A 288,358-nucleotide genomic window follows, 5' to 3' on the forward strand; every position below is an offset into this window, starting at 1 on the left:
CTACAAGAGGTAACTCTGTAATGGCTTACACATCCAGATCAGGCATGTTCGGGAGACAGTTTGGCAAGCATATGCATCATGATAAAATGAGACAGGCAGACAGTAGTATGTAATACCCATAGTGTGTTGTCTTTCAAGGCATGATCAGATACTAAATTTGTTATAGACTTGGTCATATGCAAAGCTACTCACTGTGCTGTGATGACAATGAATATTTATTCTTCTATATTTTAATGACAGCAGCATAAAAAAATATGTCTCATAGATATCTATAAGAATGTTTCTCCCTCTAAATTTTCTTGGCTTCACAAGCTTGCAAGCATAATGTTTGAAATCATAGACCTCCATCTGTAACTTCTATTCTGCAATAAATAAGCCAGATTGCCAAAATGAGAGAGAGCCGTGGTCATGAATCTAGGCATCTAGTATTTCAAGCTGAAGGAGTGAGTAATAAATGGGATGCCTTTCTAGGTACATTATCTTATCATCTAAATAATACTATTCCCATCAGAAAGATAAATATTAATAAGAATAAGGCAAGACAGTCAAGGCTCGTGGAATTTGATAATTCTACCAAACAACTGAAAGAAAAAATGGAAGAAATGTATATGAGACAAAAAAAAGAGAGCACAGGGATAAATACAAACAATACAAGTATCAGTTTTGCAAGCAAGTCAAAAGATTGAAGGCTGAAAAGATTAACTCAAAAATACAAAATTCAGATTGTATCTCCAAGACCTGCTGGTCAACAGTAAATGAAATAAGAGACAGTAAAACAAAACTAAAAGGTAATACCAACATACAGATAACTAATAACAATATTGATGTCACCAATCCTCAAGAGATCAGTAACATTTTTAATGACTATTTCATAGCTATCATAGAATCTGACTTTTGTACCATAGATAAAGTACCTGTTGGAAGTCCCGCTGAGGACAATTCTGAAGCTAATCAACTCCATGAACTTGAAATCAAAGATATTTTGCAGCTCATCAGAGAATGTGAAAACAAAAAATCCGCTGTCTGGGATGAAATTTCTCCATTTTTACTGAAACAGTGTGAAAACAATCTAGCATATCCTTTGGTGCATCTAATAAATAGTGTCTTAAAAGAAGGAGTGTTCCCTGATGTACTAAAATTAGCCATTGTTAAATCTCTCTACAAAAAAGGTGATAAACAACTAGTAGAAAATTACAGACCACTCGCTTTAACTTCCATTCTTAGCAAGTTAATTGAAAAAATAATTCTGAAACATATGTTAGAGCATTATAATAAGTACAACATCCTGGGAGATTTTCAGCATGGTTTCAGAAGTGGTTGTAGCACCATGACTGCAACAGTTCAATTTATGCTTAAAGCTCTTGACAAAATTGACAAAGGCATGCAAGTAGCTGGAGTTTTCCTGGATCTATCAAAGGCTTTTGATAGGGTTGATCATAATGTACTTCTGTCAAAACTGGCCAGAGATGGCATACGTGGAAAACTATTGCACCTCATCACATCATATTTAAAAAACAGAAGACAGTGTGCCTCAATTTCACACAATAATGGAGAAACATTAAAAAGTTATACATCAAGGATCAGGAATATTAAATTTGGTGTGCCTCAGGTATCGATAATTTATCCCTTCCTTTTTATATGTTATGTCAATGATTTCCCAAATATCGTAAAAAATGATACCTTCATTACAATTTATGCAGATGACACTTCAGGCCTTTGTTGGGGAAATGATATTCTTAATCTCACCATAGAGGTAAAAAAATTTATAGATATTGCAAACGAAAAGTTTAAAAATGACAATCTAAAAGTCAACTTACAAAAAACAAATATAATCCCCTTCAATGTTGGTGATTTGCAAACTTGTATTGATTCTCAAGATAGTAATATTGCAGGGAAAATCTGCAGTGAGTGTAAATTCCTAGGTATATTTATACATAGCAAACTACTATGGGCACAACAAATTGACAATGTATGTGCAAGGCTATCATCTAGCCTATATGTTTTAAGAAGAATAGCTCCATACGTCAATGCCCAAACAATGAGGATGATGTATTTTGGTGTAATACATCCATTTCTAGCATATGGTCTTGCATCGTGGGGCGGGGCTTCTAAAACTCATGTAGACCGACTATTTAAACTCCAGAAAAGAGCCTTGAGAATATTAGGCAAAAAAGATGCTAGAACATCATGCAAGGGATTGTTTATAGAATTTAAAATTCTGACTATCTATTCAATGTATATGTTTGAAACAATAGTATTAACTGTAGAAGAAAAGAAATATACCTGTCGTAATACAGAAATTCATGATCACAATACTAGACAAGTACAAAATTACCATATGATACATATAAGACTGAAAAAAAAACTGCAAACAGACCATATATTAATGGAGCAAAATACTTCAATGCACTACCAAATGAACTGAAGGTAATAACTGGAGAGACGTTCAAAAAACATCTAAAATCGTGGCTCATTGAGCAGTGATTCTATAGCCTACTGTAGAATCTAAAATATAAACTGTTATTATGTCAAATAATTTGGACTACATTCTTAAGTTCCTATCATAAAGTAAAATTATATTGTATTGTACTACCAATTGCTATGCGTGTAATTACATGTTTCACGCAAATAAATTACAAAATTGAAGCCCATGCAGAGTTTAGTTCAGTGCTCATTGTCAAGTCATTTTTAGACCGTAATGTCATTTATGGCAATCTAAAACTGCTCAGTGGCAGCACAATGATAAATAAGAAAGAAACTTACACACCTACTTACATGTAATCAACTCAGCAGTGCTGTACATTAGCGATCTTTTACTCCATAGTTGGCACATTGATGAGAAAAATTTCACTCACTTTCTACTGTTTTTTGTCTAACAATCCAAAATATATTGATTAGGTACTTAAATTGAGGGCACTAACAATGCATTCATTCATGTGTCCATCAGATTTGTCAGTGAATGAATGACTAACTAATGGATGAAGAATGATGAGCCAGCTGATATCTCAATGGAGCCAATAACATACGCGTTGCATCAAGCAACTGGCTGCATGCAAATTTAAAATAATTTCATTCACACATTAGCTGAGGCTTCCACCCTGTCACATCATATGTTATGCTCGTATTTGACCATTTTAGTATTAATTATGCATCTAAATATGAATAGTCTAATTATGTAGAGATATTTAACGATGATGGACATTCCTGGATGGAGCAATACGTAAAATAAGGGAAAAGCAACAACTTACCTCTATTGGATCCATGTGTGAAGTACAGAAACACAAAACAAAAAACAGCATTCTCATTAGGTTTTGAACACTGGCCCTTTTTCTAGAAATTCACACATTCACACAAACAACCACACAGACACCAAATGCACATTCCTGTGACCATGGCAGGGTTATGCTGTGGCTACAGGAGTGTGCATTTGGGTGTCTGCATGGTTGCAGGTGTGACTTGCTAGAAAAAGAGCTAGTCCTCAAAAACCAGTGTGAATGCTGTGTGTGTGTGTGTGTGTGTGTGTGTGTGTGTGTGTGTTTCTGTGCTCCACACTTCAGTCTGCTAGAGGTGAGTTGTAACCTTTCAATTATTTTACATGTTGTAGAGATATTGATTTACTTCCATGACAGATCTGTAACTGAACGTTTCCTGTTTTTATCTCCAGAAAATTTCATTGGCACCCAGTTTACTGTAACCAGTTACTGTTTATTTATCTCCATGACATCACATGTTGTGTTACGACAGTGAAAGGAACCTGTGACTACAGGAGACAGTGCCACAAGTTCCTCCAAAAATTGTAACACAACACACACACACAAACTCCATACTAACAAATGTAAATCCACCTGATGATGGAGGTTTAAACCTTTGAAACACCTCATGGAGATAAATAAACAGTGACTGGTAACAGTAAACTTGTTGTTTCATTTAATGTCAATAACAGTCACAGTAAAGCCTAAAATAAAATGTTTGCATTGAAAGTTGTTGCACTGCTGATCTAAAGGGATAATAAACTGGGGTGGCAGCAGCATGTGGATAAGTTAACCAGAAAGCTCAGTTCTGCCTGCTCTGCACTCAGAAATTTCTCTCTGTGCTGAACTGCAGGCAGGATGCTTTTGATACTTTCACTCAGTTCTGTCCTTTCTTCTAGGGCATTGCAACTAAGGTGAAAAATGTGTTTATTCTACAGAAGTTGCACTAAGAATAATGTGTGGAATTTTTGACTGAATCTCTTGCAGAAACCTGTTCAAGGATCTAGAGAGTCTTACACTTACATTCAAATACATGTGCTCCACAGTGATATTTGTGGTTGCCAACAAGAGACCATCCAGGACGGACTCAGCAACTCACATCAACAACACTAGAATTATAAATACTTTCGATATAGATCATGCATCCCTGTGTATGGTTCAAAATGGATTATATTCTAACGTAAAAGTCTACAACAGGTTATACCTCATTAGCCACTCCTAAATACATTTCAATATTTTAACTTATGACTGTAAATTCTGTGTAACTCTAATATTTATACAAAGCACATCCAGAAAGTTAGTACCATTTGTTATACTGTCATCACAGCACTACTGTTGCAGTTCCACACTTTCCCATTCATTTCTGTGGTTAATTCGCTCTCCACTCACACCATTACAGCCAAACTGTGCAGTGTTTACATGGGAGTGGGTGGCCTTCTGTTGTCAATGATGGTTTGCTTGAGAAAGTGAATGAGAAAATTCCTGAAAACAGACAGTTCACAATAAGAAGGCTTTGTGATGAGTTTTGAGAAATTAAAAAAAACTTTCTTGCAGGAGATTGTCACAAATCACTTAAAATTTCACAAACTGTGTTCCCACTGGGTTCCAAAAATGGTTACAGATGTCCACAAAACAAAGCAACTTGGCAGTGCTTTGACATTTCTTCCCTGATACAATGATGAGGGAGATGAATTCTAAACAGAATTGTGATTGGTGATGACACCTGGGTTTGTCAGTCAAAACAACAGTCAATGGAGTGGAAGCACTTATGATACCCCAAAACACAAAAATTCAAAACTATGTTGTCAGCATAAAAATTCATGTGCACTGTGTTGATAGACAGTAGAACATTCTACTTGTTGAGTTCCTTCTCAGAGGTGAAATCATCAATGGGGTACAATGCTGTAAAATACCGAGAAAACTTTGGTTCACAGTTCAAAATAAAAGGCATGAAAAGCTCAGTCAAGGCATTCTGATGCCTCATGACAATGCACCTCCCCATTCTGCTGGTGTCACTCAAAATATTATTCACAATTTGGTTGGGAGCAGTTCAATCACCCACCATCTAGCCCTGATCTTGCATCTTCTGTCAACCACTTGTTCTTGAACTTGGATAATGACTTTGGAGAAAGGTGCTTTGAAAGTGATGACAAAACACAAAATGGTGTTCAGCAGTGGCTGTCTTCACTGGTAGCTTCTTTCTATGAAGGGGGTACAGAAAAGTTGGTTTCTCACTATGACAATGTCTGAACAATGGTGGCAAGCATGTACATGAATAGTTTAAGAAATGCTCATTCTTGCAAAAATAAATTTTCATTAAAAAAAGGTTTCAGCTTTTTTCTGAAGCAGCACTTACTTTCCAGAAATGCCTCATATTACATAGATCCAGAATGTATATAAATCAATAATGATAACCTTTTAAAGCTAAAATGCTTTGTTTGAATGGTTAGGTAATAAAAGCAGATGAGTAGTATAGGAGAAGGAGCTGTGGATTTGTTCAAAGTGGTTGTTTTTCTCCTAAGATGCATACACAGGTTGTTAAAAAAAAGTATTCCATATTTTAAGAGCTGATAGGATGGACCAAAACAAAACAAAATGACCTGCAAACACAGACTCTAAAATACATATCTAGCTATGAGCACTTGTTCATCTTTGCTTCTAAGAAACACATTTGTTCTGCTGCAAGTTATTACTATTTAAACAATCTACAGAATGCAGTAAATAAATGAGCACATTCCTCTGTTGTTGTCCATACATAGTATGCAGTAAACATCTGTTAGTGTATTTACTGTAAACCGTATTTACAGTTCTGGGTTAAGTGGAGTGCATACATTAATTCTATTGGATCCTGTTTGTGTTTTGATAAGTTTTTTAAATGCTTTTATGTTATAGCTTTATCTTTGCACTTACCTACATAATGGAAGCCTATATTCCACATGGGAAATGGTAGACATGATCTTCTGTTACAGTCTGATAAATGAAAGCAGCTGACAAGTTCCACCAATGGCTGTCGCAAAGATGTGGTGAAGATCCACTTTTCATAATAAAGATACTGTTCACAGGCATGGCTGGTTTCACATTAAATGGTATGATGATTTTTAAAAATAACAAATGTGGGCTGATGCAAACCCATATGCAGTTGAAAAAGGAAGGCATGGTTATCGATTTTCAGTTAATATACGGACAGGAATTATTGGTGATAGTCTCATAGGATCTTACATACCACCAGATAAGTTAAGGTATCTTCAGTTCCTATCAAATTAATTACCTGTCCTACTGGAGGAGGTACCATTCCAAAACTGACTGGAGATGTGGTTCATGCATGATGGAGCAACCATTTTCTCCAAAATGCTTGAGAATGCCTCTCATAAATATTTACTGGGCAGTAGGTTGGTCATAGTAGCAAAGAGCATGCAGTAGAAGAAACGTTCTTCACGGTAATAAAGATGAAGAAGTGCTCACAGCTCGTAGGATATGCATTTCAGAGCCCATGTTTACTGGATATTTTTCCTATTATGACCTCTCAAAATGTTGAATAATATTTTTTTATTAACAACCTGAATAAAGTAATCTAGAAGTAATTACCAGAATTATCAGCTTAAGTAGATTAGCTCTAGTCATCATTTGTTGTTAATATCCTTTACAGAAGTAGCAGCTTCTGCTTTGTAATGTATAATGAGATGTGTTCCATATCTCCGAAGACTCTCATTCTAGGCAGAATTGATAGAACATGATTTGTGAATGAATGGATGGGTGAATGAATCTAATACTTCTGAAAACATTTATGTTATTTTATATGTATCACTTTCAGCTGCCTATATACTGACAAAGTAAAAATATACATAACAAAAATATTATAATTATGCAACAATAACATTCTCAAGTCAGATAATTCTGATAAATTCTAGAGTGGTTGTAGTGGTTCTTTTTACCTGTATTGCCCTCAGATTCTTGATTCTTGAAGTCTCATAGCTTGATGTTTCATAGAATTTAACTAGAAATTGATGTTCAGGATATGGGAAATGGTTGTTTTAGTTAAGAGGCTTGTTTCCGTTTTATTAGCAATATAACTGTTGAGAAGGCCAGTTTCAATTTCACATTGCATAGTGTATACAAGTAAAGGACCTCTGCATCTCCACTAAACAAATTCCTGGAGTTGATGAGATTGTAATAACTCTTCACAGTTTCCACAAGATATAATACTCACAGTCCACAGTAACAGCAGAGTAATGTATGGAGAACAAACACACATTGGCAATATAGCATAACAAATTAGTGTACTCATTTGGATATTTCATAAAGTCACCAAAATTGATTACAATATCCAGTGAGTAACATTTGTGGAACATTAACACTTAGTTGCTGTATTAATGCTAACCAGACAAGAACTTTTATTCAGACTCATTACATCATGTTAATCATAAACTTACCAGGTACTGATTTTTATGAGTAAATGAGACAAAGATGTTATATGGCTGCTATCTGAGCCCAGACTTTTACTCCAACTGACATAGGAATGTTAGCATCATGCTTCCTAAGTAGAGACTCTAAGCTATATACATGTTACATCATTACTAACTTACCCAAGACTGGCAATTTTGGATAGGGGTGGGCTACTTAAAGAATGACTTAAAACTACTTAGTGATTTCAAAAACAACATAATATTTTGAAAAATGGTTAGGTTCAGTTTTCCTATTCTCAACTGGACTAAGAGTGTTAACAGTTGTTTTGTTTATGGAATATGTTGAAGTTTAATAAATTATAAAAGTAAAAGGTGTGGCAGTGAAACAGGTAATTTGGCAATCCTAGAAATAACATGTTACATTAGGAATGAGGAAATGGGAATGGTGCCATCTAGAAAACAAACCTTTACCATTGACCCTAATGTCAGTGTTCAGTTGAGATGGTGCCATGGGCCAGGGACAGCTTACTGATCTTTCTGTAACTGAAAACACATTCTTCCAACAAGATGGGACCACATGCCATACCTTGTGGCAGTCAATTAACACGCTACTGAACATCTTTCCTAGTCATCTCATTTCCAAGAACTTGGACATTTCTGGCCTTCAAGATCCCCTTACTTTTCTGCATATGATTTCTTCATTTGGGGTAGTTCGAAAACTCAGATCTTCCACTGCGGCCCTCAGCTACCATCCAGGAACTGAAGCATCAAATTTGGGAGGAAGTTATCAAATTACAGTGGCTGTCCTGCAATATGTGATGTGTAACTTCCATCAAAGAGTTGAAAGTGTGGGAAGGAAAGTGGTGACCATCTAAATGACGTCATTTTTAAGTATGAGCATTTTGAATTGCAAGCATTGTAAATTCATGATGTATTCCTTTTATATTTGGACTGCTGGCAGAGGTTTCGAATTTGCACTTTTCACTGCTGCACCTGTTACAAAGAACCATCTTATGCTTTCACATTAGGTTGGTTGGTTAGTTTGGGGGAAGAGACCAAACAGCGAGGTCATCGGTCTCATCGGATTAGGGAAGGACGGAGAAGGAAGTCGGCCGTGCCCTTTCAAAGGAACCATCCCGGCATTTGCCTGGAGTGATTTAGGGAAATCACGGAAAACCTAAATCAGGATGGCCGGACGCGGGATTGAACCGTCGTCCTCCCGAATGCGAGTCCAGTGTGCTAGCCACTGCGCCACCTCGCTCGGTGCTTTCACATTAGGAACATCGTATTTATGAGTATGGTTTGCTGACTTGAAAATTATTTTACTTAATGGCAAATTATGCACACTTTTAATTATTGGCATAATTAATTAGTGAGGAGTGTCATCTGATTTGCAATAAAATACAGTAACAAAACTACAGCACCAAATTTAAGAATCTAACAAGTATGTAGGCAAAATTTACAGTGAAAAATTATGAATGTCTGCACTCCCAATGTCAGAGTTTCAGATCATTCAAAGTATTTTATTGCCAAATTGGGATGCCAGCTTTTTTAATGGGGTACATCACTTCATCCAATTATGCTGATTAGCTCACCAGCTATTGTACATTACAAAATGTAGCATTAACTTCAATTAGCTATATTTTTTAATAACAGAACTTCTAGAACAACTATTTGTATTGCTATAATTATGACACTGAAAAATAATATTCAGAATAATAAATTTAAATGAAATTCAGGCTAAGTAATATTTCGAGATATTCATGTACATACTAAATATTACATGTAGAACTGTACATAATACATGAATAACTACATTGAAAATATAATAAAATTAGGCAAAAATTTGGTTATTAATGAGAAGTGAAATCAAAACAATGTCAGTAATTCCAATTTGGTATATTTAATCATGAATGAGTTATTCTTTTACTTTGTATTTGAATATTTGAGGAATTTCAATTGCTTGCCTAATGTTTACTGGCAGTTTGTTAAAGTTTCTTGCACCAAAGTATAGAACTCAAATTCTTAATCCTAGATTCTTTATGTGAAAAATATTTTTACGTCTAGTATTATGACTATGAATTGTGGAATTCATACTAAATTAGCTCTGTTTATTAACCCAAAATACTGTTGAGGAGTACATATTTTGGCACATAAATGTAGAAACCCCTCAGTTCCTCAAAATGGCTTGTGAATGAGGTTCAGTTACCAACATTATACAATACTCTCATTACAGGTTTCTATGGAATAAATATTTTTTGCATTGCTACAGAAGATATAGCCACACAACAGTACTGAGTGTGAAAATTATGCTAACAATCCTGCCCTGTCAGTCAACACATTGAGAGAGAGAGAGAGAGACTTCTGAGTGTGTAGCAGACAGAACTGAGCTTTTTGATTATCTAACCCACGTTACAGTGTCACCTGGTTCATTATCCATCTGGGTTCTCCAGAACTTCACACACTGAGCATCATACTGTGCATGACATTGATAACTGCGCCTGGTACCTGTAGGCAATTTGACTTTATTTGGAAAATTACATAATACGAGTTTTTGGAAGATTAAGGGTTATGCTGTTATGTCATAAGTCTGTCCCATTATTCTCCTGGCTATGGCTAGTATGGTTGTGTTTGGGCCATTCACCAATATACTCGTTGCAAAATAAGCAGTATAGTATTTCAAAAGTCTTCAACTGTTCTGAGTAAATCATTTATGTAGACCAAGAACAGGAGGAGACTGGGTCATGTTGTTGTTTCTGGCGACACGATTTTATCAGGCATGCTGCAAGCACAGTGTTGCTGGTTTCCATTTTGCAAGCTCATAGTACAGTAGTCTTTTCGGGAATCCTGAGCAAAGGCATACAAGTGGTGTCCCCCCTTGTGGAGACACACAGAGGAGAAAAGCAGATTCTGTATAGTTCTGTGACACACTCAGAAACCTCAAGGGAAATGGAGAAGAAAAATACTTACCAATAAAACCACATGTTATTTGAGTTGACAGTTCCATTCAGCAGCATGATAAAATCAGCGATGATTGACATCTTAACAGTTTCATTTAAGACTTAGATTTCACGTATTTCCTCTCCTTAGTACCATTGGTGGCACTGTACCTCATTGGATTTAAAATTTGTGCAATCCCTCTGCACAGCATACACACTTCTTCTATAAAAATATTATGAAGAGGAAAGTTGCCATTCACCGTATAGTAGAGATGCTGAGTTGCAGAGTGGCACAACAAAAAGACTGTCACAAATAAAGATGTTGGCCAGTAAGGCCTTCGTCAAAAATAGACAACACACACACACACACACACACACACACACACACACACACACGGGACAATCCATACCAAATGGTCCAAGAAAAAAATAATTGGTTGCTTGACCAATTAAAAAAAAATTTTTATTTGCTGGGTGAATTCCCCAATGTTTATTAGTCACAAAAATATTTTTTAAAAAAAATTATTGTTTATTATTTTGAACGGCAGCCATATTTGTTCCAGGCCACATGTGTTTTTTTCGTATTTGTAAGTATCTACAATTATTCAGTAATGGATTGTCCTAAGCCTTTCAGATAAAATGCATTTAGTTCAACACACTCTGGGCTACAAATTAACATCATTATCACTTAGCTGAATGTATTACTTAATATATTTTTAATAGTTCAACGATATCAGACACAAATAAAAAAAAACTCAATTTTTGAACAGTCATTTTCCAAAGAAAGATTAATTTCTCAGCTTTAATATTTTTTCTGCTATTACACTGTATAGTATAGTTACTTTTCATAGATTATCAATGGTGAGCAGCTTACACTTAAAAAAATACACAATTTAAAAAATTTTTTTTTAATTTTTCCATTTTTTGGCCTGCAATATCTTTGTTGAGGGACCAGACAAAAATCTGAAACTTTCACGGTTAATAGACCTCTACGATTTCAAACTTCAGTATAAATTTCAACTTTGAGATTCAATTGGAAGTTATGGAAAAAAAATTACAAACATGAGTCAAAAATACGTTTTTCAACATCTAGGCTGGACTGTAACAATACCAGAGAAGGAAAGTTGCTACTCACCATATAGCGGAGATGCTGAGCCATGATACACGCAAAAAAAAGATTCACACAATCATACCTTTCGGCCATTAAGGCCTTTGTCAGCAGTAGACACACATACACATACGCACACACAGACTCATGCAAGCACAACTTGCACACACATCTGCAGTCTCAGAGAGCTGAAACTACACTGCGATCAACAGCACCAGTGCATGATGGGAGTGGCGACTGGGGGGGGGGGGGTGGTAAGGAGGAGGCTGGGGGGGGGGGGAGGGATAGTATGGTGGGAGTGGTGGACAGTGAAGTGTTTCAGTTTAGACGGAGGGTAGGAGAGAAGGTGCGGAGGAGGGAGGGGTAAGTAGCGGAAAGGAGACAAATAAAAATAAAAATAAAAGACATTAAAAGACTGGGTGTGGCGGTGAAATGACGGCTGTGTAGTGCTGGAATGGGAACAGGAAGGGGGCTGGATGGGTGAGGACAGTGACTAATGAAGGTTGAGGCCACGAGGGTTACGGGAATGCAGGATGTACTGCAGGGAAAGTTCCCACCTGCGCAATTCAGAAAAGCTCATGTTGGTGGGAAGGATCGATATGGCACAGGCTGTGAAGCAGTCATTGAGATGAGGGGTATCATATTTGGCAGCGTGTTCAGCTACGGGGTGGTCCACTTGTTTTTTGACCACAGTTTGTTGGTGGCTGTTTATGGGGACAGACAGGTTGTTGGTTGTCATGCCTACATAGAATGCAGCACAGTGGTTGCAGCTTAGCTTGTAGATCACATGACTGGTTTCACAGGTAGCCCTGCCTTTGATGTGATAGGTAACGTTAGTGACCGCACTGGAGTAGGTGGTGGTAGGAGGATGTATCGGACAGGTCTTGCATCTAGGTCTATTACAGGGGTATGAGCTATGAGGTAAGGGATTGGGAGCAGGGGTTGTGTAAGGATGGACAAGTGTATTGTGTAGGTTCGGTGGACGACGGAATACCATGGTAGGAGGGGTGGGAAGGATAGTGGGTAGGACATTTCTCATTTCAGGGCACGACGAGAGGTAGTCGAAACCCTGGCAGAGGATGTAATTCAGTTGCTCCAGTCCCAGATGGTACTGAGTTATGAGGGTAATGCTCCTCTGTGGCCGGACTGGGGGGCTTTGGGAGGTGGTGGGAGACTGGGAAGATAAGGCATGGGATATTTGTTTTTGTACAAGGATTGGAGGATAATTATGGTCAGTGAAGGCTTCAGTGAAATCCTTGGTGTATTTAGAGAGGGACTGCTTGTCACTGCAGATGCGACAACCACGGGTGGCTAGGCTGTATGGAAGGGACTTCTTGGTATGAAACGGGTGGCAGCTGTCGAAGTGGAGGTATTGGTAGTAGTTAGTAGGTTTGATATGAACAGGGGTACTGATGTAGCCATCTCTGAGGCAGAGGTCAACATCTAGGAAGGTAGCTTGTTGGGTTGAGTAGGACCAGGTGGAGCAAATGGGAGAGAAGTTGAGGTTCTGGAGGAATGTTAATAAGGTGTCCTCACCTTCAATCCCGATAGTAAAGATGTCATCAATGAATCTGAAACAGGTGAGGGGTTTAGGATTCTGGCTTTTTAGGAAGGATTCCTCTAGATGGCCCATGAATAGACTAGCATAGGATGGTGCCATGTGGGTCTCCATAGCCGTACCACAGATTTGTTTGTAGGTAATGCCTTCAAAGGAGAAGTAATTGTGGGTGAGGATATAGTTGGTCATGGAGACTAGGAAGGAGGTTGTTGGTTTGGAATGCATAGGGCGTCTGGAAAGGTGATGTTCATTAGCAGTAAGGTCATGGGCATTAGGAATGTTAGTGTACAGGGAGGTGTCGGACAGTGAAGTGTTGCAATTTAGATGGAGGGTAGGAGAGAAGGTGCGGAGGGGGGAGGGTGTAAGTAGCGGAAAGGAGAGAAATACAGTTCCCTGCTCGTCACTATTGATGCCACCTCTCTGGCATGTAGCATAAGATCAAGATAGAATAATTTAAAAGCAAGTTGAGTGGCATCAGGTAATGATGAAGGGTGAAATCAAGTGCCTAGATGAAAAAGACAGACAAACAACTGATATAATTAGGAAAAAAGATTTCCCACTGGGATCAGCAACAGGAAGAAAAAGGTGAGAGCATGTTAAAAGCATATAAAGATGAACTGGACAATTGTGTAGGAGAGGTGGTTGTAAAACACCTTAATGCACAAAAAACAAAAAATATGACATTCACTTACAAAATATCAATAAACAGAGTCCATGACATCTGAATTCGAGGAGTTCCACAAGCTGGTATGCAAAAAAGTAACTACTACTGAGCAAAAAAATTGAGTGACAGAAATCGATAGCTCATTGGAAATTAGTAGTAATAATGTATCCACTCCAAAGGGCAGTTTTGTGAACCCAGTTTGCAACTGCTTCATAGCATTGTGGATAACAATGAGGTAACATGGATTAGTCACTATTCTGTAATACAAAATGCCATCATGGAAGAGATCACCATACAGACTTGCTAGTTCATTGTATTTAGACTAGATGAAAGAAGCATAAATCCAATGATTTTCATTATTCATTCAAGGGAATTTTGTCCCATTCATGGAATGCGATGCAAAAAAATTGAATTTGTTGGTGGCTTTATGCAGGATGATGCAGCACATTGGGCAACAGGGGCTGCAGATACGTGTCCAACACATGAGGAATTTGAGAGGTCATTCCTTGCAAAATATTGGTCAAAGAGCATGTTCGTGCAGGAACGTTTCACCAAGAAAATGTTCAACATTCAGTTATTTAATGAGTGCCTAGGTAGCCTTGGGCAATATTTTGAGAAGTACATTAACAAGAAGAAATATGAGAAAGAGCCTATAATGAATTGTGATGTGCTCCACATTCTAAAAGCTAAATTGACCATGCTGGTTCATAAAAAAACTAACCTACAAAATCTTTGCATGTAGTGGCCATTGACTACCTACGACCATTACTCGGAAGCAGAACATGTGTAAGGTTTGTTTATGCTTGTAAGGGACACACATTTTGCATTGCTCTTGCATCTTCATGTAATACATCAGCATTGTCCAATATGTACATAATATTGTAATTCTGTCAGAGACTTACTACCATTACTCACAAGCAGAATTTGGTAAGAAAATGGCACTCTTGAATACATTACTTTCTCGAAAATTTTTGAAAATGCTGTGAGCATGGATACTGGCTGGTAATTATTGACACCTGTGGTGTCCCCTTTTTTGTAGAGAGGCTTGACAATGGCTTATTTTAACCTGTCTGGGAAAGTACCTAGAGTTAGTGATGCATTACTGATTTGACTCAGAACATCAGCTGTAATTGCTCCACATTGTTTTAATATCTAGTTAAAGATGTCATCTACTCCAATAGAACATTTATTTTTCAAAGACTTAACAATTTTCCTTATTCACAAGAGGTTGTTAGATGAAAATTAATCTTACTAGGATTTCTCAAAACTGACTTCCATGTACTGCATGGCTTTTTCTTTCGAACTATTCTCATCAATTCTTTTTTTACCTACACTTAAGAAATGGTTGTTAAATACATTAGCTACTTGTGTACTGTTGGTTAAGATGGTCTCTTTCTCTTTAATAGTAATACTATCTACCCCAGTGGTTACTTTTCCTGTCTCTCTTCCAACAACATTTCATGCCGATTTCATTTTATTGCCCGAGTTACTAATTTCATCTCTAATACATATATTTTTTGATTTTCTGACAACTTTTCTCAGTATGTTACAATAATTTTTATAGTGTAAAATTACTTCTGGGTCTTTACTAATTCTTGCTGGCTCATACAATTTTCTTTTCCTTTCTGCAGACACTTAAATGCCTGTCGTAATCCAAGGTTTCTTTGAAAACTGTTTGGTGTTAAATTCAGTAATTTTTTTGGGGCAACAATGTTCAAAAAGGGATTTTAATTTATCAAGAAATTTGCATTTATCACTGGCCTTTGGCTCATTATATACAGATTCCCAGTTAACATTACTTAAACTTTCTCTGTAGTGCTCTATAGATACCAGGTTGACCAGCCTCATACTTTTACTTAATGGTTTCTGAACTGAACACCCTGCTAAGCTTTGTAAGTTAATCAGTTGTGCTCTGATAATCCATTTATCACAGGGAAAGCATGTGTCAGTTTTACAGCCTTTTGCTGCACAAATACATTATCTATTAGAGTGCTACTGTCCTGAGCTATACATGTAGGAAAATTGTTATATGTCATTAATAACACTTCTAGTTCAGTTTTCCTATCAGAATTGCTTAGAAAGTTTACACTGAAATCATCACAGATTAATAACTTCTTTTTGTCTGACAGACAGCATAATATGGAGTCAATAGCTCCCAATCTCCTAATGGGGACCTGTACACTGTTGCTAATACCAACACTACATTATCTAGCTGTAGTTCACACGCACAAACTTCAAAGTGCTGATCAACACAAAATTTGCTTACTTCTACTGTTTTGTATGCCCTTACTTTGCGTAAATGGCAACCCTCCTTTATCCATGCTAGATTTGCAAGTGTAAGATGCTAAATAGTACCCATTTATATTGACACTTTCCATCTCCACAGTTACATGGTGTTCAGACAGACAAAATATATCAATCTCATGCTTATTTTTGGGATCATCTAAACACAGTAACAGCTCATCTACTTTATTTTTTATTCCCATGATGTTTTGATGAAGTGAATTGATACTACCCTTAGCTTTATCCCTATTTGCTGTACATGAAGCTTCTTTTATTCTATTTTTCTTGATTACTGTCTGTCTGGACTTTGGCTTTAACCTAAAAAAACCTGTCTGCCTGGTCCCATTAACAGCAGGGATCATCCCTTGTGTGACTGTGGCCCCCCTTACAGTATCTGCTAATAGAGAAGCTAACTTACCCTTCCCCTTCCTATTTAGGTGCAGGCCATGTGTAGCATATCCCCACCTACCAATAGCATCAACTGGAACAACACTCATGTGAGATTTTGCCAGTGTCTGGAGCATCCTCTTCAGCTCAGTGTTAACATGCCTTAGAGCAGCATTTACCCAGGGCCGATCATGTTGCTGAAAGACCTCCACAAACCCCACATTTGTGTGCCCATTTTGTACAGGTCACTCCTAATACTACATCTTGGATTCATAGTCATGCTGTTTCATGCTCCCCAACTATAATTACCTGATCTTCCTTCTCAAAGTCCTTGCATAGCTGACCTAAGTTTTCTGTCACCTAGCTAAGGCTAGCACTTGGTTTCATGACTGCTACCTAGAAGCAGAATTCTTCTTTTTCTATTCTGATTTGATCCTGACCTGTCTTTTTTTCTTTAAGCTACTATTCTGCTTCAACCTACATTCAGCTAATATGGATGAAGCCCTTCCTCTACTACTTCAGGTAGCAAGCCAAACCTATTTATTAACAGAATTTCTAAAGTTTTTTCAACAGTTTCCCTTTTTCACCCTTTGCTTGCTACCTTTTCCCTGCACCCCCCCCCCCCCCCCGCCCTCCCCCCCTGCCCTCCTAGCCTACATAATTCCAAATACGCATTTTCTAATTCAGCCTTAAGGGCAACAAATCTTTGCCTCCTGTCCTTTCTACATAACCTACATTGCCATGGAGGAGCCTCATAATCTACCAATACTTCCTCGCTGCTACTTTTGCCCCAATGAAACCATAACCTACAGTCTTCACAGAACACCCCTTCCTTCAGATTTCTATGGTAACCACCACATTTATCACATATTATTTGATAGAAAAATTTACACAAAAGCAGAGAATAACTTGGCACAAGACCACTGATGTTTCACAGCCTGTACTAACACGTAACTAAATGCTAATGCAAATAAACTTTGAAACTCACTTTTGAAAGTCCTAATTAACTACCTAAAGTCAGTATGACAGACACAAATTAATTTAACTTTGAACTGCAAAGTCTAGCCAAAAAAATAAACATCTACACTTGCCCGAAATTTATGCCTAAATGTAAACAAAGCTAATGACTATTGGCCTTTACGAAATACTTTCTTTTCGATCTGAATATGCTCATAAAAGTGAAACCTTCATTAGATAGCCCAGCAAAGAAGTTAATGCACTAGTCTGAAATGTAATATTAACTAAATTAGCTCTTATTTCAATATTAATCACTTAACTTAGTGAGAGCTTTGTGGACGTGCCTATGCCAGAGATATTAGCACAGTAGCAGACCTGTGGGAGTGTGCAGGGACATGGCAGGGACAGGACTTTTGTTATTCCATCCTGGACATTCTATCAAATAATACATAGATGATTTGTTGGAATGCTTTATTAAAATAACACAGAAATAGAAATTAAACAAAATGGAGATAAAACATTTGAATTAACAACAGGAGATACAGGTACATTACTAACATTTGATATAAATGCCTATACATATAACAACAAACATTTATCATCAGCTTAAACACCAGTTACAGAACATGTAAAAATTACGTGTACTACCAAGTAAAGACATCTCCTCTCTAATATATCATCATAATATATGCATTATTACGAGCAAATTGCTATGTAGAAGAGATGTGTGAATGCCATCTACCTTGCCCTTTTTTTATGGACCATAATCTGAATCATATAAAATTGACTTTATTCTAAAACACATTTCACTTACTACCTAAGATGGATTCACACAACACTGCCACATTCAGAGTCAATTTGGTAGTAATGGTCCCTACAGATCTAAAAACTAAATGCACGCATCACATATAATAAGACATCATCTTTGGAATAATACTTGTAGATGTCATGCATTTCATTCTATACTAACAAAAAACACTGACTAGATATTCTTTGTTTAATAATAAAAATTAAGGAGTAATAATTGGATCACACAATAGCACATCGACTTATACAGACATTGAGACAAATGTAGGTAACATTTATGGGCACACGACTGTTATGAACGATTGCTACTTCCAAGTTCCCAAACTGGAATGAGGGTTTGGGTAGACTTGTACACAGACACTTCTACAGGAACAGAACATCAAAACAGCCAGCAGAAAGATTATAGATTATTTAAAACTGACTGTGACAGTTTTTCTCTACTTGAATAAACTGAATATCTAACGATTCACAGCCCCCCCCCCCCCCAATTACCTTCCTTCCATTCTGGACTTTTGATGTCAATCCTTCTTCCAGTCAATTGCAATATTGCATTTATTAATGTAATAAATAATATTAATATTAGTAAATCCAAACACACAAAACATTTAAACATTCATTTTATGGGGAACATTAAATTATTGCACTTTGTGTAAAAATTTCAAATTAAATAAAAGAACATTAAACATGAATTCATTACTTCCTTCAGTCTTTTCATCCACGAGAAATGCATTTTGAAATGAAGTAGTTGTACTTGGCCTAAAAATACAGTGATCTCCTGGTGCATAAATATAAAATCAGTAGATGAGACACTCTTACTGCACTGTATTTGAATTGTTCACCTGAGGTGAAGATATTTCTAAGTAGTAATTACCGTTACTCTGATTTAATAATTTTCATTCTATTGAGTTATAAAATGCTGAGATAGTTATATTCAGCAATGTCTAGGACCAAATGGTCAAATCGCATTTGCATACTGCACTAAAGCACGCAGGTATAATTAATTTTTAAGTATCTGTCAATATGAAAAAGTTAAACTCTTTGTCCCCCTTCAATTATTTACACTGCTCTCAAATTAAGAAGTCAGGATCAAAAGAGGCAAGGCTTCAACGAAGTTTTTTATAAAGTTAGAAATACTGATAAAAAATCAGCTTAGGAATGTCATCCATATGTATCAATAAAATAAGTACCAATTCACGATTACATTTCCAGATCATCATTCAAATACTCTAGTATTCTTAGAGAGCTAAGAGCTTGAATTAAATGTGGAATTAATCAGTTATGTTTCCAAAGGCAAATACTGTTTCTTCATTTTTACTTTGTTGTACAATAAAATCAAAGAATCTGTGGCACATATTAGTGTGCACATATACAAATCTTAAGAGGAATCATATTGTTTCAAAATAATTTTTTTAAATGTGGTCATACGAAAGAAAAAATTATAAACTACAGATAAAATTTCTCAAATCTATCTCCTACATCCAAATGCTTCAGCTAATAGAAGATTAGTCAATCTTTATCAATGAAGAAAAATAAAAAAAACTCTGTAGGTATTAGGCATTCCAAGGCTTACAAAAGTAATATAAAGCAGCTGCTCACTTGTTATCAAAGACAAATTATACTAAGACATGTAAGAAAAGGAGGCAGGGATAGTTATGAAGGATAGATGGTAGCACTATGAGGAATACAGCACAGCTCAAAAATTTTAAACAAAAGTTATTTTTTCAAGAGTTACAGAGAAGTGATAAAAATGAATAATATGCAGAAAGTGACAGGGATGGAGATGTGGGGGACATTGTTACTATGGAGATGTGGGGGACATTGTTACTCTGGGGGAATTGTTATGACAGACAAATTTCTGTGCCAAAAATTTCAATTGTGTATCTAGACAGTTACTCTATGTCTCTTCTATTATAATCTGCATGCATATGGACTAGGTTTTTTTACTGAGTTCTTACAGTCTGTAAATTCCTTTTTATAATTTTATATTATGATTTTAGAATTTTAATCATCTTTTGTCAACTGATAATCACTTCTTTTTCAAATAAGTATATTATTATTAAAACAGCTTTCCAGCCATGTAAAAAATATATAAACCTAAAACGCAAGGTTACACTAAGTCCAATTACTTGTAGTCAGGAATCAAGCAGCAATAAAACAATCAATACTATAACTTAATTAACACTATTCTGCATGCAAAATATACATTTGTCACACATTTCAACATGGTCTTAATCAAACAGTTTCAACTGGGGATGGATTGGCTTTCACAATTTATTAGTATCAATAAAACATAAAGACAAAGCTTTTCTTGTGTAGCAGCTCTTGTGGGATGGACCTGAACTTTCAATTGAAGGATAACCTTCCTGTGACTCACTAACAGTTAACTTTGTTGTTAAAAATGTTGAACTGTGAAAGTCATCCACTCACAACCAATCATACAATTACAACAACAAGTAGAGATCAAAATTTTCCATGAAATATTTATGCTTTTATAAGCTTTAACATAACAGAAAAAAGATTATGGTTAACATATGTTAAATTCCATGACACCTGTAGTGTCTCAAACCATTGTTACAATGAGAAGTGCACAACCTGACAAATATTTTATGTTTCATACTACTCAGAATAAACTAACATCTGAAATTATGTAGGAAAGTAATTTATTATTAATGAAAAGCAAATCTTTCATATAAATTTCTTGTTTTGTATTCTCTGTCTCTCCCACTCTCTCTTTCTCCTCATACTGAACTTGCAAGCTACTCATTAGGAGATATATTTGGGAGACAGGAAGAGGGGGCACAGATGAGGAGGGGGGGGGGGGGGGCGGCAGGCATCTGATGCATGTCACACAATAAGCAGCAAATATAAAACAAATACAATGAGGACAAAGTGAAAATTTCAAATACAAAGAGACAAACAAAACATGGTTATGCATAGATAACTTCATTATGCAAGCAAAGAGATTTCTGGTTATAGTTCCTATAAAACACTAAAGAAGATTGCATAAAAAAGCAGATCTTAATTCACAGTAGCTGTGTACTTGATGGTTTGTGCATATAGGTAAAGATGTGGGTGATGACATAGTTCAGAGTTTGGTACCTAACATGAAGGTACCTGGCCTGGAACACAATGAACTGATGTATGTATAGTTTGGTATCTGCCATGAGAACTGCTGTCACAGCTGTGAAGAACACCATGTGCACTGGGAGAGATGAAGATGGGTGCCCTGCTACACTTTTAGAGCCATTGCACTTTTTTTGGGGAAATAATTGGAAAAAAGGGAAGGGGGGAGGAATTAAGTGGCTTATTAGTTAGGATACTTCATCATACAACTTTATATGACTCCGCTGTGAGATGTTACTGCAAATTAAGGATTCCACGGTTTTCCAGGGTTTCTTTAAGTGTATAGAACAGTTGCAGTTGCTGCTCTGGTTTCAGGTTGTAAACCTGAAAAAATGAAATGGTACAAAATAAAGAATTATATATCAAGAAAGTTCCACTCTATATGAACCTATAAAACAGTAAATGGAAGAATACAATGTAACTTACCTAGAAAGTTTCACTCTATATGAACCTACAAAACTGTAAGTGAAAGAATGCAATGTAACTTACTTGCTGTAATAATTTTTGAGGAGAAGCTGTATGAATGAAACTTGAAATGTAAACATTCACAAATGTTGCCATCAGGAACTGACAGTCAAAGCGGTCCATAATTCCTCCATGTCCAGGTATTATGTCACCAAAGTCCTATTTTCCAAGAGAAAGAGAGATGATTTCTTAAAATAACTTTGATATTCAGGGCAATTTTAGGTGTCTAGTTACTAGTGAGTAGTTCGGAACTCTTACGTTTAGCTGAATTGTACATTCATAATACACATTATGATGTGGCCTCTGCCAATTATATATTACACAGTGCTGTCCAACACTCTTTCGCATGAGGTGCCACAGCCAAGTAACATTGCTCAGTCACACTTGGACAACACATAGAAAGAATTGCCAAAGTTAGTACAGAAGGTAACTGAAAGAAACATGCAAACAGAAATGACCATTATATTTCAAGACAATAATGACACTGAAGTCACTGCTATTTATTATGCTCCCCCGAATATTACAAAATTTGAAACATGTCTCTTAATAGGGTGGGTGATCACAATGGATGGCAATGTTGGCAAGGAGTTCTTGTGACAGGGCATCCCAGTCTCCACTAACGCAGCTGAAAACTGCTGGATGGTTATTGGTGCATATACACATGCTGCAATGTGTCTCCCCATTGCATTCCACATGTGCCTGGCGAGATTTAAGTTGGGAGAATGAGCAGGTCAGTCCATTCTGTGAATTTCCTTTCATTTCAAGGGCTCCTACACCTGCACTGTTTGATGAAGTCATGCATTGTGATTCATAAAAATGAAGTCAGGGCCAAATGCAGCCCATAAGACACACATTGAGAAGGATTACAGCATCACAATAATTTTTCCGGTGAGCATACCCACACCACTATGCCTTCCCACATCGTAAAACCTGGACCTCCAAAACAACCATGTTCAACAAATCTCTGGGACCATACTCTCATATGGTGAGAGGTAGGAACATTGTCAAACATGACTGTTTTGGTGGTCCAGGTGATACAGTGTGGAGAGGCATAATGTTGAATGGCTGTATTGACCTCCAAATCTTTGAACACAGTGCACTTGCTAGTCAGTGTTATTATGACACTGTACTCCTTTCCCACGTGCATCTTTTCAGTAATGCATTCTGCACCGACTTCATTTTTATGGATGACAGTCCATGACCACATCAAAGAGTGCAGGTGGATGGGCTCTTGGAAAGACAGGATATTCAGCGAATGGACTGTCCTGCCTATTCTTGCAGACTTAAATCCCACTGAGCATGTGTGGGATGTGGTTGGGAGAAGTACTGCATCAGTCCACATGCGCCAACAACCATCCAACAGTTGTCAATTGTGCCAGTGGAGACTGGAACACACTACCACAAGAACCTTTTACCAACATTGTGGGCAGCGTGGGAGCATGTTGCAGCGCATGCACTGATCCATGGCTATCACTCACCTTATTAAGAACTATGTCCTGACAATCATAAATCACAGTAACTTCAGTGTAATTACTATCTTTGAATAAAAGTGTCTTTTCTGTTCATGTCCTTGGATAGTCCTTTCAGTTCCCTTATGTACTATACTGTAGCAGTTCTTCCTACATATGGTCCAAGTTTCATTGAGCTGGTACTTGGCAGTGACATATCACGTGAAAGTTACTCTTGTACTTAAGTTTTGCACACTTATAATTATTTGCTTATTTCTGTTTAAACATTCCTTTACATTATCAGACTTGAAAGGGACAAACAACATTAATGTGCAATTGAAAACACTTCTGCTATCTGTCAAACACTTTCTTTCTTAAGGCAGGTTGTCAATAAGTTTTATAGCTATAATTTCAATACAGCCAAACACATCCTTGAACTTACAGAATGGTTGGCTGGTTTAAAGAGGGGTGAGGGGACAAAACTGCTAGGTCATTGGTCCCTCGTTCCAATTAAAATAATTCCACAAAGGTGAGAGTAAAATAAATGAGACATACAACACAAAGCTGGAAGAAAGGAAAAACCACAAGAATGAATAAAGGACAATGAACACTAAAATGGAGAAGAACATCACAGAGAGAAGCACGAAACAGGGATAAGAGAGTAAAACATGAGATCAAATTACCATGGCTGGCTGACCATGAGAATAAAAAGGATGAGTTAGCCACTCTCAAACACATTAAAACCTACAGCCTAAAAGCACTAGGGAGGAGGACACAGACAGACAAAGGACATGCGCCAAAACTTAGATCGAATGATAAAACCAACACTCGGGTATAAAACGTAAAACCAAATCAGCAGATGAGGCATTGTCTGCTAAAATTAACAGTAATGAGTCCGGTAACCAAAGATGATGATGTAGGGGAGCCAAAGTAGGACAGTGCAACAGAATATGGGCCACTGTCAACCGGGTGCTGCACCGACACTGAGGTGGGTCTTCATGGGGCAGGAGATAGCCATGGGTCACCCAAGTGTGACCAATGCAGAGCCGGCAGAGGAACACAGTGTCCCTGCAACAGGCCTTCACGGAAGACTTCCACACATTTGTAGTCTCCTTAATGGCACGCAGTTTGTTGTGCACATTGAGGTTATGCCATTCCGTCTCCCAAAGCCAAAAACCTTGCGGCATAATAATGAGTGCAGTTCAGTTACCAGGATGCCGACCTCCAGATGCGGTTTCTGTGTAGCCTGTTCGGACAGCCTGTCAGCAAGTTCGTTGACTGGGATGCCGATGTGTCCGACAAACACCACTGAACGACTGGACTGTTCCAGCGAATAGAGGGACTCCTGAATGGTCACTACCAAAGGTTGGTGAGAGTAGCACAGGTCGATAGCTTGTAGGCTGCTCAAGGAGTCAGTACAGAGAACAAACGACTCGCCAGGGCATGAATGGGTGTGCTCAAGAACATGAGACAGGGCCGCCAGCTCTGCAGTGAAAACACTGCAGCCATCTGGCAAGTAGTGCTGTTCAATATGTTCTCTGTGAACATAGGCAAAGCCAACATGACCATCAGCCATCGAGCCATTGGTGTAAACCACTTAAGAGCCCTGGGACATGTCAAGAATCGAGAGGAAGCGACAGCGGAGGGCCACGGGGTGAAGTTAGTCCTTAGGGCCATTCGAAAGATGCAGAAGGAGCTTCAGCCTAGGTTTACGTCATGGAGGTGTATGTGAATGGACCTTGTGTAGAGGTGGTAAAGGGAAGGACTCCAGTTCAGAGAGAAGGGATCAGACACGAACTGCAATCATAAGCCCTGACCTCAGCCGCCAATGCGGGAGATGAACTGCCACAGTTGGAAAAAGGAGACGATAATTCAGATGCTAGGGAGAGCTACAAATGTGTGCAACATAACTGGCAAACAGCTGTGTATGTCTAATCTGCAATGCAGGGACTCCAGCCTCCACTAGTATGCTGGTCATCAGGTTCCTCCTAAAGGCTCCCGTCATCAGTCGAACACCACAGCAGTGCACTGGGTCAAGTAAACGCAACGCTGAGGGTACTGCCGAGCCATAAACCGGACTCCCATAGTCAAGGTAGGATTGAACAAGGGCTTCGTAGAGATGCAGCAGCGTTGAGTGATCTGCACACAAGTTGGTGTTGCTCAGGCAGCGGAGGGCATTGAGGTGCTGCCAGCAGTTCCGCTTAAGCTGACTGAGGTGAGGAGGCCAAGTCAATCAGGCATTGAAAACCAGTCCTAAGAATCGATATGTCTGCACTACAGTGGGGGGATCGTCCTTAAGGTAAAGTTATGGTTCCAGATGAATGGTATGACACTGATAGAAGTGCATGGCAAATGACTTTGCAGCTGAAAACTGAAAGCCATGGGCTACAGTCCATGACTGTGCTTTATGGATAGCTCCTTGTAGGCGCCACTCAGCAACACCAGTACGAAATGCAGAAGTCGTCTGCATACAGAGATGGTGAGACTGGTGGCTCTACACCTGCTACTAGACCATTAATGGCCAGTAAAAATAGAGGTACAATTAATACAGAGCCCTGCAGTACCGCAATCTCCTGGATATGGGGGAACTATGACAGGCACCAACTTGGACACGGAAAGTATGGAATGACATGAAATTTTGGACAAAAATCTGGAGCTGGCTCCAGAGACCCCACTCATATAATTCGCTATGGTTATTTTAATAACCCCTACAGCAGCGGAGCGCAGGGGACCGCATTGCTGGGAACCAGGTTTCCTGGAGGGCAATGCAGAAAGCAGGTGTAAAGCCTAACAGCTGCTCTAGCTCAGCCAGGTAGTGGAAAAAACCGCAGCAATTCCACTGGAGGATGACGTTATTGTGGGACTGGGAAGGCATGAAACGATCCACGAGGCAGTTTACACCTCAGGGTCACCTCCTGCCACTGATTGAGTACCTGTGTGATCCACATCCACTGCGTCTGAGGGCCCAGCGAGATCTACATCCTCAGCAGATGCCAGAATCTCCACTTCATCCTCAGATGCAGAGCTTGTAGGTAGTGGTGGTGTGGGTGCCACTGCACTTACTTGGTTCTTGGGGGTCTTTTGCTGTTTTGGTTTCTTCGGTGCTCCTTAGGTCGGCTGGGAGGGCTTCACTGATTCAGTCTCAGGGACTGAAGAGGACCGGGAAGCCCTACGACCATCTACCTGTGGGTGCTTCAGCCACTAGTGAGTGTCTGCTTCGCCCTGGTAGGAACGTGGGAAGGGAGCGACCCAAGGGACCCCTTCCTAGAGACAGGAGCAGAAAAAGACTTGCGCTTCTCCGGTTGAGAATTGGGGGCTGATGTCACCGATAGTTGGTGGGGCGTTGCTCTGGAAGTAAGTGGTGCAGGAACAACAGGGACAGAAGTGCCCCCCTCCCCACCATCAAGGGGCAGGTGGAGTCTGACGGCTCTGAGAGCCAACGGTATACGGCAGAACCAAAGGTGTTAAAACTGTTGTTGTAGTGGTGGCATAAGTGCATGTCATACACATAGGATGTAGCCTCTCAAATTTCCTCTTAGCCTCAGTGTAGGTCAGTCGGTCCAGTGTCTTTTATTCCACTATTTTCCTTTCTTTGTGTAGAATCCTGTAGTCCGGTGAGCAAGGGGAATGGCGCACTCCGCAGTTGACACAGATGGGAGCGGGGCACAAAGGGTATTGGGACATTCACAATCTTGACAGATGAAGCTGGAAGTACAGCGGGAAGACATACGCCCAAACTTACGACACTGCATTGGGGGAGGGATATATGGTTTCACATCACAGCGGTAGACATCACGCTTGAAGGCCAAGATGAAGGCACCAGTGGCAACTTGATTATCCTTCGGACCGCGATGGACGCGCTGGACAAAATGAACACCTCCTCGCTCTACGTTGGCGCGCCGCTCCTCATCAGAATGCAAAAGATGGTCCCTGGGGAATATAATACCTTGGATCATATTTAAGCTCTTATTGGGTGTGACGGAAACAGAAACATCCCCCAGCTTGTCATAGGCGAGTAATGCCCATGACTGAGCAGAAGATGCTGTTTTTATCAAGGCTGACCCAGATCGCATTTTGGACAATCCCTCCACCTCCCCAAACTTGTCTTCTAAATGCTCCACAAAAAACTGAGGCTTCATTGACATGAAAGATTCCCCATCAACTCTCGTACATACAAGGTAACGAGGTGAATAAAGTTCACTGCCATTATTAGCCTGGTGTTACTCCCATGGAGTGACCAGGGAGGGGAATGATTTGGGATCATATTTCTCTGCACTGAAGTTAGACCTCAACTGCTTAGTGACTGCTAGTGTGGGACCACCAGCAAGAGACGACGTAGTATGCTTCATGGTGTGTCATCCGCCCTGATGCCACCCCCTCCGACCAGGAGTCCTCTCCACAGGTGCCACCCAGCTGCAGCAAAGGCCAGCTGGCAGGATGGCGATTACCGGGAGTCCCGATGTCCCAGGGTGACGGGCCTCTACTCCTTGACATACATGGGGAGTTAACAGCGCAGGCATCAGCAGAGCAATCTCTGTGTGGTCAGGAGGCTACAACCAACAGGGTACATGGTGGCCCCACAACAACAGACTGGCTACCGTGCTGGATATGAGGTGCACAGAAGTCCATGGTCATCAACGAAACACAAAATGACACTGCATAATGGATGGAGGAAAACACACCCAGGAAGGCGTCCACACCCAAAAGGTGGAGAATGAACGGAACTGAAAATCCACGATGATAAAGTGGGCCAAAGATCTCCGTGCACGATGGACATGACGCACCATCTAAGTAACAATTGGCCCGCTCTTCGGTAAAATTTGGAAGACTGGAGTTCAAACCCTACAGAGGATCATCACATAAAGGTCAAAATGTTTTTGACTCCTTTTAGTCACCTCTTACAACAGGCAGGAATACCTTGGTCCTATTCTAGCCCTAGAGCCCACATGGGAACTTACAGAATGGGAAGAAAGACAGTGGTAGAGAGACTCTGAGTAGTGTAATGTGCAAACTCTTCCTGGGATAATAATATGGTCTATGAATTAGACATGCATTCCTTGGAGAAAACACACACACACACACCAGCACTAGTGCAGGATGAGAGTGGCGACTGGGAGGGTTACTGTTAGGTTTTAATTTTATTGTTTAGTGTTAGGGTTTAGGGTCTAGGGTCGGTTAGGGGCTAGGGAGTAGGAGGTAGGGGGTAGGGGCTGGGCTAGGCTAGGCTGGGGACCAGAAGATAATGTCAAAAAATGACTCCAAAACGAGTATTTTTTCTGTTCTTTGCCTTCCCGCCCCCCTAAATAACCTACAAGAATTTTTTCCTCCCTAAAAAATCTACAAGAAATCTACTTTTTACCTGTGACCACAGTGTGTCATTATGATTTACTATAAGCTACCAAGTGCTATTAACTTAGATAAAATTTATTTTAACCATATGATGTATCACTAATGTAATTGGTGGTGGCTTCGTGTTATGTACACTAATTGCTAACAAAATAGACTTCTAAAATGTCTACAAAAGTTACATTCACTAGAGGTCAGAGAAGATTATCCTTCCTTCTAGTACTGTGTTAATGAATGTCTCTATAAATCCGAAACTGTAATGCATTGTACACTGTAAATTTCATATCTGGTTAAATGTATGTGAAGTTGGGTTAATATTGTCAGCTACTTAAACACAAGACTGCAAGATGTATATGAGTGAACAGAGCACACAATTCTTTTGTACAATGAATACTGCTTGCTTACATGAGGAGTTACCCAAACATTTATTGCATAGGATCCATATGTATTATAAAAAGGGACATATGTATTATAAAAAGGGACATATGTATGCGAAAGAAAACAAAGGAAACTCCAGGTTGGAATATTAGCAGTACAAGGGAAAGATAGAGTGCTACTCACTGTAAAGATGAAACACTGAGTTGCAGATAGGCATAATGAAAAGACACACTTTAGCTTTCAGCCAAAGGCTTCGTCAGCAAAGGAAAAACACACACACACACACACACACACACACACACACGAGCAAGTACACCTCACGTACGCGTGACCACCATCTCTGGCAACTCGGACTGGAATGTAACTATCATGTGGAATGGAAGTAACAATCTCAAGGGGAAAGGGAAGGGGAAGGGATAGCAGGGTACAGGTGTGGGGGAGAGAAGAGTCCTGTTGGGGGCAGTGTGTAAGGACAAAACTGTTGAATGGCACAGTGTTGGGAGGCTGGGTGATGGGGAGGAAGTGGGGGGGGGGGGGGGGGGGGTGAAGAATGAAGGGAAGGGGATGGATGAGTAGGTTGTTGGCAGAGAGCATGGTGAAAGATATGAATAAAGGGGAGGTGACAGGACAGAGGGAGTGGAACCTGTTGGGTGGATGGTGTGGGGACAGCAGGTTACTATAGGTGGGGGCTGGATTACTTTCAGGTTTGGCAAATGTGTTGCAAGGCTAACTCCCATCTGTACAGCAATTATTTCAATGGCTGTTTCATTACCTGAGCCATGTGAATCCTCCCTCCTCCATCTCTATGTTATTTGAACTGTGCAGATGGGAATTATCCTTACAACACATATCTCCCAAAATTATCCCAGCCCCAACCTACAGTAACCTACTGTCCTCCAGTATCCACATATGCCACTCAATGCACCTACAAAAATGTATCAAGCTACCACATATAGTTAAGGAGATATGACACTGTAAACAATGAGATGCGCAAAAAATTCCACAGGATGCATGAAGTTTAAATTTATTACTTCTTTTCCACTAACTCTACTCACAACATATTACGCACACAGTATCCACTTATGCTGCTTATTATACCTCCACAAATATGTTATTGCATGATGCACAGTGAATTTGTTTCTATATTTCACTTGAAAAACATTTCATCTTTTGTTTTCATTTCTAACAGAAAATTGGCAAAATTAATTCCAGTGCAATACTGGGTTGTCAGCAAGTATTAAATACACAAAAACAGACAACATACATGTTTACTTAAGCTGGCAGTTACTCTTATGATGGAAGTAACTGAACCTAAGAGTTTTAGCAGATTGGCTATATGCTCTCTTTAGTTTAAGTTTCACGATGCACACCTGACAACCTAGAACTTTCTATGTCAATTATAATTTATTAATAGTACACAAGGTTAACTTTAGGTGGGAGAAGTTTTCACAAAAAACCTGGATTAGTTGGGTTTTTTCTAAGTTTCAAACAAGCCCATTTGTAGTTCGCAAAGCACCAGTTACTATTTTTCTGCTGTTGTTCCTACACTAGAACAAAACTCTGCCACCTTCAAAAAAGGATTCATTCTACCCACTGATTCACATAAAATACAGATCACAAACTAATGTAATTATTCGTTTTGCAAAAGTTATGATGTCTGCCTATGAATTAGTCGAACAGCTTGTACTGACAACATAATTAATTATTTAAAACTTCTATTATGCCTTGTACAAACATGTGGTTCCTGAAGAGGGGCAGCAGCCTTTTCAGTAGTTGCAGGGGCAATGGTCTGGATGATTGACTGACCTGGTCTTGTAACACTAACCAAAACGGCCTTGCTGTGCTGGTACTGCGAACGGCTGAAAGCAAGGGGAAACTACAGCCATAATTTTTCCCGAGGGCATACAGGTTTACTGTATGGTTAAATGATGATGGCGTCCTTGGTTGGTTTGGGGAAGGAGACCAGACAGCGTGGTCATCAGTCTCATCGGATTAGGTAAGGATGGGGAAGGAAGTCAGCCGTGCCCTTTCAGAGGAACGGCATTTGCCTGGAGTGATTTAGAGAAATCACAGAAAACCTCAACCAGGATGGCCGGACGCGGGATTGAACAGTCATCCTCCCGAATGCGAGTCCAGTGTCTAACCACTGCGCCACCTCACTCGGTGATGTTGTCCTCTTGGGTAAAATATTCAGGAGGTAAAATAGTCCCCCATTCGGATCTCTGGGCGGGGACTACTCAAGAGGACATCGTTATCAGGAGAAAGAAAACTGGCGTTCTACGGATCGGAGTGTTGAGTGTCAGATCCCTTAATCGGGCAGGTAGGTTAGAAAATTTAAAAAGGGAAATGGATACGTTAAAGTTAGATATAGTGGGAATTAGTGAAGTTCGGTGGCAGGAGGAACAAGACTTTTGGTCAGGTGAATACAGCGTTATAAATACAAAATCAAATAGGGGTAATCCATGAGTAGGTTTAATAATGAATAAAAAAATGGAGTGCGGGTAAGCTACTACAAACAGCATAGTGAATGCATTATTGTGGCCAAGATAGACACGAAGCCCACGCCTACTACAGTAGTACAAGTTTATATGCCAACTAGCTCTGCAGATAATGAAGAAGTTGATGAAATGTATCAAGTCATGGGTGACTGGAATTCGACAGTAGGTAAAGGAAGAGAAGGAAACATAGTAGGTGAATACAGACTGGGGCTAAGAAATGCAAGAGGAAGCCGCCTGGTAGAATTTTGCACAGAGCATAACTTAATCATAGCTAACACTTGGTTCAAGAATCATGAAAGAAGGTTGTATACATGAAAGAACCCTGGAGATACTAGAAGGTTTCAAATAGATTATATAATGGCAAGACAGAGATTTAGGAACCAGATTTTAAATTGTAAGATATTTCCAGGGGCAGATGTGAACTCTGACTACAATCTATTGGTTATGAACTGTAGATTAAAACTGAAGAAACTGCAAAAAGGTGGGAATTTAAGGAGATGGGACCTGGATAAACTGACTAAACCAGAGATTGAACAGAGTTTCAGGGAGAGCATAAGGGAACAATTGACAGGAATGGGGGGAAATAAATACAGTAGAAGAAGAATGGGTAGCTCTGAGGGATGAAGTAGGGAAGACAGCAGAGGATCAAGAAGGCAAAAAGACGAGGGCTAGTAGAAATCCTTGGGTAACAGAAGTGATACTGAATTTAACTGATGAAAGGAGAAATTACAAAAATGCAGTAAGTGAAGCAGGTAAAAAGGAATACAAATGTCTGAAAAATGAGATCGACAGGAAGTGCAAAATGGCTAAGCAGGGATGGCTAGAGGACAAATGTAAGGATGTAGAGGCTTATCTCACGAGGGGTAAGATAGATACTGCCTACAGGATAATTAAAGAGACGTTTGGAGAAAAGAGAACCACTTGCATGAATATCAGATGGAAACCCAGTTCTAAGCAAAGAAGGGAAAGCAGAAAGGTGGAAGGAGTATATAGAGGGTCTATACAGGGGCGATGTTCTTGAGGACAATATTATGGAAATGGAAGATGATGTAGATGAAATGGGGGATATGATACTGCGTGAAGAGTTTGACAGAGCACTGAAAGTCGTAAGTCGAAACAAGGCCCCGGGAGTAGACAACATTCCATTAGAACTACTGACAGCCTTGGGAGAGCCAGTCCTGACACAACTCTACCATCTGGTGAGCAAGATGTATGAGACAGGTGAAATTCCCTCAGACTCCAAGAAGAATATAATAATTCCAATCCCATAGAAAGCAGGTGTTGACAGATGTGAAAATTACCGAACTATCAGTTTAATAAGTCACAGCTGCAAAATACTAACACGAATTCTTTACAGACGAATTGAAAAACTAGTAGAAGCCAACTTCGGGGAACATCAGTTTGGATTCCGTAGAAACACTGGAACACGTGAGGCAATACTGACCTTACGACATATCTTAGAAGAAAGATTAAGGAAAGGCAAACCTAAGTTTCTAGCATTTGTAGACTTAGAGGAAGCTTTTGATAATGTTGACTGGAATACTCTCTTTCAAATTCTGAAGGTGGCAGGGATAAAATACAGGGAGCGAAAAGCTACTTACTATTTGTACAGAAAGCAGATGGCAGTTAGAAGAGTCGAGGGACATGAAAGGGAAGCAGTGGTTGGGAAGGGAGTGAGACAGGGTTGTAGCCTCTCCCCGATGCTATTCAATCTGTATATTCAGCAAGCAGTAAAGAAAACAAAAGAAAAGTTCAAAGTAGGTATTAAAATCCATGGAAAAAAAAATAAAAACTTTTAGGTTCGCCGATGACATTGTAATTCTGTCAGTGACAGCAAAGGACTTGGAAGAGCAGTTGAATGGAATGGACAGTGTCTTGAAAGGAGGGTATAAGATGAACATCAACAAAAGCAAAACAAGGATAATGGAATGTAGTCGAATTAAGTCGGGTGATGCTGAGGGAATTAGATTAGGAAATGAGACACTTACAGTAGTAAAGGAGTTTTGCTATTTGGGGAGCAAAATAGCTGATGATGGTCAAAGTAGAGAGGATATAAAATGTAGACTGGCAATGGCAAGGAAAGTGTTTCTGAAGAAGAGAAATTTGCTAACATCGAGTATAGATTTAAGTCTCAGGAAGTCGTTTCTGAAAGTATTTTAATGGAGTGTAGCCATGTATGGAAGTGAAACATGGACGATAAGTAGTTTAGACAAGAAGAGAATAGAAGCTTTCGAAATGTGGTGCTACAGAAGAATGCTGAAGATTAGATGGGTAGATCACATAACTAATGAGGAGGTATTGAACAGAATTGGAGAGAAGAGAAATTTATGGCACAACTTGACTAGGAGAAGGGATCGGTTGGTGGGGCATATTATGAGGCATCAAGGGATCACCAATTTAGTATTGGAGGGCAGCGTGGAGGGTAAAAATCGTAGAGGGAGACCAAGAGATGAATACCCTAAACAGATTCAGAAGGATGTAGGTTGCAGTAGGTACTGGGAGATGAAGAAGCTCGCACAGGATAGAGTAGCATGGAGAGCTGAATCAAACCAAGATCAGGACTGAAGACCACAACAACAACAACAACATAATGGCTTCAGCACAGTGGCTTTTGTGAAACACAAACTGTGGTTGGTCAACTGTTTACTTACTGCAATGGTGGGGTTGCACCTGGAGGAACTCTCCTCCTTGAAACACACTCTTTTTCAAAATTTTGGAAAATGTCATGTCAGGTATGCTGGGTGTTATTGACGTTTGTGGAGTTACGAGCTCACTGTTTTCGTATTATGTATATGTGTTTCAAAATTATGCCATTTCAAGGCAGTGTCACATCAAACAGTTATTAGAAATGTAGCATCAACGGTACAATTTGTTATAATTAAATGTCATTTATTTGACAGATCAGAGTTAAAGCCTTTAGGACATCATAACATCAAAGACATACTTTATGATGTCCAGATGCACCAAGACATCAACAGTGGGAATTGTAACATCTGAAGGGCAAAAACCAGTTGAGATCAGAACATCAACTGCACATGTAATCAAGAGATCAAAAGAAGAGATCCCCCTACACACGCAAATGGCTAAAGTGATTGAATATCCAGATGTCAAGCCGCTCAGCTAGTAAACACGCAACTGACTAGAGTCAGTGGCCATCTTAAACTGGTGCTTAAGAAACCAGAGCCTCTCTCCAGTACACATGGCAAGGGCGCCCCTGTCGATGGCTGTCATACGGTTTGCTGGTTGCCCACATTGTTGGTTCCATGCCCTCCACTGCCATGGCATTATCAGCAGCCACAGATACCAAACATACACTCACATAACACCAGTTCACTTTAGTGGCTAGAGGTGTGGATCTGTGAATTTAAATGTAGATGGTTTGCATCCTGCTATCTGCATATATTTTCTATTTACCTTCATGTTTTCTAAAAAAAATTCTGAGATTTTCTTATAATTTTAACAGACGTATTTTCTATAATTTTCGATGTTATGTTTCTCAGGAATGACTCTGCCAATTTTGTGAACAGTCACAGAATATGGACCAATGAACTGAAAGATGCTGGTTGGTTATAATTAAACTGACAGTGTTCCGAGTGCTGCAGTGTGAGCTGTATACGTCGCAGGATGCTGAAACATTGTAGGTGTGTTAATAAATCGGTGCACTCATGGAGTATGCCAGTTGAAAATATGGCACTATCAGCAATAAGGATGTGGTATGGGTGCAGGAAAAGGGGAGGAATGATCAAACACATAACAGTGGTTCTTTATATTTATTAGAATATGGTCACAAATTACAACATGTGTTCAATATGGTTTCACAACTCAGCAATATGCTGCATCCATAACACAGCATCGTTGATTGTTGCTCGCAGCACATCCGGTGTTATCAGATCAATATGTCATCATATGCTATCCTTCCGAGCAGGAAGAGTCTGGATAGATCCCTGATAGATATGATCTTTCAGATATCCCCACAACCAGAAATCACATGGATTTAGGTCAGGGGATCTGGAAGGCCACATCTCTTGACATTGCCCAGAGATGGTGCAGTCATTACTGATGATTTCTTGAACCAAACTTTTCACATGGCAAGTGACTTGTGATGTCACATCATACAGCATGAAAATAGTAGCGTGGACACAGTTGTCTTCTTTCAAAAGAATCACATGTTGCATATGGAGGTCATTACAACATGCACATGTCATTGTACAGCAAACACGTCCTCAAGATGTCATCTTGAAGAAAAGCAGACCGAGACTGAAGGAGCTTGTGAAACCACACCACAGTCACGTAGGCTGAGTGCACCGGATGTTCCTGCACAGCACATGGTGGAGCAGAACCCCATATACGACAGTTCTATGCATTTACAGCACTGTGCAGAATAAAATCTGTCTCGTCCATCCAAAGAATATTCTGTGGCTACCTGTTATCCATTTTCATGCATGCCAAAATCCGAAGGGCAAAGTCACTGCATTGAGGCCTAACTTGGGGCTTCATTTGGTGCACATTCTGAATTTTGTAGGGATGCCAGTGAAAAATGTACCACAAAATCTTATGAATAGTTGACATGTGAGGAGAGAATTCCCATGACACAGCTCGAGCACTGGCTCCAGAATTTGAGGCACGTGCTGCACGATCAGCTATAGCTGCAGCAACTTTATCAACTGTCATGGGAATGGGGTGCTTGCCTGTCTCTGCTGTTCCACCTAATTCACCTGTTTCTTCAAATTTCTTTTATTGACATGGGGCCTCTTCGCAGCTGGTTCTGTCGGCGAAATTCCCACAATGCAGCACTGCTATTGCTGCCTTTCTGATAAAACAAATTTACCAGCAAAACACTGTGTTTCCTCTCAACTGCCATTCTGTTTTACAAGAAAACTTCAACCTTGATAACCCTTTACACCGATAGTGACTTCACAAAAAGAAGGAACATGTTTCACTAAATGACATACAGCATACTGACGTGAAAACAGGAAACATTTCAAATTCTGACAGCTTACATCAGCACACTTTCATCTGGTGGTCAGAAACTGGAGCTATTAATTTTTTCAGCATACACCGTGAGCACAACGATAAATGAACATACCTATGATGTTTCAGCACCTTGCGATATATAGAGCCTGTGCTGCAGCACTCTGAACATCATGAGTTTAATTATAACCAGCTGGTATCTTTCTTCATATGCCTGATTTGATCACAATTCAATATTAATTTTTCCATACAAAAACTTTGCAGATTGTGGGAAACATAATTCCTTTGTAAATAATGTGTGTGATCGTGCGTGTGACACACACACACACACACACACACACACACACACAGTATAGAAAATTTAACAGTAATATTGCAGTAAATAAACGATTTTTTGGCCTTATCTACAAGAGAACATGGATTTCTTGCAGTATGAGATTTTGCACTTCTCGTTTCAAATCTTGTATTTTACATGTTATAGAATTCTACTACTGAACAGAAACTGTGAACTAATAAGAATCATCTTACAGTTTTACTAGAACGCAGATTGTTGAACTCATTTCCGTTTCATGCAAAAGAGTTATAATTTTTATTGTACTATTGTCTTGCTAAATGGACACAGAACATTCATTTTTACCTTATATCAGGTTCATGGATACTGAAGCTTTTATTTGTGTATACTACAGACAGAACTACTAACCTGGTACATGAACAAGGGAGGAATTTCTTATGCTGATTACATATGTATACATATAATGCAAGTAATCATATTATTACACGAATATTATGACGTATTTTCATTGGCATACACTAGAGAACATTACTCCAACATACTGCTGATCATGAGCAATGCCTGAAGCTAGTCCTGTAAAATAAATTACTATCAACAAGAACCTTATGTGAAACAACTGTCGATTAATATGGCTTATTCATAATTTCTATGAGCTGCGGAGCAACAAATGTACGAGGCAGTCATACTACAAACCTTTTGTCAGTATGCCTAGTTATTTAAAAAGTTGTCAACAAGAGGTTCTAAAGTGATCATCATACATTATATGGGTATGATATGAGAGTCAGATAGAGCCTACTACTGCTGCTGGAGAGTGATTGAGTGTGTTTCCTAAGATATAAGAAGGCCTTTTGGCCAAAAGCTCAAATCTATAGCAGTCTTTTTGTTGGCCTGTCTGCATCTTAATGTCTCCTTTATTCATGGAATACCAAACTCTCCTCTTGTTGCTACTTTAATGGTTACTGTAAACAAAGTAGTAAATATTTTTACACACTCAATCAATTCTTCAGTTACTACTAACTTTTCTATTATCACCGGGATTGAAATTTTTGTGAATTTTCATATATTAAATGAAGTTAAATTCAACAGAGCTTCAATTCTCTGTTGAAATATCTCATCCTTGCAATACTCAAATTGTATATGGATGGCCATATGTAAATAAGCTGAAATGAAAGGAATAGAAATATTGGTAGTACTTCAACTGCTTTGAACTTCCAAATAGTGAAACTCTGTGACACATCATCAGAAATAGAAAATAAAGGAATACTGTGTCTCTTTCAATGACATGACCCTATCCCAACAACAAACTGCCTTTGTAATAATGGGACAGGGAATAGTGGGAATGGCATTTGGCAATAACTTTACTGGAATTGTATTGCTATAGCTCTCACCTTTATCTTGAAAGCTCGCTTGAATCCACTTGCGAAGAAGCCACCAAATGGACCAATGACTGAGCTGAATATAGACATTGAGAGAGAGTGCAGAAGGAAAGGGTACAGCGTTATTGTGTTCTTCATGCCAAACTGAAATGTAAAGAGAGGTGCTTTGAAAACTTCATGAAAAAGGGCTACACTTAAAAGTACATATGTTCCACTTCTCTTATCACATAAAACTTGTCCACCATATGATGTAGATAATAATACTCAGAAACAATTGTTCATTATTATTACATACCAACTGCAAAACCCCAGCAAGTGATTCAGGAAGCGTATATTCTTGAGGGCGAAATAATGGTGATGGCTCACATTCCATTGTCATTCGGCCAAGAGCTTCACTATACTCAATTGGACATACGAAGTAGCGATACTGACACATCACATATGACATCTACAAAGACAAATACAGAGAAGTTTTGTTGATATTTTAACATACCTACATTAGAAAATGGAATGAAAATTCTACGTAATTCACTTATTCAGTCATTAATAACAGAGACACAATTCTTATTTTTAATGTAAAGCATAATACAAGAGCACAAGAAGCTATGAAATGCAACTGAATTATACATACAATGAGTCCAAAAATTACTGTAGAGATTCCTCCTCCCACAAAACCTTCCCAAGTTTTTTTTGGTGAGAGCTGAATCAATGGAGTGCGTCCGAAAAAGAATCCAAATACATATGCCATGATGTCATTACACACTATCATGGAAACAGGCACGATGAACCTGCAATAAAACTTATCGTCTTGAACAACAATTAAGAACATAAAAATAAATATATATGCAAAGGAGAAACTAGTATAATGCACAGGCACAACAAATAAACTGGACTGAAAGCAACAAAACTAAAAATGATGCAGGAATCTTCATTTTGTGACTCAGTCTTCTTCGTCGTCTCCTTCCTGGCCTTATCCTATATTTACATGGGTCAGCATTTTATTCTGGTTTTGGCAATGTTAGTGGTAGAGGGTGGCCAGATGACACTCCTTTCGCTACACCTTCTCTCCCTGACAGACTTTGTGTACTCCATCTGCTGTGCCTGCTTTTATACTGTACGAAAGTGTGAGAATGTGTTTGAAATTTGCAAATCTAGTAATTGAAGTGGTACATGGCTACCAGCCCAGTATACACTTAGTAGGATGTGTGAAACCACCTAAATCCACATCCAGGCTGCCTAGCAAACTGACCCTTGTCATTAGCCCTCATGCAGGTTCACCTACGTACTGTATAAATTGCACCAACCACGAATAACATTGTCTTGTATTGTTCCACTGTTGTTTTGCAATTGTGAGCCCATATTTACTCCTTAATTATTGCATCATCTAACACAATGGTAAGTTGTGTTGTCATATGTCCACTGAGCAACAGTAACATAAAATAAACGACGAAGTGAGTGAGAAAAAATTTATGGACCATCCACAAAAATGACACAGATTATGAGCTATCAGCATAATCTTACAGTGGAGCACCTGTCTACGAGACAATTAGTAACTGAATACGTGATTGGCTAGGATCTGAAGCAACTGTGTTGTTTATTGCAAGTTCATTTTATTATTGTTTACTTAAACTGTGCTTTAGCTCATTTAATGTAAGTTTATTTTATTGTTGTTGAATTAAATAAGATTAAACTGTGATTCTGCCCATCCATATTTACCTTGGTAAATGTGTACATGTGTACAAAGTGCACCATGCACCTGCTCATGTTATGAAAAATGGTGCTGCCATTCGAGGGTTAATTAGCCATCCTGATTCAACCTGATACTGATACGCCTCACCAATTGTGGAAGCGGTGTGCTAATGCATGCAGCTATCTGGATGAGTCAATTCTCGTTGTGCAACTGATCTTAAAATACAGTGACTTTATAAATAAGTGGGCGAGCAGGAAAGAGGGGTAGCGGTAAGCGATAGGCATTTAAAGTGCTAGAAGACAAATTTCTATCACTTTTTGGCTGCACACATATGACAATGAGACAGACTTTCTATTCTGTCTAAAGTTCTAAGACAAAATTTTGCGAGGGAAGTACAGGAACAGGTGTATTACCGTTTGCTGTATGAAAAAGAAAGTTCTCTTGAGAAAATTATAAACTCATGAGGGAGAATTCCTGGTCAGTGCTAACCTTTAGTTCCAAAAGCTAGCAGAGTGTGCATTCTTTCATATATGTCTATAAGCAGCACCAGGAGGATAAATTCTGGCCAGCAATTCTGTCTCATAATCATATGAGGTGCGACGATAAAGTAATGAGACTGGTTTTCTTTGCAAGATGTGGCAACCCTGCAGGCTTTTTGGCCTTGCTCTATTAGTTGCTTCTAGTCCAAGCGGTACATCGATGCAACTGCTCAGTCGTGAGTTGTGCTGTAATAAGTTAACACATGTTTGTGTCTCTCATCACGGAAATGGAACCACATAATATTACGCAACGGTATGCCATTTCTTTTTGTGTTAAATTGTGTGAAAATGCGATGACAACTTACGGTAAGCTTCAGAAGGCTTTTGGAGCAGAGGTTATGTCAAGAGCTCAAGTTTTTCGTTGGCATAAAATTTTTAGTGAAGGCAGAACGAAAGTTGAAGATGATGACCGCAGTGGATGACCATCGACCTCACGGACGGATGTCAGCTTGGCCAGGGTGCATGAACTCATACGATCTGATCGACGTTTATCCGTGAAAATGACTGCAGAAGAACTGAACATCAATTGAGAAATGGTTCGTCTAGTAATAACTGGAAATCTTGGTATGACAAATGCGCCATCCCATACTGTTGTCAGTACAGCAATTTTTAACCTCAAAACAAATTTCAGTAGTACCACAGTCACCTTATTCACCAGATATTGCTCCGTGCGACTTTTTTCTATTTCCGAGAGTCAAAACGGCAGTCAAGGGACACCATTTTCAAACAACACAAGATGTCCAAAAAGCTCTGTCGAGGGTCTTGGAGGATATTACATAAGATGAGCTCCAGAAATGTTACCATCAATGTCAGAAGCGCTAGAAAAGTGTGTGTAATCAGAAGGGAACTACTTTGAAGGAGACAACACTAGACTTGACTAAAACGGTAAGCAGCATTTTTTTTCCACATCAGTCTCATTACTTTATTTTCGCACCTCGTATATTATTGTTTGTACAATGTAGTAAATTGATTTATTCTTAGTTCTGCTAAGACTTCCGGCATTTAACTGGAGTATTTGGACACTGTCTCCAAGATTTACCTCTTGGATATTCAGTGACAAATGTGGTGAATAGTCTGACAAGGTTCTCCATAGTTGCAGTGTGGTGATTAGGTTGTTTTCCATTTACAAAATCTGTTGTGACTAATTTTGTAAATGAGGAAAAACTGAATCACCACGCTGCAGCTGTGGACGTCCTTATGATGTTCACCACATTGTCACTGAATGCTGCCTTACATAATATTCAGGAGAAAAATTTGTTCTCTGAAGTTCCAAAGTACGCATTTGACTGTATTAATGGTTCCAACTTTAAAATATAAATTTATATGTACAATGTTAGAAAGTCTGCTTTATCTTTGTGACTACACTGTGAAATTTTATCACTTTGTTTTATACATATTATTTTTATACATTATACCAAAGCTACGTAAGCCATATGATAAATAAATAAATCAATTTGTTATGTACACAGCTGCTAACACAGTACAGTATGCAAAGTCGACAACACACTGCAGATGACACAAAAATGCAGTCAGCCCTGATGTAAAAGTATGTATGACAGGATGATAAACTGTGTTCTCATGAGACCACAATACTGCCACTGTTGAATTGCAACACATGCTGGAGGACATTTCACCTTCTTACATGAGGCATAGCAGCATGATGTTACAACCGACCAACATTCAAATGTGATTTTTGAATGAGAAACCCGCTACATTAATCTTTACTATGTAAAGCATGTAGATGGCGTTATTTTACTTATTTTGTGTGGTTGCACTGAAATGCTAAGCATTTGCATCCAAGGACGTAACACACTTTGTGGATATTTGTCACTTTGTCTTCACAGTGTGGCAACTTTCATGGCCAGCAATGTAGATGTGAACATGTTGCTGACACATTGTGTCACCTTTGCTGGCGTTTGTGAATGCTAACACTGAATGCTACTATGCTAACACTGAATGCAACTGACTTCATGATGGTTTCACTTCATGGCTGTGGCAACAATTCATACCTTAGTTTGCGTAATTTTGCCATGATGGCGGCACATGTCTGCGGACATGCATCAAGAGTTACAGCACCAATCTCGTAGATAATTTTTTCATTTATAATTCTTCAATTAAAATGTGATATACTCTTTTCTGACGGCATCTGGAAAGTGTGAACAATTTCACACTCTTGCAATCGGGAATCCTCCATGACCATTTTGTGCACTTTTGCAGTGATTTCTGAAGTAGTGACACTGCGCGAATCATCGTCTAAGCTCTCCCGACTAAATTTAAATTCATTTGTTGACCAAATTTAAATTCATTTGTCCACTTGGCAACAGCTGAATATGAAGGAGCAGTGTCCCCCAGCGTCTTCTGGAAATCGACACGAATGTCCTTTGCTTTCATACCTTTCTTTACGAAGTGCTTAATCACTGCTCGAATTTCAATTTTTTCCATCTTCGTAGATCACTAAACAGGAACAACAATAGAGCCACGTCACTGCCACAGCTCTATTCCAAGAGCACTGACATGGCACATATTTAAAGACAACAGTCCAATCAATATCACGTGAACAACTTGTTGCACTAGCGCTGACCTCTCGTGGTGATTCCGAGAACTTTTTAAACCACCCTCTTAGGTTACAACGGTGGGGATCTGCTGTCAGCTATTGCTTCTTAAACTGTGTGCCCCAATCAGTGGTAATCAGCAAATGAGGTGTGGGTTATTATTCCCTACTGCCAGATGCAGGCCATGTGACAGCATTTACTCACAAGTAGCACTTTTGTCTCACGTTATTGGTGTGGCTTGTTGAGCTCTGAGGGTTGGCATCCAGGACGTGGCAAGCCCTGAGTCTGTTCTCGGTGTTCATGTTGTCAGGGTGTTTTAGTATTTTTGATGAATTTTCTGATTGCTTTTTTATCGAACTCAGCTGCCTGCCAAAGATGCAGGTTTTGCTAAATTTTATTTCCTTGCCGCAATCTTGCTGATGTTCTGCCACTGCAGATTTGCTGTGTTGCTCTAAGCAAATGTAGTATGCATGAGCAGTAGTGAGAAAATATAAGTGACTCTCCATAGCTAAAACATACCGGTAGACCAAGAAGAAGACCACTGTAACTGTGGCTGAAATGTTGGTTTCTCCAGTAAAGTTTTTTTGTCATGATGCAGTACGATACACATAAAACTTTTCTGTAATTATGAGCACTGCTCATACTGAGACTGAATAATGACAGGTGGTGAAGGGGATCAATTGTTGAGCTACGAAAATTCTACAAGTAGACCAGAGATGAATGAGGAATCATTCTACTGACAATACAGACCAAAAATTGGGAAATCGACTTGTTACAAACAGGCACTTGTGAACGAGCATCCTGAAATGGTGAAGTAAGTTGACTGTTTGCATGCTACTGTCATTAGATATACGGAAAGTGGTTAAAGGACAGTGATACCACGAGGAGGTGACAAGGAGTTGGATGTCCATGCCTCATCACAAGATGTGGAGCTCAGAGGCTTGCCTGCTCTATTAAGCAGGATAGGAGGCAATATGTGGATCTGATGACAAGAGTACAACACTGGTGAGGGCCCAAGCATTTTGGAACTTATTTTGCATTGAACATGGTGCTCTGCAGATAAAAAAAAAAAAAAAAAAAAAAAAAAAAAAAAAAAAAAAAAAAAAAAAACCTCCCATATGTGTTCCCAAGTTGACGCAACATCATCAAGAACTTCAACTGCATTGGGTTTGAGATCATCAAGATCGTATTGCAAACCAATGAAAATTAGTCACTTGATTGGGTGTATCACATTTCTTGTTATATCAGGTCACTGGTCAGGTGCAGAGACGCTGTCATCCAAATGAACAGCTGCTCGAAGCATGCAGTGTGCCACAGCTGCAAGGTGATGGGTGCAAAATTATGCTATGGGGGATATTCACCTGGGACTCCACAGGAGCAGTAGTGGTAAGTGAGAGCACTATACTTAAATTACTATTAGTGTTTGGTTGATGTTTCAGTGAGATGAGTGGTAAGGGCCAGCTGTCATCCAACAGCCTTTTTTTTTTTTACACGTGTTCACTGTGCTACCGGTTTTGTAGGTACGCTGTGAAGAATGGCTGGCTGCACACAGCAACACTGCACTCCTGCCACTAAAATCTGTCAATTGTAAAGTGATTTTAATTGGAGTATATGACAAATGTAGGCAGCACACCACCTGTTTAACTTCACACATGATGTCTTCCCCGATGGCGATGCCATCTCCCAGGAGGAAAACTGCCCATGTCACAGTGCCAAAAACTGTGCTACAGTGGTTACAGGAGCAAGTTGATGAACCCATGTTAATGTCTCGGGCACCGAATTCGCCTGATATAAATCTGACAAAAAACATTTAGGACGCTTTTTGTGCCAGCTCTGCACCCACAAACCACTGGCCTGTAATTTACAGGAATTACATGATCCGTCCATAGGCAGTGGGGTGTCACACACCTTCAGAAACCTACCAATGACTTGTCCAATCTTTGCCATGCTGCTGCACTGCATTCCTAAGGTGGACCAATAGGCTAGTAAGTAGGTGGTCACAATGTATTGGCTTACCTGTGTATACCTCTCCATTACTGAACGAATCTAAATTTCTGAATGGTTTCTGAATTAAAGACTAGAACCATGTAACTTTTATATACCTAAAACCACTGCAGTGGTCGACTTACTGAACTGCCTACAGTCGAAAAGCCACCTTTTTTTTCCCCTTGAAAGAACATTCGAACTAAATGTTGTACATTACTTTCATTTGTACTTTCCATTTTTATTTTTACTTGGACTCATTTTGGAACAGGAATGCAAAAGCAAGTGAAACTACGTTTTCTTTTAATCAGAGTCCTGAATATAAGCAATACCTTGCTTTTGTACATTTTCTGCACACTTTTTTGCATGTTTCACACATCAATCAATTGGTTCCTGCATTTTGAAACTCTGTACTGCCATCTACGTTTCTTACTCAATGGTTCACTTTCATTATTTGACTCGTTATTGATTATAACCAATACTTTTTGGAAACCAGATTTCACATGTGCATTTCTTAGTTCTTCACTGAGATGCTGTGGAAACTGCTTACAGCTGATAAATTTTCCAGTAATAGCTGCGAACAGAATTCACATATTTATTCCAGTGAAGTGTTATACAGTGCAAGACATCTGTGCTGGCCATCTCTCTGAAGTTGCTTTTACTACGTATTTTCGCACCCTCCACTCCAATATATAAAATTCATATTCTGTTTTATTATAAAATTCTAACTTATTAAGATGTTTGAATCATTCCTGATTTCTATGCCTGAATGAAGCATACTAAGATCAAGAAAATTTTTCTTCTTATTATCTCTCTCTGTAAATACACAAGGTTGTTTTTCCACACTTTATCACACTAGTCTCATACAGTCATGCTTTTGTCCCATATAGTCATGCTTCTAGAGCCAATTGTATAAAGAATTTTATTCAGATCAAGCTGAACTTGGATATCTACAATGTAAAAAATAAGTTTGTACAGCCTTAAAGCATCAACTGCACACAGACGAGCCTACCATCATGAAACAGCATCAAGTAGGCTCTGACCCATGTGCCAATGGAAAGAGCAGGCAGCACCATGCCTCTAGGAAGATGGAGTTCAGTGGCCCCTGTCAATGCTTATCTTTCCAGTCTCCTGTCCTCACCCATCCAGCCCCTTTGCTGTTCCCATTCCAGCGCTACACAGCCGTCATTCCACCACCACACCCAGTCTTTTTATTTCTCTCCTTTTCCACTACTCTGCCCCCCCCCCCCCCCATCCTCTTCCCTGTCCTCTGTCTGACCTGCAGCACTTCACTGTCTGGTCTGCCACACCACCATACTACCCCTCTCCCCCTTCCCGCCCCAGCCTCTTCCTTACTCCCACCCAGTCGCCACTCCCATCATGCACTGCACTGGTGCTGCTCGCAGTGTGGTTTCAGTTGCTTGAGACTGCAGTTGCGCGCCACTGCGTGCGTGTGTGTGTGTGTGTGTGTGTGTGTGTGTGTGTGTGTGTGTGTGTGTGTGTTGTTGACAAAGGCTTTAACGGCCAAAAGCAGTAATTGTGAGAGTCTTTTAGTTGTGCCTATCTGTGACTCAGACTCACCGCTATATGGTGAGTAGCAACTTTCCTTCTCATAATAAAAATAAAGATTTTTATTAATTAAGAAATGTTGTATACAGATTATTTTAGATTCCTGCGACTGGCCATCACAACTTCTCTCCTTCCTTGTTTGTGTCAGTGCTGATTTGCACAGTAACCAACACAACATCAAAAATGAGGATTACAGAACCAATGCTGCCTTCACTCTTCTCCGTTCCATCACAGTGGGTCACTAGTATTTCTCCTTTTTCTTTCAGAGGAACATTGCTACTAATTCTGTACTTTCCTACAGAGTAGCTGACCCACTTCTCTTATTTGCATTACTTATAATTAGTTGTGGTGCTCCTCTCATTAAAATGACCTCTAACCTGCCTTCTACACAACCTGCATCTACGCTCTGGCTGCTGCTGGCTTTGATCTAATGCAGTTTATCAGCTTCAGACCCAACAAATGTCACAGTGGATGATGGCGGTCTGGTAGCTCATTAATGCACAAGCTGCTGCTGCACTGACTCCACCACAACAGCCAGCCACATTAATGGCACCACCTCTGTGCATTCCACCATTCCGAGCTTTTGATGAACAACAAGAGGAATTGAATCAGTACTACGCTCAGTTCAATGCTCATTGTGCTGCAAATTAAGTGCAAGGTACTGTGAAACTTTCTCATTTCTTGTCAATGGCTGGCACATAAGCTTACCACTTTGTTCAGAAGTTATTCCTGACTAGTAGGCCACAGTTGCTAGGTTTTGAAGAGTTCGTTTCCGCCTTCACTAAGTATTATGAAGCTCAGATACAGGTTGCTACAGCTTGGTACAAGTTCTATTGATTGTGTAAAAAGTCAGAACAAACATACTCCCTGTGGGTCACTGAACTTCAGGGTTTGACTCAACAGTAGTTAGTCTCAATGTAGCTCTGGACAGTACTATAGTGATACAATGATTCATGATGCAATTATGTACATTGTGCCAGAGAGTAGGATTCATGAACAAATTCTCAAACATTCTGATCCTACTTTGAAACAAGTTTCACAAATCATTGAACATCAGGACTCATGTCATAAAGCAGTGGAAAACTTTGAGGTAGCTCCCATCTGCAGCGTAACACAAAGTGACAAACAGGTATGGCCTTGTGACCGACCGCTGTGCGCGAACAGGCCACTACACCATGACCAGGGTAAACAAGTGTCAATGCATGTATCTGCTGTTAAATCACATTCCCACTGCTTTTCCATGCATAAAAGACAATGCTGTCCTTCACACAATATGACTTGCTTTGCTTGTGGAAAGCAAAGTCCTGTACAGTCTGTGTGCTTGCAACAGAAAAATAACTCTACCCATGTTCGCTCTTGTATGTGCCGAGACCTTCTCACTTAGTGAATGTAGTTTTTCTATGCTGGTGAGCGGTACTAGTAGTGACCAGATTCAGGATGTGCCTTCACCTCATCCAAGTGCTGTGCAACAATAGTCAAACTGTTTGTGAACTTAAGACACTGCCAGACGCTATGTGCGACTTCAGTTAGACACTCACACTTCTATTACACTGCTCAATCGTGCCACTTATGAACAACTGGGCTCGCCACTGTTGACAAAATCTCACATGCAGCTTTGAGTATAATGGTCAGAACATTCCAGTGATGGTGGTGGTGGTGGTGGTGGTGGTGATGATGATTGGTTTGTGGGGCACGCAATTGTGCAGTCATCAGTGCCTGTAAAAAGTCCCTATTTTTTCACACCAATTTTTTATGCAGTCCAATCTAGGCAGTATCACAAATGATGATGATGATGATGATGAAATGATGAGGACAACACGAATACCCAGTCCTCGGGTAGAGGAAATCCCCAACCTGGCTGGGAAGTGAACCTGGTGCCTTGTGATCCAGAGGCAGCAATGCTAGCCATTAGACCACGAGCTGTGGATGGGACATTCCAGTGTAAGATGCATGTAGTTTGCTTGCCACATTCCAGTCTCACATCAGAATAGTAACATTTACCATTTTGAGTTCACAAGACTGTGAAAATATTTCTTGGTTAGATTAATTTGATTTGTTTAGTCTTCATATTCAGGACAGTGTAAGTTCTGTTTCCAACCTAAAAGACCGTGTTACTCAATTGAGTGCATAGTTTCCTGATATAATTTCCGAAGGACAAGGCGCAACAAATAATTCTGCCGCAAATGTTACAACGAAGGACAATGCGCAACCAATGTTTCTTTGTGTGTGCCCCATCCCTCATGAATTTAGAGACAAAGCAGCAAGTGAACTTAACGAATGGCAAGACAATGGTGTTATTGCTCCTATCCAGACTAGTCAATGGGCTTGTTCCTTAGTCATCTTACCAAAGCCTTCTGGAAGAATTTGTCTTTGTTTTGACTTTCAATCCACTTTGAATCAACACACAATAATTGACACTTATCCGTTGGTTCGCCCTGATAATTTAAAGGAAAGGCTTGGTGCAGGCCGCTATTTTTCAAAAACTGACTTACGCAATGCGTATCTGCAAATTCTGCTAGATGAGGAGTCTCAGACAGTGTTTGTGGTCAACACATATTTAGTGTTTTTCAAGTTTTTGCACTTACCCTTTGGCAGCATTTCCACACCTGCCATATTCCAATGCTACTTAGAACAGCTTACTGCAAGAGTTCCATTCTGTTCAGATTACTTGGACGATATTGCTGTCACAGGAGGAACATATCGGTAACCTTTCTATGCTTTTTCAAGTACTTTCAGTTGCAAGTTTGAAGTGTCACCTAGACAAATGTACCTTTTTTTGAAGCTGAAATTCAGTACTTATGCCATGTTCTCAACAGCCAAGATGTTCATCCCTTCAATCACATTTGTTGGCCATATGGAACCTCTCTGCCCCATGGAATGCAATCCGTTCTCAGGAAGTTGATATATTGTATCCGATTTATACCCAACACAGGCCAGATTGTGGTTTCTTTGCATCATTTGTGCCAGAAGAATAAGCATTTTGTTTGGACTAAAGGATGTCAGGATGCATTCCAGAAACTTAAAAATGCCTTGTTTATTTTGATCATCTCTTTTTGGCAGTGAACGCATCTTCGTACAAAATCAGATTTGTGCTGTAGCACAGATTTGGTTCACAGGATAGGACGATTGCTTTCACTTCCAAGTTACTGACCAAGGCTCAATGCAACTACTTCCAAATTGAGAAGGAAGCAACTGCTATTATCTATGGTGTGACAAAGTTTCACCATTATCTGTTCGCTTGGGAGTTTTACCTAGTGATGGACCACAAGCCACTTCAGTCTTTGTTTCACCCTTCCAAACCTGTTCTGCCATGCACGGCTCAGAAGCTCTAACATTGGGCTTTGTTGTTGTCACAGTATCAGTACAAAATATTGTACTGGCCCACATCAAAGCACGCAATTGCTGACACCCTTCCCACCTTCCGGTTGGTCCTGATTCTGAATTCGATGCTACTGCCGCATCTTGTTGCCAGACTGATGTGCAGGACACTGAACTATTACAGACTTTCTCACTGTGCTATAGGAAAACTGCACAGGCCACAGAAGCAGACCGTGACTTGAACCTTTCACTGCACTACATTCGTACTGCTTGGGCTCAAGTGAAAAACATCCAGAATTCTTTTGCATGCCAATATTTTGCTCATTTGCATAGCCTCTCCGTCCAATACGGCGTGATTTTATTGCAGAATTGCTCTGGACAATTGTGTGTGCTTATTCCCAAAATGTTGCAAAAAGATGTGTTGTAACTGCTCCACCAAGGACATTGGGGAACAGTACACACAAAACTACTAGCGTGTTGGCACTGTACTTGGCCGGGCACGGACACCCACAATGAACAGCATGCTTGTGCTGACAATCTATTGGTCCTGCTGCAAATGCTTCCAGATGGGGAAACTCTCAATGACCATGGCAACGAGTGCATATTTCCTTTGCTGGTCCCCCTTGGAACAGCCTTTGGCTTATTGTTGTGGACTCTTTTAGCAAATATCTGTTTGCAGTGCCCATGAACTCAACTACGTCTTGCAGTATCACTCCGTCTTTGTCATCTATTTTTTGCTGGAAAGTTTGCCTGAAGTGTTGGTTACAAACAATGGACCACAGTTTACCACTCAAGACTGAATAGTTTTTATACAGCTCACTTTACCAGTGTTCCATTTCATCCTCAGTCGAACAGTGAAGCTGAATGATTTGTGCATACGTTCAAGCTACAGATGAATAAACCACGTGTGACCACACATGAGAGCAAGTGCTGCTGCTCTTCCTTGCAATGTACTGCCCCCAGCCCCATGGTGGTCCCTCGCCTGCAGGGCTACTACGTGGCCAGCGACACTGCACACTGCTCCAGTTGCTGCACCTGCCACATGGCACCTCCCACACTCCAATAGTATTACTTTGTGCCTAATGATTCTATTCTTTTCAGAGTTTTTGGTCACACCAGATGGTGGGAGAGAGGAACGATTCTTCAAAATTTCGGTGATGGCACGTATTTAACTCAAAATCCTGCTGGGTTGCTGCGCTGCCATCAGAATCAGATTTGTGTTTGTCTATTGCAAGATTCTTCCCAGATTTTTTGTCCCCAGATTTCATCCTACCAGAATCTTGTGGCCGGTGTGGCCATTCCCGGGTGCCTCTTCACAACTGCCTGCAGAAACGACGGAGCTGGGTCCATTGCCTTCGCTGCCTCACCAGCTCAACTTTCGGCACTTGTCCCAGAGCCCGCCTCGGACACAGCATCATCATCGTCATTGCCGCCCTCTCCGTTTTTCATAGGACTGGCTCAAGAAGGGGGGATCGCACCCTTTCGGGGTTCTTCCAACTGACTTTCCCCTCAGGGTGCAGAACAGATGTCAGGGTATGGCCAGGGGCTCTGCATCGATCCCAGTTGGGCTCTCTGCTCCTAATGTCACTCAGCTCTCTGCCCCCACCTCCCCCTGTTGACGTAAGATGGCTCCCTACACAACAACGGTGTGGCATTCTGGTGGTTAGGAAGGTGCAGTCTTAAAGCATCGACTGCACACCGATGAGCGCAGCTCTGTGAAACAACATCAAGATGGTGCTGACCTGCACACCAATCGAAAGAGCAGACAGCGCCACACCTCTAGGAAGAGTTCAGCTCCCTGTGTCAATGCTGATTTAACCAGCCACCCTTCACTGATCGGCTGAGTTTTTCACAGACTTCGAGAGCACAGTACTGAGTAATAGGAAGACTTTATTTAGCCTGCATTCTGTGAATAGTAATAGAATGTTAATGTAATTGCATGTCGGAGGCACAGGAAGCACAAGAAGTCAAGTATTGTTTCTTCTATTAATAGAAATAAAGTTATATACTAGTTATAAAATGTTTTGTACAGACGATTTTGGATTCCTGACACTGGCCATCGCAACTTCTCTCCTTCCTTATTTGTGTCGATGCTGACTCCCACAGTAACCGACACAACAATATCAGTCTCAGATTATACCACTGTGAATCAGGATCATCTTCAACTGGCAAAATTTCATGTATTTAGTAAAGTTCAGCTTCAATTGTCAGTTCACAACATAGTGAAACGATGGTTTTGTTTTGTGCAAATACAATTTGACAAAAAGTAAACAATAAAAAAGTTGTTATTAGCACATAAAATGTGAAATTAATACTGAAAAAACAACTTCCACACTGCAGAAGCTCTAAATATATTTTTCAATATGTAATGTTGAACTAGCAAAAGTATCAGCAATGCAAGTTATTAGTTAAGATAATAACTGATATCTCACTACTCTCTCTTGAATCACAGTCATTACACAATCAGCATTCAATTTTTCACTATTGAACAAGTGTTTAAAGTGCTATAGCAGCTGCAAATGCACTGATGAACAGAAATAGTAGTAAGCATATATTAAGTAGATAAATGAAGTGATATTTATGAGCCGGCTTTCAAACGAAGATTGTTTTAGTAGCTCTGTGGCTGCATTCTGAAAGAGTGTCTGAAGGTTAATCACAGATCAGATCTCTTGAATAATGTGAAAAATGCTGAGTTGTTTAACTTTAGGACTTTGAGTAAAATTCAATTGTGTAGCAGTTGTTATAGTTTTTAGCATTTGTCTTCCACAACATAGCTGTCAGTGAATCAGATGAGGAGCCTGAAATGGACGACACTGCATTTGTTACGAGAGGTGTCGAAGAAATTCAGATATGTAAAGAAAATGAAGCTAACAGAAGTCAAAATGTATTGAGTGTGGCATATATTAACAATTAATTTAGACAAGAACAGTTAAAAACTTGGAATAAATTTACAAAGTGACTGCTTGAAAACCTAATTTTGTCATTTCTTTTAGTTTTAGTTCTTCAATTCCTCTAGTCTCTTTCAGTGTTACCATTTTTTTTCCATGTTACGCGAGCATGGACTACTTTTAATTTATGTTTGTCCTGCAGGCACTTTAATCTTCTTTTGTAAAACTGGCATTTCACATCGAAAACTACTACTTCGCCTCCCCCCCCCCCCCCCCCCCTCCCTCTGACACAAGTATAACAGTGCAAACTCTATAACAGACTGGCTCTCACAATTACCTGTGATTAAACAGGTCAATTATTACTGTCACAGTTAAATTACATTATCATTCTTACTAACTTCATGTAAACATTCTCTCTCTGATCTTCATTTTTGTCAATGTGGACAACTGCATTTTTATTTCAAGTTGCAGTCATTTGCTAATTTACTGACGTTGTAAATAAACTACAATCTTTGGTGTTATATAAATCTGTATTAGAACAAGAATATACCAAATAGTACTATAAACTACCTTTTACGCAATAAATTCACCTCAAAAAAATAATCTGGACATATTAAGATGTATACAAACCACTGCATGTGACTTCAACATTAAAAAATCCACCCACATTCCCATCATAGGAGTTGGAAATAGGGATAAATTGTGCAATCAAGACTGCTATTACCTTCTCTCGACTTTCCGTAACAGTAGGCTTGATGAAATTACCATGTCAAGTTTTATGCATTTCAACCTTGAAAAATTTTGACACTGTTTTTGCTTGAGCTTACATGGCAGATGCAATTACACAAAGATGAAATATAACAACTGTGAAGTGTATCCTAAACCATAGCTTGACATGGGCGAATACTTTCTTGGTCGTTTTCTGTGGACGCTATTTGTCCCTAAATTCTGGGAATTAAAGTCAATAGCAACTTCTTTCCATGTGTTTTCTTTTTGCTGGTCATAGCATTTACCTTTTTTTGTGTTTTTATATTGACCCAATTTCCCACAATAAACCTTTTTGACTGTATACAAGTTTGCTTATTTTCCTCCATCTTTACATAATGATATCTTCGACTATCACTATTGCATATCTCTTCAATCGCAGACACTGGTAGACTGGGCATGAGAAAAATTTCTTTACACTACCTTTTCTACAAAGACTATTGGCAATGACATTATCTTGTTGTATTTACAGTTGTACAGAGCATTTTGTGGTTTTCACATGTAAGTATTATTAGTTTAATATAATGGTATTTATTAAAGACTGCTAAAGTGTTGTTTACATAATTTTTATAGCCAGAAAAGCACTGTCATGTAAATATCAGTTTAAAGTGATGCATTTGTTTCCAAATGCACATTAAAATCTGAAATATTTCTTAGAATACTGGGCCACAAAGGTCCTTTTTTCCCAACATTTTCCCTAGGGATGAAGGGCCCAGGCAGCTATGGGCACAGGCAGTAAAATGAACACGAACACACTTTCATATGTTCCACATACTTTGAGGAAAATCATTTGACAGAGCAAAGACTGGAAGGAATTGGCTCCACAATGATGCTATGCCAACAAAATTTGATTTTCTTGAGCACCTTCAGGCAAACAGGTCCAAGCTACTTAAAAGCGCAAATAAGAGATACAGTAGATAAAACTTCACATGCTGAAACTTCTCATAATACTCATAATTCTGGGTATTTACACTGTGTTAATGCATGGATGTGAGGGGGAGGGGGTTAAACAACTATAAAAATACAACAGCAATGATATTTCAAGAAACATTGTCATAATATGCTTTAATGTACATTTTCATTTAGTGGACTGGTACAATAGAAAAGCACTTTTTTGCTATCGGTCACATTACCAGATTTTGAAGTGAGTGCTGGGACAGGCAAACATTTTAGATACATAGGAAATTTCACTGAAAATGATTCGGCTATTCCTGGCATACACATAAAAGTGGCAAGTGTGGTAAAAATGCAGCTGAGGAAGAAAGTGTAGTGATCAGCTCACAGGATAAAGATGAAAATTTCAAGCCGGGAAATATTAACTGTGATCTTCAAAAGAATAATGCTGTTATATTTGAATCCACGGATAATTTTCTTACAGTACTCTATTACATACTTGCAATGTTTACAGTTTCTTAACACCCGAAATTGAAGACAAGCAAAACTGCCATTCTTTTTACAAAATTAACTGATTATGTAGATTCTAGTATTGTAGTAGTCTGTTTAGTTATATGGCAAGTAGTAAAGCTGATTGAGAGAAAGTCTGTTTTATCACAAACACAGGCACTGAGTTGACAAATATGAACATGTTCATGTAAGTGTGAAATTAACAACAGGAAATACAGAGTGTCTATTTAATATAAATAGGGAGTAGCAACTTTTGTCAAAGTGCCAATGTTTTGCATAAATGAGCAGAAACAGCAACACCAGTGATGGTTTTTCTCCACTGTGAATAAATTTAGTTTCTAACAGTTACATCAGTTTTATGATCTTTATTCCATATGAACATTGGTTCTCCTTCATGACAGGATCTACATGGAATCAAAGTTTGCAGGTTTAACAATGTAAGGAAACGATAAATTGGTAGTTACCATAAAGATAAAGATGACACATTAAGTTGCAGACAGGCACAATTAAAAGACACTTACACATTAGCTTTCAGTCAAAGCCTTCATCTGAAAAAGAAATAGAAACACCATTCACCCACAAACGCCAGCACAGCTAATGCACATATGGTCTCCGACTCCTGCAGCTTGGACCAGAAACTGGTCCGGAACTGGTAGTCGTGTGCGTGAAGTGTGCTTGCTTCTGTGAATGAATGGTGTGTGTTTCTCTTTATTTTTCTGATGAAAGCTGTAGCTGAAAGCTAATGTGTAAGTGTCTTAATTGCGCCTGTTTGTAACTTAATGTGTCATCTTTGTGGTAAGTAGCAATCTACCTTTTCCTTACGTTGTTGATATTCCAACCTGTGGTTTCCACTGTTTGAGTTTGCAGATTTCTGTATCACATGCCAAAGTAATGGTGTCATATTGCTTTCAGATGGTATCACCAGGCACCTCTAAACTATTAAGTCTGCCAGCAAAGGTTTAATAACAGAAAAGTACTCATCACGTGTTCAGACATTGGTTCTAACTCTCAATTTCTAATACCAGCAAGGCATATAATCAGATCAGGAGAAATCACCATTGGGATAGACTGTGTCAGAAATATTCCAGAAAGGCTGCATATGGAGCTCGATTCAAAAATAGTATTATTTAATGGATACTAAATTGTCCGAGATTAATGCTTTTTGTCTACTACTAAAATATTTGTTAATTGCTGAGTTGATTGCAGATATTGTATTAAGTTGCAAAACAAAGTTTCTAGAAAGAATTGTGTTAAAAGATATTATGTTCAACCTTATTTTACTCAAGATGTGGTACTCCTAGTCTGCTTACATATTGCCTTCAGCAATTGTGAATATATGCCCAACATACTTTGCATGAGAAGGGAGCATTTAAATGTTTAGCACTCTACTGTCTTTCTGGGCTGCGCCAATTAAACAGAGTTAAGCAACTGTTAAAGCTGGTATTTTGTTGGGGTTTGTTGGGTCATAATTCACAGCTTTTAGTAGAAGCTAATAACTTGGATGGAAATTCTATTGCATTTGATATCCCATTGTACCAATCCACACTGAGTGGCATGAAAAATTCAACACTTCATTTTCTTACATCATATTTTATTTTACATTTTTTTATTTTAAATTTCAGTCACTTTTAAGACACTAATCTACTATTTTACGGAAAAATATTCTTTTATGGTTCCATCTATGTGTTTAACATGAAAAAAAGAACACAATTATAAATAAATTAAGCAACAGATGCTGAAGTAACACAAATGGATTCACGCTTCAAGCAAATTATGAGAAAGCTCATGAAGGTAACAAATGTCTTGTCTTCTACACTGTAACATCTTTCTCCACATCTTCAAAAGCATTTATTACCCCCTCTGGCACCTATCACATCATCCACCTTTCAGGCATGCTCCTGAATGTTGCAATGTCCTCTTGAGGAACCATCTCCCACCCTTTCAGGAAGGTCTCGTGTAGGTCCTGTAGGGGCTCTGAATGATGCCCAGCTGCCCCCATACATGCGCAATACGATTTAAAACAGGGCTTTAAATAGGTCAAGCCACAGCACGAACCTCTGCTTCACGCAATAATTCTTGCAAACTTTGGGTGTGCATTGCCATGCATTAGAGTAAAGCCACCACCAATAAATGGAGAAAAGGCTAAACAAGCAACAACAGGATTTTCTCCACATATTGATCTGCAGTAATGCTCCCATGCTCCATGAAGACCAAATCTGTCCTGCCATTCATACTGACTGCTGCCCACGCCACCAATGCACCACACTGAAAAGGCTCCCTGGATGAGAAAATGCAAGGTGAATAACTTTCCCCAGGCATTCTCCAGATCATCTTTCCACCATCATGTGATTGCAGGCCAAACCACGACTAATTGGTGGACTACATTAGCTCCCACTGTTGAACTCTTCATCTGCAATATTACCATAAGGAATGTAGTCGAGCTTTCCAATGCTCTCCAGTAATTTCTAGGCTTGTAGTGGGGCTTCTGGATTTAAGACTGGCTTCTTATAGTCTTCTCCAGACAGTTCCCTCACTAACAATGACCTCCTCGAATTTTATGGGGTCTTATTTCGTGCTTCAACAGCAGTCGTGAGAGTGACGGTTTGATGATTGAATAGAACTTCAAAGATGGAAGACATGGTCACCTCTTGCCGACATCACTCCATCACTCCTCTTGGGCCTAATCCTGTTTTCCTTGCATAGTCACTAGTTTCCCTGTACCTTCTTATGGTTCAGGAAATCATGGAAGATGTAGTTCTCAACATTTTTGGTACATAATGCATGCTGTGACCACCTTCCACCAAAGCAACTGCTTTGTAGCACTTTCAGGGTTTAACAAGATGTTTATTCCAGAAAGCTGGCTGTGGTAATCACAGAAGGTGTTAAACAGACGTGACTGAAATGGGAACAATATAAGGTACAACAGTAAGCTCTAAATGAGAGAGGAAACATTACTACCTCATATACAGTGATTGGGTTTCTGAGTTGTGCAGGAAAAAAATTACAGCTAGTGTAATAAACAATCAATGCTTTACTGTTTCCTCACAAAGCAACACCAATAACATATTCCTCTTAAAATATAGGATAAAGTGCTACAGTTTCATCAAATGTATAATTGCATATCATTTGTTGCATGTTGTATTTTCATGCTGGACTGAATATTTAAACCAGAAAAGAGCTTTCAATTAAAAATGCATTACATATCATAGGTGAAGGAAACAGTTAAATTCGTTACAAGTGATGAGAACAAGTGCATTTACATTAAAGGTCTCCATGTTTAAGGCGAATAGCATAGCCATAAAGTCCAAGAATGATTTAGACATTTATAACAAACCTTCCTCCAAACCTTTTCTCACAATTGATAATACTGAAATATTCACAGAGAATATTTTATTGGTTTTATTACTAATAAAACAAGAACTAGCTGAGCACTGAATGTACTTCAGCAGTTCACAACATTCATTGAGAAACAACTGCTATAAAACTAAATTCGTACATTGTTTAAACAATGATCATTACTAGCTGTGTTTGAAGAAACTACTTTTAATGTAAATTTGTGCAATGTTTAAACAATGATTTAACATTACTAGCTGTGCTTAAGCAAACTGCTTTTAATGTAGTAAAGTTAGCAGGAAATCCACTGAAAAATATTAGAAAAGGAATAATAAGGCAGAGTGATGCCTTGAACTCTGGCCAATGTTACGATCCTATGTTGCAACCACACCAATTTGTAGAGTCACTGTTGGAGGGGTACCTACGATGTACAGTTAACAGTTCTGGCTGAAGCACGATAATAATGTCTTTAGTGTCTGCATGGGTGCGACAAAGCTGCTACTCTACACCATCACTGAGGGTATTTCACGGACCGATGATGGATCAATAGCAACTGGGAATGAGAACCCTATGAGAGGAACTCGCCATGTGAGATAATTTATGGGAAGCAGAGTATCCAAATCCGTGTAGATATGTGCATGGCAATGAACTCAGCATGCCGCTGGCACAAGCAACTAATAACTGAGCACACGACAACAACACTCAGTATTAAGCACAAGGTAAGTGCCACTGTGATTGAGCTCACCACGAGCACTGTCCTGATTCAATTCCACAAGTAAACACTTATATCAGCAGGTCTGCCTATACTGTGCAATACATGCACCCTTCATGACAGGTTTCTGAACTAGACTGCTCTGTCTATGCCAGCTCATTTGCCTCCATCGTGATGTCTGCTGGCTTCACCCTGAAAAAGCCACTTGGGGCCAAAAATGGCTAGGCTTGAGCCTCAACCTCCAGTGCACAACCAGAGAGGGTGCTGGAAAAGCCGGCAGTGGACTGATGAGCGAAGGAGGCACTGTCAACACTGCCGGCTCTGTCAGAAGGATGAAAGGGCATGGAGGTTGTGGGAACAACATATCCACCAACAGAGGTGGGGACAAGGCTATCTCCAACAATGATGGGAGGGAGGGGGGGGGGGCACAATTGAAATCCATGGGCTCCACGTCGGCAGGTGGATGTGCAAGCCTCATTTGGGCCCAATGTTGCACAGGTGGCAGGAGGATGGCAGATGTCAGGTAGAGGGGGGAGGGCAACAGGGAAGTGTACAACTGCAAGTGGGAGTCCACCACTAGAAAAGAATTGTTATCAACCCTGGTTGCTCAGTTGACTGGAAACTGTTGTAGTGATGCTTCAACACGACACAGGCGTAACTGATTTGCATGATGTGTCAGCTGCTCTGCAGCGACGTCAACCACAAACAACGCTGACCTTTGTGGCCCATCATGATACCCAGCAGCCAACCCTGCCACTGGTCAAAAGACTGGGCTCAAGCAGCAGCCCTGGGAGAAAACACAGTGTTCTGTGGTATGTGACTCAGAGTGCAACAAATCTGAGATAAGACATGGCTGGTGACCACGCAAAAGTGCTGTAGGACCGCATTTGTTAGTACGTCTCACCAATTACGTAGCCAGGAAACTCTACAATGCATCTTTAGGGTGAAAGGCAGACACAAACTACTTCATTTGGGATTTGAATGTGTGAAAAAATTGCTCCACTTCCAGGTTGGAAGCCAAGTGAAATGGTGCAGCAGAAGTTAGATAAATGATAGACCACTGTGAATGCAGAGGTCTTTAAACACCTGTGAAACAAATTGCCTTGTTTATCGGACATGAGAGTCTTGGGAGATTCCTCAATGGCAAAAATAACCAACAAAGAGTGAATAGTGGCAGTCGAAGACATGGGGGACAGCTTGGCTACGTACAGGAAACAGGAAATCACACTGACTACCGACAACCATATGCTGCCAAAAAATTAAGCAGCAAAATTAATGTGCACCCTGTTCCATGGGTGGTCCGGGCCAGCCAAGGAGGGAACTAGAGTGGTAGTGCAACCTGGTTCTGTACACAGGCCTCACAGGTCCATGCTAGATGTTCAACGTCACGATTAATAGTAGGCCAGCAGATGTGATGTTATACCAATATCTTCACGCAAGTCATATCCCAGTGCAACGCCTGAACCAACTGGAGTACGCAAGGACACAATGCCAGGGGATAAATGGTCGAGAACATTACTCCTCGATGACAAGCATGAGGAGAGTCCCTGATCAATGATTAACTGATTACGTAGGAAGAAAAATGTATGCCAAGCCTGATCTGCAACCAAAGAGACGTACTCCAGCCAACCCAACTGGACAGTTGAAACAAATTTATAGAAAAGCGAGTCAGTGGCCAAGGTGGTCAGGACTCTGCTTATTGTTAACGTAAAATCTGACATGGTGTCATGCAAGGCACCATCCCCCACAAACACAAGAGCCTCCTGCTCATTGAACTCTGGACTGGGCCCCAGCAATAGCCGTGAAAGATCATCAACACTGGCACGCTGGGTGGTGGAGTGGTAACAAATTTCATAATTATAGTTACTGAGAAAGAGTGCCCACTATTGCAATGGATGGTCCTATCCGGCAGCTTGGAATGAGGGATAAATAAGGAAACCAATGCCTTGAAGTCGGTAATGAGGAGGAATCTTGCCCCCATATCTTTTTCCACATGCGAATAATTACACTGTGCAGCAGAAAGCTGCTTTGGTGCATAAGTGATGGGCTGTTGAGTGGTGCTCAGGTCCGATGCGACACTGCGGCAGGAATGCCATACTGGGGCGCATCACAGGCCAGAGTTAATGGTTCACCCATAAAAAGGAAGTCAAACAGGGAGCTAAGCACAAACACTGCATGAGACACTGAAAAGCTCATTGCCAATCTGCAGACCAGACAAACTTATTGCCCTTCTGGCAAAGCCAGTTAAGAGGCTGGCATTGAGCATGGACCAGGGAATGAATTGAACATAACATGGCACCTTAGCAAAATAATACTGGAGCTCCTTAAGGTTCTTGGGCGCTGGCAGGTTAGTGGTAGCTTTAATGTGGCTGTCCATAGGGATGAGACCATTCATTCTAAGCACATGACCCAAAAAAATATACCTTTGAGGAGAAAAAAACTGCACTTTTTCAGCTTGCAATGAAGACTATTCTCCTGGAGGTGTTGGGAAACTGACTGAAGGTTTCATAAACACTCCTACCGAGTAGGGCCACGATCCAGATTCCTCAAGGTGATTGACACAACAGGGGATGTCCTGATTTGATTGCTACAGATACCAGGCATGAATTCCCAGGGCAGATGAGATTCCAAAAAGCAAGCGATTAAAGTGGTGAAGCAAAAAGGGGGCACTGAGAGCCAGGAAAGTCTGAGGAACTGCATTCAATGGCTACTGCAGGTAAGTATCGCCCAAGTCAATGTGGGGGGGGGGGATTACAAATCCTTGACACATTGCATACTGACCATTAGTCTAAAATCACTGGAGAGGAATACAGCACCCGTTAGGCTTCTGAATCACCACAAAAGAGGTTTTCCACTGACTCAACAAAATAGAGCAAATGCCATCTTGATCCAGCCAATGCTGCAACTCTGCCTTTACCTTGTTATGCATGGTGCAGCGAAAGGGGTATGGGCAACAAAATTTAGGTACCACTGATGGCTTAAGAGAAACATGTGCCTTGAAATTTTCTGCCCAACCCAAGGTATTCTCAAACAGTGAGCTGTATGAGTGCAGTAAGGAGTCTTAAATCATCAAAAAGAAACAACTGAAACACTAAAAGCACTTTGTCAGTGACTTGAAATCCAAAAACAGAAAAAAGCATCGAGCCCAAAGATATTATGCACCAACGCTGACCTGACCACTAACAATGCAAGTTGCCTTTTCACATTCTTGTAACATGTGGAGATGAAGAATTGTTCCCGCAGAGGAATGCACTGTTTACTATAAAACACAAACTGACGGAGCACCCACTGCAACTCCGGGCACCCCAACAAACTGTACAGATGTAAAAAATAAGGATGACCGACACTCCTGTATTATTTGAAATTCAAATTGTCATCCTTTGAAGTGTAACTTGTAGTATGAATGTAACCACATATTTCACTTCTTCCTAAGACACCGATGAAAGATATTTGTGGGGAAATCTTATTTAGAAAAGTATGTAACCTGTCACTTATTTCTGTGGTAAAATTCTGAGAGCTTCTGTCATAAACTTGGCTTCATAAAAGTAGTCAAACAGTGATCCGTATACCTGACATTGTAATTGTTTTATGAGAGGAGCAAGATAGAGAAGAGTTTATTACGAGTGGTTACACAATTTTGTAGTAGCTGACATAGATGTGAGCTCTCTTATAGCTCTCAATCCTCTGCAGGTGGAGAAGCCACATAGTACAATGAGTGGCACTGCATAGCAGGTCCACAGCATCAATAAACTATGGGAAGGCAATCATAAGAAAATAATCAAGGCAAAAGTTATCATGAAGAGCATTAGGGTGACAGATCATTAGTGGCTTTGTTGACTCAGTTACAACTCATAACCTGAGTCCTAAACACTTGGTGCCCAAAATGAAGGATATGGTTAAGAGGCACTGAAATAAGACAGCTTTTGTGATACTAGAAGAATTTTCAGGAAATATGACACTGCCAAGAGCAAACCAAGTAAACGGTGAAGAAGAGACAGACAAGTAAATGCTGTAGTGTGTCACCCAATGTAATTAAAATATTTAAGAAGAAGTAATTTTGTGATTTGGCAAAAACCAAGTAAGTGTGAATTATCACAACAGAAGAGAGAAACAAGATTAGTTGATCATAGCAACAAGGTTAACAACAAGAAATATTTACATGTTGAAATAACTGTCGAGACATGAGTCAAGAAACATTAATTCAAAGCAACAGAACATTTCGGCATGTTTGATACACTGCATCCCATTCATTCATATCAAAGGTTCAGAAGTAGGCGAAGACCATCTAGAGAAGTGCAGGGTGTCGTCAATAACAAATAAAGTAACAAACATAAGAGGAATACTGTGACAGCAGGCGTTTTATTAGATATTTTCATATATGCAACTTATAAAATTGCACGGAACATAGGTCAAAGTTTTAAAAGGAGTTACGAAACACATGTTAAGGGGTACCCAGATAGAGTCAATATACTATGGAGAAACAACTTCATTATTATAATGTGAAAGGAAAAAGGGTTATAGGCTGTCCATACTGTCAAAGATTTACGATGGGTTGGGCCAGATTTTGGGTAAGTATTTGGGAGTGAAGGTTTTACTGTGGTGAGATTAAAGAAGTATTCACACAGTATTTTTCCAGAGAATAATGTGTGAATGCAGCTCTTACAGAGGTCTGAAGCAGTGATGGTTCGTCACACTTTTGAAGTGACAACTCTTGAAATTTTTGTTTTTGGACATGTTTGACTTACCACAGATCTGACACTTAAAGTACTGGAAAGTGGTGTAGATTAAAACGGCAACTCTGAACTCTTTATGGTAAACAAAGGTTGAAACTTTTGCATCTAAATAAAGTGGTGAACTTATGTTGTTACAAGCTAATATACGGGGGTTACCTTTGACTAGGAACAATGTAATCACGATGGAGTGTGAGCGATCATGACATGTGGTTCACATGAGTTTCTTATGATGATGCAATGATATGTGAGCAAAGAAATTGGCTGTTATTAATAATAATACAGTAAAATAGGTAACGGGGAAAATAATTTACTACTGTAATAAACAAAAACAATTTATTGTTTAATCAGTAATTGCTATTAAATTGAACAAATTATGTTAAGAAAGAATGAAGATAAGGATTTGATACCTTTTATCAACTAAGCTGAAAACAATAAATATATAAAACTGGAAATGCAAGCTGTGACGCTTACCCTTAGTAAAACAAATGATCATTAATTACAGGGTGTATATGACCCGGGACAACCGGGAGATCTGGGAAAAACCCGGGAATTTTTTCATCCGGGAGAAAACCAGGAAAAACCTGGAAATTTTTTAGAACTCCGGGAAATTTTCATTGTTTTTGTTTTCAGTTAAATTTTTGTAACTTTGATTGGTAAGAACCAATACTCTAACAAAGGATATTACTTTATTCTCCTACTGCAGAATAATACTGCAACAATACAAAATGAACGAGAGAAAATAAAACTTAAATTGCAAAGGAAATGTGTCATATACAACAACAAAATACAGTGCTCATACAAGCGTCTACCAACAGCAAAATGTGTCAAAGGCTTTATGTAGACTATGCAATGGCATATAGCCAGCCTCAAATGCTTGAGAGGGGAGGGGGGGTGGGAGGAGAGGGGGGGGGGGGGCGGGGGGTGCCAATATCTAGTATTGCCCTGGTTCGGAAATATTGTAGATCTGGGGCTGATGCGCAGAGCAGTCTGAGTTATAGTGGGGAAGTGGGTAGTCTCCACGTGACCCATGTTTACATTTAGTGATTTTGCTGTTTCCTCTTTGTTTACTGCTCTCACGTCAAATGAAAACAAAACTTATTTCTGTGGCCGGGAGCTATCAAGTGAATTAAAATACATTCACATAATTATGGAAATCTAAAATATGTTATTAGTTTCAAATTTTATTTTATTTCCACCTTTCTGACAATCAAGCATTAATTGCCTTGTAGACCAATGAAGTTATTTTTGTCGGTTTGCTAATGAAATTTGGCTTTAATAAATCTTTTCTGCTGAGGCAGTCAATGTATTTGAAACGTAGTGTTTAATTCCACACTATTGGCTAGTTTCAACTGTTCACTGAATTTCAAGTGCACATTTTCATCTTCTAGAATGTATGACATTGTACCATAATAAAGAACCAAACACTAGATAACACAGAACTGGTATTCCAAGAAAATTTACATCCCGAAAACCACACTGAAAAGCTTAATAGCAGTTCGAGGCCTACTTCATTGGGAATCTGAACATACAAATGTGCACTTTAAATGTGCACATTTTAGTATGGTTCACGAAATTCAGATGCTCTTGGAGTATCCACTGATGTCTTGTTTCTTTTATGACATAATGTAAGATCTTTTAATGTTTAACACATACGAACACACAGGCCTCCAACGTCATCGTAGCTGCGCAAGCACGGTAGTGCCTGTTACCTGCTCTCTCTGGCAACTGCTGAAACAAACCTATTTCTAACAGGTCACGGGAATATATTGCGAATTGTGGTATGAAAAGCATTACTTTGGAAGTAAACTTCATTTTACGCAAGCTGAACTATGTGCGAGAATGTACGATGAATTTCTTACATCACAGAGCGTTTGAATCTCATTTAAAAATCAACTCTTTAATGACAAGCCATTTAGAAGAATTTCGAGCCCAGAAGATCAGACATTTATGTCGTTATTAAAACTTTACTGGCACATTTGTGTGATATATCTTAAAGTGTAAAGCGTGCAAAAAAGATCAACATGTATGTGAAAGTTTAGCTTCTCTTTGCAGCGAATTAACCTTAAAGACCGATATTATATGTGAAAGCTTTGCTCTTCTTGTAGCAACACAATGTATATTAATTTACACCATTAACTTTTCCTGTTTGTATGTTCACACTACTTACAGCAATGTTGCTATCGGCTGACTACACCACATGCCCTATGTGCTGAATATACTCTGGCATTGGCTGGCCAGATCATATGACATGAGGTACGACTGGCTTACAAAAGCGCATCGCAATCTTAATTTCAATGCTTCGGAAAGTAACATGCGGTATTTGGTGGAATTCGAATTTATACTTTTGTAATATGTAAATATGCAACATACATGTGGCTACACATCAAAGATCTTTCCAAAAAGTGTTTTTTTTTTCCTCGAGTTTCATTTTCCAAAGTGCTGGGAAACTCTACGTCCGTGTATAAAACCATAACCATTCAAAGGCTTGATACGTTTTACAGTTCTGTGGGAAAATATACTGTCACTTAACAAGGAAAAAGTGTGTTTTCACCTGGAAGAGAGTGTGTTTTTAACCAGGAAATCCAGGAAAATCTGGAAATATTTTCCCTGTCCGCGTATACACCCTGAATTAAAAATGACTGATTTAAGATGTGTGAGTGCACATGCCCTGATGTATGGTAAAATGAAACTGCATTCAGTCTCATGAGATATTAATTTTACCAGTGATGAAAATTTATCTAAATTCATGGTTATAATATGATTATAAGTAACTAATTAAGTTATTTCACATGGCATCTTTCATCTTAACGGGGGCATCTGTACTGTAACATGTTATTATTTAACCATGTTTCACTTCTTATTTAACCGATGAAAGACATACAAGGGGAAATGCTATTTAGATAAGTATCATAAAGAGAACTTCTCGCTACCACACATTCATTTAATCTACGTACATACGTCACGAAAGGAATGCTAGCACAAAGCACCAACATGGCACAATGATGATCGAGTGTCTCCACCTGTGATAGAGAGGTTGTGTATTGGAATGCACAGAAAAAGACAAAATGGTAACAATGGCTACCATTCCAAAACAAGCAAAGAATGTCTTGTAATCTGTCACTTCTGTGGTAACATTCTGAGAGCTTCTGTAACAAGCTTGGCTAGGTAAAAGCAGGCGAACAGTGACCTACATACCTGACAGTCTAAAGTTGTTTTATGAGAGAAGCAAAATACAGAAGAGTTTATTAAGAGCGGTTATGTGATTTCACAGGTAGTTGGCATCGGTGTGAGCTCTCTTACAGGCCTTGACCCGCTGCAGATGGAAAAGAAGTCACATGGTACACTGAGTGGCACTGCATAGCGGGTTCACAGCATAAAGAAACTACGAGAAGGCGAGCATAAAAGAATAATCAAGGTAAAAGTAATCATGAAGTGCAACTTCGTGATAGATCATTGGGAAATTGTTGATTCAGTTACAACCCATTACTCAATTCCTAATTCCTAAACACTTCGCCATCCTTTAACAACATCAGCACAACAGACTGGGGTGACATGTGCAGTGCAGTGAAGAGAGCCCCAGTATCCAGGGAAAACACTTGGGTGTCGGACGAGACTATCGGGGCAGGACAGCTGGGTCACCCAAAAGGCAGAATGAGAACGATCCTGAGGATTGGAAAACTGGCACAAGCAGGAATTACAATCCTGTGAGAGACATGAACCTATGGACGAAGGGGGCAGCACTGTGAGCCACTGCAGCAGAATCGTCAACAGAGACAACATATTGTGACATGGTGGGAGACGAAGCCACCTGGGGTACACGATAGGACACCTAATTGAGCCACCCACCAATTATCAGAATGTATCTCACTCACTGCTGGCCTAAGCTCATGCAATTCCACAATTTGGACATCATCAGCTGCAGGAGGGTTGGACAAGGTCAATTACCTAGTCTGTAACCAAACAATCACATCACAAACAAGTGAGTTTGTATAAGTGATAGTACATTTGGGACACCCAAAATGACACTTGCATGAAAGAACCTGCAAATAGGCATTCCAGGCTGAATACAGCTGCCACAGGTGCTTTTAGTGTTAGTTGAACTGCTATCATTTCGCAACCACATGGGTTTGATAACCAAAATACAAAATAAGCCACCAACAAAGCCTGGGAAGTTTCTCATGCTTAGTAGAGTTCTTCAAATTTTGGACAATTTCATATAAACCTGTATTCTCAGACAACAAGAAGACGACCTTACCAATAATTGACAATGCACCTTAACTGGCAGTGCAGCAAGAAGCGGCAGAGGTAATCCTCCCACCATTCTGTAGACTCATCAAAACTGACAAACAAGGGTGGGGACAGTGAAGAAAACTGCCTGCGGGCACCTGGCCCAACCCAGTGGTGAGGCCAGCATGCGAAATGAATTTGCATTATGATTTACCTGCACCTGCATTTGCCGCTGTTGCTACTCCTGGTCTGCAGTTGCTGCTACGCCTATAGGAGCATACATGCACTGCACCTGCCAGCATTGCAAAAATGACAGATTCACTGTGGCCCCAAGTTAACATTTCGAGAAACGGTTTTGAAAAAAGAAAAGAGGTGTACACGGCTAAGAATGTTCTTTGTCACAACTTTGGTATCTCCGCAGGTGAGACAATGCCACTACTCTACACTGTCGGCACGGGTGCATCACAGGCTGACGATGGTCCAATAACTGGGGACCAGAATCCCATGGGAGAAAACAAATTCACTGTGTGAGTCAATCTACGGGAAGCAGAACATCCAAACCCATGTAGAGATGTGCACAGTAATAAATTCAGCACACAATTGGTGCAGGCAGCTAACAATGAAGCACACGTCAACACTTGGCAGGAATCGCAAGGCGAGGTCTGTGATGGTTCAGCTCGGTGTGAGCACTGGTCCACTCCGGTTACTGCCATCGACAAGTAAACACTTCCACCAGTGGGTCGCCAGTACTACAGGATGCATGTTTCCCTCCATGGGAGATTTCTGAACTACTCTGCAGCTCTCCCCATGCCAGCTCATCTCCCTCCATTGCAGTGTCCACTGATGGTGATACTAGTGTCGATGGCTGATTGTAGCAGTGTTGTCAAGAGTGTTTTCTGATAATTTAGATCAACATTGAACTTAATTCCACTGATCCAAGTTTCTGTCACACAACAAAACAATATCCTGAACTCCAGTCAGTTTCTCAACTAGGGTCGAAATCGTTCCCAGTCAGTGGAGTTTACACAACTAGCTGTTGCTGATGTTTCCATTGTTCTTCTTGAACAGTTCACTGTAACTCACTAGCCTTACACTTTCTTTCTTCTACATTCCAGTCTGGTACAAAGATGGGAAAAATTTTTCTGTTTTATGTTCCTTCTGCATCCAAGTAATGGTGCCATAAGCTTCGTGAGAACATTTCAACAAAGGCTTGATTCACTGTTTAATGTTCATCACTTACCAGGTCGTCTGGGAACTCAATGAAAATAACTTAATGTCTATGTATGCTGCCAATCACAATTTTAAGCCATATGTATCTGCTTGCTAGCCACATATTGCATAAATTTACATCTAGTCTCAGTGGGAAACAGATATTCATCAATGCTGAGGTTCTGTCTTGGTCAGTAAAGCAGGGACTGATTTTCGATGAAGTCATCCCAAGATACTGACATCAAAGTAAATTGTTTTATCCATCTTACTGAATTTAGTTCCCTGAAGTCAAACTGTACAAATTTCATTATGCCTCTAAATGAATTTCTTCACATTATATCACGAAGAAATGATGTCAGCAATTTTCTATTCAACTCTATTTCATTGGGAAAAATGACACAGGCATTCAAAATTGCAGTGAATGCATCTAGCTCACAACTAGCCAAGAAGTAGCAGCACTGTGAGTTCTAATGTTTATCTTCACAATGGCACTGGTCCTGCTACAGAGAGTAAAAAATTTTGCTTTTGCAATCTTCCAAGTCCATTCAAGATATGATTCAAAATATCTTATTCTTTCCCAAATTCTAATTGGGCCACAAGAATTGGCGAAGACAACCAATATCTTCACCTTCTTTCCTGTCTTTCTCTATCACACTGAATGCCATCCCTTCCTGAATGCTAGAAGAGAAAGAGGAGTTTGTCTTGTTGCTTTAACAATTATTGTTGTAGCTTCTCCAAACACACCAAAACTAATTTCAGTGCCTAGCCAAGGTGCAGCGCTGCTAGAATGTAGTCGGCCTGAACAATATAGCCATGCGTGTGTGTGTGTGTGTGTGTGTGTGTGTGTGTGTGTGTGTGTGTGTGTGTGTGTGTGGTGTTAACTCAGAAGACACATTTGTCTGAAAGCCAAGTAACGTTTTCTGTCTTGTTTATGGAACTATAGTCCTCTCAATGTTTCAACTGTATGGTAAGTTTTTATCTTTACTCTTTCCATTATACATATTCCAGCAAGCAAGGACTTTCCAGCAGCATATTCTTATTAATAAATAAATTCTTATTATCTACATTTTTTTTTAAATTCCTACATGATGAATGTTTCTTTCTACCTTTGTATCTACTTTTACTCTGCATCTTACAATTCCATATTCACTCGTAATTTGAAATGGTACAGGAGCACTACATTAAGTAAAATTTTTGGGCCGTATCTGTTGTTCTTGTTTATCTTAAACAATCGAAACATAATATGACATACTAAGTTGTTTGAGCCAAACACTTACCTGAGAAGATACACCATATAATTGTATCTTGGCAATCAGTTTCAGCTGTGTCTGCCAGATTAAATGATGTAAAAAATGGAAAGTCTAAGACAGAAAACAACAATACCAGAAGGATAGATTGCTGCTCACCACAAATAGGCTTAGCATCAAAGGCAGATATAATGAAACGAATGATAGAAATATTCTGTCTTTCAGACGAAGCCCTTCTTCAGAAATTGAAAATTCACAAACATTGACACAACAACAACAACAACAACAACTTGCACATGGCCACTGTCTCAAGGCCTGTCAAGCCTTCTGAAGAAGGGCTTTCTCCAAAAGCTGAAATATTTCTAGCATTCTTTTTTCATTGTGTCTGTCTGCGACCCAGTGCTCCTCTATGTAACGAGATTAAGTGATGTGTAATTTGCATCCGCTGTCATTACTGCTTAGTAGATTAATGAAGTGTTGTTATAAAAATATTTGTTCAAATTCCAAGTTTGCTTTCGACTACCTACCATCTTTCTACTATAGGAAGGATACTCTTTCAGTGCATTACACTGGAAGTTGCTATACAAATGATAAAGTGTGGATATACAAAGTGACAGTAACTGGAGTGAGAAGAACAGATAATACAATGAAACAAAATGATAGCATGAGAGGAATGAGTGAGAAACTCAGCACAAGCAAATGGTGTGGGGAATGGATTAAAAGAAATTTATGACAGAACGGCCCAAAGTAATAATGAAAAAATGTAGAGAGAGTTAAAAGGTTTCACCAGCAACACAAGGCATGTCTCTGTCTCTCTCAGCTTGACAATCTGATGAAGTTTCTCATCCTCTCTTACAACTTTTTTCTGATGGTTGAGCCTACAACTTTTTCTTTCCTCTATTCTGGATTAAAGAAACTCACTGATGCCTTCCTAATCCCATTTACTTGAGTCTGTGGGATTGCTACTATTCATTAGCCTTAAATCACTCTCCATGTAATTTAATTTTTTGCTGCCTTTTCCTGAATATACACACAATTACATTATGCTGTATTTATTTAGGTACATGCATCTGTTGTATTTATCCAGTTACTGTCCACACACATTTTCTGTAACACCACTTAGCAAACAAGTGACTGGTGGAAATGCGAACTCCATTTTGCCACAGCATTTCTACCAATTAGAGAAATAATATCTCTGCCCAGAATGAGACCACAAATGTGGTTAAGTTGCTGCTGACATCTGCAAGGTGATGTTGGCAATTTTAAAAGTTCAATGACAAGCCAATTAAGTCCTATGGGACAGATGTGTAAGACAATGTGCATGGATAGTATATTTATTTACAACTGAGATATCCATTTTGTTGACTTACCAAATGAGTCCCTCAAAAATGTTCTGCAGGATGAGGTAGCTTTGAGTAACAACAATCAATAGCACAACATGTGTCCAGGCAAACAGGGAGAACTGCCGCATGTAATACTTCTTCACGAGAGACAATACAAACCAGATGAAGCCCACTAAGTACAATGAGAATGAGATGAAGCGGTGGTATGTAACGAGAACTCTCAAATAATCCTGTAACAGATTGGTGACATTTGCTTAATTTGTGATAAAAAAATAAGAATACAAAAAAGGAAGAATATGAAGAAAATAAATAAGAAGTAATTTGTTCATGTCAACTCTACATATTAACATGCATTCAGCTTTAAAGAGAAAAAATTTAAACATATAAGGTACTACAAAGTTTTCGCCACAGCTATATTTGTATTAAAATTTCCTGGCACATTAGAACTGTCTGCCAGACTGGAACTCGTAGCCAGAACCTTGTCTTTCATGGGCAATGCTCTTACCGACTGAGCGCTCTGAACAAAAAAAAAAAGGGGGGGGGGGTCAAATAGCTCTGAGTACTATGGGACTTAACATCTGAGGTCATCAGTCCCCTAGAACTTAGAACTACTTAAACCTAACTAACCTAAGGACATCACACGCATCCATCCCTGAAGCAGGATTCGAACCTGCGCCGTAGCAGTCGCACGGTTCCAGACTGAAGTGCCTAGAACTGCTCAGCCACACCGGACGGTGAACATCATCATCTACATCTATACCGTGCGAGCCACTTTGTGATGTGTGTACCATTGTCACCCTTTCCTGTTAGATTAGGTTATATTCAGTTTTCATTCCACAGACTCAAAATTAGATGATTGTCATAGCATCTCGCAGAGTAACAGATGAAAATAAATATGTGTGAAATCTTATGGGAATTAACTGCTAAGGTCATCAGTCCCTAAGCTTCCACACTACTTAATCTAAATTATCCTAAGGATAAACACACACACCCATGCCTGAGGGAGGACTCGAACCTGCGCCGGGACCAGCCACACAGTCTATGACTGCAGCGCTTTAGACCGCTCAGCTAATCCCGTGCGGCTGTGTAACAGATGAGAGGTTATTAATGTACACAAGAAAAAGCAACAGACCCAAGATGGAACCTTGAGGAACACCGCATGTAACTAATTTTAAATCGATGAAGACTGACTGCTTACCACACATGTATTTCGCAGCACAACTCTTTGTTTCCTGATAGTTAGGTAAGACTTGAACCATTTCTCAGCACTGCCGGTGACATCACAATATTCTAATTTACTTAAGAGAATGATGTGATTTACACAGTCACAAGCTTTTGACAAGTCACAAAAAATGCACCTAATTTGTTGTCTAATGAATTAAGTACATTCTCACTGTATGTGTAAATAGCTTTCTCTATATAGAAACCCTTAAGGAACCCAAACTGTGACTTGGACACTACATTATTTTCAGTCAAATGCTTAAGGAGATGCTTGAATGCAATCTTTTCAAATATTTTTGAAAAAACTGGCAAAAGTGAAATTGGTTGATAGTTTGATGGTACCTCTTTATCTCACCTTCTTGTAAACAAGCTTAAACTACAGCGTATTTTATCCATTATGGGAATTTTCTACTGATATGAGATTGATTACACAACTAACTTAAGATAGAATTCAACTCGCATGAGCACTCTTGATTAGCTTCTTGATATGTTATCATAAACACTAGAATACTTAGCTTTTAAGGATTTTAATGATGGCTGGGACTTTGAGAGATGTGAGTGTCATTTCCATTTTACTGAAGTTACTACATTCATCTGTGAAAAGCTTAACAGAACTTCTGATGTCTACTATTTCATTCAATACTTGTGAACAGTAAAGAACCTATCACAATCCCTTGGGATGTGCCTGAAGTCACTTATATCTGAAGACATCTCTCCATTGAGAATGATATATTGTGTAATGTTTCCTAGAAACTCTTCATTCCAATCACACAGTTGGTCTGATAATCTGTACACTCATATTTTGTTCAATAGGCGGAAATGCATAACTATATCGAATACCTTACAGAAGTTATGGAGCACGGCCTCTACATGGGCACCCGCATCCACTGCCTTCTGGGTCTCATGAACGAACAGCTGGTTTTCACACAATCATCATTTTTGGACTCATATTAATTCCTATATAACAGGTTTTCAGTCTCTAGAAATATTATCAAATGTGAGCATAAAACACGTTTCAAAATTCTACAACTTACAGATGTCAGAGATACAAGCCTATAGTTTTGCAATCTGTGTGACAACACTGCTTGAAAACAAGAACGACCTGTGCTTTTTTCCAATCAGGAATACTTCACTCCTCCAGAGATCTATGGCACATTGCTGCTACAACAAGGGCAAGCTCTTTTGCATACTCTATGTAGAATTGTACTGGTATCCCAACAGGTCCAGTGGCCTTCCCTCTATTGAGTGATTTCAGTTGCTTTTCTAGCCAATGGTTATTTCTATATCACCCATTTTCTCATTAGTATGATGATTTAAACGAGTTACTACAGCGCAACCTTCCTTTTTGAACCAGTTTTGGAAAAAAGATGTTTAATATTTCGCTCTTTTCTCTGTCGTCGTCCACTACAATGCCATTATGAATTCGATAGACGGAATTTTACTTTAAAATTCAGTGACCACATTACGCTTGGCTCCCCTTGTTTTAATTTTGGCTCCATTTGGTTTTTGTTTGTCTGTGGCTATGTTGTAATTTGCAGTGACTCACAACCTCCCCTCAAAGATTTACTTCGGCCAGTAAATTTCCGCTACTTTCCAAATTTCATAGAATTGCTCCTGCATACCTTGCAGGACTAGCACTCCCGCACTACAAGCAAGGGTATTATGGAGAAATGGCTTAATCATAGCACAGGGCATTGCTTCTAGAATGAAAGTTTGTTTCATCACTTGGGAAGAGCATTGCCATGGCATGTTAGGTGCTAGCTTTCCAGTCAGCACAGTTTTAATATGCTAGAAAATTTCATAATAGGGCACATTTCACTGCAGAGTGCAAGGTTCATTCAAGATACATTTCTATTGGTTAGTGAGTTAAATCCTTAAAAAAATTAGTCTTTAAGGCACTATTGATTCTTCTGGTCCAATGCTAGTCCACATCTTACTAGACTTTAATATGGTAGCTACAGCAATTTGTTGTAGCTATCACACTTTAACAAGTTATTGGTTCTCTACTAATATGGAAACAGTTCTCCAAGATACACATTTAAGGAGAGGTACTGGCAGAATTAAGATGTGAAAGCTGCTCATTAGTTGTGCCTAAGTACCGTATTTACTCGAGTCTAAGCCGCACTCGAACCTAAGCCGCACCTGAAAAATGAGACTCGAAATCAAGGGAAAAAAATTTCCCGAATCGAAGCCACACCTGAAATTTGAGACTCGACATTCAAGGGGAGAGAAAAGTTTTAGGCCGCATCTCCAAATCGAAACAAAGTTGGTCCACTGTAATATGAGACAATTTAGGTCGAATGAATGACGATACAGCTACAGTAGTTTGGTTCGAGTCGTAAGCTTAGCAGTTAAGCTTTACCAGGTAGCCATTGCTATGCGTCAGGCGCTCCGTCCGTACTTATACGGGTACCCTCCTTTTTCACGTGCTTCGTCTGGTTTGAATTGATTGCTTATTTTTCTTTGATCTGATAAGCGCAGTTTTCTTTGTTATAGGTGTTTACGTCACTCTACGCTGAAAATGCATTACTGTACTGTGTCATGCATTGTTTGTCGTACTCTGATACTGCGTATTTACGGCCTGTCGCCGATCGCGGCATGGCTTGCTTTTGTGCGCGCTACCGCCGCTTACAAATAAGAAAAAAAGAAAAAGAGAGAGAGAGGAATCGTCTCATTAGCGAAACAATGTCAAGAGACTGCTACTTCTTGTTACTTACACTGCTGCTTCCTTTCATAATGATCAACAAGAACCAAATAATAGACTGCGTATGATAGAAGATGTTCTGAACGAGAGTTTAGCGAAAATTTTTCTCCATTTGAAAATCTTTGCAGGCGCCTCTTTAGTACATTACATTCTGCACAGAAATTAGAGTCATCTTAGATTTAAAAATCTAGTCAATTGCCTCGCTTCATTTCTGACTGTATCACTGTTTAGCACTGTTTAGAATAATACGAATATAAACATGACATGATATGTATATTCTTCCGCGTTGGCTGTTGTCTCACTCTAGTTTTGTGGTTTATTACGCAGACAGGATTTAAATGAGATAGCAGCAAACACAAAACAATACATGGCAAAATGTTTATATTCGTATTATTCTTATGGTGACGAGAATACTACATGTGATTCGCAATTTATAAAAGTTCCTATTAGCAACCATCTCTTCTCACAGATAGGAAAAAATTCAGAACGGAGAGTTGACCATATTGACAAACATCCTAAACATTCTTGCCAGTCCGGTTTTCGTAGTACATTGAAATGCTGCTACATTCGAAGATGAACAATACGGAATTTGTATTTACTTCGTTGGATAATGTACGAAAATGCAGTGGTCGAAACTCGGCGCGGAGAAAAAAAGCTTGTCTTCCACCTTTTTTTTTAAATTTATTTACTGACGCAGAGGTTTTGGCGCCAGTATTTATCTTTGTGCCTGCAAAGGATGCCTGTGTAGCGCTACATATATTCGATGGCAGAACTAAGTTGTGGCTGCACCCACCGACATTTTTAAGAACTTCCACTTGCTTTGCACTCGATTCTAAGCCGCAGGCGGTTTTTTGGATTACAAAAACCGGAAAAAAAGTGCGGCTTAGATTCGAGTAAATACGGTAGTTCAGTTGGTAAGGACATTGCCTACAAAAGACAAAGATCTAGTTAGCGTCCCTTCCTGTCAGGAAGTTTTTTATACTTTCCGAAGTGCATCAAAAATAGTTCCAAAAACCAAATACATACAGGGGTCCTCCTTTGATAATTTCTGTTCAGATGACACTAGAACTTATAAGCCAAAAGTTGTATGCACTTATAATATCATTTTTGTTAAGGCAATGAAAATACAAAACACAATCAAAATATAGAAAGAAATGAAGGCAAATGAGGTGATAAAGAGACTGAAATACAGAATCTACAGAAAAGCAGGCAAGTACAGCAGTCCAATCTTTTCAGTTTAGTTTTCAAATCGTACAAAGAATCAATATTTGAAAATTGAACCAATCCCAAAGTTAATAAAAACTGACCTCCTTAATTTTCAATAACTTCAGTAAAGCAGTCAGCAGGCAAAATTTTTGGTCCAGTGTTCAGCTGAATTCAACCATTTCTTCTTTTTTTTTGTTTGTTTCTATAACTACTTGACTACTTGCAGTCACTGCATTACAACTATGTGACTCCCCACTTTGTAAATATGTATTTTTATATCTCTATTTTGCTTCCATTGCTCATTCACTGCTTTTCTGTGTACATCATGCAAAAGGCGCTGGTGGAGGTATGACATAGACCTCGTGTGCGGCTTTCTCAGCTAAAAACATTGCCCATGCAGTGTGACTGGTATGATCTCTGTCAACTGTCCTCACTAAGACTGTCTGAGGTTTCAGATCTGATTTAAGTATTTGCTGGGTGTGACCTAGCCTGAGACGGAAGTGTGAACACAAAAACCAACATGGTATGTCCTAATGGCTAATACATGATATCCTGTAGATTTATTGGATATGGTTACAAATCAGGCCTAGCCAAATAATCTCCATCTCAGATGCAAAGCAGGACGTGCCCAGCAGTTACAAAATACACAAGAAACACAACTATTTCTCCTTTGTCTCCCAATGGCTGCATCACAAGAAATGGTTTTGTCAGATAAACTGCCTACAAGGACCTTAAGTATACCTTGTTCACAGCAGTGTGATGCAGTTTTGTATCTGAATATCACCTGTCACAGTTCACAAAGCTCACAGTGAACAACTTCAAATTCAAAGGCCCTTCACCACTTCTTAACAAATTGATATCCAACTTGAACAAAGTCAAGCCAATGGAATTTTCTCCTGTGGTATCTGTCTCTTTCCTTCTTTTATTCTTTCTCTCTCAAAAGTCCGATGGTGATGCGGTAAGAATGGGGGAAATATGTTTTGAGAAAAACTGGGAGTCTCTGCACGTTTCTGGACGTGTACTATAGTCACATGTGTGATGGTTACCTCCCTGAAACACTGTTACTGCTCAGTGACATGGTTCTGTGTGTGATTCTATGTAGGCTCATTTAATATTACAACTACACCCACTTGGGGAAGGCATTAGGAAACATGGTCTGAAATATTTGATCAGAATGGTAACTGGCACAACGAATGTGAGAACTCTACTGGATCTGATTGATAACAACACAGGATAAGAAAGAACAGCTACTGTAACCCTCGAGGTAGCACACACTACCATTGATTTCATTGCTCTGAGTGGTATAAAGTTGCAGTGAGAACAGTTTATTGCTTTTTTGGCTCTCTGCTTAGCATGACATCTTCATCACTAACACCTAGTTCTATCTACATAATTCTTTAAGATTACGTGGCTGCATTTGTACTTTTAAACACTGGCCTCTTACTGACTGTTATCAGCCAATAATGCAACAAAAAATATGCTGTGATCACAAAGATTGCAAGGAACACCGTAGACAGACCCCAAAAGGATTAATTGTTATCTCAGGCTTCCTACCCATTAAAAGTCCTTCTCCCTCAAGGTGTAAACCTGACATATTGAAACTTCAAAATGAAACTGTCATCACAGGGTGAAAAACTCTGAGTCTACCTGGCTCATCATCGAGTCAAAAACACAAAGTAGTTTTGGAATGGACTATACATTGAAATATTATTCAGTAGTTTGCTTTGAGAACTGGTAAAAGTGAAACTGGTGTGAATACAGTGACAAGGAAATTTTAAATCTTATCAATGCCTGAATGGAGACTATCCATCTTCTACTCAGAATCCATTCTTTACGAGGAAGACAGTATATTTTCAAGAGCTGAAACACAAATAACAGACAAAAAGAAGGGAAGTTACACAATGTGAAACCAAAAAAATGGCTCTGAGCCCTATAGGACTTAACATCTATGGTCATCAGTCCCCTAGAACATAGAAATACTTAAACCTAACTAACCTAAGGACATCAAACAACACCCAGTCATCACGAGGCAGAGAAAATCCCTGACCCCGCCGGGAATTGAACCCGGGAACCCGGACATGGGAAGCGAGAACGCTACCGCACGACCATGAGCTGCGGACTGTGAAACCAAAGATCTACAGAATTTTTATGCATTGTTCAAGACACTTTAAACATTTCTGATCTTCACAAATCACAGAAACAAGAAAAGACTCGCTTTTGCCCTGGCTGTTACTGGATGGAAACAAAAAATATATAAAATGCACCATTTCTGTACTTGGAGGATTAAAATAATTTTGGTGAGTTAAAGAGCTGAAGCCATTGTTTTATTCAAGCATTACTAAATTTCTAATCAAAACTGAGGCAATTGCCAGTGTCCAGTGCATCTGGAGAACTTTTAACATTGAGCCACTTTTAAGGAATCTTAAAGGGTTTCTATTTTAGCCTGAAGTGGCAAAAAAGGTTGTTAAGGTAGAGCTTATTACTAAACCATAGCTCTTACGATGCAGATGACTTTCTTTGACTAGTTTCACAGCTTGCTTCAACCTCCACAACATTGGATGGCTGCACCACCTTTATTCAAAAGGTTTAGAAAAGCTCTTAAAAACCTGGAAGCAATAAAGACTTCTGGCCTACATACTACTACTCTAGAACTGTTTCAAAGTGGAGTATTACTCTCCAATAGCAGAACCAGCTGATATGATAAATGCCATAATGTCACTATACTTAAGAGATATGATTACATAACTGTGGCAATTACTGTGGTGTCTCTGTTCTCAGTGAAAGTAAAAAAAATCTATACTTGAATCCTGTTGAACACTCTTCAGAGGGTTAAAGAAAAAATACTTCCAAAGTTTAAGTGTGCATTTTGCTATTCTAGAAGCACAACTGACATGATATTCTGGGTATACAACTGCAAGATAACTGGAGAAAACACAAAAACTTCTTTTCCTAATGTTCTATATCCCAAAAAAGACTTTAGAAATGGTGCCTAGAGATTTTATGTGGATACATTTTAGCTGCCCTGCTTTTTGTAGTTTGTATGACTGCATTACTGGCCTGGCTCTATACCAGAAGTGATACCTCAAAGTAATTTCCCACAACAAACTGGCTTAAACAAGGTTGCATATTGTATCTATACTTTTTGTCCCTCACTCGATGAGCAGGTTTCATGAGACATCATCTATCAGGAACTGTGGTGATGGAAAACTTTTTAAACAAGCCAGCAAATTACTTCCTTGACAAAGCCTCTGTAGTGAGATCACTACTGACTGATGACCTTGAGTTGGTCATGACAATCTATTTGAACAAACTGTACAAGATGAGGAGCAGAAATCCAAGAAAGGTAGTGTTTCAAGTCCAATAGTATGTATATAGGCAATATTAATAACTACCTGCAAGAGAGAAACATTTATTCTGACATGGCAACAATTATTCTCTGCTTACTGCAGCAAAAGTTTTAACAAACACTGTGACACTGTATAGTTTTCTTCTTCTTCTTTTTTTCACAAGGCATTTCAGTCAAATCTTTCAGGCAAACTGAACTCCTGGTTTCAACAATTTCTGGTACCTGAGTCTAAACACTGCGCTTATCGTGTGGTGATATTTATCAAGTATGCAGACAGTGCAGATTGCATTATGTTACACTCAGTGACCTATTTTACGGATACAGAACATTAGGGAGAGAACTCACTATTGTTTTCTCTATTTCTCATGCAGTTGTCTGCTCAGAATACCATGTCAGATGTTGTTCTAGAAGAGCAAAATGTACACTGAAACTCTGGAAGTATTCTCTCTTCCACCCTCTGAAGTGTGTTCAACAGGATTCGAGTATAGATTTTTTTGTATGACAGAGAAAAGAGACAACAAAATAACTGCCATAGATTATGTAATTATATTTCTTAAATGTAGTGATGTTATGGCATTAATCATATCCGCTGGTTTTGAGCATGTCCCCCCCCCCCCTCCCCCACCATCTCCTCCTGTGGTGGGGTTTCATAAAAAGCATAAAACATCACTTGTTAAAACACTGTGTTCATGACCCATGGATTTTGCACGTACATACTTGCAGCTATGGCCAGTAGATGGCTGTAATAGAAGTACTGCTATTCCTATTCCGTACAATTTAAACAAGAAAGGTTGGCAATCTGTTACTTGTGGCATGAACTGACAAAACTAATCACTTCAGCAATGTTTGTAAGCATTGTGTTTGCTTTCCGCTGTGTGTTAAACAGGAGACAATATGCGTGGGTCTAAATGTCAAATGACACTTCACTGCATTTTCTGGAAAAACTTAGAAGGTGGATGTGAAATCAATGCTGGAGAAGGGACATCACTTCCAGTGATTGTAGATTCAGTTTCTACTAGTGATTCATTCTTTTGTAGGTAATGTTTACGTGATGACAAGACTACTGTGGATGAACATGATACTGGTCATTTGGTGAAAAGAAGCCAACATCTGACAAATGAGAAAATATTTCAATGATTAAAATGCATTTGGTACCTCCTAGCAAATTTTGTTCCCTGCAAGTTGCAGAAGGTAATAAAATGCAGAATGTCAAATCAAACACCTTTAAAGGGAGCCGGAGGTGGTTAAAAAAAAAAAAAAAAAAAAAAAAAAAAAAAAAAAAAAAAAAAAAAAAAACCACACGATTTTTTTTTTTTTTTTTTTTTTTTTTTTTTTTTTCTACCGAAAATTAAGTGGAACATTCCTCTTCAATGTAAACTTTGAATTATTGTTCTACTCACCCTCCTAGAAGCGGAGTTATTACCATTTTCCCCCACGACTGCAGAGGAAATGGGCGGCCGCTGAATGCATCTAACACCCTCTCGTGACTTCCTGGCGAACTGCTTGGGATTTTCTCAGCCTGTTACGCATACAGCGCCTTATGTTACGCATACAGCGAGTGTGCAAGGGTTGGCTACATTGTTTTCTGTGACAAATAAAGCGCTAAGAGTGCGGAACATCATCTCTTTGCTGTTTACCGTTTCGAACTAGTTCAGTGTTGCGCCTGTTGTTGGTAGTATTATACTTCTTGTGTAAAGCGTTGTCCTGGTTACGATGCCACGTTTTAGTAACCGTGTATATAACAAGAGGAAGAGCGTAGGGAAAAGAAAATTAACACTAATACCAAGTTGCGATACTACAATTACTGAAACAGTGCGTTCTTCTGCTAAGCAACACATGGCCGGCCATAGCCCTGTGACATCTTCTAGCAAGAAGCTGACTGGTGGAAGTGACAGATTTCGTGAATATGTTAGTGACAGTGATGATATTAACAAAGTACTGAATATTAGATTATTATCTTCTGTGCTGAAAGAAAGTGTTCTGTGCAAAATGTGTTCAAGTGTAGGAGTGGGACTAGAGATAACAAAGCACTTTGGTTTAGCTTGTGAGTTGAAGATAATCTGTGCATGTTGCAAGTATCAAGTGACTTTCTACAATTCACATGCCCATCTCTTTGGTGAAAATGGACGATCTAGAGTGTTTGATGTGAATGTTCGACTTTTGTATGGCCTTCGATCCATTGGAAAAGGGTCTGCTGCTGGTAAACTGTTTTGTGGTATTATGAACTTGACATCGCCTCCAAGCAAATTTGGGTACTACTGTGAACTGGTAGGATCCTCTGTTGAAGATGTGGCTTTGAAAACCATGAAGGAAGCAGTGGAGGAATCTGTAGAAATGAACGGTGGTTCTAGGGATTTGGTAGTGGCATTAGATGGTTCCTGGCAAAAGAGGGGTCATAAATCCCTGAATGGGGTTGTAACTGCTACTTGTGGTGATAGTGCAAAAGTGATAGATGTTGCAATATTATCAAAACATTGTAGGTGCAAAAATAAAATCAAAGGAGAGCACAGTGGAAACTGTGAGGCAAATTTTAGTGGATCAAGTGGAGCAATGGAAGTGGATGGAGTGAAATAAATTTTTGAACGTTCAGTTCCCAGATACAACGTTAGGTACAAATACTACCTTGGGGATGGTGACTCCAAAGGTTTCAAGACTATAGAGGAACTGAAACCATATGGAAATGAATTTGTAGTTGAAAAGTTGGAATGCATTGGGCAAGTGCAAAAGCGTATGGGTGCACGGCTTCGAAGGCTCAAACGAACTTTGGGTTCAAGTAAGCTCAGTGATGGAAAGACAATAGGAGGGAGAGGCAGGCTTACTGATGAGGTGATTGAACATCTACAGAGATACTATGGGTATGCTATAAGCCAAAATACTAGTAATGTTAATGACATGCGAAAAGCAGTGTGGGCATCGTTCCTTCATACTGCCTCTTCCAATGAATACCCCCAACACAGCCTGTGCCCAAAAGATTCCTGGTGCAAATATAATGCAAAAAAGGACTATGATCACAAACACGGTTTGCCAGCAGCTGTGATAAATGCAATAAAACCAATTTTTCATGACTTAGCACAGCCAGAATTGTTACACAAATGTCTACACGGAAAGACGCAGAATCCTAATGAGAGCGTAAACAGGGTGTTTGTAAGCATAAAAACACTGCACTTTGGCATTTATGATGCAATAGCAACCTACAACCAAGGGAACAGTGTGAAGTGTGAAGTTCTGAAGGCATTAGGATTTACAGCTGGGGTGAACACTGTACGAGCACTAAGAAATATTGACAGAGAAAGGATAAGAGGAGCAGAAAGAAGAGAAAGGCATATGAAGTATGATGGAACAACAGGCCAGAAAAGAAGACAGAAGAGGAAGCTTTTGGAGGATGAAGAAGAAGACCCTGATAATCCATCCTATAGTGCAGGAATGTATTGAGAAACTTTGATAGCTATTTCCCGTAAATTAGAATTTTTCGAATATAAGGAAGATTTTCTCAAAATGCACTCAAGGTAGAGAGATGAAATTTTTATACAGCACTCCTAGTGGTTAAACTTACATTGTAACACAGCCATTTGGCAGTATGTTCAGTAGTTTCATTTCAGTTTAATTATAAAGCAATTATTTGTAAAAAAATTTGGGTCATTAATAAAAAAAATAATTGGAAGGAAACTAGAAAAGTTTATTCATAAATGTTCCTCAAACTTAGTGATTTTAACGTGGGCAGCATAGGCACCTCCGGCTCCCCTTAAGCTGTCTAATTTCCGAACAGTTATTTTATTGGGCTACCAGTTTCGGAGATTTATTACACTGTCTTCAGGCCCCTGACCGATGTGTAGGAAGATTCCAACCTCGGTTCCGGTGAATATAGTGGCCAGCATTCAAAGACTGGTATCTGTAGATTTTTGCTTGAGACAGTGATCACTTCAAACATCATCTGCTGCCCGTTATATCAGTAAGACAACACAAAATTATTTAATAGATTGCTGTGCTGATGTTATTACTGTAAAAATGATTGATTCCACTCTAAAGAAATCCAAATTTTTCACTATAATAGCACATGAGACAACTCATGTAGGCTTCTTCGAACAACTATCACAATGTCTATGATCCTTTGATGTTGAGAGTAGTGATGTACAAGAAGAATTTCTAAAATTAATTACTATTACTGATCTGATGGCTGAAAAGTTAGCAAACATCATCCTGAAGGAGGTTAAAGAAAAAAAAACATTGATGTTGCTTATTGCCAAGGACAATCCTTTGAGCCGGCCGAAGTGGCCGTGCGGTTAAAGGCGCTGCAGTCTGGAACCGCAAGACCGCTACGGTCGCAGGTTCGAATCCTGCCTCGGGCATGGATGTTTGTGATGTCCTTAGGTTAGTTAGGTTTAACTAGTTCTAAGTTCCAGGGGACTAATGACCTCAGCAGTTGAGTCCCATAGTGCTCAGAGCCATTTGAGCCAATCCTTTGATGAGTCATGAGTATGACTGGTAAACTTAATGTAGTTCAGGCAATAATATCACAGTAATAGCCATTAGCAATTTACAGCCACTGAGGCAGCCTTAGGATCAATCTCACACTAAGCAAAGCTCGTATTCTAAGCTGTGTACAAAATGCTATGGGTATAATTGGTTCAGTGGCAAAAAACTTCATCAGGGCATATGCTCAACAATGACACTTACCAGAGGAAGAAATACAGTCATCTCTCCCAGCAGAAAAGATTCACACAATGGAGAAACTATGTGAAACACACTGAGTAGAGAGGCATTATACTGTTCTGCATTTTCAAGACATTGTTCCTAGCCTAACTATTGTGCTGCAGAAACTACGTCACATTCACAGTGGGAGCGTACTGCAATGACTGCATTTTACTTCACACTGTGCATTTATCAGAATTAATTGTAAGTTTGTGTGTCCTTGCCAAAGTGCTTGGTATAATATTGCCACTTGCTCAACAACTTCAAGACAAGGAAATCAGTTATTAAAAGCAATGCAACTTGTTGAGGCAGTGTGCAACAGCTTGAAAGAACTTTGTCAGGACACTATTTTACATTTCCATGTTGTCTTTAAGCGAGCAGAAAAACTTGCTGAGAAATTTAGCACTGATATAAAAATTCCTAGAATAACTGCCCTACATGAGAATCGAATGAATGCCCCAGCTGAGTAACATGAGGAATACTTTAGAGTGACAATCTGTATTCCTCTTCTAGATTTGCTGTGTAATGAAGTGGCTTATAGATTCCCCAAAGCACAACACGAAGCCGTCAGTCACTTAAAGAAGCTAATACTAAAATCATTTCTGATGGATCTAGTGTAGAAGAGTGCTGAAATATACGAAAAGGATTTTCCACATTTCACAGCTTTGTAAGTGGAACCGATGATCTGGTATCAGTTGAGGAAAAAACAAAACCTCCAGCCAACCTCTCCAGCAGAAGCTCATAAAAGTTCATCTTATGTTGTAAACATTGCAGTCCTCCTTCAGCCCCTACCCATTCTGCCCATCACTACTAGCACAGAAAAAAGATCATTTTCTGTGCTGCAATGTACAAAAATCTATCCTCGTAGCACTGTGGCAGAAAACCAACTGAATGGCATAGCTTTGATGCACATAAACGGAACATCAAATTTACAGCAGAAGTAGTGCTAGAAGTACTCTGTCAAAAATTTAAGAGAAGACTGAACTTGCAGTATTTTTCAGAGTGCATCTTATGTTATACTTATACAAAATGTTTATTTAACTTGCTTTTGCTGAAATGAAACCAGTAAAATTTGAGTAAAACAGTTCATCAGTTGATTTAAATGTATTTCAAAGTCCTTGTTAAGATCACCTTGACCTTAACATATAGGTACCTGATCAGAGATAGGTACGTGTGCTCTGCTGCAACACACCATTCCCCCCCCCCCCCCCCCCAAAAAAAAAAAAGATCTAAATTCACCCCTTGTTAAGATTCAGGAAAATTGTACTGCTGAATTTAGGTGTCTGCTGAAAGACTGGAATATGAAACACAATGTTCCACCGATACAAGTTTCTACAATGTTTGAAGTGAATGTACTGCAAAGATAACATGAGCCAATTTATGTACAGTGTTGTTCAAATTGATACAGACACTTTCAAGTGATTGTAAAAAGTTTGTGTTGAGGTAAGGTGTTATATCTGTGGATAATGCAACTACCTAAATTTTCTTTGTTACAGCCATCTCTAGCCACGTTTCTATCACACCAATAGATGAGGCATTTTGGGTGATATCAGGACAGCAATGTGTTGAAAATTCAGGACCACATTTAACAATGTTCCAGCTACCAAACAACCAATTTACGACTCGTTAGAGAAGTCTACGGAAAGAGGATGTCTTTGTACAGGTGGACACATCAGAGAGGCTGTGGCTGAGATCAATGCAGATACCTTGGGGTGAGTGTTGGTCAAACTGGACTATAGACTGGGTGTGTGCCATGTGACTAATGAGTCAGACTGAACATTTGAGAACACAACACAAAAAAAACTTCTAGAGTTGCTGTTTCAATACATATGATCATACAGTGCCTTACCTCAATATAAATATTGAAAGTGTCTAGATCATTTTGAATAACCCAGCAGAGAAGGGGAGTATAAGAAAGGAGGGTTGCAACAGTTTGATAGTGTCATTTCTATAATAAAAAATTAATTAAAAATTATAATCATTACATACTGTTCTTCATTCAATGATTTGTTTTCTCATTACTAGCTGAAAATACTTAATTAACAGATGCTCAAATCGGTTCAGAAGTTCACATGACAATCATCATCAAAGGGAAGAAAAACGACACAGTGCAGGTGAATGAAACACAACAGGCAGCTAGAATGACCCAGCATTACAGGATTACGGAGAAGTTATCAATATTCAATGCAGGATATTGCTTTTACCAGTGTCTTGAATTTCATTTATGTATTTACTGTTTTGCAAAAAGGGAGAAATATTAGAATTTAAAGTTCCTTTCCATCAACAATAAGGTCATCAGAGACTGATCCTAAGTTGTGAGAGGAAAAGGATGAGGAAGAAAATCAGGTACATCCTTTTCAGAAATACCATTCCAGCATATGCCTTAATTAATTTAGGGAAACTAACAAAACCCTAAATCTTGATAGCTGGAGAGGGATCTGAGTTTTATTCCTCCCAGCCCAGTTTCTTGGGACAGAGTGTAGTGGTAAGACACTGGATTTGCATTTATAGTACAAAACTCCTTCTGGCCTTCCAGATTTAGGTTTTCCATGTGATCCCTAGGTAGGTTAAGACAACAGATGGAAGGGTTCCTTTGAACCAGACATAGCTGATTACCTTTGTTCCATCTCTAATGAGCTTGTCATCAACAGGTCGTTAAATACTCATCTTCTTTCCTTCTTCCAGTTTCTTAACCACTGTATCACCTTCCTCGGCAGATATCACAGTAGTTTCAATCTGTCTACTTACATTATATTGTTTCAAAACCGATTACAACTGAGTTTACTTAAGAGGATATCATTAGAAGTGAAGTAAAAAGTCACAAACAGAAACCAACCTTAGCTTGATAAAAACCATTCTTTAACATATCATTTCTTCTAGTGGTTCTAATTTTGCAGCATTATGGGAGAGCCAGTCTAGAATTATGAACTGCACAACAGAAGCACAGATAAACTGTGAAGCAGGCCATGGGGTGTTTTCAGAAAGCCAAGCTCATACAAATGTGCCTACAAATTCCAGGATTTTGTCAGTCGGCTCAATAAAATAATAGTGCCCTTTGGAAGCTATTATAAGTTACTGAAAAAAAAGTTAGATAACTGAAAACTACTGTTAGTTAACAGCAAGTTTCCAGGTGTTCTACAGAGCTGCTGTTTCCGTTTTACGTGCAGTATTTTGACGACCAACCAAGCCATCTTCTTCACAAGCTACAAGTTCTACTGTTATGTACAAAGGGCATTCAAAAGGTTTTGCACAGCCGTCTCTAATTCACCCCCCCCCCCCCCCCTCCAGGAGGAGAATGAAATTTTTATGAGCATACTTGGACATATAACTAAAAGTTGGTATATAAAAGTATTTTCTTTTATTTACAGGTGAGCCATAATGGACCGTGAAGTAGATGACAGGTTGTGACAACGGTCTGTGATGGAGTTCCTCTTCAAGACCAACGATGACCAAGGTGTATAGAAAAAGCAGGTAGGCCATTCCTGCCCAAGCGAGTAAAAAAAACTCCCAGACGCCCTTTGCACGCCTTGAAGTCACAGAGAGGACGTTGCAGTGCTGTGCATTCAGTGGAACACGGAAGTGGTAGTGTACATCCAATAAAAGTAATTTGTTTTGAGACAGTCATGAGCAAGGGTCGGTGTAACTGTGCCATGGCACATTGCATTAATACTGCTCGAACGACGACGGACGTTACTTATCTCGTTTTTCCCAAGGATGAGGACTTGCAACGTGAATGGATAGTCTGATGCAAATGCAAGGACATGTGTGTTCAGCTCATTTTCGGCCTGAAGATTAGGAACGGGATCTGAGCAATGAGCTTCTATAGTTACCTTCAAGAAAGAAGTTATTATCAACAGCAATCCCCTGCATAAACATTCCGAACTGGCATGGAGAAGAAATTGCAGAAAGCGGTGATGCAAACGAAAGGGTAAGACGTCTGCACATACATAACACTTTAAATAACTGAAACTGAAAAATTACCGTAATACAAACAAATTCACATAAATGCAACGCTTTTTGATGCATTACTATATTGCTTTACGGGGTTGAATGACTCACTATATTGTACAGGGAATAAATAATGTTGCTCAGGTGTATTTGCTTTTCCTTCTGGATATAATAGCTTCATTTGTCGTAGAAATAGCCGTTATTTTTATGTATTCTCGATATGTTAACTATTTTAAAGCTAGTATATAGTTCAAATGACAAAATCAGCATATTTCGCATAATTTGTTTAGATTTACTTCTGTAAGAATAGCTCATACCGACCAGTTGACTTTGTAGCATAGTGGTATGGTTTCTGACTCCCATGTTGGAGGTTATGGGTTCGTATACCTGTATTTCCTCTTAAATTGTTATTTTTATGTTTTATCAAATTAAGCTATTGTAGCACAAATAAGATGCCTATTAAACGAAACTAGAAGGGTAAAGTGGAATTCAGGGGACATTGCCCATGCATTGACTTTAAGAGCTCTGTCACCTAAAGCATACACTTATTTGTGAAATTGAAAAATTCCTTTGCCATGCAGGACAACCCTTCAGAAATGGGCAAAGGAATTTAAATGCAGCCTGGGTATTCTTGAAGATATCCTGTGTTTATTTAAAGCCAAGTCACACACTTTTACTACTCAAGAGAGATAAACAGTTCTGACACTTGACGAAATGAATGTTGATGGCCACATATGTTACGATTTGTCTGAAGACGTAGTAGTCGGATCACATTCCGATGTACAAGTTTGCATGATAAATGGGTTGTGCAAGCAGTGGAAACAACCAGTTTACTATGATTTCGACACTGTGATGACTAGTAATTTGCTTCAGAGCATCATTAAGGCAGTTGAGAAATCAGGAATCCGTGTTGTTGCTGTGACATGCGATATGGGTGGAAAAAATATAGAAGTTTGGAAGGAACTTTCTGTTGATACAGAGAGAACTTATTTCATAAATCCCACAGATGACACCAGGAATGTATGGGTTTTCTTCAATGTACCACATCTGTTCAAGGTATTATGGAACCATTTCTTGGATACAGGCATTACGCTACCTGATGGATCCAAAATATCTAAGGCAGCTATACAGGAACTTTTAAAGCATCAAAAGAGTGACTTAACGATAACACACTACATTATTGAAGCGCACTTAAACGTAATTGGATGAGCAAGGCAGAATGTAGGCGTGGTAGTGCACCTATTTTCATGACGAACAGTTCAGGCTTTGAAGTATGTTCTTCATAAAGACGTTGAAAGCAATTTTATTGAACTCGTTAATGACATCTTTGATGTCTTGAACTCTCGATTTCCAAAAGATAAATGCTCACCCCTGCGTAGTGAGTTTGGAATGAATCTTACAATTCAAGAAAATACTTTGAAGAGATTCTTAGATATCTGTTCAGCAACGTGCGTTGGTGACAAAGAATGTTGTCTTTCCAAAAAGGTTTTATAATTTCAATAAAATCTCTCTTTGGTCTTTTCGAAAGTCTGAAAAGTATGAGAGTTAGCAATATATTAACTTGTAGACTGAATCAAGATTGCTTGGAAAACTTTTTTTCTAGGGTACAAGGATTAGGTATATTTTATAACAATCCTATACCTTTTGAAGTAAGGAACAGGATACGTCTCCTCATACTGACGGGTAATGCAATTGATATTTCTTTCTCTGGGAACATGCCAGTTACTACAGAATTAAACACAGAGTCTTCCCAGTGTGACGTCGACCTGGATTCTGCATCCCTAAGTTTCATTACCAATGAGCTCTGTGTAAATGTTGTTGACGAAGCGCCACTACGAGAAATCCCAGAAACTATGAATGTGGAAGAAAATTTACTGACAGATGTGGTAACAATGAGGGATGACTCTGTAATCTCAGATGTTCTTCCAGATGTGGTAAAATACATTGCAGGCTATATTGCATTTAAGTGGCACAACATTGATACATCACTACGCTTTCCAGCAGCAAAAAGTGAAGGAGATCATGCTGCAGACTGGATATCAATTATATCTGGTGGTGGTCTTTACACTCAAACACCAGCATGGGAAAACAGAGTGTTGCAGTTTGAAGAAGAATTTGCTGCTTTTCACGGAAATGGAGCGTGTAAACAAAAAAATGTCATAAAGTCTCTGTGCTCTATTTTAAAACAAAAGTTACCTGAGGTTCATGAAGCAGTTATTACTCTTTACGTAAAAACGAGAACATTTATAAGGATTAGGCATCTCAATCAAGAAGCAAAGTTGGAAAAAATGAAGAAATGTGCCGCAAAGACGAAGCAGTTATGGATTGCATTGTTGTCTGGTAAATGGCAGTAGGAACAGACTACATTAACATTTGCTTCTTCTTCAAATGATTGAGTTATTTTTCCATCTTAATTATCATTTATTTACTCTTTAATATGTGCAAAACCTGTCATGCCTTTATTTTTGACTTGTACAGATGCGTATCGAACGAAACCGAAAGTAAAATGAATGAGTAACATGGCACTGAGTCTCTGGTGCGGCGCATTTGCCGTGTAAGCATATGGCTGCGCTGCGCTAGGGTCCTCATCTTGACGTCAAGGCCCTCCACCCAATAGCAAGCGTTTTCGCCTGAGTGGCCCCCCCCTTGCAATGACTCCACCACACCGAGTCGCAGGAGGGTGCTCCCTGTATATGGGGAGGACACAGAGGATCGCAGTAGTATCCAGCAGTGGTTGCAGAGGTTTAAAGAAGGTGAGTTCTCTCTACTAGACAATCCATGAAGCACGAGACCATCGATGGCAGTGAGTGACGTGAATAAGGAGACAATTGATCAAATCATCCAAAATGACAGATGTGTGATGACACGACAGCTTGTTGAAATGACTCATTTGTCAATGGGTAGTGTGGTATCACTGGTACAGTCACTAGGGTACAGAAAAATCTGTGCACGTTGTGCGCCTAGATTATTGACAAGAGAATTGAAAACAATGAGGAAGAACGTGTGTGAGAGTCTCATGAAGACCTTTACTGAAGAGTGGAAACAGTGCTTTGACGGCGTTATTACCCGGGATGAAACAGGGCTGTTTTTGTCCAAACCTGAGAAAAAAAACCAATTCATGGAGTGGCATCATCTGGGTTCCTCTCAGAAGAAAAAACCAAGACTTTCATGAACAGCAGGCTGAAAGGTGATGGCCTCCTTCTTCTGGGATCAGTGTGGTTCATTTTCATTGATATTTTGGAACAAGGCTTCACAATCAACCGGGATCATGACTGTTTGTCACTGGACAAGCTGGGACATGCCATCAAGACCCACAGACCACAGCTTCCCGGTCAGCTCATCAGACTATGCCATGACAATGCCAAACCTCATACAGACCTTATGACACAGGAGAAAATCAGGCTAATGGGTTGGAAAATTGTTCTTCATCCTCCCTACTGTCCGGAATTGGCTCCGTCTGATTTTTACTTCTTTGGTCGTCTGAAGGCCCACCTGCGCACTAAAACATTTGATAGTGAGATAGACCTTATTTCCTGTGTCAAGCGATGATGTATAAGTCAATCCCCACAATTTTACCAATGTGCATTTACATCGTGGAAATAACGCTGGGCCAGATGCATCACAACTGATGGAGGCTACATGGAGTAGGCTCAATGTATAGCTAAATGTTCCAAGTATGTTCCAAAAAATTTCATTCTCCTCCTGCAAAAAATAAAAACATTAGAGACGACTGTGCATAACTTTTTGGAACACCCTTTGTATACTTGCTGCCTGGACACAAAGCAGACTGTGATTATTTGTTGGTTTTGTGTTGCTATTTACAGCTGAGTTCAATTCCTAGTACCCACTACTATTTTGGTTTTCAGAACTTGTAATGATATTCCATGAAACACAACTTCTCTCAGTGATCTCCAACTCAGTTGGATGTAATGGTCAGCAAGATTTTAATAAACCAAGTGTTGGACCCCTTTTGTTATTTAAATTAAAACCACTGTCCTTGTTTATTAGGTTTTCTTAAATACTTATTTTGACAGACACCTTCAATATGGCATCGCGGAAACTTAGCGTTTGTGCTACAATACTGGTCTCGTTGTATTTCATTTCATGATTATATTCAAGGCAGCGCTCTGCGACAGCTGATTTTCTTGGCTGTTTTCACTGGGTATGTGGTTGACGCTTCTTGGATCTCTCCCATATGTTCTGATAGTCAGTCCCATGCAAGACACGACACATTCATATGGAGTGCATACGAACCCGTTTTCGGAGAACTGGGTTATCTTTAAAATTACAAAAAATACTTTTTATCCCAGTTGAAGAGGGTGAAATACACTGGATGCCATGTTTCTGTACTGGTCAGCAACCTCTGCAGTTACTGGATCCCATTAACAAAGATAAGCAATTTCTGGCTTACGTTCCTCGGTCTCAGTCTCAGCCTCTATCTCGTGTATTCTTAATTTTGATTGCACTGTCCATTCAGTTCTACTATTTGAATACTTGGTCCCTCAGAACATTACTTGCAATTCTATGGCATGGCTAACTTTGTCTGAAAGGAAAATTTCTTTGCAACGAATGATGATCGCTTGAGGCATGGACCATCAAGTTTCTGGGACAGCATAAATAAGGAGGAGTCTATCAAAATAAAGATGTTAGAAAACTTAACAAACAGGGATGGTGGTTTCAATTTAAATAATACTCAAGGTCCAGCACTCAGCTTATTAAAATCTTGCTGTCTATCACATCCACCAGAGTTGGAGAATGCTGAGAGAATTTATGTTTCACGGAATACCAGCATGAGCTCTGAAAAACAAAAGGGTATTAAAAAGTATAGAGGGTGATTGGGATTGAACTGTACTGTAAGCAGTGGCGTGAAACCGACAATAGTTCACAGCCTGGTGAGAGTCCAGGCACTAAGTACACACAACGGCAAACTCTCAGCAGCTGAAGAGATGGCTTAGTCAGTCATTGAAATATTGTGCCTAAAATGGAAATAGTAACTTGGTAATACATACATAACCACACTCTTAATCAACTGCACCAAAAAAATCCTGAGAGATCACAGCTGTGTAGTTATTTTCACTCTGCAATACAAAACGGAAATCTAACAGTGGAATTTAAGGCGCAAAGGAGCAATGTAATGAGCTTAAATTGTACAATATCCTGGATAATGTTCAATCATAAAATTTCATCTGCAATTAATCAGAGCCATTACATTAGTCAATTATTTGACTGTACTGTTCAATAAAAAGTTTTAATATAAAGTAATAATTAACTGCCAGAAAGCATGATCTAACAGTAACAGACATTGGCCTGATGTACTTTAATGTTTGAAGCACAGGTAATTATGTTACTATATGATCAAGTGGTCGGTTTACCGCTAAGTCCCTGTACCGCTAAGTCCCTGGCTCAGGACTTACTTGCAAATTGTATTAGTGACAAATGACAAATAATTAAAAAATCCTTTAGAAATAAACACACAAAAAAGGATTTAAATTGAAACTCACACAAGTGCAACACACACATTTTATAAATTAAGTGGCTATTGTACTTCAATTTCAAAATAGGGAATCTTGATCTACTGTCATGGCAAAACCAGAACTGAAAATACAATGAAAATGCAGGGCATTTATGTTCAACTGCTATTCCATCACGTAGTTAAACATCAGAGTACTTCCATGAACTACAGACTGGAAAAAAATATCACTGCTTCAGATATACTATCCAAACACCAAATCTTAGAACCAGCAGATCTCTACTAACCTGCAAACATTATTTCCTACATTATCATTGTTGCATGAAACTACACAGCTCAGCACTAAAACCAAGAGAAATCTTGTAGAAACTTATTATTCATTATTCTGCTTGATAGTAACTGAGATTTTTATATGTAATAGGTATGAAACTAGCCAGGCCACAATACAGCGAAGGAGTACGAAGCTTTTTTTTCAACTTATGCAAGATTTCCTGTTTCGTAGGTGTAGTATACACAACTTAGTGCCTGTTAACAACACTAAAAAAGCAAATAAAGGACTAAACATTGTAGGAAAGTTCTGGTAAAATGTAAATACTTTTAAATTAAAGGAGACCACTCACCAAAATTGATTAAGCGTTGAGTAGTAGAGAGGCACACACAAAAAGAAAGAAAAATTACTTGCTTTCTGAGTAATCCTTTTCTGAGCTAGAGTAAACCACAAATACACAAATGTACACATGCAGAAACATATGCGCACACACACAGCAGATGCTTATGCCCCTAGGTGGTACTGCATGGACACACAGTACCAGTGTTGCATTTTGGCAAGTGGACGGGGTGTTGTCGGGTGGGGTGGGTACAGGGGGTGGGGGGGGGGGGGGAGGGGGGGGGAGGCAGGTGGCAGGGAGAGGGGACTGAGGATGGGTGACTAGCAGTTCAGAGGGAGGCAGCCAGTTTGCCAGCTGGTTATATGGGAGGGAGGGGTGGCTGCTGCATGCGCTAAGCCTACGATGCAGGGTTGTCAGAGACAGTTGGGCGCAGCGCACGCTGAAGGTGACATATGGGTGTGAATTGGAAGGGGGTCACAGGACAGAGGAAGGTGAAACTGTTAGGTGGAGGGTGAGAAGACAACAGGTTACTGGAGATTGAGAGAAAGATGATTATGTGAGCGAAGGATGTGTGGCAAGGATAACTCCCACTGTGTAGTTCAGGAAAGCTGTTGTTGGAGGACAGCTGATTTGTTGTTTGTTTTGCTTTAGGATGCAAAAAACAACTGGGGTCTTACGCGACCAAGTCAAAACTATAGAACACAAACACCGAGAGGAGTTAAATGACTACACATCAGTCCCAATTGACATAACACAAGACAGCTAAAAACAGGCACGTGGAATAAGTGCTAAAAAAGTCACCGTACCTAAACAGAGGTCCAAATCTAAAAATTAAATGGTCTTTGCCATATTGATTTGGTGGATAAAAAGTAAAACGCAATCAACAGCCCGTGCGTCATTTGCTAGAACGACTGATAAATGAGTCAGCAAATCCAAGCAGGAATGTAAGTAGTTAAAAAAATGGGCATTCCATAAAGAAAAGGCGGACAGTTAAAACTTGGGCACAATGTGTACAAAGTGGTGGGGTAGCACTATTTAGCATATGACGATGGCTAAAAAGGCAGTGCCCAATATGCAGCTGAGTTAAAATAATCTCCTCCTGGCGGGAGGGCTGAGAGGAGGTCGTCCAAGCCACTGGGAGAGGCTTGATAAGCCAAAGCATATTCCCATGAATGGAAGACCATTGGCGATGCCAAAGGGACACCACCTCCTAACATACAGCAACACAGAGATCATCAGAGGGAATATATGTACTCGCAAGCTGAGGTATGAAGACTGCAACCTTGGCAGCAGCCTCGTTTCCTGGCAGACCGACATGACCAGGAACCCACAGATTTTGAAGGGCACTGAGTGAGTCTGAGCAGAGGACACAATTGAGAAGGCTATGTCACAGAATGTATTTCATGGACTGATACAAGGCGAAGAGCTCAGCTATAAATACTGAGGAATGTGCCAGAAGCCGATATCGAAAAACAAGGGAGCCAATGACAAAAGCACATCCGACCCCACAGTCAGTTCGAGAGTCATCAGTGTATACAAAGGTACTATCGTGAAGTTCTATGCCAGAGTCATGAAACTGAAGGCGATAGACCGAGGCTGGAGTAGTGTCCTTAGGAAGCAAATGAAGGCCAAGGTTAACATGAGCCGCTTCATGAAGCCAGTGTGGTAAAGGGTTCGCACACACTGGGACAGTTGCAGGTAGTGTGATGTTAAGCCACTGTAGCAAGTGCCGAAAGTGGACTCCAGAAGGTAACTGAGAAGAGGGACGAGCCCCATACTGACAATCAAGGAATCATCAAGGGAGGAGGCATAGGAGGGATGGCTACGCATGACAGACAAATGGCAAGCATACCAGCTAAGGAGAAAGTCACGGCAGTAGGACAGTGGTAGTTCAGCTGCAGCATACAGACTCTCAACCGTGCTGGTGTAATAGACACCCGTGGCCAAACGGAGGTCATGATGGTGGATACTGTTGAGACGGTGTAAGAAGGATGGGCACACAGACACATAAACAAAGCACACATAATTGAGTTTTGAAAGGACAAGGGACCAGTAAAAGCGGAGGAGGATGGTTCGATAGGCACCCCAGGAAGTATCATTGAGGACATGTAGGACACTGAGGAGCCGCATACAGTCGGCTGCCAGGTAAGATACATGGAAGGACCAAGAGAGATTCCTATCAATCACAAGCCCCAGGAATTTCGTAGTTTCAGCAAACAGAAGGGCAACAGGCCCAAGATGTAGAGATTGTGGGAGAAAAAGTTTGCACCACCAGAAATTCATACGGACGGTTCTGTCAGTGGAAAAGCGAAAGCCATTGTCGATGCTCCAGGAGTAAAGACGATCAAGACAGCACTGAAGACGTCCCTCAGTAAGACAGGTCCGTGGAGAACTGCAATAGATGGCAAAATCGTCAACAAAAAGGGAGTCATATATGCCTGGCAGGCAGTTTTAAATCCTCTTTGTGGGATCGAAGGACACGAATGTTCCATTGGAGGAGAGTCACGTAGGGGTGTCACCTCGGCGGCTGCCGAGTGACAGCTGGGGAAGAGTTGCTACTACAGTGCACAGAAGCAGGAAGATCGTGCTTCATGGAGTCCACAGAAGCATCAGCTTGCTTGTGCAGTCAGTCTGTGGAATCCAAGACTGAAAAACAGTTATTAGTGTGTACCGGCGACATGGAGGCCGGCCAGGCTAAGGTATCACGTGGCGACACCATCAAAGAGGATCTCCAAGATGGCGGATGGCGAAGGAGAAGACCGTTTGCCTTTGGTGAACTTCTTTGAGCCTTTGTAGTTAGAGGAAGACTCGGGTGTTGTTTAGTTAGAGGGACAGAGAAAGTCTTCGTGAGAGTACTCCTTCTATTCTTTCCGGCCTATCAGTTGCCAGTTGTGTAGCTGGTGTCTTCACCCCTTGAGGCAAGAGTTTGACGACTTGTTGTACAGCTGGACGGAGGGATTGCGATGCTACCTAGACACTGGGTGATTTCACAGCCTAAGAGCTGAATTGGAGGTCGCATGTTTGCGTGGCCATGTCCTTCATGGAGTAAGGGGTAAGAAGAACAGAACTATAGGTACCAGATGGGAGAACATAGGGTTTGCAACTAGCCAGTTAACTTGCGAGCGACTGGGTAAGGCACCTTTTCCTTTACCCGGATCTCTTGAACAGCCCGCTCATCAAGATACCCAGGACAATCCCGAGAGGAGGCAGCATGGCTGACATTGCAGTTGATACAGCGGGGAGAAGGAGGTGGACAATTACCCTCGTGTGCATCCCTACCACAGGTAACATATTTGGCTGGGTGTCGACAAGACGTTCTAGTGCAGTTGAAACAATGACACTGGTAGCAGCGCTTCGGGTTTGGAATGTATGTACGGCCGGACTATGATAATTTCATAGCCTGCTTTGAACTTGGGTGGAAGCACCACTCTATCAGAGGTGAGAAAGAGAGACTGAGTGGGCACTAAGGAGGAATCTACCTTTTTAATTATACGATGGACGGCAAAGACACCGTGATCAGAGAGGTAAGATTGGATTTCAGCCTCGGTTAGACCATTGAGCAGCCTGGTGTAAATTACACCACGGGAAGAATTCAAAGTTCTATGGGCTTCAACACGAATAGGGTAACCTACGTTTATGTTTTGTAGCTGTTGAGTGGGAAGATGACTGACTCATCGGGAGGAAATCCCCTACGATTGCCAGCGTTTCCCATGGTGCGCTGCTTCCAACTGGGGGCACTCTCTCACAAGGGGGTGCACCCGCCTTAGGTGATTGTTCACACCTCAGGTCATATCCCCTGAACACCTGACAGAGGGACCAATCAGCAATTTGGGAAGGTTACAGCTCAGGCAATTACCCCTCCCTGGGCCTGGCCTGTACAAGGGGGTACATGAGAACCCTACCTGTCGACCCGGGGCTGGGAATTACGCATTACCCAGTCACCTGCTACGTGTCAAACGTATGGGCCAGCCTTCAGGAGCACACAAGGAGGAAGAAGAAAAAGAGGATCCTCAAACAACTAAGCAGAGGAACAAGAGTAGAAGGGAAACAATGAAAGGAAAAGGGAGCGAAAAATAAACGTGAGACTGTTCCTACGTCAATGACAGAATGTAGAACAATCCCAATAACACCCCAAACATGTTCCCCAAGGGAGGGGAAAAAGAATAACAAGAGGATAGACATGCAGCACAAAAGAGATTATATTACAGGGATATGATACCGGTGGCAAGGGGATAGGGGGTGGGAGATGGACTAGGATGTTGTGTACGTTGCGTGGGTGACAAAACACACTTTAGGAGATGTGAGAAGGATCTTGAGTAGGAGGTATCTCATTTCAGGGCACGATCAGAGATAATTAAAAACCCCTGACAAAGGTTATGGTTAAGTTGTTTCAAGTCCAGGGTGATACTGGGTGATGAGGGGGATGCTTCTTTGTAGCTGATTCTTGGGATGGTGGTACGACTGGGGGGCATGTGCGGATATGTCACAGGAAATCTGTTTGTGGGCTAGGTTTGGGGGTAGTGCCTGTCTATGAAGGCCTTCACGAGACCTTCAGCTTATTTGGCAAGGGAGTTCTTGTTACTGCAGGTAAGTCTTCCACAAGTGCCTAGACTATAGGGGGGGGGGGGGGGGGGGGGGGGGGGGGATTTTTTGACATGGAAGGGATGGCAGCTGTTGAAACGCAGGTGCCGTTGGTGGTTAGTCAGTTTAACATGGACAGAAGTGAGGATGGAACTATCTGAGAGGTGGTGGCCAACAACCAGGAAGGTGGGTTGAAGAGGACTGAACATGCCACCCCTCCTTGTTGCATTCATAGTCAGCAAACCCGCTGCCTCCCTCCATGCCACTAGCCATGAACTCCCATCACTCCCCATCTCCCACCTCTACACACCCTGAGCCACAGAAGCACCACAACAATCCAGTCCATATGCCAAAATTCAGCACTGGCACTGTGCATCCAATCCAGCTAGAGCCACAAAGGCCATAAGTAGGTAGTGTGTGTGTGTGTGTGTGTGTGTGTGTGTGTGTGTGTGTGTGTGAGAGAGAGAGAGAGAGAGAGAGAGAGAGAGAGAGAGAGAGAGAGAGAGAGAGAGAGAGGGGGAGGGGGTGTTTACAATAGCTTGGTAAAGGATTGCTCCAAAAGCTAGCAAGTTTTCTTCCTTTTTGTGTGAGCCTATCGACATCTCAATGCTTCTCCTTATCAGTGAAAGTATTAACAAATAAGGGATTAATATGAAACATGAGTGGAATAGTAAGAAGAAAACAGCCACACCAAAAATTATATCTACACTCTAATTACAATCAAAGCAAGAGATATATGTAACTTACCGTCCGGTTAATGACAACACCAAAGTAATCAACAAGACTCTCCCCATAGAAAAAGTAGTTAGATGTAATTAAAAAATACCAAGATAGTGATCGAACCATGGAAGATTATGAACTCTGTACACAGCATAACCAATGTTGATAATTTCTTCGAAGCATTTGACTTGTACAAGAAGAGTCTGCAAAGTAGTTAAGTAAACAGAGAAAAGTTAAACATTACAAAACATTGATATGGAGCAGCAGTAGAATTCTTGAATATACATAAATGTACTTACTGTAACCATGAGAGCAAGAGGCCCACTGTATATAAGTAGACAAAACCCAGCAATCATTACTAATGAAAATAAACCTCTTATCACCCAGTTCCGCCATCTGCAAAGCATAATAATTGTGATTAATGAAAGGACATGATGTAAAATGATGAGAAAGGGTATTTGATTATATTACATGTTTTATACAAGATTCATCACCTGTCTGAAAGTCCACTAAGAGCAGAGTTTAGTACTTCGGGTGTTTTATCCGTTCCCTGTGGGACTATCTTTGCTACTTCTTCAACATACTTTCTTCAGGGCTTTTATCATCTTCTGAGTCAACATCTTCCTTCTGTTAAAATTTAAAATAAAAAGCATATATTGTGAAGATTTGCCTCAGTACTAATACTATTTAAGATATAACTTGGCAAGTAAGTCCTGTGGCATAAAACCTATGAACATAAAAAATTAACAACAAAATAAAAAGACTATGATTATTCACTGTAGACAAGTCTTTTCAATAGGACTGCATCATTATTAGCTTCAATATAAGCTGTGTGCCATTAAGAATTAGTGTATGGTAAAATGTGTATCTTACTTTGAGAAAAATTTAGCAGTGGATCTTTCGCAAGCATCTGAAATTAAAATTAAAATAAGGACACTTTCTTCAGGGCATTAAATTTATTACATATCTTTGTCATTATCTGTAACTGTACTAAACATCTATCATGCATGGAATGTTTTTCTCATCTATAAATTTGCATCCAAGTACATACACATAATCCTACGAAAGCTTTATTTGAGCACAAACTTCTTCAAACTGATGACACTTTTGACTGTACATGTCATACATGTTAGGAAGGAAGATAAGACACTCTTCTCTCCTGTCTTTCACTGAAAATCTACCTCTCCACTTCAAACATGATTACACTGTTTTCAGAACATCTAATTGCCAAAGATTAAGAACTGTTTTTCAATGTGACTAGAAAAAAAGTAAACAATCTCTTTGGTGTTATCTGGATCAAAAGTCAACTACATTGTTCAAATGGATATGCGCATCCACATCCTGAAAATAAGTGATCAAAAATCCTCTTTCCTCATACCAAAATTATACACAATGAAACTGGGTACAAAGACATGATATCATTGGCCTCCAAAGACTAGTCTAAATAAATTCATAGAAGGCAGATAACAGAACAATCATTATATGTAAAAGAAAAACTAAAAACCTGAATCTATAAAAGATACTCAGCATAGTACACCAACTTTCAGAAAGGCAGTTATTTACTGTTCGATTTTTCACAGTCAGCCTGAGGAATAAACTAAGTGTGTCCTCAACAACACCTGGCAAAGAATCTGTGAAGCCAAACAAAATTTTGTAAATTACTTACATAGACGGAAAGTTATCAATATTGTCACAGCCTGACTTCCTAGGGTGTGTTTCAATGATGAGGGACACACTGGTATCCATACAACTACATGGATACTCTGCAAATCACATTTAAGTGCCTGGCAGAGGCTTCATCAAACCACCTTCACAATTCTGTATTGTTCCAATCTCATATAGCGCGCGGAGAGAATGAATACCTACATCTTTCCGTACGAGCTCTGATTTCCCTTATTTTATCATGGTGATCATTCCTCCTTATGTAGGCCGGTGTCAACAATATATTTTCGCATTTGGAGGAGAAAGTTGCTGATTGGAATTTCGTGAAAAGACTCCATCACAACGAAAAAGTCTTTCTTTTAATGATTTCTAGCCTAAATCCTCTATCATTTCTGTGACACTCTCCCCCACATTTCACGATAATACAAAACATGCTTCCTTTGTTTGAACTTTTTCAATGTACTCTGTCAGCCCTATCTGGTAAGGATCCCATATTATGCAGCAGGATTCTACAAGAGGACGGACAAGCATGGTGTCGGCAGTCTTCATAGTAGGCCTGTTACATTTTCTAAGTATCCTGTCAATAAAACGCAGTCTTTGGTTAGCCTTCCCCACAACATTTTCTATGTCTTCCTTCCAATTTATGTTGTTCGTAATTGTAACACCTAGGTATTTAGTTGAATTTACAGCCTTTAGATTAGACTGATTTATGGCGTATCCGAAGTTTAACGAGTTCCTTTTAGCACTCAGGTGGATGACCTCACACCTTTCAGATATCTTTTCTAAATTGTTTTGCAGTTTGTTTTGATCTTCTGATAACTTCATTAGTCGATAAATGACAGCATCATCTACAAACAACTGAAGACAGTTGTTCAGACTGTATCCAATATCGTTTATATAGATAAGGAACAGCAAAGGGCCTATAACACTAACTGGGGGAACGCCAGAAATCGCTTCTGTTTTACTCAATGACTTTCCTTCAACTGCTACGAACTGTGACCTCTCTGACAGGAAATCACAAATCCAGTCACATAACTGAGACGATATTCCATAAGCATGCAATTTCACTACGAGCCACTAGTGTGGTACCGTGTCAAAAACCTGCTGGAAATCCAGAAATACGGACTCAGTCTGAAATCCCTTGTCAATAGCACTCAACATTTCATGTGAATAAAGTGCTAGTTGTGTTTCACAGAACGATGTTTTCTAAACCCATGTTGACTGTGTGTCAATAGACCATTTTCTTTGAGGCAATTCACAACGTTCGAACCCAACATATGTTCCAAAATCCTGCTGCATATGGACGTTAACGATATGGGCCTGTAATTTAGTGGATTACTCCTACTGCCTTTCTTGAATATTGGTGTGACCTGTGCAACTTTCCAGTCTTTGGGTACGGATCTTTCGTTGAGCAAATGATTGTATACGATTGTTAAGTATGGAGCTAATTCATCAGCATACTCAGAAAGGAACCTTATTGGTATACAGTCTGGACCACAAAACTTGCTTTTATTAAGTTTCACTACTCCGAGGATATTTACAACTAGGTTACTCATGTTGGCAGCTGTTCTCGATTCGAATTCTGGAATATTTACTTCGTCTTCTTTTGTGAAGGCATTTCAGAAGGCTGTGTTTAGTAACTCTGCTTTGGTAGCACTGTCTTTGATAGTATCTCCATTGCTATCATGCAGATAAGGCACTGATTGTTTCTTGCCACTAACATACTTCACAAACGACCAGAATCTCTTTGGATTTTCTGCCAGGTTTCAAAACAAAGTTTCGTTGTGGAAACTGTTATAAGCATCTCGCATTGAAGTCCGCGCAAAATTTCAAGCTTCTGTAAAAGATCACCCATCTTGGGGATTTTGCATCTGTTTAAATTTGGCATGTTTGTTTAGTTGTTTCTGCAACAGTGTTCTAACCTGTTTTGTGTACCAAGGAGGATCAGCTCCGTCATTTGTTAAATTATTTGGTATAAATCTCTCAATTGCTGCTGATACTATTTCTTTGAATTTAAGCCACATCTGGTCTACACTTGGTTGGTTGGTTGGTTTAAAGGTGGGAGGAGGGACCAAACTACAAGGTCATCAGTCCCTTGTTCCTAATAGAACAGTGCCACAAGTTTCAGTATAAAGCGAACAAAACATATAACACAAAACGGAAAGAAAGGAAAAGCCACAAGACGCTAGAAACAGAAGAGAGTGAAACATGAAAGCAGATTACAGTGGCTGGCCAACCAGAAGAATAAAAAGGGAAAGCCAGCCACTCTGCAACACATTAAAACCTCCATCCTAAAAGCACTAGGGCAGAAGACACAGAGGGACAAGGGACATGCGCTAAAACCTACATAGAAGTATAAAACCCACTCTCATGGATAAAACATAAAACTAAAGCTGCTGTGGATGCATTGTCGCCCAACACCGAAAGCAGAGTGCTGGGAAAGTTAAAAGTCTGCCACAGAGCAGCTAAAAGTGGGCAGTCCAGTAAGAGGTGGACGACTGTCATTTGGGAGCTACAGGGACACTGAGGTGGGTCCTCGTGACAGAGTAGGTATCCACGGGTTAGCCACGTATGGCGAATGTGGAGGCGGCAGAGGACAACTGATTCCCTGCGAGAGGTCCGCATGGAAGACTTCCACACATTCATAGTCTCCTTAATGACACACAGTTTGTTATGGGTGCTGTTATGCCATTCCATCTCCCAAAGCTGGAAAACCCTGCGGTGTAAGATAGCTTGCAGGTCAGCTTAGGAGATGCTTATTTCCAGATGCGGTTTCCACGTCGCCAGTTTGGCCAGCCTGTTGGCCAGTTCGTTGCCGGGAATTGCAACGTGTCCTGCGGTCCATACAAACACCACGGAGCGGCGTGCCTGTTCCAGGGCATAGATCGACTCCTGAATGGATGCTGCCAGAGGGTGACAAGGGTAGCACTGGTCGATAGCTTGTAGGCTGCTCAATGAGTCCGTTCATAGGAGAAATGACTCGCCAGGGCATGAGCAGATGCACTCAAGAGCATGAGATATGGCTGCCAGCTCTGCAGTGAAAACACTGCAGCCAACTGGCAAGGAGTGAATATGTCCTCCATGAACATATGCAAAGCCTATGCGACCATCAGCCACTGAGAAGTCGGTGTAAACCACTTCAGAGTCCCGGAACACATCAAGAATCGAGAGGAAGTGAAAGCACAGAGCGGCGGGGTTAATGGAGTCCTTAGGGCCATGCAAAAGGTCCAGACAAAGCTGCAGCCGAGGCGTGCACCATGGAGGCGCATGTGAATGGGATGCAAGCCCAAGGGAAGGTCAAGGGAAGGACTCCAGTTAGGAGAGATGGGACCGCATGCGAACCACAATCGTCAGCCTTGATCTGGGCCGCAGATGCGGGAGATGGACTGACATGGGCGGGAAAAGCAGACAGTTATTCGGATGCGCAGGGGAACTTTGAATGCGTGCTGTGTAACTGGCGAGCAGTTGCGCATGTCTGATCTGCAGTGGAGGGACACCACCCTCCACCAGTATGCTGGTCACCGACTCATCCTAAAAGCTCCTGTCGCCAATCGAACCCCACAGTGGTGCACAGGGTAGAGTAAATGCAATGCTGCTGCTAGACTGTTAATGGCCACTAACAATGGAGAGACACTCAATACAGAGCCCTGTGGGACTCCATTCTCCTGGATAGTGACAGGAAGTTTTGGATAAAAATCGGGAATGGAGACCCCACTCATACACTGTGGCAAGGATGGTGATGTCGCCAAGTCGTGTCATGTGCTTTACATAAGTCAAAGAAGACGGCAATCAGGTGTTGCCATCTGGGAAAGGCTATTCGGATGGCAGACTCGATGGTCACAAGATTATCAGTGGTAAGAGCGACCATGGCGGAAGCTGCCCTGACATGAAGCCAGCAAGCCACATGACTCCAGGACCCAACCCAACTGTCGACATACCGTACATTCCAGCAGCTTACAAAGAACATTGGTGAGGCTGGTGGACCAATAGCTACACACATCAAGCAAGTTATTACCGGATTTGAGCACCGGAATGAAGGTGCTCTCCCGCCACTGCGATGGGAAGACGCCATTGCACCAGATCTGGTTGAAGATGACGAGAAGATGTCGCTTGTAGTCAGATGAGAGATGTTTAATCATCTGACTGTGGATGCAAGCAGGCCCAGGAGCTGAGTCGGGGCAATGTGCGAGGGCCGGGGGAGCTCCCACTCTGTAAATGGGGCATTATAGGATTCACTGCAGCATGTAGTGAATGAGAGGGCATTCCGTTATAGCCGCTGTTTGAGTGTGCGAAAGGCTGGGGGGTGATTCTCAGACGCAGAGGCTCGAGCAAAGTGCTCAGCAAAGTGCTCGGCAATCGTGTTTGCGTCGGTACATAGCTCGCCATTTATGGTAACACCAGGGCCAGCTGTTGGGGCCTGATACCCAAAAAGACGTTTGATCTTTGCCCAGACTTGGGAAGGTGCCGTGTGGCACCCAATGGTGGAGACGTATCTCTCCCTTACCAATTCATGATAAGGTAGCGAGCATGGGTACGGAGCCGTTTAAAGGCTAAGAGGTGCTCCAGGGAAGGGTGTCGCTTATGCTGCTGTAGAGCTCGCCGACGCTCCTTAATTGCTTCAGCGACTTACGGTGACCACCAAGGGACTGCCTTACGCCTTGGGCACCCTAAAGAGAGAGGGATCACATTTTCTGCAGCAGAAACAACTGCGCTGGTCACCTGCTCAACCATCACATTGATGTTACCGTGTGAGGGAGCTTCAGCTGTGACACCAGAGGTGAAAGTTCCCCAGTACGCCTTGTTCAAAGCCCATCTGGGTAGACATCCATGTGCCTGATGCTGGGGTAGTGACAGGAAGATGGGGAAGTGGTCACTACAAGAAAGGTCGTCATGTGCTCTCCAGTGGATAGATGGGAGAAGTCCTGGGCTGCAAATTGATAAATCAATGGCCAAGTAACTACCATGAGTCACACTGTACTGTGTGGCAGCCCCAGTATTTAAAGGGCAGAGGTCAAATCGTGACAGTAAAGTTTCGATATCTCTGCCTTGGCCAGTAAGTATGGTACCACCCCACAAAGTGTTATGGGCATTCAAACCTCCTAGACGTAGGAAAGGTTTAGGGAGATGATCAATCACTGCAGCTAATACATTCAGGGGTAGTGCACCATCAGGAGGAAGATATACATTGCAGACAGTTATTTCCTGCATTGACAGCCACAGCTTCAAGAGGGGTTTGAAGGGGCACAAGTTCACTACAGACCGAGTTTAGGACATAAACGCAATCTCCACCTGACACACTATTATAGTCACTACGGTTCCTGTAATATCCCTTATAGCCATGGAGGGCAGGGGTCCGCATTGCTGGGAACCAGGTTTCCTAGAGGGAAATGCAGATAGCCGGTGTAAAGCTTAACAGTTGCCGCAGGTCAGCCAGGCAGTGGAAAAACCACTGCAATTCCACTGGAGGATGACATCGTGAGACTGGGAAAGCATGGAACATTCACTAAGGCAGTTTATGCCTCAGAGTCACCTGCTGCCACCAATTTATTGCCTGAGCAGTCTATATCCATTGTGTCTGAGGGTCTGGCGAGATCGAGATCTACATCTACATACATACTCCACAATCCACCATACAGTGCGTGGCGGAGGGTACCTCATAGCACAACTAGCATCTTCTCTCCCTGTTCCACTCCCAAACAGAACGAGGGAAAAACGACTGCCTATATGCCTCTGTACGTGCCCTAATCTCTCTAATCTTATCTTTGTGGTCTTTCTGCGAAATATAAGGTGGCGGCAGTAAAATTATACTGTAGTCAGCCTCAAATGCTGGTTCTCTAAATTTCCTCAGTAGCGATTCACGAAAAGAACGCCTCCTTTCCTCCACAGACTCCCACCTGAGTTCCTGAAGCATTTCCTTAACACTCGCGTGATGATCAAACCTACCAGTAACAAATCTAGCAGCCCGCCTCCGAATTGCTTCTATGTCCTCCCTCAATCCGTCCTGATAGGGATCCCAAATGCTCGAGCAGTACTGAAGAATAGGTCGTATTAGTGTTTTACAAGCGGCCCCCTTTACAGAAGAACCGCATCTTCCTAAAATTCTACCAATGAACCGAAGACAACTATCCACCTACCCCACAACTGCCATTACACACTTGTCCCACTTCAAATCACTCTGCAATGTTACGCCCAAATATTTAATTTACGTGACTGTGTCAAGCGCTATACTACTAATGGAGTATTCAAACATTACGGGATTCTTTTCCCTATTCATCTGCATTAATTTACATTTATCTATATTTAGAGTTAGCTGCCATTCTTTACACCAATCACAAATCCTGTCCAAGTCATCTTGTATCCTCCTACAGTCACTCAATGACGACACCTTCCCGTACACCACAGCATCATAATCAGCAAACAGCCGCACATTGCTATCCACCCTATCCAAAGATCATTTATGTAGATAGAAAACAACAGCGGACCTACCACACTTCCCTGGGGCACTCCAGATGATACCCTCTCCTCCGATGAACACTCACTATCGAGGACAACGTACTGGGTTCTATTACTTAAAAAGTCTTCGAGCCACTCACATATTTGGGAACCAATCCCATATGCTCGTACCTTAGTTAGGAGTCTGCAGTGGGGTACCGAGTCAAACGCTTTCCTGAAGTCAAGGAATATGGCATCCATCTGATACCCTTCATCCATGGTTCGCAAGATATCGTGAAAAAAGGGCAAGTTGCGTTTCGCAGGAGCAATGCTTTCTAAAGCCATGCTGATGCATGGACAGCAACTTCTCTGTCTCAAGGAAATTCATTGTATTCAAACTGAGAATATGTTCGAGAATCCTGCAACAAACCGATGTTAAGGATATTGGCCTGCAATTTTGAGGATCCGTCCTTCTGCCCTTCTTATATATGGGCGTCACCTGCGCCTTTTTCCAGTCGCTCAGGACTTTACGTTGGGCAAGAGATTCGCGATAAATGCAAGCTAAGTAAGGAGCCAATGTAGTAGATTACTCTCTGTAAAACCGAATTGGAATCCCATCAGGATCTGACGATTTATTTATTTTCAACCCATTCAGCTGCTTCACAACCCCAGGGATGTCTATCACTATGTCCTCCATAGGGGAATCTGTATGAGACTCAAACAGCGGTATGTTTGTACGATCCTCCTGCGTGAAAGATTTCTCAAATGCTAAATTTAAAATTTCAGCTTTCGTTTTGCTGTCTTCCGTTGCCAGGCCACACTGATCAGTGAGTGAGTGGATGGAAGTCTTCGACCTACTTATCGATTTTATGTAGAACTAGAATTTCCTTGGGTTTTCAGCAAGATCTTTTGCTAAGGTATGATGGTGGTAGTGGTTGTATGCTTCGCACATTGCTCTTTTTACAGCAGCACGAATCTCTACTAACTTTTGCCTGTCCTCATTCGCCCGATCTTTCTTGTACCACGAGTGCAACTGTCTTTGCTTCCTGAGCATTCTCCTAATTGCGCTGTTAAACCACGGTGGGTCTTTTCTGTCCGTAACACACTTTTTCGATACATACTTCTCCAATGCGTGATTTACAATGTGTTTAAAATTTGCCCATAATTCTTTCACGTCCATCATACGGGAAGTAAATGAAGTCGATTCATTTACTAAGTGGGATGCTAAGAACTGCTTATCTGCTCTTTCTAGTATGAATACTCTCCTAGCCTTCTTGACCAACTTTTTAACTTTCGTAACCATAGTCGTAAGGGCTCCCCATACGAAAAGGGCAGCCACAGATGAGAATGACATTGCATTGCGAGGACATGTGGCTGAACTGGAAGCAATGCATGAGAGGTGGAACAAATGATTTGACATCACATATGTATACCATCACCTTCTCAGGTAGGCTATCCCCCTAAAAGGAAAGAATGAAAGCGCCACTGTCTATGCAATTGTCCATAGGGCTTCGCTGGACACGCTGGATGAAATTAACACCCTGTCATTTCAGATTAGCCCAAAGTACAACATCAGACTGGAGGAGAAGGTCCCTATGAAAAATTACACCCTGTGTCATATTGAGAGACTTGTGAGGAGTGATGTTCACTGGGATCCTAAGCAGTTACTGGCATGGAGGGAGGCTGACTGGCTGGCACAAGTTGTCTTTATAAGGAGGGAGCCAGATCTCATCTTGCTTAAGGACTCAACTTCACTGAACTTGTCCTCAGTGTGTTAAAAAAGAAAAGGTTTGGTGGTAGTAAAGTCCTCCCCTCAGTACTGGTACATACTGAGAACTGGGCAAAGGGTTTCGCCCCAAGCTGTCAAGCCTGGCCCTCCTCCGAGGAGGTAGCAAAGGGGGAAAGGCTGGAAAGGCAGAAACAGGAACTGAGATAGAACTATTCCTAGGAAGAGATGTGGCCATGGAAGAGTGGCCAGAGAGTTTAACACGTTTCATGTGCCAAGCGTCTGCTCTGGTACCACCTGCTCCAATCAGGGGCTCGCCTTGGGGTACCACCCAGCCATGGTACTGACTGCCTGGCATCAAGGCCATTGTTGGGAGTTCCAATGGCCTGAAAAGATAGGCAACCACTCCTAGGCTTACTCGAGGCATTCACGGAACAGGTAGTACCAACAGTGTGATTCCTGTAGTGTCAGGGAGCTCAGCCAGATCAGTTCATAACAATCATGTCACATGGACTGGCTACCAAGCTGGTGACCTAGCAAGGATACGATAGGGATATGGCAGGGAAGGAGGGGATGGGGGAAAAGGGGAGAGGGAGGAGTGAGAGAGGGACCCATGACAGAGATGATGCAAGGGAGGGAGTAGTTCTCCACTTGGCTCAAACCACAGATTTCAGATTTAGAGGTGGCTGTCAAAGCCCTAAGGGGGACAAAAAAGAAAAGCCGAAAAGGAGGAAGAAAAGCAAACAAACCAAAACTGTAAGACAAAATGAAGTCAGAAGGATAGCTGGGCTGACATAAATAAGAAAGGAAGGAGCAACAGGAAAGGAATAGGGGCAGGCAGGAAGAAGGAAGGGGAAGGTAAAGCAGCTGGAAAAGAAGAAAGGCTGCAATAGCTCGGGGACCTTGCGCACCACACACATGCCCACAAGAGAGCTGTGAAGCCCCATGGGACACTCTCCTGCCTGGTTTATTCTTATAACACTGTGTACTTAAAGGCAATATCAATAAAATTGACTAACCGTTTATATGCATTAAATACATGAGTAGAATCACTTTAACATTACATTGAAAGCCTTTTCAACAATCATGCATCTTAAATGAGAAAGAGAGAGAGAGTGAGAGAGAATGTACACTGGGAGACTAACATTGTATGGAAGTGAACTGTGGATTGGGGGAAAATGAAAAAAGATGAGAATTGAAAGGTTTGAGACATGAGTTGCAGAAGTGGACTCAAAATACATGTGGAGGTTCTCTGTAAAATCAATTAAGAAAGAACTGTGATGAAAACACTGGCTGTATAAGAAATGAGAAGGTTCGCTGTAAAAGAAATTAGTAAAGGGATGTGTTGGAAACGCTAATTACAAAAAGGGACAAGGTGATAGGACAATGTTGAGACAACTGGGAACAATTTCCATGTTGCTACAGGGAATTGTCAAAGGGCAAAAATTGTAGGAAAAAAACAGATTGAAGTATATAAAACACATAATTTATTAGAAAGCTGGGTGTTGAGTTCTACTCTGAGACGATTTGATTGCAATGCGTAGTGAAATCGTGGTGGGCTATGCCAATCAGAAGACTGGTACGAAAAGAAAAACTTCTTTGAGAGTTGATTTGATGCGCTATTCCTCTGGCAATGTCTGTTATAAACCGATTTAGTTAAATTACCCTGAATTGAACTTTAAAACAATTTTCGCTACGCTCCTCTCTCCTAGCAAGATCTGACACATGAAAGTTGTATGTAGCACTTTTAAGGTTATCCAAGATACAGATCTTCAAATTTTGCTTTAATATACTTTTTAATTCCTATTCTAGCTGACCATGAAATTCATCTTTCACACCATCCTCATAACCTCCTGTAGGTGCATACAAACATACAAGAGTGATATTGAAGAAACAGATCTTCATTTTCATTCTCAAAGTGCATGTCCTTTCATTTACAGGGTTAAAATTCAGAGCTGCTGCTTTATGTTTACAGTCTACAAGAAATTCTGTGCCACCAACTGCATCACTCTCCCCTCCATCACACAGAATTATGTAGTTGCCACTTTTTAGGATACTGCCTCCTTTCCACCTGACCTATTGAGTTGCTGCAAGACATATGCTGTTTTCCTCCATCTCTTGTTTGAGTCCATGCACAGTCCTTGATCTGTTCAAAGTTCTCACATTCCAACTAGCAAAGTATATATTTTTCCATTTGCATTTTGTCCTCTTCCTTGAACGAGCTGTTCATCAACATCATCAATCCAGCTGTTTCTGTCTTTGAGTTTCGTAAAAAAAAAAATTTCCAATACAGGGCTGTCAGACCCATGATCGACCCCCAACATGGAAGACCAGGATTTGTATCCAGTTTAATCCTTTAAGGAAAATGTCTCTAGAACCCTCCATGTCCTATGTTGTGCAACACACTATGTCTGGCTCCTCTGATGAGACCATTTCAGTTTGGGTGACCCTGTCGGTACCTGTGCTACCGCGGGCACAGCCCTAGACTTCATTGGAACACACAAGCCCTCCTGTCTGGCACTGGACATGCCTTTGACATGGCGGTGTCTCTTGAGACACGATGCCTCATCACCAAAGACGTATGTGGCTCATTTCTGTAAATATTAGTTATTTTCTTGTTAGTTGCATTTCAAATCACTCTTCTAAAATCACTGTTAATAAATACTGTGTAACACTTTTCATTACATAATATGCTTTTTAACATGTTCTCCACAGCTTCAATAAGACATTTTATATAAAGCACCAAAGCCTGTTATTAAATGAAACTTTATTTTGCTTTGACTAGTGTCAGCATTTCATCATCATCTGCCAGATTTTACAGCTGAAAAATGGTATAAAACAAATCTGCACCTACATATTTACTCAAAAGCAACCATATGGTCAATGACAGAGGATACCTTGTGTGACTACTAGTCATTCCCTTTCCTGTTCCACTCGCAAACGGAGCGAGGAAAAAACAACTGTCTAGATGCCTTCATCTGTTTATATATCTATCCATCTATATCCGGACCCCGCTCCAGCTGCTGCCGGGTCTGGGTGCTGACGAGGCCTGTCCATTTGGCTCGGTCCTCCCACCACTTCATGCCTTCATACAAGACCTAATTTACCTTCTCTTGTCTCAGTGGTCCTTATGCAAAATGTACATTGGAATCAGTAGAATTATTCTGAAGTCAAGCGTAAATGCCGGTGCTCTAAATTTTCTCAATAGTGCTTCGTGGAAAAAAATGTTGTCTTTTCTCCAGTGATTCCCATTTCAGTTCATGAAGCATTTCAGTTCATGAAGCATCTTCGCAATACTTGCATGATGATCAAAACTACCGATAACAAATCTAGCAGCACACCTCTGAATTACTTAATGATGTCTTCCTATCAGACACCCTGCTGAGGATTCCAAACATTCGAGGAATGCTCAAGAATGGATCACACTAGTTTATTATAGGCAGACTTTTCTATAGATGAGCTACACTTCCCTAAATTCTCCCAGTTAACCAAAGTCAATCATTTGTCTTCCCTACTACCAACTCCATCTGCTCACTTAATTTATTATCGCTTCACAGCATTGCACACAGATATTTAGTTCATGTGATCATGTCAAACACTGTACCATTAATACTGTATGCAAACATTGTAGGATTGTCTTTTCTAGTCATCTGTATTTTTCTACATTTAGAGCATGCAGCCTTTCATCACTCCAAAACAGAAATTCTGTTTAAGTCAGCATGGATCTTTCTATGGTCACTCAACAACACTTTTCAGTATAATACAGTAGCATTACCAGCAAATAGTCACAGACTGCTACCTCCCCCCACCCCCCTTCCCCATTGACACACTATGTTGAATACATATTTAAAACTATTGAAGCATATCGATCTGCCCCAAACAAGACATCTGGATGATGGCCCTCCATGCACCAGGCCCATTTGCTTCCACAGTATTCACTGTACAGTAGAACCCCTCTAATCCATCACCTTCAGGACCGGGACCATGGTCGGAATGAAAAAAGGTCAGATTATCCAAAAAATCTAATATTTATTGCAAAAAAATGTAAAAAGACATTTAGTACAAAAAATTAAACGATTTAAGAACTGAAAGACATCTACAGTAATATAAAAAGACTTTTTACACAATGTTAAACACTATATTAACTAAAAAATGTCTACTCATCACTCCAAAACAGAAATTCTGTTTAAGTCAGCATGGATCTTTCTATGGTCACTCAACAACACTTTTCAGTATACTACAGTAGCATTACCAGCAAATAGTCACAGACTGCTACCTCCCCCCCCCCCCCTCCTTCCGCATTGACACACTATGTTGAATACATATTTAAAACTATTGAAGCATATCGATCTGCCCCAAACAAGACATCTGGATGATGGCCCTCCATGCACCAGGCCCATTTGCTTCCACAGTATTCACTGTACAGTAGAACCCCTCTAATCCATCACCTTCAGGACCGGGACCATGGTCGGAATGGAAAAAGGTCAGATTATCCAAAAAATCTAATATTTATTGCAAAAAAATGTAAAAAGACATTTAGTACAAAAAATTAAACGATTTAAGAACTAAAAGACGTCTACAGTAATATAAAAAGACTTTTTACACAATGTTAAACACTATATTAACTAAAAAATGTCTACACACACTATAATACGTATTGGTTTTAAAAGGAAAAACAACAAGCAAATTACTGTACTGTACTGTACTGTACTTAATAACATATAAACAATATATACTGTAAACTAAAAAATGTTTATAGCACTGTATATAAAAAGGAAATATTTTACAAAGAAATAAACTACTATATGTATAAACTAAGAAATGATTATACTGTATGCGTTGTTTTTACAGTAAAAAGGAAAACAAATTACTTGGAAAAAAAGTCAGTGATGCATATTTGTTTAGCAGATGTTATTCTAGATTTAGCTGCAGTGTCCCTCCAGTTTTTTATCCACAAAACGTCCATTGGAGTTGAAGTTGGATTCTGCTCGATGTACTGAAGGGTGATGTCAAAAGCATTTTTTTGCATCGTTGTGTGAAATCCGGGTAGGAGGTTCGTCTTCGCCATCTGAGTCCTCATTCACAGTTTCCTGGCTAACAGCGGCAACAATCTGGTTCTCACTGAGCTCTTCAAAAGTGTTACAGTCTTTGTCCCATTCATTGATCCACTCTTCAACGTCATTGGCAGCTCCAGAGTTTGTAGATCTTTAACGATTTCCAGTGTGTCGTCGTTTTGCTCATCTTCGGTATGCTCATTTTCAATCATAACTTGTGGCCAAAGCTTACGCCACGATTTCCACAGTGTGTCAGGTTTCAGTTCATCCCATGCTGCAGCGATTGTATAGATAGCATCTTTGATGTTCAGGGATTTCACTGCCTCAAATAAGTTATGACCTCCTTCAGATTTTTCCATAATTGAGCTGATATACTTTCTGCGATATCACCTTTTTAACCATTCGATAACGCCCTGATCCATTGCTTAGATGAGTGAGGTCACATTAGGAGGCAGAAAGAGAGCTTTTATGTCTCCTTTCACCAAATCTTCCTCAGATAAATGTGATGGTGCGTTATCCAACAGCATTAGATCACAAACAGGCAGATTTTCTTGCTTCAAGTCTTTTTCGATTGATGTCACAAACTTAAAAAAGACGCAGTCCATCCAAGCAGATTTTTGATTGCGGTGATAAACCGGCAAGGAAATAAATAAGTTTATGTTTTTGAATGCCCTTGCCTTCTAAGATTTGGCAATGACGAACAAGGGGAGCTTGTGGGTACCATCTGCAATGCTACAAGGAATGACTGTTTTTCTATCTTTTTTAAGTTTCATTCCTACCACGGATTCATTTGAAGCTGCGAGTGTTTTTGTTGGCAACATTTTAAAGTTCAGCCCTGTCTCCTCGATGTTATGCACGTGGCAGGGTAACAGTTTATTTTCTTCTACAATTTCTTGAAACTTAACAGAAAACTCCTTAGCAGCTGCGGCATCAGCAGATAGTTTTTCACCGGAAATACAAACAAATCGGACACCATGATGAGTTTTCCAATGACCAATCCAGCCTTCACTGGCAGCAAATTTACTTTTGGCTTCCAGTTTTTTGTGCAAAACTATCGCTTTTTCTTTGAGAATTGGCAAGGATATTGGAGTGGGGTCCCTCTCCCTATCCCTCACAAACACCAACCACAACAGAACCTTCAACAAACCCCCCTCATAGCCAACAAACCTAGCCTAGCCACCCTACTCAATCTCCCCATCCCAGCACATACCCCACACAGACCAAATCTCAACTATAACCATAGTCAAATGCCACATATCACCAGTCCCAATTCAGTTCTAAACCTCTCATCCAGATCCCTCTCTCCTCCTGACACATCTGTTCTATCAAAAGGCTTAACCTTTAGCCCCACACACAAATTCAACCACACTGCCCTGGTTAAAGATCTCCTCTCATTCAACCAGAACCTCAACTGGAAATATCACTTCACTACCCAAACACAGCCCCCAAATACTAGACCCAGTGTTGAACCCTGTCTAGAACAGTTCCGACCGCCTTCTCAAAGGGATCCTCCTCCCCTCCCCCAAAATCATCCCTTGCAGACATTTCAGGAATTCCTCACATCCAGTGTTGCCTCCCAGTCCTTCTTGAAGAACATCCCGACAACCCCCAACATCACCCCAGCTGAATCCCGTGCCGTTAGGGAGCTGAAAACAGACCGCTCTGTTGTCATCATCCCGGCGGATAAAGGCTCCACAACTGTGGTACTTGACCGTGTGGAGTATGTGGCAGAAGGACTGCGTCAACTCTCCGACACCTCAACCTACAAAGCTGTTACCCAGGATCCCATTCCCTCCATCCAGACTGAGCTGCAGAATATCCTAAAAATCCAAGGTCCCTCACAAGGCCTCACAACGGCTTCCATAGACTTACTCACTCCACCTGAGCCACGTACCCCTACCTTCTACCTATTACCCAAAATCAACAAAGAGAACCATCCTGGCCGTCCCATTGTAGCAGGCTTCAAAGCCCCAACAGAATGTATCTCAGCTCTGGTAGACCAACACCTCCAACCTATCACCCGTAGACTCCCATCCTACATCAAAGACACAAACCACTTCCTAGAACGCCTCAAATCCATTCCCACTCCTCTCCCACCTGAAACCTTTCTTGTCACCATAGATGCTACATCCCTTTACACAAACATCCCACATACCCATGGTCTCTCTGCCCTTGAGCACTACCTCTCCCAACAACCACCCGAAGATCTTCCAAAAACCTCGTTCCTTATCACACTTACCAACTTCATCCTCACCCATAATTACTTCACTTTTGAAGGCCCGACCTACAAACAAATCAGGGGAACGGCCATGGGCACCAGGATGGCTCCGTCCTATGCCAACCTCTTCATGGGCCGCATGGAGGAGGCTTTCCTGAAGACCCAACAGCTGCTTCCCCTGGCCTGGTATAGGTTTATAGATGACATCTTTGTGGTCTGGACTCATGGTGAAGAAACACTCCTTAATTTCCTTCATAACCTCAACTCCTTTTCGAATCTGAATTTCACCTGGTCCTTCTCCAAAACCCAAGCCACCTTCCTGGATGTTGACCTTCATCTTGTTGAAGCTCACATCCACACCTCTGTCCATATCAAACCCACAAACAAACAACAGTACCTTCACTTTGATAGCTGCCATCCATTCCACATCAAACGCTCCCTTCCCTACAGCCTAGGTATTCGTGGCAAACGTATCTGCTCCAGTGACGAATCCCTCAACAATTACACCAATAACCTGACCAGTGCTTTCCTCTCCCGGAACTATCCTGCAGACCTTGTCCACAAACAGATCTCCTGAGCAATACATTTCTCCCCGTCCAACAACAATGTTCCTACCCCCAGACCACACAGAAGCATCCCCTTTGTCACCCAATATTATCCTGGCCTCGAATACATCAACAAATTACTCCGCCAGGGATATGACTTTCTCAAGTCAACCCCTGAAATGAGATCATCCCTTGACAAAATTCTCCCCACACCACCCAGAGTTGCCTTTCATCGCCCTCCTAACCTCTGTAACATCCTTGTTAAACCCTACAATATTCCCAGACTATCTTCTCTACCCAGTGGTTCCTACCCCTGTAACTTACCCCACTGCAAAACCTGCTCCATGCATCCCCCACAACCACCTACTCCAGCCCCGCTACTGGTAAAACATACACAATTCAAGGCAGGGTCACGTGTGAAACTACACACTTCATTTATCAGCTGACATGCCTGCACTGCACAGCCTTTTACATCGGTATGACAACAACTAAACTGGCTGAGCGCATGAAGGACACAGACGAACTGTCCGCCTAGGAGATGTCCAACACCCAGTAGCGGAGCACGCCCTCCAGCATAATTCTAGGGACCTAGGAACCTGCTACACCGTATGTGCCATTTGGCTTCTCCCACCCAACACCAGTCCCTCTGAACTGCGGAGATGGGAACTTGCACTCCAACACATCCTTTCATCCCGCCATCCCCCTGGGCTGAACCTATGTTAAACAACCTCACTCCCATTTACTCTTCAGTCTTCTCCTCTTTCCCTTTCCTCTTTAGCCATTCACGCATCTTTTCATCCTACATAGTTGTGTTTATCTTTATACTATATACATCTTCACTTCTGTATGCATGCTCTTTGGTTTGAAGCTGGCACAGTACTTACAGTAGAATATCTTTGGCTTCCCTCTGACAACCATGCCTCCATCCTTGCTACCCTCCCTGTTTTCCTTTCCCTGTTGCTTCATAACCGGGGTTGTGAGTAACTGAATCCACTTTCCCTTCTTCCCTTTCTTTCCCCTCTCTCCTCCCTGATGAAGAAACATTTGTTCTGAAAGCTAGGAACGTAAATTTTCGGTTCTGTTTTTTGTGTATCTATCGGCTGTACTAAGCTGAGGTAAGTACTGGCCAGCCCCTCTATCTCTTTGTTAGTATTTGTTTCACATCTTTATATGAGATTTTCCATTAATCATTTAAAATATACCTTCCATCATCTGATCAGATACACACTGATGAACCAAAACATTATGACCACCCACTTAATGGTGTGTTGCCCAAACTCTGGAATGCAATTCAACAGCGACTCTGTGTAGCATGGATTTAACAACAAGTCCTTGGTAGATTTCCAGAGATATGTAGCACCAGATGTCTACGAACAATTATGCAGTTACCATACATAACAGGCCAATGGTTTGTGGATGCAGAGCTGGCAACTATTGTTGTACCAGATAGTTTATCTTGGGCAGAGATAAGGTGAATTTGGCGACCAATACATAAATGTTAGCCAATTATCATGACTGCTCGAAACCACAGCGGCACGATTTTGGACTTGCGACATCAACAGTTCTCCTGTTGAAAATCGATACTGCCATCAGGGAAGACATCAAGAATGAAGGAACGAAGCTGATTTGCAATAATCTTCACATTATCAACAGCTATCATAGTACCTTTGATTACTACGACAGGTCACTTGGAAGACCACATTTAAGTCTCCCAAAGCATAATACTGTCTCATCAGCCTACGTTTACGGAATGGTGCACATTTGAGCAAATGTCCACCTGGATGACTGCATATTGGGATGCGAGCATCAATGTATTGTAACAAGAAACATGTTTCGTCTGACAAGATGACACATATCCACTGTACAATCTCAATAATTCCGTGCCTACTGTAATCATAATTGAAGATACTGTTGGCCCAACATGGGTATATATAGGGACTGTCTACTGTGGAGCCCCATGTTGAACAATGGGAACCAAACAGTGTGCTCCAACAGTTCCACCTGCAGCAGCATTGTACTCTTTGATCAGATCTGTCACAGATTGCTACCTACCCTGCTTGTCAGAACACGCATGCATCTGACCTCCACATTTTGTGATGAGGTGTGGACGTCCAACACTCAATCACCCAACTGTGGTTTCACCAACCTTCAGTCACTTTCCATTGATTCTCACAATGGTAGCATGCAAACAACTGACCAACTTTGCCATTTCCAAGATGCTCATCCCCAGGTGCAGGGCCATAACAATCTACCCTTTATCAAAGTTGCTTATGTCAGTGGATTTCACCATTTGTGACCCATATCATTGCTATAATAATTACCAATTAGTCTCTCCTATGTTTACATACTTCCTTTACCGCAACATGTGACTACAAGGCCACTAGGCAGTGGTCATTCTCGCAGTACGAAGTTTAATGTTTTGCTCATCAGTGTATATCTAGCTCATGAGATGCCTAAGTTGCAAATAGTTAGCAAAGCAAACAGTTCCATTCTGATGGCTATGGCTTTCAGTAGTATCTGCTCTCAGCAAAAGGGGACAATTGTGCACACACTTTCTGAAGCCCTCATTACGTTAATTCTATTGTTATTAAAATGTGCTATTATTGAACTTTAAGAAGGTGACCTCCTAATCTTGAGTTCAGCCAGGTGACAGTACTAACTGGTCCTATTCCAATACACTATTGATAAAAGAGGGGAAGTCAGAGTAGCGGAAACTGGCTTCCTTTCAGAATGGAGTAACATCCATATCTACAGGTAGTTTTCCTGTAGGGGAAGATTAAAGGTCAAATGGTACTGTGAAAGAGGTCTCTGATTGACATCTTCCACATTCTTTCTCTTCGGAAGGGCTTGTGCTGTGGTACTGTGAAAGAGGTCTCTGATTGACATCTTCCACATTCTTTCTCTTCGGAAGGGCTTGTGCTGTATATTGGTGTTGTACTGTGTATCAGTTAGATGTGATATGCCAATTATAATAAAAGAATGTATCACATCAGCCGCACCTCAATAATGATGAAACATGCTTACGAGAATCAAAGAAAGTTTATTTTATAAGTAGTAACATTGGGAGGAATGGTTTGTGATATGAGCAGATGCGACGAAAGACATGGGCGCATCACATCTACAACATGGAACGGCCATTTGTCATCTCCACTTGCTGTGGGCCACTTGTTCCCTACTGCGGCCTGAAGATATTTTGCGGCCACAGAGAAAAGCGTTGTTACAACAAAATTGTAAAGGGCATGACATGCAAATCATTCTAATTAACTAGAATTTTGTCTGATCTAAGATGATGTGAGGACTAGTCAGTTAGAATAACGTATTCTGAAGACTGTGAAAATTATTGTAAATGGAAGAAATGAGTTATCATACCACAAAGAGTTAATACAGGAGTTCAACGTGGGATTCTTCAGAATTATTTCCATGGTTCAGAAGAAAACCCGTACTCACTCTCAGCACACAGACAACACAAGAGGAGACAAAGCCATAAACTACTATTGGAAGATGGTTATTTGGCCCTACCTTGCAGGTCTCAATCAGTAAAACATCAAAATAGGTGACTGAAAGAAATTTTATGAATACATATCACCACAAGGCCACGAGAGTGGCAGATTTAACTTCCACCAATTACACTTCCTTGATCACATTTCATTTTATCGGCCAGCTCATACTTTTTCTCACTGACTGTCATCTGCTCCAGTGATGTCAGAGGATGAAGGAGAGGTATCTTCTGACAGGGTATGTATGGATGATGTTCAAGGAAAGCGGTAACCTCTATCTGGAGTAATTTATTTTTTTAGGAACTAGTTTATAATTTTGAACAGAACAGGTTCTAGATGTAACCTCTGAAAAATCTGTGATCCTATCACTTCAAAAGGATGAAGCCATTCATATTTTTTACAGGTTTCAAAGTATGACAGGTGACTGAATGTTTTCTATTCCTTTATCTTCTTTTCCTTTTTAAAAGTTGGGCAAACATTCAACTGGGGAGGCTGCTGGTCCAGAATGTTTGTACAAAGAGGATGTTATCCAAGAGTGTTCTACCACAAATTCCAAAGAGGGTTTCTGAAGTACAGTGAGAAACAAAAAAAAGTATGCATCTTTTGGGTGTTAGTACGTACGGCTTACCATCACATCTACAGTCCTGGAAATGGTAAAAAGAACACATTGACACCGGTGTGTCAGACCCACCATACTTGCTCCGGACACTGCGAGAGGGCTGTACAAGCAATGATCACACGCACGGCACAGCGGACACACCAGGAACCGCGGTGCTGGCCGTCGAATGGCGCTAGCTGCGCAGCATTTGTGCACCGCCGCCGTCAGTGTCAGCCAGTTTGCCGTGGCATACGGAGCTCCATCGCAGTCTTTAACACTGGTAGCATGCCGCGACAGCGTGGACGTGAACCGTATGTGCAGTTGACGGACTGAGCGAGGGCGTATAGTGGGCATGCGGGAGGCCGGGTGGACGTACCGCCAAATTGCTCAACACGTGGGGCGTGAGGTCTCCACAGTACATCGATGTTGTCGGTAGTGGTCGGCGGAAGGTGCACGTGCCTGTCGACCTGGGACCGGACCGCAGCGACGCACGGATGCACGCCAAGACCGTAGGATCCTACGCAGTGCCGTAGGGGACCGCACCGCCACTTCCCAGCAAATTAGGGACACTGTTGCTCCTGGGGTATCGGCGAGGACCATTCGCAACCGTCTCCATGAAGCTGGGCTACGGTCCCGCACACCGTTAGGCCGTCTTCCGCTCACGCCCCAACATCGTGCAGCCCGCCTCCAGTGGTGTCGCGACAGGCGTGAATGGAGGGACGAATGGAGACGTGTCGTCTTCAGCGATGAGAGTCGCTTCTGTCTTGGTGCCAATGATGGTCGTATGCGTGTTTGGCGCCGTGCAGGTGAGCGCCACAATCAGGACTGCATACGACCGAGGCACACAGGGCCAACACCCGGCATCATGGTGTGGGGAGCGATCTCCTACACTGGCCGTACACCACTGGTGATCGTCGAGGGGACACTGAATAGTGCACGGTACATCCAAACCATTATCGAACCCATCGTTCTACCATTCCTAGACCGGCAAGGGAACTTGCTGTTCCAACAGGACAATGCACGTCCGCATGTATCCCGTGCCACCCAACGTGCTCTAGAAGGTGTAAGTCAACTACCCTGGCCAGCAAGATCTCCGGATCTGTCCCCCATTGAGCATGTTTGGGACTGGATGAAGCGTCGTCTCACGCGGTCTGCACGTCCAGCACGAACGCTGGTCCAACTGAGGCGCCAGGTGGAAATGGCATGGCAAGCCGTTCCACAGGACTACATCCAGCATCTCTACGATCGTCTCCATGGGAGAATAGCAGCCTGCATTGCTGCGAAAGGTGGATATACACTGTACTAGTGCCGACATTGTGCATGCTCTGTTGCCTGTGTCTATGTGCCTGTGGTTCTGTCAGTGTGATCATGTGATGTATCTGACCCCAGGAATGTGTCAATAAAGTTTCCCCTTCCTGGGACAATGAATTCACGGTGTTCTTATTTCAATTTCCAGGAGTGTATATACTATCAGCTTTACTTTTTAAGTAAAAATTGTCCTACAAATTCCAATATGAAGACTCCTGTGTCATTTCTGACTACCTATAACGTTATCTGTATGAGCAGTACAAAATGAATGCCACAACATTCCTAGTTTGCTCAGAGTTTGTCAGATTGGAGCTTTAAACCTATGTGAAAATTAATCTTCTGGTGTAGTCATTGCTTTAATTAGCAAGGCTCTATTCCACATTTTTTCCAGGATACTGTTTTGCCAAACTTACCTTCCATGTCTTCACCGTAAAAGGATTTGGTTGTCGTGAAAGAATCACCATCTGTATTACTGCAAACTAAGTTCCGAGTAAATTATTTTATTTCTGTTCAACATCCCAAAAGATGGCAACAGAAGAGAAAACTAAGATGTAATAGGTTTTTGCATTTTTTTTTCCAGTCACTGAGACAGCCAATTATACACAGCTATTATCTGGTGTAAATACAATTCTTTTCGTACATGCTGTGTACATCATTATGACACTTACTCTGATCAAGGGCTGATCCCAGGGAGAGTTATTCAACTGGCTTGACTGTCACTGTGTGCCAATAGCCTTGTCGCAGCGGTAACACTGGTTCCTGTCAGATCACCAAAGTTAAGTGCTGTCGGGCTTGGTTTGCACTTAGATGGGTGACCGTCTGGGTCTGCCATGTGCTGCTGGCACACAGAGTGCACTCAGCCCTTGTGAGGCCAAATGAAGATCCATTTGACTGAGAAATAGCAGCTCTCATCACAAAAACTGACAATGTTTGGGAGAGTAGTGTGTTGACCACATGCCCCTCCATATCCACACCCAATAACAGTTACCTGCCGAGAAAGAAATGGCGGTATGTCGGTACTGTTACACCTTCTGAGCCCCGTTCAGACGGACTTTAAAGTTAATTTGATGGTCACTGTTCAGGGTCCTGGTGCCACAAAACAATAAGCATCTACTCTTAGGTCTCGTGGGAAGATAACAAACAGCTCAGGCATCCACTGTGCAGGTCCTGCATTGACAGGGGGTTACAGATGAGAAAGTACACGATGACCCAACCACGTCGGAATAGTGAGTGAAATCCAAAAGAAGGGACTAGACTTTATTTTGCCTAAAGGGTGCAACAGAAAAAAAGGCAAAATGAGAAAAACAATTCAGAACCAAAACAATATTCAGGTTCGCATCCAGAACTGGGGTCAATAGAGGCTGATGAAAGATAGACTGAGGAGGGGGAGAAGGAGAACCATAGTTGGTCCAACACATACCACAAATATATCCACGAGAGAGGAATGAGCCATCTTGCAAATGAAGCTACTACCAAATGGTATGCAGTGTTACACACAACTGGTAGCAAGTTGTGAACTATTTATATGATTCCTACAGTGTTAAAATGTATCAATGTAACAGCACTAGCTGTGTGAGACCTTCTCAAATGAAAAAACTAACAACGACCAATAAACTACACTTCACAAGTTGTTCATTCTATATAGCTAAGATCTATACCTTTTTGAACATTAACATGGCGGCATTTCAGATAAACCACTTGACCATCTTAATAAAGTCTGAAAGAGAAACACAAAACTATCGAGTGTTGTCCCTCTTATTTTTTCAGATCCTTACCTATCAGTGAGTACAGATACTTTTGTGCAGAAATACCAACTGTCAAAGACCACACAGGTCACATAATAGCTGTGATTCTGGCTTTTGCCCATGACTTAACTGTGTTATGTTACATCATTATATCATGTCATTTGAAATGTGTTTTGCTCATATAGGGCATGCTGGTATGGGATGATGCACTCAAGTGTTGGATGTCTGTACTGCATTTTTCCAATGTTGTACATTGTGTTGTTGGAGGTTGTCGACTGGATTTTTCCAGTGTTTTTTGGACAGCATGGTTGTGGAGACGAAGCTGTGGAGACGAAGCAGCGATTAGTATGATTAATCAATTATTCAAAAACAGTCTTAATCGAATTTATTATTATTATACCGCCAACCAGTTTCAATCTGACGTAGGATAGTTTCCTGCCGTTACGTAGACAGGAGTGACACCACCAGCAGTTGACCAATGGTGTAAACGCCACAGATGCAGACAGAATGCCCACACCGAGGGCCGAATGCCGCCGCCAGGGTTGGCAACTACCCCCCCCCCCCCCCCAGCACTGTGCGTCCGGACCACTGCAGCCTCCCGAGGACTAGTGTAGTGGAGGGGGGGGAGACTGCACATATAAATATACCGCTCTCTGTGAATCTTGATGGTTCACTAGAAGATGGGTAGTATGACATTTACCGAAACATTGCAATATACACTCCTGGAAATTGAAATAAGAACACCGTGAATTCATTGTCCCAGGAAGGGGAAACTTTATTGACACATTCCTGGGGTCAGATACATCACATGATCACACTGACAGAACCACAGGCACATAGACACAGGCAACAGAGCATGCACAATGTCGGCACTAGTACAGTGTATATCCACCTTTCGCAGCAATGCAGGCTGCTATTCTCCCATGGAGACGATCGTAGAGATGCTGGATGTAGTCCTGTGGAACGGCTTGCCATGCCATTTCCACCTGGCGCCTCAGTTGGACCAGCGTTCGTGCTGGACGTGCAGACCGCGTGAGACGACGCTTCATCCAGTCCCAAACATGCTCAATGGGGGACAGATCCAGAGATCTTGCTGGCCAGGGTAGTTGACTTACACCTTCTAGAGCACGTTGGGTGGCACGGGATACATGCGGACGTGCATTGTCCTGTTGGAACAGCAAGTTCCCTTGCCGGTCTAGGAATGGTAGAACGATGGGTTCGATGACGGTTTGGATGTACCGTGCACTATTCAGTGTCCCCTCGACGATCACCAGTGGTGTACGGCCAGTGTAGGAGATCGCTCCCCACACCATGATGCCAGGTGTTGGCCCTGTGTGCCTCGGTCGTATGCTGTCCTGATTGTGGCGCTCACCTGCACCGCGCCAAACACGCATACGACCATCATTGGCACCAAGACAGAAGCGACTCTCATCGCTGAAGACGACACGTCTCCATTCGTCCCTCCATTCACGCCTGTCGCGACACCACTGGAGGCGGGCTGCACGATGTTGGGGCGTGAGCGGAAGACGGCCTAACGGTGTGCGGGACCGTAGCCCAGCTTCATGGAGACGGTTGCGAATGGTCCTCGCCGATACCCCAGGAGCAACAGTGTCCCTAATTTGCTGGGAAGTGGCGGTGCGGTCCCCTACGGCACTGCGTAGGATCCTACGGTCTTGGCGTGCATCCGTGCGTCGCTGCGGTCCGGTCCCAGGTCGACGGGCACGTGCACCTTCCGCCGACCACTGGCGACAACATCGATGTACTGTGGAGACCTCACGCCCCACGTGTTGAGCAATTCGGCGGTACGTCCACCCGGCCTCCCGCATGCCCACTATACGCCCTCGCTCAAAGTCCGTCAACTGCACATACGGTTCACGTCCACGCTGTCGCGGCATGCTACCAGTGTTAAAGACTGCGATGGAGCTCCGTATGCCACGGCAAACTGGCTGACACTGACGGCGGCGGTGCACAAATGCTGCGCAGCTAGCGCCATTCGACGGCCAACACCGCAGTTCCTGGTGTGTCCGCTGTGCCGTGCGTGTGATCATTGCTTGTACAGCCCTCTCGCAGTGTCCGGAGCAAGTGTGGTGGGTCTGACACACCGGTGTCAATGTGTTCTTTTTTCCATTTCCAGGAGTGTATGTATACTACCACCCAGCTGGAGACCTGATAAACATTCATCAGTGGTATTGTGGATTTTGGTTGAGGTCTTTAGGTCAAGTGAGAGTTGCAGTAACTGTTTTTGGAGTTGGGTGGTGTTTCTGGGATTGCTGTCTTCGTCTGAGCTATATACTTCAAGTGAATGTTGCAGTACCCAGTTTTTGACTTGCGTGTGGGTTGCTGATATTAATGACTTCATTTGAGCTATTTGTGGTATCTTTAGTTTATCCCCCTCCCCCAAAACTTTCTACCACCAGTGTGTGTCCCAATAGTTTCATTTCATTGCTGAAATTAAATATTTTATATGTTATTTATATTTGTTTATGGGTGTAATGGGTGATGATGTGATTGTGGAATTGAATAAATTTGGAATAGGGGTGTATATTATCTTAATGACATCACAGCTCAAAGCAAACAGGCCGGAATCAGAAATTTTTGGTAAGCACAACTCCAGAATTGTCCAATTTTATATATGATCAATTGTGAACAAATGTCTGTCTTAAAACAGGTCCTAGTGGAGAGATCTGGTGAGTTTGTTCTATGAAATGAAGAATGTGATTAGCCTCTATTTCAGACAAGCAACACTGCAGCTGTGATTTCCAGAAAATCACAATAAACGGAAATTAATGGAGAAAGAAAATCACACTACAAAATTTCACATATTAACAACTAACCCATATTAGAAACAGAATTTTCAAAAACTTTTGTTGGATGTACTAGCAGAATCCAGACAACACATCCTTCTAAGACTCAAACTTAGAAACTAATGAGGCACAATGGTTTCAACAATAAGCTAATTAGCATCTCCTAGTCAAGTACTTTCAGATGTAGTTTACTGAATTGTGATACCCCACAAAGAAAAATTTATATTACTATTTATTCTGAATGACTACTTCCTCTGGTGGAAAAAATACTAAAATTTCTCAGGAATAATCCAGCAGCATGAGAGGATTCCATTATAGCTCAACTTTAAAGTGAGCAAAAGACAAGGCAGTGAGCAAACCACTGAAGAAATTCAGAAACGCCGGACATGTGGAGACGTTAACTGAATCCAAATTTTGACACACCTATTTCATATTAAACAAGGTCTTTTTACATAACAGTAAAGTGAGCTCTCTCATAGTGGTAACAACCATATACAGGACCTGACAGTCTTTAGGACAGATCGACAACTGTGACAATGATCTGTGTTTACTTTAAAAAAGCCTACAATTTCATGGATGGAAAAAAGTATGGAGATTCTAAAGGTACTAGCACAAGATGACAAAAGCCCTAACTAAGATTAAAAACTCTGTCTGGTAATCATTACAAAGTTCTGTTCACGTTCACAGCAGGCTGCCCACGTATAGATGTTGGCACATACACACACAATGGAAATAGAAAAGACTCTTGATAAAATATATTTTGGTTCTGCATTATATTTTCGTATGTAGGTTTCGGAGAGAGTAATCTATAGCACAGCCTGACATCTAGGTTAATTTGAAAGGTTGAGAGTCAGCAAAGACAACCATTTTGATGTCATGGAAATATCTATGGTTGATATTTTGCCCACATTTAATTTCAATGAGTGTTTTATGTTTGCCACTTCAATGTTGTCATGGATAAAAGCAAATGAATGATATTACTGCATTCCATATTTCCACACCTGTGACAATATTAAACAAATATTAACGCCTAACAGCTGAATAAGTGAATTCCCAAGTGGCACCACTCAAAGAAACAGGAGAAGTGTCAATACAGGTTTCTTCAATTATTTGTTGACAATTTGCTACAAATGAAACATAGCAGCCAACAAGGTCAATGAAAACTCGCCTTTTCAGTGCTATCTTTACTTGGAATATGTGAACCGACGCCATATAGCAATTTAGAATCGTAGTCACATTAAAGGCCTGCATTTTATCGGCCTGATGTTTTGAAAATTCTTCCCCCATCCCCACACAGAATAAACAGTTACATTACTGTAACTACTGCTAAGAGGTGTTGAGACATAATTTGTCTAAATGTTTTTAAGATTGACCTCTATCACAAAATGTTCACTATCATGATATAAAACCAGTGACCTGAATTATCTACGATTAAGATCCTGACTCATAAATGTAATTTACCTGACAACTTTAACGTCATGTTAATCACTACGTACACAGCCAAATGACTTCCATCTATGAACTCCATTTACTCATGGAAATTTCAAATTAACTTTCTTCCTGGAACCTGTCCATGTTTAACTGACACATAATGTATCGGCATAACCAAAGACTGTCGTACTTAGGCTAATTCGTCGTTGATAATTATTAACGTCCATAATGGTCTGGTCGGTTCTATTTATGTTTAACAGAGTGTTTTAAAATCTATCTTTGTAGGCAATAGTAGCATAGTGAAGAGAGGTACAGTTACAAACCTGGTCGCTTTCTGCTTCGGGAGATTTATCAGCTTCTTCGGTCTTGTCAAAATGCCTCTTCCGCATTTCAGACATTTTTGTTACTCTACTTTTTACAGAAAGCAAAGAGAATTGTTACTTCTTGCACGTGTGTACTTTCTTATGTCGCAACAACAACGTAGACGTGTGCTTCCTTCTTCATTCTACTTTTCAACCATAATTCAATAACCGGACATGAACTACTACTTTGCAAACAAACATTGATGTAAAGCACCAAAGATATTTAACGAACAGGTTTGTTTTGTCTTTTTGGCTAACATTAAGTCGATATTTTTACAGCTTGTTTCATGGAATATTTACCATCACCGATCAGGATACTAAAATAGGCGGAAATTCGGTTTGAAGTTTATCTAGTCACATACTGCTGGTGAATAAGAACTCATAACTGTTCTCTGTTTGTGTAAGTTTGGTTACAGCTATTTCAATGCCAGAGATATTGGTTAATGTTATTGTCTGCCATCTGCAGTATTAAAGGAAAACTTGGTTTTCGTGCACTGAAGTCCATTATACTAAATTAGGCGTTGTGTGTATGTGTGCGTTACTCAAGTAGTGCAGTGTTGTGTGTGACAGATTTTCTAATAATATCACAACATAATTTACATAGCCCTCTACAGCATCTCAAGAATCTCAATAGGCGAATAGTTTATTATCGTCTGCATTTTGCGTTTATTGTTCCTCCCTTATGCCAAATTGTTGTTAAGTGTATGAAATATATCGATCTACAAATGTGTTTGTGATAGAGCAAAAGATGACATATGTTCAATGAGATGGAAACAAACTTAAGAAATCTTTTGAGTTTCTGCGAACGGAAATGTAGTTTTCTTGTTGGGTCGAAACAGAAAACACCTCATCATGGTACAGTTTAAACATTTAAGCCTTTGCCCACATCGCCTAAAGTTGTATACGTATATGCTTGATGAAATATCTTGCTCTTTGTATTAACATAGATTCACACCAATACTTAAATACAATGGGAGAAGTAAATAATTCACAAATGTAGTTTACTAGCTGATAGTTGTTTATTTGTTGAATATTGATGCTCTGAACTGAGTACGAGGGCAACCACAGCGTGAAATCAATCCCACCGTGAAATGCCTTTGCAACAAATAAGTGTTTCTCCACTGGATTGGGTTAAAGATGCTGGACACACTGGAAGACAAAATCGCGATTGGAAAGTTCAGGTAAAATAAGAATATAAATCATTAATAAACAACGTGTTTTTCATTTTAGTTCCTAGACGTAGGCTATTTGCATCCTGCATTCAATTATTGTTAACATTGGTGTCTTGTGGTCATCCAATGACGTTAGGTAGTTGTTAATCAGTGATGTATGAAGGCGTTTGCAAATTGGAAACTGTCTGCAATATCACAATTAACAGTCTGTAATATCACAGATTCTCAACAGATTCCTGTGATTTGTTCTTTAGTTTGTATTGTGTCATCACAACCAGGTTTATTCAGTTTTACATTCGTCGAGTTCATTAACTCTCAACCTAAGCTATACTTATACTATACTATACTATACTTATACTATATACTATAAATTACAGATCAGTCTGTTGCCACAACCAGTCACCCACCCCCCACCCTCCCCCCTCATTCATTGGCTTTGCCCACTAATAGCAGTGTTATGCAACAAAAGCTATTGTGCTAACAGTTGTTAACATTATGTCACTGGCCAAAGCCAATGACTTATATTGAACATGCCTCTTGACCCATATACGAGATAATGTACATAAAAAAAAAGGATCTGCATTGTAAAACTAATCGACTTACCATTTTAAGCTTATTTATATACTGACACACATTCAGATTTTTCCCACATATTCCCTGCTAACACCGGAATACGAATCGGGATTACAGAAGCATCTGATTCCATCTGTCTGCTTTGACCCATGACATTGTCAGTATGGCAGAAATGGCCATTTTCAGTGTCTCCAAATATGGCAATACACAATACACGACAATACATACAAATACTACAATAAGATCTCCCTCCAAAAATATAATCAAACTAATGGGACAAGTGCTGGAAATTGGGAGTTTTAGGGTGGGGACAAGCTAAATACAAACATATAAAAACGCGCACCACACACCCAAATCATACAAAACGATGACAAAAAACCGACAATAAACAACACAAAATTCCCACAAAATCCACAGGTATCGGTCACTTCCTTTCACCTACGTAGCTCAACTGCAATTGTCAGTACCACAAAATTAAAACCTACAAAAATTAGAATTGTACCACAACTATCGATACCACAAAATCACAACTAAAACAACAGAAATTGGAATCGGATACTTCCCTTGATCCATAAAGGTCAACTTTCCTTGCGCTGCAACAGCTGACGATACCAAAGCACACAGCTATGATGACACAAATTTGTAATCGGACACTTCCCTTAACGTTTACAGGGTGATTCACAAAGATTTGCAACTATTTTAATATGTTATTGTACAAGTAAAACCAAAGAAAAAGTTCATATAAACATATGCCCGCAAATGTTTAGTTATGGCTGATAAAAGATTTTACCTGAAATTTAGCAGCTTCGCTAATATGAAGCCATTGCAAAACTGTACGAGGTTAAAGTAAAGCATGATTTCCTTTTATTTTGGTGTTGTTGGTCTGGTGAATCTAATGAAACATGTACCACACGTGTATCTGCAGTAGTTTTCCAGAACATCCAGAGAAGCAAGGACTATTATATAGATAAATTTATTTACTTTCCATTAAGAATGTAGAAATGTTTGTCATTGTTGGCAACTGTTAATGAGATGTTTCAGTCATTTCCTAACCTTGCAACGAGCTATTTTTCTGTATTATTCAGTGATAGGACATAATAACAACATTGCATTTTAAGTGAAACCACATAGTAACTGTTGGAGTTTCAGTTAATGTTAATACCATCATTCCCCCCTGCGGGTCCGGGGTAAGAATAGGCCCGAGGTATTCCTGCCTGTCGTAAGAGGCGACTAAAAGGAGTTTCAACCCCCCTGCGGGTTCGGGGATCAGAATAGGCCCGCGGTATTCCTGCCTGTCGTAAGAGGCGACTAAAAGGAGTCTCAAATGTTTCGGCCTTATGTGATGGTCCCCTCTCGGGTTTGACCTCCATCTTTCTAAATTATTCCGAAGAGCGAGCCAATTGGGGATGGGCGCCTTACATGGTGCACTGTATCCGTCGTGCAATTAGACCTTTAGCCGGATTGCTCGTCGTTGCAATGGTGTCCCGCTCGTTTTCGATCTCTTGGGCGAGAATACGTCCCTGGGTGCGATTACCACGCTGCCCTCTGCAGTGTTTCTTTTAACTGCGACGACGACCTTGGACATTTTTGCACCTAAGATCCAGCACGGTAGCCAGTCCGTTGTTGGGGGACCGCCATGTACCCTCTTGGTTGTAGCCCCCTGACAACACAGGGATCGCTCTACTGGTGCCTGCGCCGTTAACTCCCCACGTATGCCAAGGAGTAGATGCCTATCCTCCTGGGGTATCGGGACTCCCGGCAACGGCCATCCTGCCAGGTGGCCTTTGCTGTGGCTGGGTGGCGCCCGTGGGGAGGGCCCTTGGTCGGAGTAGGTGGCATCAGGGCGGATGACCCGCAATGAAGCGTGGTACATCATCTCTCGCTGGCGGCCAGCCGCCAGCAGTCTCTAAGCGTTCTCGGGCTCAATTTAATGCTCAGAAGTACGATCCGAAAACGTTCCCCTCCCTGGCCACGCCGTGGGAAGAGCGTAAGTCTCAGGATGGAGGTACCAGTTATTCGCCCCGATTCTTAGTTTGTACGAGAGCTGATGGGAAGTCTTTTCTCTCCACAAAGCCTCAGTTCTTTGTCGAGCATTTAGAGGACAAGTTTGGGGAGGTGGAGGGCTTGTCTAAAATGCGCTCTGGGTCAGTACTGATACAAACGGCATCCTCCGCCCAGTCATGCAGGTTACTTGCTTGTGACAAGTTGGGGGATGTTAACGTTACTATTACACCACATAAGAGTTTAAATATGGTCCAGGGTGTTATTTTCCATAGGGACCTCCTTTTGCAGTCTGATGACGAGCTGCGCGCCAACTTAGAACGTAGAGGTGTTCATTTCGTCCGGCGCGTTCATCGGGGTCCGAGGGACAATCAGGTTGCTACCGGTGCCTTCATCTTGGCCTTCGTGGGTGATACGTTACCGGAAAAGGTCAAGGTGATGGTCTACCGATGTGACGTCAAACCCTATATCCCGCCCCCGATGCGGTGCTTAAAGTGCTGGAAGTTCGGCCATATGTCTTCCCGCTGCACTTCCAGCCTCACATGTCGAGATTGCGGACACCCATCTCATCCCGATACTCCATGTGCCCCGCCTCCCATCTGCGTCAACTGCGGGGAGCACCATTCACCTTGCTCGCCTGACTGCAAAGTCTTTCAGAAAGAGCGCAAAATCATGGAATATAAGACCCTGGACCGGCTGACCTACACTGAGGCCAAAAGGAAATATGACAGACTCCATCCTGTGAGAATGACATCATCTTATGCAGCTGCTACAACACCTGTGCTAGCCCCATCAGTTTCGAGACTTCCAGCCAGCTCGATAAGCAGTAAGACTCCTCCTGCCCCCTTGCCCATGGGGGGCTCTACCCAACCGGTTGCTCCTGCACCACCTACCTCAGGAGCAACCTCCTCCCACCCGTCGGGGACGTCTGTCCCCGCTTCTCATCCGGAGAAGCGTCTAACTTCTTCAGCTACTCTCGCCCGTAAGAGTTCCCTTGGGACCCTCCCTTCCCAGGGTTCCACCAGCGGGAAGGATGACGGCCGCCAGTGGCATAAGTCCTCACCAGCGGCCGGGCGTAGGGCTTCACGATCCTCCTCTGTCCCGGAGACTGAATCGGTGAAGCCTTCCCAGCCGGTGAAACCCAAGGTTCAGCGAGAGAAGTCCAAGAAAAAGACCTCTAAGGCCAAAGAACTTGCGGTGGCACCAACCCCACCGCACCTTTTGCGCTCTGCGTCTGAGGGTGAAGTCGAGATTCTAGCGTCCGCTGAGGACCTTGATCTCGCTGGTCCCTCAGACGCCATGGATGCCTCTCGTACGGGCACTGAATCGGTGGCAGTGAGTGAACAAGCGGCGTAAATTGCCTTCCCAGTCCTTTCACGCCTTTCTCAGCCATGGACAATATCATCCTCCAGTGGAACTGCGGCGGTTTTTTCCACCATCTAGCTGAGCTCTGCCAACTTATCAGCCTTCGCCCTTTCTTCTGCATTGCTCTCCAGGAAACTTGGTTTCCAGCAATGCGAACCCCCGCCCTCCGTGGCTATCGGGGTTATTTTAAGAATCGGGCTGCTTATGAAAGGGTGTCTGGTGGCGTCTGCATATATGTCCTTCACACTCTGCACAGCGAGTCTGTCCCTCTCCAGACGCCTTTAGAGGCTGTCGCTGTACGCGTGTGGACGCCACAGGCTGTTACCGTCTGCAGTCTTTACATTCCACCGGATGGTGATGTCTCGCAGCATGTCCTGGCTGCACTGGTCGCCCAATTGCCGCCACCTTTCTTGCTATTGGGCGACTTCAACGCCCATAACCCTCTGTGGGGTGGGTCAGTGGCCACAGGTCGAGGCGCCATCGTTGAGCATTTATTGTCGCAGCTCGATCTCTCGCTGTTAAATGATGGTGCCTTCACACACTTCAGTGTGGCGCATGGCACCTACTCCGCCATTGACCTTTCCATCTGTAGCCATAGCCTCTTACCGTCTGTCCAATGGAGTGTGCATGACGACCTGTGTGGTAGTGGCCACTTTCTGCTCTTTTTGTCACTACCACAGCGTCACTCTTCTCATAGCCCTAGCAGATGGGCTATGAATAAGGCTGACTGGGATTTGTTCTCCTCCGCTGCCTCTTTTGAGCCTCTCTCTACTGACGACATTGATGCGGTGGTTCAATCGGTCACCACCGGAATCGTTACTGCCGCCAAATCTGCCATTCCCCGTTCTTCTGGGTCCCCTCGGCGGAAGGCTGTGCCTTGGTGGTCGCCTGAGATCGCTGAAGCGATTAAAGATCGCTGGCGGGCGCTCCAGCGTCACAAGCGACATCCCTCCTTAGCCCACCTTATTGCCTTCAAACGGCTGCGTGCACGGGCCCGCCTCCTTATCCGCCAAGGCAAGAAGGAGTGCTGGGAGCGGTATGTGTCCACCATTGGCCTCCATGTCACGGCCAAGATTCGACGCGTCTACGGCTATCGGACCCCTGCCAGCGTCCCTGCGCTCTCACTGAATGGAGCCGTTTGTACTGACTCCGACGTCATTGCAAATCGCTTAGCAGAGCATTTTGCTATGAGTTCCGCTTCTGCGAATTACCCCCAGGCCTTCCGCTCCATTAAAGAGCGGCTGGAACGTCGGAGCCTTTCGTTTCGCACCAACCAACCGGAATCTTACAATTCTCCATTCAGTGAGTGGGAATTTCGCAGTACCCCTAGCTGCTTGCCCTGATACCGCTCCTGGGCCAGATGGCATCCACTGTCAGATGCTGAAACACCTTTCAGTGGACTGCCAGCGGCGCCTTCTCGATCTTTACAACCGTCTTTGGGTTGAGGGGTAGTTTCCGTCGCAATGGCGGGAAGGCATTGTCATCCCCGTTTTGAAACCTGGACAGACCCCTCTGGAGGTGGACAGCTATCGTCCCATTAGCCTCACCAACGTTCTTTGTAAGTTGCTTGAACGGATGGTGAGCCGGCGCTTGCATTGGGTACTGGAGTCTCGGGGCCTTCTGGCTCCGTCTCAGGGTGGGTTCCGTAAAGGCCGCTCCGCCACCGACAATCTGGTGAGCCCGGAGTCGGCCATCCGTACTGCTTTTGCCCGCTGTCAGCACCTGGTCGCTGTCTTTTTCGACATGCGGAAGGCATACGATACGACATGGCGTCATCACATTCTTTCTACGCTTCATGGATGGGGTCTTCGGGGTCCTCTGCCGATTTTTATCCACAATTTTCTGTCGTGTCGTACCTTCCGCGTGCAAGTCGCGGCCTCGTATAATTCCTCCCACGTCCAGGAGAACGGTGTGCCACAGGGCTCTGTTTTAAGTGTCTGTCTGTTTTTAATAGCCATTAACGGGCTTGCTGCGGCCGTGGGAAATTCTATCTCCGCTTCCCTGTATGCTGACGACTTCTGCCTTTACTACAGCTCTACTGGCATTGCAGCTGTTGAACGTCAGCTACAGGGCGCTATCCATAAGGCGCAGTCTTGGGCTGTAGCGCATGGGTTTCAGTTTTCGGCAGCCAAGATCCGCGTTATGCATTTCTGCCGGCGCCGAACAGTCCATCCTGAGCCGCGGCTTTATCTTGCCGAAGAACTCCTTGCTGTGGTGGAGACCCACAGGTTTTTGGGGGTGGTTTTCGATGCCCGGTTGACTTGGCTGCCTCATATCCGGCAGCTGAAACAGACGTGTTGGCGGCATCTAAACGCTCTGAGATGCTTGAGCCACACCCGCTGGGGCGCCGACCGCTCTACCCTGTTGTGGCTCTACCAGGCATTAATCCAGTCCCGTCTGGATTATGGGAGCCTGGCTTATGGCTCAGCATCCCCATCTGCGTTACGGGTGCTGGACCCAATTCTCCACAGCGGGATACGCCTTGCCACTGGTGCTTTCCGCACCAGCCCTGTGGACAGCGTACTAGTGGAGGCAGGTGTCCCTCCACTGCGGGTACGACGCCAACAATTACTGGCTGCTTATGCTGCCCATGTTTTTAGTTTGCCCGGGCATCCAAATTACCGTGTCCTGTTCCCGCAGTCGGTTGTCCATCTGCCGGACCGTCGGCCCCGGTCGGGTTGTCCGATCGCCGTACGCGTCGAGGAGCTTCTCTGCGGGCTTGGGTTTTTCCCTGTTCCGCCTCCTTTCCAGGCGCCTCTGCGTACACCCCCGTGGTGTGTTCCTCGCCCTTGCCTTCGGCTCGACTTGGCACAGGGCTCGAAGGACTCGGTCCCTCCAGAGGCCTTCCGCCGCCGCTTTTATTCCATCCTTGCCACGTATCAGGGCTCTGGAATTGTTTACACCAACGGTTCGATGGTTGCTGGTCGTGTCGGGTATGCGCTAACTCTAGGGGACCATTCCGAACAACGGTCCTTGGCGGCTGGCTGCAGCGTTTACACTGTTGAGCTAGTCGCCATCTTTCGAGCCCTAGAGTATATCCGCTCCTGCTCAGGTGAGTCCTTCGTGATCTGTAGCGATTCCCTGAGCGGTTTACGAGCTCTCGACCAGTGTTTTCCTCGTTCTCGTCTGGTGATGGCTGTCCATGAGTCCCTGCATACTCTTGCGCGTTGCGGCTGCTCTGTGGTCTTTGTGTGGACCCCCGGTCATGTCAGTATCCCGGGCAATGAACATGTTGACCGCCTGGCGAAAGAGGCCACGTGTAAACCATCTCTGGATGTTGGCCTCCCAGAGACTGATTTGCGGGCAGTCCTCCGCCGAAAAGTTTTTGCGCTTTGGGACGCTGAATGGCGCGATCGGATTACACCCAATAAACTCCGTGCCATTAAGGAGACGACGACTGTGTGGCGGTCATCCATGCGAGCCAACCGCAGGGACTCCGTCGTCCTTTGTCGGCTCCGCATTGGCCACTCCCGGCTAACACACAGTTATTTACTGCGCCGGGAGGACCCTCCTGTATGTCGCTGCGGGGCGGCTTTGACAGTGGCCCACATTCTGTTTGCCTGCCCCCTTTTAGCTGTGGTCAGGTAGACATTTGCGCTGCCTGATATGCTCCCTGTCCTTTTAACCGACGACTCCACTATGGCTGACTTAGTTTTACGTTTTATTCGGGCAGGGGGATTTTATCATTTAATCTGAGTGTTTCTGTTTTATTTTATTGTTTTGTGTTGATTCTGGCCTTTGGCCTATGATTTTCAACTGATGTTTTTTTTTAATGTGTTTCTAAGTGGTTGGCTTTTCCTTTTTTCTTTCTATGGTCAGCCAACCACCGTCACACTCTGTGTGATTTTAGTTCATTTTGTCTTGTCTTTGTCTCAGTTTCTCTTGTTCTGTATCGTCTGTGATCTCTTCTGTTCCTCGTTTTTATTCTCTGTGGGTGTTCTTTGTCTTTGGAAAGAGGGACCGATGACCATAGCAGTCTGGTCCCTTTAATCCCCCAAACCAACCAACCAATACCATCATTTTTCCAAAATTAAATTCTCTACAACTTCTGTTGAAAACCTCGTGCAATTGTCTGGAATTTGAAAAAACAAATTGGGCCACGTAGTTAATGAATTAAAAATTTTTCAAAATTACTTCCTTGTTTCTGTGGATGTTCTGGAAGACTACTGCAAATACATATTTTATTAGATTCTCCAGATCAGTAACAACAAAATAAATAGAAAATAAATAGAAACTGTGCTTTACTGTAACCTCGTACAGTTTTGGAATGGCTTCATATTAGTGAAGTTGCTAAATGTCAGTAAAAATCTTTTTTACTAGCCATAACTCCGTAACTAAACATTTGCGAACTTTTATATGAACTTTTGTTTTAACATATTAAAATATTTGCATATCTTTGTGAATCACCCTATATAGGTCAACCACAGCTGATGATACCAAAACACATACATCTGCAATGACAACATGTGGAATCTGACGCTTCGTTAAACATATATAGGTCAACCACAGCTGACGGTAACCAGAAACAAACACCTACAAGTGCAATAAATAAAACCAAACCCACAAAACATCACAACTCGCAAACAATAGATAAAAAAACGGCTACTTACCGCAAACAAATACCGGCGCCACACACTAGGTTAGCCACCCCAATCACACACACACACACACACACACACACACACACACACACACACACACACACACACGCAAAACCCTCAGGTAACCACATTTTACTAACTGCCCTCCAAAAAAACGCGAAAAATGCAGTACACCCCAGGGACGCTCTTCTGCCAGCAGTGCTAATCTAGGCCTAAATGAGATTGCAGGTTAAAAGAGCACCTGTCCCCCCTCCCTATGACTGATTTAACCATCCCCCAAGAGCCCTCTATTGTATTGGGTCACACCCCAATTTCATAATTTTTGAACTATTAAACTATGGTCTACAACTAAATGATCATATCTCCTCTTCTCCAATCCCCTGTATGATGAAAAAGCATCTGACATTGCAGTATTCTCCTCCTGTAGATACTCTTCAATTAACCCCACCAATTCCCTCTTATTACGCCCCTCTAAAACCCTGAAAACACAATCCACATACCCGCCTCCCAAAATAACACCCCCCCTACACTCATAAACCAAACGGAGACTTACCCCCCCCCCCCCCCCAATACTTTCTCTTCCCAAACTGAGATTCATCTATCGTGACCACCACCCTCGACCCATCTGACTTACCCCTATGCTTCACATATTCCAAACACACTTCTCCACAAAAAGAAAACCAATCTAAAACCGTCTTCTCACTCAGTCCAGTCTTATGTGTGCAAAAACTGATAGAGGACTATAACAAAAATAGTAAGTCATCAAAATAATCTGTCTATTGGCCAACCTAGATTTCTCAAACCAGATACTGCATCTGATGGAGCCCCAAACATTATCCTTTTGACACCGCCACATATAACAGCCCCTGGTCCGAGACGCCGAAACTCTCGCCAACCTCATGTTTTCCCAGCACACACTGTATTTCACAATCTCTGCCAACAGTCTGAGCATGTCGTCACCCATCTCCGCACACAACCTCGCACTATTGTATTTCATAGTCATATCCATACCTATAAAAGAAACCACACAATAAATTAACTGTCTTACCGCGCCAGAAATAGCAAACCAATAACATATGTCAACAATGCAATCACATGAACAAACAAAAAAATTTTATTGGTAACCCAATGAAACCAATTTCAATTCTTGTCAGACACTCTCAAAAACTGCACTTTGCCAACACCAAAGCCCTGTTGTTGTTGTGGTCTTCAGTCCTGAGACTGGTTTGATGCAACTCTCCATGCTACTCTATCCTGTGCAAGCCTCTTCATCTCCCAGTACCTACTGCAACCTACATCCTTCTGAATCTGCTTAGTGTATTCATCTCTTGGTCTCCCCCTACGATTTTTACCCTCCACGCTGCCCTCTAATACTAAATTGGTGATCCCGTGATGCCTCAGAACATGTCCTACCAACCGATCCCTTCTTCTCGTCAAGTTGTGCCACAAACTTCTCTTCTCCCCAATCCTATTCAATACTTCCTCATTAGTTATGTGATCTACCCATCTAATCTTCAGCATTCTTCTGTAGCACCACATTTTGAAAGCTTCTATTCTCTTCTTGTCCAAACTATTAACCGTCCATGTTTCACTTCCATACATGGCTACACTCCATTAAAATACTTTCAGAAATGACTTCCTGACACTTAAATCTATACTTGATGTTAACAAATTTCTCTTCTTCAGAAACGCTTTCCTTGCCATTGCCAGTCTACATTTTATATCCTCTCTACTTCGACCATCATCAGTTATTTTGCTCCCCAAATAGCAAAACTCCTTTACTACTTTAAGTGTCTCATTTCCTAATCTAATACCCTCAACATCACCCGACTTAATTCGACTACATTCCATTATCCTCGTTTTGCTTTTGTTGATGTTCATCTTATATCCTCCCTTCAAGACACCATCCATTCCGTTCAATTGCTCTTCCAAGTCCTTTGCTGTCTCTGACAGAATTACATGTCATCGGCGAACCTCAAAGTTTTTATTTCTTCTCCATGGATTTTAATACGTACTCCAAATTTTTCTTTTGTTTCCTTTACTGCTTGCTCAATATACAGATTTAATAACATCGGGGAGAGGCTACAACCCTGTCTCACTCCCTTCCCAACCACTGCTTCCCTTTCATGTCCCTCGACTCTTATAACTGCCATCTGGTATCTGTACAAATTGTAAATAGCCTTTCGTCCCCTGTATTTTACCCCTGCCACCTTTAGAATTTGAAAGAGAGTATTCCAGTCAACATTGTCAAAAGCTTTCTCTAAGTCTACAAATGCTAGAAATGTAGGTTTGCCTTTCCTTAATCTTTCTTCTAAGATAAGTCGTAAGGTCAGTATTGCCTCACGTGTTCCAGTATTTCTACGGAATCCAAACTGATCTTCCCCGAGGTCGGCTTCTACTAGTTTTTCCATTCGTCTGTAAAGAATTCGTGTTAGTATTTTGCAGCTGTGGCTTATTAAACTGATTGTTCGGTAATTTTCACATCTGTCAAAACCTGCTTTCTTTGGGATTGGAATTATTATATTCTTCTTGAAGTCTGAGGGTATTTCACCTTGTTTCATACAACTTGCTCACTAGATGGTAGAGTTTTGTCAGGACTGGCTCTCCCAAGGCCGTCAGTAGTTCCAATGGAATGTTGTCTACTCCGGGGGCCTTGTTTCGACTCAGGTCTTTCAGTGCTCTGTCAAACTCTTCACGCAGTATCGTATCTCCCATTTCATCTTCATCTACATCCTCTTCCATTTCCATAATATTGTCCTCAAGTACATCGCCCTTGTATAGACCCTCTATATACTCCTTCCACCTTTCTGCTTTCCCTTCTTTGCTTAGAACTGGGTTTCCATCTGAGCTCTTGATGTTCATACAAGTGTTTCTCTTATCTCCAAAGGTCTCTTTAATTTTCCTGTAGGCATTATCTATCTTACCCCTAGTGAGATAAGCCTCTACATCCTTACATTTGTCCTCTAGCCATCCTTGCGTAGCCATTTTGCACTTCCTGTCGATATCATTTTTGAGACGTTTGTATTCCATTTTGCCTGCTTCATTTACTGCATTTTTATATTTTCTCCTTTCATCAATTAAATTCAATATTTCTTCTGTTACCCAAGAATTTCTACTAGCCCTTGTCTTTTTACCTACTTGATCCTCTGCTGCCTTCACTACTTCATCCCTCAAAGCTACCCATTCTTCTTCTACTGTATTTCTTTCCCCTATTTCTGTCAATTGTTCTCTTATGCTCTCCCTGAGACTCTGTACAACCTCTGGTTCTTTCAGTTTATCCAGGTCCCATCTCCTTAAATTCCCACCTTTTTGCAGTTTCTTCAGTTTTAATCTACAGTTCATAACCAATGAATTGTGGTCAGAGTCCACATCTGCCCCTGGAAATGTCTTACAATTTAAAACCTGGTTCCTAAATCTCTGTCTTACCATTATATAATGTATCTGATACCTTTTAGTATCTCCAGGGTTCTTCCACGTATACAACCTTCTATCATGATTCTTAAACCAAGTGTTAGATATGATTAAGTTATGCTCTGTGCAAAATTCTACCAGGCGGCTTCCTCTTTCATTTCTTATCCCCAATCCATATTCACCTACTACGTTTCCTTCTCTCCCTTTTCCTACACTCGAATTCCAGTCACCCATGACTATTAAATGTTCGTCTCCCTTCACTATCTGAATAATTTCTTTTATTTCAGCATACATTTCTTCAATTTCTTCGTCATCTGCAGAGCTAGTTGGCATATAAACTTGTACTACTGTAGTAGCTGTGGGCTTCGTATCTATGTTGGCCACAATAATGCGTTCACTATGTTGTTTGTAGTAGCTTACCCGCATTCCTATTTTCCTATTCATTATTAAACCTACTCCTGTATTACCCCTATTTGACTTTGTGTTTATAACCCTGTAGTCACCTGACCAGAAGTCTTGTTCCTCCTGCCACCGAACTTCGCTAATTCCCACTATATCTAACTTTAACCTATCCATTTCCCTTTTTAAATTTTCTAACCTACCTGCCCGATTAAGGGATCTGACATTCCACGCTCCGATCCAAAGAACGCCAGTTTTCTTTCTCCTGATAACGACATCCTCTTGAGTAGTCCCCGCTCGGAGATCCGAATGGGGGACTATTTTACCTCCGGAATATTTTACCCAAGAGGACGCCATCATCATGTAATCATACAGTAAAGCTGCATGCCCTCGGGAAAAATTACGGCTGTAGTTTCCCCTTGCTTTCAGCCGTTCGCAGTACCAGCACAGCAAGGCCGTTTTGGTTATTGTTACAAGGCCAGATCAGTCAATCATCCAGACTGTTGCCCTTGCAACTACTGAAAAGGCTGCTGCCCCTCTTCAGGAACCACACGTTTGTCTGGCCTCTCAACAGATACCCCTCCGTTGTGGTTGCACCTACGGTACGGCTATCTGGATCGCTGAGGCACGCAAGCCTCCCCACCAACGGCAAGGTCCATGGTTCATGGGGGGACCAAAGCCCTAATGAATCCAATACACCACATAAGGAAATACGGAAGCGTCCGATCCCACCTGTCTGCTTTGACCCATGTCACAAATATGGCGGAAACAAAAACAAACACACACACTTTCCACAAGAAGCCTAATGACACTAACGGGACAAGCGCGGGAAATGGGGTGTTTTGGGTGGGGGGCAAACTAAATATAAACAAATTTAGACGCCTTGCGTAGCTACAACGTGTAAGTGAAGACAGCCATGCCTGATTACCCACCCACCTCCCAAGGGGTCGTAACCCCTGCAACCCATAGAAGATAAAGATGCTTCAGTAGCTGATTAGTGTTTTTTGTCTTTTAAAAAAAAAAAAATCTCATGGGATAGAACGAACAGATCCGAAAGATAAATATAATGAACTAAAACAGAAATTCGAGGAAACAGGTAATTAAAATAAGTAATAAGTGTTTTTAAATTAAAAAAAAAATCTCACGAGATAGAACGAACAGATCAGAAAAGTAAATAAAATAAGATAAAACAGAACTGGAGACAGCCACACTCAAACCAAACTCCGCACCGTCATGACATCACACACGACAACACCCTTACGTCATGGGTCAAAGCCGACGCGTTGGATCGGACGCTTCTGTCGACCCCCACATAACACACACACACACACACACACACACACACACACACACACACACCACCACCACCACCACAAACTGCAACAAGATGACATCTATAAACACAACCAACTCATAAACTAGAACTCCGCACCCTAATGACGTCACACACCACAACACCTGACCCTTTGAATTATAGATGACTGATACCACGTGAAACTGGTTACTTTATGAGAAATATGGGTGATTGTTTCAATAAATAAATTATGTTAAAACCTGTTTGACATTATTAAGCACTATATTATGATGCAGTAGACACTCATTTAAACAAATTTCAAGAAACTGAGTAATAGCCATTTCTGTTTAAGGAGTGTTCTATGAGAATAAAAAATCTTGTTATTACAAATCTGATTGCTAGTTGTGTCAGAAAGAAGAAACTTTAATAACTGGTGCAGTTGTTGTTTGACAATTGTTTTACTGAAGAAAAATGATCTGCAGAAATGTCAACTGTTTCTGCCCTTTGCACCGTTTTTGGGACATTGCTATTCCTTTTACACCTAGTTATTTTATCTTGTTTAGTAGTGTTTCATGTCAGTAGTGTCAAAAAGCTTAAAAGTTTAGGAATATGTCTGTAACACAGTGTTCCTTGTCAAGCACTTCAAATATCACTTTCCTGAACACTGTAATGGCTGATGTTGCACTTTTCCCACTTCGAAAACCAAACTATGCTTTGTTAAAAATGTTTTATTCATGTAACTCGTTAGTGTATCTTTCATGATTGATTCTGTTATTTTTGAAATGCAGACAGTAGTGAAACTGGCCTATAGTTTTTAATACTCTGCATTACACGTGTGCCTTAGTTAGTCTGGAAAATTACTTGAACCAAAGGACATATACTATGTTTCTTGTTGAGGCTTGTATGGTGAGTATGCACTTCTTCAAAACCGAGAATGGAACTTCACCCATGCGTGCTTACCATTTTTTTAAATCCTGAATAGTCTTACTGACTTTAAGCTCATTTTGTAAATATGATTCTCGGATGACTGCTGTCTTCAGGTGCGGTCAACAAATTGCTGAGACTGTGATCAAAGCCTCCTGTTTGACCCAGAGTGAAAAGAGATTGCAGACCTGAGTGTGCCAAATTTGGTGACAGTAGCACAGCTATTATCATCAGTAGTGAGAGGGACAGCTCTGCCAGCTGTCAGATGATAAATCAACAGCTTCGACACATGTGCAGAGGCTGTCAGACATACTGTGCACTACTATCAGCTGGCCCAGCAGCCTCTTTTGGTAGCTGCCCGCTGATGTACTTTCTTTAGTAGTACAGCCCCAGTAGAAAGATGTCAACAGGAGAATTTTGGTTTTTATTCCATAGTGTGTCCTGTATTGGCGCAGTGCTCAACCACTGCAGATATCTGTGTCTGTTCCTGGCGTGTATGTCAATGTTCAACACATATATCGTCCGCAGTGCAACAAGTCCGTCCAGTGCATGACATCACACAGCAGGGAATCTTGTAGTTAACAGACCTTCTTAAATCAAGATTATCTTTCACTGAGCTTAAAGCAGCTTTGAATTTCATTGGTGGAAAAAAGACACATTTAACTTTATGTTTCTCCTATTTTGAAAGAAACACCTCTGATGTGTGGCAAGATAGCCACTCCTCTTTATTCTTTACTTTCTTCCAGCTCCTTGTGTTGTGTAACAAGTATTGAGCATAAGACATGGTGAATCTCCCATTCGGAATATCCATTATCTAAAAATACAGTATGGAGATAGCATAGCTCTTCAGGTACTCGTCTGAATCTGGTATGGCTTCCGCTCTGTGGACCAACGTCCTAAGCACGCCACTCCATTTTAAAGGATGGTGACAGCTGGTGTATATAGGTGTAAGGCACACAGCGTGACCCAAAATGCCATCCTCTTTTCTGTGCAGAAACACATCCAGGAACAGTAGTTCACCATTTTTCTACCTCTCCATCATAAACTTAATGTTTGAATGAAGAGAATTTAAGTGTTGCAAAAATGAATCCAGCAATGCACTGCCATGGGGCCAGATAACAAAGGTATGTACACAAATTGCCAAAAAGCTTGTAGATTTCAGTTCTAAAGACTGGCCACAGTGGGTGACTAGGGACTACCCGTTTCGACACTGTCAATCTGTTCAAAGTATTGCTCATTGGATGAAAAAAGTGCCTAACAGCGCACTTCGGCCCTTCAGTGGGAAAATGTGAGCACTACATTCACAGCTCGGAAGATTTTGTCTATCGGCTCAAGGACTTACGACTTGCGTAGCGATTCTCATTAGTTTTGATGTGTTCTTACTTTTCTCTTGAGTGTCGTTGCAGGAATCACTGTTGCTCACTGGCAAGAAGCTTGAAGGGGGACTTTTCAATTTGTTTAAGCACGTGCTCACTTCAGCATACTTTTTGTATGCTGAGGTACACCACCTCCATACTGTATTTTTAGAGAAAGGATATTCTGAACAGGAGATTCATCATGCCTTACAGCCGGGGCATGTTAGACAAAGTGAGGAGCTGGAAAAAAGTTAAGAACAAAGAGGAATGCCCATCTTGTCTCAAATCGGTGTAGTTTCTTTGCAAATAAGAGGAACATAAAGTTAAATGTGTCTATCATCTGCCAATGAAACTTGGACTCAGTGGAAGATGATCTTAGTGTAAGAAGGCCTTGTGTCTATAAGATTCCCTGTAGTTGCGGGACATTGTACATTGGACAGACTTGTCACAACATGGAGAACAGATATGTCAAACATTGATGACACACACGTGTGGACCAGCCAGAGAAATCTGCAATGGCTGAGCATTGTCTCACTACAGGGCACAGTATGGAAAACAAAAACACCAAAATTCTTTTGTCTGTGTCATTTTACTGGGAAAGTGTTATTAAAAAGCAGTGGAAATTCGCAGCTCGACTAATGTGTTGAACAGGGACACAGGATACCAGCCTAGCTCAGCAAGGGATCCAGTGCAGGCTATTTTAAAAACACAATGACCACAAAGAGGGATTTGGCCGTACAAGGGATGACACTGCGGTGGTGATGTAGATATTCAGGTGACAACAGCAAGAATCGACACCAGTGCAAACATGTATATCGGTAGGTGGCTCCCAACAGAGGCCACTGGAGCAGCTGATAGAAGTGCAATGCATGATTGACAGTCTCTCAATGTGCGTAGAAGCTGTTGGTTCATCGTCTGAAAGGTGATGTAGCTGTCTCTGTCTGGCATTTTGCTCGAGAAACACATTCACAACTAGTCCAACAGGAGAGCTTCAAGCAACACATCATCATTGTCCGTACTATCGTGGTACCGTTGGGCTTTCAGGGCCTGTTTGGGTGGAGTTTAGTTATCTAAGTCTTTGGGTGTGCTACATGTGTTTCAGGAAGATTTTGGTACAACTACATGGCAATAATAGAGAAATAGCCAGTTGCAGAACATGCCAATTCCTGTGGATTTTCTATTATTCTACCCCATCTAGGATTTATAACAACAAAAACAATCAATTATTGATAAAATTATTTAATTGTTTAGATAATAAATCTTCTAACCAAGCGGCAGCAGAACACACACATTTAAGACTGTAATGATTGACAAGCTTTCGGAGTCAGTGGCTCCTTCTTCAGGCAGAAGACTCTTTCTTTCTCATCCCGTACGATAAGTCACCCCTGACCCACCATTCTGGGTGTTTCCTAGACCTCTCCAGTACTTATCCTCCACCCTTCTTCCTTCCCCTTCAACCCTTCTGCCTGAAGAAGGAACCACTGACTCCGAAAGCTTGCCAATGGCAATAGTCTTTTGTGTGTGTGTTCTGCTGCCGCTTGGTGAGTAGATTTTTTTACCCATGTAGGATTTGTGTGTTATTATACTTGTCAGCATTTTCCAGTTTCATGATATGCCACACTACTTTCCTTTATTTTCTGCATTATAAATATTTTGTCATTAAATGATATTTCTGCAGCAACTTTTTGCATACTTTATTTTATTTTATTTACTTTATTAACTTCATTTTTTTGTACCAGTATAGAACTGCAAAAATTTAGAGTCTGAGAGAACTTCCTAAAACCCACAGTTATCTATAAATTTTCCTTGGCTGCTGCTGCTGTTAAAATGGCTACATTTGGAAATGTTTCCTCAAAATTTAATGCAAACCATGTACAAAATTTAGAGGAGTTAACATCTACGTTGATGTTTGTGTATACTTCATTCCAGATTTGATTTACATGTGCCATAGAAAAGGTTTGTATTTTATGTTTTGAGAAGATCCATCTACAGCTATGTACATGCTCTAAAAGCCGCTGTATGGTGCATGGTGGAAGCTACCTCATACCACTAATATATAATTTCCTTTCCTGTTTCACTCGCAAATAGAGCAAGGGATAAACAGCCATCTGTATGCCTTAATAAAATCCTTATGTCTGTTATCTTATCTTTGTGGTTATTACACAAAATGTACATTGGCGGCAGTAGAATAATTCTGCAGTCAGCTTCAAATGTGAGTTCTCTAAATATTTTCAATAGTGCTTCACAAAACGAATGTTGTTTTCTCTCCAGGGATTCCCATTTGGGAAAAAATAGATAGGCAACCTAGACCTATTACATGCATCCAGATAACTTCACAGTGAGACTCAGTTTTGACCTCGATATACACAACATTTTTGTGATGTCTAATTTGTCTTTTTGTTATATGTTCTATACCTTTCTAAATATTTCAGAGCTTTCTGATTTGAGTTTCAGCCAGTTCTCAGTTCCAAGAAAAATTTGATTGGGACAACTTTCCCAGTGAGCAGTAAATACAGAAACTTTGTTGTGAGCACTTTGACAGTTTACTGTTAAAATTTTGACAGTTGAAGTATCTTTACATTATATGCCGCCCGATTTCTTTCTCTGCGTATCGACTGACAAGCATTCATCAGAAGATCTTGTACTAACACCTAGCCTAAAAAAGAACAGTATGCACTCCACAAGTACTGTGCTACCCAAATAGCTGCTTCCTTCGTGCAGTGCACCCATAAACTGTCAAGGTGGAGGGATCCTCCAATTCTCCTCCCCATAACACAGGTCCAGAAATATGCAGCTAAAAGTATCACAGAATCGATAGAGCCTTTGGTCGAGACTCTCCAATTAGCTCCAAACCAGAGGACACTGAACAGTTCTGGGAATGGTGCTCCAAATTGTGCATTACACTCTCACGCTATGAGCGAGGCCAACGGTTTTCGGCATCTCCTCCTTCGGCCCTCAGAATCGAGACAACAGACATTGGTGCCGCTGTAAGCTACAACTTGCAGTCGACTATACCCTGCACTCTCTGTACACTCAATAGCTGTGGGCCAGGCCCCCTCTGCATCTCACATATGAGGCCACCTGACAGACACGCTGAACATGAATTGGATTTCTTTTCAGCCCTGGACACTACTCCCTAAGGGACTCCATAGTGTGTTTAACTTTGGAGCTTCCGATAACTAGCGGTGCCGCTCGGACACCGCTGAAGAAGTGCTCACCTGCCCACTCGCAGGGTGAATGGGCAAGGCTGGACGGCCAGCCTCCACACCGACTCTCTGCTTTGAGTGACGTGAATACATTACCACCTACCACTCACCCTTTGGTAAGGGTGAATGCCCTAACTTTTACAGGGGCAGTGATTATCGATGTTGAACCACTTATTTTAAGATGCCTGGTAGCTGGGTGGGGTATCAGTTCTCATTCTGAGTCACACATTTAGTTGAGGGAGTTCTCACTAGATAGCATGGTACTGATATAACATATTTTGCTTTAGCAGTTTTGTGCAGTTTAGTTGGTGTTCATCTTGAATATCAAATGTGGCGCATATGTATGACCTTTATTTTCAAGTAAGTATTTTCATATGTAAATTTAGTCCATGCTAATGAACTTCAGCACAATAGTTGTGTGACAGAAGTTTGTTCATTTCATATTTTTGGTACGTTACTCTTGGTTAGCACTGCTAATCACCATGCTACCAGGATACAACTTTCATCCAGTATGGCTGGGAGGTGTCTTAGGGACGAGGAAATCCAAAAACTTCCTTTCGAGGTCCTTCCATTACCATCAGACAATGAAATATGTTTGTTTGACAACTCTGGTAGTGACAGTACATATGAACCCAGTTGTGATATATTATATTAACTATGTTCAGAAGAAAATAGCAATGATTTAGATGAGAATTTCTCAAAATGTAATCATCACTTGTACAATAATAAACAAACTTCTGTGGCAAAAACGCTGTCAAATGATCTTTCGTTAGCCTCTGACTCAATTTCGGTACCTCTGTCAGACCTGCAAGTATACCTATTGTTCAGAATGATCCTCCACAATGGAGTCAGAATTTCAGAATAGAAGTATTGCCCAATTTTGTGGAAAAAACGGCCCTTCAGTCATTTTTACGTATATGTCAAACCCATCACCACATAAAATATTTTGTGACTTTTTAGTGCTGACATTTCACACCAGTTATTAAGCCACACAAAAAGGAAAGCCTTTCTTTCCAACTGCTGAAGATGAGATAAGACTTTTCTTATGTATCAATTTGTTTATGAGTGTCAGAAAGTTACCAAATTATCAGAATTATTTATCTACATCTCCAGATTTAAATGAGTCACATATATTTGAGTTTATGACTAAAACGATTCCGTTTTCTCCTGAGTCAAAGCCATCATATCCATTCAAATGACAATTTGATGATGCCTAAAAGAGGACATGCCTACTTTGAAAAACTTTATAGAATGAAGCCATTTCTTGAAATGTTGAATGAAAGGTTTGCAGAATACTATCGGCCTCATCAAAAATAGGCAGTTAACGAGTCAGCGATGCAATTTGAAGGTAGAAATTCAGTGAAACACTACAGAAGAGACAAGGCTTGAGAAAGAGGCTATAAAATATGGATGCTGTGTGATGAATCTGAATATAATATCAAGTTCCAAATTTATACTGGAAAATTAGCTAAAGAGAAGCCAGTAATGGGACTTGGTGTAAGGGAAGTGACAGATTTATGTGGAGAACTTTATGATGAATATCGTATTGTTTCCGTGGTAATTTCTTCACACCTTAATAATAGTTTCAATCTACTAAAAGCCAGAAAACATTTCCAATTGGAACTATGAACCCTACACATAAGTTCCTGCCAGAACTAAAGGAAGATAAATGGATTAAACTAGGGGATTTTGACAGCAGAGTAAGCTATCCTGTGTTAGCATTTTACAAGTGGAGGGAGAAATGAGCTATAAAACTGAGCTCCACCGTGCACAATCAAAGTGGCACCACAAGTGTAAATAGGGAGGAAAAGGGTGGCTCAACTAATATAGTGACATGTCCTGACAATTTTGACTGTCTAAAAGGAGACTGTGGTTTTGATGGCAAAAGTAAGAAATGATGGCATAGACTTTTTCTTTTCACTTTATTGATGTGCATGTATGAATGCATGCATCATACACAAAGAAACTTAGGCGGAGCAATTCACGAATAAAGACTTCCGAAGGACAGTGTATGAAGGACTGCTTGCCAAAGCAAGTATCCGCAGCACTGGACTAAGTCAAAAACAGAAGACCGTACTGTCACTCAGCATGAGCCACATGTGGATAAATAAATCAGACTGGAAGGTAGGTCCATATCAGCCAAATCAGGCCACATCTAGATTGTGTGTTGTATGCTGTAGGCGCTATTTCCGTTAGAACGTTTTGGATGTGTTCAACTTGTTATGTGCCTCACTGTGCAAGAAAAGGCAGAACTTGCTTTCAGATGTTTCATTGTCAATAATAATGTACAGGTGCTTGTGAGCTGGTTGTGTAAATGATTTCTTAGAAATAGGTTTGATTAAACCTCTCAAAATGTTTCAACCAATAAATAACTAGTGGGTATTATGGGTGATGGTTAACAGAGGCAACCACAATTTAATTGGCTGGGAACCTGCACGTACTTAATTTAAGTTTGAGCACATTGTCTCTAAAGTCTATTTAATAACTTTTTTAATTTGTTGCTCCTGTGTAATGCAAATGACTTTGATGTCATCTAGGTAATTCGCAGCTCATAGTGCCCCATTTATAAGTTGCTGTAAGTATTTTTGAAGTGATACATCAACACTTACAACACCAAAAGATAATTTATTATAGTAATATGGCCAAAAAGACGTATTGGTTACCATAAAATGATTTTATTCTGCTCCTATGTGGAATTCATCAGAATATATCTCTTAAAAAATAGAAATGGCTCCTTGATATCTTTGCCAGTAGCTTTTCTGGAAACAGTCTGAAAAAAATCTACAATACATTGAGTAATAATGGATTATATAAAATTGCTTCAAATTCAAATTGTGCTGCAAGGTTTTTAATTAAAACTGTAGATGTCATCTATTTGCTAGATGTGATTAAAGCCACAACACCTGATGCATGTAAGTGATCAAGTTCCAGTTTAACTGCCTGCGTCGTAGCAAAAGGTGCTGACCAGGCCCATAGGAAATCGGGAGTAGCATAAAGTTTCGTGCTTTTAAGTGTTAATTGTCAATACTACTATTAGATGTTCTGTCTACGTGACATCACATTTTTAATTCAGCCAGTTTTGGGACAGAATTTCCAACTAAATTGCACTTCAGTTCACTTTCACAGTTGTGAGATGGTGCTGTACAATCTGTAGATGACGGCACCTTATTGTCAATAGACTGAAGGGGAGGATCTTGTCTAAGATTCACTTTAACCCCTTAAGTCAAAGTGAATGGACACCATGCAGCTTAGGAGCCAACATTGGGTGCATGTTGTGGTGCTGACAGATCGAGATAGGAGTCACATTTTTCTGACAAGTCTTTATTGAATGCATCTTATTGCTTCGCTGCACTTTCAAAGGACTGAGCCACATGATGAACTTCACTTAAATGAGCAGAAGTCTTTCAAAAATCACTAGACAAAGTTAATAGTTAAGAAGGAAGCCTTCAACCATACAGCCCCCCAGGGGGTCCACAACTCTTTTGTGGATACATGCATAGCGAGCACGGGACCCTGAGCTAATGTGGCCTTCCTTCCTTTCCGGGCTGCGTACCTTCCCTTCTGGGAGTATGTTTTGTGCCTACGTCCGGAGACGGATGCTCGAAAATGTAACACATTCTTTGCTTTCTCTGCTTGCAAGTCTTCGTCCTTCCTTTGTCGTTTTCTTTTCCTTACCTCTTCTCTTTGCCCTTTTCTCTACTGCGGCATTTGAGACCTCTCTTCTTTCCTTTCCCTTTGTTTTTCTCTTTTTTCCTCCCTGTGCGTGTCTGAAGGCCGACCCACGCATTTCCATGTGTAGCCGGTGACGGGGAACGCGTAATTCCCCGCCACGGGTAGACAGGTAGGACGCGTACGTACCCCCTGGTAACGGCCAGGCCCAGGGAGGGGTGATTACCTGAGCTGATACCTTCCGAAAGTGCCGATTGGTCCCTCCGTCCATTTCTCGGGAGGTGTGACCTGAGGTGTGAACAAACACCTAAGGCGGGAGTGCCCTCAGAGAGGGCCCCCACAAGGAAGGAGCGCGCCATCGGAGATGCCGGTAATCATGGGGGATACTTTCGCAATGGTTTCCTCATCTTCTACTATGTCTGCTCACAAGTGTAAGTTCAATGAGTCTCAGCCACAGACAGTCCTTCCATCGTTGCCTCAGTTCCTTGTTGTTTCTCGGTCTGACGGAGGTCACGACTTCTCCACAGTCAACCCTTTCATTATTCAGAAAGGTGTCGACGCAATTGCATGTCCTGTAAAGTCTTGTTCCAGATTACGAAATGGCACCTTGTTGTTAGAAACAGTCAGTGCCCTCCAGGCACAAAAATTGCTGCGTACTTCACTGCTACACACCTTCCCTGTCCGGGTGGAAGTGCACCGCGCTTTAAATTCTTCACGTGGGGTCATTTATACATTCTGCCTCGACGGATTGTCCGACGAGGAAATTCAACACTACCTGTCTGACCAGGGCGTAACGGCTGTTCATAGTCATGAAAAGGGTTGACACGAACACCATTCCAACCCGTACTGTCTTCTTGGCATTTGACAAAGTTCAACTCCCATCGAACATAAAAACGGGCTATGAGATAATTTCTGTTCGCCCTTACATCCCAAACCCTATGTGTTGCTATCGGTGTCAGCGGTTCAGTCACACCAGCCAGTCCTGTTCCAATCCGGCCAAATGTGTTATGTGTGGCAAGGATGCCCATGATGGTGCTTGTCCACCTCCATCCCCTTGTTGCATCAACCGTAAGGGTGACCACGCTGCTTCCTCTAGAGATTGCCCCATTTTTAAAGACGAAAAGCTCATTCAGGAAATCAGAGTGAAGGAAAATGTGTCGACCTTTGCTGCTGCTCGAAAATTATTATCCAGTCGAAAGCACACTATGCCTCAGACAGGTAAATACAGCACAGTCCTTGCCTCTCCTCGGCCAACAAAGGAGGCGGTCACGCAGACTTGTGATCTCACCTTTAGTGCTACAGTCGTCAGATCGGCCAGCGCAAAGATCGCCCGTTCAGCCTCCCCACTTTCGCCTGCTCACTCTATGGCTCACCCTTCATCGGGTTTTGCTAAATCTCGAGCCCAAAAACCAGACACCAAGACTTCCAAAAAAGAGCCTACTCGTGAAGATTTTTTACATACCCCAACTTCACAACCATCGGTTCCTCCTTCATCTAAACATCCTGTTTCCAAGAAGGCTAATAAGAAACCCAGTTCCTCTCCTTCTCCGCCACAGCGTGTCTCATCTACAGCACCACCTGGCGGTAGCCGCCCTCAGCCGTCTTCTGTGTCGCCGAGGCGCACTGCTGGCGGTCGATCTACCGGCCGATCGCTGGTGGCAGGAGCTGCTCCTGAACATCCTGTGGATCAGGATCTTCTGCCTTCGGCTGAATGCCGTTCCACACTGTCGGTCGCAAGCTCTAAGCAGTCGTTGAGTTGACGGCAACCTTGGTCACAGTCCTCCATTTTCTGTCCACCCTATGTCCATTATCCACTGGAATATCCCCGGCATTCGAGCCAGTCGGGATGCATTGTCGATCCTCTTATGATCCTACTCGCTGGTCATCATCTGTCTTCATGAAACAAAGCTGCGTCCCCATGACCGCTTTGTTCCCCCCATTTTCAGTCAGTCCGATTTGATCTCCCCTCTGTTGAAGGCACTCCAGCACATGGAGGACTCATGATTCTTCTCCATGATACTCTCCATTATCACCCAATCCCCTTAAACACTTCCTTCCAAGCTGTCGCTGTCTGTCTTTCCTTTTCTGGATACACCTTCTCTCTTTGTACTGTATATATTTCATCGTCTACACCAATGACACGAGCTGATCTCCTTCATCTTCTTGATCAGCTTCCACTCTCCTATTTGCTGGTTGGGGACTTCAATGCCCACCACCCGCTTTGGGGATCTCCACATCCTTGTCCGCGTGGCTCACTATTGATAGAAGTCTTCCACCAAGTGGATCTTGTTTGCCTCAACACTGGGGCCCTACATTTTTGTCTGCCTCCACGACAAATTTCTCTCATTTGGACCTTTTGGTCAGTACTGTTCCGCTAGCATGGCGCTTCGAATGGTTCGCCCTTGCTGATACACACTTGAGTGACCACTTTCCATGTGTCCTTATATTGCAGCCTCAACTGCCATATATGCGCCCGCAATGCTGGAAGTTTGCCCAAGCCTATTGGACACTTTTTTCGTCTCTAGCGACATTCGATGACTGCCACTTTCCTAGCGTCGACGATGAGGTCACACATATTACAGACGTTATTCTTACAGCTGCGGAACGTTCAATACCACGCACCTCCGAATTGCCCCGGCGCTCCCCAGTTCCTTGGTGGAACGAGGCATGCCGTGACGCAATACGTGAGCGGCGACGTGCTCTTCGCGTTTTCCGCCACCATCCTACTTTGGCCAACTGTATCCGCTATAAGCAGTTCCGTGCGCGATGCCGTTGCATCATCCGCGATAGCAAGAAGGCAAGCTGGGACTTCTTTACTAGCTCATTTAACACCTTCACTCCCTCTTCGGAAGTTTGGAGTCGGATTCGACGGTTATCTGGCGCGCCTAGTTTCTCCCCGGTCTCTGGGCTCACTGTTGCGCATGATACGTTAGTGGACCCCGTCGCAATTTCTAACTGATTGGGTCAACACTTTGCTGAGATTTCGAGCTCTTCAAATTACCCGCCAGCGTTTCTCCCGAAGAAACATGCAGCGGAAGTGCAACCTCTTGCTTTCTCCTCTCAAAATCGTGAAAGCTATAATAGTGTTTTCTCCATGCAGGAACTCCAACATGCACTCTCTTCTTCTCGCTCCTCCGCCCCAGGACCAGATGGTATCCACATCCAAATGTTGCTGCATTTATCAAACCATAGTCTGCTTTACCTCCTTCGCTCTCAGCTGTGGACGGTAAGACACCTTTTACTTGAGTGCCCCTATTTTACTCCGTTACGCGTCCGTCTACAGCTGTCACCTGATATATCTTCCATTTTAGCAGATGATGCGCGCTCAGCCGATCGCGTTCTCGAGTTATTAGTGCCAGTGAGATGACATCAGTCATTTGAAGCTCTTTTTGGGGACAAACAACCCCCTTCTATAGTGGTTTTTTTAAGCTTTCCTTCTATTTTTAGTTTCTCCAATTTTTTGAGTTTCGTTCCCATTTCTGCTGGTTTCCAGTTTCGTTTTTTACCTTTTCGTAAGTCACAGACCGGGCACCAATGACCGTAGCAATTTTGCACCATAAAAAAAAATAAAAAAATAAAAAAAAACATCGACCATACAGCCTAATGTGTGTTATACTGTGAACACAGAACATTTTGTTGTCAGTTAAGATCTTGTTAATTAGTTGCATATTCACAATTAACAGTGTGATATGGAATGTGTCAACAGAACCCATACTATGGAAAAAAAAGTCTTTAAACAATGGGAACTCCATGTTGGAATGTCAGTAATATAAAGAAAAGGATATATTGCTATTCACTGTAAAGATGACACATTGAGTTGTGGACAGGCACAATGAAAAGACTGTTACACATTTGGCTTTTGACCAAAACCTTCTTTGGAAAAGGAAAAACACACACACACACACACACACACACACACACACACACACACACACACACAAAAAAAAAAAGCAAGTGGACCTCACGCACATGACTGCCATCTCTGGGAGCTTGGATTGGTCCAAGCTGCCATAGATGGCGGTCTTGTGTACGTGAGGTGTGCATACTGTGTGTGTGTGTGTGTGTGTGTGTGTGTGTGTGTGTGTGTGTTTCCTTTCCTGAAGAAGACTTTGGCCAAGAGCTAAATGTGTAAAAGTCTTTTTGCTGTGCCTGTCTGCAACTCAACGTGTCATTTTTACAGTGAGTAGCATACTATCCTTTTCCGTGCAAACATATTTACATTTGAAAACATTTCTGCTTTCCAGCCGAAATTTTGTTTTCATGGGAAGATTGCCACAGTTTTGCAGTTGCACATTTCTCTTCTCTACCTGTCAAAGTTAGTCATTGGAAGACTGTGCAGATTTTTTTCTCTTCTAACATGCACTTGTAAATATTTCTGTTACTTCCAATTTCATGTGGATTGCTGTTAACAAAATCCATAGGTGAATAAATCTACTGTGAAGCTGTTGTTAATATTTCTAGCTGCTTAAAGAGATACTCAAAGATGTATGTGTGTGGATCCTGCATGTAATTCTAATTGCTTTCTTTCATGCATTGACTACTTTTTGACTAAGTGAAGTTTTACCCCACAATATTTTCCATTGGACATCAATGAATGAAAGTATCCAAAATAACATCTATAACGATAAAGTTGGCTGTTATTCTTATGGCACAAGTGTCCAAACAAACAATTTAGCAGGTCCACCATATAGGTTTTCACATTTTAAGCTTTCATTAATGTGCACATGTCAGAACTTGGAATGTTCTAACCTGCCTATTATTTATTGTTGGTATACTAGGTTAATAGGTGGTAGGATATTTTACTATTTTCTCTGGGGATACTTCTGTGCTTGGCTTTGCAACAAAGCTTGTCTTATCAGCAGACAGAACTAATTCTGCTTCCCGATTCACATGGACCATTTACATAAAGCAAGAACAGTAGTCGGCCAATGTTTGGACCCTGTGCGACTCGCACTGTAATTCCTTGCTGTGCAGATGATGTGGCTTTCCTTTCTGTATTACCTACTCAAACAGCCCAAGGTCCCCCTGCAGGTTCGGGGTTGGAGTAGGCCCGAGGTATTCTTACCTGTCGTAAGAGGCGAATAAAAGAAGTCTCACACATTTCAGCCTTTATGTGATGGTCCCCTGTCGGGTGACCTCCATCTTTCTACATTTTCCCAAAGAGCGAGCCAATGGGAGAAGGGTGTCTTACATGGTGCCTCGTGTCCATCATGCATTGAGATCTTTAGCCCACTTTCTCTTCGTCATATTGCAGCCCCACTCATTCTCCATCTCTTGGCCGAGGACACCTTCCTGGGTGTGTTTTCCGACATGCACTATGCAGTGTCGCTTTCTGTGCCGACGATGACCGTGGACTTCTTAGCACCTCATATCCAGCACGGTAGCGAGTCCGTTGTGGTGGGGCTGCCATGTACCCTGTTGGTTGTAGCCCCCTGACAACACAGGGATTGCTCTGCTGATGCCCCCCAGTTAACCCCCCACGTATGCCATGGAGTAGATTCCCATCTCCCTGGGGCATTGGGACTCCCGGCAATGGCCCTTGCTGAGGCTGGATGGTGCCCATGGGGAGAGCTCAGGTCGGAGAGGGTGGTACCAGGGCAGATGACATGCGATGAATCATAGTACATCACCTCTTGCTTGTGGTCCACCACTAGCAGTCTCTAAGCAAGCAAAGTCTAACTTCAGTGCAAGAAGTATGACCCCCAAATCATTTCCCTCCCTGGTCACACCATGGGAGGAACACCAGGCTAAGGATGGCAGTGAAGCTTATTTGCCCCCGTACCTCGTATGTATGTGGGGAATCTTTCATGTCCAGAAAGCCTCAGTGTTTTGTGGAGCTTTTGGAGGACAAGTTTGGGGAGGTGGAGGGCTTGTCCAAAATGCACTCTGGGTCAATCTTGATAAAAACAGCATCCTGTGTCCAGTCGCAGGCATTACTCACTTGTGACAGGTTGGGGGATGTTTCTGTAACCATCACGCCCAATAAGAGCTTAAATATGGTCCAGGGTATTATATTCCACTGGGACTTTCTTTTTTAGTCTGACAACTAGCTGCGCACCAATTTAGAATCGCAAGGTGTTCATTTTGTCCGGCGTGTCCATCGGAATCCGAGGGATAATGAGGTTGGCACTGGTGCCTTCATCTTGGCCTTCAAGGGTGACCCATCACCTTCCCAAGTCTGAACGAAGATAAAACGTGTTTTCGGGTACCAAACCCCAACAAGTGTTCCCAGTGCTAACATGGATGGCGTGTTATCTGCCGATGCAAATGTGACTGCTGAGCACTATGCTCGAGCCTCTGTGTCGGAGAATTACCCCTCAGCCTTTCGCAATCTCAAATGGCAGCTGGAAGGGAAAGTCCTCTCGTTCACTACATGCCACAGTGAATCGTATAACCCCATTTACAGAGTGGGAGCTCTTCAGTGCCCTTGCACATTACCCCGACTCAACTCCTGGGCCAGATCGGATCCACAGTGTCAGATGATTAAACATCTCTCATCTGACTACAAGTGACAACTGCTCGTCATCTTCAACTGGATCACCTGCAATGGCGTCTTGCCATCGCAATGGCAAGAGAGCACCATCATTCTGGTGCTCAAACCCGTTAAAAACCTCCTTGATGTGAATAGCTATTGGCTCATCAGCCTCACCAACTTTCTTTGTAAGCTGCTGGAACTTAAGGTGTGTCAGTGGTTGGCTTGTGTCGTGGTGTCACATGGCCTATAGGTTCCATGTCAGGGCAGCTTCCCCCAGGGTCGCTCTATCAATGATCACTTGTGTCTCTCAAGTCTGCCATCCGAATAGCCTTTTCCAGACGCCAACACTTGATTGCCATCTTTTCTGATTTACAAAAAGCGTACGACACAACCTGGCAATATCATATCCTTGCCACCGTATACGAGTGGTGTCTTCAAGGCCCATTGCTGATTATTATTCAAAATTTCCTGTCGCTTCATACTTTCCATGTCCAAGTTGGTGCCTCCAATAGTTCCCCTCATATTCGGGAGAATGGGTCCCGCAGGGCTCTGTATTGAGTGTCTCTCTATTTTTAGTGGTCATTAATGGTCTAGCAGCAACTGTAGGTCCGCCCGTGTCACCTTCTCTGTATGCAGACGACTCTTGCATTTCATACTGCTTCATCAGTACTGGTGTTGCTGAGCGGCACCTACAGGGAGCCATCCACAAGGTGCAGTCATGGGCTCCAGCCCACAGTTTCCAGTTTTTGGCTGCAAAGTTGTGTGTTGTGCTCTTCTGTCGGTGCCGTACCATTCATTCTGAAATAGGACTTTACCTTAATGACAGTCTACTCACTGTAGTGGATCCCCCTGCGGGTTCGGGGGTAAGAATAGGCCCGCGGTATTCCTGCCTGTCGTAAGAGGCGACTAAAAGGAGTCTCAAACGTTTTGGCCTTAATGTGATGGTCCCCATTAGGGTTTGACCTCCATTTTTCCAAATTCCACAGAAGTACGAGCCTTTTGGGGAAGGACACCTTACGTGGTGCACCATCAGTCCTCTGTGCCCTACGACCTTGGCACTCTTGATCGTCTTGGCGTCGTACCTGCACCCTCCATCCCTCATTTTGGGCATAGATACCTGATGTATTGTGTAAGTACCGCCCTCAGTGCGTCACCACCAGCACCCACGATCACTATGGACTACCTATGGCACCCAAAATCCAGCACGGTAGCCAGCCCGTTGTGGTGGGGTCGTCATGTACCCTCTAGGTTGTAGCCCCCTGACAACACAGGGATCGTACTGCCGATGCCTGAGCTGACACCTCCCCACATAAGCCAAGGAGTAGATGCTCGTCTCTCTGGGGCATCGGGACTCCCGGCACCGGCCATCCTGCCAGGTGGCCTTTGCTGTGGCTGGGTGGCGCCCGTGGGGAGAGCCCCTGGTCGGAGTGGGTGGCATCGGGGCGGATGCCCCGCAATGAAGCGGGTGAAATCTCAATCTGGTGGTCGTCCGACCGCCAATGTCTCTAAGCGTGGTAAGGTGGAATTTACCGCTGTGACGTATAACCCGAAGTCGTTCCCTTCCCTAGCCACACCATGGGAGGAACGTCGGGCTGCAGACAGACAGGAGCCGTATTCGCCACGATACCTTGTATGCAGCAGAACTGATGGGGATTCGTTTTTGGGGACTAAGCCTCTTTTCTTCGTGCACAATCTCGAAGATAAGTTTGGGGAAGTGGCGTCTCTTTCCAAAATGAGGAGCGGGGCCATTTTGATACAAGCAGCTTCATCTGCGCAGTCCCAGGCATTACTCGCCTGTGAGAAGCTCGGTGACATCCCCGTTACTGTCACTCCCCATAAGTCCTTAAATTTGGTCCAGGGGATTATTTTTCATAAAGATCTTCTGCTCCAGTCTGATGACGAGCTACGTGAGAACCTGGCACGACGAGGTGTACACTTTGTCCGTCGTGTCTTTAGGGGGCCGAAGGATAATAGGGTCGCTACCGGTGCTTTCATCCTGGCCTTTGAGGGCGACTGCTTGCCTGAGAAAGTCAAGGTCATGATATACCGGTGCGATGTCAAGCCCTATGTCCCGCCCCCTATGCGATGCTTCCAGTGCTGGAAATTCGGACACATGTCCTCCAGGTGCACTTCCAGCCCCACGTGTCGTGATTGTGGACGACCTCCACATCCTAATGCTCCATGTGCTCCACCTCCCACCTGCGTTAACTGTGGGGAGCATCATTCTCCCTGCTCACCAGACTGTGCAGTCTATCAACGAGAGCGGAAGATACAAGAAATTAAGACCTTGGACCGTTTAAGTTACCAAGAGGCAAAGAAGAAATTAGAACGACTCAACCCCACACCTATGTTGAGGAGTTACGCTACTGTCACACTGCCGCCACCAGCTCCTGCACAGACTCCCTTCTCTGTTGGCCCACAGAGAAATCAGGTAACGTCTGCCCCACCGCTGGGACAGGCCGCTCTCTCTTCCACTGCTCCCAAAACACCAAGTTTGGGAGCAGTGCGCCCCAAGCAACCGGGGACGTTGGTCCCCACCTCTCAGCCGGAGCGGCGACAGCCCTCTCCGGCTCCTCAGCCGGGGAAGCGACAGCTCCCTCCGGCTGCTCAGCCGGGGACGCAACAGCCTCCTCCGGCCTCACTTGTTCGGAAGGGATCCCTTGGGGGCGTCCCTTCCAAGGACTTCCCCAGTGTCTCACAAGACACTAGCCAGTGGCTGAAGAAGCCACCAGCTGCTGGTCGAAGGGCTTCACGCTCTTCCTCTGTTCCTGATAATGCGTCAGGAAAGCCCTCCCAGCATGCCAACCCTCCTCCCAAAGACAAGAGAGAGAAGAGGAAGCTCTCCAAGAAGGATAAGGACCCAGTGGTTCCCGCACCAACGCTCCCTGTCAGCTCAGCCTCTGAGGACGAGGTCGAGCTCTTTGCGTCCCCTGATGACCTGGATCTCGCCGTCTCCTCAGAAACGATGGCCGTAGTGACGTCTGTTGCTCAGTCGGTGGCAGCATGTGACCCTGCCAAGTAATTTGAATTTTCTGTGCCTGAATGCCCCTACTGGACACGCTTTGTACAATCCTCCAGTGGAATTGTGGCGGTTATTTTAGCCATCTCCCTGAGCTACGGCAGCTTCTAAGCCTGACACCTGCTTTCTGCATTGCCCTACAGGAAACCTGGTTCCCGGCAATGCGGACCCCTGTCCTTCGTGGATACAGGGGTTATTACTGCAACCGTAGCACTTACAATTGTGTGTCAGGTGGAGCCTGCGTGTATGTCCTTACCTCTGTATATAGTGCTCCTGTGCCCCTTCAAACATCATTGGAAGCTGTGGCTGTACGTGTAAGGACTACCCAGGACATAACCGTCTGCAGTGTCTATCTCCCTCCAGGTGGTACAGTCTCCCTGACCGACTTGGCTGCACTTGTCGCCCAACTCCCCACGCCTTTTCTTCTCCTGGGGGATTTTAACGCCCACAATCCCCTGTGGGGTGGAACGAAGGTTACTGGCCGAGGCAGGGAGGTCGAGAATCTCATCTCCCAACTCGACCTCTGCCTCTTAAAAACTGGCGCTGCCACACATTTCAGTGTGGGGCATGGCACGTTCTCGGCCATAGATCTGTCGTTGTGCAGCCCAGGGCTTGTACCATCGGTCCACTGGAGAGTCCACGAGGACTTGTGTGGTAGTGATCATTTTCCGATCTTCCTTTCACTACCACAGTGTCGCTCCTTTGCGCGCTCGCCTAGATGGGCATTTAGCAAGGCAAACTGGGACACGTTCTGCTCTGCTGCCACTGTTGACTCTCTCCCCCACGGTATCATCGATGTGGCGGTTGAGACACTGACTGCAGCGATTGTTTCCGCTGCGGAACGTACCATTCCTCATTCATTAGGGTGCCCCCGGCGAAAGTCAGTGCCTTGGTGGACTCCAGAGGTCGCTGAAGCCATTAAAGAACGTCGGCGGGCTCTTCAGCGACATAAGCGGCACCCGTCTTTGGAGAACCTCATTTTTTTCAAACGTCTCCGTGCTCAGGCACGGCGGCTCATCAAAAGGCGGAAACAGGAGTGCTGGGAGCGGTACGTTTCCACCATTGGTTACCGTACTTCACCCTCCCAGGTGTGGATGAAGATTCGGCGCATCTTTGGATTGCGGCACTCTACAGGTGTCGCAGGGCTTACCATCAACGGGGCGGTATCTACCGATGCCGATGCAATCGCAGAGCATTTCGCTCAGCACTGTGTTCGGGCCTCTGCGTCGGGGAATTACCCGCCCGCGTTTCGCGCGCTCCAACGCCGGGAGGAAGGCAAACGGCTTTCTTTTGCTTCTCGCCACCCTGAGGCGTATAACGCCCCATTTAGTTTGTGGGAACTGCAGAGCGCCCTGGCACAGTGCCCCGATACAGCCTCTGGGCCAGATGGCATCCACAATCAGATGCTCAAACACCTTTCCCCGGACTGTCAGCGGTGTGTTCTTGCCATCTTCAACCGCATTTGGGGCGATGGTGTCTTTCCGTCGCAGTGGCGGGAGAGTACCGTCATTCCGGTGCTGAAGCCTGGTAAGGACCCACTTAATGTGGATAGCTATCGGCCCATCAGCTTGACAAATACTCTGTGCAAGCTCTTGGAACGCATGGTGAGTCGGCGGCTGTGTTGGCTACTCGAGACTCGGGGTCTTCTGGCTCCGTGCCAGAGCGGCTTCCGTCAGGGCCGTTCCACTGCCGATACTTTGGTCTTTCTTGAGTCTGCAGTCCACACTGCTTTTTCCAGGCGCCAACATCTCGTCTCCGTCTTTTTCGATCTCTCCAGAGCATATGACACGACGTGGCGGCACCATATTCTCGCCACGTTGCACGGGTGGGGTCTCCGGGGCTCTCTCCCCATTTTTATTCAGAATTTTTTATCTATTCGGACATTCCGCGCTTTAATTGGCACATCCCATAGTTCACTTCCTATCCAGGAGAACGGCGTTCCACAGGGCTCTGTATTGAGCGTGCCCCTTTTCCTTGTGGCCATTAATGGCCTTGCAGCAGCAGTAGGGTCGTCTGTCTCACCCATGTTATATGCTGACGATTTCTGCATCTTTTTCAGCTCCTCCACCATTAGTGTTGCAGAACGTAGGTTGCAGGGAGCCATACGCAAGGCGCAGGCGTGGGCCCTAGCCCATGGGTTTCAATTTTCTCCTGCGAAGACCTGTGTTATGCACTTTTGTCGGCGTCGTACTGTCCATCCCCACCCTGAGCTCTATCTTCAGGATGCCATGCTCAGGGTTGTTGACACTTACCGTTTTCTGGGATTGCTGTTCGATGCCCGGCTTACTTGGCTTCCACATATTCGTCAGCTCAAGCGTCAGTGCTGGCAGCATCTGAATGCCCTCCGCTGCCTAAGCAACACAACTTGGGGTGCAGACCGTACCACGCTGCTGCAGCTCTACAAAGCCCTTGTGCTGTCCCGAATGGATTATGGGAGTGTGGCGTATGGCTCAGCATCGCCCTCAGCGTTGCAACTGCTGGATCCCGTTCACCACTGTGGGGTTCGACAGGCGACAGGAACATTTCGCACCAGTCCTGTTCATAGCCTCCTTGCTGAGGCTGTGGTTCCTCCACTTTGTATTCGGCGTCAACAACTGTTAGCCAACTATGCTGGCCACGTCCGTTGTTCGCCCCGTCACCCTAACTATCGTCTCCTTTTCGAAAATGCGGCAGTCCATATCCCACACCAGCAGCCACGATCAGGCGATACACTTGGGATCCGTGTTTGGTCGCTCCTTAATGAACTCGAGTGTTTGCCTCTTCCATCTGCTTTCCGGGTCCGCCCACACACACCACCTTGGTGTATTCGTCGGCCGCAGCTTCGGCTGGAGCTTTCCCGATGGCCGAAAGATTCAGTTCCTCCTGCAGTCTTGCGCCGCCAATTCCTTGCTCTCCTAGGCGAGTACCATGCCTCGGAGGTTATCTATACCGATGGCTCGATGGTTGATGGCCGTGTGGGGTACGCTTATGCTCATGCGGACTATGTCGACCAGCGCTCCTTGCCGGAAGGCTGCAGTGTTTACACCGCAGAACTGACAGCCGTTTTTCGTGCCCTTGAGCATATTCGTACCAGCACTGGAAAGTCCTTCGTCATTTGCAGTGACTCGCTCAGTAGTCTACAGGCTCTTGACCAGTGCTACCCACGCCATCCCATTGTTGGTGCCACCCAGGGGTCCATCCATGCTCTTGAACAGCGTGGTCGTTCGGTGGTGTTCATATGGACCCCAGGACGCGTTGGGATCGCGGGAAACGAACTCGCCGACAAGTTAGCCAAAGAGGCTACCCGCAAACTGCCGTTGGAGATCAGCCTCCCGGAAACTGATCTCCGAACCGTTTTGCACCGTCGGGTCTTTGGGTTGTGGGGAGACGAATGGCGCACTCTGTCTGCACCCAACAAGCTGCTGCAGGTAAAGGAGACAACGACTGTGTGGGGTTCCTCCATGCGGGCCTCTCGCAGAGATTCTGTTGTTCTGTGTAGGCTCCGCATTGGCCACTCTTGGCTGACGCATGGTCATCTGCTGCGTCGAGAGGACCCCCCTCATTGTCGCTGTGGTGCGAATAGGACGGTGGCCCATATATTGTTGGACTGTTCTCTTTTAACCGCCCTCTGGCGAACTTTTAATCTCCAGGGTGCTTTATCATCTCTTTTAGGTGACAATGTCTCTATGGCAGATCGGGTTTTAAGTTTTATTCGTGCAAGTGGCTTTTATAGGTCCATTTAACTTTTGTAACATCACCCTCTTTTGAGCTGTCTCTTTTAATTAGTTTTGTGTTGTAATTCGACTCCACCCTACGCTGTTGGGCTGGAGGTTTTAACGTGTTGCAGTGTGGCTGGCTCATCCTATTATTTTCGTGATCAGCCAGCCACAGTCCTCTGCTGTGCAGCTTTCGTTCCTTCTGCCTTTGTTCTCTATGTTGTTTTTGTTGCTGTGCTCTGTTTTCTGTGTTGTCTTACAATGGACCATGGGGCTTTTCTTCCCCTGGAGTTTTTCTTTTAGTGCTTCGCTTGACTGGTGGATAGTTTCCCTGTGCTCTGTGTTTTTATGAAACAAGGGACCGATGACCTTTGTAGTTTGGTCCCTTTAATCTTTAACCCAACCAACCAACCTCACTGTAGTGGAGACATATCAATCCTTAGGACTGGTTTTCAACACCCGATTGACTTGGCTACCTCATCTTCGTCAGCTTAAGCAGAAGTGCTGGCAGCATCTCAGTTGCCCTCTGCTGCTTGAGCAACACCAACTGCGGTGCAGATCGCTTTACTCTGCAGCTCTACAAAGCCCTTGTTTAATCCCGCCTTGACTGTGGCAGCGTGTGTACGACCCGGGAGATCCGGGAAAAACCCGGGAATTTTTTCGTCCGGGAGAAAACCGGGAAAAACCCCGGGAATTTTTTAGAATTCCGGGAATTTTTCATTGTTTTGCTTACCAGTTAAATTTTTGTGATTTTGACTGGTAAGAACCAATACTCAAACAAAGGATATTACTGTATCCCGCTTCTGCAGAATAATACTGCAGCAACAAAACATGAACGAGAGGAAAAAAAAACGAAAATAAAACTTAAGTCGCAAAGGAAGTGCGCCATATACAGCAACAAAACACAGTGCTCATACAAGTGTCTGCCAACCAAATTGTGTCAAAGGCTTTTGGAAGAATATGCAGTGCTTCCTAACAACAAATTGCCTCTGATGAGCGTGACGTGACAGCTGTTAACATTAGATTCATCTCTTGCGCATGCGCAGTTGAGTCGCGTATGAGTAGTACCTTCTCCCGCTTCTGGTTACAGATGTGTGGCTGGGCGCCACTATCTAAATTACTCCGGTTTGGAAATATCGTAGATCCGGACGTGATGCACAGAGCAGTCTGAGTTGTAGTGGGGAGGTGGGTAGTCTCCAGTGATTTTGCTGTTTCCTCTTGATTTATTGCTCTCACATTAAATGAAAACAAAACGGATTTCTGTGGCCGGGAGCTGCCAAATGAATTAAAATGCGTTCGCATATCTGCGGAAGGCTAAAATATGTTGTTAGTTTCAGGTTTTTTCCCACCTTTCTGACAGTCAAGCATTAATCGCCTTACAGAACAATGAAGTTATTTTTGACGGTTTGCTAAAGAGATTTGGCTTTTATTAATCTTTTGCGCCGAGGCAGTCAATTTATTTGAAACGAAGTGTTTAATTTCACAATGTTGGCTGCACACTGTTCGCTGCGTTTCAAGTGCACGTTTTACATCTTCTAGTTCGTATGGCATTGTGCCATAATAAAGAACCAAACATGAAATACAGTACAGGTACTCAAGAAAATTTACATCCGAATCTGAACACAGGATTGTGCACTTTAAGCCGAATTATGCATTTTAGTATGGTTCACGAAATTCCGATGCTCTTGAAGTGTCCTTTGATGTCTTGTTGCTTTTATGACATAATACAAGATCTTTTTATGTTTTACACGTACGAACAAGCGGGCTTCCTGCGTCATCGTAGCTGCGCAGGCGCAGTGACGCCTGTTATCTGGCGCTCTGTGGCAACTGCTGAAACGAACCAATTTCTAACAGGTCACGGGAAAATATTGTGAATGGTGGTTTGAAAAGTGTTACTTTCAAAGTAAATTTCCTTTTACGCAAGATGAACTACCATATGTGCGAGAATGCACGATGAATTTCTTAAATCACAGAGCGTTTGACTCTAATTTAAAAATCAACTCTTTGAGGACGACCATCTAGAAGAATTTCGAACCCAGAAGATCAGACATTTACTTCGTTTGTGTGATGTATCTTAAAGTGTAACATGCGCAAAAAGATCAGCATTATATGTGAAAGCTTAGCTTCTCTTTCAGCTTATTAATCTTCGAGACCAATATTATTTGTGAAAGCTTTGTCTTTCTTGTAGCAACACTATGTATATTAATTTAAACCATTAACTTTTCTTTTTTGTGCGTTCGCGCTACTTACGAGTAATGTTGCTATTGGTTGACTACATCACCTGTCCTATGTTGTCATCAGCTGGCGAGATCACGTGACATGAGCTATGACTATTTAGCTTACAAAAGCGCGTCGCAATCTCGATTTCATTGCTTCAGAAAGTAACATGCAGTGTTTGGTGGAAATCGAATTTGTGCCTCAGTAACACGAAAAAATGCAGCGTACATGTTGCTGCACATCAAAGATCTTTCCAAAACGTGTCTCCCCCCCACCCCCCCTGGATTTCGTTTCCTAAAGTGCCGGCAAATTCTACGTCTGTGTAGAAAACCATAAACATTCTAAAGATTGACAAGTTTTACAGCGCCGAGGAAGAGTATATTGTCACTTAAGACGGGAAAAATCCGGGAATTTTTTTTCTTTGTCCATGTATACACCCTGTGTGGGAGTCTGGTTTATGGTTTGGCGGTGCCCTCAGCATTGCGTATACTTGACGCAGTGTACCACTGTGGCATTCGCCTAGCAACGGGAGCTTTTAGAATGAATCTGGTGACCAGTGTCCTGGTGGATGCCGGAGTCCATCCACTGCTCGCCAGTTATGTTACACACATTCATAGTTCTCCTGAGCATCCGAATTACCCTCTCCTTTTCTCCCCTGCTGCAGTTCATCTCCCTCATTGGCAGCCCAGGTCAGGGCTAACGATTGCAGTTCGCATGTGATCCCTTCTGTCTGAACTCGAGACCTTCCCTTTACCACCTCCCATCCAGGTCTGTCCACATACACCTCCGTGGTGTACACCTAGGCTGCAGATTCGTATGGATCTTTCACATGACCCTAAGGACTCTGTTACTCCTGCCACTCTCCACAGTCACTTCTTCTCAATTCTTGACATGTTCCGGAACTCTGAAGTGGTTTACATTGATGGTTCGATGGCTAATGGTCACGTAGGCTTTGCGTATGTTCATGGAGGACATATCGAACAGCACTCCTTGCCAAATGGCTACAGTGTTTTCACTGCAGAGTTAGGGGCCATATCTCGTGTTCTTGAGCACATCCGCTCATGCCCTTGCAAGTCATTTCTCCTGTGTACTGACTCCTCGAGTAGCCTACAAGCTATCAACCAGTGCTACCCTTGCCATCCTTTCGTAGCATCCATCCAGGAGTCCATCTTTGCCCTAGACCAGTCCTGTCGTTCAGTGGTGTTTGTGTTGACCCCAGGACATGTCGGCATCCCAGGCAACAAACTTGCAGACAGGCTGGCCAAACAGGATATGCGGAAACCGCTTCTGGAGATGGGCATCTCTGAACCTGACCTGCTATAGGGTTTTTCGGCTTTGGGAGACGGAAGGCATAACAGTACGCACAACAAACTGCGTGTCATTAAAGAGACTACAAATTTGTGGAAGACTTCCATGCAGGTCCCTCACAGGGAACCAGTTGTCCTTTGCTGGCTCCACATTGGCCACATTTGGGCGATCCACGGTTACCTCCTGTGCTGTGGAGACCCACCTGAGTGTCGGTGCGGCACCCAGTTCACAGTGGCCCGTATTCTGGTGCACTGTCCCACATTGACTGCCCAGCGACAAAATCTTATGTTACCGGACTCGTTGCCACTAATTTTATCTGACAATACCTCATAGGCTGATTTAGTTTTACGTTTTATTTCTGAGGGTGGCTTTTATCATTTGATCTAAGTTTTAGCGCATGTCGTTTGTCCCTCTGTGTCCTCCACCCTAGTGCTTCTAGGTGTGCAGAGTGGCTGGCTTCTTTTTTATGGTAATCAGCTTTATTGTTTTAATATCTTCATCCTGTTTCTTGCATTTCTGTGGTTTTCTTGTCCCGTTTTGTCCATTCGCATGTTTGTTGCCCTTCATCGTTCTTATGATTTTTCCTTTTATTCTGTTTTGAGTTGTCAGTCTCGTTTGTTTTATTCTCACACCTGTGCCATTGTTTTATTTGGAACTAGGGACTGATGACCTCATAGTTTGGTCCCTGTCCCCCTCTTTTAATCCAACCAAGAAATCTATGCCCTGGAATGGTCCAGTCATTCAGTGTTGTTTGTCTAGACCCCAGATCATGTAGGAATCCCAGGCAACAAACTTGCCGACATGCTGGCCAAACAGGCTGTGTGGATTGGCTTCTCTGCAACTGACCTGCCTTCAGTACTGCACCTCAAGGTTTTGCGGCTTTGCAAGGTGAAATGGCATAACCTCAGCAAGCACAACAAACTGCATGCCATTAAGGAGATTATGAATGTGTGACAGTCATCCGTGCAGGCCTTTCGCAGGGACTCTGTGGTTCTCTGCTGGCTCCGCATTGGCCATGCTTGGGTGACAGACTTCTACCTCCTGCACCGTGATGATCCACCTCAGTGTCGGTGTGGCACCCGGCTGACAGTGGCCCATATGTTGGTGAGCTGTCCTCCTTTAGCTGCACTGCGATGGACTCTTCAGTTACTGGACTCGTTAACCATTAATTTCACCTGACAGTGCCTCATCGGCTAATTTAGTTTTACGTTTTATACATGACGGTGGGTTTTATCAATCTATATAAGTTTTTGCACATGTCCTTTGTCTCTTTCTGTTCTCCAATCTAATGTTTTTACGGTGGATGTTTTAATGTGTCACAGAGTGGCTGGCTTTTAGTTTTTATTCTCGTGGTCGGCCAGCCACAGTCATCTGCTCTCTTGCTTTTACCCCTTCTACTTTTCTGCTTCTGTTTTGCCCATAGTAGTGTTGGTTGTCCTGTTTTTCTTCTGGTTCTTGCTTTCTCCTGTTATTGTGTTGTACGTCTCCTTTCTTTTCTTCTTTTGTTTGTGTAATTATTTTATGAGGAACAAGGGACTGATGGCCTCGCAGCTTGGACCCCCCCCCCCCCCCCAATTGGCACAGTCACAATCATTAAATATCTGTTGGTAACATTGCAAAGTGATATGAAATGGTATGAGCGTGTACAGATTGTGGAAGGAAAGGAGAATTGGTTTACTAGGAGAATTTTAGGAAAGCGTAGCTCATGTATGAAGGAGGACACTTACAGAACACTAGTGCTGACCATTCATGAGAACTGCTGTAGTGTTTGGAATCCTCAGCAGGTCAGATTAAAGGAAGACATCAAAGCAATTTAGAGGTGATCTGCTAGATTTCTTACTGGTAGGTTTGATCAACACATGTTTATTAAGGAGATGCTTCATGATTTCAAATGGGAATTCCTGGAGGGAAGGCAGCATTCTTTTCGCGAAACACTTTTGAGAAAATTTAGAGAACTGTCATGTGAAGCTGACTGCAGAACAGTTCTATTGCCACAAACATATATTTCACACAAGGACCACAAGATAAGGTAAGAGAATTTGGGCTTTGATTTAGCCATATAGTTTTTCCCTTGCTCTGTTTGCAAGTGGAATAGGAAAGGAAATGACTAGTAGTGGGACAAGGTACCATCTATTGTCATAGAATGGCTTTTGGATTATGTACGTGGATATAGATTACCTCTTAACTTCATGAGAAGAACTAACTCATGTCATCAGATACTTGAAACTGTCAATTACTTGTTTCTTCAAACGAGCTTCTAAAGCCTGCTGTTATGGTATTACTGAGCCCAGAGGTTTTAGGATGTTGTCTAGACAGCTAGCTGCTCTGTGTAGGTCAATTTGATAGTTCACTGTCACTAGGAGCCACTATCTTTCTATGTTATTTGAAATTGTGGTGATATAAAAAAGGTTTGTCATGAGTATTTAGATTTAAAGTAAGAGGAGAGGTGATGCTGTGAAGTACTCGATCACAACACTTTGCTCCAATGTCCTTCATTAAATTCTGAAGTTCAGTGTCTCACTTAGTGAAAACAACCAACATCTGTTGGTTAGGAACATTAAGTTTGGCAGCTCCATTAATGCTGTTCAAGAAACATAGGCTTTGTTCCACCACTATTTTTACCTCCACCCTCCTTACTTTTTAGCAACTAGACAAATGCAGATAAAGCCCATATCTAATTATTACAGTCACTTACACTTGAAATCTACATCTACATCTATACTCTGCAAACCACTATGAAATGCATGGCAAAGGGTGCATCCCATTGTATGATTTATTAGGGTTTCTTCCCTTACATTCATGCATGGAGTGCTGGTGGAATGATTGTTTAAATGTCTGCATCCGTGCTGTAATTAATCTAGTCTTGTCCTCACAATCCTTACAGAAGCCATATATAGGGAGTTGCAGTACATTCCTTGTCATCATTTTAGTATCTTAAAACTTTTGTTAAGTAGGCTTTCTCAGGGTAGTTCACATCTGTCTTCAAGTTTCTGTAGCATACAGCAATATAAAATGGTATGACTACCAACCAGCTGTCCAGGATGAACATCCACCACCAAACTGTGGCCGAACATGCAGCTGAACACAAAACACTTGGTTTCAAGGTCTGTTTCAGCACTCGATCCATCTGGATCCTTCCCTCCACCACTGGCTTCTCTGAACTGCACAGATGGGTATCATCATTACAACACATTTTCTGCTCCACTCTTGTAATTATCCTGGCCTCAACCTACATTAACATACTGTCCCCCACCTGCCACCCAACAGTTTCTACCCCCTCCGTCCCCATTCTGATCTCCCACCCTGTTTATTTGTAGTCCTATGCCAATGCATTGGCCTGTCTTTCCCTGCACCTCTCCTTTTTGGCTCATTTTTTTCCCCATCTCCCTGCCCCACAACCTCCTGATGCTGCACTATTTGACATTCTAGTCCCTGCACACTCCACCAGGTAGCATTCGTCTCTCTCCCTACCTGTACACCATCCCTTCCCCTTCTCTGCCCCCCTTTTTGCATTCAATGTGACACTGCATTCTGGCCCAAGACGGGCGTGAGATGTGCTTGCTTCTCTGTGAATGGTGTCTCTCTCTCTTTTATTGATGAAGGCTGTGACCGAAGACTATATGTAAGTGTCTTTTAATTTTGCCTGTCTGCAATTTGCCATGTCTTGCTGGTGCTACATTTTCTCATTTTGTGAAGTGCACAGTTTTACATTTTTGAACATTTAAAGTAAGTTGCCAGTCTTTGCACCATTTTGAAATCTTATCTTGATCTGACTGAATATTTACACGGCTTTCTTCAGACAGTAGTTCATTATAGATAATTGCTTCATCTGCAAAAAATCTGAGGATACTACTAATATTGTCTGCAAAATCATGAACAGCAAGAGTACCAACACACTTCCCTGGGGCACATCCAAAGTTATTTCAACACCTGATGATGACTCGCTATCCAAGATAACATGCTGTAGCTTCCCAACCAAAAAATCCTTAATCCCGTCACAATTTTCGCATGTTACTCCATATAGTCGTACTTTTGACATGGTACTGTGTGAAATCAATCATTTTTGGAAATCAAGAATGCTGTACTGCATCTATCTTAACTGCTTTGATTCCAAGATTTCAATATTTCATGAGAAAAATTGTGTTCGGTTTCGCATGATCAATTTTTATGGAATCCATGCTGGTTGGAATGGAGGAGGTCATTATATGTGAGATAGCTCATTATGTTTGAGGTCAGAATACATTCCAAAATTCTACAAGAAGTTGATAACAAGGATATTGGATGGTAGTTTTGTGGATCACTTCTACTACCCTTCTTGTAAGCAGGTATGACCTGTTTTTTCTTCCAACTAGTGGGCATGGTTTGTGTTAGAGGAATTTATGGTAGATTATAGTTAGAAGAGGGGGTTAACTCAGTCTATGCTTTGTTCTGCACCTATCAATATAATTAACATGCAACCCCTAAAACGTCAGCTATAAAGTATTACACACTGATGTTAGCTATATGAATTACAAAATTTAAATAACTACTCAAAGTAACAAGAAGTTACAGAAATTAATGGATTGAATTTAATTTTATTTGACTAGCAAAATGCAGAAAATGGGCGAGTCCATAGTGCCATAGCTTTGATCATTTTTCACCATAATATGCTCAGCTATCCTGGCTGCATGCAGCCTTCTCTACTGTCTTATCTACGAACACTGTCTCTCACATTTCTTCTCGACCTCAATGCTTTTATCTAGATGATATGGCAGAAACACTTGTTCCAGTCAAAGCAAAATCCTTTCTGTCCCACTTTATCATTCAGCCACTTTCTCGATGTCCTTGTCAGTAGCAGGAACCGGACTCTGGAATAACCTCTCACATTACATTAGAGAACTGAATAAAATCTCCAGCTTTAGAAGACTTTTGATGACATATCTACTAAAGCAACAATAAGAGTTATCAGTGTCCCTGTAAGCACTCGTTACCCTTGTACATCTTTCTTTCCAACCACATCTTCCTCTTTTCCCACTATTGTTATCCATTTGCAGTCTCCTTAAGTTACCTTTCTCCCAGAACTTGCTATATCAGAAAACATTTGCCTTGTACACCTATAAATTCTTTTTATATCTGCCATTGGCATTATTGTTATTATTATTATTATTATTACTATTAATATAACTATTACTATTACTTGTATTGCTATTGCTATTATCAGTATCTGTGGTGGCAGCAGCAGCAGTGTTATAAGTACTGCCAGTATTAACTTTATTACTTCATAGTCAGCATTATTTACTCACTTTGCCTCTTCAGATGCTCAGGTTATTTTAATTGTATTTGTCATATTGAAATTGTGACTTTGTAATTAAAGTGTAATCTGAGAAAGATACTGTATGTGTGAAACCCCAAAAACATAGCCAGTTATGAGTCTGAAGCATTTCAGTGTAGAAGTTGGGCAATTTCCTGGTAAAAAAGTGCATTGAAGGATAAACATTATAGCAAAAGCAAAATGGCCATCTTTGTTGTAACTGTTCCAAGATTATGATTGTGAATTATCAACGTAACTTCTCTTTGAGTATGTACTTTGCAAACTTTCTTATTCAACAGTATTATGGAAAGGATAGATTGCTATTCACCATAAAGATGATGCATTGATTTGCAGACAGGCACAATGAAAAGAATGTTAACATATAAACTGACAGAGAAAGTGGCAGCACCAAGGAGGAGTTATGTGGAATAAAAGAAAATTGGTAGGCGTGTTTCTTCATCAGAAAGATGACATCTCTTCAAATTTCTCACCAGTCGCATAAGAGTGGTGCCATGATGAGGATGCAGAATAGTTTTACTTTAAATACACACTGTAACAGTCATGAACAGTAGTGACCTCTGAAATTGGATGTGGTGGGCTGAAGAATGCCTCTAAGGTGACAAGGGCACCTTTAATTAGCACCTCACTGAGTTGAAATGAGGTTGTGTAATAGGGCTACGAGTAGCTGTTTGTTCCTTCTGTGATATTGCAGAAAGACTTTGCAGGAATGTAGCTGTTGTACATGAGTGCTGGCAGCTGTGCTCACGGGAATTTACGGTCACGAGAAGACCAGGCTCTAGACGGCCACGTGGCACTATTGAGAGGAAAGACTATTGTGTTCAACAGATGGCTCTGGCATGTCATAATGCATCTGCACTAGCAACTTCGGCAGCAGTTGACACCACAGTGACACAATGAACTGTCACAAATCAATTATTTTAAGTACAGCGCTGGCCACATGCCCTTTAGTGTGCATTCCACAGGCTCCAGATCACCACCATTTGTGACCCCAGTGGTGTCAAACGAGAGCTCATAGGAGGGCAGCATGAAGGTCTGTTGTGTTTTCTGATGAAAGCTGGTTCTGCCTCAATTCCAGTGATTGCCATGTGTTATTTAGGAGGAGGCCAGTTGAGGGCCTGCAACCAATCTATTTGCATTCTAAACACACCGAACCTATAGCTGGAGTTATGGTCTGGGGTGTGATTTTGTATGACAGCTAGAGAACTCTCGTGGTTATTTCATGCACTGTGACTGCAAATTTGTATGTCAGGTTGGTGATTCAATCTTTTGTGTTGCCATTTATGAACAACGTTCCAGGCAATGTTTTCCAACACGATAATGTTCACCCACATAATGCTGTTGTGACCCAGTGTTCTCTACAGTGTGTCGACATGTTCCTTAACCAGCTTGATCACCAGATCTGTTTCCAATCGAGCACATAAGGGACGTCATCAGATGACCCCTCTAGCATCTTCCTTAACAGCATTGATGTGTCTGTATTGACGAACCAAGTGCAACAGGTGTGGAACTCCATCTCACAAACTGATATCCGGCACCAGTGCAAGACAATGCTTGCATGTTTGCATGCATGCGTTCAACATTCTGACAGTTACACCTGTTATTAATGTACTAACATTTCACATTTGCAATGGCTTATCTCGAGTTACATTAACACGTGATCTTTGCAATGTGAATCACTTAAATATGTTGTAAAAACAAATATATTCCCAAAATTCTGTTACTCTACATTAATTATTTTTTGGTGTTGCGATTTTTTTTTCTGTTGGTGTAGATGTGGTTGCAGATAGCATCGTGTGTGTGGAGGTGTGCTTGCTTGTATGAATATGTGAGTGATTTTCTTTTCTGAAGAGAGCTGTGGCCAAAGCATAACAGTTTTTCATTGTGCCTGTCTATAACTCAACATGTCATATTTACGATGAGTAGGAGTCTGTCTCTTTCATAATATTGTTGATATTCCAATCTGGGAATCTCCGTTCCTCATTTATATAAATGATATGCCCTTTAGTGTTACAGGTAAGTAAAGGATGTTGTGCACGCGTTGGCTTGGTTTCAGATAGTGCAGTTCAAGACCTAAGTTCATGGTTTGTAGAAAATCAACTAACGCTAAATCACAGTAAGACTCAGTTTTTACAGTTTTTAACAGACAAATCAATAAAACCTGATGTTTTAATTTCACAGAATGGGCATATGATTAGAGAATCTGAGCAGTTCAAATTTCTAGGTGTTCAGATGGATAGTAAATTGTCGTGGAAAGCCCACATTCAAAGACTAAATACTGCCATTTTTAGTATTCAAACAGTATTTGAAGTAAGTGGTCGTTCGACACGAAAATTAGTCTACTTTGCTTATTTTCATTTGCTTATGTCGTATAGTATTATATTTTGGGGTAACTCTTCCCATTCTCAAAGGATATTTTTGGCTCAGAAACGGGCAGTTCGTGAACCTCTTGTCGACCCCTGTTCACTTGTCTCGGTACTTTGACTTTGGCCTCTCAATATTTATACTCTTTACCATCGTTTCTTGTTAACAATATCAGCTTATTCCCAAGAATTAGCAGCTTTTACTCAGTTAATACTAGGCAGTAATCCTTTGCATTTGAATTGCACTTCTTTGACGCTTGTGCAGAAACATGTGCAGCATACTGCTGCATCCATTTTTGATAAACTTCCACAAGATTTCAAAAATCGTAGCAGTAATCCACGTGCTTTCAGTTCGAAACTGAAGAGATTCCTCATGGGTCACTCCTCCTATTCTGTTGAGGAGTTCCTTGAAAAATTCAGCTGATTCCTATGTTATACTGTTAATTTTGTTTACTTAAACTTATGGCTTTTTTTTCCCCATAAGCATTTTATTTTATCTGTTATCTTTGTTACTCTTTAGCTTTGAACTTTTGCCGTGCGCCTCCACTGTCCCATTACACCTTGCCCCCTCTCCTTCTATTCACAGGAGGAGTGGCATTCAAATTATTGTATGTCCATCCAAATTATTTTTTCTATGGTTCGCCTAAATCACTTTAGGAAAGTGATGGAATCATTCAATTTAACAAGATTGAAGTAAGTGGTCGTTCGACACGAAAATTAGTCTACTTTGCTTATTTTCATTTGCTTATGTCGTATAGTATTATATTTTGGGGTAACTCTTCCCATTCTCAAAGGATATTTTTGGCTCAGAAACGGGCAGTTCGTGAACCTCTTGTCGACCCCTGTTCACTTGTCTCGGTACTTTGACTTTGGCCTCTCAACCTTCTTAAAACCCAGCATATGTTTCAGATCCATTTACTTTGATATGACAGGCTGTCAGCCACAAACTATCAATTTGTGGCTTTGGGGACAAGTAGTGGAAACTTTGTGTCAATGGAAGGGAAAGGACATCCAGGGTGATTTTGCTAAATGGAGACAAACTGCATGACACAGTCCCTGAGGCAATAAGAAGCCATGTGTTGTGTCTATGCTACAGGGTCTCCATGCAGTCAGATCCATAGGTGATAATGTCTGCATGCATTGCATGTGATATGGATAGTGGCAGTTGTGTGGACAACATTATTGTTCTCTTGAGTATGGAGCTAAAACACTAGTACACCCACAATATTGCCACTTACCCGTTGTGTTTTCATGTGTGCTTTCATTCATTGTAACATACACACTGCCAAAGATCTTTCATCTCCACCTCCAAGTGGGTGTATCTGTCTTTGCATGCATTTCTGGCCATGTGTCCATATGACCTTTTTTTGTTTCTTATCCACTGAGAGATTGTTTCTTGCTGTGTGTCCCCATTTAGCAAAATCAATATAGCCAGAATGATATTTTCACTCTGCAGTGGAGTGTGCACTGATATGTAACTTCCTGGCAGATTAAAACTGTGTGCCGGACCAAGACTCGAACTCGGGACCTTTACCTTTCGCAGACAAGAGCTCTACAAACTGAGCTACCCAAGCTCGACTTATGCCCCGTCCTCACAGTAGAGCACTTGCCCGCGAAAGGCAAAGGTCCCGAGTTTGAGTCTCGGTCCGGCAGACAGTTTTAATCTGCCAGGAGGTTTCAATCTGTATATATATATATATTGTATTTAAAATATTCCCAGAAACCTCTATTCTGTAGTCAATGATTTTATTTTTGTATTGTGTCCAACATTTTATTCTGACCCTACTTTGTTTCCACATTTGAAGGAAGTTAAAACTGTGTGTAACGCTTAAAGATCCATTAATCAAGGATGTGGAGATCAAATTGTGCTGTTTGGTTCATACAGAGCTTTTATTTTATTCCATAGAATTTAACTTATGCTGTACAGCCAACTTCTTTTATAGGTAATGTACAAATTGATTAATTTTTCCAGATAATTCTTGTCAATGCATATTTTCTGCACTCAAGTTATATATTATCCGTGTTTGTAGATGCATAGACTGTGGAGCTATGAAATCATATTTTTAATGTATTAGATCAAGTCAGTTGCGAAGAGATTAGGCTGGCGACAGGTCTGTTTAGGACCGCTCAACGTCTCCCAGTACCTGTACCCCCCATGGTGTGGCAGATTGATGAAATAAATTATCACAGAAATCTGCATGCAGTGCAACTGCATTCCCAATTCCATAATAATTTGAACAAGTATTTCTAGGCAATAACATATTCGGGATTTGTTAATGATATTTCCTTGTAGCAATAGATGTGGAAATATTAGTACTCAACATCAGTTTCATATAAATTACCGTTTTTGTTATTTTTTTCCCGTTAGGAAGCAGAGTTCTGAATCTTTTTAAAAGAAAAAAGCTATGTACGCCAAACATAATAATGTGGTCCACATTTTGGGCAGGCAAACACACTCTATTATTACATACACTCTTTAAGTGAAGTAAGGCCCTCCCATCATTATTCAGTCTTTTTACCCACTTTCACCTGTAAGAGTGAGTAGTCTTGTGTGTGAGTTTAAATTGCTTATGTAGAAATACGAGAAGTGCTAAAGGGAAAAATTGTCTCACCTGTTAACTGCCTCACTATCCAGAATGCAGTAAAGAGGAAATGGTCTGAAGTATCAAGGATCGCCTTCTGAAGCAGAGTATAACATCCTCAGTTGGGGGAAGTAAGCGAGGTAATGTGGCTTTAAGGGAGCTCACTATGGCACAAGCTTTCTCTGTATGTCATCAGCCAATAAAAGGGATTGGCTCTAATAAGGAGCCAATAAGCTCTGTTTGATGAAAACAGAAGTGTAGCTTGTCACATTTCCTTCTGGACACAGGTGGAAGGTTGTGGACCCCATCAAATAGCCTTAACGTACTTATGGTAGTACATTTCCAAATTTAAACAAGGGCCTATCATCACAACAACAGTGGAAATCCCTGAATGGAATAATACATAAAGTAAAGGAAAGGTCATCACTCACCTATATACAGTAGTTCTTCCTCTTTCTCTAGCGTTAGTGCGCGTGTGCACACGCACCCCCCCCCCCCCCCCCCCCCCCCCCCACACACACACACACACACACACACACACACAAACCAAATGCACACTCATCTCTCACTGTGGCTGCCTGTGTGTGTTTGTCCCTGTGTGTGTGTGTGTGTGTGTGTGTGTGTGTGTGTGCTTTTACTAGAGAAAGAGCAAAAACACAAAAGTTAGTATAAATACTGTTTCATTTTATGAATCGGTCTATCATTTGTTGTAGCCAGTGAGAGAACAAGTGCCATACATATATAGTTTCAAAATATTGCGTGCTGCTTCAACTTCTCATTAAGCTTTTAGGTCAGCAGCTATATCCTACATTTTTACAGTGTCCACCGGTAGCATTTTAGCTGGTATTCTTCGACCAACACCATTTTGGGGCATATTTTTAAACATTTTAGTCCACTTAACTTCATTCATATTTTTAAATATCTTGGAAATTAGGCACTTAAAAACTTTTTGTCGTTATTATTGAAATCACACTAAGAGAAAAGAGGCAAAAATCAAGAAGTTTGTACATCAGTAGGATAAGCATAACACTAGATTTACTGCAACATCCTAAGCCTGTTCATAACAGTTGATTTGCAAATAAACATCCACATTCTTGAAAAGCATATAAAATTAAATAATTTCAATAGATTGAAGTGAAATTGTTTAAAATTAAAAAAGGGCTACATTCTACATTGGTGTCTTTTCAAATATAGCCTTTTTCGTAGCTTCCATTTTTTAAAAAGAGGTTTTTTATTGGTAACATTATTGATATGTGTTCTGATTATGTTTAGTATAATGAAATCATTTCAAGAAAAGAAATGAACTAATACATTTTATTCAGAGGTTTCATAGCTCTCTGCTGCATTGTAATTATAGTCTTTATGAAAAGCTCACATTTTATGTGCAGTTAGTGAGAAATTTGCACATCATTTTGGGCCTGCTCATTTTGTGCACAGCTCTATTTTATATACAACTGGACTCATATAGCAATCTGCCTGTAGATATGCCACCTGCCCATTTTCTTTGAACTTCACGAGTATCTTCTGGCGGAATGTATTTGGTGTAACAGGATATTTAATCCTAGATCACAAAGCCTATTCCTATAATACATAAATATAAATCTTCGCAGATTTTACTACTTTTTATTATATTCATTAAAACACACTACAGTAAATTGAAGATACAATAAAAATTGTATAACTGAAAACAAAAACTGCTTATTAGGTATTTTATTGCACTATTACAGTTCTTTTGCCTTATTTATGGCAGTTTGTGCACAGATTTTCTCTATATTCTTTGAGCTGTGCTTGACAATATTCTTGGCAATGTGTAACTGTCATTCTTCTCTTTTTAGAATGGCAGGCGTGATAAAAAGTTCTCTTGCCACTTGCAGATTGTTCTTGACATTATAATTGTGATTCTCTGGTTAGGACACGTTGTATGGTTACTTGAAGATGTGTTGTAGATTGGGAGTTTCTAGCCTCTTTGTCATCCAAGATTTGGCAAGTTCTTCTCCAAGGCGTAGAGGAATGTCTTTTCATGGCAATATGTTGGCTGCCTACTATTGATTATTGTGGGTATGGATAAACTGAGTATTCACAAATCCAATATTTACCATGCCATAAGATAGACAAAGTGGCCATTTTCTGGTTTTCCGGCTACATGGATAGGTGCTGCACATCTGGTCCAGCACTTCTACCCCATATATGGCAGTATTGTAGTCCTCTGTTGTGTGTGGCTTCTTACTAATGATAGTGGGCTGGTCATGAGCAGTTAACAACAGGACAACCATTATATTTGGCTTTGCTTTATCTATAATCAGGGTTTTATCTTTATCAAAGCAAAACATAGATGTACCTACACTACATTTCTGTTTCATGGACAGTAGTTCAGGGGCTATTACAGGTTTATTGTAGTGAATAGTGCCAACCACTGTGAGTTTACCCTTCAGAGTTTCACTGAGGTAAACCAGTTTTCTATTGTGAAGTTTCTGTTGGACCCTAAAAGAGTCTTGGTCATTTCATTTACATAAAATTCCCCAAGAGGCATTACATGTATCTCTGTGCATTTTTATAAGTAGGGGATGTATCAACTATGTACTTTGTTTTTGTGTCCCAGGCCATTATTTTAATCTCATATTTATTTGGAATTTATGCAGGAAAGGACATCGTCCACAAAAACCCAACAGTTGCTCATTTATGGTAACATATTAGCCTGGTTTATAACAGTTACTGCAGTTATGAACAAACTGTTCCCAAATTTTGTGCATTGGTGTGAAACAATCGTTCTGTCTTCTAGCTTGACAAGTTTCTTTCTTATCAAATCTCAAGCACAAGACTAAGAATTTGAGCCTTTCAGAACTCTTTGTGGCTTTGTATAGAGAACCACATAAATGTGTATAGAACATTTCTTTTACAGATAGATGGATTTTTTTTTTTTTTTTTATTTTATCTTTTCCAAAGCTTCTGGCATTTCAAAGGTTCTGAGAAGGGCTTCTGGTGTGTGCTGTGCATGTTTGGTTTTGCATGTCTGTTGTTATGTATCTTGAACTCCTGTCTATTTTTTCATTGGTATGTGCCACTACAGCATTTATCAGTTCATTTGTGCAAAATAAAGGAAATGACTGCTGAGGAGTCTTCGCTGCCCTAGCCTCTCCAATGGGCGCCTGAGTGAAGTGGATAATGTTTCTGCTTGGCATGCGATAACTTGAATTACTGCAAGATATTGCGGACCGATGGTAATTACTGTTCTCACCTTTTAGAAACTTTCTTGGTGACAACACAATATTGTGTATCTTGATGATGATGAATTTCTGCCATCTTCTTCACTTTCAGATGTTGATTTGTTAAAATTGTCTGATTCAGATAGCATTTGTTTCCATCCATATTGCCCAAGGCTAAGAGTGTCTTCTGCCCTACAATATCTTCTCGATCTGAATCAGTCATTACTATATCATCAATGTCAACATTATGATTTCTTCATTTGAATTAGAATTGCTGTGAAATTTTTTTTCATCTACTTCTTCTTCAAGCATTTTCATAAGCTTTTCTTTGAAATTTGTGTCTTCTCCATGCAGAGTACTCATCAAAAATAACATAAAATAAATATTCAGGTACTTGCTCTCACATATTATGCATAATATACTAGTGCATTACTTACTGAGTCCATATTATTTCTTGAAATAGTTCCATTGTTGCACTTAACCTCATGTAATTCTGGACATGTAGACACAAACCCTTGCACACAATATTACTAAAGTAAACCAACGAATTTTACATTGCATACTTACCAATTGACCACTTTGAAAGCTAGGAAGCTACAATGAATCATAGCCATGTGGTGCAAAAAACGCAACAGATACAGCAATGTAACCAATCGTGTTTCATGAGAATGATCTAGGGTTAAGATATTGCATGTGAGAAGGGAGGATAACTGTGTGTCTGACTGCAGACTGTTGTGGAAACAATATATATTAATAGCACTAAATGTGTGTGTTATCTCAGTTGGCAAATTTTTAAAATATGGAAACTATATCCAAGTGAAAGTGTTGCATTTTTTTGTTCTTTACTATATTGTTTCATTGTTTATTGGTCTATACTCTCTATTGTACAGATTTCCTGCCTTTTAAAATCTTAGTGTGGTATTAATTTTGATATGTTCTAATTTTTCCAGTGACTGTTAATGTGATCTTTAACATTTTAAATTAAAATTAATCATTTCAGGAACCTGTTTTTACTACATCAAGTCCAAATCCACCTGAAAGATGTTCTTCTCATGCTTCAAGCCTCTCTAACAATCATGACATTTGCAGGTGAGGTGAAGCATCTGCTTATGTTGTTTCAGATTGATTCACAGCTTGTTTTTTCTTCAAATAATTTTGTTTTTGTATTAAGCAAGTAGATGTTTGTTCTGCTTCTACTTCTGTTCTTTTCATTTAGTGGTTTTATTTGCTAAAAGTATATGCCGCATATGCTAAAATAGTGGTAAAACAGCATGGCTTGGAATTTCTATCAGTTTGATAATCACATATAGGGTATCACAGGCTTTCAGAACTGGGGGAAGAACCTCCCAAGTCACAAGATGTAATCCAAGAAACATACTGGTATTATGAGTTATATACTGTTTGACCTTTGACTGTGACCTATCATATGTTTTTTCCTATCTATGTTATGTATGCAAATAGGTTGTTTGCTGGGTAGTTTGACAAGCAACTGTGAAAAAGTGACAAGTTGTATATTTGTGTGAAAACTCACTTTTTTATTAAAATTTTCACACCAGCAACTAATAATTGTACAGTTGTGAAATATTGCCTAAAAATTCTGAAATGAGAGGAATAAGGAGTGTTATAGTGGCGAAAGCAAATTTCTAAGTGTTATAGATAGTCCCATAGAAAAGTAGAAAAAGCTATACCTGGCATTCCCAAAACAAAGGGTACTGGGGAGAAATAGCTTAGCCACAACTTGTGGAGAGAATTTCTGTGAAATTTGGAAGTAGGAGAGGGATACTGTCAAAAGTAAAGCTCTGAGGGCAGGTCATGTATCATGCCTGGATAGCGCAGTTGGTGAGAGCATTGATCTCATTCAAGTTCTGGTAGGGCACATAGTTTTAATCTGGTAGGAAATTTTATATTTATTCTTCTTGCCTCTTGCTCCTTGCTATATTTTCAACATAGTCCAACAAACGGATTTGGAGTAAATAAAAACTGTTGTTACCAAAAAAGTAGCTGCTTTGCAACAAGAACAGGTTCTGTGTATTTTTCATTCATAACAATACTGATATATGCATATGCAACTTCTCTTGACATTAATGCTCCCTTTGTAAATGCTGGTGTTTTTGTATGTACACTCCTTCAGTCTCTGCACGTTTCACATTTAATATTTCCTTTAGTATAGGCCTCACCTTTTATATATTTTTTAATATTTGGTCATACACATTAGGAACACAACTATAAATATTACTGTGCAACAGCCATTGGCACCTATGTACTTCTCTCCTGTGTCAGCTTGTACATAGAACACTTTGTGAATACTTTTTTACTTAGTGATTACCAATTTTTTCAAGTAATTTGTAGATGTGGACAAAATATTGTAACCTGAAAAACAGACTGTACTTGACACTGAATACAAGCTTGACTATCCTTCATATTGATGTAAACAAATCTAGAACACTTGAAGTTTTCCCAGCAGATACGTTATAAATTTAGAATAGTCGTCAATGAAATGTCATTCAGCTCCTACTGGGAAAATATTCAAATTCTGTGAGAGATAATGTAGGGCTATATTACAGTGGTTTGCATATTTCCACAATTGGATAATTAAAATCAAATTTGGGTATTGTAGTGACTAGGGAAGACACATTTTTTCATCCCCGTGATCATGAGGTAGATCTTGAAAATTTCCAGGCTTAAGAGTGAGCATTATCGCCTTGCAAGATAAAATACATTGCTGAATAATGCTAGCACCATTAAAAGAACACTCATGACTACAATGAATTCATATGCCTACATTGTTGACTTCATTTCATTGTGCACTAAAAACACTCATGACCAGTATAAAATTTGTGCCTTGTTTCTAAGATGTACCAAGACAGTTTGAATTGTGTGTTTTCCATAGTCTTCCTCGAAAGTAGACACATCCTGGGGAAAAAAATGTGTATAAGCGAAGCACTAGACCACATCACATGTCGTAGTTGAAAAATGGCTGATGTGTCGTACACCTTGCATTGCTGAAGTTATTGGCAGTCTCCCTCCCTCCCACATTTCCCACACACTATTTTAATTTATACTATGTTTTCCATGTCCATATCAAGGTTAGTTGTTGATCTTGTTGCAATGATCTTTTTGTGGAAAATGAGAGTTCTCGCCAATTACATTTTACTTAAACCACTGTGCTGCACTAATCCCCATGATGTCTATGTGATACCATGACAGTAATACTCTTGGTTGATTTGTGTCAGGTGTCTTTGCCAGCTTACCCTTTTTGGATATTACACTTGATGGTAGATAAATATCCTGCCGTAATGTTCATAAACATCATGACATCTCAGAATGTATCCTGACCTGCTGATACAATAAGAAAAAATGCTATTTCAGTTTGGTGTGGATAGTTGAGAAAAACAAACTGCAGAAATAAGATGTGATATGAACATGGGTCTTGGCTTGGTCAACATCTGCGTTTTGCCAAGAAAGCAACAACCCTTGATGTATAGCCGTCAAATATCTGTGATAGTCTAGAATAACTACATTGAATAATTCCTTTATGAAGCAGCCTCAGACCCATTTGTAACAAGACTGTGTCTATACTCTTGACCACCTCTGACCTAACACAGTTGCCAGTGCAGTTTCTACCTAAATTTCTCTTGCTCTTTCCATGTAGACTCCTAGTAATACTCATAGCATCTTTAACTAATAGTGTAGAACTGTAGTTTCTGTCACCCTCTATCATTCTGCCTTTAAAAATCACTTTTTCTTGACCATGGGTTTAATTTCTTTGTATTCATTTTTTAAAAGGATGTTTTACTAAAATAAAATGAGAGAAGTTCTGTCTGAAACCTTAATAATTCTTTTACAAATGTGGGTATCATTGAGAGAACACATGAAACTCTTACTCATATTAAAACATCTTGTAGGCTATTACTTAATTGTAGAGCTTTGCCTTTCACAGAAGTGGAGGGATGTGTGTAACTCCCTCTCTGATATTCAGTTCTGGCAAGTCTGGAAGTTCCATTACAACATACACTCTCTGTAGCAATATGAAAACTTTGTTGAGCCAGTATATGTATTATATGTAGTTTGTAAAATTATGAATCTGTGGTCTAGAACTCTGTTCCAAAGAGATTCTATGGACAGCATTGGCAAAGGTTGGAGTGGATGGTTTATTAATAGAATCTGTGAAAAGGATGTACCACCAGTGTGAGGCAGTTGTGAAGTTTGGTTGTAAGATATTGGAAAATTTTAAAACAAATTAGGGATTAAGACAAGGATGTTCTATGTCACCGACTTTATTTTAGTTGTATTTAGAAGTTGTTCTTGGTTACTGGAATAGACAGTGCAGAAGTTTGGGTTGACATTACAGCATCAAAATGTGTATTCATTACTGTTTGCCAATGATCAAGTACTTATGGCTCTACTTAAGGATGATGCCATGTGTATCAAATGAGAAAGTTTATGGATACTTACAAACAATGGGGACTAACCGTCAGTATGGATAAAACAGAATATCTTGTTGTTGGAAATGGGCTAGGTGAGGATTTGGACTTTGAGTTTGGCTGGGTAATAATTGTGGAAGTGTTAAAGTATATGGGTTCATCATTTCATAAGACTGGGCAGTGTGATGTGGACATATCCTACAGGATAAGTTGAGCATGAGTGGCTAATTAGATCATTAATTGGAATCCTTTGGAGTCGGCACATATCCAGGAGAACAAAGAAAGTGGTGCTTTGTGCTCTGGTTGAGGGCATTTTGTCATATGGCTTAGTGTGTTGGACATTGAATGAGAGATGAAGGGGGAAAATTGAGACTGTGAAAATGGATGGGTTTTGGCGAAACATGAGAGGGACCTGCTTAGACAACCTGTGGATCTTGGTAACAAATGATGATATTGAAAAATGTTTATAGATTCCTCAACATCATTGAACGTATGGTAAAAATTTCGACAATTTTCCATGTGTAGAAATTATAGTAGCCGTCATCCCAGAAATTGGTACCCAAGAATCGAGTATTTCGGTTTTCTTGATAATGGATACAGATTTTCAAAAATGGGAAAATGGTGTTTCTAGGAAAATGTCTAAACAATGTACAGTTAAAATTTGAGGCATTTGCTTTAGGTTGTTTATTTAGATAACTGTGGCCTTGGTGCTAAAATGACTTAAGTCTATTTTTGTGGTTTTCTGCGTAAGTATGGTAACCTTGAACCTCTTGATCTCAGTAACATTGAATTTTCTCATCATGAAAGTATTGAAGGGCAATTTGTTTTAATTGTTAAAAACCATTTATTCAAGACAACCGTGTCAACAGTGTTTGCTGTCATCTTCAGGTCTTAAACATCTTTTTGTAGTAAAACATGTTCATTTTACACTGAACCTCATACACAAGATGTCAAGTGGATAAAACTCAGCACATTATAAATGTTTGTATTCGCTAAAATATTTAGAAACATGAACAACTTTGTCCAAAAGATGATGTACACATACATATTGTTCACAGATGCTAATTACGTGATACAAATATGGTACACAATAGCTATTAAGTTTTGGCTCTGAACAGTATGCCTGTTCTTCCAGATGCTCACTAGGTTAAGGGCTATCCAGAAGATTTGACACCCTTATCTCTGTTATCAATATAGTGGAGGATATGACTCCTTGAAAGGTCACATTTTTTGCCTGCACCTTTCTGGAACATATTTGTATTGAGCACTGTCATGCACAGACCAGTGAGCAAGCACATTTCCTAACCTATAAAGTATGGGGCTCCAAATCATGCTGGGTTTGTGCCACTAAGGTGCTTGACTGTTGTGTAATCATTCTGTAAATTTGCTTGCAAATCGTCAGTTGACCTACACAATCGAAAAGGAGAGATAGCAGTGTTGAATGTTAAGACCACTCTCCAAATCATCGTTGTTGTTACCTGTCACCATACAGAGCAACTAGCTGCTCAGTTAGCTGCTGACTTCAGAAAACTGAACCAGTGACCATTTACTAAGTTGAGGCTGTCATCTATGAAAGCTCTTAAAGGACAACAGTTGCCAAGATATTGGAAAAATCAAATCGACGTCATCAACAACAACCAACTTGTCTAGTTTATTTTAGAATTTCATTTTCTTGGTGTCAGGTGCTTATTATCATCAGGTGAAGAGGACTGTGTTAAAGATTCAGAGGACATTGTGTTAAAGGTTGCAAATGGAAAAAACAACCAGCCAACAGCCATGATTGACAGGATAGAGCTCTTCAAATGTATTTTGCTAGACTGCAACCAAAATGTTACCCTTATCCAACAATGATTGCTTTGGGCGATTTCCTGCCATTGAAGACACAATTTTGCTAGCATAATCTTGTCATGTTCTAGACAACAGTCTGGACACTCAGTTGAGCTATGAGGCTCTAGTCAAGTGCAAAAAGGGTACTTAATCTCACAAAAGAAATGTTTTCATCAGTGACGATGATAACCATCACGACAGGAGAACAATTTCCTTAAACAACCCCAACTCATCGTTAGTGTTTGTGTGTGTCAAGTATGGATACAAGGCTGATAAATTGAGCATGGGCCAGTGTATAATGTTGTAGTAGTCAACAATCATACAGGCTGTCTACAGTTGAACATAGACAATTGAGAAGAGATGGACAGTGCAACTTGAATGGAGGATCCAACAGCACTGCCGTACAAAGGGCCACTGACTAGCTTCAAACCCAGGAAACTGTATTTCACTCCAAACTATGGGGCCTTTGTTTTAAGAGGCGGAAGAGCAGTGCTGCATGTTTTGTGTTATCTGCTGTTGAGTGTCAGTTATAGTGGCTATCTGGTGACATGCAGGTCACAGCTTCAACTCTTGCCTCTGTATCATTTAGAACTTATGAAATACTAGCTATGCATATCAGTAGTTTGGTACAGTAAATGTTGGTACATAAGTAAGCTGTTGTACATGCAGTAACTTCAGCTGCTTTCACATGTGTGCATGATTGAGTAAGCATAACACAATGCGTAGATGCACCGCTCCCCCTCCAAATACGCCCATGCCCAATGACATGGCATGCACACAGCATTGTTCTCAAGTGGTGCATGTAGACGGACATGGGCAGGTGCACCTATCTACACATCAAAAATGCTATGGAAGTAACTATACACAGGGTGTATACGATCCGGGAGAAAACCGGGAAAAACCTGGAAATTTTTTAGAATTCCGGGAAGTTTTCATTGTTTTTGTTATCAGTTAAATTTTTGTAATTTTGACTGGTAAGAACTGATATTCTAACAAAAGGTATTACTGTGTCCCACTACTGCAGAATAATACTGTAGCAATAAAACATGAACGAGAGAAAAAACAAAAATAAAAATTAAATTGCAAAGGAAATGCGTCATATACAGCAACAAAACACAGTGCTCATACGAGCGTCTGCCAGCCGCAAAATGTGTCAAAGGCTTTAGGAAGACCTTGCAATGCTTCATGCTTTGTAACAACAAATTGCCTCCGATGAGCGTAACGTCACAATTGCTTACATTAGATTCGTTTTAGCAGTTCCGAGCGGGATTATGTGCACGCGCAGTTGAGTAGTACCTTCCGCTGCATCTGGCTATAGAAATGTGGCTGTTGGCTGTGTAAGCAGACGCAGCTAGCAGCTAGCTGTGCTACCGGTAAAAATTTTACTGTAGTGTCCAAGCTGCCAGATTCATGCATGCGCAGCAGGCCCAGATTTGGGGGGGGGGGGGGGGGCTAATTCATATTCTTGAGGGGGAAAAAACCTTGTTTCACAAAGCACCTAGCATCCAGCGCACGTTAGTCTATCAGTTACTCATATAACTTTGAAACACATCTCTGTCGGTTTTTGAACACATTCTAAGTTGATTTCTGAACGAATCGTAAGTTGATTTGTGAATGTGTGTATAGTGCACATCCTAGTCGCATGTAGAAACAAACTTTCCTACAGACAAAAGTGGCTATATGAGCTGAGCGGAGTAAGGCCAAACGGATGAATGCCAACTGCTGTCTGATGGTGTGGTTGATTGGGTTTGCGAATGATGAGTATTGTTATAATTACTAGCGAAATCCGTAGATTCAGACTACAGGAGTGAAAATAAATGAATAACCGGTAAGAAAGATTACGTATTACCCTCTCGGAGTATCGAACAAAATGAAATTTTGACATAAAATGTTTGGCCAGATCGCTATACTAGTAAGGGCCAGTTGTACAGTCCCCGGCTAGCAGCCGCTTTAAGTTTTATTCTGGAAGAAGCACAGAAAACACATTGTACAAACATGTAACAATGGCTAACCAGAGAATAATCACAGGATAAGTAAAGCGATGATTCTGGCAGAGTTGGTGAAGTTAATCTGCGAATAAGCTTTGACATCGGCAGGAATAGCTAAAGAATTAGTGATAAGGAGAAGTAACAGGGACATCACACAAATTATGGAACAATATGACGATTCCAAGTTTGTATAAAAATTTCGTACTACCACTTTTCGATCTCATGCTTGAGAAACTGGAGCGTATGAATGAAACGTGAAACTATTTTGTAACGTAAAGCTTTTTGCTTGTAGTAGGCCTAATAAACATTTGAGATTGGTACTTTGTGAATTACATTCTGTCATTACAAAAAAGATCATTTGTGCCCTAAGTCTCGTTTGTCTGGTGTGTGTTACAATTGTTGCAGTATTAGAAAGGCCTGTTTTGTTTTATGTAACAGACAGTGACAAAATAGACGTAATAAGATCGGGAACCACACTAGCCTTGGTCCTATTTGTGTTAACAGCTTTTTCAGTATTAGACAATGACATTTCGATTTTTCATGTAGCAAAACGTTTGACGAACTTCGATGAGGTAATAGATTCTTTCTCAGAAAGGAAAGCACGCTGTGTAAAGCTGTAGCAAGATTAGAGAGAAAAAAATTCTAGGAGCTAAAAATTGAAGAAATGTGTATTGTCTTGCTTGTTTCATGTCTTTACTGAGGTTTATGTATTCAACTTCTAGCACGTATGGTATTATGCCATAATAAAGAACCAAACATGAGATAACACAGTACTGGTACTCCAAGAAAATTTAAATCCCGAAAACCACATTGAAAAGCGTAATATCAGGTCGTGGCCTACTTCACAGGGAATCTGGACATAAGAATGTGCACTTTAAATGTGCACATTTTAGTATAGGTCACGAAATTCCGATGCTTTTGGAGTATCCTCTGATGTCTTGTTTCTTTTATGACATAATGTAAGATCTTTTAATGTTTTACACGTACGAACATACAGTCTCCCTATGACATCATAGCTGTGCCAAGCGCAGTGACGCCTGTCATCTGGCGATCTCTGGAAACTGCAGAAATGAACCTATTCCTAACAGGTCGCAGGAAAATATTCTGAATGGTTGTTTGAAAAGCATTACCATCAAAGTAAATTCCTTTTACGCAAGTTGAACTATATGCGAGAATGTACGATGAATTTCTTACGTCACAGAGCGTTTGACTCTCATTTAAAAATGAACTCTTTGATGACGAGCCATTTAGATGGATTTCGAGCCCAGAAGATTAGACATTTATGTCGGTATTAAAAATGTTACAGGCACATTTGTGCGATTTATCTTAAATTGTAATACTTGCATAAAATACAACATTATATGTGATAGCTTAGCTTCTCTTGCAGCGTATTAATCTTATAGACGAATATTATATGTGAAAGCTTTGCTTTTCGTGTAGCAACACTGTGTATATTAATTTAAACCATTAACTATTTTTGTTTGTGTGTTCGCGCTACTTAACAGTGATGTTGCTATTGGCTGACTACATCACATGTCCTAAGTTCTGAATACCCGCTGTCATTGGCTGGTGAGATCACATGACATGAGCTGTGACTAGCTTACAAAAGCGCATCGCAATCTCAGTTTAAATGCCTTGGAAAGTAACATGCGGTGTTTGGTGGAATTCGAATTTATACTTTCGTAATATGAAAATACGCAGTGGACATGTTGCTGCACATCAAAGATCTTTCCAAAATGTGTTTTTTTCCCTGTGTTTAGTTTTCTAAAGCGCCAGGAAATTCTATGCCCGTGTATAAAACCATAAACATTCAAAGAACTGATAAGTTATACAGTTCCATGAGAAAATATACTGTCAGTTAACAGGGAAAAAGTATGTTTTCGTATGGGAAAAAGTGTATTTCTAATCAGGAAATCCGGGAGAAATCCAGAAATTTTTTTTCCTTGTCCACGTATACACCCTGTATACATTATACATTCTGCAACAAATTTAATCAATTTTTAAGATGGTTTATGTTTACTGAAGAAGAAGAAGAAGAAGAAGAAGAAGAAGACAGTGTCCCATCCCGTTCTTCACACTTTTAAGCATCTACTTCTCTCTTTTTACTTTATAAAGTAACCTATGCTCTTCCTGGAGGTGCAAGCTACCAGAATGAGATTTTCACTCTGCAGCATAGTGTGTGCTGATATGAAACTTCCTGGCAGATTAAAACTGTGTGCTGGACCGAGACTCGAACTGGGGACCTTTGCCTTTCGCAGGAAAGTGCTCTACCAATTGAGCTACCCAAGCACGACTCACGCCCTGTCCTCACAGCTCTACTTCCACCAGTACCTCGTTTACTACTTTCCAAACTTCACAGAAGCTGTCTTGTAAACCTTGCAGAACTAGCACTCCTGGAAGAAAGGATATCTTCACACCAAATTTCATCAAAACTGGTTCCACAGATTAGTCATGGAAACATAATGGAGTTACTTTCGCATACTATATTGTAATGTGAAAGTATGAGTTGAATGTGTTGAGGATTGTGTAACCATTGTATTCATTATGTTGAATCATATCACATCCAAAACATCAATCAATAAAAGAATTTTCAATACAATGAACTTCAAAAGTCAAAGAGTAAATAGCTTTTTCAAAAAGTAAATATTTTTCCTTTTTCGTGTAATAGTCTTTAAATCAATAAATATCTTGCACTATACACTTTCTAAAGTGGTCTATATTTCTCCTCTCTGTTCAAGTTTTTTTTATACTAAATTTCATCAAGATCATTTCAGTGGTTTTGTCATGACAAGAAAACAGACACACTTTGCATTTATAAAACTTTAAATTACAATATCTTTTTTCTGTAATTTGATTTGATGAAATAAAGCTACGCTTACAATAACTCTGAAAACCACACGAAAATATGTGTAGTAGTTTTGGAGGTTAGCCTGTTCAGACAGACACAGTGGTTTTACAGTTTTATTGTTAGTATAGATGGAAGGATACGTGATGCACTTCTTCATGAAGTAGTGAACTTGGTTGGAACATTCTTATCTTCTCCATCTACTATATACATATAAATTAAAGTCCACTGCCACTGTTTCTGTCTGCATGATTGGGCTGATCCTCAGAAACTGCTCAAGGGATTTTTATACATTTTTCACTTATAGACTGATCCACAAGGAACATTTGTGTGTAATTTATAAATATTTCCTGCAATTTGACTGCATTAAAGACCCCACCATTGCAAGAGTGGTGCCATTACCACCTGTCTGTGAATGGCATAACTCTATAACTCCTTGGCGTCGTGTAAGGTTACCTAACTGCAGTGCCAGGCCAGCACAATATACCTCCGACAGGCTGGTGTGGACTACTACTACTGAGAATCCACTGCCAGCTACAACCAACTTCGTAAATGATCCACAATGCAGGACATATTGAAATTAAGTTGATCAGTATAGATTTAATTAACGCTATGCTGGACAAGTCGTCTGGCAGTAGGTACTTAGTGTAGCCATTCAAAGCTGGGCTAGGTCGCTAGTATGTGTATAAATAGGAACTTAACTCTGCTTAGTTTTGTGTGTGTTTACTACACATGGTGTCAGTCTGAAGTCTTACTTTTTGTTGGTGATCGTGCTCTCATAACATATGCTTGTTTCCTTGATTCTTCGTGACAGTATGGTTATAACAGCTGGCTAATCTAAGGTGGATGACTGGCAAATATACCAACAAACTTGTCAGTCTTATTCGGGAACAAATAACTGCAGCATAGCATCAACTTAACAAATAAGACGCTCAACAAGACATCTGTTTAAGTTCTGAATAAAGGACTGAAATTTCACTTCAGTTTCATGCTCGTTATTTTAACAGCAGCCAAGTTCCTGAAGCTTAGTATCAACAGTTTCAATAAAGGACAATCCACCAATAAAGAGGATCCAGTAGTTATAGTCTGGAAGACATGTCTTTGCTACTGACTGCTCAGTTGCATTGTTTTTGTTGGATAATGATAACAAGAAGTCAACCATTGGTTGTTGGCATTTGAATAGGTAACAGGAGCCATGTTGCTGGAAAAGAAATATTCAAATGCATTAATCATAGCAGTGACTTTCAGGCACAGAACATGTGATGAGAAGCAGGGTTAAATAAAAAGTAGGTCATATGGAGCTTGAAATAAGTGTGTTTTGATCCCAAATAAATCAGGTCTCTGTGATTTAGGTAATGTAAGGAGAACTGTGTTTCATCGCCAAAACAGTCCTATGAAAGTGCTTAAGACAGTCAGTGTCTGGCAACAATTTCATGATAATATTAGCCATACCAAAGTTAGTATGATGTTTCTTGTGTTTCTGTCAGAGTTCACAACTTAATTTGTGCACAAAATTATATATTGACTGATCTACATATCTTCTTTGGTTGGTTCAAATAGTGATAGTACATGTGATTGCGCTCTTGACTCCAGTTAGACTGAGGTACTGTTTATGCCCTTCCTTATTAATAGCAGATTTTTGCTCGTTGCGATTTCAGCTACATCAAATGCTTAATAGGAAGAATTGTTGCTACCCTCCACAGCTAGGTATATCGAAACTCTCCAAGTCATGACTGCAATATAGTAGTGCAGGCAGTACCACAAGGTGCACTAGATTATCCCCTGCATGCTTTTGTTGTATCCCAAGGGAACTGCATCAGACTGACTCAGAAGCATTCAATTGGCAGGAAAATCTGGTCATGGTGTTCAATTTTTTTTTTGTCAGTATGTTTTGTTTATGAAAGCCGATTTGCCAGAACTGTATACTTGTGGTTCTCAAAAAGTGCTAAATCTTAAATTAATAAACTCTTGGCACTCATTATGGCCTTTGATGGTGATGAGGTGAAGGGAAAGGCAGAAAGTAAATGCAATAGGAATATGATTCTAGTGAGGTGAAGGATGGAACTGGTAGTAGGAGACAGAGCGGTGGGACAAGTAGACTGGAGAGAAAGTGTAAGAGTAGATTGATGTAGTGTAATTGAGGGTGCCTGTGGTGGAGTTGAGGGGGCAACAAAGATTGAAGCCAGAGGGATAAAGGGATGGGAAGATATATTGTAAGAAGCATTTCTATGTAATAAAGCCAGAGAAATTCGATGCAGAATGCAGGGGATAATACTCTGTTTTATCTCCCTCCTCCTTGTCCACTATTCCATCTCATCATATGCAACACACATCTCTTTCTGCCTGCAACAAGGTGAGCACTTTGGTGACACATTACTAGCCCATCCCCATACGGCCTCTCCCTATCTTCTCTTATCTCACCTCACTTGATACGAACCCTCAACCCGTCAAACTGCAGTACTGTGACAATGGAGTCAACCCTGTTCTGATAGATTGCTTTATTATGTTGCCCCAGAAACTTGGAGCTTGCGCAACAGTACTATTCCTGCTATATCTCATTTCATAATTGCTCTCCAAACAATGTAAGATGACAGATGATTTGCTTGGCTCTTTCAGTTTGATGTTCCTACATTTCCTAAATTTTCTAATGCTTTGTTCCATATAAGATTTACACATTTGTATGGCATGGAATATTATTCTGATTTCCTGAGGCTTAGATTGTACAGGGTGATTATAATTAAAGTTTAGCTACTTATTTCTGTTGAGGAAATATGGAGAAAGGAGGAGTTGCCATATTTGTCAGAAACTGTTTTAATTTCAAGACTATTGATATTAATAAATTTTGCTCAGAGAAGCACTTAGAAGCTTGTGCAACAGTAGTAGTATTTCATAATAAGTCCTTTATAATAGTAGGTATATACAGATAACCTTCAGGAAATTTTAACCTCTTCATAAAAAACATGGAAGCTCTGCTGTCTCATCTCATGGTAAAGAACAAGGAAGTAGTGGTTGCTGGTGATTTTAATGTGGATGCATTGAAAAGCTCTGTCAGTGAACAATTATTGCAGTCACACAAGAAACATCATACTAACTTTGGTATGGCTAATATTATCATGATTTTGTTGCCAGACACTGACTGTCTTAAGCACTTTCATAGGACTGTTTTGGCGATGAAACACAGTTCTCCTTACATTACCTAAATCACAGAGACCTGATTTATTTGGGATCAAAACACACTTATTTCAAGCTCCATATGACCTACTTTTTATTTATCCCTGCTTCTCTTCACATGTTCTGTGCCTGAAAGTCACTGCTATGATTAATGCATTTGAATATTTCTTTTCCAGCAACATGGCTCCTGTTACCTATTCAATTTAGTTCCTACTGTGAACTTTGCAACCAGAACATGTAAATACTCTTAGACTGCTATTGATAATATCCTTGCAGACAAATCTAGGGAAAAAAGTCATATCACAAAACCAATAGTAAATGGGCTATCTGATCATGACATGCAGCATCTTGTGTTAAATCTGAGTACAGGAGGGTAATAAATATGTCAAAACTTGAAAAATTCAGGAAATTGCTCAAAGACATGAACTGGATAGATGTTTATGATATTTCTGACTGAAATGGGAAATACAAAGCATTCATTAATAAAGTTACATCCACTTTTGAAAACTGTTTTCCCCTAAAGATAACTCAAATCACACTGAAGTAAAAAAATAAACTGTGGATTACACAAGGAATGAAGATATCATGTGGGACAAAAAGTAGACTGTATCTGCTATCTAAGAACAACTCTGGTGTTAGAATTGTAATGTATTACAAAGAATACATTGAAATATTGAAGCAATTAATCCAGAAATCAAAGCAGCTTTATTATGAGAAAAAGACAATTACATCAGGCAACAAAAGTTTAAAAAAAAAAAAAAAAACTGTATAGGATATAGTGAAGACAGTGACAGGTGGGAACAACAAAGAAGAGGAACAGATAGCTCTAAAAATAAATGGGACTTTGGTAACAAGTATTCATAGTGTTGCAAACAAGTACTTCATTTCTGTTACTGACAGCTTGGGTTCATCATGTTCAGTGAACAGTTCAATGGAGAATCTGACCAGTCTTTAAAAATAACTTCAGTAAAATGTAAATTGACACGTCTCCCAAAGAAATAGCATCTGTCATAAAATCCTTAAAATCTAAGTACTCCAGTGGGTATGATAACATAATGAAGATAATCAAAGAGTGCTCATGCAAGTTGAGTTCTGTCGTAAGTTATTTGTGTAATCAATCTCTTTATCGCTGGAACATTTCCAGACTGGCTAAAATATGCTGTAGTTAAGCCTCTTCACAAGAAGGGGTATAAAGAGATACCATCAAACCATTGACCAATTTCACTTTTGCCAGCTTTCTCAAAAATATTTGAAAGCTTGTGTTCAAGCATCTCCTTAAGCATCTGACTGCAAATAATACATTGTCCAGGTCACAGTTTGGATTTCTTAAGGGTTCTAGTATAGAGAAATCTATTTACACTTACAGTGAGAATGTATTTAATTCATTAGCTAATAAATTAGAGGCTACTGGCATTTTCTGTGACCTGTGAAAGGCCTTTGACTGTGTGAACCACAGAATTGTCTTAAGTAAATTAGAATATTAAGGTGTCACCGGCAATGCTGCGAAATGGTTTGAATCTTATCAATCTAACAGGAAACAAAGGGTGTTGTTGGGAAATACCTGTGCAGTAAGCAGTCAGTCTTCATCTGACTGTGAATTAATTACAGGTTGTGTTCCTCAAGGTTCCATCTTGGGTCCACTGCTTTTTCTTGTGTACATTAATGACCTCTCATCTGTTACATTGCCAGATGCTAAGTTTGTTTTGTTTGCAGATGATACAAACATTGCAATAAATAGCAAGTCAAGTACAGATTTAGAAATAGCTGCTAATAAAATGTTCACTGACTTTAATAAGTGGTTTAAAGCTAATCACTGTCATTAAACTTTGAGAACACCCACTATATGCAGTTCAGAACCTGTGAGAGATTTCCTTCCAGCATGTGTAAAACATATGAAGACATGCAGATCAAAGAGGTTGACAGTGTTAAATTTCTGGGATTACAACTCGATAATACGAGGGCCGTTCAGAAAGTAACCTCCGGTTGATTTAAAAAAATACACCAAGTTATATAAAAATATTTTAATATATACATCTTACAACTACATCTTTGCACTATTTTTCTACATAGTCTCCATAGCGATTGAGGCACTTATCGTATCTCTTCACAAGCTTTGAAATTCCTTCTGCATAAAAATCACCCGCTTGTGCCTGGAGCCAGCCTGTGACCGCATCTTTGAGCTCTTCGTCGTCATCAAACCGCTGTGACCCGAGCCATTTCTTCAAATGCATGAAGAGGTGATAATCACTTGGCGCCAGGTCTGGGCTGTAAGGTGGATGGTTGATAACGTCCCACTTGAAGGACACAAGAAGGGCCGTTGTTCTGCGAGCAGAGTGAGGACGGGCGTTATCGTGCAAAAAAACGATACCGGAAGTCAGCATACCATGGCATTTGTTCTGTATAGCCCGTCGTAACTTTTTTATTGTTTCACAGTACACGTCTTGATTAATGGTCGTACCACATTCCATGAATTCAACCAACAACACCCCTTTGGCATCCCAAAACACCGTTGCCATCAGTTTTCTGGCAGAAAAATCTTGCAAGGCTTTTCTTGGTTTGGTAGGCGAATTTGAATGTGCCCACATCTTTGATTGTTCTTTTGTCTCAGGGTTCACGTACTTAATCCAGGTTTCGTCACCGCTCACGATTCTGTTTAACAATGGTTCTCCTTCGTCCTCATAACGTGACAGAAAGTCTAATGCAGATGCCATTCTTTGAGTTTTGTGGTGGTCGGTAAGAATTTTGGGCACCCATCGTGCACAGAACTTACGGTAACCCAATCTTGCTGTCACTATCTCGTACAAGAGAGTCTTAGAAATCTGTGGAAAACCAGTAGACAACTCCGACATTGAGAAACGTCGATTTTCACGAACTTTTGCATCAACTGTCTGAACGAGTTCGTCAGTCACCAATGATGGTCTACCACTCCTCTCTTCATCATGAACGTTTTCTCGTCCACTTTTAAATAAATGTACCCATTCATGGACAACTCCTTCACTCATAACTCTTGGTCCGTACACGGCACAAAGCTCACGATGAATAGCTGCTGCAGAATATCCTTTGGCTGTAAAAAACCTTATTACAGCACGCACTTCACATTTGGCGGGGTTTTCTATTGCAGCACACATTTCAAACTGCCACAAAAACTAAACTAGCGCAGGTACGACGTTCACTCGACCACGGCTTGATGCCGACTGACCTGTTGAGTGCGTGAACGCACAGATGGCGTCGCTACTCCCCCCACAACCCGCACTGTGACCAATCGGAGGTTACTTTCTGAACCGCCCTCGTAAGTTCAGTTAGGAAGAGCATAGAACAGAATTGCTTAAGCGCCTAAACAAGTCTGTATTTGCCATGAGAATGATGTCAGATGTAGGATATATAAATATAAAAAAACTTGCATACTTTGCTTACTTTCATTCTGTTGTCTTATGGGAGCGTATTCTGGGGCAACTCATCAAACTGAGCAAAAGCTTTTAGGGTACAAAAGCGTGTGTTAATTCAAGAACATAGTCTGCCCCTGGTAGCTGAGGGGTCAGCGTGACGGAATGTCATACCTAATGGCCCGGGTTTGATTCCCGGGTGGGTCGGAGATTTTCTCCGCTCAGGGTCTGGGTGTTGTGTTGTCCTAGTCATCATCATTTCATCCCCATTGACACGCAAGTCGCCGAAGTGGCGTCAACTCGAAAGACTTGCACCAGGCGAACGGTCTACCCGTAGGGAGGCCCTAGCCACACGGCATTTATTTAATACAAGAACATCGTGTAGCAACCTGTTCAAGGAACTTTTATTCTAATGAGTGCTTCTCAGTATATTTATTCCTTAATGAAATTTGTTGCAAGTAATACATCTCTACTTCCAACCAACAGCTCAATACATAGTTTCAATACTAAGAATAAGAACAATCTTCATAAAGACCTAAAATCACGTACCTTGGTCCAAAAAGGGGTCCAGTATTCAGGAACACGCATTTTCAGTAAATTGCCAGCAACCATGAAAAACTTGGTTTCAGATAAAGCACAGTTTAAATAGTTTGAAAGACTTCTTGATAGGCAACTCGTCCTACTCCATTGATGAATATCTTAGCATAGACTGTTAAGCCATCTTAAGTAAAAGTATCTGTTAGATTTCAGTTTTGACATCACTTGGCACAACAGTCAAGATTAGGTATTTTGTGTACGATAAATTTACTAATAGTGCATAACATTGTTTCATTCTGATAGTGTGTTACTTCTGCAAATATTAGCTGTTCCATTTTACCACATTGTATTCACCTATTTCGACAATCTCCTCACAAATGATCAGGGTAGTATATATTATATTCAAATGTTTTATGTTTTACTTTCTGACATGTTCCACACCCACGCGAATCATCTCATTTTTTGGGTGTAAGGAACAAAAACTTAATCTAATCTAATCGAAAAACCACAGTAGAAATAACACCATTGGTCAGAATGATGTCAAATTGCAACGGAATATTATCAGAGAAGGGGGGAAACGTATGGCAGAAGAAAATTAAATAGTTACAAAATGTAGCAATAGATATCACTGCAAGCATCATAATTTAATAGTGGTAGACTGCAAATGACAAATGAATGTACAACAATGCCTAAAGTGTATGTTTCGTGTTAAACAAAATGTACTACTCAGTGTGCATGGATGTACATGAGTGATACTGTTGGTTGCGTAAGTCCATCCACCACAGCAAGATCATATCACATCAGATGGGTAAAATTGAGTTTTAATTGTCCTTAGGCCAAAAACTGCATAAAAACCATCAATCAAAATCAAATCGGATTATCAGTTTCTGTGTGACTGTCCCAAAACTTGTTCAATATGCTGACCACCATTTTCTGCAACAAATTGAAATTGAGAAACAGCATGTTCCACAACTGATCGAAGTGTTTCTGGGCTCATGTCCAGAATGTGTTGTGCAATGCATGCCTTCAATGCAGGTAAGTTTTTAGTCAGAACACTGAACACAACATCTTTCATATAGACCCACCGCCAGAAGTCGCTCTGATTAAGATAAGGTGATTGGGACGGGCAAGCTGTAGGAAAATGGCGGCTGATAATTGTAGCATTTTCGAAATGGCACTTCAGCAGCTGCTTAATCAGATTTTCAATGTGCAGAGGTTCACCATCTTGCATAAAAATGATCCAATCCACACATCCACTGTTGGAGAGCTGGAATGACGTGGTTGCGCAAAAGATGCTCATAGCGCTTAGCAGTGACGGTACAGGTAACAGGACCAGAAGCACCTATCTCTTAAAAAAAATATGGCCCTATGATAAATGATGCCGTAAACTGCACCAAGCAGTGACATTTTCAGGAAGGAGTGGTACTGGTTGATTTGTGTGTGAATTTTCCATTGCCCATATTCGACAGTTCTGTCTATTGACATATCCCGTCAGATGGAAGTGGGCTTCGTCTGTCCACAAACTCTTCCGTGGCCAATCATTGTCCACTTCCATGCGAGCAAGAAATTCCAAAGCAAAGGTCTCTCTTGCTGGAAGGTCTACAGGAAACAGCTTCTGCACTTGATTAATTTTGAATGGATAGCAAAGGAGGATGTTTCATAGGATGTTACGCGCTGTGCTCATGGGTTACGTCCAATGTTCGGGCAATTCTCCTCACTACACATTTGCACATCACCACTCATCTCCTCCTACATTGCTGTGATCACAGCTTCCACTGACATCAATTCAATTTGTTTCTCCCCTTTACTAGGTTGCACATGAAAAGAACCCGTCTTTTTCGAATTTCCAAATCATTTTCTCCAGACCCACAACAGTCATTGGGCCCAATGCCGTCTTTCAAACCCGCATAGCGACGTGTGCACAGTCATCATTTTTGTAATACAGCTTTACGAGCAGAGCGCGATCCTGCATTGAGACAGACATGGCGAACGTCGCAGACACAAAAAGAGGAAAAGCCATGTACGCGGTGTGTTTATACCAACTTCAATGGGTCGTGTGCATGAGAGGTGTTTTTATTTACGTACTCTGATACATGCAGCACCATCTGTTGATCAATTTTTTTTTTTATTTTTTTACTTCTGCTATATATTTTTCCCCTATCCCCACGACCTTGCTGTTGGCGGGGAGGCTTGCCTGCCTCAGTGATACAGATTGCTGTACCGTAGGTGCAACTACAACGGAGGGGTATCTGTTGAGAGGCCAGACAAATGTGTGGTTCCTGAAGCGGGGCAGCAGCCTTTTCAGTAGTTGCAGGGGCAACAGTCTGGATGATTGACTGATCTGGCCTTGCAACACTAACCAAAACAGTCTTGCTGTGCTGGTACTGCGAACGGCTGAAAGCAAGGGGAAACTACAGCCGTAATTTTTCCAGAGGGCACACAGCTTTACTGTATGGTTAAATGATGATGGCGTCCTCTTGGGTAAAATATTCCAGAGGTAAAATAGTCCCCCATTCGGATCTCCAGGCGGGCGCTACTCAAGAGGACGTCGTTATCAGGAGAAAGATAACTGGCATTCTACGGATCGGAGCGTGGAATGTCAGATCTCTTAATCGGGCAGGTAGGTTAGAAAATTTAAAAAGGGAAATGGATAGGTTAAAGTTAGATATAGTGGGAGTTAGTGAAGTTCGGTGGCAGGAGGAACAAGACTTTTGGTCAGGCGAATACAGGGTTATAAATACAAAATCAAATAGGGATAATGCAGGAGCAGGTTTAATAATGAGTAAAAAAATAGGAGTACGGGTAAGCTACTACCAACAGCATAGTGAACGCATTATCGTGGCCAAGATAGACACGAGGCCCATGCCTACTACAGTAGTAGAAGTTTATATGCCAACTAGCTCTGCAGATGATGAAGAAATTGATGAAATGTATGATGAGATAAAAGAAATTATTCAGGTAGTGAAGGGAGATGAAAATTTAATAGTCATGGGTGACTGGAATTCGAGAGTAGGAAAAGGGAGAGAAGGAAACACAGTGGATGAATATGGATTGGGGGAGAGAAATGAAAGAGGAAGCGGACTGGTAGAATTTTGTGCAGAGCATAACTTAATCATAGCTAACACGTGGTTCAAGAATCATAAAAAAAGGTTGTACACATGGAAGAATCCTGGAGATACTAGAAGGTGTCAGATAGATTATATAATGGTAAGACAGAGATTTAGGAAACAGGTTTTAAATTGTAAGACATTTCCAGGGGCAGATGTGGACTCTGACCACAATCTATTGGTTATGAACTGTAGATTAAAACTGAAGAAACTGCAAAAGGTGGGAATTTAAGGAGATGGGACCTGGATAAACTGACTAAACCAGAGGTTGTACAGAGTTTCAGGGAGAGCATAAGGGAACAATTGACAGGAATGGGGGAAATAAATACAGTAGAAGAAGAATGGGTAGCTCTGAGGGATGAAGTAGTGAAGGCAGCAGAGGATCAAGTAGGTAAAAAGACAAGGGCTAGTAGAAATTCTTGGGTAACAGAAGAAATATTGAATTTAATTGATGAAAGGAGAAAATATAAAAACGCAGTAAATTAAGCAGGCAAAAGGGAATACAAACATCTCAAAATTGAGATCAACACGAAGTGCAAAATGGCTGAGCAGGGATGGCTAGAGGACAAATGTAAGGATGTAGAGGCTTATCTCACTAGGGGTAAGATAGATACTGCCTACAGGAAAATTAAAGAGACCTTTGGAGAAAAGAGAGCCACTTGTATGAATATCAAGAGCTCAGATGGGAAACTCAGTTCTAAGCAAAGAAGGGAAAGGAGAAAGGTGGAAGGAGTATATAGAGGGTCTATACAAGGGCGATGTACTTGAGGACAATATTATGGAAATGGAAGAGCATGTAGATGAAGATGAAATGTGAGATACGATACTGCGAGAAGAGTTTGAAAGAGCACTGAAAGACCTGAGTCGAAACAAGGTCCCGGGAGTAGACAACATTCCATTGGAACTACTGACGGCCTTGGGAAAGCCAGTCCTGACGAAACTCTGCCATCTGGTGAGCAAGATGTATGAGACAGGCGAAATACCCTCAGACTTCAAGAAGAATATAATAATTCCAATCCCAAAGAAAGCAGGTGTTGACAGATGTGAAAATTACCAAACTATCAATTTAATAAGTCACAGCTACAAAATACTAATGCGAATTCTTTACAGACGAATGGAAAAACTGGTAGAAGCCGACCTCGGCGAAGATCAGTTTGGATTCCGCAGAAATGTTGGAACACTTGAGGCAATACTGACCCTACGACTTACCTTAGAAAATAGATTAAGGAAAGGCAAACCTACATTTCTAGCATTTGTGGACTTAGAGAAAGCTTTTGACAATGTTGACTGGAATACTCTCTTTCAAATTCTAAAGGTGGCAGGGGTAAAATACAGGGGGCGAAAGGCTATTTACAATTTGTACAGAAACCAGATGGCAGTTATAAAAGTCAAGGGACATGAAAGGGAAGCAGCGCTTGGGAAGGGAGTAAGACAGGGTTGTAGCCTGTTGCCGATGTTATTCGATCTGTATATTGAGCAAGCAGTAAAGGAAACAAAAGAAAAATTCGGAGTAGGTATTAAAGTCCATGGAGAAGAAATAAAAACTTTGAGGTTCGCCGATGACATTGTAATTCTGTCAGAGACAGCAAAGGACTTGGAAGAGCAGGTGAACTGAATGGACAGTGTCTTGAAAGGAGGATATAAGATGAACATCAACAAAATCAAAACGAGGCTAATGGAATGTAGTCGAATTAAGTCAGGTGATGCTGAGGGAATTAGATTAGGAAATGAGACACTTACAGTAGTAAAGGAGTTTTGCTATTTGGGGAGCAAAATAACTGATGATGGTCGAAGTACAGAGGATATAAAATGTAGACTGGCAGAGAAATTTGTTAACATCCAGTATAGATTTAAGTGTCAGGAAGTCGTTTCTGAAAGTAATTGTATGGAGTGTAGCCATGTATGGAAGTGAAACATGGACGATAAATAGTTTGGACAAGAAGAGAATAGAAGCTTTCAAAATGTGGTGCTACAGAAGAATGCTGAAGATTAGATGGGTAGATCACATAAGTAATGAGGAGGTATTGAATAGAATTGGGGAGAAGAGGAGTTTGTGGCACAACTTGACAAGAAGAAGGGACCTGTTGGTAGGACATGTTCTGAGGCATCAAGGGATCACAAATTTAGCATAGGAGGGTAAAAATCGTAGAGGGAGACCAAGAGATGAATACATTGAGCAGATTCAGAAGGATGTAGGTTGCAGTAAGTACTGGGAGATGAAGAAGCTCGCAGACGATAGAGTATCATGGAGAGCTGCAGCAAACCAGTCTCAGGACTGAAGACAACAAGAGAAGATACATTTTCCCCTTCTCCAATAATATTCGGTTGTAATTTGACGACATTCTGACCTGTGGTGTTATGTCTACAGTGTTTTGAAAGTTTAACTTTTAATTATAATCACCCTGTATTTCACATTAGAAACCAGACATTTTTATCTTTCTGTGTAGAAGTGAAATGTGTGGAATGCCATTTTTATATAGAAGTCAACTTATTTTTCTAGCGATTGGGCCAGCATAAGACAGAAAGGCAACCCCTAATTTTTCATTTAATTTTCTATCTGGACCTGCAATGTCTACTCAGAATGTTGGATTTAGTGCCTATCCCTTTGGAAAATGATGTATTGGTGTCATGCTTCAGTGAGGATTTCCTTGCTTGAAAGTATGCAATTTTTGTTTATCATGAACTTTCAGCATATCATTTGTGCTTAATGGATTGTGATGGCTAAAGGCATGGAGATAAACATAAATGTGTCTTTTCTATACAAGTTGTGGCCCATGAAACCATCTGTTCTTCTCCTAATTAATTAATTAATTGTAGGGAAATAGCTGGCCCTCCTTTCAAATTCTACCTTAATGTTTATAATAGGATAGACAGAGTTTAGGTGTTCCAAAGACTCACGAAGCTATTTATTTACATCTCTACGCCTTACACCAGCTTATATTGTCTAACGAAGGCTACTTCATCTGTCAGTATCATTTTGTCACTACCGCCCCCACTTTTTCTGTTGCATTTCTGACTCTCCGTATGAGTTCAGTTCTACTGTGATTGTCATTTCATGAGATAATATGAGAGGCAATGGTATGTTGCTCAACTCTTCTTGTTAAATGCATCTGGAAGTTTAATATTAAATGCCTTCATGATGTAGAGTTCCTGTCCTGTAGCATCTGCCATTGGAATTGGATAATCATGTGTGCTGTTCTCACATGGATCTTTCACAACTCCTTTATTGTTTATACCTGGTAAGGGTACCAGACTGATGAGAAACACTAAATAATTGGCTAAATGAGCTTTTTGTGAGCTGCTCATATTTGCTTTAGATTCTTCTTTCAGTAAATCTCAATATGGCATATCTGCCTTTTCTGTGACTAATTCTATGTAGGTGTTCCGCTTTATATTGCTCCAGGTACATATTCCTTTGATATTTAACAGTTTTAGCTGTTACCAGAGATTGGTTGACAGTTGCACAATGAAACAATGATCCATCGTGCTACCTATTTATGCACATTACAATGTGACTGTTAATGCTGAGGACAGGTGGCATTCCTTACACCAACTATCAGTCTTCTGCATTCCACTAAAATTTTCTGATGTTGCGAATAACTCAGTACACAGCTATAAAATCTGTTAAATGTCTTGTGGCTCATCTAACATTATCCACCAGTTCACTTATATATATCGTGAACATTAAGTGTATTGTGAAACTCCCTTGACCCAAATTTCACATATTATAATTTGTCCCTGTGTAACAAGAAACATATTGAGATCTGAATCCAGTCATATAGCTGGTACAGTATGGCAATAGGCTTGTGTTTTAGTCGCTAGGAGACTGGAACTGAATCAAACAATCATAAAACTTGTTCCCTAATTCTGCAGCAGATTTATGTTGGCTGTTTACTTTATAAATGCTTAAAAATGGGAAAGCTCTGCACCTTTTTTTCAACCAAGGAACACATTGTTGCTTCAGCAATCCTTGGTGAACTGCTGCTAAAAGGCGATCTATGTTTCCAAAGCATAAATTTGTCTCCCATGTACCCATAGCAACTTGTTGACTTGAAAATAGCCAATTTGAGTGTCATTTCCGCAAACATTTCCATATAGAGGTTCAGCACTATAGATGATAATGAGTTTGTTTATCATAGTTTCCTTCTAATTTGAAACAGACTGATGCAAAAGAGTACCTAAGATCCCGTGTGATCGTACAAAATAACCTGTGACCGCACATTGTCTAATGATATCATTAGGAGAATATTACAAAAACAGATTTTACTTTAATCACACTACAAAAGAGACTGCAGGGAAACTGACAGAGAAAAATTGTGGGTACTTAAGAAGGGCCATGCATGAATTCTACAATAATTTTCGCGGTCCGGTCCTGGCAAAAGATCTCTCAGAAAATTCTTGGCATATTTTAAGTCAACAAACATTTCAAAATTTTCTATTGAGGCTCTCATGGATTCTTCTGGTGTTGAAGCTGAAGACAGCAGACAGAAAGTAGAAATTTAAAATTGCATATTTAAAAACCATTCATTCAAGAGGGGAAATACTGTACCAATATTTGGATACCACATGGACTCACAAATAAAAATTATTGATATTAGCATCCCCTGTATTGAAAGACAGTTAAGACTACTTAATGCAAACATGGCACCAGATGTTAGTGAGGTTCCAGTTGAATTTTATGAGAAAGCCATGGAATTCACTCTTTTTCCTAACTCATATATATTGGAAATCTCTGACTTAGCCGATCATCCCCTGTGACTATAAAAAGTGTACGTCACTCTTGTTTTGAAAAAAGGGCAAAATATCGGGTGCCCGGAATTGCAGATCAGTATTGCTGACATCCGTCTTGTGCAAGATCCTACAGTATGATGAAAATAAGAACCTCACAAAGAGTTTGCACTAATTTAGGAAAAATCACTTGTGTGAACCACAGCTTGCTTCATTCATAAACATCTTGCAAACATTAGATGCAAGTGAATAGGCGGTTTGGTCTTACCACTGTCAAAGATACGATTGTACAGAGTATCTTCACAAAGGTGTGATTGGCTCGAGGATAAAACCCAGTACATTATACTATGCAGCATATGTTCACAGAAATCAAAGTAATGAGGACTGCACCAGGAGTTGCATGCACCACAACCACCACAGCAGTATTCAGCAGTATTAATAACAAAAGAAGATTCAGCATTGGTCATTCAACCCCTGCCTCTCGCTACTTGAACTGTAGCTGTTAGTTGTATCAGCAGTAGCAGCAAGCAGCCAGCTACTAATGAGAAAAATTTTTCTTGTGTGTCCTAGCTGCCAGATTCGCGCATGTGCAGGGTTGTCTGAGTTGTAGTAAGGAGGTGGTTAGTCTCCACCTGACCCCTGTTTGCGTTAAGTGATTTCACTGTTTCTTCTTCGTTTACAGCTCCCACGTCAAATGAAAACAAAACAGATTTCTGCGGCCAGGAGCTATCAAGTGAATTACAATACATTCACATAATTACGGAGGGCAAAAATATATTATTAGTTTCAGTTTTTTTATTTTATTTTATTTCCAAGTTACTAGCAGTCAAGCATTAATCGCCTTGCAGAACAATGAAGTTATTTTTGTCATTTTGCTAAAGAAATTTGGCTTTATAAATCTTTCTTCTGAGGAAATCAGTTTATTTGAAGCAGAGTGTTTCATTCCACAGTATTAGCTAGTTCCAACAGTTTGCTGAATTTCAAATGCACCTTTTCATTTTCTGCCGTGTATGGCATTATGCCATAATAAGGAACCAAATATGAGATAGTACAGTGCTGGTACTCCAAGAAAATTTACATCTCAAAAACCACACTGAAGAGCTTAATATCAGATGGGACTTACTTCATTGTGAATCTGGAAAAAACCATTGTGCACTTCAAGCCAAATTATACATTTTACGAGGGCAGTTCAATAAGTAATGCAACACATTTTTTTTCTGAAACAGAGGTTGTTTTATTCAGCATTGAAATACACCAGGTTATTCCCCAATCTTTTAGCTACACAACACTATTTTTCAACGTAATCTCCATTCAATGCTACGGCCTTACGCCACCTTGAAATGAGGGCCTGTATGCCTGCACGGTACCATTCCACTGATCGATGTCGGAGCCAACGTCGTACTGCATCAATAACTTCTTCATCATCCGCGTAGTGCCTCCCACGGATTGCGTCCTTCAATGGGCCAAACATATGGAAATCCGACGGTGCGAGATCGGGGCTGTAGGGTGCATGAGGAAGAACAGTCCACTGAAGTTTTGTGAGCTCCTCTCGGGTGCGAAGACTTGTGTGAGGTCTTGCGTTGTCATGAAGAAGGAGAAGTTCGTTCAGATTTTTGTGCCTGTGAACACGCTGAAGTCGTTTCTTCAATTTCTGAAGAGTAGCACAATACACTTCATAGTTGATCGTTTGACCATGGGGAAGGACATCGAACAGAATAACCCCTTCAGCGTCCCAGAAGACTGTAACCATGACTTTATCGGCTGAGGGTATGGCTTTAAACTTTTTCTTGGTAGGGGAGTGGGTGTGGCACCACTCCATTGATTGCCATTTTGTTTCAGGTTCGGAGTGATGAACCCATGTTTTATCGCCTGTAACAATCTTTGACAAGAAATTGTCACCCTCAGCCACATGACGAGCAAGCAATTCCGCACAGATGGTTCTCCTTTGCTCTTTATGGTGTTCAGTTAGACAACGAGGGACCCAGCGGGAACAAACCTTTGAATATCCCAACTGGTGAACAATTGTGACAGCACTACCAACAGAGATGTCAAGTTGAGCACTGAGTTGTTTGATGGTGATCCGTCGATCATCTCGAACGAGTGTGTTCGCACGCTCCGCCATTGCAGGAGTCACAGCTGTGCATGGCCGGCCCGCACGCGGGAGATCAGACAGTCTAGCTTGACCTTGCGGCGATGATGACACACGCTTTGCCCAACGACTCACCGTGATTTTGTCCACTGCCAGATCACCGTAGACATTCCGCAAGCGCCTATGAATATCTGAGATGCCCTGGTTTTCCGCCAAAAGAAACTCGATCACTGCCCGTTGTTTGCAATGCACATCCGTTACAGACGCCATTTTAACAGCTCCATACAGCGCTGCCACCTGTCAGAAGTCAATGAAACTATACGAGACGAAGCGGGAATGTTTGAAAATATTCCACAAGAAATTTCCGGTTTTTTCAACCAAAATTGGCCGAGAAAAAAAAATGAGTTGCATTACTTATTGAACTGCCCTCGTAGTATGGTTTACGAAATTCTGATGCTCTTGAAGTATCCACCGATGTCCTGTTTCTTTTATGGTGTAATGTAAGCTCTCTTAGTGCTTTGTACATACAAACATGCAGTCTTCCTACACCACTGCAGCTCCGCACACGCGATAATGCCTGTTTTCTGGTGCTCTCTGGCAACTGCTAAATCAAACCTATTTCTAATAGTCTCAGGATAGTATTGTGAATGATGGTTCGAAAAGCGTTACTTTCAAAGTATATTTCTTTTCACACAAGATGAATTATGTTACATATGAGAAAGTGGGATGAACTTCTTAAGTCACAGAGCGTTTAAAACTGAACACTTTTAGGACCAGCTACTTAAAAGAATTTTGAGCCCAGAAGACCAGACATATGTAATTATTTTAAATTTACTGGCACATTTGTGTGATGTATCTTAAAGTATAATGCACACAAAAGAAGATCAATATTACATGTGAAAGCTCAGCTTTTCTTGTATCTGTACTATGTATATTAATGTAAACGATTAACTTTTCCTCTTTGTGTGTTCGTGCTACGTAACAGTGATCCTGCTGTTGGCTGACTATAACACATGTCCTATGCTCTGAATATCTGCTCTCATTGGCAGGCGAGATCAAGTGGCATGAGATATGACTGGCTTACAAAAGGACATCACAATCTCGATTTCAATGCTCCGGAAACTGACATGCTGTGTTTGGTGCAATTCGAATTTATACTTTCGTAATACGAAAATATGCAGCGTATATGTTGCTGCACATCGAAGGTCTTCCCAAAGCTTCCCTCCTTTTTTTCATCAAAAGTCTGTCCAAAACGTCTCTCTCCCGTTTTTGTTTTTGTTCCCCCACTCCCCTCCGGAAGTTCTACACTGGTGTACAAAATGTTAACCATTCAAAGGATTGATAAGTTGTACAGTTCCAAAGGAACCTGATGTTACTTAGCATGGAAAAAGTGTATTTTCACTCAGGAAAAAGTTTATTTTTTAAACAAGATACTTGGGAATTTTTTTTTCCTTGCTCGCATATACACCCTGGGCATATCATCTTATGGGGACGTCGTGCTGCTCATACGGAATGATGTTCACAGTCAACCTATCTCCCTGACTACCCACCTTCAAGCTGTTGCAGCTCGCCTTTTCCTTCCTCACGTGATGTTTTCCCTTTGTACCATTTACATCCCTCCATCATTCGATGTCACCAGGGCAGACTTCCTCTGGTTTATTGAACAGCTATCTCACCCATTTCTGCTACTAGGTGACTTTAATGCGCATTATCCCCTTTGGCATTCTCCCATGACCTGTCAGAGAGGTGCCCTCTTGGCTGATCTTATTAATCAACTCAACCTCTTCTGCATTAATGCTGGAGCGCCCACTTTCCTTTCCGACTCCTCGCACATCTATTCCCATTTGGACCTATCCTTCTGCGCTGACCAGCTTGCCCATTGTTTTGAGCGGTCCGTTCTTTCTGACACCTACTCGAGCGACCATTTCCCATGTGCTATCCATATTCTGACTCCTACCCCACCTGTGTGCACACCCAAATGGCAGCTTACTAAGGCTGACTGGCGTCTTTACTCCTCCTTGGTGATCTTCAGAGAACAAGATTTCCCCAGTTGTGATGACCAGGTGTACTACCTCACAAATGTTATCCTTACTGCTGCAGAACATTCCATTCCTCTCACTTCCTCTTTACCATACCGTGTCCCAGTTCCTTGGTGGATTGAAGCATGTCGCAATGCAATTTGCGCTCGGAGACATGCTCTCTATGTTTTTAACTGTCATTCTACAATGGCAAACTGCATTCATTACAAACAGATGCATGCAAAGTGTCATCACATTGTTCGGGACAACAAAAAAAGCTAGCTGGATTTCATTCACTAGTTCTTTTAACAGTTCCACCCCTTCCTCCGTTGTGTGGGCCAACCTGTGACGGCTCTCTGGGACCGAGATCCATTCACCAATTTCCGGCCTGACAGTAGCAGATGATGTCATTGTGGACCCTACTGCTATCTCCAACACCTTGGGCCGCCATTTTGTGGAAATTTCAAGCTCTTCCCACTATCACCCTGCCTTCCTCCATCAGAAACAAGCGGAGGAGGCTCAAGCGATACCCTTCTCTTCTCAGAATCGTGGTTGCTACAATGCCGCATATACTAGAGAGCTAGATCATGCTCTAAGTTCATCCCGATCCTCTGCGCCAGGACCAGACACTGTCCACATTCAGATGTTGCAGCACCTTTCTCTTGTGGGCAAGCACTTTCTGCTTAATACATACAACTGCATCTGGGCAGAGCACATTTTCTGGACGTTGGTGTGAAGCCACTGTCATACCCATACCTAAGCTTGGTAAGGACAAAAACCTTCCTTCTTGCTGCTGCCCTATTTCTCTCATGAGCTGTGTTTGCAAGGTGATGAAACGTGGCATTCTGCAGTTGACCATCTCGTCACTTTGTCCACCCATGTCATGAATGGTTTTCTGCAGAAATCCCAAACTACGGCAGTGTTTTAGATTTGGAGAAGGCCTACAACACCTGCTGGAGAACTGGTATCCTCCGTACTCGTTTCACATAGTGTTTGCTAGGTGGGTGTGGGTTCTGCCTTGTCGGACACCTTTATCCAAGAAGCTTGCATGCCTCAGGGTTCCGACCTGAGTGTCATTCTCTTTGCTATTACCATTAACCCTATAATGGCCTGTCTCCCACCAGGCATCTCCTGCTCCCTTTTTGTTGACAATTTTGCCATCTATTGCAGTTCTCCAAGGACCTATCTCTGAGCAGCGTCCCCAGCGATGTCTTGATCATCTTTACTCCTGGAGCATTGACAGTGCCTTTTGTTTTTCCACTGACAAAACTATTTTTATGAGTCTCTGGCGACGCAATTGGCTTCTCCCACAATCTTTACATCTTGGGCCTGTTTCTCTTCCATTCATTGAAACTATGAAATTCCTGGGGCTCATGCTTGATAGGAAACTCTGTTGGTCCTCCCATGTGTCTTAACCTGGCAGCCCGCTGTACGCGGTCCCTCAGTGTCCTACTTGTCCTTTATGGTACTTCCTGGGGTGCAGATCGAACTACCCTCCTCCATTTGTACCACTCCCTTCTCCGTTTGAAACTCGGCTATGGGTGCTGTGTTTATGTGTCTGCATGTCCGTCCCTCTTACCCCATCTCAACACTGGCCACCATCTTGGCCTCCATTTGGCCACTGGCGCCTTTTACACTAGTCCGGTTGAGAGTCTGTATGCTGAAGCTGCTGAACTACCACTGCCCTACCATTGTGACTTTCTCCTCAGCAGGTATGCATAGGATGGATGGCCATCCATCCTATGCCTCCTTCTTCGATGATTCCTTTGATCGCCAGTATGAGGTGCATCCCTCTTCTCTGTTACCTCCTGGAGTCCGCTTTTGGCACTTGCTCTGGTGGCTTAACTTCACAACTACCTGCAACTTTCCCGGTGGGTGAGAACCCCCTTCACCACCCTGGCTTCGTGCGGTGGCCGGTGTTCACATTGGCCTTCATTTGCTTCCTAAGGACTCTACTCCTGTATTACTCTATCCCCTTAAGCTTCACGACCTTCGCATAGTACCTTTGCGTACACTGATGGCTCTCAGACTGACCGTGATGTCGGGTATGCCTTCATCATTGGTGCCCGCGTCTGTTAGTATCGGCTTCCAGCACACTGCGCAGTATTTACAGCAGAGCTCTTCGCCCTCTATCAGCCCGCGGAGTACATCCGGCGACACAGACTTTTGAATTGTGTCCTTTGCTCAGACTCACTCAGCGCCCTGGAAAGTCTGTGTGCCCTGTACCCCCACCATCCCTTAGTACAACAGGTCCAGGAAAACTGTCACTTGCTCAGTCTTGGTGGAGCCACTGTGATGTGTCTGTGGATTCTTGGTTGCCGTCATGTCAGGAGGTGGTGTTGCTTTGGCACCGCAATTAGTCCTCCCTTCATGGGAATAATCTCTGGCATATTAAGCCTCTCCCACCGGTTTTAACAAACTCCTCTTGGCCCTCCCACCAGGAGGAGGTCATTTTAACTAGGTTGTGTATTGGGCACTGCCTTTTTAGCCATTGTCATTCGATAAGTGGCGCTCCCCCAACACTTTGTATACATTGCCCCCAAATTTTAACTGTCTGCCACTTCGTGACAGAATGCCCATTTTTAACTGTTTACGTTCCACTTGGGTTTGCTGTCTGAGTTATTGGCCATTTTAGCAAATGACATGCGGGCTGTCGACTGCATTTTACTTTCGATCTGTCAAAGTAATATGGTGAAGGCCATTTAATTTTTAGTTTTGGACCTTTATTTCTGTATGGTGTCTTTTGTAGCCCTTTCTCCACATCCTTGTTTTTAGATGTCTTCTCTTATGTCAATTGGGATTGATGTATAGTCATTTTTTAACTCCTCTGTGTCTTCATGTTCTATAGTTTTGACTTGGGCATGTATGACTCCACTTATTTTTGCGCCCTAAAACAAAACAAAACATACCTTTAAAGTGCTAAGAGATTTAACCCCCCTCTCTCTTCTAAGTGATACCATTGAGGATATGTATGCCAGGTGTCCCTCATAAGAGTCATCAAGTGCATTACCTCTGATTTTTCAGCAGATATTTACATTTTATGGACTTAAGGCACATCAGTGCTCAGAGCCTTGGTAAGCTATGATCCGTCATAAGGACTGATATCATTTTCACTTACTCATCCGTGAGTGTTTTGTGTTGGCTGTCCTTGCATTATTAATGTGTGGTGTACTTCGGGTATGCTGTACTGTTGATAGACAGAGGTAGCACAAAGTTCAGAAACACGAGCAAAGACAGTGCAGGAAGCGGTTGAATTTTTGGTGAAGCAGATGACTAAACTATTGGAAAAGAATGCCGCTTTGAAAAAGCAGGTGGACACTAATGGCAGCCGATGCATGTAGACAGGATGAGCTAACCAGGATCTACATCTACATGGATGCTCTGCAAATCTCACTTAAATGCCTGGCAGAGGGTTTATCGAACCACTCTTACAATAATTCTCTATTATTCCAATCTCAAACAGTGTGCAGGAAAAACAAAAACTTATATCTTTCCATGCGAGCTCTGATTTTAGTTATTTTATTATGATGATCGTTTTTCCCTGTGTAGGTCAGTGTCAACAAAATATTTTCACAATCGGAGGAGAAAGTTGATGATGGAAATTTCACAACAACAGAAAACGCCTTTGTTTCAATGAAATCCACCCCATATCCTGTATTTCAGTGACATGATCTCCCTTATTTCTTTATAATACAAAATATGCTGCCCTTCTTTGAACTTTCTCAATATACTCTGTTAATCCTATCTGGCAAAGATCCCACACCGTGCAGCAGTATCCAAAAGAGAATGGACAAGCTTAGTGCAAGCAGTCTCTTTAGTAGATCCGTTGCATTGCGTAAGTGTTCTGCCAATAAAACACAGTCATTGGTTTGCCTTCCCCACAACATTTTCTGTTTGCTCTTTCCAATTTAAGTTGTTCGTAATTTTAAATCCTAGGTATTTAGGTGACTTTATGGCCTTCAGATTTGACTTACTTATGATATAACCAAAGTTTAATGGATTCCTTTTATTACTTATGTGGATGAGCTCACACTTTCTATTATTTAGGGTGTTACTAGTTTTTGCATGGTACAGATATCTTGTCTAAATTGTTTTTCAATTTGTTTGGACCTGATGACTTTACTAGATGATAAATGGCAATGTCATCTGCAAACAACCTAGGCTGTTGCTCAGATTGCCTCCTAAATCATTTATATAGATAAAAGTTCAGCAGATGCCCTACAACACTTTCTTGGGGAACACCAGAAATCACTTTTGTTTTACTCAATGGTTTTCCATCAGTTACCACGATCTGTGACCTGTCTGACAGGAAATCACAAATCCAGTCATATAACTGAAACGATATTCCATAAGCATGCAATTTGACTACAAGCTGCTTGTGAGGCACAGTGTCAAAAGCCTTCTGGAAATATAGAAATACAAAATCAATTTGAAATACCATGTCAATAGCAATCAACACTTCATGTGAGTAAAGAGATAGTCATGTTTCACAAGAACATTGTTTCATTCAATGTATCTGTTCCTTCCTTGGATCCCATCTCAGATAGTCTAGTGTCTCCTTTTTTGGATAAAGTGACTGACGACGTGTCAGTGTTTATTGACAATATGGAAGTTTCTGGTAGTCTGAGCACTTGATCAGACAAAGTACATTTGCACATGACCTGGTTATAATTGATGGGAGAGGTTAAGATGTAAGTCATGTATCATGAGGGGTTGAATAATGTGCTTATATTTGAATAACTCAAGAAGGGATGCCTATCAGCACCATCACAGGTAGAATATTGTCAGATTCTTCAAGGAACAACTTAGTGGGATGTCCCAGAAATGAAACAAATGAGTGATAAAATTCTTAGATCAAATTAGGAAAATCAGTGCACAAACACATGAATTAACACACAGTGATGAGGCAGATAAAATTATTTCCCAAGAGGCAGAGCACAGAATGCTAGACATATTTTGAAGAGGAGCTCTGCCTGATATGTTGTTAACAGAGCAGGTGGAGAATCCAAATTTAGATGCTGCCATTAAGGTTGCATTTAGAAACAACACCACCAACCACAGTGCTATGAGTGCAGGGTGGTGGCATATAGGACACGATACTGTCAGAATAGGAAGCAAAGCGGACAGTGTCCAGATAAGGATTCCTTATATGCCAACAGGAATTCCTTAATGACCGAGCAGCACTCCCAGAGGAGAGTTTGACCATGGCCTATCAGCCCGGACATTTTAAGTGAAGACAATACCGGCTGTGAAAGCCTACATTGTATGGTGTATGCAGAGTTGGAGTGTTGCTTGGTTAGCATGATGAACTTAATGGAACATCAGTTTTGGTGGACACAGGGGCTCATATGTCAGTGACTAGTGTTGACATCTTTGGCAGAAAGAGATTGAGTTTTCTATGAAACAATGGCTACATTAGTACCTCTGTCTATATCAAACCTACTAACCATTAGCAATACCTCCACTTCGACAGCTGCCACCTGTTCCATGCCAAAAACTCCCTTCCATACAGCGTAGTCAGCCATAGTCGTCACATCTGCAGTGATGAACGGTCCCTCTCAAACTACACAGAAGGTCTCAATGAGGCCTTCACAGACTGTAATTATCCTCACAACCTTGTACAAAAACGAATCTCCTGAGCCTTATCTTTTCAGTCTCCCATCACCTCCCAGTTTCACCATCCGGCCACAGAGAAGCATTCCCCTTGTAACACAGTACCATCCAGGTCTGGAGCAACTGAATTACATTCTCTATAAGGATTTTGACGACCTCTCATTGTGACCTGAAATGAGAAATGTCGTGCCCTCTATCCTTCCCACCTCTCCCACAGTGGTATTCTGCCGTCCACCGAACTTATGCAATATACTCGTCCATCCCAACACAACCCCTGCTCCCAACCCCTTACCTCATGGCTCATATCCCTTTAACAGGCTTAGATGCAAGACCTGTCCCATACTCCTCCCACCTACTCCAGTCTGTTCACTAACATCACCTATCCCAACAAAGGCAGGGCTACCTGTGAAACCAGTCCTGTGATCAACAAACTAAGCTGCAACCACTGTGCTGCATTCTACTGGGCATGACAAGCAACAAGCTGTCTGTCCGCATGAATGGCCATCGACAAACTGTGGCCAAGAAATGACTGGATCACCCTGTTGCTGAGCACACCCCCCAACATGACATTCTTCATTTCAATGACTGCTTCACAGCTTGTGCCATATGGATCCTTCCCACCACCACTAGGTCTTCTGAGTTGCGCAGATGGGAACTCTCGCTGCAACATATCCTATTCATAACCCTCCTGGCCTCAACCTCTGTTAGACATTATCCTCACCCATCCAGGCCCTTCCCTATTCCCATTCCAGCACTACATAGCCCTCTATTCCCCCAATGCACGTAGTCTGTTTACTTCCCCACCTTTCCCCTGCCCTCCATCTAACCTCCAAGCTGCACATAGCTGCCCTATCCTCTCTCCACCTCATCCCTACATGCTCCCCAGCAGCACTTCACTGTCCCCCACCCCTGCTATGCCTCCCTCTCCCTGCTGCAGCCTCCTCCTTACCCCTACCCAGTTTCCTGCACTGCTGCTGCTGCTGCTGCTGCTGCTGCTCGCAGTTCGGCTTCAGCTGCCAGAGACTGCAGTTATGTGTGTGTGAGCTGCATTTGCATTATAGGATGAGTAGCAACTATCCTCTTCATAATATTGAATTCTTTATGATGTACATTATATGAAGACAGTGATGTGGCGTCATTGCAGTCAACGTTGCCCAGTTTCTGTAATAGACCAAGGAACTTTTGGGAATATATGGAAGTATTATCCGCTGACAGTGCACAATCCTATAGCTGGATTTTCTGAATAGGCATCATGCAATACTGATCTGTCACAACACACTATAAAACTAGTGGGATATTGTTCCAGCTAGGAACAACCATTGCAAATGATACTTTGTCATAAGGTTTGCCAATCATGAAGGTGGAACTGAATAAACTGCATACCATTCATTAAAACTCGATTTGTGTGATAAAGTGCCAAGAAATACAGGAAAATTACTGTGGGTATGTGTGGATACTGACCAACTGAATGATATGTTGTGTGTTATGGAGCCATCTTAATACCATTATAAATTGATTGGATACTTTGCTTTTTTTTTTTTTTTTTTTTTTTTTTTTTTTTTTTTTTTTTTTTTTTTTTTTTACATAGAAGGATGGCTTGCATGCTAGAAGTAGATGGAAATTACATGGTTCCAGTGAAAAGGGATAATTTTGGCTCAAATGAAGTGGATCTGTGAAAAGGATTACTGATTGCTAATTTGTATGTCTTGGACAAGGACAATTTAGATAAGTCAAGCAAACTGTCAGTGCATCTGCAGTGTGTGAAAAAGTACAGAATTTAAAAGAGGAAGATAGGAGAACTGTAGACATTCTGTTAATACAATTCACGGATTTGTTCAGTCCTAGTGGACCATTATCAGCAACACCTGTGACGCAGCATAGAATTCCAACTGGGAATAACCTGTCTTGTCTACTGGACACCACACAGAGTACCACACCACGCACAACCAATAATGGAGGAATTCATTAATGAATAGTGGAAGGATGAAATTATTGAGGAGAATGATAGTCTATTGGGAGCACCTGTTGTCACTCGGGCAAAGAAATCAGATGGGATGAAGAAATACAGGCTTTATTACAATTACTGATATCTGAATGCAAGAATGGAGATGGATGCATATCCTATACTGCGTATAACAGAAATGTTGGAAAACCTGGATCAATGTAAATATTTCTCCACAATGGATTTAATGAGTGGGTATCGCCAATTGGAAGTGGTTCCAAAATGGCGGTCGAGGACTGCTTTTACCATTCCATGGGGACAAAGCCAATATTGATGGATGCTGTTTGGGCTTAAGAATGCACCAGCCACTTTCCAGATGTTACTAGTTGGAATTCTAAGGGAACTAAAACCACATGGTCTATTTAGTCAATATTATTGTGTTTTTCTAAAGATCTAGAACAGCATGCACAATTGGGGGAATTGTTTAAGAGGTTGCATGTGACACATGTAATGCTAAATATTGAGACCTGTCACTTTGTGCCGACAGAGGTAAACTATCGAGGTCAAGTGATTAGCCAAGATGACGTGAAGACATACCCTATATGTGCTGTCCATTGTTTATTACCATTGCAAACTACAAAACAACTCCAGTGATTTTCAGGGATATGTAATTATTATTGAAAATTTGTCAGAGGGTTTGCTGATATCCCTGGACCATTAATACATTTGCTAAAATAAAAAGGGGGGGGGGTGTAAAATTCCAGTGGATAACAGACTCCCAAACTGCATTTGAGAAACTGAAAGATGCACTAATGACTATCCCAGCATTAATATTTCCAGATTATTAGAGAGAGTTTGTTCTGTCCTATGATGTGAGCAACCAGGCAGCAGGATGTGAATAGCATGAACACCTAGGAGCACATGTAACAAAAGTTGAATAAAGCGTGCCACAAGTACTCAGTCACAGAGAAGGAGACTTTTAGCAGCGTATGTGGTATTACCTAAAACTTTCTGACAAATAAAAACTGTGTGCTGGGCCAGGACGCAAACCTGGAACCTGTGCCTTTCACGGGCAGGTGCTCTACCAACTGAATTACCTGAGCACAACTCGTGACCTGTCCTCACCGCTTTGCTTCTGCAACTACCTCATCTTCTACCATCCTACCTGATTGGAGTTCCAGTCTAGCATACAATCTTAATTTGCCAGGAAGTTTCATATCAATGCACACTCCTCTACAGAATGAAATTCATTCTGTTATTGCCTATTTTTGCTGTTAACTGTATGGTAGGAAATCCAACATTATAGTAGGAAATTCAACATTAAAATGGCTATGAAAGTTGAAGGATCATTCAAGCAGATTAACTCGTTGGACAAAGAAGTCAAGTGAATTCGATTATGAGGTAGGACACAAACCCAGTAGGAAACATAGCAGTGCTGATGGCTTAAGCTGAAAGGTGGTGATCACACACACACACACACACACGGTAGAAGTCTCTCAGAGCGGAAAGATGTCCAGACTGCTGATGTGAATTGACAGTTACTGAGGACACAGCTGCATTTTGCTATGCACAATGGGCTGTTGTGCAGAGTGAAAAAGTTTGAATCATATATTGTGCTACTCACAGCTCTGAGGGACAAAGTGTTGAAGGAAGCACACAATCATATATTAGCAGGTAACAGAGGACAGACAAGTGATTGTCAAGTAACTGAACAGTTCTGGTGGAGAACAAGAAGACAGGCTGTTGATCAGTACGTGAGTAGTTGCATACCATGTGCACAAAATACCAATCTCTGTCATCAACCAATACTGCTTCAAAGGTTACTGAAGGCATCTATATCATTTGTAATGGTAGGAATGGTTGTGTTCAGTCCATTCAGCCTGCTCCACTGGGTAACCGATATGTGATAACCAGCACAGAACATTTCTCACATTACATAGCAGTTTTTGCAATCCTGAATGAACAAGCGAGTGTAGGGGCTCATACAGTGGCTATTGAACTTTGGCGTTCCCGACTCAATAATTACATATCAGTGTATCAAATCCATTTCCAAGCTGCTTAAACGGATGTGCCATATATTGTGAGTCCAGAAATTGTGAACTAGTCCCTTCCACCCTCAAATGGAAGAACAGAATATGGTAAAATATTGTCACTATGTGAACAGACACCACAACAACTGGGATATTTACGTGCCTTACCTTGTAGCTGCGTGTGTGTGACAGTCTTCGACTCTCCTTATCATACGCTAGAAAGATGCTATTGCCTGTCGAAGAGATTAAGCATAAAGATGGGAAAAATGGAGAGTCATTGAAGAAGTTTGTGCATATGTTTCAGAATTTGTGGAAACAAGAAGGAAAGCAAATATATAAGCACTTGAGCTGCAGAAACAATTGAGGCACCTTGTTGTTAAGCTATCTGAGTGTAAAATGGGTCAGTAGGTTATTCTGGCAAGTTCCTAAACACCAACAGAAATTACATTAGTCATGAATGTGAAGCTACAGTTACTGATGAGAACTTCCATTGTTCATGTAGGGCACATTAAACCTTTTAAGGGTACTCTGGGCACTTTGCTTCATGTGGCAGTGTCATTACCCTGGGAAAGTTAAAAGTAAGAAGAGGAGGACAGAAGTGAGAACTGATGAGCAGAATGCACACAGAGTGCCTTACACACTCAGATTACATCAGTGCAAACCAAACTCTGTGGGATATATATAAATGGTTTGAGGTAAACCATGTGATAATTGTATCATTGTGTTAGTATAGTAGGGTTGTAATTTAGGAGTACATGTAGTGTTGTTACTTAATTCTGTGATAGACAGACAGTTTGTAAATGAATAGGAGGATGGTATGTAAATAAAAGTCTCACAAGAGGGGGAGTGAGAATGCAAATTCCTTTCCTCTAGGTAGTGTTAGCAACAAGACTGTCCATTCTGGAAGACTGTCCAGAGCTGGTATGATAATTCTAATGATATTGCAGCTCTTTGAGGGAGAAGTAGTGGATGCACTACAGTACCAATGGAACAGAGTTTGTCATTGCTTTATAATGTGACAATGGTCAAGATCAATACCAATAGAGCTAGGCTTTATGTATTTGTTTGGTTCCCAGCGGCAAGTGTGGATGTGTGTTACCAGTGTTTTGTGGTCCATCCCTACCCGGTAAAATAGAATATTTGTATGGGAGAAAACTCAGGTGTTGCAGATGTCCAAGGAGAGGAGTAACTATGTGTTGATGTCAGTGGATGAGCTCCATTTGCTTCAAAGAAAGAGGATTGCAGTATGCCCAACCAGGATGGTTCAGAGTGGCACACGAGTGTGTGAAATGCAGTTATTCCTGGGTAAAGCGATGCCAGAGGGATGTTCAGACACTAAACCCGTACTTTCAGAGAGTGGGAAGGCATTGAGTTTACTCCATATTTGCTCCACAGGTAGTGATAGTGAACTGTTACAAGGGCATCTCAAGAGAATGATGAGGTCAGACTCACAAACTAGCACAATATTCATTACTGGTGCTACCTGTGAAAAGTGGTGGGAATGGCATCCCTTCTCCCAGTGCCATCACTTGACTAACGGTAATAAACCTGACACAACTTTCATTGTATTAGTGAGAAAAACCATTAGACATGTTGCCAACCCAGAACCTGGTATATTTAAATGGCATCGTAAAACAAGATCACCTCCACTCATTGTGGGATCTTACAGCTTCACAGAAGGGTCATTTTATTATTGAGCAAATGTTCCAGCATGTGCAGCAGGATTGTGATAAGCAGTACAAAACGTCATGATCATGAGTATCACAGTTTCTGGTACTGTTGTTACTCTGGTTTTGCTTTGTGTAAACTGGATGTATCTTGGGCACAGACCCATTCACCCTCATGAACTCCCAGTGCATCAATTACCAATGGATTGGGCTACTGGCAGCAACTAATGGTTAGTTGAGTAAGAGTTAGGTAGGGAGCTGTGTGATAAACAAGGAGAAATGATAAGCATGAGAAATAATTGAGCAGAACTATTTACTGTTAAATGATTGCTGGGAAATTTGACAAGGAAAGAGAATTTGGTGACGTAAATATACTATTTTGTAAGTGATGATACAATGGACTCGTGCTCCTATGAATAAACAAGAAAAGTTCAGTAGACTAATTATGGAAATTATTTAATTGGATAGATAAAAAATCTACTCACCAAGCGGCAGCAGAACACACACATAAAGGACTGTTGCGATTAGCAAGCTTGCGGAACCAGTGGCTCCTTCTTCAGGCAGAAGGGCTGAAGGAGAATGAAGAAGGAAGAAGGGTGAAGGAAAAGAACTATAGAGGTCTAGGAAAAGGAGTAGATTTTGAGAAAATCACCCAGAACTGCTGGTCAGGGGAGACTTACCGTACGGGATGAGAAGGAGATACTGATTGTTGGGGACTGCATTGGACGAGATTTGAAAACCTGAGGGCCTAAAGGTGGAAGACAGGGTAATTTGCAAGGCAGAAATTGCTACTAAAACATTGTGCACGAGTTAATAAAAGTGAGAAGCTAAGTGCATTATATGTAACAGAGGTGGGAAGGGGTGGTGAAAAGTAGATGGGAAAGACAATGAAAGATGCAAAAAATTAAAATGGAGTGAAGCAAAGAGTAGTTACAGTGAAGAAAAGCTGACACGCAAGAAATTAACATAAATGAAGGCCAGGTGGGTGGCGAGAACCAAGGACATGTTGTAGCGCTAGTTCCAACGTACAGAGATCTGAGAAACTGGTGTCTGGGGGAAGAACCCAGATGGTGCGTGTCGTGAAACAGGTGCCAAGGTTACGAATGTCATGTTGTAGAGCATGCACTGCAACAGGATATTGTGAGTTGTCAGTATATACCCTCTGATTATCCAACAGGCAAGTTGCCTGAGACTATTGCCTATTGTTGACGAAGGCCTTAATGGCTGAAAGCTTTAATTGTGAGAGGCTTGACTTAAGATTGTAATTGCAATAGTGTGTATTGTAGCAGTAAGTAGCGAAAATGAAGTCATCTAACAAATTTAGTGAGTCTGTGATCCGACAACACAATATAATAGTGTAAAATATGGAATTGCCCGTTATACAATGGAATACCTGCATTTTGAGATATCTTTCAGTGGCTGTTGTAAGTATGCAGTACATGGTGACATATATTGCTTCACTGTGAATGACTGTTTTGTATAACTTGGCCAGCAGGTATATGGGCATTTGTACACCAGATAGTACTCAAGTGTTCCTGCCATCACACCCAAGCAGCTATGATTTTAGCTCTTACATCACTGATGATGCTGCCATCACTTTATTGATGGGGTTTAAAGTTTTGAGTTTTAGATTTTGACTTTTGGTTTGGTGTGTTCCATGATGAGAAACTGTTTCCAAATGTCTAATTTTAGCAATATTTAACTGGAGTCATAAATTACTGAGATACTCATACCGTGCCAGGATTTTTTGCAATCCTGTTTTTTGGAAGCAGCAATTGTGACATTATCATTGTAAAGCCCAAGGTATGTTCTGCTTCATGTTTCATATGTTGATATCAATGACCAAGCTGAATGATACTGATGACAGTGAGACCCCCTCATGCTCCCAACTATCATCAGATTGCTGTTGTATAGACATTCCTATGCAACGTTTTGACCTGGTCACATTGTAATTTGAGTGTGTAGCAAAATTTGTTGGTTTGGATTGAATGTAGGAAAAGTGTGCAGTAGTGAGGCTTTCTCAGTGTTCATCAGTGAAATTTATTACCTCTGATTTTTTAAGTATCAGTAATGAGTGACAGGTAGCTAATAATTCAAAAGCTAAAAGTACTTTGGATCTAGAATGTGTGCTGTTGGTCTAGTGTTGTTTCATAGTCTCTCCCTTGGCCGCATGAGCTTGATTATCCAGCAATTTATGTAATTTTTCCTTCCTTTTAAAAAGAAAAAAATTGTTTGTTCTTCGTCTTGATGAAGGAATGTAAATCTTAAGATTTGGCTTTTTTATTGTTGTTTAGTCTTGCTCCAAATGTCCCTGTTGAGAGGATGATGAGAATAGACTCCTCTGTTGTCAGTAATAATAATTATTATTTTTATTAAACCAATGTGAAATTTAGGATAGACTATAATGATATCTACAAGAAAATTTAATTATATCTCGAATTTTCCATAGACTAATTTTGCCTAGTATCCTCCCTCTTGCCCTGTAACCCAGTGCTATGTTTCCCATTGTGTTGTGTTTATTCCATCTTCTTTTCTTGTTATCCATCTATTCACTTTATCAATTCCTCCTTGCATTGTCTTCCATCTCCTTGCTCACAATAATTTGCATAGCCTATTCTCATACACAAGACCTGTTCAAAAAATTCTGAAACTTCGTGTACATAATTTTTGTGTGTTACCTTTTACTTATTAGGCATGGTCTCCTTCGAAATACAGTCCTTCACGATTGATACACAGCTCCCAAAGTTGTTTCCAGTTCCAGGAGCAGTCTTGGTACACCTCTTGCTGGATTACGTGAAGTGCCGATGCAAATTTTCTTTTATCTCGGTATGTTGTTGTAAATCTTTATCCTTTAGTGAGGTTTTCAACTTTGGAAATTAAAAAAAAAAGTCTGCAGTGGCCAGGTCTGGAGAGTACAGAGGATGAGGCAGCGCAGTGATTTCATTAGGGGTGAATGTGCAGGTGCGTTATTGTGGAGCAAGAGGCCTGAACTGTCTCACCATATTTCAGGCCACTTCCTTCTCACATTTTCTCGCAGGTGTCGCAACATGTCCCAATAATACCGTCAATTAACAGACTGTCTCTGGCAGAAATTCATGATGAACTAGTCCTTCAAAGTCAAAGAAAACTATCAGCATGGCTTTGACATTTGACCTGACCTGACAAGCTATTTTTGGTCTTGGAGAACCTTTCTCCATCCATTGTCAAGATTGATTCTTGATCTCAACATCATAACCATAGACCCATGTCTCATTACCAGTCATGATTCTCTTAAGGAACACCTTGTTCTCATTTGCATGATCCAAAAGCTCTTCACTGTTTGTGTGACGAAAGTCTTCAGGTCTTGACTCGTGAGCCATGGGACGAACATTGCGGCAGCACGATGCATTGCAGGATGCTTTCTCAGGATTTCATGACATGATCCAACTGAAGTATTACATTCTTCTGCAATCTCTTGGACAGTCAGTCTTTAATTGGCATGCACAGTCTCGGACATTCCTGATATGAGCATTGTCAGTATATGTCAAAAGGCGTCCTGAATTAGGGTCATCTGTAACTTCCGTCTGGCCATTTTTAAATAGTGTAAACCATTTGTAACACTGAGTACGGCTTAAGCACTCATCACCGTAGGCTTCCTGCATCATTTGGTGTGTCTCTGTAAAGGTTTTCTTGACTTTCATGCAAAATCGAATACAGTCCCATTGCTCCTCTAACTCTGCCATCTCGAAATTTGCAAACTGTGTGACACAACGTTCTACTCAATACAGCACTGAACAGTAACTAAGTCATACAACACTGAAACTTCCGGCACTTATACTTAACCACAGGCGTGCCAACCGCATTTCGCTAGAGCACACCACTGGTGTGAAACTATGAATGTTCCAGAATTTTTTGAACAGACCTCGTACATAATAGCTGGTAGTTTGTACATCTGCCTTTCATTTTGAATCACTAATTTTAGACACACATATATTGCTTGATGACTCACTGTGATGATAGGACAGTATATAGTCTAGGTAATACATAAGGTAACGTCTGTAATGTTATTGCTCTTCAGAATTTGCCACTGTGAAGGAGACAGCGAAGTTCCACTCATTGCTCCCTGCTACTGTGCTGGGTCATTGCGATATGTTCACCAAGCTTGCCTCCAGCAATGGATCAAATCATCAGACATCCGTAGCTGTGAACTTTGCAAGTTTCAGTTTATCATGCAGAGCAAGATCAAGCCTTTCAGTGAGGTAACAAAAGATGAGCAAACTGTGTAATATTGTTTTGAGTAATAACTGATGCCCAATGTATTAATGCATTTTTCTAAAGGAAGTTCTTGTTATTGTATAGGCAAAGTATTTGATACTTTAGTTTTGTGTACATTACTGCTACTATAGTCTTTTCAAAACCTGAAAGTGATTTTCAATGTAGAAAATTGTTGCTCTATGTGGTACTTCATGTATTCTTGAGAAAAAATTTAATCAATAAACAGTAAATAATACTACCAATCATGATTTCAGATCTGATGACAGTATTAGTCAAAACTGAAGATTTATTGATATTCTGTAACATTAAGATTGACAAAAATCGCCAGTAGAACCATGGTTTTAATTCTCACCAACTTCTTGGCAGTTGTGAAACCCAGTGCGTAAAGAAAATAATTGATTTACTGGTTTATTGTCTTACATATTTGGGATGGTGTTACTACCCCTTGTAGCAGTTTTTATTTCTTTGTATAATCTTGAATATTTTGCAATCTGATTCAGCTGATTTTAAAGTAGCCTGTGGCATAACTTAATGTTTGTAGACGTTGGACAAAGTGACAGTCGAACAATATATTACTTTTGTACACCAAATGTACATCAATATGGCTGTGTGTCTAATTTAGTATGTTTCTTCCTACTTTCAGTGGGAAATGCTGGAAATGTCAGGAGTGGAAAGGAGAAAATTATTGTGCTCTGTCACATTCCATGCTGTAGCATTGACATGTGTCGTATGGTCACTATATGTGCTGATTGACCGTACAGCCGAAGAGGTGGGGCGAGGATCCCTGGAATGGCCTTTTTGGACAAAGCTGGTTGTTGTGGCTATTGGTTTTACAGGTGGCCTCGTTTTCATGTACATCCAGTGTAAGGCATACGCACACCTCTGTCGTCGTTGGCGTGCCTTCAATAGAGTTATATTTGTACAGAATGCACCGGAGAAAATGCCTTCTGGACCTGTGCAGTATACTGCACCACCCTTGGCTCGTGAGGAGTCTCTCTTCCTTTCGGAGGCATCTCACGTCTTAATGGAAGATGCTGTGTCAACAAACCAGGTCGGAGCTGAAAGGACTGAGCTCAGCAGTCCCAGCAGCAGTTGCCATGTTACATCACCTGCAGAAGCATTAGGTGCTCCAGAGGAGGCTGTCTCCCTTTGTGAAATTAGCCGTCTACTTCAGGTGGAAGATGCTTCAGAGGTATGACAATTATGATTTTGACTGTAAAATTTTGTGTTGCAGCTAAACTCTATTATACAATTGCAAATATTTTCTGAAGTACTTTAAATTTTTATTCCTGTTGTGAAGAGCCAACCAGAGGGTTAGCTGTGCAAAGATGAGGTGGATAGCTGTTGAGACAAACCCTTTTCTTAGTGGGAGATACCAGGTGTGCTGCCATGCTCTATTGTTTTAGCAAAGTGTATATGCACTGGGACAACATGGAAATCTGGGAAAAACCTGGGAATTTTTTCATCCAGGAGAAAAACAGGATAAACTGGGGAAATTTTTAGAATTCCGAGAATTTTTCATTGTTTTAGTTCTCTGTTAGATTTTTATAGTTTTGACTGGTAAGAATTGATGCTCTAACAAATTTTACTTCAGCTCGCTACTACAGAATAATACTGCAGCAGTAAAACATAAACGATGGGGTAAAAACCAAACTAGCTCGCTACTGCAGAATAATACTGCAATAATAAAACATAAATGATTGGGGGAAAAAAAACCTTAGGTTGTAAAGAAAATACACTATTTACAACAACAAAACACAGTGCACACACACAAGTGTCTGCCAACAGCAAAATGTGTCAAAGGCTTTAGGACGAAGACAACACAATACAACTGCTTCCTATGATTGTGACATCACAACAGTTAACATTATGTTCATTTGAATTGCCAGCAGGCTCATGCACATACACAGTTGAGTCCCTTATGAGCAGTGTACCTTCCCCCGCTTCTGTCTACCTGAAGTGCGGCTATTAGCTGTATACGCAGGAGCGACAAGCAGCCAGATGCTACTCGCAAAAAAATTTTCTGGCGTGCACAAGCTGCCAGATTTGCACATGCATAGAGCAGTCTCAGTTATCGTAGGGAGTGGGTAGTCTCCACGTGACTCTTATTTACATTTAGCGACTTCACTGTTTCCTCTTCATGTACAGCTCTCACACCAAATGAAAACAAAACAGATTTCTGTGGCTCGGAGCTATCAAGTTAATTAAAATACATTCACGTAATTATATTATGAAAGCGAAAGTTGCTACTAACCATATAGCGGAGATGCTGAGTTGCAGATAGGTACGACAAAGAGACTCTCACAATTAAAGCTTTTGGCTGTTGGCCTTCGTCAGCAATAGACAACAGGCACACACTCTTACACAAATGCAACTCACGCACGTGACTGCAGTCTCGGGCAACCACACTTCGAGCAGTAGTGCCAGTGCATAATTAGAGTGGTGACTGGGTGGGGGTGAGGAGGGGGCTGGAGTGGGGAGGGGGAGGGATAGTGGTGAACAGTGAAGTGCTGCATGTTAGACGGTTGGCAGGAGAGAGGTGGGGAGGGGGGTGGAAGTAGCAGAAAAGGAGAGAAATAAAAAGACTGTGTGTGATGGTGGAATTAAGGCTGTGTAGTGCTGGAATGGGAACAGGGAAGGGGCTGGATGGGTGAGGACAGTGACTAACGAAGGTTGAGGCCAGGAGGGTTACAGGAACGTAGGATGTATTGCAGGGAAAGTTCCCACCTGTGCAATTCAAAAAAGATGGTGTTGGTGGGAAGGATCTATATGGTCATCTCAATGATTTATTGCACAGCCTGTGCTAAAGAAAATTGGCTTTAATTAATCTTTTCCACAGAGGCATCAGTTTATGTGAAACACTGTTAGTTAGTGTCAACAGTTTTCTGAATTTGAAGTGCACTTCTTTATCTTTGGCATGTATGGCACTGTGCCATAAAAAAGAACCAAACATGGGATAATACAGTGCTGGTACACCTAGAATATTTGCATCCCAAAAGCCACACTGAAAAGCTTAGTATCACGTTGAGGCTACTTCTTTTTTAATCTTGATGTACAAATATGCACTTAAGCTGAATTATGCATTTTAGTAGATTTATGAAATTCTGATGCTCTTGCAGTATCCTCTGATGTCCTGTTTTGTTTGTGATGTAATGTAAGGTCTTTTAATGCTACATGCATTCGAACGTATGGGCTTCCTGCGCACGCACAGTAACGCTTGTTTTCTGGAGCTCTCTGACATCTACTGAAACAAATTTTAACAGGTTGTGGGAAAGTATTGTCAATGGTGGTTTGAAAAACATTACTTTCAAAGTAAATTTAATTTTATGCAAGATGAATTTTATTATGTATGCGAGCATGCTTTGAATTTCTTAAATCACAGGGCATTTGATTCTTATTTAAAGTTTAACATTTTGAGGGCCAGCCACTTAGAAGAATTTCAGGCCTAGAAGACCAGACATTCATGTCATTGTTTGAAATTTTACTGTCACATTTATCTGATGTATCTTAGAGTGGAACACATGCAAAAGAGACCGATATCATTTGTGAAAGCTTAGCCTTTCATGTAGTGCATCACCATCTCGATTTCAATGCTTCAGAAACTAAAATGCTGTGTTTGATGTTATTCGAATACATACTTTCGTAATACAAAAATATGCAGCGTATCTGTTGCTGTACATCAAAGATCTTTCCAAAACGTTTTTTTTTTTTCCTGGGGTTCATTTTCTAAAGAGCTGGGAAACTTCACGCCAGTGTACAAGACCTTAACTGTTAAGTTTTATGGTTAAGAGAGAAAATATACAGTCACGTACCATGGAAAAAGTGTATTTTCACCTGGGAAATAGTGTATTTTTAACTGGGAAATCCGGGAATATTTTTTTTTTTTCTTTTCGCGTATACACCTAATTAAGAGAACAGAAAATTTTTCAAAAGTTATTGCGTGCAGTTTGTCTCCTATATTTGTCATTTACTTTGGCAACCACCCATTTTAGACTAATGATTATTGCATTTGTTGAGGGGAAACTTTTTCCAAGTTGAGGATCTCAAAACAGTGTATGGAAATGTGAGGAAGCAATTTATAGAATTAAAACTCCTGCATTTGCTACACATATGCCTTTGGTATGAAGAAAACTGTTAGTGTTTGACTTCAACAGCTGCAGTAGGGGATGACGATGAAGTAGTCCTATACTCCTTGACAGAGCGTAGGGGACAATCCGGGAGACCCACACCACTGTACTAGGCAAGGTCCTAACAGAGGTGGTTTGCCATTGCGTTCCTCTGACCGTAATGGGGATGGATGATGATGATGATGATGATGATGATGATGAAGACGGCACAACAACACCCACTCATCTCGAGGCAGGTGAAAATCCCTGACCCCGCCGGGAATCAAACCCGGGACCCCATGCTCAGGAAGTGAGAACGCTACCGCGAGACCAGAAGCTGCGGACACAGTAGGGGAGATGATCGGTAAAATTTTTGAGGAAATCAAACACTAAAAATTTCAGTTTGGAATATAAGCAACATTAGGAAAAGGATATATTACTACTCATTGTCAAGATGAGTTGTTCCATTGCAGACGGACCAATAAAAAGACTGTTAAACATTATAGCTTTCGGCCAAGTCTTCTTGAGAAACGAAAAAACGCACACACACACACACACAAACAAGCACACAACCATTACCACCGGCAGCTGGCTGTAGCCGAAAGCTATAATGTGCAACAGTCTTTTCATTGTGCCTATCTTCAGTTCGGCATTTCATCCCTGTTGTTTAAATTTTATGAAAGGGAGATTTTGATAAAAGGCAGATTAATTATGTTTCCTTTTACACTGGAATGCAAAGTTCAGTTGAACACTACCCCTAAACTGGCTCAGAAAATGACATATTATTTTCATCAAAGATACTTAGTGGTGCACATGACACATTTTCTGATATCATAAATAGAAATTGGAGTGAACAGAGAGGGAATGAAATTCAAAAACACCAGCCAGAATTTGTGCAATGTCCCTTCTCCATATGGGATTAGAATGCTTAACAATGCCTGTCTATACAGTTACAGCACTATTCACTAATAGTGTATCGTGTTGCAATGTATAAACATTAGATCTTCAGTTACTTGTATACTCCACCTCACAGGAAAACCCTTTTTGACCTTTATAGTAAAATTTGTTTTAGGAAAACTACCCCAACTCATGTTGTAATGATCTCTCTTCTTAAACTGAGGAAGAATTCTACATCTCTCCAAGTAGTCATGGAAGTGTTACTTTGATGAATTGTGTAGAGAGGACTCTGGAATGCATTTTGGCCCATTTTATGGTACAGATTTTCAAAACTTGGAGATGCATCAGCTGCTTCCACTGCGAGTTCAGTAGATATCAGTCAGCTCTTGATAATGTTATCCAGATGGAGGCAATGAAATACGAAATAACACCTCATTGTTTTTTTCCAGCATTAGGAAATCTTATGCCGCCACTTGAAGCTTTAATATACGGAGTCAGTTTCACAGCTGAGGTTTTTGTTGATGGCTACCAGCATTTCTAAACTCTTTCGTAGGTGAGCAGTACTTCTTCTATAGAGATGAGAATTTCCTTTCAGATTGTTGTGATGAAATATTAGCTGTAAAGAACATGGTCCATTGTTATTTGTTGTAGAATTTTCAATCTTTTGTGAATCTGGAATTGACTCTGGAAACTGCAGAAAATTAGTTTCTATTGACTCTTTGAAAATTGAAGTAGTTGACAAAGAGGACTGGGACAAATTTTGTGTTGTAAAATAGCAGTAGGCTTCAATATTACTCGTTCTTATTATACATACACAAATGTTTCTGTAAATTGGTTCTTCTATAAGTAGAAATTCAATAGTGCTAAATAAGACTTTCTCTTCGCTCCATGGACCTCTGGGTTATGGGCCCAGCACGCTTCCACAGTGCAACTCTGCTCCAGTGAAGCACCCTGCTAAACCCGCAGGACAGGACAGGTAGTTGGAATTGTGGAAAGGGGCCAAAATGAGTGGCTGTCAGTTACACTCGAACACATATAACTTTATTTATTTGACCAAACATTACAGTACAAATTCTTGAACTTGGACACAACCACTTTAATTTAATTTAAAAAAAAAAGAGAGAAAAAACAGCTAAAAGCCATTAACTCAAAATTCAGACATGCCTAAAGAAAATATTTAGAGGGCAGAAGGCCTCACGTTAAGTAAGTTCTACAATTTGGCTGAAGGCCCAAAATCTAACACTTAAAAAGCAGCAACTTAAATTTAAAGACGGTTGAAGGCCCATGATTTAAGACTCAAGGTAAAAATTAAATTAAAAAAAAAAACACAAGGACAAAGGACCCAAACAATCTAATACTTGACAAGCAAGGAACTTTAATTTTAAAATGGCTGAAGGCCCATGACTTAAAACACCACTAAAAACAATTCGACTTTAATTCAAAACCATCAGCTATGAGCCATACAAATACACACAACAGAAAATAAGAAAAGGCAGTGCAGGTAACGATGCTCAGAAGTTTCAGGGGTCGGCCACCACTTGAAATACTAACAATCACTTACGTGAGGCAGGCAGTCAGCCCAACCATTCTCGATCCGACGACACCCCAACCAACAGATAGTCAACGGACCCACTAACAAGGTAACTTGCAATCCACTCGACCAGCACACAACCAGGAGTTCAATGCAAAACGTGAAAGGCATGGACGCCCACAACCAGGCATACATTAAGCTGTCAAACTACACACCGTGCTGGACAGCGACAACGTGGTGAAGAAAGGACACTGCCTGAATTTACGTCAACGGCCAGATGCAGGTAACCGGAACGTTAATGGCCACAAGGCAGAAAATGCTGCTGGTACAGTTCAATTGCAAATAACCAAATGCAGTTAGACTCCACCAGATGGAGGCTAAACCTTCGCCAACTCGAACACATATGTTGTTGCTCGCGGGAATGTCCCAACAGCCAACAACAAGAACCAGAGAGCACAATGTGAACAATCTTGACTTAACAGATAAATTAAAATCCAAACTCAACTTTCGTGTCCAGGGTCAGTGAGCCACATACCTCGTAGCAATGGGAACAACCCCCCTCACTCCGACACCGCGTAGAGGCCTCCAGTAACATTATATAGGCCTCAGCTGAAGATTTGTTCAGACAAAAGCTGAATTTCAAAGCTGCATGTTGTTCCTCGCGTGTTACCTGCATTGCAGCGGTAGGTGATACTGAACATGTCTAAACTTGCCTGCCTCTCACAGGTAGGAACCAGGAGTCCCAACAATTTGTCGGCCCAACAATTTGTCAACAATTGTAGTACCAAAAATGTTCACCAAGACTACTTTTCAGACTGATAGAGTTGTTGGTGAATGGTTTCTCATTACCAGTACAGTTGACTGCTTCTCTCACTTGGTAATTTTTTTTAAAGACATCGCCAGTTTCCTTTCACACCTTCCCCAATCCTATCTTTTGCTCTTTCTCTAATTACATTGTCGTTGACAGGATGTTAAATCCTCTCTTTTAGCCAGTAGTTTGCATTTATGTTATTAGAGAAGAGCACACTTTTGTGGCACATACTTTTTGAGAAGAGATGAGCAATTCAATGAAAAATGGAAGTGTCATATTAGAATACTGAGTTCTGTACTTCTATGTATGGTGTAAGTGTGGTAATGCACAAATAATTCACAGGAGAAAGGGTGTGGTGACAAAGACCTGTCTCTGTAACTGAGTGGTCAGAGTGGCTGACAGCCATGCAGGAGACCCAGGTTCGATTCCAGGCTGGGTCGGAAATTTTCTCCACTGAGAGACTGGATATTGTGTTGTCCTCATCATCATTTCGTCATCATCGACACACAAGTCGCTGACATGGCGTCAACTAAAACGATTTGCACTAGGCGGCTGAGCTACTCCAGATGGAGTGTCCTGGCCAATAATGCCATACAATCATTTCATTTCTATCTTTTTTTTTTCTTTCCCTTAGGATCCTGGACGATCTACAGCAACACCAGCTGTAGCATCCCTTAGTGCCAGCAGCAGTGAGGAATCATTCCCTTCACCATCGACACAACTTCTGAAGATGCCGGTGTCTCCAGAGCGAGCAGCGCGGGGGAGGACAGCTACCGGTCCACAGGGTCGATCACTTGGCTCACAGTCTCCACTCCTTCATGACGATGGCAGTGGTGCCAGTGGATGCCAGTGAAGACTGCCAGTGCTAGTCTAACAAAATTTCATATCCAGTAACAAGTCACTTATGTGAGTTAATTCTTTTAAAGAAACTGTGGAAGTGTCCTCTGAATTTCTTTTGTGTGCATCACAGCAATGTGTCAAAAAAAAATTACGACGTCCTCCAGGCCAGTGTATAAGCAGCAGACATTGGTGTAACTGATTTGCCTTTTTAAATCGTGCCTGAGTCGTATTATATATAATTATTGCCTGTTGTTAATTGTTTGTAGTCCGCAGTACTCCTCTTTAAATTTTCTGAAATTTGTATCTGTTGTAGAAATTATAACATTGAGTTATATGTAAGCAGAATGAGAAGGTGGGAAATGTAGGTTAAACTTGTATGCAAAATGAGGTGCTAATAATAAGTTGTCATATATTAGAAATCGCAAGAGTAAAAGACTTGTGGCTGGGAAGCACACGCGACTACAATGAGGCCTAAATCTGACATTTTACTGACATATTTATTACTTGTCAGGCACAAATGAAAATATTCCAACAACAAAAATAAAATTATCTGAAAATATTTCCAGCTCAGATTATCTTCAATCAGTCATAGCAATCCCACTGCTGATAACACAATCATGTCTTAAGTTATTAAATAGTTAAGAAAAATATTCTGAATGTAAACTCTGAAAGTCCTGTCAAAGTCACCATTTATTGTAACCAGTAGTGAGTAAACATTTCACAATCGCAGAAATTGTCTCCTCGAAGCCACGGCATTGTTGTGATGAAATAAAGATTGATTAATATCTTTCGTGCTGTCCTGAAGCAAGTTTCAGATGATGTTCATTAAGAGCTGATTAGATAATCAGGTAGTAACCCTACATTTGAATCGTTCCACATCTTGCTAATAGAAAATGAAGGATTAGCACTTGTAATTTTTAAAGCAACTTGAGTGTTACTAGATAGCATACAGTGGGCACCAGAGGTTCTGCAGATATTCTGGATCTTAGTGAGGAACTATAAAGTAATGTAAATAACACTTAGACAGAAGTGATTTGCCTTGCAGAGAATTACAATGTATCTGAAGAGTAGGACTTGCATTAAAGATATTGGGAAAAATTTATTGCAAGACAAATGGAGGATCTTCTAGTGTCATTGTAATTGCAGATTATTAGTGCAAGCTCAGGTAGCAGTGACACTAGTAACATTAAGTATATTTTAAAAACTTGGACAGATTACGACACAGAATAAAGTTTCCTAAATTTATTTTTAGAATTAGCAATCACTGAATTTGTGGCAGATGAAAAAGTGAAGCTGATTTTTGTTTTTAATTATGTCGGACACACTCAATGAAGGTGTACACAAGAAGTGATAAAATGTCAAGGAAGCCTCAAACAATTACCAACCATTGTAATTAGAACTGATGAATTGACAATTGTGAACAATGTTTTTATCTACTCCATCTTGAAAGGATGGAAATTACTGACGTGATGGTATATCCATTATTTACGTATATGTTAAGTATAACTTTGTTATATTCATATTATGCGACAACCCTTTTTAAAATAATATTATAGGACAGTGATGAAATGATGGAGAAAGTATAACATAATATGCACAACAGTAAACATTAAATATATGAAGCTATACAGAAATATAATTACATGGAAGTCAAGATTATACAATGTTCCCAGTCCACTGCTTTGTAATATTATTTGTAAAACCTTCTTTGCATAAATATGCAAAGTGTACTAGTTGAATAGGTGCTGATGGTAAAAGTGTAGTGTCAAGATAGTTCCACATTCGTAAGGAAATTTTTTGTGGAACATATTTGCTTGTTACTGGTATGAAACTACTCGCTGATTTTGAAGTATATGTATGTGAAAAATAGTGATAGGTGTGCTAAACTGAGGATCTTTAAAAACATGTTTTTGTATGTGTTTAAACTTTATTTTGTTTGAGTACTGCTGGAAGAATATGTTTTAGATTTCTTCCATACTCAAAAATACTAGCTAATAACATTAACAAGTACTTATACAGGACAAAAGTGGAAAAAAGACTGAAATTATTAATTTGTGGTACTTAATCTGATTGTCTGTGATGTAATATAACATAATTTTGCTGAATGTCAGCGGGCTGTTAAAAACATTTTTTGTCTTTTGAAGACTTTGATTTTTATGAGGGAACATCAAGAACATGTTTGTTGGATTAAATGTTTTTATATTGAAAAGAGTAATTAAAAACCTTAACTTAGGTCAGCCCAGATTTCCTGTTTTTGAAACTGACAAGAAAATAACATCAAAAAGCAACAGATAATGTTTTAATGATACACAGTATCCATTTAGCTGGATGAAACCTCATTTCCTCCTCTGAGCCGCCTCCCGTTGTCTTGTCCTGCAACATTAGTCTGTCGGTGCTTGCATCGTTCTGCAGCTGCCTATGTGGCTAGTGTTGATGTGTTTTCTAGTAACTCTCGTTCCTGTAATATTGTCATATATTCACTAATCAACAAACATTTGCACACCAGTGACACAAAATGGCTATGGCAGATGGGCACTGGTGACCAAGGAGTCAGTAAGTGCTTGATGAATAATGAGATGATTCTCACATTTTCATGTAATCGTGATACTGTAAGTGGCATATCATTTGGAAAAATTCCAACCTTTCTTCCCTTTCTGTGAAAGATGTGGCTCCTCTCAATCTCACCTCATTGTTGAAAATCGCAAAGTGATCTCTGGAGATGTAATATTTTTGCTGTGGATTCAAGCTGCTGTTTTTGAAGTCAGTTGGTGATTGCCCACTTCGAGGAAGTGGAGATACATATGTTCTTGCTTACCATTCTTTCATAGAAAATACCACAATACTTGGTCCCACTATTTTCAAACTCCAAGTACTTTATGAATGTGCAACTTGTGCACTCACATCTTGCAATTACTGCCTGCCTTGAGTAACAAGCACCCATTGTGTCTTGAAACCTCTAAACTGATCTTTTTTTATTGTATACAGGTTGTTATCCCTTGTGAGTAGTGCATCCTTTTAGGGACTATTTTGCAAATGTGCTTTCGTTGTATTCCATAATAGTAATCTGTAAAACAGGTCATATTGATTTTAAAGCACTTAATCTTTCTTGAATTTTTAACGAATGCTGCCTCCCTGGTGCCATGTTCCTTCAATGTGACACTCTTGGTATGAGGATCACATCATACATGCTGTATGCTTATCAAACTTCCTGTCTTATAACTTCCTGAAGAAATGTTTCCCAGTTTTTTACATCACTCTTTCAGAAGGAATCTGGATCCTCTGGTTGTTACATACAAGCAATATTCACTGAAGTTTGATCACTGGCACAACTACACTGCTGGAAGAAGAAATGAGAACACCAAGAGCTTGTCGACTGAGCTGAGGGAAATTTTATTGACACACTCTCGAGGACGTATACAACTAACTATCACACTGACAGAGCCACATACATTTGAGTACAGTCAACGGGATGTGTGAAATGTCAGCAATAGTACACTGTATACCCTCCTCCTGCAGCAATTCAAGCTTCAATTTTCCAATGGAGACAATTGTAGAGGTGATGAATTTAATCTTGCAGAATGGCCTGCAATGCACTTTCCACCTACTGTCTCAATTGGGCCAGATATCTTGCTGATCATGCTGACTGCACAAGATGATGATTCATGTAGTCTCAAACATGCTCAGTGAGAGGCAGATCTGTGCTTCGTACTGGTTAGTGTAGTTGACGTACTCGTTGCTGAGCACATATGGGTGGCACAGGATACATACATTGTCTTGTTGGAAAAGCATATCACATTTTTGGTGCACCACCAGCAGCAGGATGGGTCGAATTGTGCTTAGGATGTACCGTGCACTGTTCAGTCAGTGTTCCCTCTATGGTTACCAGAGAACACACTCTGATGCCAGGTGTTGGCCCTATGTGCCTCTGTCATATCGTTCCAGACTCACCTGTTAGACACCACGCATGCCTACTAGCACCTTTGACACCAGAGCAGAAGTGACTTTCACTGCTGAACACAAGTCTCCATTTGTCCTTCCATAAGCACCTATAGTGACACCACTGGAGGTGGGCTGCACGATGTTGGGGTGTGGGTAGAAGATGCCCTAATGGCATGCACCATCATGGTTGCGAATGGTCCTCGCTGATACCCCCCAGAGTAGCAGTGTCCCGAATTTGTTGTGATGTCTCGGTGTGACCCGATATGGCACTTTATAAGATGTTGTTGGGCATCTTTGCATTGCTGCAGACTGATGGGCATGTGCACCTTCTGCTAACCATTGGTTACAACATCAGCACACTTTGGAGATCTCTTGCCCCACGTGTAATGCAGTTCTGTGGTATGACTACCCAACCTCACGCAGATCCATTATACAAGCCCCCTGTCAGTTGCACAAAAGGTTCACATCCACTCTGTTGTTGTGGCATAATAACAATGTGGCAAACACAGATGGAGCTCCATGTGCTATGGCAAACTGCTTGCTAATGACTTTGGAGGCGAACAACTGATGCAAAGCTCGCAACTTTCCATTGCTGATAATGCCCATGTTTGATTGTCACATGAACTGCCCTCTCGAAATGTCCCGTGCAAGTGTGGCATGCCTTAGTCACTTGTGTCAAGGAGTTCATTTTTCATTTCCCAGTAGTATGTGTCTAAGAAGTAAAACTTGCATTCAGCAACATAGTATGTTCTGGAATGAAACTCGTGACAGATCACAAATTTTGATGTGGTTCATATTTGTGGATGGAACCTTAGAGGCATTCAGCTGTACTTCATTAATCTTTCAAGTAGGCATGATGCATATATCCACCCATGACCTGTTCATTGTGAGTTGGTTCAACTGACAAATCCATCTACAGCATTTTGAGGCTTATGACTAATGAGAATTATAATATTGTTACATTCCTTCCAGAATTGTGAGTTTCATGCATTAGACGATATAATGCTTTTAATTGATGCTTCCTCCACTGGATGTTACCTCTCATTAGTTACAGTAATGTATCCTTGTCCAGTTACAATATTTGTCTCATGAGTGCACTTCACATGTCAAGCAACTGTCAATAAGCAAGCTGTTTGGTTTATCTTGCAGTGGTAAAAATGAGCTATTTCTCAGATTCAAAAATAGAACACCTGGTTTTAGAAAGTGATGTCAACTTGAGTGACAGATCTGATTGTTGGCAGGACATGGTCAGTGAAGAATATGTGACTTGGATTCAGAATCATCTGATGACCACGTAGCTCAGCAATAGATGCCGCAAAATACTTTTGCGCATGTTAGTTCCTCTCGACAGTACTTTTATTTACCAGTAACAGTGGTATAAATGTGTCCCTAATACAGAATGGCATGATGAACTGTTTTTAGTGTTCTGTTGATGGCTCTTTGTGTAAAACAATGACTGATCAAACAATCTTATACTCACACATCAGTACATAGATTATCATTCCAGATTAGCAGCAAGATCTAGGGTTTGTAGATAACAACAAGAATATGAGAGGCATAAACAAGAGTGATTTCCAGTTATAAAGCCATCAAATGGCCAGGGGCAGACAGAGAAAAATTATCAGAACAATTTTCGCCTTATTGGACACTACATGCGTAAGTGCATATTTTCTGTACAGGAAACGTGGAGCAGTTGTCTCGGGGTGCAGTTGACTACATCATCACCACAACGAGAGTCATCAGTTGGACTTCTAACTCAACACTGAAAAGTGACTTGTCTTCTAAAGCAACATTTTCCAGAATTTTTGCCAACACAGAAGAGAAAAGATCGATTAGGGAATGTGGAACATGCATGGGAAGAGACCTTTGAAAAGAGACACATTATTGGTGTGCAGAATGTGAAGTACTTCTCCGTGCAGATAGCCTCATTCTATCCATTTCTTCCATTCCATTCTATTCTCACACAATATCTTCATTTCCACAGTTGGTTTTGCATGCCATTGCCCCTGTTTCTCAACTCTATCCAGCAATATCATAATATCATATGGGGTCTTCCTCATTCAGCTCCTCCTGCACACACATTTCAGATAGTTGATTAGCTTTTATTTTCTCTACCATTCTCGTAACATTCGCATACCATCTCAAATGATGTTCCTCAAGTGCCATATTCATTGCTTTCTTCTGCCCAGTCTTGTCTCATATTCTTTCATGTGTAATTTTGTCTCTTCTCGTCATTCTTACTGCTCTTCACGTGAACTTCATTTCTAAGGCTATACTTCTCCTCAGGTGTTTCTCTTGTAGTGCCAAACCCTACATACCATATGCTGTAATTGGTTCCATATTTGCACTGTAAATTTACATTTTAGTTTTCTTTTTATCTCTTTCCTCCATGCTGTTGTGTTATCAATCTGGTAGTACACTGAGACTGCTTTCTTTGTTCTGTTTAGCACCTATTGTTCTGTTCTCCCATCCAGGTATTCCAAACTGTCTATTTTTCCGAGAGCTTTCCTTGTAGGTTGTATTGAGTTGTTCTTCCTATCTGTTCTGTTTTGAAACCCACTTTACTTGATTTTATCTGCAATCACTATCATTCCCTTCCTCTTCCTTCCACCACAGCCTGCTGATATCTTTCTGGTGTGTCAACCACAAGTACTATATCATCTGCATAGAGCTGTGTACACAGGAAGCTTTTTTCTGTGGCTTCCCATCTTCCATGTTTTTGTTACTTCATCGAAGAAGATGTTAAAGAGTAAAGAGGGTACAAATGAAACTGACAGTTGTCTTGAAGAGTGTGTATGAGCAACCAGTGAGAGTAGTTCATATTGATGGTGAAAACTCAAGAGACCTCTCAATGGAAAAAGGACTCAAGCAAGGTGGTAGCCTCAGCCCCTTACTACGCAGAAACATTTTTAAAAATATTTCACACAGAAAACACATGCAATTATATGAAATTTTTTTCTTCTTTTACTACATTTTATTCACTCCTAATCCACTTAAGTTTTGTTACCTTGTGTAGATAACTCTGCTACGACCGTTAAGTATTAGAAGAAAAGTTTTTTTTTATAGTCATCGGCTGTATGGACATTCAACTTTATTCTTTACCGGTTTCAGTTTGTACAACCATATCACTCTGAAGAAAATCAGTACATCATATGGATGAAAAATGCATATAACTCATATAAGACTCATTAGCATACCAAATACAACAGTGTGTCACAGTGGTATGTAAAATAAACATAATTTCAGCCATTACATAAAGCACACACACAAGTTGCTTATAGACTAATAAGTTTGAGTCAATATGCAAAGAAGGGGGATATGTAAGTCACTTAGGAACTAAATAAACAGGAAGTGTTGGGGGGTCAAGATGAAAAGGTCCCAGGAAAATTTGAAGAAATAAAAAAAGAACTCATTGTCAGAAGTGCCAATTCAGTGTATGGAAAAGTTAAAACAACCCTTTGTGAAATTAAAAGCAAGGGCATTAACAACTTAGAATGCAACAGGAATTCCACTGTTAAGCGCATAAGAGAGAGCAGATAGGTGGAAAGAATACATTAATGGCCTCTACAAAGGGGAAAACTTGTCTGATGACATGCTTGAGGAAGAAATGAGAGACAATATGAAACACACAGGGGATCCAGTAGTAGTCTGAGTTTAACAGAGCTTTGGAAATTTTGCTGCCAAATAAGGCAGAAGGGAGATAACACTCCTTTGGGACTTGTGAAATCATTGAGGGAAGTGACAATCAAATGACAGTGTGTAAAATATGAGTGTCTGGAGATATAGTATCAGACTTCTGTAAAAATAATATTGTGATCTGTTGGAAAACCGGAAAAGAAAAGAATCGAAGCATTGGAGATATGGTGGTATAGAAGGATTTTGAAAGTAAAGTGAGCTGATAAGATAAGGAATGAGGTGGTTCTCCAGATGACTGGTGAGTAAAGGATCATATGGAAAACACTGACGAGAAGCAGGAACAGGATGATAGAACATGTGTTAAGAAATCTGGGAAGTACTTCCACGGTACTAGAGGGAGCTGCAAGATGGGCTTGGAGTACAAATAGCAAATAATTTTTGCCATAGGTTGCAAGTGCTAATCTGCAATGAAGAGGTTGGCACAGATGAGGAATTCACAGCGGGTAACAACAAACCGATCAGAAAATTGATGATTCAAAAACTAATTGTACACAACTATCTTCAAACATTTGTGGAAGTGATACCCCCTGTTCACATATGCTACAGTCTCTTTTCATGCTTCAGAGCCCATGAACGTTGCCAGCCTAATTGCAGTCACTTAACCAGACCCACCATCCCTGCCGCCATTGGATAAGCAGCTGCCAGCAGAAGTTGTATACTCCTAGCTCACTTATTTGTTACATAGTTTAATTCTTAATTTCTTTGCGTGTTTTTGGTACTTGCATTGTTTAATTCATAAATTTCGTGCGTATTATAGTATTTGACAGTTGTAGCATCGCGTTTTAGTACCTGAATAGTGTAAAATCGCGGGTCTCCTTCCGCCGCCAAGCACTGTGTCAGCAGTGCGCAAGTAGCAGCATTACTGCATTTACTAGACAATCTTGTATTTTAATAACCATTTAAATTTTGTGTCGATTTGTTTGTGCTCTCTGTAGATTAGTTCAGATGTTCTTTGCACAACATTTTTTAGCATGGATAGGGACTGTAACTGCTGTGTTCGGATGCAGGCTGAGTTGGCATCCCTTTGCTCCCAGCTTCAGGCAGTGTTGGCTTCGGTCACACAGCTTGAGGCTGTTGCCAATGGGCATCACTGTGGGGGTCCAGATGGGCGTTTGTCGGGGACGGCCAGCTCGTCCCACGTATCCCCCGATCGGACTACGACTGTGGCTGCCCGTGATACTGCCCACATTGAGGCTGATCCTTCACCTGTGGTAGAGTGGTAGGTCGTCTCGAGGTGTGGCAGGGGGCGAAAGACATTCCGGTGGGCTGAACGGAAGGCCTCTCCAGTTTGTCTGACGAACCGGTTTCAGGCTCTGTCTCAGGCTGATACTGATCTTCGGACGGACATGGCTGCTTGTCCTGTTCCAGAGGTTGCCTCTCAGTCTGCAAGATCCGGGCGGTCGCAGAGGGTGGGCTTACTGGTAGTTGGGAGCTCCAACGTCAGGCACCTAATGGGGCCCCTTAGGGATATGGCAGCAAGAGAGGGGAAGAAAACCAATGTGCACTCCGTGTGCATACCGGGGGGAGTCATTCCAGATGTGGAAAGGGTCCTTCTGGATGCTATGAAGGGTACAGGGTGCACCCATTTGCAGGTGGTCGCTCATGTCGGCACCAATGATGTGTGTCGCTATGGATCGGAGGTAATCCTCTCTGGCTTCCGGCGGCTATCTGATTTGGTGAAGACTGCCAGTCTCGCTAGCGGGATGAAAGCAGAGCTCACCATCTGCAGCATCATCGACAGGACTGACTGCGGACCTTTGGTACAGAGCTGAGTGGAAGGTCTGAATCAGAGGCTGAGACGGTTCTGCAACCGTGTGGGCTGCAGATTCCTCGACTTGCGCCATTGGGTGGTGGGGTTTCGGGTTCCGCTGGATAGGTCATGAGTCCACTACACGCAGCAAGCAGCTACACGGGGTAGCAGGGGTTGTGTGGTGTGGACTGGGCGGTTTTTTAGGTTAGATGGCCTCGGGCAAGTACAGAAAGGGCAACAGCCTCAAAGGGCGTGGGGCAAAGTCAGGACATGCAGGGACCAAGCAGCAATTGGTATTGTAATTGTAAACTGTCGAAGCTGCATTGGTAAAGTATCGGAACTTCAAGTGCTGATAGAAAGCACCAAAGCTGAAATCGTTATAGGTACAGAAAGCTGGCTGAAGCCAGAGATAAATTCTGCCGAAATTTTTACAAAGGCACAGATGGTGTTTAGAAAGGATAGATTGCATGCAACCGGTGGTGGCGTGTTTGTCGCTGTTAGTAGTAGTTTATCCTGTAGTGAAGTAGAAGTGGATAGTTCCTGTGAATTATTACGGGTGGAGGTTACACTCAACAACAGAGCTAGGTTAATAATTGGCTCCTTTTACCGACCTCCCGACTCAGCAGCATTAGTGGCAGAACAACTGAGAGAAAATTTGGAATACATTTCACATAAATTTTCTCAGCATGTTATAGTCTTAGGTGGAGATTTCAATTTACCAGATATAGACTGGGACATTCAGATGTTTAGGACGGGTGGTAGGGACAGAGCATCGAGTGACATTATACTGAGTGCACTATCCGAAAATTACCTCGAGCAATTAAACAGAGAACCGACTCGTGGAGATAACATCTTGGACCTACTGATAACCAACAGACCCGAACTTTTCGACTCTGTAAATGCAGAACAGAGAATCAGTGATCATAAGGCCGTTGCAGCATCCCTGAATATGGAAGTTAATAGGAATATAAAAAAAGGGAGGAAGGTTTATCTGTTTAGCAAGAGTAATAGAAGGCAGATTTCAGACTACCTAACAGATCAAAACGAAAATTTCTGTTCTGACACTGACAATGTTGAGTGTTTATGGAAAAAGTTCAAGGCAATCGTAAAATGCATTTTAGACAGGTACGTGCCGAGTAAAACTGTGAGGGACGGGAAAAACCCACCGTGGTACAACAACAAAGTTAGGAAACTACTGCGAAAGCAAAGAGAGCTTCACTCCAAGTTTAAACACAGCCAAAACCTCTCAGACAAACAGAAGCTAAACAATGTCAAAGTTAATGTAAGGAGGGCTACGCGTGAAGCGTTCAGTGAATTCGAAAGTAAAATTCTATGTACCTACTTGACAGAAAATCCTAGGAAGTTCTGGTCTTACGTTAAATCAGTAAGTGGCTCGAAACAGCATATCCAGACACTCCGGGATGATGATGGCATTGAAACAGAGGATGACACGCGTAAAGCTGAAATACTAAACACGTTTTTCCAAAGCTGTTTCACAGAGGAAGACTGCACTGCAGTTCCTTCTCTAAATCCTCGCACAAACGAAAAAATGGCTGACATCAAAATAAGTGTTCAAGGAATAGAAAAGCAACTGGAATCACTCAACAGAGGAAAGTCCACTGGACCTGACGGGATGCCAATTCGATTCTACACAGAGTACGCGAAAGAACTTGCCCCCCTTCTAACAGCCGTGTACCGCAAGTCTCTAGAGGAGTGGAAGGTTCCAAATGATTGGAAAAGAGTACAGGTAGTCCCAGTCTTCAAGAAGGGTTGTCGAGCAGATGCGCAATACTATAGACCTATATCTCTGACGTCGATCTGTTGTAGAATTTTAGAACATGTTTTTTGCTCGAGTATCATGTCATTTTTGGAAACCCAGAATCTACTCTGTAGGAATCAACATGGATTCCGGAAACAGCGATCGTGTGGGACTCAACTCGCTTTATTTGTTCATGAAACCCAGAAAATATTAGATACCGGCTCCCAGGTAGATGCTATTTTCCTTGACTTCCAGAAGGCGTTCGATACAGTTCCGCACTGTCGCCTGACAAACAAAGTAAGAGCCTACGGAATATCAAACCAACTGTGTGGCTGGATTGAAGAGTTTTTAGCAAACAGAACGCAGCATGTTGTTATGAATGGAGAGGCGTCTACAGACGTTAAAGTAATCTCTGGCGTGCCACAGGGGAGTGTTATGGGACCATTGGTTTTCACAATATATATAAATGACCTAGTAGATAGTGTCGGAAGTTCCATGCGGCTTTTCGCGGATGATGCTGTAGTATACAGAGAAGTTGCAGCATTAGAAAATCATAGCGAAATGCAGGAAGATCTGCAGCGGATAGGCACTTGGTGCAGGGAGTGGCAACTGACCCTTAACATTGACAGATATAATGTATTGCGAATACATAGAAAGAAGGATCCTTTATTGTATGATTATATGATAGCGGAACAAGCACTGGTAACAGTTACTTCTGTAAAATATCTGGGAGTATGTGTGCGGAACAATTTGAAGTGGAATGATCATATAAAATTAATTGTTGGTAAGGCGGGTACCAGGTTGAGATTCATTGGGAGAGTCCTTAGAAAATGTAGTCCATCAACAAAGGAGGTGGCTTACAAAACACTCGTTCGACCTATACTTGAGTATTGCTCATCAGTGTGGGATCCGTACCAGATCGGGTTGACGGAGGAGATAGAGAAGATCCAAAGAAGAGCGGCGCGTTTCGTCACAGGGTTATTTGGTAACCGTGATAGCATTACAGAGATGTTTAGCAAACTCAAGTGGCAGACTCTGCAAGAGAGGCGCTCTGGATCGTGGTGTAGCTTGCTCGCCAGGTTTCAAGAGCGTGCGTTTCTGGATGAGGTATCGAATATATTGCTTCCCCCTACTTATACCTCCCGAGGAGATCACAAATGTAAAATTAGAGAGATTGGAGTGCGCACGGAGGCTTTCAGTCGTTCTTCCCGCAAGCCATACGCGACTGGAACAGAAAAGGGAGGAAATGACAGTGGCACTTAAAGTGCCCTCCGCCACACACCGTTGGGTTGCTTGCGGAGTATAAGTGTAGATGTAGATGTAGACCACTCACCTTCTAACAAATTATCTGACAGTATAATACTACATATGCCCTCCTCCCCACTCCCTTTCTCAAATTTAGTCAATCCGCACTCACCATGTGCTCTCAAAGTTTTCCTTCTACATCCCTGAGGCTTTGTGGCCATACACACTCTTATCAGTTCTCAGTGAACACTCTTTTTAGTTCAAACCTTTGAATTGCCAGAAGATTCAACCCCCTGTCTTCTAAGTGATACCATTGAGGATATATATACTGGATGTTCCTCATAAGAGTCATCAAGTGCTCATGCTCTGATGTCTCAGTGGATGTTTACAAAATTGTAAATATCTGCCAAAACACCAGAGGAAATGCATTTGATGACTCTTATGAGGGACATCTGGTATACATATCCTCAATGGTATCATTTAGAAGAGAGAGGGGGTTAAATCTTTTGGAAATTCGAAAGTTTGAAGTGAAAAGGGAGTACATATTGAGGAGCTGGTGAGAGCTTGTGTGGCTAGAAAGCCTCTTGGATGTAGAAGGAAAACTTTGAATGCACTTTATCAGTACAGGTTGACTAAGAATTCAAGAAAGAGGGTGGGGGTGCATGCATGGAACAGAATGACTAAGAATTCAAGAAAGGGGGTGGGGGTGCATGCATGGAATTATCTTGTCGGGTAATTTGTTAGGATGTGAGTGGTGGGTCTGGTTAAGGAAGTGATTACAATTAAGCTGGCAAAAGTCATGGGATCTGGAGCACATGAAAAGAGCCTGTACCCTACTTGAGCAGGTTGTATCACTTCCAGAAGTGTTTGGAGGAAGGGTTCAACGATAGTTGTGTGCAGCTGTTTTTTTAATCAATGTGTAGCTGGAGTCAGCCCAAACAAATACTACTCATCACATCTTCCATTTGATGCCTAGTGCCAACAGCGTCAGTTTGTTTTCCCTTACAAACAAAATTATTTTTAAAGTTGAATGTTACATTTCTATTTGATAGAATGGTCCCAAATTAGTCTAATACTATACTCATTCTAGTGATATGTATTAACAGGAACAATAAAATATAAATACTCCAGCCATGCTGTTGCATGGCGGTAGTAGGCGGCATGGTCCAGGGCCTTGTCACTGCTGGAGTACTGGTTATTCTTTGAGTTTTACTATTCCTGTTAGTATATGTTGATAAAATGAATATCACAAGAGACTAATTTGCGACAACACTGTCAAGTGAGCACATAAAATTCAGCTTTAAAAATCATTTTGTTTTGGGAAACAACAAATGCTTTCAGTCAGCAGTTGGCATCACAGGAAAGATGTGATGAGCAGTATTCGTTTGGGTTGACTCCAGCAAAACATTGCAAAAACAAATTTGCAAATATCAGCCAAAACACCAGAGAAAATGTGCCTGATGACTCTTAGAAGACACACCCTGTGTCCCAAAACTTTTGACATAATAATTACATCCCCAACTTTCTCAAAAGTTTATTCTCTTTCTTTAAATGTCTAAAAGATCCCAAGTGTAAAAACCTTTTTATTTTGTCCAGTTAGTGACCTGTACAGTAACAGTGCCTTTGAATATGGTATTTCCTAGATAGCCCTAGGACCCTCATAAAATGCAAAAATTTTTCGTTGCGTGGTTGACCTTCATACTTAATGTTTGTTAATGGCTTTGTACAAACAACTGATCAGCCACAAGACAAATTCTCTGCTCTTTGTGGTCACTCAGGCCATGAAAGAGTAATTAATTCCCCTTTGATAGTTTTCATTTCTAGAAATTTCTGTTTTTGAGAAACTTGACTTTTAACTTCGAAACTGATTTTTATCAATCAAATCTATAAACTGAATATTCTGAAGCTCTCCTAAACATATTTCCATTTGCCCCATTGTGTAACATTTATTTCACGGTGAAATTTCTTGTTACATCTTTCAATACATGCAGTCACAGTTTTTTTCTGACCTCTTATCCTTTAACCAACTGACGATCTTCTTGCTTTCAGCATTGCACATATTACTATTGGATGCAAATCTATGTTGATAAAGAGCATAGAGATGGACACGATAAAAATTTCTTTGCATAGGCAAATCAGAGAAAGGAATTGCATTTTATTAAGAATGTTAAGCATGCCAGGAGCACTATTGAATAACTCTGCATCCCAACCTTTATCATATGTGGTGATATTGTGGGAAACATCTTTCAGCTCATGGTTTTTAGATATATTGTCTGAACAGCTCATGAAGCGAAATTTCATCATGTAACGCATCTGAGACAATCTGAATCCTCTGTTTTCTAAAACTTGTGTTCTCTTTGAGGACTTGTTAAAAATGAATGGAATGCTATAAGAATGTAACTGAAAATCCAACCTGTTTTGATGCTTCAGAACAGTGTTACAGCATTAGATTAAGTTTATGATCATAATACTGCAAAAATATAGCTCATGGACATTTTTGTTTAATAACATTTTGGACACCTCCACATTTATCTGCCATTACTGAGTCTTCATCATATATTTGGCTCAGTATTTTGCTGGTAACTCCCGAAACATCAAATGCATTGCGTAAAATATCTGATAAACAGTGAGCAGTTTTGTCACTAGAAACATTGTGAACAACAAGAAATATTTCTACGGGATCGTCTTGTACACAAAATCTGAGAATAATTAAGTCATTTGTGACTTGTAAGAAACATCCAGGTCATCTGCTTGCGTTCCAACAAACTCACATGATTGTAATTCTTCTCTAATGCTTTCATTAATGACATTGGTAACCCATTCAATTTGAATTGTGGTTTGACTTTCGTTACCCAGAAGTGCCCTGCAACTGATTACAAATAAACTGTTTCTACATAGACGAAAGTTCCAATAATTCAAGGTAATTCTGTTTGTTGTCAGAACTTTCATCTTCAGAAGGTCTTCTGAATGCAATCTATTGTTTACCCAAAAAATAAACAACATCAATAAAGTCTCTCAATTATGATTTTTTTTAATAATAACTTTGTTTTTATGGCTAGAAGTTTGACTTCTCCAGAAACTGAATGTTCAATTTGTCCTTGACCCAACAATTGAAAACTCTTGATTCTGAACATGCCTACTTAAATTCTGGTGCTTCTTGGCTTTTCTGTCAAAATTTTTTGGCGGGCATACTCCAAAAGAAACTGACATCCATTGTTTTTCAGACCCAGACCCACCAATACAATTGACCCACCAATACAATTTTATCTGTTGTGAAGCAACATGTAAGCCAAGAAAACTTTTTGTACCAAGGAAATAATTTTTTTGTTTGTTTTATTTCCCAAAAACTGTTTTAATGTCTAAGTGTGATGTGAAGTCCAGCTTTAAAATGGTTTGCCATGTTATTTGTGAAAGAAAGACCCAAGTTTTCCCTCTACACAATCGGAATTAATCACGTGCACTCACTCTCTATACTACTAAAACAAATTTTGTTAAATCAAGATTGAACAGTGTAGGAAATAACACACAATTTCATGATTGACGTAAGCCTCAATACCATGAATAATCACGGATTTAGAAAGCATTGATCATGTGAAACCCAGCTTGCCCTTTTCTCACATGATATACTGTGAACTATGGATGAAGGACAACAGGCAGATTCCATAGTTCTAGATTTCCAGAAAGCATTTGACATGGTGCCCCATTGTGGACTGCTTACGAAGGAAAGAGCATATAGAATTAATTTGCAGTTATGTGTGTGGCTAGAAGACTTCTTCAATAATAGTAGCCAGTACATTGTCCTTGATGGCAAATGTTCATCAGAGACAACGGTATCATCAGGAGTGCCTCAGGAAACTGTGATAGGTCTGCTGTTGTTCTCTATATACATAAATGATTTGGTAGTCAGGGTGGGCAGCAATCTGCAGTTGTTTGCTGATGGTGTGTTGTAGGCTAAGGTGTCAAAGTTGAGTGACTGTAGGAGGATACAAGATGACATAGACAAAATTTTCAGTCACCGTGATGAATGGCAGCTACTCCTAAATGTGGAAAAATGTAAGTTAATGCAGATGAATAGAAAGTACAAACCTTTAATGTTTGGATACAATGTTACTAGTGTCCTGGTTGACACAATCAAGTCATTTAAATATCTGGGTGCACTTTTTGCAAAGCAGTACGAGATGGAACGAGCATGTGAGAAGTGTGGTAGTGAAGGCACTTTGGTTTTTTGGGAGAAATTTAGGAAAGAGTGGTTCGCCTTTATGGGGGATTACATATAGGATGCTGGTGCAACCTATTCTTGAGTACCGATATAGTGCTTGGGATCCATACCAGGTCAGATTGAAGAAAAACATTGAAGCTATTCAGAGGTGGGCTGCTAGATTTGTTACCAATAGGTTTGAACAGCACATAAATTTAAGGAGATGCTTCAGGAACTCAGATGGGAATCCCTGGAGGGAAGGTGACATTCTTTTTGAGAAACACTGCTGAGAAAACTTCGAGATTCAGCATTTGAACCTAACTGCTGAGTGATTCTACTGCCACCAACATGCATGGTACATAAGGACCACAAAGATAAGATATGAGAAATCAGGGCTGTGACCCAGTCTTTCTTCCCTAGCTATATTTGCGAGTGGAACAGGAAAGGAAGTGAATAGTAGTGGTACAGGGCACCCTCTGCCACACACCGTATGGTGGCTTGTGGACTATCTATGTAGATTACAACAGACGTGACTGCCTGTTGGCTGCCTTGTGGAAACAAGAGGAAACTGCGAACTGCTTAACTGGATAGCATGCACAGCATTGTGAACTCTCAGCTCAGGGATGGATCAAATGAAACTGTAGTAACTTAAAATAAACTTAAGCTGTTTTCGGTGCATGGTTGTATTCTAACTTCTTCTTCTTCTTCTGCTTTTACGGCCTCATTGGACCACTTCAGTCAATCATTTCTGGTCCTCTTCTTTGGTATTTTCCCCTTCCGAGTGGCCCAGTATCTCTTCATTCGTTCCGATGCTTTTCGTCATTCCTCATCTGTAAATACCCTTTTCATTGTATGTCGTTTGTCAATTTTTGGTTTAAATCTTATTTCTGTGTCCCTCAGCTTCTTTAAATTTGGCGTTTTGTTCTGCAAATCATCCAGAGTTATTTCCAGTTCTTCCATATCCTCTCTTATTTCCTTAAGCCATCCTCCTTGTTGTTTCAAATTCCAGAGTTTCTCAATAATTTTCCTTGATAATCTGGTTTCTGGTGTCCTCAGAATGTGACCACAGAAAGAGATCCTTTTCTTTCGTATAGTATCAGTGATGGGCTCCAGTTCTCTGTATACCACTTCATTTGGAACTATCCGCCATTGCCCAGCTTTTTGATATTTCTTATTTATGCATGTTCTAGCAATTCTTCTCTCTACTTTTAAAATTTTGTCAATTCTGTTTTTCTGGGTGACTTTAAAAAGAGTTTCACTTCCGTATGTAACCTCTGGTTGAACCACCGTCTTGTAATGTTTTAATTTTGTTTTAATTGATAGACATTTTTTATTGTACGTAGACCATGTTAGTTTTTGAGCTTTTATCATTTTATTAGTTCTTGCTCGCCATGCAGGTTTCTCGTCCAATTTATGTGTTATAATTTCACCCAGGTATTTAAATTGTTTCACTATTTTAATTTCCCTATTGTTCACTGTGATGTGATCTATTACAAGTGGATCCGTTACCATTATTTCAGTCTTTTCAAATGATATCTGGAGTCCTAATTTTTGTGCTATATTTTGTAAGCTTGTTATTTGTTTCGTGGCTTCCTGAATATTATTAGCTAGTAATGCTAGGTCATCAGCAAATCCCAAGCAATTTAGGTTTATTTTATCTTTCTTAGTTCCAATTTTAATATTCATAGGATTTTCCTTGTACCATTCTCTCATTACATATTCAAGAGCACCATTGAATAGCAATGGTGATAAACAATCTCCCTGTCTCAACCCTGTTTTAATCATAAATGGTTCAGATATTTCTCCTCTAAATTTTACTTTGGATTTGGTGTTTGTTAAGGTTAACTGTATCATTTTTATTAATTTAGGATGAAGTCCAAAATTCCTTAATATTTTCATCATTGAAGATCTATGGATGCAATCATACGCCTTTTTGAAATTTACAAAGGTTATGGCTAGTTGTTTTTGCCTTCTTTTGTAGACATCCATAACTAACTTCAAGGTGATTATCTGTTCTGGGCAGCTTCTCCAGGATCTAAATCCTCCTTGATATTCTCCCAGTTCCAGTTCTAATTGATCTTTACAGTGGTTGTATAGTATTCTTGACATGATCTTATACGTGCAGTCCAAAAGGGAAATTCCTCTATAGTTGTCTGGATTATTCTAACTATAATAGTAAGATTTCTCCAAATTTTTGGGTAGGCTGTGCCTCAAAAGCCTCTGCTGAGCTTTGCCACTGATCCTGATGCAAGTATCCATGTGTGGAGGCTTTAAGAAGATTGGAAGGTACTAGATTCCAATATATGGGGGGTATGGTGTTCCCTTAGGTACAAAACGCAATCCATTCTGGTTTGCATAGACAGTAATTTGGACAGCAACACTTAAATTTCTCATTTGTTAAAGCCGAACACATGACATTATCTTTCAGCGTGTTAATACAAGATAGCATGTTGCCCATATGCCCCAACCTACCTTGATACAGTGTGTGTTCCTCAGATCTCTCATCCATTGAAGGGATTGGCAAACCACCAGTTGCCAATTATATTAGATATTAAAATATTTCTTTTCTTCAGAAATGTCTATCTTGCTGTTGTCAATTTGCATTTTATATTTTAGGTTTTTTCATTTAACTTGTTGCTCAAATAGCAGAACTTTTCTACAACTGTTCAGTCTGTAATCTAATATCCTCAGAATCAAGAATGTCACCAGAAAACGCTAAAGTCTTTCTTTCTTCTCCCTGGACCGTTCCAAATTTCATCTTGGTTTCCTTTACTGATTGCTCAATGTACAGATTGAATAATGATTGATAATAGAGGATATGCCTAGACCCTGTCTCACTCCCCTCTAAACCACTGCTTCTCTTTGATGTCCTTCACCTCTTATAACTGCAGCCTGGTTCATGTACATGTTGTAATTAACCTTTCATTTCACAATTCCAGTGAGTATATTTCAATTATATTGCCAAAAGCTTTCTCTAAATCTATAAATGATATAAAAATTGGTTAGCCTTTCTTCATCTTCCTGTTTAAGATAAGTGGTAGCATCAGTATTGCCTCACATGTTCCTATATTTCCCCCGAATCCTTATGAATCTACACCAGGTTCAGCTTTTACCTGTCTTTCCATTCTTCTGTAATTCAAGTCAATATTTTGCAATCATGACTTATGAAACTGATAGTTGCATAATATTCACATCTGTGAACACCTACCTTCTTTGAAATCGAGGTTATTACATTCTTCTTGAAGTATGACAGTATATGCCCAGTTTCATATTTCTTGCAGACCAGATGAATGTTTTTGTCATTACTGGCTTTTCTAATGATCTCAATAATTCTGAAGGAATCACATCTACACCAGGGGCTTTGTTTTATCTTATGTATTTTAGTGCCGTCAAATTCTTCTCACATTATTGTATATCTTATCTCATATTGAAACAATGGAAGATCCAGGATGGAATGTAACAATATTATGAAAAGGATATTTGCTACTCCCCACTATAAGGTGAGTAGCAACTATCCTTTTCATAATATTGGTATCTCAAATTCATGTACTTCTTTTTCCACTTCTATAATAATGTTTTCTAGTTCACTCTGCTTGTATAGCACTTCTATATATTCCTTCCACCTTTCATATTTCCTTCTTTGCTTCTTACTTGCCTGTCTTCTGAGCTCTTTAGGTTAATACATGTGTTTTTCTTTTCTGCAAAGGTCTCTTTCATTTTCTGATAGGCAGCATGTATCTTTCCACAAACTGTGCATGCTGCTACAGCCTTGTGTTTGTCCTATTAACTATACCTGCTAAGCCATTTTGATTGTATTCCTTTCCCCTGTTTCAGTCAAACCTTGTCTAATCCCCCCTTTTAAGTGCTCATCCATTTCTGATTTTTCAATTTATCCAGGTCCCATCTTTAAATTTTTTACCTTTCTGCAATTCCTTTAGTTTCAATCTACAGTTCATAACCTGGGCTCAGTCTACATCTATGGAAATATCAGCTTAAAAGTCGATTTCAAAATCTTTTTCTTACCAATATAAAATCAGTCTGAAAGTTTCCAGATTTCCCAGGTCTCCTCCATATGCAGGGTGAAGAAAAATTTGTGCACGCAGAATTCGCAGTGCAATTCCTCACGGACTAGCAAAACAAAAATGTGTGTCACCTAATTTCATCCCGCACATATTTCGGGCAGTAAATGGACATTAAAGATTGGGAATCTGGCAACACTGTAATCACATGTACAGTAACTTCCTCTGTCAGCATATTGCAGCACTGCTGTGCAGTTAGTGCAGTGGATAGTGTTTTGGGTCAGCATGCATGAGGTCTAGGGTTCGATTGTAGGTTGATGCTTATTTGTTAAGTGTAGTGTGTGTGGTACGGTATCTGGCATCTTAATCATCATACAGCAATTACCGTGGATCTTCTACAAAAGATTTACAGTTATATAGTGCGAACACAGAAATGGAAGTGCAATCATTTTGATTGGTCAGGTTTTAAAGAAGCCTTTTTTATATTGTGGTCACGAATTGTTTCGCACCACTATGTCTAATAGATTCCAAACTTGTTTTATGTGTACCCTCCCTTAATGGTCCCATTGGTTAATACCAACTATTATTCTTGCCACATTCAGATCCATTAATTTCATCAGGGCCTTACATCACCAGTACCTGCTGCTGTTGTTTATTTTCTAAGATTTGTGGTGGGTCTTATACCAGCCCTAGTGGGAAGTTGCATCCCTGGCTGATATAACATGGCAATATTTTGCCGACCCCGGTACACCGCCAGATGAAAATAGGATTGTCTTGTATTGTATGGAACTGGGGAACTAGAAACGACACAGAGGCTCCGTCCCCACTGTAGCCCACAGTGGTACACAACCCCACAACTGGCTACAGCAGTCCACTCACCTCACTGCCGCCCCACACCGAGTGCGGTTCGGCCCACAGTGGACACCTTCCCCCTCCCAGGAACATCTCGCACTAGACGAGTGTAACCCCAACATTTGCATAGTAGAGTAATTATGGTGTACGCGTACGTGGAAAAAGTATTTGCGCAGCAATCACCGACATAGTGTAACTGCGGCGGAACATGGGGAACCAGCCCACATTCACCGATGCAGATGGAAAACCGCCTTAAAAACCGTCCACAGGCTGGACGGCACACCAGCCCTCGACACTAGTCTGCCGGACGGATTCGTGCCGGGGGCCAGCACACCTTCTCGCCTAGAAAGCAGTGTGTTAGACAGTACGTCTAACCGGGCGGGTAAAGTAGTATTACCTTTATCCTCTCTTCTCAGAGTGGTTTTTTGGTGGTCTGAATCCTACTGTGCCACGTCCCTGTCGACCCAACTGTGGTGAAGATCCCTGGAATGCTTCTGCAAGTTCTCTGTATTGCACTACTAAATAAATAGCGACACTTCTCACAAACAGAGGTATATTTTGCCCAAAATTTTAACTGTTACTTTTCACAACACAATTAACAGTTGCTATGGTAATACCACTCTCTTACATTCACCGCTCTCGTACATTCAAACGTTCATACATGCATACTGTAGAACCTGAGAGATAAACCAGAAAATCAACTACCACTCTTCAGTTGTTCTTTATGCCCTTCGTGGTTTGTCATTTAGTCCATGGCTCTCAGATTCAGGCACTTGCTGCATCATGGCACAAATGACTCTCAGACAACTAGTGGTTGTAATACCATTTTCACCAGTCCCCTTCTTGCTGGTTCCGCCACTGTTTCACATTCCCTGCATACAAGAAAGGAAAACATACAGTTTCCCTTTCCCACTACATTTATCTGTATTCAATTCACTCACGAGCATCTCTTCTCAATGTCTTTCCAATGGTGTGTTGAGATGTTTACAAATATCCCTAAACACTACATATCCCACCACTCAGACAAGAGATCTCATGCTTAAGCTTCTAGTTACACACACATTTTTACTAACAATTCTTTTATTATTATCCTACTCTTACCTGCCATTACATAATCTCTCCAACGTAACTTTTTATAATCGTTAATGATCACCTGTAAGTATGTTCACTTAATTACTTAACTACTTTGTTCCTGTTTGGCAGGATTCATTCATTTTCTTCATACTTGTAATATTATTTCTCATATATTGTTACTTTCTTTAATAGTATGGCTCTCTTTTCTAGATCAGCTGAAGTATCTGAGGAATGTGCTTAGTAATAAAAACATATTACTTGTCATTAATGTTATTCGTAAGTTCCTCTTATTTGTGATCCTCTTGACCTCTTAACCAATTAACCATTTTCATTTTCGATTTAAGACAATTTTATTATCTTATCTACTGGATACTTGTGAGACATTTATTCTGATATACTTAGACATTATAATATTATTCCTCTTTCAATAGGTAATGCAATATTAACCTTCTTTACGCAAATAGCTCATCTTTCGTTATTATACTGATTATAAACTTTCTGATTTTCCATTATATTGACATGTAGTTCTTCTCTTTTTAGGGAACTTAACTTCCTTAATATCCCAACTTCCATGAGTACAGACTTGTATTCCAAAGCCTTTGTGCACTATTATGTTGAGGTGTAAGTTGTCTCCACCACTGCAGTCAAATCCTTTCACCTCTTTACTGTAAACCATTGGGAAAAACCTCTTTTTATTTATAACCAATTTTAAGAATGATCTGTGCATTATCGTTTTAACAAAACATACCCTCACTTCCACGAAAGACCACTTCTGTGTCTTAGTACTGTAAAATATTTCTATTTCATTCAGTGTTGTAGTGCCCCATATTAATTCCTATTCTTGGTACCCCTGCCTGCACAGTATAGGTCGGCCTTTCTTAGGTCCAGCTATCTGCCTTTTATTCATCATTCCTAATTAGAGAGTACACTTCACATTTCTGATATATTTATATCTTCCATTACTTTTCTTTCTACTTTCTCCCATATTACTTTGAGGTTCCCTTTTCACGTACATGTCTGTGCTCTATTTCAGGTGTTAAGTCTTTTGCTTACTACTTTCTTCATATTTCAACTCATGTATTGACGGCACTACATGTCTAAGTATTCTTAATTGCACTCTGTTCTTTCTTTTGCTTTCTCTTTTCTTCAAACCCAAGCTTCAGCTAGATTACTGATTCAAAACATTACTGTTTCTACTGCCCTCTTCTATTAATCCATTTTCTGTACCTGTACCCTTTCTATTTGTCATCCTATTTTTGTAGTCACATCAAATACTATTTAGCACTTGGTTACTTGTCCTCTCCCCTGCACAGTTTGATTATATTTCTTTAGTCTGTTGATATTATATAAACCTTTCTCTTGACCAGTATGTGGGTCAGTTAAATAGTATGAGTTCAGACGTGGACCATCCATGATCTTAAATGGTCCAGCATATTTCGGAAAAAAAATTCTGTGTTTTCTTTTTAAGATTAGAAATATGATGTACTTCTTTTACCAACAAAATATCATTTATTTCAAATGTTGGGTTTATTACTGATGTATTATAATTTTGTAATCTTTTATCAGCTGATCTATGCAATTGATTTTCTACTATTTTGTCTAAGTTAGCACTTTCTTCCTGCTGTACCTCTGGCCATTTGAAGAATTTTAATAGTGGTTCACCTTCACATTTTCTGTCACTATGACCAGATACCTGCTGGAACTTACTTCAATAATATGCTTATTTGCTTCTGCATCAGTATTTCGTTGTGTATTTATCTACTGGTTTTGTGGTGTAAACACCTGCGAGTTTATGTTATCAGCCTGATTTCTTCCCCCTCTATGGTTATTGTGATTTAGACCATTATTCCTGCTGTGAACAGTTTCATTACTACTTGCTCTGCAACAATTGGATTCCTTTGTCTGCGGTAAGGAATTAGGAAAGGATTTTTTATTCCTATTCCCTGTATTTCGGTCATTCACTGAATAATTTTCATTTCTTTCAGTATTCAGTGTGTCTAAACCACCAATAAACGTTAACAACTCATTCACAGTTTTCCACCCTCTATACAATGTTCCTTGTCGAGCATGGAATGGTAAACGTCTAATGAGTATTTTTACTAAGTGCATTTCACCTATTGGATCATCTAAGTACTTCGATTTTGTCAAATGTCATTCTATGTACTTTCTGTATGTGCCTCATGAATTATTGTATGGAGTAGGGTTTAATAATTTTAAGATTAATTTTTCCTGAGTACTTGATGACCAGTACTTCCTCTTAAAGCTTTCCTCAAAATCTTTCCAAGACACAAATTATTCTGCATGAGTATTTGCCCCTTCCACAGTGTCTGCCCTTACATATCCTAATGTGAACTCTTATTTTATTAAGTCATCCCACTTTTAGGTAAAGATCTGGCAAACACTCTTAAAAAATAAATTGGGTGTACATCACCGTCTGGTATATACTTAGTAAATTGCTTTGCTAAATGAAACCTATTTCCTATATATAAATCCTCTGTTACATCTTTAGTTACTCCTGTCATAGTTTCATGTTTACTATTTTCTAATTTCTTTTTATTATCGTCTATTGCTTCCCATTTTCTATCAAGTTCTTGTTTATTGTTATTTGTACCTTTGCCAGAAGTAATTTTATCATTATTTATTTCTGTTTTGTCTTTTACTTCTTGTGCTACAAATAACTGTAAACATTTTTCCAAATGTTTTATAGCATCAGGTGTGCCTATTGCAGCATTTTTCTGTATGGACGTGATACGCTTATTTGCATCTGAAATACTAACTCGTACTGCTTGGAATCGGGAATTCACATTATCTACATAGCCCATCCACTGTCTGGTTGGTATTCTGTGTACAGTTTCTTGTAAATCATCTGTTAACACTTGTTTAACTTCTTGTTGTACCTCTACTGGCACTGATTCTCATGATTCAGATACTTTAGAGTTTACTTCCATTATTGTAATGTTTTGATTATTAATTTGTGTGTTAAAGTTAATTCTAAGTTAGCTTCAATCTCTTGTATTTTATGGCTTAGTATGTCATCTATTGATTCAGTAATTTGTTCCTTAATGGACTTAATTAATTCTATTTGTTCTGCTTTCCATCCTTCCTCATCCATCTCTGCTTGTTCTTTAATTATACCTTCTAGTATTGATCTCAGCTCCTTGTTTTGCATTGCCATCTCTCTTGTGATCGGCATGCACTATTTATTACCAATTGACAATATTAACATTAAACCCTATACTCACAGAACTGTTTCTACTTTTTAATTCTTCACGGCTCACTCTTCTGTGGAACTGTGAACTGCATGCTGGTTGTAGAAAAGCCAAAGCCGGCACTGAAGCTGAAGCCGACGTCTGCTCTCATGCTGCACGCTGCCGCTGACTGGAGAGCACAGCACACTGTAATTGCATAACTGCTCGCCGCTCTGCATTGATAACTCCCGAAGGATCAACGTCCGCCGTATGCGCTATCCAGTTGATACAATTTTGTGAAGTTTTGAACTAATTCCGTACACTCATTGCTTGTAATATTAGTGCACTTTCTGCTGCCACTGTCTTCTTCTTTCTTTCTGTTTTGTATTTGCGACATTAAATTATATTTTCCATTCATTATGTGTTTACTATTCTTTCTCAGACAATTCGTTCAAAAGAAGCTCTTAATTATTTTTTTATTTCTTGCTACTTGTATTATAAGGCACTGTTGTTGATCGATACTTGCCAGGGGCAATTTCTCTGTCTTCTATTCTTTGGACTCGTAATTCTCACTCAAATCAATTTTCTGCACTTACTTGCTGGTGCATTCTCCATTCATGTTTACCAGGGTGCCATATGGGGTGGATTTTACATCTGTCCTCCTGACCAGAACTTTTCTTCCTCGTTCCACTGCACTTCGATAATTCCCATTATATGTAACTTCAACCTATCTGTTTCCCCTTTTAAATGCTCTAACCTACTTACTTGATTAAGGGATCTAACACTCCATACTATGTCCTGTAATACACAGTTAGTTTTGATTTTCCTGATGACAAAATCTTCTTCAGTGGTCCTTGTATGGAGGCCCAAATGGGGGTAACTATTTTACTTCCTGAACATCAATAATACTGGGAAAAGGATAGATTGCTGCTCTCCATAAAGATGACATGTTGAGTTGCAGACAGACACAATGAAAATACTGTTACACATTGAGCTTTTAGCCAAAGCCTTCTTCAGAAGGGTCAAGACATACACATTCATATAAGCAAGCTTTTCTCATGCAGACATGGCCCTCATCTCCAGCAGCTTGGACCAGAAAGCCTCCTGAATATTGTGGACGACAGAATAATATCACAACTAAGCCATACATCAGAGCTACATACCCTAAGGAAAAATAACTGCTATAGTTTCTTCTTGCCTTCAGCTGTTCACGGAACAACATAACAAGGTTGTATTGATTAACATTTCACGGTAAAGTCATTCAGTCATCTAGACTATTGCCCCTATTACTATTGAAAAGGTTGCTGTGTTAGGCTGATGTCTCCACAAATACCCCTCCATTGTGGATGCACCTACGATATGTCTGTCTGTGTCACTGGCACCACACAAGCCACCCTACCCTACCACAGCAACGTATGTACATGTTTCATGTGGGCTAGAAGCCATAAGAGTGCAATGTAATTTCCACATTAGGAAAACAGGTGCCAAAAGCATATAGATACACCAGACAAAATCTCGTTTGGTGCTAATTTTGTTAAATGTCCCTTCAATTTAAAATATGATTAAAAAAAAAAAGGCGAGACTGTACATATTTTATCAAATATTCACTCTGGGTGCATTAATTTTTGTTAGGTAACAACAACATATTAATTCAAGACATATAATTTAATTTTCACTGCATTTATTACTCTAATACATTATTTCAATAATATACATCTTTTTTTTACTTTACGTCATGTTACTGAACAAATTGTTACCTCTTTGATCTGTTCATGAATAATCATTCCACAAAATCTTTTGGGATTGTTTCCTCAAAACCAGCTATGTACAGTTTCCATAGCCTGTCATCTGTATGAACAGGAGTAGGCCATAGAGGAAACTCTGAGTCCAGTATGTGTACCCACCACCGATTATTGTGGAATTACACATGACTTTTTTATATGAAACAAACCATTTAAAATACACATGAATACAACTGAATCTCACAAGATTAACACATATATAGATACACTCATTAACTCCTTTATTGTATTTTATCCTAGTACAGACACGAGTTTTGCATTTCTCATCGATCAGTGGTGGAAGCTTATGTGAGAAGTGCAAGAAAGAGGCTCTTAGGAAATGTGTTTGGTAAGGAAAGGCTGCACAGTTAAACCAGTAATAACATTAAGCGGGTTTCACAGTTTGCTGTGAACAAGTTAAAGGAAATATGTACCTTTGTCCTATGAAAAAATATCTACAAAGGGAGCTGGAAAATACCAGGAACAAATAAGGCAAACCAAATAGACCCTATATTGGTATCAAAGAGGTGAGCATCTTATATGAAAAATGTGCACAGTTTCTGAGAAGCTAATTCCAGTTCTCACCATTATCTTTTAGGATCGAAAATTAGGCAGAAACTTGCTATGGCTGCCAAAGGAAATAGTTCCGGAACATGAGATACAAACAAAAGGTAGTGAAGACCAGATAGACAAAAAAAAAATGTTGTTTTGAAATCAGCAATATTGTGGGAAACAGGGTGACTTAGAAATTAAAAGTGGTATGATGATGATGACGATGATAATGAATGTAGACAGGAATCGAAACAGAAAAACATTGCAAAAATGTAGAGGTGACAAGGGTATGTAGGAAGAAAGAAAGGGAAACCTTAAGGAGAAAGACAGAGGAGATGGAAGAGCCTTACCAAAGGAATGGATGCAGCAAGTTTTGTGAAGAAGGAACTCAAGAATATAGACCAAAGGACACTTAAGGAAAAAGAATTTTTTGTGGTGTGGAATGTATCTTAATTCTTACTGTTTATAATAATATGCTTCTTGCATGATTACAGTAAATTGAAAAATCTAAACTTATTTCTACAGATATGTTATGCATAACAGAACAACAATTTAAAGTTAGAGAAGAGATATATGTACATATATATGTTAGGTATTATCACAGTACTGTAAACATAATATAACAGAGTAGGAGTTGACTACATACAAAAAGTGGGAAAAATCCAAGGCCATAAATGTAAATGAGTGCTAAGTTTTTAGTAACAGACTTGGAAGCATACAAGAAAATGATTCTGAAAGTGAAACTTGATAATTTAGGCAGTTAGGGTGTGTATAATAAGGCTTAGTAGAAATTATCGTATGTGACAGTTTCAGTTTGGATAGTACTGGTCATGGGCTTATAGAATCACTGAAGCCAACTTTGGTTTGTTTCACCTAATATCATTCTGAAAAAGAGTAGAGTCTAGTGCAATAGTGTTTGACAATTTATTTCTGAAACCAACTACCTCTTATGAGACAGCTGTTGTTGTTGTGGTCTTCAGTCCTGAGACGGGTTTGATGCAGCTCTCATGCTACTCTATCCTGTGCAAGCTGCTTTATCTCCAAGTATGTACTGCAGCCTACATCCTTCTGAATCTGCTTAGTGTATTCATCTCTTGGTCTCCCTCTACGATTTTTACCCTCCACGCTGTCCTCCAGTACTAAATTGGTGATCCCTTGATGCCTCAGAACATGTCCTACCAACCGATCTCTTCTTCTAGTCAAGTTGTACCACAAACTCCTCTTCTCCCCAATTCTATTCAATACCTCCTCATTAGTTATGTGATCTACCCATCTAATCTTCAGCATTCTTCTGTAGCACCACATTTTGTAAGCTTCTATTCTCTTCTTGTCTAAACTATTTATAGTCCATGTTTCACTTCCATATATGGCTACACTCCATACAAATACTTTCAGAAACGACTTCCTAACACTTAAATCAATACTCGATGTTAACAAATTTCTCTTCCTCAGAAACGCTTTTCTTGCCATTGCCAGTCTACATTTTATATCCTCTCTACTTCAACCATCATCAGTTATTTTGCTCCCCAAATAGCAAAACTCCTTTACTACTTTAAGTGTCTCATTTCCTAATCTAATTCCCGCAGCATCACCTGACTTAATTCGAGTACATTCCATTATCCTCATTTTGCTTTTGTTTATGTTCATCTTATACCCTCTTTTCAAGACACTGTCCATTCCGTTCAACTGCTCTTCCAAGTCCTTTGCTGTCTCTGACAGAATTACAATGTCATCGGCGAACCTCAAAGTTTTTATTTCTTTTCCATGGATTTTATTACCTATTCCAAACTTTTCTTTTGTTTCCTTTACTGCTTGCTCAATATACAGATTGAATAGCATCGGGGAGAGGCTACAACCCTGTCTCTCTCCCTTACCAACCACTGCTTCCCTTTCATGTCCCTTGGCTTTTATAACTGCCATCTGCCATCTGCTTTCTGTACAAATTGTAAATAGCCTTTCACTTACTGTATTTTACCAGTGCCACCTTCATAATTTGAAAGAGAGTATTCCAGTCAACATTGTCTAAAGCTTTCTCTAAGTCTACAAATGCTAGAAACGTAGGTTTGCCTTACCTTAATTTCTTTTCTAATGTAAGTCGTAGGGTCAGTATTGCCTCGCGTGTTCCAACATTTCTACGGTATCCAAACTCATCTTTTCCGAGGTCGGCTTCTACCAGTTTTTCCATTTGTCTGTAAACAATTCATGTTAGTATTTTGCAGCTGTGACTTATTAAACTGATAGTTTGGTAATTTTCACATCTGTCAACACCTGCTTTCTTTGGGATTGGAATTATTATATTCTTCTTGAAGTCTGAGGGAATTTTGCCTGTCTCATACATCTTGCTCACCAGATGGTAGAGTTTCATCAGGACTGGCTCTCCCAAGGCTGTCAGTAGTTCCAATGGAATGTTGTCTACTCCCGGGACCTTGTTTCGACTCAGGTCTTTCAGTGCTCTGTCAAAGTCTTCACACAGTATCATATCTCTCATTTCATCTTCATCTACCTCCTCTTCCATTTCCATAATATTGTCCTCAAGAACATCACCCCTGTATAGACACTCTATATACTACTTCCACCTTTCTGCTTTCCCTTCTTTGCTTAGAACTGGGTTTCCATCTGAGCTCTTGACATTCATGCAAGTGGTTCTCTAGTCTCCAAAGGTCTCTTTAATTTTCCTGTAGGCAGTATCTATCTTACCCCTCATGAGATAAGCCTCTACATCCTTACATTTGTCCTCTAACCATACCTGCTTAGCCATTTTGCACTTCCTGTCAATCTCATTTTTGAGATGTTTGTATTCCTTTTTGCCTGCTTCACTTGCTGCATTTGTGTATTTTCTCCTTTCATCAATTAAATCCAGTATCTCTTCTGTTACCCAAGGATTTCTACTAGCCCTTGTCTTTTTACCTACTTGATCCTTTGCTGCCTTCACTACTTCATCCCTCAGAGCTACCCATTCTTCTTCTACTGTATTTCTTTCCCCCATTCCTGTCAATTGTTCCCTTATGCTCTCCCTGAAACTCTGTACAACCTCTGATTCTTTCAGTTTATCCAGGTCCCATCTCCTTAAATTCCCACCTTTTTGCAGTTTCTTCAGTTTTAATCTACAGTTCATAACCAATGGATTGTGGTCAGAGTCCACATCTGCCTCTGGAAATATCTTACAATTTAAAATCTGGTTCCTAAATCTCTGTCTTACCATTATAGAATCTATCTGAAACCTTTTAGTATCTCCAGGGTTCTTCCATGTATACAACCTTCTTTAATGATTCTTGAATAAAGTGTTAGCTATGATTAAGTTATGCTCTGTGCAAAATTCTACCAGGCGGCTTCCTCTTTCATTTCTTAGCCCCAATCCATATTCACCTACTACCTTTCCTCCTCTTCCTTTTCCTACTGTCTAATTCCAGTCACCCATGACTTGATACATTTCATCAACTTCTTCATTATCTGCAGAGCTAGTTGGCATATAAACTTGTACTACTGTAGTAGGCGTGGGCTTCGTGTCTATCTTGGCCACAATAAGGCGTTCACTATGCTGTTTGTAGTAGCTTACCCGCACTCCTATTTTTTTTTTATTCATTATTATACCTACTCCTGCATTACCCCTATTTGATTTTGTATTTATAACCCTGTATTCACTTGACCAAAAGTCTTGTTTCTGTTGTCACTGAACTTCACTAATTCCCACTATATCTAACTTTAACCTATCCATTTCCCTTTTTAAATTTTCTAACCTACCTGTCCGATTAAGGGATCTGACATTCCATGCTGCGTTTCGTAGAATGCCAGTTTTCTTTCTCTTGATAACGATGTCCTCTTGAGTAGTCCCTGCCTGGAGATCCGAATGGGGGACTATTTTACCTCCAGAATATTTTAGCCAAGAGGACACCATCATCATTTAATCCTACAGTAAATCTGCATGCCCTCGGGAAAAATTATGGCTGTAATTTCCCCTTGCTTTCAGCCATTCGCAGTACCAAAACAGCAAGGCCATTTTGGTTAGTGTTATAGGGCCAGATCAGTCAATCATACAGACTGTTGCCCCTGCAACTACTGAAACGGCTGCTGCCCCTCTTCAGGAACCACACGTTTGTCTGGCCTCTCAACAGATACCCCCCCCATTGTGGTTGCACCTATGGTACGGCTATCTGTATCATTGAGGCACGCAAGCCTCCCCACCAACGGCAAGGTCCATGGTTCATGGGGGGGATGAGACAGTTATTAGCCCTCTAATAGATAATTTATCTGAGCATGATGGGCCAATATCAGCAATAAAAAAATCCCTGTCAAATAGACTTAGTAAAGAAGGGAATAGTAAAACTGCATAGTATCATTAATCCTGTCTCACATATATCGTTCACAGATAATTTACAGGGTGAACAATGGGAAGAATGTTACCAAGGACACACAGTAGATGACAGATATAATTCAGTCCTAAATATTTGCTTACAGCACTATAAATCTATTTTTTTCTTTACAACAGTTCACACACAATTATAGTGGAACCTGGGAGAAAGGGTTGTAGTCTGCGTATTTTGCACCAGGAAGAGAACACTTTATTTAAGGAACAGTGCTAACTCTAATTGAGACTTAAAAATGAACTAGAAGCAACACTGAAAATTTCTATACTGTGTTATCAAAGAGCTTCACACAAAGATTCCAAGAACAAAACAGGCAGTTTCGAGCCTTATTAGGCATGAAATAAACTAACTTGGTAAGGCAAATGATATTCAGCCACTTAACTACAGTAGTTGCAACACAAATGATATTAACAAATATATTATCCATCTTGTTAAGTGATGGAAGTGGTTAGGTAATATACGAAAAGTATTTATACATTACTTCAGTCACCTTTATTTTTGATTTAACGACAAAAGGCAGTCAATGGTATTGTCGTCTTCTTCATGTGACACACACATTCATAATCTATTTTGAAAAGATGATAATGAGAAAGAGTTTGCTTTGACAGCATACAGCAAATACATTCGCCCAGATGTGCAATAAGTACAGCTTCCACATACATTAGAAAATTATATAAATACTTTTAATGTGGTTAGTAATGCTAATGTTCCTCCACGGGTGCAAGAGAACTCATAACTTCCTGCTACAATAGTATGTGCCGTGTCAAAAGTAAATTCAGCTATGAAAAAGTAACTTAATCCAGCTGAAGATGATGGCATGTGCAGTGGCGGTAAAACAAAAGTAAGAGAGACTAAAGCAGTAGCAATATTTTTTTATGTAAATGATACTGCCATACGCTGCACATCATTTGCCATGGTGTAGTGGCTATAGTTGCTGGCTAATGATATGTGAGCCAATGGATTGATTCCAATCTCCTACTATTATTTAAAATTTGTTAATTACTGGTAATTTTTGGAAAATTCATATTTATGGAATTTTGGAATGTATTAGAACATTCTCTCTATACAAGGTAAAAGTATATCACATTATTTATTTATTTATTTATTTGAACATCAGTGTGCCTGCACAGGCCTTTGTGCGCATGAGTGAATTTTTTCCAGCTTGTTGATAGCAGCAATTGCTGGCAAGGAGTGGTTGAGTGAGGTAGTGTGTAGTGCTTGTATCAGGTTTTCATTGCAAGGGAAATCACAGAATGACTGGAGCAGCACTACTGCATCAAATTTTGCCAGAAACCAGGTGACAGCCAGTTGGAAACCATTCAGAAGATTCAGCTGGTTTTCGGTGATGATACTGTGGGCAGATTAAGGAGTGGTACAACGAGTTTAAAGATGGCTGCACACCAGTGGAGTGTGAGCCATGCTCTGGTTGAATAACAACATGCCAAAATGACCAGGTCATTACCAAAGTGAACACACTGGTGATGTGGGACTGTCAAGTGACTATCAGAGAAATTATGGGAATCAACACCTTTTTGGCCCATTGCATTATGACTGAAGATTTTACCAAGAAGCATTGACAAAGTTTGTGCCAAAGCTGCTGATGACAGAATAAAAGCAACTTCATATTGAAGTCTTACAGGGCATACTGGGCTCCACAAACAGTGACCCCCAACTTCATGAACACTCTAATCACTGGCACATGACACGTAAATCAAATCACAGTGGAAACATTCGTCATCCCAAGACTAAAGAAGACCCACCAAGTGTGCAGCAATATCAAAGTGTTGCTGACTACTTTCTTTGACTCCCGCAGTGTATGGTACACCACCAGTACACACCACAGGGTCAGTCAGTCACCGAGATTTCTCCTGTCACTTATGTGATGCTGTGCAGCTCAAGAGACTGGACTTGTGGTCAACAGAAATTGCTGCCTCCATCACATACATTCCTTGCACTTGATTCAGATTTTTCTTTTTTTTTCCTGGAAAACCAGATTTCTGTGTTTCAAAGGCTTCTTATTCTCATGATATGGACCCCTGCATCTTCTGGCTGTTCCCCAAACTCAAGAGGCAATTGAAATGAATTCGATTTCAGGCAAGAGAGGACATTATGGCAGCAATGGCAGCTGAGCTTAACTCTGTTTTGAAGGAGGCTTTTGTTAGCATGCTTCCAACAATGGTGGCACCACTGGGAGAAGTGTCTGAAGATCCAGGAGAACTACTTTGAGGGTTATTAGGTGTCCAACACTCCAGGTAAGCCAGTTTTTTTCCAGGCAAATGTCGAATACTTTTCTAACAGACTTCGTATATAGACAGCAGTTCAGCTGCATCTGTACTTTCTTGTGTGCTCAATAAATATGGTTTGGTGTGAAGAGTTAGTTCTTGTTGGTAGCCATTGTAAGTGGTACTTGAGTCTGGATTCCTTGTGATATAGTTGATGGAAATTCCAGGTATCTCAGATACCAACTTTGCCATGGCTCCAGTAAGGCTACACAAAAGCTGTTACCTTCATCTAAAGGGTCTCAAATTCAGACAGATACACATCATGCATCCAGCAACTTTTTTGGGGAACCCTGACCATGCTCTGATGAAATTGCTAAAGGATTTGACCGTGTTGTAAAATATGACATGATGTTCTCACCAATATCTACTGTTAATAGTCCATGAAACAAATGACGTATTGACAGTTCAGGTGGGCAGACAGAAATGTTGCCAAATGTGGCTTACGGTACTTCTTACCTGGTTGCTACAACAAGCAATCTCTACTAGCAGAAATAAAAGCATCAACAACATGTGGGTCATATTTGTATGAGTAAAATTATTTACAGTTTCTACTTATAACATATAATCTCAAAAAACTGAAAATAGATATTTAGTTGCTTATATGCTGGAATATCATGAAGTTATTTGTTTAACTTCACAATAGAAATGAAAACTATTTTTACAAATTGTTGAACATCACAGTTGTTGTTTCTGTTGTTAAATAGTAGCAGTATTAATAGTTCTACAACAAATGACAAAATAATTGATTAGTATATTAACACTTATAATGTAAAGAAGGTACTCGCAATATGAGGATAGGTCATGGCATGCTCCCTTCTTACATTCCTGAGAGTGTTGTAGTTATGCTATTGGGAAAACACCACTCACATTACTATCAGAATGTAATTTAAAATAATCTTCTTCAGCAGTGCTTGCCTATCACTGCTCATCCCCAGATGTATAATTAAATTTTTGATGCATTCTTCCACAATGATTTCATTTTTGGCTGCCTCTCTGATGTTACTTGCAGTGCTATTCACAATTTTCGCCCGTGTATCACTTGTATTTTGTTTGACAGCTTTTACGAGGAGATTTTCAACTTCAGAAACAGTGTTTGCAGCAATGTGATTTTTTATATGAGCTAATACCCCTTCAGTGGCATTGAAGTGACAATGTTGTAGAGGAAGCTGAATGATTTCATGCCATTACCTTTTAGCCTCGGTGCTACTACACAAGATCTCTAGCAGCAGAAACGTATATCTGGACTTGTGATTTCTTTTGTGCCACAATTTTGAGTAATTCCATGTTCTTCAAATTGTCTCTGAAATTCACTTTTCATCATTTCGGCCACTGAATAGTATTGTATTTTTTTGTTGCCAGATATGGTGTCTTATCATGAACAGCAGAATGACAAGAGTATTTTCCATAATGATCACCAATGGACTTGTCAGATTCATCATAAGCTATGTCTTGAACCACTTTCAAAAACCACACTGTTCATCTCTTTGTGGTAATCACCTATATCTTTTGAACGAAACATGAACGAGCAATTTGGCACAAAACTGTCCAATGCACCTGTAAGAAAGACAATAATTTGCCCTCCTTTTCCCACAGGCACCACCATGGTCCTCTTGGGCATTCCATCTCTCCAGCCTCTACCAAATGAATGACTGGCATTAACCTAGATTTCATCTATCCACTCTATTTTTGAATCTCGCACCCATGACCATGTGCAGAAATTTGCACCACCATGCAACAACATCTCTCCTTTTCGCTAATATTTTGCATCCTTTAAACACTGAATATCTGAAGTCTACGTCTTTCAGCACTGTACGCAATGAAAATTTGCTTCCCTTAAAAATGTCATCTTTCGGAAGAGACTTGAGTGATTTAAATAGAGTGGGATATTCCCTTCTCTTATAATAACTTCCTATATAACAACAAATAGCATCTTTCTGGTAATTGTCAAAAGCTGTCACTTGCTTCTTCCTTGGCTGCTTCTTTTGTGGCGTGTGCAGTTATATGCTACTCTCTCCACAGCTTACACTGTACTATTCTTTGTCTATTGTTACACCAGTGTTCTTGCACTGCTTTCTCAAAGTAGTCCCTTCACTGAACACACAAATTTGCAGGCTCAGCCGTGTAGCTCACTTTTCTTCCTCTGTTTCACTTTAGGTGTTGGTGTTGGGCTGGCACTACTCGTCACACTGGATCTTGTTCAAAATGAAAAGAAGTAAATAAACACTAAAAACTAAATAAACTACAAACTGAACTATTAAGACAAATGGTGAAATGACAGCACTGGTTCCACATCAGGCACTCACTGGTATATTTCAGACATACCTTCGTCAGTTTTGCAGAGTGGCAATGTGGCTTGTGCTACCTGCTCAAGTGCAGTCCATCATTGGCTGGCTACCTTCAGTTACGAGGCAATGGAATAATACTACTGAGCTGTCAGTTCCAGACTCATCTCTCAGGCTATAGGTGGATGGTACAGCCTAGTACCGGTAGTTCAAGAACAATGAAGAAAGTTCTGGAGCCAGGACAAATTTCAGATGGAAAATGAGAAAATATCTGCTAACAGCTAACAGCATGTATGCATAGCCACAGAACAATTGGAGACCGGAGCCCAATACCAGGGAGAAATGACACAGTCTTATATGCAGAGAGTTTTGGTACTGTGTCACACAATGAACCCAAGTATGACAGAAGATGAAAAAGTTTCACATCAAATGAAGGACGTGGTAGACCGTTCCAATTAGGTGATTCTTTCTCAACAAAACAAGACTTCATCAAGTGGCACAAATACATCAAGGCAGTGCACCAGAGGAGAATATGCTGAAAGATGGTCACCAGACTTCCCAATATTTCACCGATGGCAGTTATAGAAGACCAGCAGGACTTAACATCACTAATGAAGCAAATAGGGACAGAAGAAATATTACACTATAAGGCCTCACTAATTCCGTAAACAGGACATCTGTCAAGCAGATGTATACATGGGGATTGCAGTACCTCAGAAACACCTGTCGCTAACTTAGAATCACTGTAGTTATGAAACTGAAGACCCAATTTTATGCCCAAGATGTGGCAGTGGAATGCAGTACATCACATAAATCTTTGTTCATCTAGAGGAATGTGCTGAATCAGGATGGGCATGTTGTATACGAGTTGGATGCAGGTTATGCGAGACAACTGATGCACCCCCACAGAACAACGGTAAAAAAATGATTAAATGACCTGCAGCAACATCTTCCTCTCTCTCTAGAATGCATCATCAGTCTACCACTAAATCATACCTCGTTACAACTTTGTCTGGAGGATAACGCCATCCGCGTTCTGTCATCCTTTGATGCAGATGCAAATAAGTTTAAAGGCAGATTGTTCTCTTTTGTCCAGGAAAGCATGAAAGACAGCAGTCAACTCGCTTGTATCACTGTTATCTCAATGGACATAGGGTAGAATGCTGTCTTGCCGGAAAAAATGACTGTTTCCCTGGTTCCTGATGCTTCCATGTCCACTTATTCTTGTTTTCCTCTTGCTTTCACATACTCATTCGCAAGTACAAGAATTGTTCTGCACCAACCAGAAGACATGCTAGTACTTCCTCAATTTCTCCGCATTTCTGTGTATTTTCCCTCAATTTTTCCATATTTTCTGTCATTTTTTGTAGCTGTATCGATTTTATGGTCACTTCTGTCCATGCAATCATGACATCACTTGTAGTTCCGTGTTCTAAAATTGCTTGTAAATGTAGTACAGCTGCTAACACCTAGTGTAAATGCACTATTTTTCTGGTTAGCTAGCGTAGTATAGCAGTGTACAGGAATGGCATGCAGTCATCTCCATTCACATATTCTACAGCTGCAGTGCACTTGCTCTGTTTTCTGTATGCCTGTGTCTGTGCATGTAATTAAATATTACGATCGCGGCCTCAATTCCATGACATTCCAAAATAAGCAAAGTACTGGAAATACCCCCTGCTGACAGCTGTGGCTCAGGAAATAGAAATATCTCTACCATTCTTATGACTTGACATGCTTTTCCAAGTAAAAAAAAAACTTTCATTCCCTTTGCGGGGATCACAGTATTTAATGTCGAATCCATATCTTTATTACAACTGGACACAGTCATATTTTGCACATGCTGGAACACACACACACACACACACACACACACACACACACACACACACACACAGTTTGCCCACTGAAAGTCTTGTCTGCAGAGAAAAATGATGGACAGTGCTCCTACCCCGGAACATAAGTAATTTGCTGGGTAAATGCAGTAAAGGCTAATCAGAATGCTCCTTTCATTCACAAGACATCCTTTGTGCTGGGACGTAGGAACCTATACAGATTGGTTCGAACAAGATGGATACAAGGTATCTATGGAAAGTTCTGGGAAAGCAAGTGTTCAAAGACAAGCTGAAGCAGACCATCCATCTGTGGCGGGATGCTGTCACTCATCCACCTATGAGGAACTAGGACATCTCCCAACACCGAGAAAGATAGTGCTAGAGAAAGTGGGGCTACTGCACCATAAGGTGAAGTGTGAATGAGGGGGAGATGCTGTACAAATACAGTAAATCCTGTATGTTATAGACTGTTAATACTTATAGTGGATATTATTCCATGCTATTTGAAAAACATTGGAGAATTAACAAACAGTAAAAGTTTTTACATGCAGCAAAATGGGTTGTTGAAAAATAGGAACAAAATTTCCCAAAATATCCCTTTCTCTTAGATCTGTCTGGGCGTTTTAGGTGACCTCAAGAGATTTATGTAAGCCTTGGAAAATCGCGATCTCTTCTAAAATATTAAGGGTTTTACCATTATTCTCCAAATATAAGATTTTCATACTGTCGGTATATCTGACATCTGATGCCCTGTATCATGTAAATTTGTCAGCAATGTGACACCAAATATATAGGGCAAACCTGCAGAGGTTTCTCAGGTCGGTTCAAAGAGAACACCAAATGCACGAATTCAGGATTAGCAGTATGTGCGCGTTTACGAGAGTCAGAACATTGGATCATGGACATACATGAAATTATGTAAATCACATATTTGGAGAATAAGGATACCTACCTAAATATTTTGCTTGCATATATATTTATACATTTCTTTTCAGATGAACAGTAACCAACACACTTGAAACCATGCTATTTAAGAATATTACTTAAACAAATGTACATCACATTATCCTACTAAATAAGGATAGCATAATTTTACATCTTTCTTGTGATACTCATACAGAAACTTGATCCCATATTAAAATTGTGTGCCAGTCCTGTATTCGAACCTGGGACCACTACCTGTTACCATCAAGTGCCCTACCAACACAGCTCCCTGAGCATGACTCGCAACCCACCCTCAAAGCTTTATTTCTAACTGTGGCTCATGATTTATTTTCCAAACTTCATAGAAGTTCATTCTGGATACTGATCTTCCTTAGCCTTCACTAAATTATCATTACTGTTTTCTTCTCTTACTAACTGTCAACACTTGTCTCTTCATTACTGAAGCTGGTAGTCAGGTCTAGAGAGCAATAATATTCCACCATCATATATTCCTTAGTTATTTATTGTTAATCTAATCACACAAACTTGTGGTTTGTGTTACATTATACCAATGTCTTCATAGTTTTCATGTTAATATCCTTCTTTTCTATAACCATACACACACTTACTCAAACAAACCATTTAGATTTCTCAGTAAATGTGTACCACATGATTTACTGCATACAACATTCTACATTTCATGGCTGTATGTCCCTAGCCATAACATAATGACCATAACAGAATTAATTTCCCATTTACAATAATTATGCAACATTGTAAACTTTATAACCTTGTTAAATAAAATGCTGTCTTCGTCATCATGATCATAAAAAAATTCGTGTAGTTCCCAAACATATCATTGTAATTCTAAAATCTCATAATTCACATTACATCAGCTCACACTTAAATCTCAGCTATCTGCAACTTCTCAATAATGATCATCATTATCTCAGCACATCAATATCCATCTAATTTTTGCTTTATTGCAGACAAAAGTATTCATACATCATAAACATGGCATCTTCAACATGATGTCATCCTGATAATCAGATGAGTGTATACTCACAGTTTTCTTTCAAGATTTTCTTTTTGTTCTGGTTTGACTCTATGTTAAGGACTTTAATCCTTTTCTAATGATAATTAATTTAAAGTATGAATGACATTATTCTCAAAAGGTATTGCTTATGATATTGTACCTTACATGCTTCTCTTTATTACATAATGATTGATACTACCTTGCTTTAGAAAACTCAATGATAATTAGTTACAGTTTTCTTGTATGTACCATTGTATATACTCTATAATTCAGCATAGCTACAATTTCATTAATACAAATGATTAGTAGAACTGAAATTAATCGAGTTACATGTCAGTTGAGCCCCAAAAAAATGGACAACAAAAAAGTCTATTCAGATCCAAAAACTACAGACCAATGTAATTGTCTAAGATCAAAAGTAATTAGGCTTCCAGAGCATGTGAGATAATGTTAAAACACTAAACAAACCTAACTGAAATTATCCAGTGAGCGTAAACACCATAAAAAGATACTCTGGCCACGTAATGGAAAAGATGAAGAAATGACATGCATTGGGACAATGAAACAGTGCTACATGGCTCAGGCCTCAGAGCCTTGCACTCACTCTTTTTTTTTTTTTTTTTTTTTTTTTTCTTTATTGTGATTTTAACACCTTATACAAAGGCGGGCTGGCAGCAGCACAATACGCCGCTCTTCAGCCTTGAGTGTTACAACAAGTAGTACATAAAGGTGGCACAGAGTAGACAGTAAAAACGGTGGGCAAAAAATGTAGACACTAAAAATCGATAAAACATGTAGCCGTTCACGCTAGACGAGAAACATCACTAACACTGGGCGACACGATGCAAAGAACATGGATGATGGCGACGGCACGTGAACGGTGGGGGCGTGACGGCGAACAACACTACACACAAACGAAGGCACACACACGAAACACTGACGGCGATGATCCCCGGCACGCGAATGTTCACGGAGCGTGTACGAGTCTGGGGACCTGCCAAGAGAGGAGGTGGAGGAGGAGGAATGGGAAGGGGAATGGGAGAGGGGGGAGCAGAGATGCCATGGGCAAAGGAGAGAGGGGGAGGGAAGCCCGGTGGAGAGGGGAGGAGGGAGGGGGGAAAGGAAAGAGGAGGGAAGGGAAGGGAGGGAGGGAGGGTGCCTAAAGGAGAGGACATAGGAGGTGGGGGGGAGGATCAAAGTTGATAAGAGGGGTAGATGGAGGGGACGAGGACATCATCAGGGAGGGGGAGCTGGCGGAAGCCACCTTGGGAGAGGGTAAGGAGGGTGGAGAGATGGAGACCGGGTGGGACGTGGGAATACAGGCGCGGCAGAGGGCGGGGGTGGGAGAGGATCGGGGAAACGAGCGGGTGAGGAGGATCAAGTTTACGTGAGGTGTACAGGATACGTATCCTTTCAAGGAAAAGGAGGAGGTGGGGGAAGGGGATGAGATCATACAGGATCCGCGTGGGGGAGGGGAGACGGATGCGATAGGCAAGGCGGAGAGCATGGCGTTCAAGGATTTGGAGGGATTTATAGAAGGTAGGGGGGGCGGAGATCCACGCTGGATGGGCGTAACAAAGGATAGGGCGGATGAGGGATTTATAGGTGTGGAGGATTGTGGAGGGGTCCAGACCCCACGTGCGGCCGGAAAGGAGCTTGAGGAGACGGAGGCGGGAACGTGCCTTGGCTTGGATCGTCTGGAGATGGGGAGTCCAGGAGAGGCGACGGTCGAGGGTGACGTCAAGGTACTTAAGGGTGGGAGTGAGGGCGATAGGACGGCCATAGACGGTGAGATAGAAATCAAGGAGGCAGAAGGAAGGGGTGGTTTTGCCTACAATGATCGCCTGGGTTTTGGAGGGATTGACCTTGAGCAACCACTGGTTGCACCAAGCGGTGAACCGGTCAAGATGGGATTGGAGAAGGGGTTGGGAGCGTTGCAGGGTGGGGGCAAGGGCGAGGAAGGCGGTGTCATCGGCAAACTGGAGGAGGTGGACGGGGGGGCGACGGCGGCGGCATGTCCGCCGTGTACAAAAGGTACAGAAGGGGGGAGAGGACGGAGCCTTGGGGCACACCGGCGGAGGGGAAAAAGGTGTAGGAATCGGTGTTATGGATGGTGACATAGGAAGGACGGCGGGAGAGAAAGGAACCGATCAGACGGACGTAGTTAATGGGAAGGGCAAAGGTTTGGAGCTTGAAGAGGAGACCGGAATGCCAGACGCGGTCATAAGCGCGTTCGAGGTCAAGGGAGAGGAAGATGGCGGAGCGACGGGAATTAAGCTGTTCGGAAAGGAGATGAGTGAGGTGAAGGAGAAGATCGTCGGAAGAGAAGGATGGCCGAAAGCCACACTGGGTGACGGGAAGGAGGCGGTGCTGGCGGAGATGCTGGTGGATGCGGCGGGTGAGGATAGATTCCAGGACCTTGCTGAAGACCGAGGTAAGGCTGATGGGACGGTAGGAGGAGACGGCGGACGGCGGTTTGCCAGGTTTAAGGAACATGAGGATACGGGAGGTTTTCCACAGGTCGGGGTAGTAACCGGTGGACAGGACTACATTGTAGAGCCTGGACAGGGTGGAGAGGAAAGAGACAGGAGCTTCACGAAGGTGACAGTAGGTGGCACGATCGTGACCAGGAGCGGTGTTGCGTTTGGTGCGGAGTGTATCAATGAGATCCTGTGTAGTGATAGGGGTATTGAGTTCCGTGTGTGTAATGTTGTCCAAGTACTGGAAACCAGGAGCGAGGGGAGGGACAGAGGTGTCAGTTCGATCGCGGATATCCAGGAAGAGGGAGTAATCGAACTGGGGATCGTCGGGGATGGAGAAAACATCAGAGAGGTAGGAGGCAAAGTGATTGGCCTTACTAAGGGTATCAGGGAAGGGGTGATCATCGTGGAGAAGAGGATAGTAGGGGGAGGGTTTAGTTCCGGTAAGGCGACGGAAGGCTGACCAGAACTTGGACGAGTTGATTGGTAGGGTTGCATTTAAACGGGTGCATGTCTGTCGCCAGTCCCGGCGTTTCTTAGCAAATTACGAACGTGTCGCTGGAGTTGCCGGTGGCGTCGTAGTGTGTCCGGGTCACGCGTGCGGAGGAAGGCACGGTAGAGACGACGGGATTCACGGAGGAGGAGAACGGCCTGTGGGGGTAAGGTAGGACGGTGGGGGTGGATGGCGACAGTAGGAACGTGGGCCTCCACGGCCTCAGACAAGGTCTACTGGAGAAAGGAGGCGGCATGGGTGACATCGTCAGGGTGGTGGTAGGTGAGAGGGTGGCTATTGACCTGGGTGGAAAGGGTATCCCGGTAGGCATTCCAGTCGGCTCGGGAATAGTCGTGGACATACTTAGGGGGAGGAGCAGTACGAGGGTCGGGGCGAGGGCGACGACCGTCTGAAATGGTGAGGAGGACAGGGAGATGGTCGCTACCAATAGGCTCCAGGACATCCACCGTTATGCGGCCAAGGAGGCTGGGGGAGGATCGGACAACATCAGGAGTGGAGTTGGATTCGGGACGGTTGTGCTGGGGGATGGGAATGAGGTCGCCTTGAAGGGAGGAGAGGAACCGATGCCACCGCCGTAACTGGGCGGCGGAACGACTATGGATGTTGAGGTCGGCGGCGATCACGTAGGAGGAGAAGGTACGGTCAATGTGGGAGAGGAAGTCGAAGGGAAGAGGAGCGTTGGGGCGAACATAGATGGTGGCGCAGGTAATGGTAAGGCCGGGGAAGAAGACACTAAGGATCAGGTGTTCGGTGGGGTCGGGAAGGAGAGGTTGGAGCCGAACGGGGATCTGGCGGTGGTGCCCAATGGCAACTCCGCCACGCGCAATCGGGAGGGGATTATCGGAGCGGTGGAGGAGGTAGGGCGAAGTGTGGACTGTGTGGTGGGGTTGCAGGAAGGTTTCATTGAGGAGGAAGGTATCCACGCGGTGGGTGGCAAGGGTGTGCAGGAACAGGTTTTTGTTGGCGGGAAGGGAGCGTATGTTGTTGAAAAGGATACGTTGCTGTCGCGCCATGACTGGGATTTAAACGAGGGTGTCAAGACGGGAGAAGGTGAAATGGGCCTGGTTGTTGGAGTAGGTGGCGTACATCTTGAGTTGGAAGATGGAACGGGCAGCAAGGGAGATCTGCTGGAGGGTGTGAGGGCGCTGAAAGGGATGAACATTCTGGAGGACGATGGTGAGGAACCTGATGATGTCCTCAGCGGTGGGTGGGGGACGAAGGGAATTGCCAGGAGGGGTGGGGGCGTCCAGAGGACGGACAGGTACGGTGAGTTCAGGAGTGGTTGGAGGGGGTCGGGCTTTACACTTTTGGGAGTAGGTGGGATGAGGGAGATTGCAGGTATTACAGGAGGGAGGGGATTGGAGGTTAGGGCACTGCCGGAGGAAGTGCGCCTGCCGACAATGCGGGCAGGTGGGGGCCTCGCGGCACTCAGCTGTGGGGTGCGCATTATAGCGCAGACACCTCTGGCAGCGCAGGGATTGAGGAGGGGAACGGGAAGGGTCGACCTTGTACCGCTGGTGGAAGAGGAGGGCACCCTCTTTCAGGAGACGGTCAATGGAGGGGGCGTCCTCAGAGAAAACCCGCATAAGGCGGGTGGGGCCGGCCGAGTTGAAAATGCGGCGGACCGCCCGCACCTCCAGCGTGGGATGGGCCTGGAGCTCCGCCAACACCTCCTCCTCCGTGATCGACGGACTGAGCCGCGTGATCATGGCGGTGAGGGTCGGCGGGCGATGCGGGGGTTGGGGTTGGCGGGTAGGAGATGGAGAAGGAGCAGGGGTAAGGGAGGCGTTGGGACCAAAACGGGTGATGGGGAGATGGGAGAGGATGTCAGTATGGAGGGTTGGGCTGGGGGAGGAGATGAGAACAGAATCTCGGCGAGGAGTGAGGAGGGAGACGGGGGCACCAGGACAATGCTGGCGAAGGAAGAGGGTGAGGTTCCGGGCTTCAAGGAGAGAGGGATCAGGACGGGAGAGGAGGTAGCGGTAGGAGGAAGGGGGAGAGGAGGAGGATGAGGGGGCAGGGACAGGCGGGGAGACTTCCATGGCATCATGGGTGGGGGAAGGAGGACGAGGCGCAGCCTTTTTGGAAGCAGAGGAAGCATGGGTGCCACCGGGGCGCTTGACGGCGGTGGAGGAGGTGTGGGGGATGGGAACAACGGGAATGTGGCGGGGAGGGGCAGGTCCCGGGGCCGGAGATGGTGACGGTGACGGTGAAGGCGACGGCGATGATGACAATGACGGTGGCGGCGGTGATGGCGAAGGTGACGGGGAGAGCTGGGCGTGGGCAGTGGCCCGACGGGCCACCACCCGAGCCGGAGCTGCAGTGACAGGCTGGGGGAGTGGGGGGAAGGGATCAGAACGAGAGGAGCGGGAGGAAGAAGCGGGAGAGGGGGCGACAAAGATAGAGGGTGAAGGGAGAGTGAGGAGTGGTGGAATGGAAGGAGGGGGGTGGGACTGGGCACACCAAGTTATAGTGGTGGAGGCGGCGGAAGGGGAGGTATAGACAATGGCGGTGGTTGTAGTAGTGACAGTGGTGGTGGGGGCGGACATGACGGGAGAGAGAAACAAGAACGAACAGAACGAAGAGGAGAGGACAGAAACTGGGGACAGACAAAGACGAAGACGGATGAAGACGAAGACGGCCGTAGACCAGGGTCAGGACGGCGGCGATGGTGGCGACCAGGCGGCACCGGATGGCGGCGGCGGCGGCGGGCACCGGCGGCGATCAGCAGGCGGCGGCGGCGGCGAGCACCGGCAGGCAGCGACCAGGCGGGGGCGGCGAGCCCCGGCAGGCGGCGGCGGCGGCTGCGAGGACCGGAAGGCGGCGACCAAGCGGCGGCGGCGGCGGCGAGCACCGGCAGGCAGTATGGACGGCAAGCAGACGACACAGCAGGGATCTTCCACGTCGAAGGCACACCCTGAGAGTAGCCCAGGCAGTGAAACTCTTCGATGAAGAAGAGAGGGAATCCAACCCTCGAATGTTGCACTCACTGCAGTGCAATGCATTTATATACTCCTAAGAATTTAACAAGATAATTAGTTATTTAACCCTTTGTTCCTGAAATAAGAAAAAATTTGCTTTTTAACATTGTCTTTGCAGAATTTATGCTATTGTGGCCTCAAATGACGGTAGAATTTTTTGTAAAATTTTATTTTATTTTGCACAACTTTTTTCTCTCCTGGTACTCAGAAGTACCGTCAGACTCCATGGACAGAATCACAACATGCGCAGAAAAATGCTCCAATTTTTATAACTTGTACTTTATTCCACGTAAATATTAAATATTTTTACATTAGAAAATTAATTAACAGAAATATATTTCTGAAATTTTTTTTTTTAATTTCGCATAAATTTATTCTAGAGCAACTTCACAATGCATAGTAACTTAGCTATACTTTGACTGTGTATACATATCACATATTTAGTGATAACTCATGAAATCGTAGGAAACAGTTCTTTTTTTCATTGCAGCACAAATATACTTTACATGTACTACATTGTGAATGTGGTCTCGACTGAATTTTATTTTTCGCACATATTTCGCATCGTCCTCTTTTACAACTGAACACTACAAAATGGTTTCCTCAGTTGCCAAGACGTACATCCTTCGGGACAGAAAAGTTATCCTTCGTTCTCTTTGGGAGAGTTATTTCATCTTTACCAGAGTTTCTCTTTTTGAGATTTGGCACTTGCTGTTCATTCATTAGCCCTAGTGCCACAGCACGCCTGAAATCCAGCAGTGGCAGTGCCCCATGTAGATCACTGAAAATGACGTAAGCATTGACAAAAGCAATTTCTATTGCTCCACAGAAGAGACGGTGCCACCATTTCTTTCATCGCTTGTCAAGACCATAAGTTGAACGTAATCTGTCTGCATGATCCACACCACCCGTTTTTATTGTAATCACATACAATAACTGGACTTGGTATAGTCATCTTAGTTCCATCTTTCTGATTTTTTGTCACTACGCTCTGTTCAGTGCCATGGAAGTTTGACGCAAAATACACTACTTTATTTTCCTTCCATTGAAATACTGTTAGGTCTAAAGATGACTCTCTGTGATTTGATTTAGACATTTTTCTTTAGGTAAATTCCCTGGCAAACCTTTCCTGTTTGTTCTAATTGTTCCACAGGCAAATGTATTTACCGATTTCTGTGTGAGAAAACGTGGACAGAACAACTAGTGAGGGGTAATGCATTGTTGCTACAATAAAGTGTTCACACAACCTGACGGTACTAATAAGTCCGCCTTATATTTTCCACTTTATCTCATTCACATGTAACGTAATGCTTCAAACTATTATAAAAAAAAACAAAGAAGGTAAGTACGTACAATGGAAAACTCAACGGAAGTTTCAATAAATTGCGCACAAATTCAGGCAACACCATGGAAACAAGCACATACAATCTTCTGCTTTCACAGCAGCGCGCGAAAAACAATTTCAAGCTCTGACCGCCAGAGAGGTCTATGTATTGCACAATAACATCTATGAAACAGTAGAGCACAGGCTTCTAAAGCTAGCGAAATGAGGGATGCTCAACTACCGGACCTACCGATAGATGGCTCTACCAGCTGATTACTGTCGTCTGTATTGCCCGCCATATTCGAATTTGGCAAGAAGTTTCTCTCGGTCTGTATGGTGTATAAGGAATTACGGATTATCGAAATGGTGATTTCTTGTTCCGCTTTCAATTGTACGAAGCGATGGAGTAAGGAGAGTGACTTACCATTTCACAGGTAATACGACTACCGATACAATACGATAAAAATACAGACTTAGTGCGTTTGCTAATTCGATGTTTTTGAACAGGTTTCCTCTAAAGTACCCAGAGCTACTAAAGACGTGGATTACTTCCCTGAAACAGAAAGATTTTAATCCTACGTCTTGCAGTTTTCTTTGCGGAAACAGTTTCCGACAAGATGATTACGTAGTGAGCCCTGAAACCTGGAAGAAACGTTTCAAACCCGAAGCAGTGCCATCAGTTTCCGACACATTTGATGCACCAAATAAACAGCCACGACGACATGTTGTTAGGATTTTGAGTGACATTGATGATTCTACATTTGAGGTAGCTAATTACTTTCCTTGCTGTGCGTGCGCTTTTTACTTTTGTGAATTTATTTCGTACGCTACATAGGTCTAAGCAGTGTTGTAATACAGGTCCATATTTTTGTTTTTAGCGTTCTGTCATGGAATCCGTGCTCGATTTGCCCATTGCAGACGCTACTGATTGCGTGGAGAATGTTGTCAATGAGAATTCTTCCGTGGAAAGCATGTCCCACTTATCCAATGCAGAAGCTGCGAATTGTGTCGAAAACGTTAGTATAAGGATGTTTTCACACCCCCAACGTTTTCTTATAATATTTTTTCATCAAGCCTTGAGTTATTTCAGTCGTATATAACGAAATTATTTCCTTATTTAGAGTGCAGTTGGTTCTTCAGTAATTGATTGTGGTATTCAGTCGAAAGTAGAAATGGAAGACAAGGCGACCGAAACTTTCATTTTTTTTTTCTCAGACATTGTGCACGAAATAAAACGTAAACTGAAGTGTGTCCGTGAAAAACTTCGAAGAAGAAAGTGTTTTTCATGGATGACATAAGTTCATTGAAGGAGAAGGGGCATCTTCCTGAGAAGATACATAACTTCCTCAATCATCAGAAAGGAACACAAGTGGAATTAGTGTGCAATTTAGTGAACAACTCTGTCTCATCAAAGGGTAATAGATACACAACAAATGTGAAAATTTTTGCGATGACTGTGTACTTTTATTCACCAGCAGCATATGAATACCTGAAAAAATTAATGCCTCTGCCCCATACATCATTGATTTCAAAATGGGTGGCAAGTGTAGACTGTGAACCTGGCTTCTTAAAAAATGTTTTCAAGTACATTGTAAGGGACCAGTTCAGCGATTCATGTCTAATTGTAGACAGTATGGCAATTAGGAAGCAAGTAGTTTGGGACCAAGGAACTAAACAGTACACAGGTTTTTTAGACTTTGGTGGGGAAGTGCCTCAGTAAAAGAAGTAATAGAGCCATCTGAGGTTCTGGTTTTCATGCTTGTCTCTATTAAAGGCAAATTTAAATGCCTGATTGCATATTTCTTTATCAAAGGTGTACAGGCAAATAATCAGGCCACACTGATAAAATCTGCTTTAGAGAGGCTGCATAGTTCTGGCATTAGGGTTTGGTGTGTTACATGTGATGGCTGTAAGGTAAATATAAGCACTTTACGTTCACTTGACTGTACTTTATAAATTTTTCCAAGGGTGATTTTAAAAGCTACTTTCCTCATCCTGTGGAAAAATACAATGTTTAGTGTATCTTGGACATGTGTCATATGATTAAGTTTGCCAGAAATGCTCTAGCAGAAACATCTGCTATTGAGTCTCAACTGGCATTATTAGATGGCATTTCATTGAGCAATTGAACAAGGTACAACAAGAAGAGGGTATGACATTTGCCAACAAACTATCAGGACAACATATAAGTAGTGTAAATAGAAAAATGAATGTTTCATTAGCTGCACAGACTTTGAGTTCTAGCGTGGCAGATAGTATAGAGTTTTTGAGGAGGGTTGGTGATCCGAATTTTAAAGGAAGTGAAGCAACAGTAGAATTTTTGTATTATATTGATAGGATTTTTGATATTCTGATCTCCAGAAATCCATTAGGTAAAGGGTATAAGAGCCCCCTAAGACTTGACAACAAATCTTATTGGCTTGGTATTTTCAGACACTGAAAATTATATCAAAAGCTTAAAAATCATTGGTGTTCCATTGCTGCTCCATGCGAGAAATGTTAAATCTGCATTAGAATGTATTTATCTCTATGCTTTTCCCAATATGGCCAATAAAAATGCATTTGTAAATTTTTTTAACTTGGGAAAACTGTTTAAAATAAGTGACTGCATGTACTCTGTTATAGAATACTCAGAAACTGTTTCAGATGTTTGTGATTGCTGGGGATATGCGACAGAAATATATACTGGCCAAG

At 41.2% G+C, this 288,358-nt stretch overlaps 2 protein-coding genes and 1 pseudogene across 2 annotated transcripts; 2 read left to right on the forward strand and 1 right to left on the reverse strand.

Moving 5' to 3' along the window:
- Positions 1-18,006: 18,006 nt before the first annotated feature.
- LOC126419907 (phosphatidate cytidylyltransferase, photoreceptor-specific) lies at positions 18,007-129,864 on the reverse strand. Its single transcript, XM_050087189.1, is given in 12 exon segments — positions 18,007-21,804; positions 21,970-22,104; positions 38,267-38,398; positions 38,550-38,702; positions 38,886-39,042; positions 71,794-71,996; positions 100,287-100,378; positions 100,381-100,462; positions 100,559-100,655; positions 100,754-100,847; positions 100,850-100,886; positions 129,603-129,864. Coding segments are annotated over 12 exon segments (1,347 nt in total). The 5' UTR covers positions 129,678-129,864; the 3' UTR covers positions 18,007-21,714.
- LOC126420189 (5S ribosomal RNA) lies at positions 124,025-124,143 on the forward strand (annotated as a pseudogene).
- A 219-nt stretch (positions 129,865-130,083) lies between the features above and the next one.
- LOC126419910 (E3 ubiquitin-protein ligase MARCHF8) lies at positions 130,084-239,852 on the forward strand. Its single transcript, XM_050087190.1, has 6 exons — positions 130,084-130,496; positions 130,589-130,822; positions 184,782-184,870; positions 229,208-229,388; positions 230,048-230,596; positions 237,384-239,852. The coding sequence occupies exons 2-6, from the start codon at positions 130,733-130,735 to the stop codon at positions 237,600-237,602; spliced, it is 1,128 nt and encodes a 375-aa protein (XP_049943147.1). The 5' UTR covers positions 130,084-130,496; positions 130,589-130,732; the 3' UTR covers positions 237,603-239,852.
- The last annotated feature ends 48,506 nt before the right edge of the window (positions 239,853-288,358 follow it).

Source organism: Schistocerca serialis, chromosome 9 (assembly GCF_023864345.2).
Source record: "Schistocerca serialis cubense isolate TAMUIC-IGC-003099 chromosome 9, iqSchSeri2.2, whole genome shotgun sequence".
Classification (NCBI taxonomy): Eukaryota; Metazoa; Arthropoda; class Insecta; order Orthoptera; family Acrididae; genus Schistocerca; species Schistocerca serialis.

Excerpts from the sequence above, each read along its gene's own strand:
- LOC126419910 (XM_050087190.1), top strand. The coding sequence starts at position 130,733 with ATGCCTTTGCAACAAATAAGTGTTTCTCCACTGGATTGGGTTAAAGAT. Across the intron at positions 184,871-229,207 it reads AACAATCATGACATTTGCAG|AATTTGCCACTGTGAAGGAG; the intron begins GTGAGGTGAAGC and ends ATTGCTCTTCAG. Across the intron at positions 229,389-230,047 it reads AGATCAAGCCTTTCAGTGAG|TGGGAAATGCTGGAAATGTC; the intron begins GTAACAAAAGAT and ends TCCTACTTTCAG.